General features: G+C 39.9%; 1 long non-coding RNA gene across 1 annotated transcript; it reads left to right on the top strand.

Annotated features, from left to right (window-relative positions):
- Nucleotides 1-60,983: 60,983 nt before the first annotated feature.
- On the top strand, nt 60,984-197,398 carry LOC137227034 (uncharacterized). The gene is made up of 3 exons (XR_010944661.1): nt 60,984-61,212; nt 62,434-62,556; nt 197,164-197,398. It is a non-coding gene; the product is annotated as an uncharacterized lncRNA (long non-coding RNA).
- Nucleotides 197,399-278,140: the final 80,742 nt, after the last annotated feature.

Below are 278,140 nucleotides of genomic sequence, written 5' to 3'. Positions count from 1 at the left end.
GCATGTGAACCTCCCCATAGGACTGCTGAGTTGTCATCCTAACATGGCAGCTGGCTTGCTCTAGAATAAGTGACTCAAGAGGAAACAAGGCTGAAACTGCAATGTCTTTTATGAACCTTCTTTGGAAGTCACACTATTATTTCCACAATATCCTTTCAACATGGGAGGAAACTGCAGAAGGGCATGAATATCAGTAGACAAGAATCATTGGACATCATCTTAAGAGTCTGGTTACCACACTTGGATATGTAGTATCCAGGCAGACAGTGGATGCAGGAATCAATAAACAACACTGAAGATCTGCTGGGTTTGAGTAAACACAGATAGATGGATCCCTACTCACATAAAAACTGAATAACTTTCTCTATTTTATAGCAGTAAAATAAATATGGTTAGAATTCTTTTGTAAATGTTTGTCCAAAATGGTTGTCCTTCAATCTCAACATTTATTTGAGAAATGCTTGTAGTGTTACTTTTTGCACTAGACAATGAACTAGGCAAATTCACTTAATTCCCACAACATTTGCATTATTATTTATATTTTACAGATGAAGAAACTGAGCCTTGTTGAGATTAAGGGACAGGCCCAAGGCTACTTAACTCAGAAGTGGTAGAGTTGAGTTTCATCACTGGGCCTATGCCACTGTTCTGTGTTGTGTCCCATCACACACAGGCCTTCATTGCCTGAAGTTCCAGGAGTGCCAGATTGTCATGTTGGGGATAATAAAAGGCAGAACTGAACCTTATACGTAATCACATCGTGAGAACAATACTTTGAAGCTGATCTCCAACCTTCTACTCATCCTACTGGGAAAGTTAAAAGGACCTTTTGAGGATATAGGTAGAAATTGGGTTTTAACCACAGAGCAACAGAATCTGTTTTTGAGAAAGAAGAAATTTTGATGCTTTCAGCATACCTTGACCATCTTAGTAATAAGGTTGGGTTTTTATCCAGCCAGAAGGAGAACATCACCGAGTTCTTCCTTTGCAGCACTCCCCACTTCCTCTTTCCCAGTAAAGAGGAATATGATTAGACAGCAAGTCAGCTACATTTTTAAGGCAATTTTTAAAGGCAAAAATTGCTCTCAGTAACCTGGTAGTGTTTTATCTGGCTTAAAAGTCACTGCTTGGTCACTGAAGATACATCTTTTAGGCAATAATAGTTACGTGCTTAAATTATGTGTAGTTGTGTAGACCTTCAGAATGCTGATTCAATTTGATAATCATCATGGGTGTTAAACTATTATACACACTTCAGTGTCTCAAGATGTCAGGTTCAGTTGGGTCTGATTCACTTGGGATCAGCTTTTAGTTTTCTTTCAGAGTTGATACTGGGTTTTAAGAGATTCAGAAGTGTGGTTAGACCCTTCACTTAGGACTAGTGAGGACTAGTTCTGGCCTGCTCAAAAGATTTTTGAAGAGATATGATCTTGGAGGTCTACAGGAAGCTGCTTGTTCTAGATAGATAATGATTTCTTTTTATGGGGCTTTATTCAGTAATCCTGTCATTTCGTATCCACTTTATCTGCGTTGATATTACTACCCTCATCTTTGATTGAGATGTTTTTTTCTTCCCCACTGGGTCTTAGGGGAATGAAAGTGCTGTAGACTGAATGTTTGTGACCCTCCAAAATTCATATGTTGAAACCCAGTTTCCAATGTGACAGTATTTGGAGGTGGGGCCTTTAGGAGGTGATTAGATCATGAAGACCAAGCCCTCATGAATAGGATTAGGGCCCTTTATATAAAAGAGTCTCTGGAGAGCTCCCTAGCCCCTTCTGCCATGTGAGGACACTGTAAGAGGATGGCTGTCTATGAGCCAGGGAGCAGGCTCTCATCAGACACTAAATCTAGCAGTGCCTTGATCTTGTATTTCCCAGTATCCAGAACTGTGAGGCTGGTTAAGCCACCCAGTCTATGGTATTTTTGTTAGAGCAGCCCCAATGGACTAAGACAGGGAGTCACATCTGAGTCACTTTTGATGATAGCGCCCAGGGAATCTAAGTCTCTGTAAACTCCCATTTACCTAGAGAGAAAGGATCTGCACTAGTTTTCTTTGAAACAAGGAAATTAGTTCTTACTTAGTCTGCTATAGCCCCCTTACTTTGGGTCTGTCTTTTCTGACCACATTATCTAAGTTTGTTTGTACCCTGATTATTCTTTATTATAGCAACCTGTTTCTTTCCTTTAAATTATCTATTCCAGTCTGTAATTATCTTATTTGGTGGTTTATGTGTTTATTATCTGCTTTCTCCACTGGAATGAAGGCTGTATCAGTGTGGCTACAGTGTCTGCTTTGGCTCACTACTCTTCTGCAGGACCCAGCCTGGTGGCTGGAGACACAAACAGAGGCCACAATGGTTACTTGTTCAATGAATGAATGAGCATTTATGAAATACTCCAAGTTAGTCTAACAGACGATGTTGATGCTGTGCCCATAACTCCTTGCCGTTGCCACTGCAGGGTACACCAGCTCTCTTCAGCTGCCAATATCTGCACTTAATTACCTGAGGGTGGGTTTTTTTTTTTTTTTAAGCCACTGAATCTTTCTTTCTACTCACAGCAGGATGAAAGTTCCTGGAAGTGTGCATACCCCTGGAAGCAGCCCTCAATCACAGACAGATTGGAGTTGGTGTATAGGTATCCTAGCTCCCTTGTCCTTTGGGTGGGATGACTCTGAAACATTTGCACACTGGCTCCCAGAGTTGCTGAAGTAAAATTAAGCTTCAGTCACTGAATGTGCTAGCTGCCTCAACTCTGCACCCTTTATTATAAGCTGTTCTTCATTCTTTCTTTGCTTCACTTTCCAACTCCCTTGCTGTTTTCCTCTTCCTTCCCCAGTAAACCACTTGCACTTAAAACCTTGCCTCAGGGTCTCCTTCCAGACAATCCAAAACAAGACAGATAGGAAACAAAAGTTCGCAAAAGCTTTACAAGCGTTCTGAACTCTATTTCTAAATGAGGGAGCATGCACTCTATTTTGAAATGAAAGTAAGTTGGGAAAAGATTATTTCCTTTCCTAAAGCATACGTTTTATTATTGTCTTTTGATTACCTTGTATACTAAAAGTATAGCTATTTTAAAATATTGTTTTATTAAATTGCTTTTCTAAGCTTCCAACTTTAATTTTTTGTTGTTGTTGTTGTTGTTTTTGCGGTACGCAGGCCTCTCACTGTTGTGGCCTCTCCAGTTGCGGAGCACAGGCTCCGGACGCGCAGGCTCAGCGGCCATGGCTCACGGGCCCAGTCGCTCTGCAGCGTGTGGGATCTTCCCGGACGGGGGCATGAACCCGTGTCCCCTGCATCAGCAGGCGGACTCTCAACCACTGCGCCACCAGGGAAGCCCACAACTTTAGTTTTTAACATGTTCGCATTTCCAGACAACCATCTTGCAATTGGAAGCATGCATTTTGTGAGTCACTATACAGAAATGTGGCTAGCAATTTAATGGTCATTTATAGCACGTTTACTGTATGAAAAGCGATGAAGTCCTTATGGAGGACACTAAGTTGAACAGGACATTTGTCTCCATCCCTCAAGAGCTCACAATATAGTAGTAGAGAGAAGTGCATATATGAATACATTAAAATGGGGGTCAGCACTTTTCAAGCTAAAAGAAATGTGCTATATGGGGCTCCAAAGTATTGGGTTGGCCACAAAGTTCGTTCTGGTTTTTCTGTACCATCTTACAGAAAACCCAAATGAACTTTTTGGCCAGCCCAACAGATCAGAAGAATTCTGGTGAGGAACTTTGCAAGGCAGAGCCTGAAGGATATGTAATTCTGCAGAGGAAACATTGTCAACACAGACAGTAGGTTGGAAAATACAAAGTGTGATGAGAGGACAGCTCTTATTCTGATTACACAGAAGTAGGGAACAATGGTAGATAAGGTTGAAAGGCAGAAATAAATCTTTCTGAAATGCTTTATATTAAGAAGATGAAAAGTTCCTAAAAGTTGGGACAAAATGTAACAATTGCAAAGTGGGTCCATTACAGCTCCACTCATAGGGAAATCCTCAGCTGTTTTACTCACTCATAGAGAAATATCACCAAGGTATCACCCGTTCCCAAACAAGTTCCCTACCATCTGACTAGGGGAGCTTTTACTTGTCTAGATCAGGGGCCTACAAACTTTTTCTGTAAAGGACTAGATAGTAAATATATTAGGCTTCGTGGGCCATATGGTTTCTTTTGCTACTACTCAACTCTGCCATTGTAGTGTGAAATCAGCCATAGATAGTATGTATATGAATGAGTATGGCTGTGTTCTAATAATACTTTATTTAAAAAACAGATGGCCAGCTGGATTTGGCCCATAGGCTGTATTTTGCTGACTCTATGATAGACTAATTCTAGTCAAGCTAAAATGTCCCAAATGACTTGCTCATGTTTTAACATGAAGGAAGCAACAGAGCTAGAGGAGAATATTGGGCGTGGGAAGATAGAATTTCTGGTGCCCATCCAATGGTACTGGATAGATAGCTGCTTACACAAAAACTGGGTCAAGTGCCCAGTCCCACGTGTTTGGGACTTAATCTCAGCATGAGCTCTTGGAGCATAACAAAAAAGTGAGGCTAGAATTGAACAATGCAGGGATAGAGCAGTGCAAGCCAATTTAGCTATACATTGACAGCATAGTGAGATTTTTGTGGGTTAGGATTGGGAAGTATATTAGTTTGGTACAGCTGTCATAACAAAGTACCACAGGCTGTGTGGCTTAAGCAACATAAATTTATTTCTCATAGCTCTGGAGACTGGAAGTCTGAGATCAAGGTGTTGGCAGGGTTAGTTTCTTCTGAAGCTTCTCTACTTGGCTTTTAGATGGCTGTCTTTTTTACCCTGTGTCTTCCCAAGGTCTTCTCTCTGTGCACATCTGTGTCCTAATCTCTTCTTCTTATAAGATTACCAGTCATATTTGGTTAGGGCCCATGCTAATGACTTCATTTTAACTTAATTACCTATTTAAAGATTCTATCTCTAAATATAGTCACATTCTAAGGTACTGGGGGTTGTAATGGACTTCCACATATGAATTTGGGGGAGGGGATGCAATTCAGCTCATAATGAGGAGACAGAGTGATAGGGTGTGTATGTGTATGTGTATATGGGTTTACATACATATGAGGTAAGGTCAAGTTCATCTGATCTCAGTGATGTGAAGGAGTGTGGTTTCATTGAGCAAAGAATGGGAGAAGGAAGGATCAAAGTAGGCTGGGCAGAAGGAAAAAGAAAAATGGAAAAGAGGTTGGAGGTAGTGGTAGAAGGAAGAAAAGATAGTTATGGAGATTAGGAGAAAGAATAGAGGAAGATTAGAGAGAGAAAGCAATGATGTATGGATAACAATGATTAGCAGAGAGGGTGATCATGGCAAGTGAAAATCAAGATGGCTAATTAGTTGAAAAACAATGGTCAAGAAGGCCTGAAGAAGAAAGATCATCTGTTCATATGTATTTTCCCCAAGAAAAATGCCAAGCATGCTCTTGTAAAGCAACGTTACATGTAAATTTAGGCAGAGGCAAGCTCGTGTGTGTGTGTGTGTGTGTGTGTGTGTGTGTGTGTGTGTGTGTATTTTTTATTTTCTTCTGTTACCTGTGCTTTTGGGTTTTTCTTTTTTTAAAGTTAATTTTTATTGGAGTATAGTTGCTTTACAATATTGTGTTACTTTCTACTGTACAGCAAAGTGAATCAGCTATATATATATGTCTTCCCACTTCTTTTGGATTTCCTTCCTGTTTAGGTCACCACAGAGCACTGAGTAGAGTTCCCTGAGCTATACAGTAGGTTCTTATTAGTTACCTATTTTATACATAGTATCAGTAGTATATATATGTCAATCCCAATCTCCCAATTCATCCCACCCACCCGCTTTCCCCCCATGGTGTCCATACTTTTGTTCTCTACGTCTGTCTCTATTTCTGCTTTGCAAATAAGATCATCTATACCATTTTTCTAGAATTCCACATATGTACATTAATATACGATATTTGTTTTTTCTTTCTGACTTACTTCACTCTGTATGACAGACTCTAGGTCCATCCACATCTCTACAAATTACCCAATTTCATTTCTTTTTATGGCTGAGTAATGTTCCATTGTATATATGTACCTCATCTTCTTTATCCATTCCCCTGTTGATGGACATTTAGGTTGTTGCTTCCATGTCCTGGCTATTGTAAATGGTGCTGCAATGAACATTGGGTGCATGTGTCTTTTTGAATTATGGTTTTCTCTGGGTATATGCCCAGTAGTGGGATTGCTGGGTCATATAGTAGTTCTATTTTTAGTTTTTTAAGGAACCTCCATACTGTTCTCCATAGTGGCTGTATCAATTTACATTCCCATCAACAGTGCCAGAGGGTTCCCTTTTCTCCACGCCCTCTCCAGCATTTATTGTTTGTAGATTTTTTAATGATGGCCATTCTGACTGGTGTGAGGTGACACCTGATTGTAGTTTTGATTTGCATTTCTCTAATGATTAGTGATGTTGAGAATCTTTTCATGTATTTGTTGACCATCTGTATGTCTTCTTTGGAGAAATGTCTGTTTAGGTCTTCTGCCCATTTTTGGATTGGGTTGTTTGTTTTTCTGATATTGAGCTGCATGAGCTGTTTGTATATTTTGGAGATGAATCCTTTGCCTGTTGATTCATTTGCAAATATTTTCTCCCATTCTGAGGGTTGTCTTTTCATCTTGTTTATGGTTTCCTTTGCTATGCAAAACTTTTAAGTTTAATTAGGTCCCATTTGTTAATTTTTGTTTTTATTTTCATTACTCTAGGAGGTGGGTCAAAAAAGATCCTGCTGTGATTTATGTCAAAGTGTGTTCTGCCTTTGTTTTCCTCTAAGAGTTAAATAGTGTCTGGCCTTACATTCAGGTCTTTAATCCGTTTGGAGTTTTTTTTCGTGTATGGTGTTAGGGAGTGTTCTAATTTCATTCTTTTACATGTAGCTGTCCAGTTTTCCCAGCACCACTTATTGAAGAGCCTGTCTTTTCTCCATTGTATATTCTTGCCTCCTTTGTCAAAGATAAGGTGACCATAGGTACATGGGTTTATCTCTGGGCTTTCTATCCTGTTCCATGGATCTATATTTCTGTTTTTGTGCCAGTACCATACTGTCTATACTATACAATTCAGGTATAGTCTGAAGTCAGGGAGCCTGATTCCTCCAGCTCCGTTTTTCTTTCTCAAGATTGCTTGGCTATTTGGGATCTTTTGTGTTTCCATACAAATTGTAAAATTTTCTGTTCTAGTTCTGTGAAAAATGCCATTGGTAATTTGATAGGGATTGCAGGCTGGTATATTTTTTAAATGTCAGAGAAACAGGCTCATGATGACATACAAATGTGGATGGCATGTATTACATGTCCACCTGTATTCCACATTGACATAATGGAAGCTTGTTTACTCTGAGTACTACAGGATTCATTATCAAATAATGGTGAAATGAGATTTTTACTGTAAATTAACTGTGTAGTACCAGCTTCTACACTGGGACCAAAGAGATAAGATATGACTTCTCTCCAGAGGAGTTCATCTTGCTATTCAATGTATATTTTTACATATTTATATAATTTCAACATTAAGGAAACCTTTTATTTCTCCATGCTTCACTTGTGTGGACACTCATTCCTATCTGGAAACCTCAGTAGCTGACAGGAAAAGAGGCATTTTGTTGTAAGGGTTTGGTTGAAAGATGAACACTTATCTCACTGGTATTCGAAATATTTGAGCCTGGAAGTTTACGGGCTAGCTTGAAATTTTAAACTCTAGTTTCTGAGCTTTCACTGGTAACAAGTTTACAAATTTGCCATTGTACTTCATTCTGCCACTTTGTGATGAAAACTCATGATGTGGAATGCACCATGGAGGATAAAAAGAATTGTAAAATATGGGTGTTTAGAGAGCTTAGTGGTACAGTAACTATATTCCTGGGCTGGAAAGCAGAAGAGCTTATGCTAATGCTGACCCTTGCACTGGCTCTTTGCGCTTTGGGAAAAGTCACTTTTCCCCTAAGCTTTCATTCCCTCTTCTCTCACCTTATACTTTTTTATTTTGAAAAATTTCAGACCTTCAGAAAAATACAACAGTTATAGATCCCTCTAGCTTTACCAATAGATAACATTTTGTCACATTTATTCCATTTCTCTGTACATCATTATCTGTCTACATATGTATTTATGTGTGTTCACAATTTTTTTCTCAACCATTTGAAAATAAGTTGCAGACATGACATAACATGCTTAAGTATGCCGACATTTATCACCTAAAAACAAGGACATTCTCCTTTATAAATTCATAACCACCTACCTTATTTGTCAAGATATTTAGCATTGATATAGAAATATTACCTATATTCAGACTTTGCCATTTGCTCCAAATGTGTCCTTTAGAGTTTTTTTCCTCCCAATTTAGAATCTAAACAAACAATATGCATTGCATTTAGTTGTCATGTCTCTTTTGTTTCTTTTAATCTTGAGTATTTTGTCTTTTGTAATATTGATAATTTTGAAGAGTTTAAGCCAGTAATTTTGTAGATGATATCTCAATTTGAAATTATTCTGATTGTCTTCTGAATACTAAATTCAAGCTAATAATTTTGCAGGCAAAAATATTACATAGATGACATTATATACTTTTTATTGCATCCCATTAAGAGGCACATGATATTAAATATTTCATTGTGTTATTAAGTGTGACCAGTTGTTTGAGGAGGTGTCCTCCAGATTTCTCCATTATAAAAGGTACAGTTTTTCCTTTTTAGTTAATAGGCAATAAAAGGGTCATTTTTTTGAGATCATGTATTTTATTTTCCAATGAATTTCACCCAATGGTTTTGTTATCCATGAATGATCCTTGCTTCATTCAGTATTAAATTGATGTTCTATCCATGATTGAAAATGGAGTGTTGAAATCTCCAGCTCTTACTGTTGAATAATCTATTTCTCCCTTCAAATCTGTCATTAACACATGTTATTTTCTGTTTTTTTTAGTAGTTAGTCTAGTGGGCGTGAGGTGATATTTCATTGTGCTTTTGATTTGCATTTCCCTAATGATGAGATATTAAGCATATTTTCATATGCTTGTTAGCCATTTGTATATAATTATTAGAGAAATGTCTGTTCAGTCCTTTGTCCAGTTTTGTATTGGTGTGTTTGTTTTTTTGTTATTGAGTTGTAGGAGCTGTTTATATACTGGATATTAACCCTGTATCAGATACAGGATTTACAAATACCTTTTCTCATTCCATGAATTACCTTTTCACTCTGTTGATTGTGTCCTTTGATGCATAAAAGTTTTAAATTTTGATGTAGTCCAATTTACTTATTTTTTTCTTCTGTTACCTGTGCTTTTGGTGTCATAACCAAGAAGTCATTGCCAAATCCAATGTCATGAAGTTTTTCCCCTGTGATTTTTTTCTAAGAGTTTTATAGTTTTAGGAATTACATTTAAGTCTTTTCCATTTTGAGTTGTTTTATAAGTATAGGGTAAGGGTTCAATTTCATTCTTTTGCATGTGGATATCCAGTGTTCCCAACAATATTTGTTGAAAAGGCTGTCCTTTCCCTATTGAATGGTCTTGGCACCCTTGTCAAAAATCACTTAACCATATGTGTGGGGGTTTATTTCTGGGCTTTCTGTTTTATTCCATTGGTCTATATGTCTGTCTTTGTGGCATTACCACACTGTTTTGATTATTGCAGCTTTGTGATAAGTGTTGAAATCAGGAAGTGTGAGACCTCCAACTTTGTTTTTCTGTATCAAGATTGTTTTGGCTGTTTGAGGTCCCTTGAGATTTTACATGAATTTTAGGATGGATTTTTCTATTTCTGAGAAAAAAAAAAGCCACTGGGATTTTGATTACATTAAATCTGTAGATAGCTTTCGGTAGTATTGACTTGTTTGTTTATTTTTTTTTTTGGCTGTGCGATGTGGCCTGTGGAATCTTAGTTCCCAGACAAGGGATCAACCCCAGGCCCTTGGCAGTGACAGCACAGAGTCTTAACTATTGGACTGCCAGGGAATTCCCTGTATTGACATTTTAACAATGTCAAATCTTCCAATCCATGACCATGGGATGTCTTTCTATTTATTTGTGTATTCTTTATTTTCTTTCATCAGTATTTTGTAGTTTTCAGTGTACAAATCTTTCACCTCCTCAGTCAAATTTATTCCTAAATTTATTCTTATTGATGCTATTGTAAATAAAATTGTTTTCTTAATTTTCTTTTTGGATGTTTCATTGCTTATTTGTTTATTTAATTATGATTTTTTAATTGCATTATAAATGACTTATAAAAGTATATTAATTTCAGGTGTACAACATAGTGATTTAATATTTTTATACATTGCAAAATGATCACCACTGGGTGGTTCATTGTTATTGTATAGGAACATAGATGATTCTTGTGTTGATTTTATATCCTGCAACTTTACTGAATTCATTTATTCTAAAAGTTTTTTGTGTGTGGAATACTTAGGTTTTTCTACATCTAACATCATGTTGTCTCTGAACAGAGATGATTTTAATTCTTCCTTTCCAATTTGGATGCATTTTATTTCTTTTTCTTGCCTAATTGCTCTAGCTAGGACTTCCAATACTATCTTGAGTATAAATGGCAAAAGTAGGCATTCTTGTCATGTTCTTGACTTATAGGAAGAGCTTTCAGTCCTTCACCATTGTGTATGTTGTTAGCTGTGGGATTTTCTTATACAGCCTTTATCATGTTGAGGTAGTTTAGTTCTGTTCTTGTTTATTGAGTGTTTTTATTATGAATCTCTGTTCATTTTTCTTTATTCTTTTTTTTTCTTTTTGTTCTTTGGATTGTGTATTCTCTATCAATCTGTCTTCAGTTTTTCTGATTTTTTCTTCTGCCATTCAAATCTACTGTTGAGCCCCTTTAGTGAATTTTTCATTCAATTATTGTACTTTGAATGCCAGAATTTGTGCTTGGTTCTTTTTTTATTTCTAAATAATTTCTATCTCCTTATTTATTTTCTCTATTTAATGAGACATTTTCATCCTAGCTTCCTTTACACCTTGAAGTATGATTGCCTTCTGTTCTTAGAACATATTTACAAAGGAAACTTTGTTGCCTTTGTTAAATTTGATGTCTGAGCCTCCTCACAGACTTTTTCACCTGCTTGTTTCCCCTGTGTATGGGTCACTCTTTTCTGTTTCTTTTCATGTCTCATAATTTTTTGTTGATGGACCGCTTTAGATACTGATTCTCCACTGCCTCTGGATCTTATTTTGGTTGTTTGCATGTTTATTTGTTTAATTACTTGGCTAGATAATTTTAGTGAGTTATATATCTCCTATAGTGGGAAGCTTTTTGTTTTGCTTCTCATAGAGTACAGGCTTGGGTGTGTGCACAGTCACTCTGGGACTTTCTCTTTCACTGAACTCTCTGTTAAGCTGTTGGCCTAATTTTTTTTTTTTTTTTTTAATCACAGCAAGCTGTTGAGACCCACTAATTGCCAGATGATTGCTCTATTATTTAGACAATGCCCTGGGGCATAAATTGCTCTGCACTCTGATTCAGTTAAGTTTGAGCAGGGGAGATACAGAGGTCCATGTTTGAGGTTTAGTCTAACCTCAGGAGGGCTCTTAGTTTTAATCTCTGTTTCTCTCCAGTGAACTAGTTGGACTATGGTTTGTTGTTCTTAATTAAGAGGAGCTATTGGGGGTTCCCTGGTGGTGCAGTGGTTGACAGTCCGCCTGCCGATGCCGGGGACATGGGTTCGTGACCCGGTCCGCGAAGATCCCACATGCCGCGGAGCGGCAGCGCCCGTGAGCCATGGCCGCTGAGCCTGCGCGTCCGGAGCTTGTGCTCCGCAACGGGAGGGGCCACAACAGTGAGAGGCCCGCGTACCGCAAAAAAAAAAAAAAAAAAAAAAGAGGAGCCATTGTTTTTGAGAGCATTCTGAGGCTTGACTTCTCTGCCCTCTGTTTCAAATAAAGGCAATTTATTTGGGGAGAATTTTTGAACTCTCTGTTCTTATGAATTGCCTCTTCCCTCTCTGTCCTGGGTGCTGGGTAGAGGAAGGGATCTATTGACCTTTTGTCTGCATTCACCAGGAATTTAGCTTCTTTGACTAAATTCAGAGTTTGAGGGAATGAGAAATGCTGATGACCTGCCCCCATGGGTGAGAAACTGTATTTCTTTCTTTTTTTTTTTGTCTGCATTGCATGTTCGTTGCTGCACGCAGGCTTTCTCTAGTTGCGGTGAGCAGGGGCTACTCTTCATTGCAGTGTGCAGGCTTCTCATTGCAGTGGCTTCTCTTGTTGTGGAGTGCTGGCTCTAGGTGCGTGGGCTTCAGTAGCTGCAGCATGTGGGCTCAGTAGTTGCAGCATGTGGACTCAGTAGTTGCAGAGAATGGGTTCTAGGGCACGCAGGCTTCGGTAGTTGTGGCGCGTGGGCTCAGTAGTTGTGGCTTGTGGGCTGTAGAACGCAGGTTCGGTAGTTGTGGTGCATGGACCTAGTTGCTCCGCAGCATGTGGGATCTTCCCAGACCAGGGATGAAACCCCTGTCTCCTGCATTGGCAGATGGATTCTTAACCACTGCACCACCAGGGAAGTCCCTAGAAACTCTATTTCTTGATTGGCTGCTGAGGTAGCAGAAAGCTTTGAGTCTTGGCCACACCCACTGAGAGTTTCAAGCTAAGTTGGGGGTCAGGGTGAAGAGAGGGAGCAGGTTGTGCTGTAAATACCACGGACTCTCCTTTCGTTGTTTTTTTTTTGTGGTACGCGGGCCTCTCACTGTTGTGGCCTCTCCCGTTGCGGAGCACAGGCTCCGGACGTGCAGGCTCAACAGCCATGGCTCACGGGCCCAGCCGCTCCGCGGCATGTGGGATCTTCCCGGACCGGGGCACGAACCCGCGTCTCCTGTATCAGCAGGCGGACTCTCAACCACTGCGCCACCAGGGAAGCCCTGTTTTTGTCACCAAGTTTTAGTAGTTTTTCTTGAATAAATGTTTCTTCATTTTCCATATGCCTTTAGGACAATTTCCAGAGACTGTTGTTTTTAAAATACTTTTCATTAGTTATTTATGTTTCCCTGGGTAGTGAATCTATGGAGCTCCTTACACAACTATCCCAGAAGTTCCTCATCAGTTTCGAGAAGTCTTAAAGTAAGGTGTTAACAGGGTCATGCTCTCTCTAAAGGTTCTAAGAGAGGATGCTTCCCTGCCTTGTCCAAGCTTTTGGTGGGTTGCTGGCAATTCCTGTTCCTTGGCTTGTAGGTGTGTCACTCCAACCTCTGCCTCTGTGTTCACATGGCATACTTTCCTCTGTCTGTCTCTGTGTCAGATTTCCCTCTTCTTGTAAGGACAGTGTGACCTCATCTTTACTTAAGTTCATTTATAAAGACCCTATTTCTAAGTAAGGTCACCTTTGTAAGTACTGGGACTTAGGACTTGAACATGCTTTTTGGTGGACACAATTAACCTGTGGTACCATATAAGAGTGTTTGCTTCCCCATAGTCCTGCCAAAAAACTGTGTTGCCAAGCTTTCAATTATTTGCCAACCATATAGGTCCTAAATGGTATCTTAGCATGTCGAATTCTTTTACAACAAAAGAAGTTGAATGTTTTGTCATATGTTAATGTGCCATTTTAAAACTGTCTCTTTATGTCTTTTTAGGTTGTAATTAAAAACATCATTATGGAAAATTTCAAACATTGCACAAAAGTAGAGAGACCATTTAATGATCCCCCATATTTCTAACATCTATCTTAATTAGTTGTCAACATTTTATCAATATTATTTCATCTATGACTCCCCACCACGGCCCCATATATTTAAGAACTTCAGTGGGTAATTATAATACATATAACTTAAAAAAACACATAATAGTGGTAGCATTCTTACACATAATAAAATTACCAATGATTCCTTAATTTTATCTAATGCCTAGGCTGTGCTCACGTTGTCTCAAAAATCTCTTTTGTAGTATAATTTTTTAACCTATTAAATGAAGGGATTGGATAAGATTATGTCTAGGGTCCTCTTTCATTTTGAAATTTGGTGATTTATCCTCTAATTCTCCATAATAAATGGAGAGAAACCTTGCTATTATAAGCCTTGAAATACTGCTGGGTAATGATCTCATTACTTACTGGTGAATTCTACAGAGCACAGTTTTCACGTTCTCTTTCTTCAGTTTGTAATAGTCTTATCTATTGTGCTATCATTAGATTGTTATCTGTTACTTCTCTGGAAATAGAGTGACTTGGTTCCCTAATGGGACTTTGTCCTCAAAGCATTTTTCAGATGTGACAATAGACCATAATGTCACCTTAATCTTGCTGTGAGCTTAATAGGGAGTGAAAAATATCATTGGCGATGGTATGATTGTAGACCCATTTTTCTCATTTGTTATATCCTACAATTCTTTCAAAATCTTGACTTTACCTCCTCTCTGTCCCCCTGACATTTGCATTACTGCCACAATCTATGTGGCTTCCCTCCCAGGCAGAGCCAGACTTCCAGGGTTCAAATCTCAATTCTGCCATTCATCAACTGTGATCTTGGGTACTGTTTTCTTATTTGTGAAAAGAGGGAAATAATGAAGTTATTGACTGCATTGTGTTTTTGTGAAGATTAAATTATTTAATCCACATTAAACTATTAGCAACAGAAACAATGACCAGCATACAGGAAGTGCCAAGGGAATGGTAGGTTTTACTAATCTGTTCCCTGCCCTAAGTGCCTCTGCCTTAACCCAGTTCTGCCTACCATTGTCCGAATAACCTGACAGCTGTTCTTAGAGACCTCTACTGTTTAATATGGATGCCACTATTAGCCATATGTGGCTATTTAAATTTAATTAAAATTATAGAAAGTTAAATATTTGGTTTCAATCTAGGCACTTAACAAGTATTCAGTAGACACACATGCTTAGTGGCTACCATATTGGGCAGCATAGATAGAAACATTTCTTTCCATTAGGACAGAAAGTTCTGCTGGACAGTGCTGCTCTAAAACTTTCTCTTGCTGGGGTGATGGCACTAATATCAGAAGGGGATCCTTGTTCCCCTTCTTCTCTTCTTTTCATGAAGACTTTTTCCTCTGCTTTCAAGGACACAGTTTTCAGAGGGAAGACAACATCCGTCACTCAGTCCTCTTTATGGGGTAATAATCTAATGGGATAGAGAGCTGGAAAAATTTACTGGACCAAGTTTCTTTGTTGGGAGGGAATAACGTATTAGAAATCTTTCCTCATGTGTGACCCTGCTTCTTAGCTCTTGTTCCTTCTTAGACTTTCTTTCTTATCTCTGTTTTTTGCCTCACGTGTGGTAAGCACACTAGGGTATAGATTTCTGGCAGTGTGTCTTCTCCCTCCCTACCCCTCTTGTGACTGGCTAGGTAAGTTCAATTCAGAGAAGAGCTAGTGTGAATATTTTTGGCCACAGATCTGGGCTGCATTAGCCATTCCACTTTTATCAAGGATCCTAGTGCTTAGAAAATAAATATAATACCTTATTTTTATCACCATGTATGTATTTCTCAAATTGGTTAGACCCCATGGAGGAGTCTGAGAGATTAATTAGTATCCTATAAAAAACTTTCACTTCCACACTAGCTCCCCCAAGCCTGCCCCATCAAGTCAAAATTCCTCACCCTGACTTCCAAAATTCTCTATAATTTGACTCCACTGTAATTATTCAATCTTCTTTAATTCAATTCAGTGACTATTGGCTGGATGTCTATTATACTCTAGTTCCTCTGCTTGACATTGAAGTTATAGAAATGATAAGACATGGGATCTTTCATAAAAGTCTAATAGATTAGTTTGATAGAAAGACATATATATATAAATAATATATATACTGTGCCAAGTGCCATAGTCAAAAAATGATCTAAATACTAGGTGAACATGAAAGAAATAGCAATAAGTCCTACATGGAGAGAGAGAGAGAGAATGGGATACACACACACAGAATTGAATGGCTGATAGGAGGTTACCAGATAGAAATGTTAGGGGAAGGATGTTTTAGATAAAGGGAAGAGTATGGAAAACATAAGGCATAAAGTTTATATTCTTTACTCCAACCAGGCTTCTGTCCACAAGCCATGACTCCATGCATACATTTGAGTTGCTGTGAAAGGTTATGGAAGAAATCAAACCTACTGCTCATTTTGGAGGAAACCTATCTGATGATTTTTATTTTTGCACCTGTAGGGCAGACCTAGGAAAAATGCTTCCTATTTAATAAGAGAACGTACACAACATACTACAATGGAGGATTAGTTATCACAAGGCTCATAAATTAATTTGCAGAGGTTAATTACCACCATGGTTGGTGAATTCATTTACAGTGGGAAAAAATTCAATTTTTTTCTAACAAATATATTTTAAAATTTATAGCTTCTTGTAACAAATATTTCTATAGATTGTTGAAACAAATAAAATTTCCCATATGAAAATACTCTATGATGAAGTGAACAAAGCCAATTTTCCATACAAAGAAGCTTTGTAATCATCATAGACTTCAAGTTTAAGAATTATATTCCTTGGAAATCAAATAAACAATGAAGAAACAGAGAAGATTATTTATGATTAAGAGTTGAATAGCTTAGAGTACTTTAATAAACATTAAAAGGAAGATTGTAATTAATCATATCAAGAATTAGAGCACACAGATATATATCATACTAGTTTTCTAAAAGTGCTTTTTTAAAATTTAATTTTTATTTTATAATAGAGTATAGTTGATTTACAATGTTGTGTTAGTTTCAGGTGTACAGCAAAGTGATTCACTTATACATATACAAATATCCATTCTTTTTCAGATTCTTTTCCCATATAGGTTATTACAGAATATTGAGTAGAGTTCCCTGTGCTATACAGTAGGTCCTTATTGTTTACCTGTTTTATATATAGCAGTGTGTATATGTTAATCCCAAACTCCTAATTTACCTCCCCCACCTTTCCCCTTTGGTAACCATAAGTTTGTTTTCAAAGTCTGTGAGTTTGTTTCTGTTTTATAAATAAGTTCATTTGTATCATTTTCTTTTAGGTTCCATGTATAAGTGATATAATATGATATTTGTCTTTCTCTGTCTGATTTACTTCACTTAGTATGATAGTATCTAGGTCCATCCATGTTACTGCAAATGGCATTATTTCATTTTTTATGGTTGAGTAATATTCCATTGTGCATATATACCACTCTTCTTTATCCATTCCACTGTTGATGGATATTTTAGTTGCTTTCATGTCTGTTGTAAATAGCCAAGTGCTGCAATGAACATTGGGGTGCCTGTATCTTTTATTTTTTTTTGTTTTTTAATTTTTTTAACATCTTTATTGGAGTATAATTGCTTTACAATGGTGTATTAGTTTCTGCTTTATAACAAAGTGAATCAGCTATACATATACATATATCCCCATATCTCTTCCCTCTTGTGTCTCCCTCCCTCCCACCCTCCCTATTCCACCCCTCTAGGTGGTCACAAAGCACCAAGCTGATCTCCCTGTGCTATGCGGCTGCTTCCCACTAGCTATCTGTTTAACATTGGTAGTATATATAAGTCCATGCCACTCTCTCACTTCACCCCAGCTTCCCCTTCCCCCTCCCCGTGTCCTCAAGTCCATTCTCTAGAAGGTCTGCGTCTTTATTCCCGTCCTGCCCCTAGGTTCTTCATAACCACTTTTTTTTTTTTAACATTCCATATGTATGTGTTAGCATACGGTATTTGTTTTTCTTTTTCTGACTTACTTCACTTTCTGTATGACAGACTCTAGGTCCATCCACCTCACCACAAATAACTCAATTTCATTTCTTTTTATGGCTAAGTAATATTCAATTGTATATATGTGCCAAGTCTTCTTTATCCATTCGTTTGTTGATGGACACTTAAGTTGCTTCCCTGTCCTGGCCTTTGTAAATAGAGCTGCAGTGAATATTGTGGTACATGACTTTTTGAATTATGGGTTTTCTCAGGGTATATGCCCAGTAGTGGGAATACTGGGTTGTATGGTAGTTCTATTTTTAGTTTTTTTAAGGAACCTCCATACTGTTCTCCATAGTGGCTGTATCAATTTACATTCCCACCAACGGTGCAAGATGGTTCCCTTCTCTCCATGCTCTCTCCAGCATTTATTGTTTGTAGATTTTTTGATCATGGCCATTCTGACTGGTGTGAGGTGATAACTCATTGTAGTTTTGATTTACATTTCTCTAATGATTAATGATGTTGAGCATTCTTTCATGTGTTTGTTGGCAATCTGTGTATCTTCTTTGGAGAAATATCTATTTAGGGCTTCTGCCCATTTTTGGATTGGGTTGTTTGTTTTTTTGATATTGAGCTGCATGGGTTGCTTATAAATTTTGGAGATTAATCCTTTGTTGCTTCATTTGCAAATATTTTCTCCCATTCTGAGGGTTGTCTTTTTGTCTTGTTTATGGTTTCCTTTGCTGTGCAAAAGCTTTTAAGTTTCATTAGGTCCCATTTGTTTATTTTTGTTTTTATTTCCATTTCCCTAGGAGGTGGGTCAACAAGGATCTTGCTGTGTTTTATGTCAAAGAATGTTCTGCCTACGTTTTCCTCTAAGAGCTTTATAGTGTCTGGCCTTACATTTAGGTCTTTAATCCATTTTGAGTTTATTTTTGTGTATGGTGTTAGGGAGTGTTCTAATTTCATTCTTTTACATGTAGCTGTCCAGTTTTCCCAGCACCACTTATTGAAGAGCCTGTCTTTTCTCCATTGTATATTCTTGCTTCCTTTATCAAAAATAAGGTGACCATACATATGTGGGTTTATCTCTGGGTTTTCTATCCTGTTCCATTGATCTATATTTCTGTTTTTGTGCCAGTACCATGTTGTCTTGATTACTGTAGCTTTGTAGTATAGTCTGATGTCCAGGAGCCTGATTCCTCCAGCTCCGTTTTTCTTTCTCAAGATTGCTTTGGCTGTTCGGGGTCTTTTGTGTTTCCATACAAATTGTGAAAATTTTTGTTCTAGTTCTGTGAAAAATGCCAGTGATAGTTGGATCGGGATTGCATTGAATATGTAGATTGCTTTGGGTAGTATAATCATTTTCACAATGTTCATTCTTCCAATCCAAGAACACGGTATATCTCTCCATCTGTTTGTATCATCTTTAAATTTTTCATCAGTGTCTTATAGTTTTCTGCATACAGGTCTTTTGTCTCCTTAGATAGGTTTATTCCTAGGTATTTTATTCTTTTAGTTGCAGTGGTAAATGGGAGTGTTTCCTTAATTTCTCTTTCAGATTTTTCATCATTAGTGTATAGGAATGCAAGAGATTTCTGTGCATTAATTTTGTATCCTGCTACTTTACCAAATTCATTGTTTACCTCTAGTAGTTTTCTGGTAGCATCTTTAGGATTCTCTATGTATAGTATCATGTCATCTGCAAACAGTGGCAGCTTTACTTCTTCTTTTCAGATTTGGATTCCTTTAATTTCTTTTTCTTCTCTGATTGCTGTGGCTAAAACTTCCAAAACAATGTTGAATAATAGTGGTGAGAGTGGGCAACCTTGTCTTGTTCCTGATCGTAGTGGAAAAGGTTTCAGTTTTTCACCATTGAGGATGATGTTGGCTGTGGGTTTGTCATATGTGGCCTTTATTATGTTGAGGTAAGTTCCCTCTATTCCTACATTCTGGAGGGTTTTTATCATAAATGGGTGTTGAATTTTGTTGAAAGCTTTTTCTGCATCTATTGAGGTGATCATATGGTTTTTATTCTTCTGTTTGTTAATATGGTTTATCACATTGATTGATTTGCATATATTGAAGAATCCTTGCATTCCTGGGATGAACCCCACTTGATCATGGTTTATGATCCTTTTAATGTGCTGTTGGATTCTCTTTGCTAGTATTTTGTTGAGGACTTTTGCATCTATGTTCGTCAGTGATATTGGCCTGTAGTTTTCTTTCTGACCTCTTTGCCTGGTTTTGGTATCAGGGTGATGGTGGCCTCATAGAATCAATTTGGGAGTGTTCCTCCCTCTGGTATTTTTTGGAAGAGTTTGAGAAGGGTAGGTGTTGGCTCACCTTAACAGTGCAAGAGGGTTCCCTTTTCTCCACACCCTCTCCAGTATTTATTGTTTTGTAGATTTTTTTGTAGATTTTTTGACTATGGCCATTCTGACCGGTGTGAGGTGATAGGTCATTGTAGTTTTGATTTGCATTTCTCTAATGATTAGTGATGTTGCAGTGATATTGGCCTGTAGTTTTCTTTTTTTGTGACATCTTTGTTTTGTTTTGGTATCAGGGTGATGGTGGCCTCGTAGAATGAGTTTGGGAGTGTTCCTCCCTCTGCTATATTTTGGAAGATTTTGAGAAGGATAGGTATTAGCTCTTCTCTAAATGTTCGATAGTTTTCACTTACGAAGCCATCTGGTCCTGGTCTTTTGTTTGTTGGAAGATTTTCAATCACAATTTCAATTTCAGTGCTTGTGATTGGTCTGTCCATATTTTCTATTTCTTCCTGGTTCAGTCTTGGAAGCTTGTACTTTTCTAAGAATTTGTCCATTTCTTCCACGTTGTCCATTTTATTGGCATATAGTTGCTTGTAGTAGTCTCTCATGAACCCTTGTATTTCTGCAGTGTCAGTTGCTACTTCTCCTTTTTCATTTATAATTCTGTTGATCTGAGTCTTCTCCCTTTATTTCTTGATGATTCTGGGTAATGGTTTATCAATTTTGTTTGATAACAAAAGAACCAGCTTTTTATTTTATTGATCTTTTCTGTTGTTTTCTTCATTTCTTTTTCATACATTTCTGATCTGATCTTTATGATATCTTTCCTTCTGCTAACTTTGGGGTTTTGTTGTTGTTGTTGTTGTTCTTCTTTCTCTAATTGCTTTAGGTGTAAGGTTAGGTTTTTAAATTTAAGATGTTTCTTGTTTATCGAAATAGGATTTCATTGCTATAAACTTCCCTCTTAGAACCGTTTTCGCTGCATCCCATAGGTTTTGGGTCATTGTGTTTTCATTGTCATTTGTTTCCAGGTATTTTTTGATTTCCTTTTTGATTTCTTCTGTGATCTGTTGGTTATTTAGTAGCGTATTGTTTAGCCTCCATGTGCTTGTATTTTTTACAGCTTTTTCCTGTAATTGATATCTAGTCTCACAGCGTTGTTGTTGGAAAACATACTTGATATGATTTCAATTTTCTTAAATTTACCAAGGCTTGATTTGTGACTCAAGATATGATCTATCCTGGAGAATGTTCCATGTGCACCTGAAAAGAAAGTGTATTCTGTTGTTTTTGGATGGAATGTCCTATAAATATCCATTAAGTACAGCCAGTCTAATGTGTCATTTAAAACTTGTGTTTCCTTACTTATTTTCAGTTTGTATGATCTTTCCATTGGTGAAAGTAGGGTGTTAAAGTCCCCTACTATTATTGTGTTACTGTCGATTTCCCCTTTTATGGCTGTTAACATTTGCCTTATGTATTGAGGTGCTCCTATGTTAGGTGCATAAATGTTTAGAATTGTTATGTCTTCTTCTTGGATTGATCCCTTCTTCATTCTGTAGTGTCCTTCTTTGTCTCTTGATATAGTCTTTATTTTAAAGTCTATTTTGTCTGATATGTGTATTGCTACTCCAGCTTTCTTTTGATTTCCATTTGCATGGTATATCTTTTTCCATCCCCTTACTTTCAGTCTGTATGTGTCCCTAGGTCTGAAGTGGGTCTCTTGTAGACAGAATATTTATGGGTCTTGTTTTTGTATCCATTCAGCCAGTCTATGTCTTTTGGTTGGAGCATTTAATCTATTTATATTTAAGGTAGTTATTGATATGTATGTTCCTATTACCATTTTCTTAATTGTTTTGAGTTTGTTATTATAGGTCTTTTCCTTCTCTTGTGTTTCCCACGTAGAGAAATTTCTTTAGCATTTGTTGTAAAGCTGGTTCGGTGGTGCTGAATTCTCTTAACTTTTGCTTGTCTGTAAAGGTTTTAATTTCTCTGTCAAATCTGAATGAGATTCTTGTTCATCCTTTTAAATATGTCCTGCGAGTCCCTTCTGGCTTGCAGAATATCTGGTGAAAGATCAGCTGTTAACCTTATGGGGATTCCCTTGTATGTTACTTGTTGCTTTTCCCATGCTGTTTTTAATATTTTTTCTTTGTATTTAATTTTTGATTGTTTGATTAATACGTGTCTTGGCATGTTTCTCCTTGGATTTATCCAGTATGAGACTCTCTGCGCTTCCTGGACTTGACTATTTCCTTTCCTATGTTAGGGAAGTTTTCGACTGTAATCTCTTCACATATGTTCTCAGACCCTTTCTTTTTCTCTTCTTCTGGGACCCCTATAATTCTAATGTTGGTGCATTTAAAGTTGTCCCAGAGGTCTCTGAGACTGTCCTCAATTCTTTTCATTCTTTTTTATTTATTGTGCTCTGCGGCAGTTATTTCCACTATTCTATCTTCCAGGTCTCTTATCTGTTCTTCTCTCTCAGTTATTCTGCTATTGATTCTTTCTAGAGTAATTTTAATTTCATTTATTGTGTTGTTCATCATTGCTTGTTTGCTCTTTAGTTCTTCTAGGTCCCTGTTTAACGTTTCTTGTATTTTCTCCATTCTATTTCCAAGCTTTTGGACTTTACTATCATTACTCTGAATTCTTTTTCAGGTAGACTGCCTATTTCTTCTTCATTTGTTTGGTCTGGTGGGTTTTTACCTTGCTCCTTCATCTGCTGCCTATTTCTCTGTCTTCTTTGCTTTGTTAGCTTACTGCGTTTAGGGTCTCCTTCTTGCAGGCTGTAGGTTCGTAGTTCCTCTTGTTTCTGGTGTCTGCCTCCAGTGGGTGAGGTTGGTTCAGTGGCTTGTGTAGGCTTTCTGTTGGAGGGGACTGGTGCCTGTGTTCTGGTGGGTGGGGCTGGGTATTGTCCCTCTGGTGGGCAGGGCCATGTCCAGTGGTGTGTTTTGGGGTGCCTGTGAATTCAGTATGACATTAGGCAGCCTCTCTGCTAATGGGCGGGTTTGTGTTCCTGTCCTGCTAGTTTGGCATGGGGTGTCCAGCACTGGAACTTACTGGCTGTCAGGTGGACCTGGGTCTTAGTGTTGCGATGGAGATCTCTTGGAGAGTTTTGGCTGATTAATCCTACATGGCGCTGGGAGGCCTCTGGTGGTCCAACATCCTGGACTTGGCTCTCCCACTTCAGAGGCTCAGACCTGACACCTGGCCAGAGCCCCAAGAGCCTTCCAGCCACACAGTATGGAAGAAAAGGAAGAAAAAAGGAAAGAGAAAAAACGAACAGACAGCACCCCAAAACAAATGGTCACACAGTATGGAAGAAAAGGAAGAAAAAAGGAAAGAGAAAAAACGAACAGACAGCACCCCAAAACAAATGGTAAAAGCAAAACTAAACTGACAAAATCACACAAAGAAATATACACACACACACTCACAAGAAAAAAAAAGAATGAAGAGACAGTACCCCAAGACAAGCGGTAAAACAAAAGTGAACAGACAAAATCGCACAAAGAAACATACACACACACACTCACAAAAAGAGAGAGAGAAAAAAAAGGAAGAGAGCAACCAAAGCAATAAACAAACCCACAAATGTAAACAAACACTAAAAACTAAACTAAGATCAATATAAAATCGAAAACAAATCAAATGCAGAAAGCAAACCCCAGTCCACAGTTGCCCCCAAAGTCCACCACCTCAACTTTCTGAACACTCATTACCTATTCAGGTATGCCACACATGCAGTGTTTACCAAGACAGCTGTGGGGCTTTAATCCGCTGTTCCTGAGGCTGCACGGAGAAACTTCCTTTCTCTTCTTTGTTCACACAGCTCCTGCAGTTCAGCTTTGGTTTTGGCCCCGCCTCTGAGCGTAGGCCTCCCTCAGGCGTCTGTTCCCCTCCCAGACAGGAGGGGGTTAAAGCAGCAGCTGATTTGGGCTCTCTTGCTCACTCAGGCCGAGGAGAGGGAGGGGTACGGTAGTCACAATTGGAATGCGCTGTGTGTCTGCAGCGGCAGAGGCCAGCGTAACACTGCAACAGCCTGAGGCGCGCCATGTGTTCTCCTGGGGAAGCTGGCCCTGGATCATGGGACCCTGGCAGTGGCATGCTGCACAGGCTCCCAGGAGGATGTCGGTAGTTACCTGTGCTTGCACCCAAGATCCTTGGTGGTAGTGACGGCAGCGGTAGCAGTCTGTGCCTGCCTCTGGGGTCCAAGATGATAGCTGTGGCTCACGCCTGTCTCTGGAGGTCACTTAGGTGTTCTGATGTCTGTGGGCTCACAGAGCAGGAAGCCCCTCTCCTCACTCACCCCAAAACAATGGTCTCTTGTCTATCCGGCAGGTCCAGACTTTTTCCTGGATTCCCTCCCAGCTAGCTGTGGTGCACTAGCCCCCTTCATGCTGTCTTCATGCAGCCAACAGCAGTCTTCTCCCTGGGGTCTGACCTCTGAAGCCCAAGCCTCAGCTCCTGGCCCCCACCCGCCCCAGCAGGTGAGCAGACAAGTGTCTCAGGCTGGTGAGTGCTGGTCGGCACTGATCCTCTGTGTGGGAATCTCTCCACTTTGCCCTCTGCACCCCTGTTGCTGCACTCTTCTCCATGGCTCTGAAGTTCCATGCCCCTGTCCCTGCCAGTCAGAGGGCTTCCTAGTGTGTGGAAATTTTTCCTCCTTCACAGCTTTTTCCCAGAGGCACAAGTCTCGTCTTTATTCCTTTATCTCTTTGTTCTTTTTTCTCTTGCTCTGCCCAGGTACATGGGAATTTTCTTTCCTTTTTGGAAGTCTGAGGTCCTCTGCCAGTGTTCACTAGGTGCTCTGTAGGAGTTGTTCCACATGTAGATGTATTTTTGATGTATTTGTGGGGAGGAAGGTGATCTCTACATCTTACTCCTCTGCCGTCTTGCTGTTAACAAATAGAGTTTGGCAGAAGTGATAGCATGTCACTTTGAAATTTGGCTACGAAAGACTTTGGTTTGTGTGTTGGGAATGTCTCTCTCAGTTCACTTGCTCTGGGGGAAGCAAGCTGCCATGTTGTTAGCAGTCCTATAGAAAGGCCTATATGACAGTGTTAGTGTACGGGTTAGGATTAGGGGACGGTTAGGGTAAGGCTTCGATTAAGGGTTAGGGTTAGGGTTAGGGAATGGGGACGGTGTAGGGTACAGGTTAGGGTACGACAACGGTTTAGGGTTAGCGTACGTGTTAGGGTATGAGTTAGTGTTAGTGTACGGGTTAGGATTAGGGGACGGGTTAGGGTAAGCCTTCGGGTAAGGGTTAGGGTTAGGGTTAGGGAACGGGGAAGGTTTAGGGTACAGGTTAGGGTACGACAAAGGTTTAGCTCCCAGCCAACAATGAGGACCTGAGGTCTACCACCAACCAGTTAGCTTGAAAAAAGATTCTCTGATTGAGTCTTGAGGTGACTGCAGCCTTGGCTGACATCTTTACTGCACCTTTGTAAGACACTTTGACACACAACCGCCCAGCTAGATCATTCCTGGATTCTTGACCCACAAATTCTGTGTGAGATGATATTTGTTTGTTGTTTTAAGCTGCTGAGTTTTGGGGTAATTTCTTATGCAGCAATAGAAGACTAATATAATAATATGTGATGATGTGTATACACAAAACTTATATTTATGTATGTATACATATACTTATACCAGATATGCCTCAATAATGTTTGAGTCTTTAACCTAAAAGCATTGCTACTTCCTACCCCATGCAATCTGCTTTTTTGTTTAGAGGAGTCCTGTATTAAATTTTAGTCATTAGAATTTTTTCTGAGAGACATTTTTTGGTGGGTGGAGGGAGTACTGTCTCTTTTTTATATTTTTTGTAAGAGATTTTTATATATCCTATGTATTCATTATTTTCTTCATTTATTGAGAGTAATGTCTCCCAATCTACTGATTACTTGAAAAGCTGGTTTATTAGGTATCATCGTCAAACAAACGTTCTTATAGCTATACTCTTGATGCCGTTAATTTTTAAATTTTCTTTGGACTTTTTGGATTTTTACAATTTTTTTAAAGAATGCTTCTTCACCTTCAGGATTATAAAACTTCTGTTTTATCTCTTTTGCTGTTTATTTTCATTAGTATTAATTTTCTAATCTTTAATTTTAAACTCTGTTTCTATTTAGTTTTCCTTAAATCATAAACCCATATTTCTATTCTTTTATAAAATGAATGCACGTTATATTTACTAAAAAGATTTTATTTATAACTTTATGACTTTTATTTTGAAATATTTGTTTTGAAAAGTTTCTCCTTTATCCCTTGAATTGTTTTAAATTATCTCATTAGATTTTACATTTTATAGAATAACACAACTAGGTAAAATATTATCTCTTTTAAAACATTTTTATTGCAAAATATAATATAAAAAATATAAAAAATAAAAATAAAATAAAATATAAAAAATATAATAAAAAATAATATAAAAAATATAAAGTCTGTTCTGTATATCTATGCAAGATATAGAGAACAGACTTGTGGCCAGAGGTGGGGAAGGGGAGGGTGGGACAAACTGAGAGAGTAGCATTGACATATATACACTACCATGTGTAAAATAGATAGCTAATGGGAAGCTGTTGTATAGCACAGGGAGCTCAGCTTGGTGCTCTGTGATGACTTAGAAGGGGGGGATGGGGGAGCTGGGAAGGAGGCTCAAGAGAGAGAGGATATATGTACACATATGGCTGATTCACTTTGTTGTACAACAGAAACTAACACAACATTGTAAAGCAGAAATTTAGTACATAGTGCAGAAATTTCTGTGCAGGGTAACAAATCTAGTGGTTATGCAGTTGACACCTATGTGCCATCCTCCTAGGTCAAGAGAGCTTTGATAATGCCTGTAAAGCTTTTCTGTTTTTAAGAAGGCTCTGAAGAAAACATGACAAAATATTAATCATTAAAAATCTACATGTGATTTTACAGATGTTCGTTATATTATTCTGTGGAGTTTCCTCTATGTTTAAAATAGCTCATGATAATAACAGCATCAGTAATAAAGGAGATATCATTAGCTCTGGAAAGCAGATTCTTTAATGCAGTGTTTATAATACTTTCCAGTATTTAAGATAATACTTCAATATAGGTTATTAATGGTGAAAAGGAAAAGTTAAGAGGGAAGTTTGTGGGAAAAAAATCCTTCAAACACCTCTGGCTCCATACTCTCTAGAGAGAAATGAATGAACCTAGCTAATAGTGTGAAGTCATTGACTTCTTGCAAAAGAGACATTTGATTGTAGGATGCCTAATTTTTTCACTTTGCTTAGTTAAGAAAATAATAAGATCTTACTCAGAGCAAAATGACTGTAAAATGTCAACTTACTATTCACAAGGTTTATTCCAAAAAGGAGGATCTAACACAACACAAAATCTTCATTGAGTTCTAAATCCCCCTTTGGGAGCAGGTAGAGTTTATGACCCATGAGTGTATGAGACTAATTAAGCCTTCTTAAAAAGACTCCAGGGAACAGGTTGCACAGAGCCCTCAAGTCATGGAAAGAGTCCAGAAAATTAGGGGAAAATAGAGAAAATAACTAAAAGTGGAAATACGTTTGGCTAATAGAAGCTAGGCATTTATTTATGGGGTTCTCTTTTGTAGATATCTGAATCAAAATACCTTAAAAGGGGTTCCTGGTTACAACATGACTTGCACTAACTTAAGTTTGTTAGTGAATAGTGTTGTGATTTGTAATTCTTGGTGGGAAGGTAGATGTTCAGTGATTCTCAAACTCAGAGAGTCACCTGGAACATTGTGTGTCAGAATCACCGGGAGGGTGTAATGAAAAATAGATCACTGCTCCCATTTCAGGTTTCTGATTCAGTTGGGTCTGGGGTGGGGTGAGGAATTTGTATTTCTGACAAGTTCCTAGAAAACCACACGTTGAGATGCTGTAGTAGATGCTGTTGATGTCCACCCAGATCCTCTTTTTTAGCTGGTGCATCCACCCCTCTGCTGTTAACAGCATATACCTGCTAACTTCCTCAGCAAATTGTCCTGGCTGATGGAGCTGCCTTTCATAGAGATGCCTGGAAGCATCTATTCTCTACCAGTCACCTCCCCAGCACCTCTAGCAGTCAGTGATGGACTGATAGAGGCAGACCAGAGCCTGGCTCCTTTCCTTAAAAGAGGACAACTCTGTAATATCTACAACCCAGAGGGGCCCCCCTCCTTCATTACCTGCTTGGCATGGACCAAGACTGCTTCCCCTTCCCTCTCCTATTTCTCTCACTCTTTTGCAGATTTTTCATGAAGAATACACCTTCAATAAATCTCTGGTGCCTAAGTCTCTGTCTTTGGCTCTGCTTTTAGGGAACCAGACCTAAGACAATAGGTAAAACGTAGACTTTGGTTTCTAAGAGTTGTTTTAAATTGTATCTGCCTTATAGGTTCAAATAAAAGCTGTTCACTGAGATCTGTTCTCTGGTTAGTTGTTGCTTTTTTGTCATTAAACATTTAATACTTGAAAAAGTATCTATGGACTTGGCATGCAGGACGGTTTTGTTTGAAGAACAATAGCTTTGTCTAGCTTTAAACATTTTTAGTTCTACAACTGGTTGAAAACAGGAAGAAAATATGAAGCTGATCAGGCCAAATTTTAGCCATGGAAAAACGTTAATAAAGTCAAGTTAACAAATCTTGACAATAAAGAAGGGAAGGGATTATAAAGGGCTTATAATGGAAATGACAGGGAGGAATAAATTTATGGCAGGAGGGAGAGAAGCCCTGTTCGAAATATATTGCTAGCCAGCTCATATTATGTGACTGAGAGCTAACTGTCATTAGCTCTGAGGTATCATTCTGCACTGCTATTGATATGCCTTCCCCTAAGGGCCAGTTGTCTCCCGCTGTAGGTGGGATGATGCTAAAAGGACTTTGCTAACTTCAAGTTGAAAAGGGAACTTGGGACCCTTTTGCATTCCCCCTCAAACCCAGTGATTCCATAGATTTGCACTGGCAACAGCTCAGCTCTATGTCAAAAAATTGTGTGGCGAGTGGATGTTGACTTGATGCTCTACTCGACCAAGGTTTAGATCTTAGTTCTGCCCTGTAGCTGATCAAGGGCAAGCTATATCAGCACTGATGGCCTCAGTTTCTTCTGTAATGTGGCTGAATGAGGTAAGGTTTATAAGTCTACAGTGTATTTCTGGGCCTATGCTAAGTGCTCATTTTCTTTACTCTCTGAGATATTTGATTCCATCCCATCCCTTCCTTGCTTGTAAAGTAAGTGCACTTATCAGGTGTCCTTCCCAGTAGGCTATTTTGATTGCTGGTTCTAGGGGCCTGCATTCCTTCACCCCTTTGATTTTTAGAGAGCTGGCTTGCACATTATGTGCAGCCACTGGGGAAGAATCTGGCCACACAGGCTATCCCTAGCATGGCAATTTTCTGATGAAAGGTAAACAAGATAAGTGCAAAGTATGTTTAGGTCTGGGACTGTGAACAAAATGATATAACCGGGTTAAGAAAACCCAAACAAACAAAAAGCAAACATCCTCTCTCAAGAACTTGTCAATTGAAACAGCGATAATGTTTCCAAATCCAGAAGGAATATAAACCAGTTATTCTACTCCACGTTTAGTCACTTAATTTCATTCTTTAAACTGTCCTTTTCATCACCACATTAAAGAAAAAGGCCCACATCCTTTTGATCTCTCTGGGCAATAATTGTTTGACATATGTTTTCCTGGCAAATGATGATACAGACAGAGCTGACATTTTGATTACATTGGTAAGTCAAAGGCTAACAGAAGTTAGGGAGAAGTTCTCTCATGTTATAGCTCACACAGTAAAAAGCCGTGAGATCAACTCTGACAGATGTCATTTTTGAGGTGAAATAAGTGAGGGTACACTTTTGGACTTCATGCATTGCTGGTTTAGGTACTTAGTCTGAAACACAAATAAACCATAAATCCAGTCCTCTTTCAGCGTTCCAGCAGAGACATGAAGGGAACCCAGAAGTAGAGCAATAGAAAAACCTTCATACTCTCCATTAATCTGTGTGTTGAATTCTAAGAAACCCTAGCTCCAGAGGTGTAAAATAAATCAGAACACATTCTACTGCAATTAGATTTAAGTTCAGTGTTCTGGGTAAGGGAATTCAATACAACAAAATGTATTGAATTAGGTATTCAGAGGCATACTGAAATGAGCGAGATCTTTTGCTTGTGTTTTAATCTAGTGAGGGAGGCAGATGCATATGTAAACTCTTATGTCCATAATGGCTGAGGCTTAGGGACGTGAAGTATTTTACTTTACTTTTCCCATTGAGTCAACTACCATTTTTTCATGAAGTCCATGTTGGATGGGCAACTAGGAGTCCTTCCTTTTTCTTTGGTTTCCTCCCTCTGCTTTCCTTATGGCCCTGTCCATATTTTACCCATCTTATCTCCTGTTGGTTTTCTGGAGTTCAGACAATTAGTACCAGATTGGTTCCAATTACAACTGTTTTTCCTGTGAAGGGAGCTAAGGCTGTGGGTTTCAAAGTCTGTGTCAAGTTGCCCCTGAACACAGCAGCAAATTCAAAGAGGCACTACCACGATGGATATTTTGTTTTTGAGGAAAACCGATTGGCCTCTGCTGGATACCACGTGAACTACATTATTTTTTTAAGTTTTTTCTTTTAATTGAGGTATAATTGATGTACAATATTATATGTTTCAGGTGTGCAACATAGTGATTTACAATTTTAAGGGTCATATTCCATTTATAGTTATTATAAAATATTGGCTGTAGTCCCTGTGTTGTACAATATATCCTTGTAGTTTATTTATTTTGTACATAGTAGTTTGTACCTCAGTCTCCTATTCCTGTTTTCTGTTCCCCTTTCCCTCTTCCCCATGGTGACCACTAGTTTGTTTTCTATATCTGTGAATCTTTTCTTTTTTGTTTTATTCACTAGTTGGTTTTAGTTTTTAGATTCCACACATAAGTGATATCATATGTTTGTCTTTCTCTGTCTTATTTCACTTAGCATAAGTGGACCCTTCAAGTCCATCCGTGTTGTTGCAAATGGCAAAATTTCATTCTTTTTATGGCTGAGTAGTATTCTATTGTATATTTATATATATATATACACCACATCTTCTTTATCCATTCATCTGTTGATGGACACTTAGGTTGCTTCCGTTTTTGGCTATTGTAAATAATGCTGCAGTGAACATTGGGGTACATGTATCTTTTTGAATTAGTGTTTTCATTTTGGGGGGGATATATACCCAGGAGTGGAATTGCTGGTGAACTACAGTTTTAACATACAGTGCAAATTGCTTTCAATGAAGTCATAGTTGCTGTGATAAAAAGCCAGTATCCTTGAAAATCAGTGTGTGATAAGAAATGGCAATGGCAACGTGCAATATAATTCCAAGGTTTAAGAAGTTGTGTGGTGCCCAGCAGGCAACACGTTTCATTAGCTAAGTGATTGTGGTTATTTATAAAATAAAAATAGTTTTTCCTTTCAATTTATGCATAGTATTTTTTTCAAACTGCTCTAAGTTGTTAGGCCTAAGGTGCTTTTTAAGCGTTTGAATTTAATAACTTCATAAATGGAACTGTTAAGTATTTCGTTTGGTCTTAATTAAGTTGACATTTAAGGTGCCTTGGACTGAGAAAGTCTGGAGAACTCTGAGCTGGAGGGAAGGTAACATGTTCCTTAGGTTCCATGAGAAGGTCCTCCGCCTATAAGAAAAACAAAGCGTTCTCTCTGTAATACTAACCACCTTTTTTGGGCATAATTTTGATATGAGTTCAGAATCGTATGCTCTTTTGCTTTCCTCCATCTGCCCAAAGATCCGTTTTGAGGGAAGAGGTATGAATACCAGTGAATGGTGGGGGAAATAGGGAAAGAAAAGAAAGGGATTAAAGGAGAAGAAAACCCGGTCCTGTCACACATAAAGGTAATTATTATACAAATGCTAAAAGTGAGTTTCAAAGACATTATAATGGGAAATCAGAGGAGAAGGTACATGGAAATAAACGGCCAAATCTGTCCTTTCCTCTCTGCCTTCTGTAGTTGGACTGGTTAGATTTTAGAGCACATAATACTGGACTATAGTATTTTGTAGTTGGAAGTGACCTCAGGGATGCTCTAATATTGAATATTAGAATTTTCTCATTTTACAGAGGAGGGAACAGATCTAGCGAGGGAAAGTGATTTGTGGAAGGTTCCAATGACAGTGTTAGGTCTGAGACTAGACCTTTATTTGGGGAGACCCTACTCACTGTTTCTGTCTGTTTTTCAAGCATATCCTTACATAACACTGAGACATGGCTGCTCTGAGGATAGCAGGCTGTTGCTCTGCCTGAATGGAATGGTGCCATTAGGTAGCCAAAGCCTCATATCACACATCCAGGGAAAATATAAACAAAGCCCAAATCTAATTACCAGGCTGTTAATTTTAGTCATGTATTCATCCCTGAGAAATGTTGTGAAGCCCTTACATCCAGTCCTTGCATCCATTTTGCTGCTTTTCACACCCCATGCTGCACTTATAAACTGATGCTGTTAATGTGTCCGGTATTCTTTCCTAAGGTCATGACCTGAGAGTGGTGGTGTTATCAACTGTAGGCTATGTATTATGGGTTTTCTTTTTTACTTAATGCTTTAAAAGAAGAATCCTATTGAAATTTTACATATCCAAAAGGTGTGCAGGAATTACAGGCATTTGTTTTTTCTTGAAGTATATGTTTATTCATGGCACTTTTTCCCATATAAAAGGGGACAGTGACCATATGAGATTCAGTATTTGAAATTACCTTCTCTGCATACCAAATCCTTTTTGAAATAATATTCTGTGAGCAACTCTACCTCATCTGCTTGAACAACATGAAGCAGAAAGGCTAGTAGGAAATGCACCAGCATTAATTCTGCAAACCTGCTGGGAATATGAATTCTCAGGGACATCTGTAAAGTACTTTAGCAGACTCTAAAGAAACACATCTACCCCAGAGATTTGATATGTCTGTAAGTTCTAAAATAGATACTCTGAGCTGGTGAAAAATTTTTTAGGATTAAGAAAAGGAATGCCAAAGAAGAAATTTTAATAAAGGAGAAAAGATGGTGAAGAAAACCTAAAGAAGGAAGATCTTGGAGAAAGGTGCAAGGTGGTTTCAGAAAATAAAAGGAATTTTAAAGCTATTGTTTGTTAGGAATAGAAAAGCAGCATCAAGTAGTAGAAAGGCAGGGCCTAGAGCTATGCAGTCCTAGGTGTTTGTGCCCTGGTTCTACTGGCTCATAAGCACATTATGCAAGAGGAATCCAGAGCCTTAGAAGAATTAGGACAAGTCATGGATGTTGTGGTGTACTGCTGTAAAGTTTTCTTGTTTTTAACTGACAATGAACACAAGTTAACATTTGTTACCAGCATAAATGTGTGGCAGATCACATCTGTGAGACATTGAAGGGAGAGCCCATCATGTCAACAGCAACATTTATTTGTTTCTTTAAAAACACTTTCCTTGGGTAGAAAAGTATCTTGTTCATTTACATTAGCTGGTTTTCACTGAATGTGTGTTGCTCATTCATGCCTCTGAATGGATCACCTTGCAGTGACTGTTTTTCCCAGTGGTCCTGTGCCTACTTTTTGCTTCCATAGTTGTCTTTCTGGGTAAAATTTGACTATGAGACAAGTGGTGAATGTTTCTCCAGGAACTTCTAGGTTTTGATAATTTTAGGTCATAAATTATGTCAAGTTCAGTCATCTTTCATACACATATACATACACTCACAAGATTTTGCATCTTTTGTTCTTATAGTACTTCTGAGTGATGTAGACCTGCAGCCATCTGTAACCATCAGGGTTAGGTGACAAGAACCATAGAGAAGTGGATCCAGCATTGAGTGGTTGAACAAATCCTTGAATTACTTAATTCCAGGCCTCTTGTTAATTAAAAAATATAAAACACTATTTGATTAAGTCACTGTCAATCATACGTTCTGTTACTTGCAGCCAAAACACTCCTGTTTCAATTCCATACTTGAAAGAACCAATTAGCGTAATTCAAAGCAGCAGGTAGCATAATCTCTCTGATCCTGGTTATCTTATTGTTAAAAATGGAGATAAAAATGCCTGTCCTGGAGAATCATTGAGATAATATATGTGAAAAAACATAACATGTTGTCTGCAGCATAGTTGATGCCCAGTAATATTTCCCTTTTCCTGGCCTGGTTCTGCTAGAGCTAACATACTTACTCAAATTGTTTAGCCATTTATGCATCAACTTACGCCTCTTGAATAAGGATAATAATTCTATTTTTACTTTTTTTCTTGTTAACTTTCCACATAGAATCTATTATGCTAATGTATTAAGTTAAATTTTTATTTATTTATTTTTTTAACTTCTTATAGACTTGGGACATAGGTTAGTTACTAAATGCTCCATTTATTCTTCTGGGCCTCTGGAACACAATAAACCATTTGCTGAAGTGCAATATACAGTTAAATACAAATGCTATGAAAAGATTTCTGGAGAATGGTTTGGGACCATAAGATCTTCTTATTCATGAAAATTTAGGGCTAGAAGATAACTTAGAACCATTTCTAATACCTCTCCATAAACAGATGAGGAAACAGATCTGGGGGTGTAAGTGACTTACCCATGATCAAAAAGTTAATAGGGGCAGATTAAGATCATTCTGCAAATGATTTTTCTGGATGAAGAACATGCAGACAATGAAAGTTTTATAAAGCTCTGAAAAGGACTATGACCTATTTGCTCTGAGAATTTTTATTTTAAAATAATTTTTTTCTATTCTATTTGAATAATACTTAAAGAAAAGGCACAATGGTATTTTGCCATTTCAATTCAGTTAATGAATTTAGATACAATTTAATGGGCAAACATGCAAAAGGATCACAGCCATATTTTTCTAAGAAACTTAACTCTCTGGTTTTCTGTTTAAAAACGTTTTGATTATGAAAACATTCTCTTACAGAAACATAGAGCAAATGTATAACATACCCCATGAGCAAAATTTTTAATACTATGTCATGCAACCAAGATTGTTAATAAAATGAAATTGCATAATTGTAAAATAGTATTTGTTTTAAGGAAAATATTTCTGTCATGGGAAAAGCAAGTCAGAGATTTGACCAGACTAGTATATGGGTCTCTCAGCTAATTTTGTGAGTGAACCAGGTACCATGTCATACTAAGAGTATAAACTCAGAAGCTACCAATGATATTCTATATCAGCAACTCTAAATGTTGCATTTGTCTTTGCCTGAGACTGTGTAAGTGGGTATGAAATGAACATTTCCAGAAAGTTCAGGTACAAGTTTTAGTACTGGGTGAGCACCTAAAAGTGACATACTTTCAGAAATTTTATAGTAAATCATGACCATGTGTACAATGCTCATGCCTGAATACAGGTACTCTAGTCAAGTCAGCCAGCCTGAAGGCTGTCACGAATGGACCTTCAGTGTGATCTGAATTGCAAGGCTTTTTCCTATGGGATATACACCCTTCCCTTTCCAAAACTAAAATTCACTTGAAAATCTTATCCTTTCCAGTAAGCTTATTACTATCACCAAAGGACCATGGAACAGTCTTCAAACCCCACACGTGGAATGCTCCCCAACAGCTTGTTAAAGTTTCACGAGCTCATCTGTTGTCGTTTGCTAACAGCTCCCAACTCTCCTCCTCCCCCTGCAACCTCTACATACACACAACTCATCCAGTATTTAAAGAATTTTTGGAGAAGGGAGGTGACTTCAACCAGGAGCGGAGCCAAATTCCACAGCTGGCCCACACACATTGCTTCAAGTCTCCAGCCATTGGCTCAGGAAGGTCACAGCCACATTAAATTTAGGCCCCTTATCGAAGAAGTCGACTCACATCATGGGCCATAAATTCTTCATTGTGCATGTTCAGTGCTGTTCACAGAAACGTGAAGCCTTTGGGTTTTCAGACTCAGGTTTTATTTTTGTCTGAGGATCAAAGATTCAAAAAGATCTTCTCTCTCTTAAGGCATAAAAAAAAAAATAGAAAATTAAAGAAAACCACCCAGCATCACTACAGTGTTTTCTGTTGCTGGTAACTTTTTTGTAATGACTGGAGTATTGAGTAAGTTTTGAATGTGGTGCTTATACTTCTGGGAATAAAGAAGCAGGAATGGTCAATGTCACCATAACCTCTTAAACTATTTATTTCTTCCAGCAAGGAATGAACAAAGCAGGGTATTTTGCCCCACTTAGAACCAACAAGGTTGACTTTCCATTTCTGACTTATGCGCATAGAGAATTTTACAGTTTCAAAATCACATGTATAAACATTACCTTCTTTTATCGACATACCTCCGGGCATGTCTTGGAGAGTCTTGGAGGGCAGTACATTTTCTTGCTCAGTCTCACATTACAGAGCAAAAACTAGGAGTATTTTATTTTAGATAAGAAACCAGGTTTTATTCTGGAAAATACTTCACCTCACAAGACTGTGTCCATCTCTCATAGGTAGTTTCAAAGGAGAGTTTTCATTATAACCTGAGCAGTTGTTTTATCTGACAGCTGTGGAGTTCTCCGAGGCAATATTCCAGAAGTCCAAGACATTTGTCACAGTTGGCTTTACTCTTTGCTGGGACTAATATTTAGATTTCTCAGCTCTTTGTCTGATGCTCTTCGCCTCTACCCAGTGCATCAGTGATGTCTTTGTTCATGTGGAAAGAATGGCGTGAGATGACTCTTTCTAGTAGAAGCTTCCTACAAAGAAGCTTCAAATCATGTCCTCTCAAAAAAAGGGAATAGGAGAATTGATCCCAAAGCCGCATAATCCAAGCGAAATTCCTAACCTTTTTCTGCTTAAGTCAGTGACTCAGATATGGGCCGGATCTGTCTATCTACCTGTCTGTCTGTCTGTCTATCTGAAAGGAAATATTATATCGGAGGGTTGTATAATTATTCAAGGACATGTAATTATTCTAGGACAGTGTTTGAGGAGATAGGACTTTCAGATTGTCACTCAGTGAATGAGAGCAGGTTGTCTGCATGATAAAGAAGAGTGTAGGATTTGGATTCTAGTTTTGTCTTTGGGCTTCCAGATGGGCCTCTGCCACAGAGAGCTGTGTTATATCAGTTAAGCTGATCTCTTCTTCGTTTATTTCTTATTCTATAAAAATGAGAATAAGGGATTCCCTTGTATATGTTATTGGGAATTTTATTAAATAAGAGTCTGAATGTAAAGAATTTAGCCAAGTGCCTGACACATAGTAATACTAACACTCTTACTAGTAACAATAACAAATAGAACTTGAAAGGCCTTGTATTATACTGGGAAGATAATCAAGGAGCCAAAGGACTTGAACTTGAGTGATAATTCAGCTTTTAAGGCATTTTATTGTTATGTACTTTATAATAAACTATGGGGATAAAATGGACTTTCTCTGAGATCCCTTTTAGTTCTAAGCGTTCAGTAATTCTACTGCTTATATCTGTCTAAGGTGCCATGGATAGGTGAAGTGGAAATCCCAGATACTCTCCTTCCCACTAAGCCAGCCCTGTGCCATCTAAAATGGAGTTACTCTGTGTCTGATTTAAACCTTCAAGCCACCGAATTTATCCTGTGTCCTCTTACAAGAATTTAAAAATTTCTTTTATTTTTAATTTATGGTTTTAGCAGCAGTGTGAAGAGTGTGCACATGTGGTTTCTGGGAACTGAGAAGGATGATTGATGGTTGATTACAGTTAGTGACAGTGCCCAGGACATTTGCATGAGTTATTCAGTCGATGTTGTATGACAAGTGGGGGAATTAAAATCAACAATAATCTCCCAGTACTTCCTGGATTCTTTTTCTCTTTTAAAGATTTATTTATTATTTATTTTATTTATTTTTGGCTGCGTCAGGTCTCAGTTGTGGCACACAGGATCTTAGTTGAGGCATGTGGGATCTTTCATTGCGACATGCGGGCTCTTCGTTGTGGTGCACAGGCTTCTCTCTAGTTGCGGTGTGTGGGTTTTTCTCTCTCTAGTTGTGGCACGCAGGCTCCAGAGCATGTGGGCTCTGTAGTTTTGTGGCACACGGGCTCTAGTTGAGGTGTGCAAGCTCAGTAGTTGTGGCACTCCGGCTTAGTTGCCCCACGGCATGTGGGATCTTAGTTCCCTGACCAGGGATTGAACCCGCATCCCCTGCAATTGTAAGGTGGATTCTTTACCACTGGACCACCAGGGAAGTTCCAACCACATACTTCTTAATGACTACTTCAGTAATTACACAAACACCTGACCCTTAAAAGGCCTGATTAAGTTCTTAATGAAACCACCATGGTTTCTGGTGTGTGTATAGGAGTAGGGGAATGGCAGGGAGAGTAGGTCATGTTTTTCTTACAGCTACATGTTTTTAAGACAAATATCTCTGATGAACACTGGACACAGTCAAATTTGAACTCATTTTTTTTGTATACAAACATGCTTTTATTGTTTATTTTTTCAAGAATTGTCATTTCCTCTACAGTCACTCAGACCAACTTCCTTCTTTCATTTGCATTTTCTCATACAGTCAAGGAGTCCTTTCTGAGTCTGTATTTTTAACATTCCTCATATTTATTCCTTATTTTCTTCCCATTTCTACTCTCACTATTGTAGATCAAACCCCTATTATTTCTTACTTGGATCATTGCCCTGGCCTTGTAATTCCTCAGTCTTTTCCAAACTGTTCTATGTCTTACTGCCAGATTAATCTTTTCAAAACTCTGTTCTGATTGTATCATTCTTCTATTCAAAAACCTTCAGTAATTCTCCATTGCCAGCCCAAAGTGTTCATGTTCATTTGTAAAGCATTCAAGACACTCCATGACCTGATTCCAACCCAAATTTCCAGCCTTATCTCCCACTGCTTTCCTTCACATAACTTTTACTCTAGCCAAACTGAAGGACAGTGTTTCTTACCATTTCTTAAATGTGCACTTGTTCCTGTCTCCTTACCTTTTGCTCTCTTTAAATGATTTCCTTCAGCTTATAATTTCCTCTAGGTCCACTGTGCCTGTCAAAACTGCCATCCTTCAAGGCTCACATCAAATACCTCCATGAAATCGTTTCTGATCTCCTCAGCAAGACAGAATACCAGTAACACTCTGCACATACCTCCCTTCTGGCACTTGTGACATTTTACTTTGAATTGTAGAGGCAATGACTTGTAATGGATTTGGTGTCAGATAACTTAGGGAGGGTTGAGTCTGGGTTCTGCCTTTTATTACTTCTGTGTGGTCTTGGTACAAATCATTTAGCCTTTCTTAGCCTCAATTTTCTTTCACATTAAATAAGAATGAACACTTCTACATAACTCACAGGGTTATTTTGAATATCAGATGGAAATATATATGTAAAAATTTTACAGTGTAAGTTTATATTTTGTCTAATCTCCTCAACTACATATCAGATTTCTTATATCTAGGAAGTATTTTTCATTGATTTTTTTGGTGGGATTTTTATATACAATTAGGTACTCAATAAATGCTTGTTGAATTAATAATTTTTAAAATATAATTTTCATTGAAAATAGAATATCAAGAGTTATCAATAGACATATATCTCCTAGTGCAATCTTTCTCGTTTTCTTTTATTTAAGATTTTTTCATAGTATACTTCGACTCTACAGTCGTGATGGGGTAAATTCATACTATATATTTACTTTTATGTAATAATTCCCTCAATGTTGATAATCCAATGCAGTTAAAACTTCTATATTAAGCCTTTGAAGAACAAAGTAATTTGTTTCACTGTGGAAATTTTCTGAAAGCCTCCACATATAATTCTATAGTATAAAGAGAATAAAAAGGTTTTAGGCAAATCAGATTTCTCCTGAAAGAAGTGATTCTTCTTCCTTAACACCCCAAAGCCTTACTGAAGTGCAAGAAACCAGAGGGTAGAGGTCTAGGACTTATATGTGGTATGCATATAATTTGCACTTGCCTGTACAGCCTTATTTGTTTTTTGGTCAATTAAGATGATTGTCCAACTGGATTGTTACTCTTTATTTCTGTCTTCCATTCCTTCTAATGTCATTGGTCCAGGTGTCCTATCTCAGAACTCTTCAGCAGTCAGGAATGAATGAGACCCACAGGGGAAGGGAATGTTGAAAGAAACAGAAATATTGAATAGACAACAGTTTAGAGTATATGGAGCACAACAGAAGGCTGTCACTCAGTACAAAATGTTCATCTAGAAAAAAGAAATCACTCTTGTTTGTTTCCGTGATTGTACAAATGAAAAACAAGCCAAGAAATCCACCATCCTCTCCTTGGCCTGTAGAGAAAGCTGGGGGTACATTCCTTCTCCAGCGGGAAGGGAGCTTACTTGGGTTACTTAAGCAGTAGCATAGGATTAAGGAGTGACATAATTCCTTCTTGGAAGAGTCTGGCTGGATTTTGTGCCATTTTTGGAAAGTGAGGGTGATGCACCCAGACTGACAGATTGCTTGGAAAGGGAACTATGTGGAAACCTCCTAAATCCCTTGAGTTTTATCCAAGGAGAAACTAGGGGGCAAAAGAATGCCTAGGCACTAATATGCAAGTTCCTGCTAGTAATCCAGATATGGAAAGAGGTATGTGCCTGGCATATTTAAAAGTAAATCTGTCTGATCCCATAGGGACTGTATACATTTAGATGGAATCTTAGATTGTCTCAAAGATTCTTAATGTAGAATGTTCTATCTTGTTCCGAGTTGAGAGAGGGTATTTCATGAGAAGAGGAGAAGAGTGCAAAGCAAAGGATTATCAGAAGCTGTGTTGAATCAACAAAGCACTGGAGAGTTGCTTAGATAAAAATGGGGCATAATTTCATTATGAAATTTTCCTTAAAACAGTCCTTGCCATAGTCTCTGAGGACTCTAAGCTTGTGTAGTTTATGGCTGGAGGATAGGATCTAGCTTATGCCTTCATGTTCTCTCAGTCATCTGTGCTGACTGATAGGACATTGCAGACAGGGTAATCCAATATAGAGGTTCTCCCTCTCTCTGTCATACACCCTCATTTCTGGCTTTCTGTTCGTCTTTAATCTCTTCCTGATTCTTTCTTACTCTCCACATACTTGCTTTTGCTGCTGTTGCTCACAGCCAAGTACATCTAAGTAAAAGTCATATTTTTGGCAAATTGATAAGTGATGAGAAGATTAGCCTCCTGTCTTCAAAAGGTCAAGTGATGGTCGATTAGCTTAATTTAATTCTTGCTCAAGGTGATAGAAGTTGAATCCCTGAAAGGACTAATTTTCTTTTAAGAGACCTACTTTGCCCCACTGACCAAGGCTGTGTATGGGGCAGGGTTATGTTACATAATTGCACTTTCTCCCAACTTCTTGCCAGTAATTTTTTTTAAATGAATGGATTAGAAATGTTGGTCATAAGAGGAGCTGATAGAGAATTTGATGATACCGCCCCTACTGGAAAAAACAGTGTGGCACCTTCTGGATTTGTAGGCAGGAATGGATTTTGAATTCTAAGCAATTCAAGACAATGACCTGGGGAAAGGGCTGGAACGGTGCAAGAATGCTAAATTTAGCTATTAATTTTTTTTTCTCTGTACTCAGTTTACTTCTTTAATCCCTTGAGATGTCCTGAACCCCAGTCTCTGGTCTGGTCTGGGGGGGGCAGAACTGCATGCAAACTCCTCATGGCCCTGGCACATACACAGTTAACTAGAAGCACATGCGAGTCCAGTTATTTGAATTGAAAACAGACCTGAATGAAGAGATATCTGTATTGTGTCCCAGTACCTCCATGTCCAACAAGTTATCAGTGGGCCATGAGGGATGAAAAGGTCTTCCAGCAATCCGGGCTCATCACTGCCTAGCGATTTAATTTGATTCCAACTAAATGGGACTTGATGTAAAACATCAGCCAAGGCTGAGCATCCGCCTGGGTGCGCTGGGCTTGCCTTGGGCTGACCTGACAACAGGCATGCTGTCACGCTGGATCATCGGCTGTCAGTGGAGGCCTCCCCGTGGGAGATCCAGGTCACAAGCGTTGCAATAGTCTAGACAGGAGGTGACAGACACTTTGACCTTTGGGATGAGATTGATCTCTGTGTTTTTTGACAGGAGGCCTTTCCAGAAGGGAGGTCTCCGGAGGCACAGTCTGGAAGGTTCATCATCTGTGAGTGGAATCAAACCTCTGTATCTGCTCTAGCAGACTGGAATGCCAAAGAGAGTTTATCAGGGTTGTTTTTTTTTTTTGAGCTAAACAGGGATACTGTATTTGCTTTGGGCTTCAAGAGTGTGAGGAATGAAAAAGGGGAAAAGAATTTCCTTTTGCTGTGTCAACTCAGTAGCCAACCCTAGGAAAGGTACCTTTCCACCCAGTATTTCATTTAACTGATACGATGTTATGAGGTTTGCGTTGTTCTCTTCACATTCAAGAGGACAATGTAGAGGCTCAGAGATGATCAGACCTTATTACCCAAGGCCGTGTAGCAAGTAGTTGCTAAGGCCCAGATTTGAACTGTGGTTTATTTTGATATTATACCATGATACCTTTCCAGGGTCTAGGTTTTCTACTACAGTGGGGATAATTTCAGCTCCTCCTGGAACTCTGGGGATTATCAAAATGTTAAAATAATTTGAAAAACAGACTTTTGCTTCTCCTCAAATCATCTAATTTTAAGTAAAATGAAGCTTGTCTCCTTATTTTGCCACCACCTGGTTACCCCTGAAAGAGAATAGAAATTGTTCAATGAAGGAAGTGAAGGAGGGAATTGGTCTAGACTAATGTGTCCTAAAGTGTGTTCCATTGGTCTCTAGTCCCTGGACATTCTCCACACAAACACATTTGGGAAACCTGGCATAAATATCTCCTTCACGAAGAACCACGTGATTAGATTTGCGTTTTGTTGGAAAACCAAGTTTTTTCAGACTTAATTGATCAGGTAACCTTTTCCCCCTAGCAAACTGATTAACATCACATGGGTCTAATGTTCTGTGGACTACAGTTTGCAGACAACAGTTTAAGTTTTAATGGTAGTAATGTTTCCCTGGATTTAGACTCAGAAGCTTTGTTAACTTCATCCAGGAGAGCATCAATTATCTAGGTTTTTTAACCACTTGCTGTGGCCAAGGTTCTGAGCTGTTAGCAAATGCAAGGCCAATCCCAAACGGTTTGAGGATTATTTGAATAATATTTTGAATATGGTGAAGATATTTCAAGTCTGAAAGAAATATATAAGGCTGTACATATAGTCTTCTGAAGTGTATGGTATGTGTTTCCTTATACCCGTAAGCCTGAAACATTTGCATAGACTATCTTTCAGAAATGAAAGATTTTCAAGTACAAATATTCCAAATCCAAAGGCCATTTACCTTCTGCAGATAAAAAAGGTCCCAAACCAAAATGCTCTTGAGCCATCTGGCAAAGGCAAATGTGATTTTTCTCTTTTCATCTTTCTTCCTTCTCTTTATTTCCTTTCTCTTTCCTTTCTTCTTCCTTCTCATTTCTCCCTCTACCCCTTCCCTCTACATCTATTTCATCTACAGGCTGGGGGAATGGATGTGATAATAATTCTTACGTAGACAACTCTATATCCAAAAGTCTTTAACCATCTTCAAGCTGAACTTCAGACTCATCAACTTAAAAAGAGATTCCCATTGAGATTAACCAGGGTTTTCCGGTTAATAAAAACCATTCTGTTTGAAAATGAATTTGAGCCATTATCTCATTCTATGAACTATCAAATAAAATTAGGCCTTTCCTCCAGTTGTTTATTTTAGATTTGTTGGTATGTTTAATAATACACCAGAGATGCTTTTTTGATTTGATTTTTTAAAATAATTATATTTATAAAGAAAAAGAAGTTTCAAAGCTAGGGGGAATTATGTAAGTATATATACTATTTTGGTTGCTTCAAGGTATTTATTGATTTATTCTACAATAAAACATTTCACACAGACTGCCTGCTTAAAGGGGAACAATATGTGGTCCAAGGATTTCCTTTAGATTAGGAGACTGAAATTTTATTTGCTCTGATAAACACAAGATCCAATCTCCAAGACCTTAAATCCAGCACTTAGAAGAGTGACTCCCTGCAAAGGGACTTCGAGACAGCTTAATTTCTCCATTGGGCAGCTTTACGTATGCACCACCCAGGTGTAACCTGGCATTTTGATAGCTTGATTGAAGATCCCAATTAAAAAATGTTTCACAACCACAACCAGTAATATACTCTCTAAAATACAAAGAGGAAACAAATTACCTACCTCTTGACTCCTTTACTCACTCTGAAAATGACTTACATACAAGACAGGGGACAAACCAAGTCATGAAGTAAGATTTGGAAGTTTGAACAGTGTAGACCCTTTACCTGAAAGGATTTTTCAGAACACTTCTAAGCTGATTGCTTGGTTTCTATTTTCAGAGCAGAACCCTAAAGTTAAGAAGTAAAAGCTTGATTCTGTTTATTCCCCCCTCCTTTGTCCCTTTTCAGCAAGTGATTTTCCTATGTCATAGGAGTTTGTTTACACAGCGATGCAGATTACTATAAAATGAGGTAATCACAGCAGAGAGTAACAAATAAAAGTTTAAAAATATTTGCCTTCCAGGGTAAAATTCATGATTGCACACTTCTGGCAGCTGAGATAAAATATTTGGTTTTAGTGGCATTAAGAAGGAGAAAAAAGTGATGACCTCCAGAATGGTTTAGAGTATTTTCTAGAATGTCTACTCTTCACAGTATAGCAAATGAAGCTCCAGTTGCTCTAGAATTAGGGAAAGTTGATGGAGTACTGAAACTGCAGCACAAATGAGTACAGTAAAGTAAAGACAGTTCTTAAGAGTGCATATGGCCTGGCTTCAGATCTGGTCTTGGCCATCTACTAAACACCCAGGGCAAGTTTCTTAAAACCTACCTTGGTTTTTTCGTTTGTAAGATGGAATGAATAGTAAAAATACACATCCCAAAGAGTTTTAGTGGGGCTTGGAGAATAAGTGTATAGCCCGACAGAGAAGGCTTTCAGTAGATGATTTCTCTTATGTTTTTATTATTAAGTGCTCTTGATATCTACTCATACCTAGGCCTATGATCTCTCTGGTCTGTACCACATATTTTGTGTCCCTGGATGGGTGAATAAGGAGTGGGAATTACTGCCATGTTAGTTGACTGATTGAATCAGTTATTCAATACAATTTTAATGAGTAGCTATGGGCTCTGTTACTGTGCTGGGACTAGGGATGTAGCAGTGAAAATAGAAATAAAGTCCCTGTCTTCAAGAAGCTTACTGGGAGGGTAATCAATAAACACATAAATAAATAATTTTACATGGTGCTAAAAGCTTTGAAGAAAAGAAAATGGAGAAATGATTAGAACAATTCATTTTAGATTACCTGGTCAAGAAAAGCCTCTTTGAGCGATGTTATTTAAGCTGATACCTAACTTACAAAACAGTGCAGTCATTTGAAGATCTGGTGAAGAGGGAGAGGGGACATTAAATGTAAAGGCCTTGGGACAAGTAGGAGCTTGGAAGTTTGAGCAATAGAAGATGAGCATGGCTGGGGCAGAATGAGCAAGGAGGAGAGCGAGAAGGAAACAGTCAGAGTCAGATCACAGCCTGAAGACCGTGGTAAGAACTGCAGATTTTCTTCTATAATGCTTTGAATAAAAGTACTGTAGTCCTCCACATGCAGAAGTGACACTGTGGAGCTTCCTTAGAAAAGCTAAAGGCTGTTTGCTGAGCAGTTGCAATAGTTTTACATTGTTCTCTTTCTATATATACACATTTTGGGTGCAATTAACTACAAATAAAGAGGTTAAGCATTTGCTCGATACATAAAGTGAAACTTTAAGGACATTCCACCCGACCTTAGCTGTATCAGAACCAGGCTTTAGCCTGGTGTTTTGAACCTATGCCCACTTCTGTTAAACACCCCAAACGTGCCCCACTGAAGATTCTCACATGTCCCTGGGTAAGGAGAGGGGAAATTGATTCAACTCTTTTTCTTACCCATGTTAAGCAAAAAAAAAGACTTGAGGTTCTCTATGCTCCCACTAGCCAGGAAGATGTTGTCCAGTTGTTCTTTCTGTGGTTTATAATACACAAAATATAGAGGTTTGTAGAATTTCCAACTCTAACGTTGTGTTATGATATTTTCACACCACATCCAATTCTACGAGGTTGAGCATCCGTGATCTACCTGCTGAGAATCATTTAAATCCTGCACTGAGTTTGATGTTCTATCATCTTACGTCCTTCATGTATCTACACAAATAAGCCCTATGGAAACAAAAACTTTCAGAAAGATCAAAGGAGGTGATAGTTCCTATGCAGGCGGCAGGAGACCCTAATTCTAGACCCAGCTCTGTCTCTGTCTCCTGAGCATGTCGTTTGGTCTCTCTGGCACTTCTCCTTATCCCATTCTTCACTCACAGAATGTGAAAATTAGATCAGCTCATCAGTAAGTTTCCTTTTTGGAGCCAGCATCCATCCATAAAATTGGCTTACAACCAAAAAGAGGCAGAGTTGGTCCTAGACAAAAAGGAAGGGAGAAAAAAATTATCACTGTTACTGACCTCCTCATTCTTTTAGCACCACCCCAAAAGCACAAAGCTCAAAATGTGGTACCTCTGACATTATCCAGTGAATGGAAAAGTACTCTAGAGAGTAGTGAGCTTTCCCGTGCCCTTAAACACATGTGATGCAGGCGATAACTTACTCCATCTCTGTAAAGAAGCTTGCTGGAAGAATTCCCATATTTATGTGGGTGTCAGAGGTAGGATTGCTTCTTGCTTCCAAGTTCTGTGTCATCAAACTCAGTAAGACTCCCCAATCAAATTTCTTTTTCTTTCTTCCCACTTCATATTTTCTTTCTCTCCCATTTATCTCTTATTTTAGCAAACTGCTAATAATAATTGTGGACAAGGTTCAGTTCAGTGGGTACCCAACCATGATGATGGATGAATGTGATGAAGTTAATCACTGCTGGAAGTGGAAGCCGGCCTGAGGATTTTAGGATGCTGTGTTGAGACCCAGGTCAGCTAGTCTGCATGTCCAGCCCTGGAATAAAAATAGATTTGTCAGAAAAACATTCCTTATGCCACAAGTAAGCCATTTCCTCTCCTACCACTAGTCACTGCAGCTCATGACATAGGTTGTATCTTTCCCAGTCACTTCAAGGTGGTCAATTTTATAGTCAGTGTCCACTCTGTTTCTTGATATTTTTTTAAACAGGTCAAGCCACCTGTGTACTGTGTACCATTCCCCATGCTCAGGAAAGCAGACCTACTACTGAGGGAATTACTCAGGACTGCCCTCTTCCTGTTTGTCACCTGCTCACATGGTTCTCCTCTTCATGGTCCCATGTTTGGGTGACTTCAGAGTCTCTGTCCAGTGAGAGACCCAGTGCTTGGTGTCATGTGGTATGAGTGGAGGAGGATGTTTTTACAGTAGGGAGACTGATTTCCCAACTTGAAAATGAAAATAATTCCTTGTGCTTTCTAGTTACTCTGCTATGCATTGGTTTTTAAAGGAAGGTTTAAAAGAGGAGAAACTGGTTTTTTTTAACATCTTTTTTGGAGTATAATTGCTTTACAATGGTGTGTTAGTTTCTGCTGTATAACAAAGTGAATCAGCTACATGTATACATATATCCCCATATCTCCTCCCTCTCGCATCTCCCTCCCACCCTCCCTATCCCACCCCTCTAGGTGGACACAAAGCACTGAGCTAATCAAAGAGGAGGAACTATTATGCTTTTTGTCATAAATTCCTCTATAAGCGCATTGAGCTTGGGCATGAAAACAACTCTTTAGAATATGGTACAAAACTGTTTGCCCATATCTAGCTCTCTGAGACCTGGACATTTCTAGTAAAATGACTGTTTTATTATTATCATCTCCATATATTTACCTGCCATACTTTCTAGCAGATGACTTTTTCCAGTTCAGTGTTACTGTGATTACTTTCAGCTATATAACACACCAGAAGGAGAAATACAAAACATTCACAAATAAGTTTCCAAGAGAAAGCAGAGGAATTGGAGAATCACCTAGCTTGTATTTTCATTATAGCTAAAAGCAAGAAAATAGCCAGGTAATAAGGAGACACTGAATAAAACAAACCTAAAGAATTTATTAATATCTATAGGGCTTTCTCTGTTAATGGAGATAAAACCTTAAATGGGTTCATTTCCTGACTAAAATCATCATGAAAATGCTTGTGGTGTGCCTATAAAAGAATTTTTTTTTGTATTTGAGAGATACAATGAAATAAGGTAACAGAAATGGGCTAGAGCTATTTGTGACAAAAACACTGACTTAAAAATCTTCTAGGATAGAAGTACTTTTGGGGTTATGTATACATGTATTGTTTTATGCACAGCGTTGTTAAAATGAGTAAAAGGATGTGCCCCAAATAGTGTTGATAAGACTGTATTGGATATGGTCAACTAGATTAGAGATACTTTAACATATGTTTTGGTAGTAAGAATGCATTCATTCATCATTTGTTCATTTATTGCAGTGGGTGCCATGATGTGCTGCTAGATTCCCCACTTCAGAACTGAAGCTCTCAACTCCCCAGTTGCCCCAAGTGTTGGCTGCTGATGGATCACAGCTGAGGGCTTCTTCAGCCCTTGTCCTGTCTGAAGGGAGCTGCCTTGCCCCAGATTAATCCCTAACCCATCCCTAGGGGCAGCCCATTACTATGACTGGTCCATGTGGAGCTATAAGGCTGAGCCCCATTGTGTCTCCATCAGGAGAATCTCTGAAGGGCCATCCTAGCTCAGTTCATCCAATTCTGCTCCCCTCACTTCATTACACATGTAATGTAATGTGGTTACACATGTAACCACAAAGATAAAAAAAAAAGATTAAAAGAAAAACCAACACAAAGAGATAACACCTCACACCTGTCAGAAAGGCTGTTAGTAAGATAAGAAACAACAAATGTTGGCAAGGATGTGGAAAAAAGAGAACCCTCAGGTGCTGTTGGTGGGGATGTAAACTGGTGCAGCCACTATGGAAAACAGTATAGAGGTTCCTCAAAAAACTAAAAATAGAACTACCACAGGATCCAATAATTCCACTTCTGGGTATTTATCCAAGAAAACAAAAACATTAATTTGAAAAGATAAATGTAATCCTATGTTAATTGTAGCATTATTTACAGTAGCCAAGATAAGGAATCAACCTAAGTGTCCATCAATAGAAGAATGGGTAAAGATGATGTGGTATATGTATACAATGGACTATTTACTCAGCCACAAAAAATAATGAAATTCTGCAGTTTTCAGCAGTACCCTGCTTATCTTCTTGGTTTGTTTTGTTGTCCGTCTCCTGCACTAGAATGTTATGCCCTAGGAGAGTAGATAATTTTTATGTCTTTTAAAAAAATTTAGAAAACAGATACTGAGTTACAGATACTGGGGATATGATAATGAAGAAAACAGGTAGAAATCCCCGCCCTGCTGGATCTAATGTTACAGTGGGAGGAGACATATGATAAAAGAGATAACAAGAAAAATATATAGATGGTGATAAGTGCTATGAAAAATCTGAGCAGGGAAAGAGGATAGAGGCTCTAATTGGAGGGAGGGACACTTTCCCTGAGGAGATGGCATTTGAGCAGAGGCCTGAAGCTAGGGAAGAAGCAACTCAGGAAGCCATCTGGGGCGGAGGGAGCTCTATATGCAAAGTAAACTCAACACAGACCTTTGGTAGCACACACTTCAACCTAGGGAAAGCTGATTAATCCTCTTCATTCTTGTTCTTTTGTTTTGTGACTGTGGCTTACAAGATCAGTGGATATTCCAAATGAAAATTCTGTTCCCCACGAGAGTCAACTTGCTTCACTGTTCAGTGTGGAAAATCAGGTCTCCATCCCCAAACCTGGAGCTGTTCACCTTTGCGGGGTTTTGGTCCTATGGGGATTTGGGAAAAAATGTGTTGTCTTATTTGTATCTACTTCTGGAAGACAATTCAAAGGCAGGCCTTCCTGATATAATTTATAGTGAGATAAACTTAAAAAGCAGAATATTCTTTTTAATATTGTAGAATAAATCGCTGCATATGTGATGTAACGTTGTCTTTCTCCTTCTGCCTCCTTGACCACTAAGTATTCCTGAAAGCTTCTCATTACTATTATTAGTTGAATACAAATAGAACATTAAGTGATATTCTCAAACTTTTTAGGTTTCCCTAATCTTCCTATTTCAGCCTTCCCTGTCATTGGCTTAGGGGTATATTTGCCTCTGATTAAAAAGTTTGAGCTTTTCACTAGGTATCCTGTAGCCAGATGGGCAAAGTAGGTATGAAGGGCTCTGGAATCCCTGTCATATGCAAAATAATGGGAGGAGCGAGAGAGAGGACAGATGAAGAAAAGGCTCCCAGGACTTTCTTCAAGGACTGGATGGTCTTCCTTGGGACGGTGCAACAGTTCTTTTGTGTTCCACCGGAACGCCAAGGTAGGACAAAGGGTTAGAATCTGTGCTCAGCCAGATTTTGGCTCAACGTGAGGAGAATCATTCTAAAAGTCGTAACATTCCAGGAGTGGAATTGCTTGCCTCTGAAGTAGTGAGTTTCCCACTGTTGAAAGCATTCAGGCTGAGCCTGGATTGCTGAAAGTATTCAAGCTTTCCTATTGACTGGCAATGTGAAAGAAGTGTTCTGCATTTGATGTTGAGTTGACTTAGATGAACTCAAGGGTCCTGGTCATGCTTAGCTTTTGTGATTCTATGGCATGAGATAAAGACTGTGACTCAGTTTATTTCCTGAGTTTATTTATAAATAGAGACTCAAAGGATATGGCTGATGGTGTTGCCAGGCTCTTTCTTTGTGGACAGACCTCATGTTACTGAAAGGTGAAATGGCAAGACGAATTTAATGGAAGACTGTCGCTTTGACATCTTCCTGAGACAGTAACCACCTGTCAGCCTGTGGTGTGAATAAGGTAGCAGGGGACCTGGCGGACCCGCGAGGCTGACTTATGTTGCTGCTGCCTCCAGTTACTTCATCTTCTTTGCATGACAGCATAATGACATCACTATACATTTATGGAAAGAATAGCACCAGAAAAAGAACAAGTTTCCCAACTGCGTCTCTTTAAAAATTTTTAATTTTATTATCACAAATTTAACTTTACAGAAAAACAGTATCATAAACTTTAATTTACAGAGGATAGAGTGGCATAGAGGAAAGAGCCTTAGAACTTTAATCTTGACTCTTTCTTTGCAGTGGATCTATCGCTGTTAACCCACTCTGCTTCCCCTCAATGTGGAGGATTATAATTCTTCATGCTATTGAGTCTGGGCTTGCTTTGGCCAATGAATATAAATGTAAGTGGAACATGGCCATTTCTGGGCAGAAGCTTTAAAAAGTCAGTTTGAACTTCACTCTGGTTTTCTTTTCCCTCAGCCACAATCCTAGGCCATGGTCCCAAGGGTGTTGCTTCATCCACCTGGGTTGCAGAATGAGGGTGATGCAGAGGAGAGCCACAGCTGGCTGTGACAATCATGTTGCAAGAGTGAGAAAACATCCTTTGTGGGAAGCTGCTGAGATTTGGGGGGTTAGCTGTTAATGTGGTGTAACTGAGAGCATCGTGACCGATACAGAAATATATTAGCTGTGCAATAGCTAAGAGAGAGCTTAAGTCTCTTAATGATCATGATAATGATAACAATTATACTAACAGTTAACTTTAATCGGCACTTTCTATGTGCTAGGTGTCGTCTTCGGTACTTCCCTTTTCACAGCCATTTGATGGAATATATATTATTAACATAATGTATATTTTATAGGTGAGAAAACTGAGGCGGAGACTTCAAGTGACTTGCCAAAGATCAGACATCTAGTGAGTGACAGAGCTAGGATTTGATCTTATTCATGACTGAAGCCGGAATTCTGCCTCTCAACGCAGTTTCCTGAGTTGTCATTCTTCTTCATTGTTCCAGTTTTCAAACTTCTCATCTGTAAAGTGAGGCTAGCAGTACCAACTTTCACATCACTTTTCTTCCTCTTGTTGATGGTTTGAGGAAAGACCCAGAAGAAGGGAAGGCTTTCTGGTTTCTCCTTTGCTTCCCAGGATAATGGAGACAGAATCTGAAAACAGATCCCAGAAGGTATTTTGCTGTGGAACAGTTACACTGAGAGTAACATACCCTTGTGTGACCTCTTTTGGCCATACACCAAAGCAAGGATTCAGTATGATCTGATTAAACACAGGGCAGGCTGTGACCAGCCACAGTGGAGCCCGAGTGGCTGTGGTAAGGTGAAAGGCCAGGACAGGTGCTAGTCACACAGCTCAGTTATGGCAAGAGCTTGAGAAACGTGGCATCATCTCAGCATTGCGATGGTTGGGCATAAGGGGACCGAAGAAACTTTTCTCCCCTACGGTCTGAATGAAAGCAGTAGCACATAGGGAAAGCACGTCAGAGGATCCAACAGAGAGCCTCCCTTGGTTGTTTTCATGAAAGAGTCAGTGGGTTGGAGAGCATTATAACAAACCACAAATGACCACAGAAATCATTGGGCGCAGCTTTTACGCAGATTGTCTAGATATCAGCTGTTCTTTCTGAAACAGTCTGAAAAATATACCACACTTGGAATTTTTGAAGCCCCAGGGAGAGAATTGAGAGGCCACTATTTTTTCCCTAGCAACCTTATCTTCCTTCTATTCTAACAACATTTTTCCTCACAAAACTGGCCATTTCCTTTTTTTTTTTTTTTCTGTAGAATTACTATGTATGTATGGGAGTTTGATCTACCCACCGTATAAGTGCATTGCTCCTTTCTGGTAGGAGTTTATAATAGTTTTATGATGAATCCCATTTGTTTCGGACTTTTTAGGAATATAGTATTATTAGATTAGGTTCAAAGTAAACGAAATTATCCACCTACCTGAATAATATCAAGTGTGAGTATGTGTGTGTGTAAGCGAAAGGGGAAGGGAGGAAAAGAGAGAGAGGAGAGAAAATGTAAGTGTAACATTAACTGACCCTTTTATCACAATAACTTTAACATCAATATCCTTCCCAATTAGTATTCATCCCAGTTCTTTGGCAGAAGTACCAGGTTACAAGCCAGTGAAAATAAATAAAGGAAGAGGGGGCTCAGGATGATGGAAGCAGTGGGGGAGATGTTTCCAATTGTCTCCAGATAGTGAAACAGATTGTGGTTGTTCTTGCTGCTCTTCCTACTCTCTCTTTCTTCTACTCCTTCCTCTTCCTCTTTTTCTTTGTCTTTGCCTTCTTTACCGTTTGAATTCTTTTTTATATAGTAAAATATACATAAAATGTGCCATCTTAATCATTTTAAGTGTATAGTTCTGTGACATTAAGTACATTCAGTCATCATCATCGTCCATCGCACCCAGAGCTTTTCTCTTCTTGCAGTTCTGAAACTCTGTACCTGTTAAATGACAACTCCCCATTTCTCCCCCATCAGTCCCCTGGAGACCACCATTCTGTTTTCTTTGTGAATCTGACTACTCTAGGCAGCTCATATGAGTGGAATCATATTGTATTTGTTCTTTTGTCACTGCCATATTTCACTTAACTTCATGTCTTTAAGGTCCATCCATGATGCAGCATGTGTCAGAACTTCCTTCCTTTTTAAAGGCTGAATAATATTTCATCGTAGATCTATACCACATTTTGTTTATCCTTTCATCTGTGGATGGATATTTATATCGCTTCCACCTCTTGGCTATTCTGAATAATGCTGCTGTGAACATAGGTGTATAAATAGTTGTTTGAGTCCCTGCTTTCAGTTCTTTTGGGTATATACTTAGAAGTGGACCTGCTGGATTACATGGTAATTCTGTTTAAAATTTGTTTCAGAAATTGCCATACTATTTTCCATATTGGCTGCACCATTTTACATTTCTACCAGTAGCACACAGAGGTTCCATTTTCGCCACACTTGTTATTTTCTATTTTTTTTAATAACAGTCATCTTAATGGGTATGAAGTGGTATCTCACTGTGGTTCTGATTTGCAGTTCCCTAATGATTAGTGATGTTGAATATGTTTTTATGGACTTCCCATTTGTATAGATACTTTGGAGAAATGTCTTTTCAAGTCCTTTCCCATTTTAAAATTGGTTTATTGTTGTTTTGTTGTTGAATTGTAGGACCTTTTTTTTTTTTGCGGTACGCGGGCCTCTCACTGCTGCGGCCTCTCCCGTTGCAGAGCACAGGCTCCGGACACGCAGGCTCAGCAGCCATGGCTCACGGGCCCAGCCGCTCTGCGGCATGTGGGATCTTCCCGGACCGGGGCACGAACTCGTATCCCCTGCATCGGTAGGCGGACTCTCAACCACTGCGCCACCAGGGAAGCCCCTGTAGGACCTTTTAATATATTCTGGTTATTAACCCCTTATCAGATATATGATTTACACATATTTTCTTTCATTCTGTGGTTGCCTATTCACTCTGTTGATGGTGTCCTTCATGCACAAAAGTTTTAAGTTTTGATGTAGTCCAATTTATCTACTTTTTTCTTATGTTGCCTGTACTTTTGGTGTCATATTCAAGGAATCATTGCCAAATTCAATGTCATGAAGCTTTGATATGTTTTCTTCTAAGAGCTTTATTGTTTTAGCTCTTACTTTTAGGTCTTTGAGCCATCTTGAATTAATTTTTGTATCACCTTCTTTTTTTAAAGCATAAAGAGTACTACATTTTACAGATGTAACTTGCTCTGTGTAAGGCATTGTGCCTGGCACTGTGTGGGACTCAGATATATGAAACATGATTCTGACCTCAGGAGTTTAAAAGATGAGCACACAGTAGCCATGCTATGAAGCAGGAAGTGGACTTAAAGGACAGGTAGAAATAAGCTAACTTCACTCTGGTTTCTTATAGTAACGTGGGAGCTTCAGGTTTTGTAGTGTACTTTGTGCAAATCATAGGCCAAAGACAGCACAGAAAAAGGTCAAAAAGTGGAAGATAAACTGACAAAGATGTGATGGATGACAGAGTCAAAGCCCCTTTGTGTAGAAGAAGCTGCTTATTGGGGTTTATCTCCTCCAGGCTCCAGCACTGCAACCATAACTATCAGTAGCTCTGTCCTGTTCAAACACCATCAAATAATACCTGAATGGGCTATTTTAATTCCAGATTTTATAAAGTGGCAAAAAAAGGCTTGTTGAGAAAGCAAGCACAGACATATAGACTGATAACTTCGGAGCAGATCACTTCTTATTAAGAGTGGCTAAGGAGAATGCCTTTACACTACCTCTGTCTGGATCCTCTTCTGGAGGGCCTGGTTCCACGTGGTTTCTTGATTTGTTTCTTGGTTCTGTGCTGTTCCATGTCAGTCCATGTGATACTAGTCACTACTCTGACCCAGGACAGCTATACTTATTCATTACAGGGAATTCTCAGTTTCTACCTTGACATTTCTTGACATTTAAAGAATAAAAATTTTATCATACCACATTAACCCTTTTTATTTTATCCATAATTCTTTTTCTATCTCAAATTGTTTGTGTATTTATTGCACCCCTAAATGTAAGCTCCATGGAGGCAGGGGCTTGTGTCTCTGCTGTGTCTAGCACTTAGAACCTTATCTGGCACATAGTAGGTACTCAGTAAATATGTGTTGAATAGATGAATGTATAGGTAAGATTTAGCTATTTTTGTTCCTGTTTGATACTGCACAAGTCTGTGCAGATTAGAATTTCTGAGTGTGCAGCATTGTTCTAAATGTATACTTTCTAGAAGTGTGTTCTTCTCTGTGTCCCTCTGTGCGAGGGTTTTTCTTTTTCCCTGGTTTTTGGTAGGAGAGAGATAGCTTGTGTAATAAGCCTCATAAAGAGGCTTCGCACTGTTCAGATGTGTAATCCCTCTCTGGGCACTTCCTGTGCCACACCATTAAGTGTCTAGCCTTGACTACACAGTTGGATTCTTCCACTGTCTCTTTGAAGTTATATGGTTTAGTTCCTGAATTCCTTCTGGCTGCATACACTTCAGAGCAAAGTGCCTGTTCTGTCAATAACCAACACCTAGGTAACCTGGGCAAGTTATAAAATTTCTTCGTGCCTTATTTTTCTCATATGTAAAATGGTGATAGTAATAGTATCAATAATTAAAATTGGTTGAGTTGGGCCCTGTTCTAAACATTTTACATGCAACAGACTTTAATAATATTTAATAACAATGAAGTGGGTACTATCATTATTCTCATTTTATAGAAAAGGAAATTGAAGTACAGAAAGCTTAGGTGCCTGGCCCTAAGTCTCATAGATAGTAAGTGGTGGAGCTGGAATTCAAACCCATGGAGTTAGACTCCAGAGCTAGCACTTTGGGGCATAGATCCCTGATCAAGGGCTTATGCAGAGGATAAGATAAAAAATGTAAATTTCTTGGCATAGTGTCTGGACCACAGTCAGCACTCCATAGATGTCAATTGTTCTTTTTGCTAACGACTCATCTCCCTCTGTGACCAATACAAGGAAGCCCTTATGACGACCACAAATACCAGCTGAAGAGTGCAAAGGGATAAAGTGTAAGTGGGCAAAGAGTGAATAAGGATATTGTAATTGGGAGCAGTTTTAATGGAAGGGTGAATCCTGAGTAGAGAGTAGAAGGTCTAAATAAACCCAGTTCTTACATAGTAAGAAGCTTAAGGCCTTAGATTGAGGCGAGTTTGAGAAAAGTCTGTGGAGACAGTGGCAGCTCTGCGTGTAACACCAGTGAGGGAGGAGGGTGCCTGAAAATGGGGTAGTGATCCCACCCTCTGTTCTGAACACACCGGCTATGGGAAGAGAGGATTTCCATGACAGAAGTTCCAGGCAAGTGGGCGTTGGAGCAGGAAAGAGAGTTGCTCCAGTCCCTGAATAAAAAATGCCCACTGTTTATTATCCTCTTACGTGTTTACTGTATCCTGCAGGTATGTATGTTCTTTGAAATTCCAGCAGGAAGATGAATGGGGGTGATTTCAGTAGGGGAGAGGCAGACTACGGGTGCATCAAGTAGATATGATGATAAGATATGGCACCTTGGCACAAAGCAAGGAAATATATTTAAAGAGTTATAGGATAAAAAAAAAAAGAAGAGTTATAGGATCCTTCCCGTATATTAGGAAAAAATATGTCTAGGTTATACTATAGCACATTGCTTAGAAGGTTGAGAGACTTGGGAGATGACATGCAAAATAGCATACAAAATAAATTATTTCAAAACTTGCTTTAAGAACATAGGAATGAAGATGTCTAGCCTTACATAACACACTCCAGAGCTAGAAAGTTCATTTTAGGAAGAGCAGGAGAGAAATTTAACTTGACAAAATCTAAACACACCCAAAAGAAAAAACTATTTAAAATAGGAAGTAAAAGAGAATAGTGTGTAAGTTTGGGATGTGGGATGGGATGACATCAAAATGCTTTTCTTTGTGGTCTCATATCACCACCCCACTTTTCAGGAGACTAGAACCTTTCTTGGACAAACCATTTCATCAAAGGATCAGATTGTCTAGTTCTTAGAGGAATGTAAGCCACAATAAGAAAACAAATGGGAGATCAGGGTGGTCGTAACAGAGCCTAGGGCGAGGTATAACCCTGGGTCTTTTGCTTTAGACCAAGCAGGCTTCTCTAGCTTTATTGTGCATGTGAATCACCTGAGGAGCTTTTCAAATGCAGATTCTGATTCATTCAGTGGTGGTGGTGGTGTTCCGATTAATTGTGTGTGTGTGTGTGTGTGTGTGTGTGTGTGTGTGTGAGAGAGAGAGAAAGAGAGAGAGAGAGAGAGAGCGCGCGAGAGAGCTAGAGAGCGAGAGAGAGCGAGAGCGAGAGCGAGAGAGAGAGAGAGAGAGAGAGAGAGAGAGAGAGAGAGAGAGAGAGAGAGAGAGAGAACTGAGAAACTGAGAGGAGAGAGAGAAACTGAGAGGAGAGACAGAGAGACAAAGTGAGAGAAAGACAGAGACAAAGTTGAGCTCCATTCGGGGCAGCTTTGGAATTTTAGTGAGAGACAGAATTAAAATAGGAAAAAGGACAGGAAGAGTGGGAACATGGTAGCAATTAGACAGTGAGGCCAGTGCCCCAACATGACTAGCATCTCTGTGCTCCGTTCTTACTGGACATCCTTCCAGCATTCTCTGTTCCATCTCATTTCATGGATGTGTACACCCCATTCCCTCTTTTTGAAATGTGTTTTCCCTGCCTTCATCAGATCCCTTCATCATTCAGAGGAGACTTTTCTCATCAGGCAAGATCTTCAAATGTTCCTACAGCATATAGTCTTTTTATTACTCTTTTCATACTTACAAACGTTCATCATTTTTCAGGTACAGGGATGGGTCCGTTTTGTTCTTTCCAGCCTCCTTACGCCTAACCTAACATAGTTCCTGGCATGTAGTAGGTGTGCCGTGTACATTTTGAATGAATAGATGAAATAGTATGGATGATCATATGTCCTAGATTTTCTGGGCCTTAGGCCTTTTAGACCATGTGTAACCCCAAATGAAAAATCTAGTCCTGGAGCCATCAGAAAATATTAACAGGATGAGTTGAAGGGTAAAGGAGGAAAAAGCAATGAGTGGACACAATTAGTCAAATTTAAGGTAGGAGAAAAACTTGGATTCAGCCAAAATATGTAGGAGGAAACCACCAGATAATAATATGAATGATACTATTTTCTTAAGCACCTAGTATGTACCAGACATGGTCATAATGGTCATAATGTATTCAGTTTCATCTCGAATCCTTACAAAAATGTTGTTAGGTGGACCTTAGGTGGCAGAAACTGTGGCCTATAGAGGGTAATAATTTTCCCAGGTCACTTGGCAAGGAAGTCATGAAGAAGGTTCGAATTCAGAGGCCTTGGGCACTTGACCTTGTCATTGCATCAGTGTCTATCATCTGCCTTCTCCAGTAGCCTGTAAACCCCATGAGAGCAAAAGTGTCTGTTCTGTTCTTGGCTGTGTCCCCAGCACCCAGCATATTTTTTCACATGTATGTACTCAAAAATAATTGCTGAATGAATGGTCAGTACAATTTGAAATTACATGTCCTTTCTATTTTTTGTGTTATATAACCATGTATGTATATGTAAAATACTAAAAAGGAGCTTTGCCAAAAGGCACGTTTCTTTCTTTGACCTTGAGTTGTGTTTCTGAAAACTCCTCTGTGAGGTTAGAGCAATGTCTTTCAACTTTTTTTCAGTATTTCCCCCTACCCCCCACCATTCAAAGAGCCTTCTGAGATTTTTTTTTCTAGAAGCCTCCCCCATGAAATTTTAATACCACAGTTACACTGTATATCTGTTATGTATTGTATATATATTTCTGTGTTTTATACATAGTAAGAGTAAGATTTTTTTTGCCCTGCTTTTCCCCTTGCAAGAACCAATTTCACTCCCTTGGGAGCCATATCACCCTGCTGAGAATGCATGGATTAGAAGGTGGCGCATTGGAGTAAAACTGTGAAAGCACTGAAAATATGTTTTATGTTCAGTTCACAGAGATGCAGTGATGCAGGAGAGATTGTCGGTGATCTCCCCATTGTCATACTTCTCTTCTTCTTAAGTAATCAATTGCAAGTTTTTAGCTAAGCATAACCATCAAACTAGAGGACTGTATATTCCCTTGTCTACCCTGACACCTCCTTCCCTTTGGCTAGCTGAGCACAGTGACACTGGGCCAAGGTACTCCCTTTCTTAGCCTTCCTTATAGACTCCCTTTGGCTACCTGACCAAGTTAGAGCTAGTGAGCTAAAAGCAGTGGGAGAGAAATACATTCTCTACATTAAGTTATTTTGAAGGTCTCTGTTACTCACAGCTGAACCTAACACTAGTACAATCCCATTTTCATTATACTTTAAATTATTAATTATTAGTTCTGTGTAATTAATTGACATTTATCAGGCCACACGCCTTATAAATTTTTCAGGATTTCTCCCTATGTCCTTCGTTTGTGTCCACCTTCATAATTTTAATGACTTGCATTAAACATTTGTATAGAGACAAAAAAAAATGTCATGGCATTTTGCATGTATAATATTTGCTACAAATCATGGTGACTACAACGGAAGTCCACTAATTTTGAATTTATGACTCACAGTCCGTATATAATTGAATTTTGAATAAAAGGAGTTCTCAATTAGGTAAGGATCATTAAATACTCAGGAATAATCGGGAGGTAGTTGGAAAAGAGAAAAAGGAGGAAAAATAATATTAGATAAAGTCAGGAACAAAAATCATTTATTCTTTAGATTCATTTAGGGAAGAAGGAGGAAGAGAGGAAGCAAAGGAATATTTGGAAATTCACTTTGGGTTGCTCTTGATTAGCAGGAAAAAATAAAGATCTAAAGGTCAAAGTAAGTGTCAGAGAGAAGAAAAATTCAAAAACATAAACCCGTAAGGAAAGAATGTGCTTGTGCTGATTTGAATTAGGGATTTGCCCACTGCTATAGGAAAGCCTCTGGAAGACTTGTCACCTGCAGGCTTGGTACAAGAGCCATCAATTATTTAGCCTAAAAATGAAGGGTAAGAGGTGACATCAGGAATTGGGCATTAATAAGTTTTTTTTTTTTTTTTTGCTGGGTATTTGATTGCAAGGCCTTTTATAATGGTAACCAGCAAAATGACTCATAGCAAAGTACAAAATTGGGCAATGAAAACTGTAGACCTTTCAGAGTTTTTAAAACGAATAACAAAACAGAAAAATTAAGAGAGAGTTTGGTTGCTTTGTAAAGCTGGATCAAGAGAAAACGTTTGACAGGATGGAGCTATTGCTTAATTTAAGATTGTGTAAACAAACGGGTTCTCTCCCCCAAGTCATAAATCATGCAAAAAAATGTTAGTCATGCTATATGTACTGTCTGTATGGCAGACATTGTTAGTATGTAACCAACAGCCATTCCCCTCAACTTCCTTGTTAAGCAAACCTGCATTTTGGTCAGAAAGGTCAAGTGCCCTGCCTAAGGATTGAGTCAGCCTTGACTCACATGTCTAAGTGAGTCATGGAGCTTGTTTCCCATTTGTCAGATTTTCCCAGACACCACTGCAGCCAGAAGTGATCATGTGACTCATTTCTGCCCAATAACCTGTCAGTAGGAAGTCTGCTAGGGAGCATTTGTGAAATATTTTCCTGTTCAGATAAAATGCAAGGATTTACAGAAGGAAGTTTGTCCCCTTTGCCCATTTTCCCCTGCTCGGTATGCTGGTGTGATGAAGTGATGATTGGATCTGTATGGGGCAGCACGTGTGACCTTGAAGTGACAAACAAGAGATAAAAAGCATATATGTAGAGACTGATAGAGTTTAATTTTGTAAAAAGTCTGGTTTGTTTGGAGTCTGGCTTTTGGAAGACATTATTGATCTGCTGACTTACACCATGGTTGCTCTTGGGTAAGATATTGTAGGTTTGATAATGCAGTGAGAAATAGAACATGGAAATAACTAATTGGGGCAGCAAGAATTTCCTTATATGATAGCAGGGCAGACCATTTTGTGTGGTAGTTACCCTCTCTCCCAGCTAAATGGCAGTGAGCAGACAATTCTGATTTCCTCTAAGTTAGTGGTTTCCTTGTATTGGCACCATCCTTTGACACCAAATTTGGAAATACTCTTGAGAAATAGGGGAGGGGAGGCATTGGAGAATTACTAACTTGTCTCCCTGGGTTCGTGTACATTTAAAAAATATTTTTGCCAATTTGGTAGTAAGTGAAGGGCATAGTAAAATGAAACTAGCCAATTCTGAATTGTTCTCACCAATCTTTGAGCCCATACCAGCCTAATTCAACTACCCTCATGGTTTAAGCCTCTGAGAACTGGGTCATTTGTTACTTGTAGACCAAAGCATATTTAACGAATGCCAACAGAATTCCAACAAAGAGTGGCTGGATTGTAAAAGAGACAAGGGCCACTGGAGGGAGTGGCCAGTATCCAGGCACTCTCATTTTATATGTTGACAATGCCGATCAAATGAAAAATTACACAAATGAATAAGAGTCCTGAATGATGTACAGATATAGGAGAAAAGAATATGTAGATATTGACCTAAGTCCAGCCACGTCCTGGCACTAGAAGTGGTAGAAGTTCAATATAATGGCAAGAGTTGGAAGACCTGGGCTTAAAACTCATCTCCACTACTTACTAGTTGAGTGACTCTTAGTAGATAGATCACCTCTCTGAGCTTCAGACTCCTTATTTGTAGAAAGGGAATAATAATATCCACTTCATGGGGTGGTTGTGAGATAGTTTGAGATGTCATACAGTAAGTTTATGGTGGCCAGTATGTACTAGATTCTGAGCAATAGAGGATAATAAGCTGTTTTCACATCTGTGATGAATATAGAAAGTTGGGGCCTTTGAGAAAGTCGCTTAAACATCTTTGGACCTATATTTCATAATCCATAGAAATTAAAGGTTTGTACTAGATGTTTCTTTTTTTTTTCATTTTCTGGATTTATGCATTTATTTCTAACTATACAGGAACAAATTCAGTAAGTAGGGAAAGACAAAGAAAGAGAAATATGAAGAGAACGAAGCCTGTGGGAGACTGGCCCCTTAAACAGGAAAAGGGCTGTAGGCAAATTTCACCTTTGTACTTTCCTTTGATCCTCACAGATCCCTGGCTGGGCCCCATCTCCCAATGGTTTTTTTTGAAAAGAGAGCTTCAGAGGGGATGCATAAAGTGAGTGGAGGGGAGGATCGAAGCAGTGGCTCATACACCAAGTCTTGTGTTTGGAGGTAAGAAAGCTTCTTGCTTCACATCTTGCTTCACACATGCACACGCTGCAGTCTCAACACCACACTAGGGGGCACTGAGATGGGATTTTAACACTCTCTGCTGGGTCATTGTGCAGTCAAGTGTGGTGACACTGTATGTGGTTATTCTGACACCTGTAATACAGATTCTGCCAGGTGTGGTGGGAACTAGTGGGAATTTTAGGGAAATGGAGTGAGCAAAGTAAGCTGGGAGGCAAAAAGACACCTAGGGGAATTTTTGATGAGGATGTTGTTGGATGTGCAAGTGAGGAATGAAAAGAACCAAGTAATACTGAACCCTGAGAGTGAGAGACTGTGAGAGATAATGAGAAGTGGTGGAATCTGTGAATCTTTGTGGGGATGGGTGTCTTAGATAAATGATGTTAAAGGCTATTTTCATTCCAAAGTTGTGAAAACATACACTGTCTAGTGCTTAACATTTATTTCTCCAAAATTGCTAAAGACTCGTGGGCTCACCTTTAATTCTTCACTCTATTTCAGCCCCTAGAGCTGCTCAGTTACCATGTATTTATCCCTCTTTTGGTGCACTGCCTGGGATTCCTTATTGCGTGGTCCTGAATTCACACCTCATCATAGGCTTTCTGGTTTATGCCAGAAGCCATCAAACTCATCTCTCTGTGAGAGGGATTTCCCTCCACAATGATATCTGGAGTCATAACACTGTTAATAAGAGCAACTATTGCTCTAAATGTGCTATTAATATTAACTCATTTAGTCCTCCAAATAGCCCTGTAAGGCAGGTATTATTATTATTATTCCCATTTCATGGATGAAGATACTGAGGTAAAGTGACTCACCCAAGTTACAGAGCAAGTAGGTGGTAGAGCCCGAATTCAAACCCAGCCTAAGCCTGGCTCCAAACCACTGTGCTATGTTGGATCTCCTTATGTGAGATGCTGTTTTCATGATGTTTCTTTCCAGCTTCAAAATTTAATCAATGTAGCAATCGATTAAAGTTTGCTCAGAGTTTTTTTTTTTAAAAAAGCTGTGTCAAGGACTATGTCTTGTATCATGAACTAGGTTTAAAAGTTCTCTAACCATGATGAAGAGTGGCCCCCGCTTGCCACAACTAGGGAAAGCCCTCGCACAGAAACGAAAACCCAACACAGCAAAAATAAATAAATTAATTAATAAACTCCTATCCCCAACATCTTCTTTAAAAAAAAAAAAAAAATTTCTCTAAGGCAAGAGCCAGGTCTTCTACATAAATCCAAGTTTTCCAGGTTTCAATTTTTCTCCTTTATAGCATAAAAAGAATTCCTAAGCTCTTGTACAGTTCTGGAGTTCTGTCTTGTTTTCTAGACGTGTTCGAACATGAGGCTAAGTGCTGGGAAGAAACAGATGGTTATTAAATATCCATTGGTTTGACTCATCCTGAAGTCCTGCCAAAGTCCAAACCAAAGACCAAGATTTGTGCAGTTTGATTAGAATTATTTTAAAGGTTTATTAATTATTTATTTATTTACTTTATTCATTTTGGCCTGCGTTGGGTCTTAGTTGCGGCACGCGGGATCTTAGTTGAGGCATGCGGGATCTTTCGTTGTGGCATATGGGCGCTTCGTTGTGGTGCACGGGCTTCTCTCTAGTTGTGGCGTGTGGGTTTTCTCTTCTCTATTTGTGGTGTGCCGGCTCGAGGGCACGTGGGCTGTGCAGTTGTGGTGCACGGGTTTCAGGGTGCGTGGGCTCTGTAGTTTGCGGCAAGCAGGCTCTCTGGTTGAGGTGCGTGAGCTCAGTAGTTGTGGTGCACTGGCTTAGCTGCCCCGCAGCATGTGGGATCTTAGTTCCCTGACCAGGGATCGAACCCTCATCCCCTGCATTGTAAGGTGGATTCTTTATCACTGGACCACCAGGGAAGTCCCAATTATAAATTTTTGAAACCTAGACTCACTGTAAGTTTTCAGCTCCTATTTTCCGTCATGGAAAAATGGAAGATAAGAATGATTGTTGGCTGAATTTGTCTGTCACTCAGCATCCCTTTCTAGTTTCAACTGCTTTGTCAACAGCCATGACTTGGGAGAGCAGGACTGGATTGTTCTTTGTGCAGGGAAGGTCTGGATCCGGAGTGTGCTTTAGACTTAAGGCAGCCCAAACCCAGGAGATGACCTTGAAAAATGATAGGGTTCAGTAGATCAGATGGTCATGAGCTGAGCATATTTGATTGGCTGCCTCCAGAATTAGACTACAGGATGGGGAGAAGAGTAGGTAATAGGAAGAAAGTAAGGAATGAGAGAGAGGCCTTTAGAGGTAGAGGTAGGGAGAGAGAGAAAGAGGAAAAAGAGAGAGACAGACAGACAGACAGACACACTGAGAGAAGGAGAACAGAAAGGATAGCCAGGCTGAGAGCTGTCCACATTCAGTGTAGCTTTTTATTACTTTGAATATACATGCTTTTTGTCATTAAATTCATTTAATTAGCCATGTGGTAGTTACACAAATCTGCCAGTGCAAATAGTACTTTGCATTAAAAACAAAACCAAATCATCTTTTCCTTAGAGATATCTGTTAAGCACCCTGTATCTTAAATTAATTGTAATTCAAGAGAGAACATTTTATTAGATGTTTTCTTTTCTTTTTCTTTTTAACTCAAGAAACTATTTTAGAATAAGACTTCAAAGAATCTTCCAGGGGAAAAAAAAAATCCCACAACTCATGAATTATAAAGAAAAAAGAGTTTTGTCTTTAAAACAATATCTTATGCAATTAGGGGCCAAGTGAACTTAATTACCATGTGAATAATTCAAAGAAGCAGATTAACTGCAATAGGAAAAATTTTGGTCCAGTGTGGTCCTCCATATTCATGCAACTCAAACGATCTGTGATCTAATCCTGGAACAGTCAATTTAGGGTTCTGAAACCTGGTTGTTACATTCAACAGATATTTGTTGTTCACCTTCTGTGTGTCCTTATAAGGAAACTGTCATGAAGTATTTTGGTCATTTAGTGTTCTTTTTGCTTTGCTTCTATTTACCCCTTTCCACTGGGGCAGGAACTGTAGACCTTCATTTCAGCATTTGCTTTCCCTCCATCCTCTTCATTTGCACCCCTGCAACCTTCCACTTTGCACCAGAGTGGGGCAGAAGAAAGGAGCATCAGAATGGCAGGCACGTGGCTTGTCACTTTCAGCCAGGATTGAAGTTGCATAGCAGCGCTCCAACAAAGTGAATTCAATAAACATGTGTTGAGGGCGCTGCCTTATAATAGACTTCATGCCAGAGACTGTGGGGCAGTCAAAGAAACTAAAATACTGTAGTGTTTTCAGATACTGCATTAAATGGTAAAGACAACAGATCTGCCCATAAAGCACTGTAATATAAAACAAAGGGATGTGTGCCTTAACAGTGGCCCAAAGAAAGGCAAGAGGACAGATGAGGAACATAGACATGGAAATGTGTCCCTGCAAACAGAATTTCAGATCTCCCTCTGAATAAAAATGACAGGCTATTCACAATTGAGGATGAAGGGCAGGTAGTAGGATGTCACACTAGGGGAAAACAGGATAAGTAAATGTCTGGAGGCGGAGAAGCGAATGCACAAGCAAAAGAGTGTGTGTTATCAAACTTAAAGATTCTTTTGGTGGCTGGGCACAATACACTGACATTGGAGTAGATGAAAGGCAGAGCTCTTTGTTACTTACAGCTACAAGGAGAGAAGGCTGTTTGTAGGGCCACACAAAGGGTTGCACCAGGGGACAGGGTAACACAAGCTAAGCTCTGGGTGGGGTTTGTGCATAGCAAGCAGAGTGGGTGTGGTAACTAGGTTTTGCAGGCTTCCTAGAGGATTGACTAATTTGAATAATTACATGGCTCTGGAGCATAGAGGCTTTCCTTAATTGTTTAGTACCTGGCCTGGGAATGTGGAAGCCTCATAAGGGGGTGCGGTTGGCGTGTATGCCTAGTGGCCCTGGAGAGTGGGAGCCTGGTAAGCAAAGTGTTTGGTGTGCAGCTTAGCAAACTGCCCATGAAGTGGAATTGAGAATTTTTAGATATGACTTCAAAAGTAGATCAAGACAGCACTTGTGAAATATATTACAGTGTACATAAGCACATTGCACCTAGCTTGATTCAGGTTAGGGGAGAGGTAGGTGGGAAGGCATGAGTTAGGACATTGGATTATAAAACTAATTAGATAGAGAGCAAATCTTAGAGAACATTGAACCCCCGGGTAATAAATAATGTTCTCATAGTAGGGTAAGAAATGTGATTTTCTTGAGTAAATAAGATAGATATAAAATATCAAATTTTCATACAGTTTACCTTAAAAAAATGGACACATTAGGTGGCACAATATTATATGGAATTCTGTAACCCTGAAGAACATTATTTGATCAATGAAGCAGGAAATGTTAAAGCAATAGTATAACAAATTGCAGACATTTTACAATGACTGCTGTATACTTGTGAGATGAGATGAAGTTGTGAGGAGAGAAACTCTCATCCGAGAGGCCAAAACTTCTCATTCCTGAATGCAAAAATTATTGTATTTGCCAACTGGAAAAATTGTTCATGTACTTATAGTGGTCGTCTTTGAAAATTACCATGCTAAAGTCCACTGAGCATCCAAGTTTCCAGATACAGTTGTGAGATGATAGTTTCCATAAAGGCATAAGGAAGTTTTAGAAAACCTGGAAATTATTGATTCATGCTAATATTTGTTCTAAGCGGACAAAGTGAAAGTTTTAGTCCAACTAAAGCAAGTGCAGTGGATATAGTGGTGCACCACTCAGACCCACCCATTCAGGACCAACATGTGCTCATTCCCTCGATCGTTGCAAGTGTTGGCTGAGGATAGCTCACAGTTGAGTCTCTCCCGCAGACTTGTCCTTGGCCTGCAGGAGCTGATTCACCCAAGGTGAGATTCCCTGCCCACTGGCAGTTCTGTCTGTGAGGATGTTTCTAGAAGACATTAGCATATGAATTGGTGGGCTGAGGAAACTAGATTACTCTTCCCAGTGTGGGTGGGCATCATCCAGTCTGTTGAGTCAGGATAAAACAAAAAGGTGGAGGAACGGAGAATTCTCTCTCTTTCCCTGATTGCTGACCTAGGACATCAGTCTTTTCCTGCTCTTGGATTGGGACTTACAACATCAATTCTCCTGGGTCTCAGACCTTCTTGGTCCAGAACTACACCACCAGCTTTCCTGGACCTCCAGCTTGCAGACTTCTTTGCTTTCATAATCACATGAGCCAATTCTTCCTTATAATAAATAAATCTCCATCTATCTAGCTATCTTTCCTTCCTATTGGAGGTAGGTGATACATGTATCTTCTGTTGGTTCTGTCTGTCTGGAGAACACTGGATAATACGAAGGACAACCCTGGAGGGCCATCCTAGCTCTAGTGCCCCTACTCCTTTCAGCTTCCCTCTCCATGCTCCATCCTGCTTCCTCCACTCTTCTACAGGTCAGTGCTCCCAAGAGCACTTCCCAATAAATTCCGAGCACTCAGGTCTCCATCACGCAGTCTATTTCAGAAAATCCAACCTATGACAAATGCATCTATAGAATGACTAAACAATTCCTGAAATAATGTATACATTCTGTAGTCTCCTGAAATTTCTTCTATTCCAAATTGAGAGATGAGTTGTGAAAGAAAGAACATATATAGGTTTTTCAAAATTTTATCTATCCTTTAATATAAAAAAATTCAATGTTATTCAAATTATTCCAGACCATAGAAAAGGAGCAAAGGCTTCCTGATTCTTTTTATAAAGCTAGCACAACTTGAATACTAAAAGTTGATCAATAGATTATAAAAAAGGAAAAACTATAATTTTCTATACGAATATAGATATAAAAATTCTGTATAGCGTATACCAATTGATTCCAGCTGCATATTATGAGAACTGTATAATATAGACTTAGTAGAGTTTATTCTAAGACCATAAGGGTGGTTCAATATTAGGAAATCTATCAATGTAATTTATTACATCAACAAATTAAATGAAGAAAGTCAATGATTATATCAATAGATGCCTGAAAGCCATCGTAAAATTAAAGTCATTTCTAATAAAAATTCCAAGTAATTTAGAAATAAAGGAAACTGTTTAAGTATGATAGATTCTTTTTACCAAAACCCAATAGCAAACATTATAATAAAACGCAAAATAGCTGAAACTATTTCCATTAAAAAATAGAGCTGGTATCTTGTTAAATTTAATTGGTAGTGAAATTGGTCACACCTTTCTCCTACCCCCGCCAATCTAGGGCATACTCCTAATGCAGTGACGGCAAGGATGTATTTAAACATCTCTTCATCCCATTATACTGAGACTTCCCAGAGGCAGGTGTAGGCCTTACAAATTTTTGTATCCTTTGTCCCTGACAGTTTCTGGCACAAAAAAATTTCTAGAAGGCACAAGCAATTGAATGAGTATAATAGTAGAATTTATACTTTACAAAAGACCATTTTCCCTTCACCACAAGAGAGTTGTGAGATGCCGAGCATGCCATGAGCATAATTTGCAAAACTTTTTCAAAAAGTTATAATTATATCAGAATCAGGGAGTAGAGACCGATGAGCCCATTTTCACTTTTTATTTTCTTTTTTCTTGAGATTTAAAAAATCTCACATAGTTTTATCATTTTTGAAACTCCTTTCATGATCGTTCTAGGATTTATTCATCGTATTTAGAAGTGAGCTGTGAACAGCTTGGAAATGCAATAATCCAAGTCATTTAGCTTAAGTCTATATATACCTTAGAAACCATAACAAGATTAAAAACAAACAAACAAATGAAAACCCCCAAATTACTTGGGAAATGGTTCTCTAAAAGGAATTTCAGTTTCACATCCTTCCCACTTTCTAAAACCAAATTTTCTTTTAATATGTTTTTCTTTCAAAGTGGCTGTTTAAATCTGAGGACACCCACGTATTTAACTTCTCTAGAACCCTGAGTTATTTCACTTAGTATTAATGGGCCAGGCCCCTTTGCCCATACTTGCTGCTACCTATTTAGAAGCTAGTGCCTCCTCCTGTTGCAGCTTTCTCTCAAGAGACAATAGATGTACTACCCTGAGATGGAAAACAGAGGTTGGATTCAGGATTTCACTCTGGAAGGGTGGCCATAGAATTAAGGGAGATTAAGGCAAGTTCCCCCAGGGTTCAAGGTTAAGGGAAGTTCCTATATAATGCCCCCATTATATGAGAGAAGGATTGAAACATGTCTATGGGATTTAGCAGCAAGGATGATGTTACTGATCCTGGAGAGAGCAGTTTTAAAGAAGTGGTGTGGACCAAAGTCAAATGGCAGTGTGTTCATTCAGGAGTCAGTGGGGGCAGTGACAATTTTTAAAGAAGTTCAGCTAGGAAAGATAGGAGAGGTAGAGACAGAGACAGAGATAGAGATAGAGGCAGAGAAAGAGAGAGAGATGGGATGGAACCTTATCTCAGAGGCTACCCATTCACCCAGCGTAGTGTAATTATCTCTTCTAATAAACGTGGTAACTTGATATCACAAAAGTTGCCTTCATAGTTCTTTACTCTATATCTCCACTGCCATTTAGATTTAAAGACATAAAAGCATAGCCTGTCGGGAAGTTTAAATTTGAATCTTGTGCTTTAAAGAGGCTTACTAATTTGCTTTGTTCATGAACTGAGACCCAATCTGTGTCATATATAGTCCCTCATATTTTCTTCCTGAGTGGAGAGAAACATCTTCCTGGCATCATCTCTTTGATAGCTGGAGGCATCATCAAAAATTGAGATAACTACCCTTAACAGGAATAAATGAATTTTGAGTATAGAGGCTCCCACCTCTTAAAGCAGGGCAAAGGAGGTAACAAAACAGAGCGACTCTCGGCTGGAGGAGTGCACGTAAGTCATTCTTAACTGGAGGTTTCACCTTTGTTCCTCTGAGCAGCTGCCAGGGAACTTTCTACATGTGACTTGAGATAAACGAGCGAGTCAGGGAACAGTTTGCATCTCTAAGATGAACTGCTAGGCTATTCCTTTGAAATCCTAAAGGGGATGGTGGTGATTAAAGGTACATTTTTTACAACTTAATGTAAAAGACAGTTAAGAAGTCCTGAAGGAAGAGGCAGGGCTCAGGCAAGTCCACTACCAGTGACTCTGCTGTATTTCACGTTGTTTTCCTTATTAATGCTAGAGGGAGGCTGATTTGGAAGATACACCATAAGGAGAACTGTAGAGCATGAATCAAAGCGTCACTACTTTTTTGTTAAAGAACCAAGGAAGCAAAAGGAAGCCCTTGAAAGGAGAGTTATACGAACACACTTTCTTCTGCAATAATCTCTTCTACTCCTTGAGGGAGAAGACTGAGCCATCTTTCTTTCAAGTCTCTAGCTGCAATAGCTACTGTCAAATGATGCCTTAGAATGCAGTCAGATGATGCCTTAGAAACAGTTCTGAGTGGAGAGTCAGGGATCTGAAGTTACAGGTCTAGCCTGTTCACTTCTCTGTCACTAATTTGGCGACTTTCGGCAAGACCCCTCAGAACTTCCTATTCTCCCATGTGTAAAATAGTAGAAAGCAAATGGCCACTGGGATTCTTGCCCATTACGGGGTTCAGAGCATCTGGAAAGATGGACAAAAGAATGTATATCTGTAATAAAGAGGCTCAAAAGAAAACAGCTTCTTGCGTATTTTGCTTTGGGAATAGTATGTACCATTTGATTATATGGAAAAAGAAAGAATGGGTGTGAAACCCAGACATTGGCGCATGCAGATAATAATATTCTTGTATAAAATTTTGGATAAACATTTATTATACACTTGCTTTTACCCCAAATATTTGGATTTCAATTTCTTAATCTTCTGGAATGCTGGAAATTACTTTTGGCATTTTCCCCATTCCTGGGGTACAACTTTATGCTATTTGAAGCAGAAATGGTTTCGGCCCCAAAATAGCACAGTTCCTGCTAATCAACTCAAAATCTTCCAAGGCACACAGGCTTTCGGAAGCCAGAACCGATTTTTCTGGACAGGGAGTATATTTGCTCAGTCCATGAAATTGAGATCAAACTTGGATATTATTTTCCAGATCCTAGTCTTTGCAAAGCAGACGGAGAATACCCTGATGGCATGAGATGTTTGGTGAATAGCAAACTCTATAAACATTTTCTTAGGAACCACATTTTGTCCTGTGAATAAGTTAGGTAGGTCGTGTGTATATTTTCATGCATTTCTTTTATGCTTAGTGTGGGGCATGGCACATATTCAGCACTCAGAAATATTTGTTGAATAAATGAATGAATGCATACATATATGGCATTTAAAAGAGACTGTGAAATCTATCATTAGGCGTTTTCCTAATTAAAATTTAATTATTGCTATCAATTTTTATCTATTATGTATATAAAAGGATTGACAGTTAATGAATTTCTGAGTAGATTCTTCTGAACTCTTCTTGAGATGGTCTTATTAACTTTGAAAGGCTTCTAATGACATTTGGCTTTCTTAAAAAAAAAATCAAGAAATAAGAGAATCAATCTGGTTATCCAGACACCTATGGGCTGGTCAGAGAATGATTTAATCTGGGAATAGCTTCGCAAATTAAGTGGCCTCTCTGAGAGGCCTTTCTCAGTTAAAACCTTCTTGAGTCCCTGATGGTACTATTTGAATTGTGGCCACACTTAGATTCAGAGAGAGATCTGGAAAGGAAAAGTATTGATTAAAGGAGGGTCTGATCACTTTTGACACTAAGAGAGCACATTCAATGATATGAGTAGTAGGTGCTACCTATTTATTTATTATTCTGGCCTCTGATTAAAAATGTGAGAGAAGAATCCTCTCTGTATTCCATGGGCTGCAACTTGGCAATATTTAATTTTGATCAACTGTTTTCCTTTTTGATTCAGACAACTTTTCCTGGAGGCTTTGCCTATGGGAAATAAGTGCTGAGATTCCTCGCTAGAATGGAGGTTTCCTCTGATCATTGAATGAATCCACTGAAGGTGTGCACTACAGGCAACTCTCAGATTGGGACCAGAATGTCTAAAGGACCTTTTTGCATTTTTTTTTTTTTTTTGGCGGCACGCGGGCCTGTCACCGCCGTGGCCTCTGCCGTCGTGGAGCACAGGCTCTGGACGCGCAGGCTCAGCGGCCATGGCTCACAGGCCCAGCCACTCCACGGCACGTGGCATCTTCCCGGACCAGGGCACGAACTCGTGTCCCCTGCATCGGCAGGCAGACTCTCAACCACTGCGCCACCAGGGGAGCCCCTTCTTTGCATCTTGACAGTTGACATTTGTAGGTTGAAATCATTCCAGGTCTGTTTGATCACACATGTTTATTAGAAGAGTAAGATGTTTATTTTTCCCCCTAGAACACCAGGATTAATCAGCCAATCCAACATCCTCGTTTTATGATGTGAAACTGGGGCCTGGAGAGGTGAAGTTACTTTACCAAGGGCACTATTAACTAGAACTGGAATTCAAGTCTCCTGATGTTTTTGAAATTTGTAACAGGCTGTACTGCCACCTCTTAGCAAATTTTATATAAGTTCAGTACTTTTACTGAGGTTTTACTTGAGGTAGAAAATGGTATTTTGAAGAGCTCTCAAAGTGTGACTATTCCTGTTCTACGATTTTTTCCTAATAAGTCATAAGCTCATATAGCTCAGGATACCTTCTTTCTTTGAATCTGACCCCAGGTCATAAATGCAACAACTAATCTGTGTATAACTACAAGGACAGCTGCAGCAGCTTTTGGTGAGGTAGCAGGGTCAGATTCTAAGGGTATATAGACTAATAAGCTGCAAGTAAACTTTGGGACATCGAACTTGTTTGCCTCATTTTCAGTTCTTATCCAGTTGATCTTCACCTTGGTGAAGGGCTGCAGACTTTGACTTCAGATCAAGTCCTCACACCCTGGTTCTTGCCCTCTAGGATTGGATGACAGTGGGGGTGGGGCGGGGAGTTGTCTGGTCACCAGCACTTACCAGACCCAGTCTCCGCATTTCCCCTGGGGCAGGGTGTTGCTGCCTGCTGCACTCTCCCAGCATGGTAGGAAGGCAGATACTAAAGTGATGAGGCCGCACAGAGCCTCTGAAGCCATCTTGGGCACACTGTCTCACCTTTCTGTGTCTTGGTTTCTTCATCTCTTAATGGGTATAATAATAGTGTCTAAAGAATAGGGATATGTGGAATGATATGCAGGTTTGTCCAAAAATGGCCTTGAGTGACTGTTCCAGATCGTCTGGTGCAAGCTGGCTCAGACTACCTGTTTGTGCTAGATGAATCTCATGCTTTATGAAGACAGAGCAATAGGCTGTAGCGCCCTCTGCTGGAGCAGGGTCTTTTTATTGATGCAGAGTGCCTCCAAACAGGGCCCTGCAGAATGCTACAAAATCAGTCTGTTGTCCAAAATCAGAATCTGTTGTCCTGGGCTTCCCTGGTGGCGCAGTGGTTGAGAGTCCGCCTGCCGATGCAGGAGACACGGGTTTGTGCCCCGGTCCGGGAAGATCCCACATGCCGCGGAGCGGCTGGGCCCGTGAGCCATGGCCGCTGAGCCTGCGCGTCCCGAGCCTGTGCTCCGCAACGGGAGAGGCCACAACAGTGAGAGGCCCGCGTAATGCAAAAAAAAAAAAAAAAAAAAAAAAAAAATCTGTTGTCCTGATGTCCAAGTGATGCTTTTAGTGTTTACCCCAAACCCTTAGAGTATTAGGCTGTTTTAAGGATTCAATTAATACATAAGAACCACTAAGGACAGTGCCTGATGTTCTTAGCTTTCAAAGGGACATAATCATTCAATTGAAAGTACCATAGTGAGATAACAGATGTAAAAGCCATTTGTAAACTATTTAGTGCACACATACAAGTATTAGCTCTTATTATTATATAGCTGTATCTGTTTTTTGTATCATAAAATTCTCTTCATCCAACCTGCGATATAAAAAGAAATGGGGGCCATGTCAGTATTTACTGGAGAATGGAAAGAAATGGGGTGTATATAATAGTGAACAGTTAGGCAGGAGGACTTCCCAATTAATTGTTTTTCCTCCCAATATTAACGTCCTTATTTTTAAAGGATCTACATGAGTTGGAAGAATTAGACTTGTGTTCTGTCTTAGGATGAGAAGATTCCTTTTTTCTCCTCAGTCAGTAACTACCAAAAATCACATCTTTGCCTTCCCACAGAAGGTGGTTAAAAACTCAGTTCTTTCTTCCTCATACTTTCAGATGTATAAATATATCATTATTGCTCTAACACAATCTCAATATGAATACAAGAAGGATAAATTCCTGCTAAAAATACCACCAGGTTGCTACTGCCTAGAATAAGAAATATGTCAATAAGCTTGGAACATGAATCTGATTATCTCAAGCTATGTGTACATGAGGGCTCTACAGTGACTGCAGCATCAAGGAAAAGACTCAATTGACTAAAATTACCCATGAACAACACCTCCAGAATCCTGAGAGCCAGGTTTGATTCCCATCCTTCCCTCACCCTCCACATGGAGTCTTTTCATTTCTACCATCAGTACATCTTTTTTTTTTTTAACATCTTTATTGGAGTATAATTGCTTTACAATGGTGTGTTAGTTTCTGCTTTATAACAAAGTGAATCAGCTATACATATACACATATCCCCATATCTCCTCCCTCTTGCATCTCCCTCCCTCCCTCCCTATCCCACCCCTCTAGGTGGACACAAAGCACCGAGCTGATCTCCCTGTGCTATGCGGCTGCTTCCCACTAGCTATCTGTTTTACATTTGGTAGTGTATATATGTCCATGCCACTCTCTCATTTCGTCCCAGCTTACCCTTCCCCCTCCCCGTGTCCTCAAGTCCATTTTCTATGTCTCCATATTTATTCCTGTCCTGCCCCTACGTTCTTCAGAACCAATTTTTTTTTCAGATTCCATATATATGTGTTAGCATACGTCCACCATCAGTGCATCTTAAGGCCATTCACTTCTCTGCGTTACCTCCACTGCTGTCTTAGCCTAAGCTCCGTCATCTCCCACATGAACTACCACAAAAGCCTTCTGTCTCATCTCTCTGCTTATATTTTCGTCCCATTTCAACTAATTCTCTACAAAGAAGTTAGAGTAATCTTTTAAAACATAACATGTTGTAAAACATGTCGCTCCCTGTCTCTGGTAGCCTTTCACTTCAATACGGCCTACAAAGACCTGCGTGAACTCACAACATTCTCAGCCCTTGTGCGGGAAAGTGCAGCTACACTGGCTTTCTTTTAGTTTCTTCTTTAGTTCCTGCGAAGTGTTAGGCGCTCAGAGTGTTTGCACATGCTGCTCTTTTTTATAGGACTACTTTCTCCCCATTTTCCTTCTAGATCCTCTTTACTCCCCTGCTAGTGTCAGCTCACATGCCTTCTCTGAGACGCGCGCACACACACACACACACACACACACACACACACACACACACAACACACTCCCATCTAAATAAGGTCCCCTCCTTTATCCTCTATTTGAGTACTCTGGCCTTTTCATCCACTACACTTAGAGTATATAAATGTATCTGTATTTGCCAGTGCATTTATTTAATAGTTTTCTTCCTCAGTGGATGGCAAGATCCAAGAGGACAGGGACCATGTCTGTTTTGTTCACTTATGAGTACTTAGTATTTAGCACAGTGCCTGGCGCATTGTAGGTGCTCAGGAGACTTTGATAAGTGAACGAATATTCACATGGTTACAAGTTGTCATAGTATGCTCTAAAAGCTGAGGAGACTCAGGGATTTCCATTGACCTATCAGTCTGGTGTGTACAGAAGGCGAATGTATGGAACCCATTGGGAACCCTCGACTCTAGATCTGTCAGACCTCAGGCAAGTTACTAAATTTCTTTGAACCTATTTTTATCATTGATAAGTTGGGGAAAATAAAGAATCATAATACTCTCCTTTTCCACCCCTTGGAAGCGTTGTGAGGATCAAATGAGAGACTTGTTATACTAGTGCTTTAGAACCTTAAAATATTTATACAGATTTACATTTTGTAATTTTAAATGGAAAAATTGTGTCTGAAAGCAGAATAGGAAAAGAAGGAAACGCAGACAGAACAAGGAGGGACAAATGGAATGACAGTCAAGAGGTCACTGGGAAATGAGGACAGTGGTCTGGAATTTGTTGTCCATCCTTTTAAATACCATTGTTCGAGAAAGCCCAAACCAATCAAATCAATCAGAAAGCACTTATCATATGTAGATTTTAAGGCTGCTTCCATCTTTGGCAACTTTCCTCACAAATGAGTCCCACTCGAGTGAGAGCAGATGTTATCTGTATTTTTAAACTTCTTAGATCTTCAGGATTTTGAATATTGTATCAACATGCAATACTTACTTTTGTCACATGTTTTTTCATATCTTTCCCAATTTTTCTTTCCTTTGGTAAATTATATGCTAATTTCTAAACCTGTATGAATTCTTTTATGATGTTAATGATTCCTTTTCTTATGCCCATTTAATATACCTAATTCTGAAATTCTCAACTCATCAGGCAGTTTAAGCAAAACCTATAAAACATGCATTATAATCTGCCTCATTGCATTTACTGTAGATGATTTTAGCTCAGAGGGTATTGGTTAAGCCTTAGCTGTAAGGTTGAATAGTGACATCATTCGACTCCTGATTTCACAGTGGATTTATGTGATGACCATCATACTTATTTCTGGCCTGAAATACTGTACAGTTCAAGTATGATGGAGAAACCTCATCTTTGGTTTCCAAATGAGAAAGAAGTCACCGTGAATGTAACACTTTAATTAGCTGTCATTTTTTCAAATAATGAATCAAGGAAGTGTCTTATTTCATTTGCTCTGAATTTAAACTCTTTAAAGAAAATGTAGATTTGGCATGTAGGAGGTGCTCCAGGTATACTTGTGAATTCACCCATCTATTTATTTGGTAAACTACTTATAATGTGCCAGAATTATTCTAGGTGCTAGGCATTAAAAAAAGCAAACAAGAGGACACTTGACTTTTTTTTTTAACTTTCATTTTCATCTTTGACGTAGATTTCAGTTAGGTAAGATTCATAAAAATCAGACTCGGTAAGAAGATTGTTGATCGTCTAGAGACTTATTAGGCCATTAATGAATGCTTGATGGTTGATTCCCAATGCAGGTTTGCAAAACCTGGGTTGTCACTAGTCACACACTAGTGTACACAGCCCCTCACACACCTAACCACTTGTTTAAATTCACTTTAATTTTCCAAAAATAAGGATGCCACATAGTACCTTATTGACAGGCTATATTAGTCGGGATGCTGGTTTGGCCACTTTAACAGAAACCATAACAGCAGTGGTTTAAACTAGATAGAGGTTTCTTTCTTTCATATATAAAAGTCTAGGTTGGCAGGGTGTTCCCGGGGAAGGTTATCCAGGGATCCAGAGTTCTTTCTGTTTTGCGATTCTCATCCTCTAGGGCATTACCCTTCAACAGCCTTGCTACCACATTTCTGTGCTCCAGCCACTAGGAAGGGGAAAGATAAAGTGGAAGACACAGTTTGATTTCAAAAACATAACCTATGATTTGCTCAGGTTACTTCTTCTCACACCCCATGGTACAGACTATGTCATTTGACTACACCAAGCCACAAGAGAGGCTGGGAAAGTTAGTCGTTAGTTGAGCAATTAGTTGTGGCCAGCAGAAGTCAGGAAAAAGAGTAAAATGGATTCTGGGGAAAAACTAATAATCTTTAGAAGATGTCCTGATTCCCTCTCCCACCCGCCACATATAAGGAGATTTTGATTTTATTTTATAAAACAAATTTAAATATAAAAATGTTATATAAAGTTTTAGAATACTCATGATCCCAACATCCATGATCTACAAAGGTTTCATCCTACTTTTTGGCTGAGTCCCGAGGTGTGAAAGTTCAAACTCCCTGCATAACTTCACTTGTCCTCTTTAGTCTTAAAAACTAGTAGTATGGGCATTTCCCCCCTCACCAGTCAGGGACATGCCCATTGGGAGAAAGAGGGCTACAGCAGAAGCAGCCTATTACTGACAAATTATATGAAGTTTTACATACTCATTAAAAGGTATGTAAATGGTAACATATCTGGAGCTGGGGCTGAATTTGATCACCTCAGTAGCTGAATCCTCCTTGCAATCATTTATTATTTCTCTCTGAAATCAACCTTGGCTTCTGGAGACTCCTTTGAGTATTCATTTATTCGTTCACTCAGCTGACTCCAAGTACCCATGGGATGAGTTCAAGGCAAATATCTTGATATATGATGGGTTTGTAGCCGAAGCAGATAGCTTGTGCTGCTTTCCGACAGGCCCATTTAGAAACACCTGTAAGCTGCTTTTCACAATGAGGATAAAGCAGCAGTTCCTGGGAGACTTAAAATGACCTGCAAGCAGACAGAAGATGCCCGTGTTTGGCTGTAGTTTTTTATCCTTTGTATTGATTTCTGATGGTCAAGCCCCATGTCTTTGGGAAACCTACAATACAGTTCTCTACAGTAATACGCATTCATCCTAACCAGATAAGACCTTCTGTAATTTCTGAGACAGAGATATCTCGGCTTTGTGGGCCCCCAGAATTGGTAGCTCTTGCTTGTGTCTGTTGTGGAGTATCTTTCATGAAGCCAGCAGAAGCAGCTCCTGGGACACTATTAACCTCGTTTTCCACTATGGGTCTCGTGCTATGAGTGTGTAGAAGAAAAATATGATGGGATGGAGGGACCAAATAATGAAAAGAAAAAATTTTCTTTTATAGACAAAGCCTGAGGAAATCCCATTCAAACTCTATTAGATAACCTGGAGACCGATGAGTACATCAACTTGGTAACAGTGACAGTGACTAGAAATGATCCTCACTGACTGAGCCTCACACCCATGTTCTGAGCAGGAGAAGGCTGTTGTATGATTATTCTAGCATTTTCTCATTGACTAAAGGGCAATGTGAACTTACTGTACTTAGGAGAGAGGAAGCATGACTTGGCTAATATTGCAGAGGACTTAGTTTCACAGCCTGGCATCTTGACAATTTCCCCAATCAACTTTGTGTAGATTGTATCAACATCCACCTCTATAGCTTCTTAATCCTGCAACTCTTCAACCCTTCTGAGGACTGACCTCCTCCAAGATGTTGACACCAAGTTCAGGAACCTGCCATTCTCTGTCCCCTCTTAGTCTCTGGCTATCTCTTCACTTTTCCATACATTTTTTTCCTCAAAAGCATCTTCCCATGGCCACCACTGGAGCACACTTCCCCTCTGGAGTATAATCTCTCGAGAGAGTTTAGGCTTTTATTGTAGATGAGAATAAACTATGAATTGAAGAAGGAGCATATGCTTTTCATACTGAAAAAATATTCCCAAGGCAATGAAATACAAAAGAGTTGGAAACCTGCTTAGAGTGAGGAGTGAGGAGGGGCGCATGGGAAATACAAAGAGAACAAACAAAACACCTCAAAAATTGTTCTGTCATACCAGTAAATTTCAATTTAATTCAACAAAAATTTATTTTGTACCTTCTGTATGCTAACCAAAGAGACATCATGATTAAGGGTACGTGAGCTTGAGTGAACAGGTTGTGTTTAAAGGTCAAAAGAGTGCCCAAGATGGTCAATATATAAGCCACAGCAAGTGGTGATGGTGGTGGAGGGGGAGAGGTTCATGGGAGGAACAATGAGTAGGGCCTAGCCTGATCATAAGGGACTCTGAGTACCCAGAGTCTGCTTATGATATTATAATCAACAGATGCTATGGAAATATTTTAAATCAGAGACTTGATAAGATCATGTCTGTGTTTTTAAAGAAGACCCTGGTCACACTGTGGAGGATGAGTTAGAAGGAGGCAATGAGTCCAGTTATGAAGCTTTGCTTCTTGGGAGATGATAGAGCCAGTCTCCCACCAACATTCATTTTATTTGCAGGGCGTGGGGCAAGAGTACAAATGGAGACCACTTCCCCACTCCCAAGACCCCACTCCACCAAGGCCTACCCTCTTTTCTTCCCATCTCCTGTTCAGGGCACTCACATGCCTGCATCCACATGCCCCGGCTCCATCTGTCTGCCCCCCAACTCCCATCCCACAAACAGCTAGCTCTTTGTCGCAGCTCAGACCTGGGGGCATGCACATGGGTTGCATTGTCTGCTCTCAGAAGGATACTCACTTGTAGGAGGCTGTACAAGCCCCCAAATGTATTCTGGGCTATTTGGGCTGGGAATTCCAGATCACAGGTACCCAGAATGTGGTTTACAATCGGGTATGGGCTCCAGATCGGCACATACCCTTCACCCTTTGGACTCCTAGCTCTTGCCCCATAGCAGACCCAGACAGGGCCCCCTAAAGCACAGACAGGGCCCCTGGAAAGGGCCCTAGTTGCCTGGGCTCTGGATTTAAGGGAGGTACTGGGGAAAGATCCAAAGTGTATTTTTAGGAAATACACCCATTACCAATGTGTAGAGAAGCCACATAGAAAAAGCACACCTTAGTATATCTGAATATGAATTAGACAAAAAAATGATGCCTCTGACTACGGTCTGGTTGCCATCATGCTATTCTCTTGTTATAAAGAGATAATGCTAGAGAGATAATAACAAAGATTCCATGCTCTTCTAATAGACTCTCAGAAGGATTCCAGTTACTTTTTTCTCCTTCTTTAATTGGCCAGGGCATTAGCAGATTGAATTTCCTCTTTATCTGTCCATTGGATAAAAAGGTCTGAAAGAAAACCAAGAGTTCTTGCAGAATGCAGCAGATCTCAGTGTACCAATTCAATTCCATTGTGAATGTTTACCGCATTCTCAATGCAAGACATTCCCTACCTCGATCCACACCCAGCAGCTCTTACTTCTCTTTACAGAACCATTACTTTAAGTATCTATATAATGGTGTATGTGTGGTTGTGTGTGTGAGTGTGTGTGTGTGTGAGAGAGAGAGAGAGGGAGAGAGAGAGAGAGAGAGAAAGACAGCAAGGATGAGAGGATAAAACAAAAATGCTCTGGAAAAGGAAGTTCCCTCTTTATTATCCTCTTTCCATTTGTCCAACAGTAATATAGAGATGAGTATTAGAGGAGCAAAGTTCTAGTTCTGAAACCCAGTAACTACCCAGTGACATGGACCAGTCACTCACCTTCTCTGTTTATTTTCTTCTTTTGCAAGATGGGAGTAGCACATTGAACCAAATGAAAGGTGAGGCTGACTTTGAACAGCAAAGGAAGCCAGGACTCTGAGCATCACCTTAGGACTTCCTACTATTGCCCTCTCTGTTTTTCTCCAGTTCTAGCAACTGAGTTGGGTTGCTGGGATAGAAATAGAGAGTGAGGGAAGACAGAATCCTGGATGGTGGAGCATTGTTTGTCTTCCAGGACATATGCTCCCTCTGGTACCAGGAAGGCCTCACACAACTATATCATGAAGCATTCTCAAGTCCAAGTAAGTTCTTATAAGTCTTTGAATCCTCTTTATTTGACCCTCCCCTCAACAAATCAGTTATTTGTATGGGTGTATCCTTACCATCTGGTTGTGTTTCTGCTGTTTGTCCGTGTGATTATCACCCAGAGTTGGGTTTGAGAACGTGATGTCCGTTCTCCTTCACAATCCACTCTGACTAGTCCTGGGCTTTCTACAGTGTTCTAGCTACACAGACAGGGTCTATGCTTTCTCCAGAGATTCTAGAGGGAGCAAATTAGCAGTCAGTATTCTCCCCCAAATTGTACTGTGGAATGTAGTGAAGAGTAAATGAAATTGTTCCAAAGCAATCTGTTTTAAAAATTTTATTTTATTGAAGTATAGTTGATTTACAGTGTTGTGTTAATTTCTGCTGTACAGCAAAGTGATTCAATTATACATATATACACATTCTTTTTAACATTCTTTTCCATTATGGTTTATCACAGGATATTGCGTTTTAGTTCCCTGTGCTATAGTAGGACCTTGTTCTTTATCCATTCTGTATATAATAGTTTGCATCTGCCAGTCCCAAAGTCCCAATCCATCCCTCCGCCACCCCCTCCTCCTTGGCAATCACAAGTCTGTTCCCTATGTCTGGGAATCTGTTTCTGTTTCATGGGTAAGATCATTTGTGTCATATTTTAGATTACACATATAAGTGATATCGTATGGTATTTGTCTTTCTCTTTCTGATTTACTTCACTTAGTATGATAATCTCTAGGACCATCCATGTTGCTGCAAATGGCATTATTTCATTCTTTTTTATGGCTGAGTAATATTCCATTGTATGTATGTACCACATCTTCTTTATCCATTCATCTGTCCATGGACATTTAGGTTGTTTCCATGTCTTGGCTATTGTGAATAGTGCTGTTATGAACATAGGAGTGCATGTATCTTTTTGAATTATAGTTTCATCTGGACATATGCCCAGACGTGAGATTGCTGGACCATATGGCAACTCTATTTTTAGTTGTCTGAGGAAGCTCCATACTGTTTTCCAGAGAGGCTACACCCGTTTACATTCCCACCAGCAGTTTAGGAGGGTTCCCTTTTCTCCATACCCTCTCCAGCATTTGTTATTTGTTAAACTCTTTAATGATAGTCATTCTGACCAGTGTTAGGTGGTACCTCCTCATAGTTTTGATTCCAAAGCAATCTTAAGAAAAAAAATTACTTGATTTTTGTTGTTGTTGCTGCTCCAACTCAGTATGAGCCTCCCATTTTAGGAGCTAGGAAACCAAGCTGCTTCTTGTCTTCTTACATATCTGTAAGCATCAGAATGTGGAGTGGAAAAGAAGTTGAGAATTCAAATTCTGGCATCACAATTTGATATTGAGTTTTTTCAACCTCTTTGAACCTTAGTTCTCTCATTTATGAAATAAAGTTAATAAAATATATCTTACAAGGTTGTTGTGAAGCTTCATATAAATGGTACAGATGTACATGAAAACACAAACAGTAATCTACTAAATGTCTAGTACATTTCAATCTGTATGTTAATTTTCAATTCTGTCTTTTTGCTTACTCTTTGATTTGCACAAAATTTATGGAGCAAATAGTAATAATGCATGTTGGAGAGAGTATTTGCAGGGACACACAGTGTTTGGAATGTCATATTATTTGTGTGTGTGTGTGTGTGCGTGTGTGTGTGGGATGTGCTCTAGCTCTTAGTCTAGCAGGGTATCCCACTTTTGATTGAACTTGGTTTATTTTTCTGCTCTAATAAAAGAGGTAACAAAGAATCATCTTGCTCATTATAAGGAGATTAAATCATCTTTCTCATGCTTACATCGGTTCTTCCCTAAAGAAGGGGAACCACTTCCCATCCCCAGATCATCAGGTTATACACCTAAGGAGGTGGTTGGCAAAACTTAAAATCAAACCTCTTGTGTTTTGAAGCTGATGGATCCTCTAGAGGCAATCTGGGTGGCCCACTTAGACTGTGAATAGGTAGCTCTCTTGGCCACCAAAAGTATAGAGTGAGGCACTTCGTGTTTCTGGGATTAATGGGGAAAGCTACTTGATCTTAGGGAGGAAAGAAGTAGTGGATCCCTGGGAAGGAGAGAAGACAGTAGCTCTGGTTCCCCAATAGGCTGAACCTTGAACCACTGTGACAGTGCTGGGAAATGGGGCTGGTCCTTGCAGGGATGGCTGTGCAGGGAAAAGCTAAGTACTCAGCTGTGATTCTGGGAACCCATGATGTTCTGGGTCAAAAGCACTCTTGAGGAGCAGGATCATATTCCCATGAAGATCCAGGGTGATCTCTCTAGGGACTCAGGTCAGCAGCAGGCCAGGGTAACGATGCAGGCCCAACACCAGGTAATGGTGAAAAGCAGAGGTAGCTGTGGACCCATCTAACTTCAGGATCTTTCTTCTTCAGGTTAGGATGTCAGAATTGCCTCACCCCTCTCCCAGGCCTTCTGAATGTTTTAAAGAGGGTCACAAGAGGAAAATACCAGACATTCTACTAATTTGGCACCAGGGGCTCAAGACAGATTTATTTAGGGAAAAATAAAAGATGTGTGATACTAATTGTACCTTAAAAGTGTGGAGCAATTTGTCTCAGTTACGGGGATCTGCATTAGCGTTGGTTGATTTTTCCTTTTGCCCCGTATTTCAAATTTTGTTGCTGTTTTCTTTTTGGTCTGTGTTCATTTTATTTTGCACACAAAAAAATTGTGGACTGGCCTGTATGGCAGACAGATCACGTTCGGGAAACAGGACATGCTATTATTGTTGGTTAACTTGTCTTTCACCAGTGCTGGTCATGGGTTATGACCTGTGCTCTCAGCTCTTGCTGGGAAATTACCCTTGTAGACCACGTGAGCAGCTGTGCCTTGCTGCTCTCCCTCCTGTGTCTCAGAGCCAATACACATGGAGGAAATTCTTTTGTTCTTCCTAGGAAATCCTATTGTATTATTAACATTTTTTTCTATTAAGTTGCAAATTACACTATCTTATTGCAGTGCTATCATTAAATATATTAAGCCTCCTAGGAAAGATATATCTGAAACACAAATAAGAGGAGTTATTTTGTAAATAAATTATTAGACTACAAATAATTTTGGCTGGCAACAGGAGAAGGAATTCCTCCCCACGAATAAAATATCAACTGTAAGATGACAAGGCAGGGCTAGTCTTTTCTGCTGAGGAGCATGATGAATGATTCTGTTTTGTAGTTGTTTCTGAAATATAAACGTTTTCAAATCACTGATACAGTGTTTGGTCCCAGGAGAACAGTAAGAATTTCTGAAGATAGTCTCACTTTCCATGTACAGATTGTTCAAAGAGGAACATTGTGTCCTGCATACTGGGTTGGACTAGTTGTGTCCTTTGAGAACAGTGTAGACTTGATGTTGACTCAGAAAGATCAGTGATGCTGCTGTAACTTATTATATGACCTTGGTCAAGTCATAGAACCTCTTTGTTTCATTTTTTTATTGTTTTAATTTGTATAATTTGGGCCTTTGGGTAGCTCGAGATTTTTTTTTCAGAACTCTACAAAATCTGTTCCATTGATGGGAAATAGAAAACATTCTTCTGGGACTTTTACAGGTATCACGTAGGCATCGAGACTGAGTAGCTCTGAGAGTGCACATCCCAGGAAGACACTGTGCAGCCTGGGGCAGAGGCATTTGGACACAGAATCATCCCACAGTGTTTTGAGAGGGACACTTTTACCTTCTCTGCTCAGATCCCCAAGAATGTCATGAGATATCAAAAATGAGAAGTCAAAATTTCAGTAGTTTACTTTTAGAATAGAAATATACAGAATAACCAAACATCTTTATCTTTTCCTCTTTTTAAGTGTCTTACTCTCTTCCTCTTCCCCAGGTCATATGCTCAGGTAGATAAAGGAGCACAGGGGAAGGAGGTCACTAGTATTGACTAATGTTCTCTAATGTGCCAGGTACTACACCAGACCCTTAATGACAAGATTTTATTTAATTCTTGTAATATCTCTTTAAGGTAGCTCAATTATGATCTCCATTTCATAGATGAGGAAACTGAGGCTTAGAGCATTAGTGTATCTTGCCCAGAATCATACAACATAAGAAACAGAGTCAGACTGAAACCCAAATATGTGTCAATCCTCAATATTTGCACTTTATTCCTGTACTTTTCCTTTTTATTAATTTTTCTTCATTTTTTTGGTAACCCTTTTTTCTCCAGTGACTTTTCCCCCCATTACTCTAATCCCATCTGTTTGCCCAGAGATCAGCATTTCTAAATCTCTCGCTGCCTCTTTCTCTCCCTCTTTGCTGTCCTATTCCTGTTCATTTAGCTGGCTGCTAGCCAATCTAATGAGCTCATTTCCATCACAGTGTTTAGTGACAGGCAAGGATATAACATTTTGCTCTTCCAGCATAAAGTCTACATTTTATAATAATTTTCAGTTTCCACGGGAGACTAGATGTGGGGATGATCTGGAAAACCACAAAGTCAGTCCACCTCAGTGAACCCACAAAAAGTATATGAGTATGTATTTCTAGTGATGCCTGGAAGAAGGTCATTTCTAGTTAATAATGGTGTATCTTACTACGCAGGGGACCATGAGAGGATATTAAATAAAGATTTTCCTTCCCTTTCTGGTGTGAGGATATATATAAAAAGCCATTTTGAGCATGTAAAGGGATTTTGACTTCTAATAGACTTCCTAATTGATCTTACTTTTGATCCAGGTACACCCCATCCAACTGTATGTGTATAGATGTCCCCAACTCTGGTCTACGTGAGGCATAGGCCCTAAATGCACCAGTCCCCCATATTCACCCCAAGATTATTCTACTTCTTGTGTGATATCATGTAGATGTGAAAAAAACTTCAGTTTTAAATTTATTTTCCCTTAGATAAATGGTGTGAATGTAGTCTTTGAATTTCACAAGTCTTCCACAAAAAGAAAAAGGAAAGAAAGAAAAAGAAAAAGAAGTTTAATTAATCTGTCCCAAAGACAGGTTTTGGTTGACAGAAAGGAAGAAATCCTCTTCCTTTGCCTCCCCTTCATCGACTTCCCTTCCCTCCCACACTCCTTGGAGTGATTTTCTGCATAGGAACATTTCCTCAACAGAGGGATTCTCCATCCCTGGAGCATAAGAACAGTGTCAGGAAGAGCAATATCTTGTCCTGCCCTGTAGCCTCCTAACTGGCTTTGCATTGTCTATGCTCACCTTCCTCCAGCGAAGTGCTCCTCAAACATGAGTGTGCATCACAGTCCCCTGGAGGGTTTGTTAAAGCACTGATTGCTGGGCCCCACCCCCACAGTTTCTGATTCCTGAGGTCTGGGGTGGGGCCTGAGAATTTGCATTTCTAAATAGTTTCCAGGGTGATGTTGCGGCTGCTCTGGGAACCCCTCTTTGAAAACCGTTGCTCTAATCCATTAGTATGCAGTGTCCAGAATAATCTTTAAGCATATAAATTAGATTATGTCATCTCGTTTAAAATCCGTGCATGTCTTTCCATCTAATCAAATGCGTTTCCATGCCTGCAAGGCCTCGCATGGTTGCCGGCAGCTTACTTCTTCAGGCTTATCTTCTCCTGCTCCTTCCTCTTGCTCACAAGGCCCAGGCCCTCTGGCCTTCTCCAGGTTGCCCTCGAAATCGTAGAGCTCTTATTCCCCTTCGAGACCTCAGGCACTTCATTCCTCCTCTATTATCCAGCAGATTCCTTATCAACCCTCAGGTTACAACTCCAATGACCCTTTGTCCAGAAGCTTTTGCTGACAGTACCATGCAGTGGAATCACTGCAGTCACTTTGTCATATCGCCTTATTTTCTCTATAGCAGGTAGCACCATCTGAAATGAAAAATGAAACCATATTGATTCAATTATTTGTTTATTATCTGCCTCCTTCGTCTAGAGTATAATAAGGTCTGTGATGATAGGATCTTATCTTGCTGACAGCAATATCCCCAGTGCCCACAAGAGGTATTTGATACATTGTAGGTACTGGGGTAATTTCTGTTGTATAAGTAGTGGGTTTAAACAAGGAGTCTGAATTACACTCCATAAGTAGGGCAGGCTTTGGACCTGTGTGCCTTCTACAGTGTGGCTGGAAGTAGCCAATCAGTGAGAATAAGCCAGTCCTTTCTAATGGTTTAAGCGCACTGGAAGCAGGACCAGTCCAGAGAGGCTAGGCTGGATAGTGGGATCTTTGAAAACCCATGATGACGCTGGTGCTGTTTCCACCACACAGCAGTCTACTAACCCAAAGTGGGGAGGCTTGGAACGACAAGATTATCTCCTTTGCAATTTTCCCAGCGTTGCTCCTATAGCCATGATGCATCTTGGAGTCCATATGGTTTTTAGGAAGGGTGTACTGGAAAGTTACAGCTGAGACAACACTAGATCCTCTTTGATAGCCTTAGGAGAAGAAGGAGTCCATCCTGTTGGGCTGACTGCCTTGCTCCTGGGCAGGAGGGCCAGCATTCCTGTCACTGGACAAGACTAAGACTGGAGCTTCAGCACTTCACTCCAGGAAAGGAGAACGAGTGAACTTTCAAAGTTGGCATGGGGAATATTTTGAAAATGAAGATTTTTCAGTGTTCTTGGGTTCCCCACAAACACAATGAAACAAAAAAGTGATCCTCCCACCCACAAGCCCTCAGAGACCCTCAGGACTTCCGATTCTACTCCATCCCCTCCAGCAGCACGCTATTTGGTGTAACTGAGTTAGTGGCCTGCGGCAGATAAAGTGACTTTAAAACAGTTGTGTTAATATTAGAGTCTCACATCAGAAAAACTGCTGAAAAACAGTCCTGTTTCCCAGCACTCTGCTCACTTTGGAAGAGAAGAGTCTCATCTAGGCCTGACCCAGGGAAAACACAGATCCGAATATGGCCTGGGATCCTCTAAACTGGGAATAGTCCAGCACCAAGAAAAAGTGAGTGGTTGCAGTTCTTTCTAGAAATAGGCCCATTTCTGGAAGAGAATCACTTTTTTAGGTGCTAGTCCTTTCAGAAAGACGTTCTAGTTCTAGTTGTATCGATAAAAGTAATAGATGCCCATGCACAACTCCAGTGGGCACTGTTCAAATTGAAATCCGCCACAAGTGCCAGGAATAACATGATGATCAGGGTGACAATGTGTCCAGGTTTGTGTGTAATCCTGAGATGATTAGTTTTATGTGTCAACTTGGCTGAGCTAGGGGGATACCAGATAGCTGGTAGAACATTATTTCTGGGTGTCATTGAGGGAGTCTCTGGAGGAGATTAGCATTTAAATCAGTAGAGTGAGTGAAAAGATCACCCTCACCAGTGGGGTGGGCATCATCCAATCCGCTGCGTGTCTGAATAGAACAAAAAGGGGGAGGAAGGGAGAATTCTCTCTCTGCTTCAGCTGAGGTATCCATCTTCTGCCCTCACACATCCTTGCTCCTGGTTCTTGTGCTTTCTGACTCAGACCAGGACCTACATAATCAGTTTTCTGATCTCAGGCCTTTGGGCTCAGACTGAATTATGCCATGGCTTACCGGGTTTTCCAGCTTGCGAATGGACTCCTTGGCCTTCATAACCAGATGGCCCAATTCCTATAATAAATCTCTTCTTGTATATATCTATATATTTCTTACTGGTTTTGTTTCCCTGGAGAACCCTGACTGATACATCCCAGCATAAATTTTTCATGGTGACCCTTTTCACACTCTGCAGTCTCGGGATAAGCATTAATGACTCTTTTCTCTCTCAGAAGTGTTCGGACAATAGGCTATATCGTCATAATACTGATCATACATACTTACCCCTCTCTTAATAGTTACTAAATAGACCTTCATCTGGAAACTCCAGAGCAGTGTGTCCAATGGAACTTTCTGCAGTGGCCGAAATGCTCTGCATTTATGCTAACACTGTAGCCCTTAGCTGCACGTGGCTATTAAGCTGTGCGAAATGTGGCCAGTGTGACAGAGGAACGAATTTAAATTTTTATTTAATTTAAATTAGTTTCACATTAGCTGTAAATAGCCGCATGTGACTGGTGGCTACCATATGGGACAGCACAGCTCCTGAGGCCTTTTGTTTAAGCCTCCCAATCTTCATATCTCCTCTCCTCTCCTTTGGTAAATTCCTTCTGGAATAATCACTATTGTACCCACCCCCCACCCCCCCAAAAAATAGTCAGGTAGCACACAAGAAGAGATAAGAGCCAGAGTATAAGGGGAGTGGAGTACAGTGACATTTGTCTGTTGGGTAAAGAACCAGAACCAAGAGTTTTAATATTCCTATTACTTTCATTTGTCTGGGTTGAGCTGAGGAGGAAGAGCCTGCTGAGGTTTGAGGTTTTGCCAATATGATAATCCACACATGTGACAGTGGGGGAGAGGACACACCCAAGCTTTACTGTTTCCCCGTGGTTTTCATTCCTCTTAGCAAGCCAGATTTGCTAAATTGAGGTTGGGGAGGGGAGAAGTTGGTACAATTTTGTTACCTGGAAGTCTTATTTTTAAAACAGATTTGGATAAAACTACTACTAAGAGCATTGGTGGATGAATGGATAAACAAAATGTGATATATACAAGCAATGGAATATTATTCAGCCTTAAATAGGAAGGAAGCTTTGACACATGCTACAACATGGATGAACCTTGAAGGACCTTGTGCAAAGTGAAATAAACCAAACTCAAAAGACAAATACTGTATGATTCCAGTGAATTAGGCATCTAGAGTAGTCAGGTTCCTAGAGACAGAGAGTAGAATGATGGTTGCCATGCTCTGGGGGTAGGGAGAGGGAAGAGTTATTGTTTAATGGGTATAGGATTTCAGTTTTGCAAGATGAGAAAGCTCTGGAGATAGGTTGTACAACAATGTGAAAATATAACACTACTGAACTGTACGCTTAGGAATGGTTATGATGACAGGTTTAATTTTTTTTTTACCACTTTTTAAAAAACTGCTAAAACATATGGTAGTTCTGAGATTTTTTTGGCTTCTTCTTAAAATTTGAGTGGTTCATTTAAAGAAGGAATTTTTAAATGAATAAACAAAAGTTTATAGTGAGCTAGGTACTATAACCCCTTTTGCTTCCCCCAAAGATCTTTCTATGGAAAAGAGACTTTTTGTTTGTTTCTTTGTTTGTTTTTCCTAGCCATAAACCCATACAACTTTGGGGAAGAAAGGAAACATTTATTGAGCATCTACAATTTGCTTGGCACTGTGCCTGGCCCTTTCACAAATGTTATCTCATTTAATATTTATAATAACTATTTAACTCAGTTTATAAATAAGTAAACCCGAGAGACAAGAAAGGTTCGGTTATTTGCCTAAAGTCACACAAAGTGTTGATACTACTAAGAATACCAGCAAGAAGAGTGTTTGACATTTATTGAGCCCTGATTGCTGGATCTCTGACTGCCATCCCTCATTTGTAGGTGACGTGACTGAGCCTTAGATTCAGTGATGTGCCCAAAGTTACACACTGCTTAGTACCAGAGCTAGGCTAGGACCAGAGGCCATATCAATGCTGTTTCCAACTCATGCTCTTTGCTATTCCTGACTTTGGGTAAAGAAGTATAATCCCTCTTTAACTGGAAAACAAATTTATTGGGAAATCTCCTTCAAATGAGACATTTAGTAAACTGAATCAGTTTCATGAGTTGGTATTTCCCTTTGGTGTGATACTTACCAAGAGTCATCTAGACCAAGAATGAAGAGACAAAGTGATCACTTTCCTGGATGCGATTTCAACTCTCAAATGGTATACAAAATGCAACTTTATAAATATACTGTTCTCAATTTTCTGGGTTAATGTGGTGATAACCAAGTAGATAAATAAAAAATTATTCTTATTTGTATTACAAAGCATTTTTAGTGGCTCCAGTGTGTATGTCTGACTTATGAGAAGCCGCCGCATCTCAAGAGAATAATAAATTGAGGCATGAAGTTCTTGTCTAGGATGAACTGAAAAGTTTTCCGGTACCACATTCTGCCTCATGACTAATTCTTTTTTGGTTTTGAGTAAGTGCCATTGACTCTCAGACCAAGGCCATGCACCAGCTTGAGCTATGCTGCTTTTGCTCTTTCTTTGCCTTCCTTGCTTTGTTTTTGCTTCTCCTCAGTTCAGGGTGGTGACAATGTGCTTTTATTTTATGATACTTTCTTGGTATCAGAGCTAAACATAGCATCTACAGAAACCTCAAAAATTCCAGTTTCCTGCTAGAGTCAAGAAGAATTCAGATTTGGAATTAATACATGACATGTCACAAAAGAATTAAACAGAGGAGTTGGTAACATAAACATGTCTCTTTCCTCCCTTAGGTGTAGCTTTGTCTAAAGTGATAGTAAAGGGGAACTTACTGTGAGAAGGCAGTTTACCCCACTGCCATTTAACCAGACATTCAACTGGTTTTACAACCCAGATTGTAACATGAATTAAACCAACATTATTTATTTGCTTTCAGCATTAAAAAATGAATCTGTCTGTTTCTAAGGTGGTTATTGCAGTATTTTTGGAAGAAAAGTCACCCTGAAATATTACCTTTTCTGTGTTTGAAGCATAACATTGCCCTTCTTTCAGAAAAATCAAATGTGTGTGTGAGACACACACACACAAGCACACAACATGCTTTATTAGTTAGTCCCTCTCCTCTCCCCCACACACTGAAGGGATATATAGACAGTAAAATGCCATCCACACAATTCGGCAACATTCACTGTGGGCTTCTATCAATACTTACTACCGATGGGCCCCGGGGCTTCTTGCAAAACTACCTCTGGCCTCTAGTCAAAAAACCTTTGCATTCTGACTCTGATTCCAACGCTATTCAATTTCCTGACCGTGGAAAAAGATTTTCATTAAATTTCCCCTGCATAAACCTGGAATTGTAATAAATGTATGTTTCCTTCTCACCACCTCCTACCTCAAGGACCTCCTGGTATCTAGGAGGATTCAGTAATATCTGTGAGAAACCTTGTACCTGGGATTATCTCTCGTAAGTATGCTGAAGTTCAGGTCATTTGGTTTTTCTGCTCTATTTAAGGGTTTATTCCCTTGGATCAAAGCTTGGATAGGACTTCTCAGAGATTTAAGTTTCTGTCTTTTGACATAGTGCCTGAATTGGAAACACTCTACTTCTGCATTTAATCAGAAGTCAGTCTTACTACTTTATTTACAGTCAGTTTTGATACTGTCCATTCTACTTTCCATTTAACTTTGTGTCATCTCCACAATCTGGGCAATCTCTGAAATGAGACCAGGTATTTCCTCTTCTAATCCCTGGTGCAGTGCTGACCCTGCTACTATATGGGTGGTGGAGAGAGGGGCGTGAAAGGACACAAATGACTGGCAGTTCTTTTTGTGGCAGAAAAACAAATTGTTGAAAATGAGACAGTTCCTTCCAAACGTGATAATGTGGCTGCCTCCATCTCTTCTCTGGTTGGCTTTTTCTTTTGAAGTAGGGCAGACCACAGTGATGTTTGAGCTCCCAGAAGACCTAGGCATACGTAGTAGGAGAAGATGCACAGCCAGAACGAAAAGAACCAGTTCAAGACTGTGGTCCAGGACTTGGAGGTCACGTGGGAGCAGACTGAACACACTCTGGATCCCCAGAGGGTCAAGGCCAGCATTCTCATAGTTTGTGATGATATTCTCCTACTGGTCTCCTTGCTTCAGGTCTTTCCCTTGACCTTTGAATAGTATAAGTGGGATCTGCTATTTAAAACCTTGCAGTTGCTTCCATTGCCTTAGACCAGGACACCAAATTCTTAACTAAGGCTAGAAAGGCCTTGTGTTGCCTTGTCCCTCCTAACTCTCCAACCTCATTTCACTTTCTTTTTCTTCGCTACTTTCCAGTCACATTAACTTATCTTAATTTATTTGAATTTGCCAGACTCTTTCCTGCCAGAAGATCTTCAGTCATGTTGTTTTCCTTGCCTGGAAAGCTGTTTGTCTGTTTTGACTACTACTGATCCTTTAGGGTTTAGCTTAAATGTCACTTTCTCGGAGAGGCCTTTCTTGTGGATCTATTTCAAAGCATTTTGGTTTTTTCATGGTACTTATCATAAATTGGAATTATATATTTATTTGACTTTAGGATTAATATTTGTTTTAATTGTTGGATTTTAAGATTTGTAAAGGTAGGAGAGTTGTTTGTTCACCATTGAACCTCCGATAACTGGCACATAGTAGGTACTCAAGTAATGTGTGTGTGTGGATCTTGGGGTTAAAATCAAAATAAACAGTTCAGACTCGTATCACCTACAGCACAGGGCCAAGAAATGAGATAAAAACAGGCAAGCTGTCAAACACCAGGGGACCCAGCTCTTCAGAAGCAAGGTTGCATATCAAAGACCTGGCAAATAGCACAGGACTAGGAAATTTGTGTGCTCTAAGTGCAGAGTAGAAGTCCAGATAAGCCCTTGGGAAAGTTGGATGTGCCAGACAGGGTCAGAACCTTAGCAGAATAGTGTAGTAAACACATGGCACCGGCAACCAAGGAGACCACAAAACAGAAGCAATGTTGTGACTCAACAAGGAAGAGTCTTAGAAGATGAGAGCACCTGGATTTCACTGCAGTGATTCAGCTTACAAGGCCTTGCTGAGGTTTTCTACAACAGCTACCAGGCCTGGTGGGCCTGACATCCCTTCTTGCCTTACAGACTACCTGGAATATCTGCATTTGATCACTCATCTTTGCTGTGAAAACTCAGTCTGCACACGCCTCATCCTAGCTAGCACCAGCCATGCAAATGCCGCATGACAATTTCAGTATTCACCATACACTCCGCAATTATGACAGCTCCCTTCTGTTCCCAAAGGCATTTAGACGGGGTGATAGAACGTTCTCATCTATTTTGAATGGGTTGTATCGGATCAAAAGATCCTGGGGCTGTAAAGCCCACACAAGTAACAAAGAAAGAAAAAAACATTCCAGGGTACTTTGACAAAATGAGTTTTTGCTTTGTGAGGGCTAACCAGCCTGATCAGCGAAGAGAGAAGCAGAAAGGAATGGCCTGGCATCTTACTGGGTTCATGAAACAAAGGCTGTTTGAATAGGACCTTCTAGACTGTTTTCAAATTATTTATCTTGGGCTTCCCTGGTGGCGCAGTGGTTGAGAGTCCGCCTGCCGATGCAGGGGACACGGGTTCGTGCCCCAGTCTGGGAAGATCCCAGATGCTGCGGAGCGGCTAGGCCCGTGAGCCATGGCCGCTGAGCCTGCGCATCAGAGCCTGTGGTCTGCAACGGGAGAGGCCACAGCGGTGAGAGGCCCGCGTACCGCAAAAAAAAAAAAAAAAAAGAAAAAATATATATTGTTTATCTTTCTTGGATAAACTTATCAGCTTTGAATGAATGGGTTAGTATTATCATTATTGATCAGTCTTTTTTTTTCAGGGTTTTTCCTCAACTGTTCCTAAAGTAGGAAAAGACACAAAAACTAAGATAAGGTCAGCCCAGTTTTCTTTCCATTTCTCCCTCTAATTCAGTATGTATTTTAGTTTTCTTGAGAAGGAAAGCTTTTCACTTCCTGACATAAAATTGGCCCAGTAAAGTGCATCCCACATCGCGTGGTCCTACCTTTTGCCTGTGTGGACACTTTGTGGGAAAGCAGCGTCCATTGTAAAAGCAATAATGTGTGAACTAGGATGGGCTTTCCGAGCAACAAGTTTTTATGGGTGATCCAACATAGCAAAACCAGAGGGGGAAGAAAGCAGTTGTTAACTTTGGCCCTGAGTGAGCTCAAAGCCCTAGGGGCTGAGGGCTGGCTGAACATTCTGGACAGACAGGCTGACCTAGCTGAGTTGAATACCCCATCCACTGCAAATAAACACCCGAGGAGCCATAAGCACTCATACTGAAGACTTCTCATTGCAGCATCTCAGTGTACCTCAGCAGGTAAGCACCAAAGGCCCAGCGCATGTGCACCCTGTGAAAATAGGTCTGGAGTGGGTGATGGGATGGCCACATATTTCAGAAGGAAGGTAAAAGTGTTTAAACAGAAGGTAACGATGACTTCTGAGCTGTAGTTGGCAAGACACATGGAAGAATACAACAGATTCTCATTTTCACTGCACACTCAACCAGAAAGGAAGGAAGAGACACAGCAGTTACTTCTGGAAGTAGTACACGTTATTTATTTGCTGTGGATTCATCAGGATATTGCACTGTGTGGTTATAGAATGCTGCTTAATGAAAAGCCTCATGAGGAGTTGGATGCCCTCTTGTTCTATAATTTAATACATGGTGCTTCAGTGAACACAGATTTAACAAATGATTTTGGTCTTTAGGGACAGAAGCAGAAAATTTTATTTACAGATGTATATCTATATCCAGGTACTTGTAAGTATGTTTTGTTCTTTTTCTTGCCCCATTCCTTCCTCTTCTCCCTCCCCTCTTTTCCCAACTGCTTCTGAAAATAGCCCAGGATTAGATGACTCCCTTGGTATTCCGTAGGGATGGAACAGTCATTTCCAGTCAGCAATTCAGCTTATCAGAGGAAGAGTAAACAAGAAAATAACCGGAAGCCCGTTTTGAAGTTCTTTATTGACAGGCAGGCACATCTTCTTCCTCTGCCTTACAAGGAGAACTTTCTCACCCACGTCCTTCGTCTGCCTCGGAGCCATCCCTTTCCTACAACTTGTCCTGCTGCTCCAAAGAGAATTTGCAACATCTTCTCACCCAAGCATAATTTTTTATAAAAAAAATTCCCCCAGCTTTAAAATGACAGCTGAGCACACAGCGTGCAGAGCTACTTGGAAATTATAGTTCTTGCCAGCTTGGATGGCCCAGCCTAGACTATTTGAGTTGAGTCTGAGGGTTTATAAACCACGCTTTGTTGGACTCTCAGAGGGGTGAGAGGAAATTTCTTAACCAAGAACTCCTCATGGAAAACATTGTTTCTGTAACAGCCTGAGGTCAAACTCTGGGACTAGCTAGCAAGAATTCCACTGGCAGTGTTCAATTGTCTTGAGGTTATAAAAGGAGAAAGGAATCCCTTTCCCCCTCTCTCCCCTCCAACATTCAGGGGGGCCTGGATTCTGAAGAATTTCGTCTGCCTCAGCCATTTTTGAAGTGTTCATAGAATCAGACAGTTTGAATTGCAACCAAGGTTGTCTTTGTGGTTAAAGAACTCTTGGGCCTGAGGAAACACTGTTTTTTTTTAATTTTCAGGTAAGAAAAGATAGAGACTGGAGCTCCAGAGGAGCTGCAGACCTCCAAAGATCTTGCTTTATGTGCTTAGAAAATGATAGAGCATCATATGTATTCAAAGGTAGTTATTTCCTATGAAATAGTCCTACCAGGATACTCTTAGAACAGCTTGAAGTCAACTCCTTTGGAGACCACAGTCCTAGGCATTATAAACTCATCAGGGGGACTTTCAACTGTTTTCAAATCTTATTGAAAGAAGTGAAGAAGAAGCGGCTCTTACCAAGTTTGGGGCTGAGAAATCCAAATGTAAGGAACCAGGGTATTTGTGGCGGGTGGGGACACTCACCTGGGAATGAAGGTAAAACACCAGGAGAAGAATCTCTGACTTGGTCAGCAACCCTCTTCATTGTTTTTCCCCCTGAAGTGTCTCACTTCTACCCTCCCCTTCTAGAGGATGAGTGACTGGACCAGGAAGGAGGCCCACCCAGTTAGAGGTGTCTGGGGTTTCTGCACATGCTACCTTTGGGGCTGGTTTTAGACTCTGCCTCAAGAGCAGATCAATACACAATGGCCAAGGTCTCCCAAGTGGTAGAGAGCAGGGCCATGCTCACCTTGGAGCTCCTAGGACACTGACTGGTGCAAACTTGCTGAATGAAAGTAGGAGGGAAATGAAGGGGGTGGGGGGAGAGAGAGAGAGAGAGAGAGGTCTGAAAAACCATTTGACTTACTGCCTTGAGTTTACGAAATAATGGCTTTGAGGAATCGAAGAAGTGGGCAGGGATTTAAAAATACTTTATTTTCCATTATAAGTTATTACAAGATATTGAGTATAATTCCCTGTACTATATAATAAATCCTAATCTAAAAAAAATATAAATGAATCACTTTGCTGTACACCTGAAACTAACACAATATTGTAAATCAACTATACTTCAATAAAAAATACTTTATGTTTTAATCTTAAATAAGCCTCCATTTACATTTTGGACTTACCCAGTAAAAGGATCTTTAAAGTTTAATTTGTGAAAACACCAAGTTTTTAGAATTTGCTATCTTCTTTCACGCATTCACTCACATATAGCTACCCTCCCTCCCACTAGATGGGCCTGAAATTTGGGAGATGAGAAAAGAACAGGTTTTTAGAATGAGATGCCTGAGGTGAAGGATCAAGATATCCCTTTGAGGGACCCTCTCGATAGCTCTCATCTTTCCTATTCCCTCACGTTTCAGTCCTTGTTTGGGGGCAAAAACCAGAGTCTAAACTATTTTCACAACAGACCGCCATGTCTAGGGAAGTGATAGAAATCCACCTGGATATGCTCAAAGATGAGCAAGCAAGGACTATGTGCCTGAAATCTAGAGAGAGGGCAAGAGATGAAGCCAGAGAAGTAGGATCTGAAGGCCTTTCATGTCATGTGGCTCATTGCCAGGGTCTGAACTCCTCTTCCAATGGTCAGATCCAGAGACTTTTCAGTCATGAACGTGATCTAGACAGCAACAAATCAAAGGTAGGAGTGCTGGGGACATGGGTGTATGGGAGGGCTGGGGCCAGGTTCATGACTGAGCTCGGGAGGCAGGCTTTAATCTCTTACACCATATTGATTTGCATGTGATTATTAATACTCAGTCCCGGGAGTTCCCTGGTGGCCTAGTGGTTAGGATTCCGGGATTTCACTGCCTCGGCCCGGTTCAATCCCTGGTCGGGGAGCTGAGATCCCACAAGCTGCGTGGTGCGGCCAAAAAAATGAAGAAAGAAAAAAAATATTCAGTGCTGATTTTCAAATGCCTTGTAGTACTTCGATTAAAAAGATCAAGACATGGCATTTTTTTACTTGGACTTTTTAATGACTGTGCTTTTGTGAGTCATTTTATGTTTTTAGATATGGAATATATATGATCCTGTAATAAGATTTTATTGGGCTCCTTTTTGGAAAGAGAGCTGGGGGGATTCATTGCATGAGAGATACACAGTGGTTTGACACCTTTTTTGAGCCCCTGTTCTCAGAGGCGGGGCTGAAGAGGAATCGGGGCACATGTAGGTGTGTACCACTTGACCTTCCTGCCCAGAATGAGGCAGGTAAGCCCGGCGTTTCATGAATGATATTCTTGCTGTGGACGATATTCTGGAAGACAGAATATTACTTTCCCATAGCACCTCTCATCATCATAACTGGAGGTAAAACAAGACCCTCCCCAGAATTAGTCTGAATAAAAGGAGAAAAAATAAGCCACCCTTTAAAAAGCAATATTGTGGAGAAATGTGACATTAGCCATGCTTTCCTACCTTTGATTTGCTACAGTCTAGATTATGTTCATGACTTTGAAAAGTTTCTGGGTCTGATCATTTGAAAAGGCCTTGGCAACGAATCACATGTCGTAAAAGGCCTGGGTATCTACCTCTCTGGCTTCCTCTTCTGCTCTCTCTATGCTTTGGGCACATTGAACTTTTCTGGGACCTGAAGGTGCCTTGTCCTCCCCTTCGCACATGCTGTCCCTTCTGTGTCAAATGCTCTTCCCTTACCATTCACTGGCTAACTCCAACTCATTCTTTGTTTTTCTGGGAAGCCTTTCCTAACCCCCAGGCTGGCCTAAGAGCCTACGTAGTCCTGTGTTCCCTCAGGCCCAGTACTTAACACACTGGATTGGCAAGGCTTATCTACTTCCCTGTGTCCCGTACTAGACTCTGGGAAAGTTTTACTTCAGTTGTCTGTGCCTCAGTGTCCTTATCTGCAAAATGGGACCATTAGTTATACTGACGTGGCACGTGTGAGGAGTAAATGATCCAAGTGTGGCACTAGGAGGTCCTCTGGCACATACTAAGTGCTCAGCCAATGTCAGCTGTTAACTGTATACATGAGGACAGGGGCCATATCTGTTCTTTTTATGTTCTTAGAGCCTGCCTCAGTGCTGGCACAGAATGAGTGCCAAATACATGGGAGAAGGTCAAGAACCCTGGAAGGGCTAATCATGGACTTAGGAACATTGATGCCTCTGGTAAGATTCCTGCGGCTTTGCAAATGTCCAGACTTAACTCAGGTTGTCTCTTAATGTGTGGTGGCAACAAGGCCTTGACCCAGAACAGGCTCTGGGGGAATGACAGAGGCATCTTCTCTCAGCAGTTGGGAGTCTGCTGAACTGCTTGCGGGACACTACATACCAAAAGAGGCTGAAGCTTGGAGAGAGCTGAAAGGTACTGACCCACATGCACTCACTCAAAGCATCTTAAGAAAGATGGTAAATGCAAGAGGCAACATGGTGATGTAACAGGAATAGAGCCTGGTTTTGCATCTCAACTCTGCAGTGTAACCAGCAGTAGTCTAGTTATTAACCTCTCTCAGCCTTAATGTCTTCATCCATAAAATAGGAATTATGGGCTTTGCAGTTAGATGGACCTCAGTTAGAAAATTACTGTTAATCTAAAAAAGAGTGGATATATGTATATGTGTATGTGTAACTGATTCACTTTGCTGTGCAACAGAAACTAACACAACATTGTAAATCAACTATACTCCAATAAAAATTAATTTAAAAAAAGAAAATTAGTTTTGCTATTTACTAGTTGTATAACATTGAGGCAGATATACTTCAAGCCTCAGTTTTTCTCATTAATAAAATGGACATAATAATAACATCTGATGATAAGGTTGTAGAGCAGATTAAATGAGACACATATAACAAGTTAACACAGTTGAAGTGCTCAGTAATGGAAGCCTTGCCTGTGTGTAGTGGTGGCATAAATCATTTCTTGAAATATAGCAACTACACATAGTAAAAAGAATTCTGATCTTTTGAGCAGAAGCTTAAAGGCATGTCTTTCCAACCTCAAACAGCACACATTTCTCTTAGGAGACAATTTTACAATGAATGGCAACCCAACTGGAGGCACAGATATCCAATTTGTTTTAACTCTCTGTAGCATTCAGATTCACTTTTAATATTCTGTTTGCTTTGGTGATTTTTAGTTATAAGTGTTTTAACACATAGAGAAACACATCAGTGACCATCTTCTCCTTAATAAACCATGTCTTTAGACACAACATTCTGCAATATGATTACAAACCATTACTGCATGTTCTTCTTACTAGGAAAAGCAATGGAGCAAGTGATGCTAACATTATTGGGATTTTGCCCAGCTCAGCTGAATCTCAATAATATTTCCCTTTAGAAAGTGCCCAAGAATGGCTGGTATATCTCACTGCCAGCCTGGCTCGACATTCTTCAGACTACACTTTTGCATGTTTCATGTCTTGGAACCAAAACACCCTTAAATTGTTCCATTTTCAACTGCTGGATTTTATTCCATCTTGAGATCACACTGAGGGAAGGAAAAAAAAACTTGAGCAAAATTTTTGGTTTAGCTGCTTCACATTCTTCTGCTTTACAATGCAAGCATCTCATTTATGTCTCTTGGCGTCTGTGCGTAGAATATCGTGTATTTAGTGGAGCCTGAACAGGCAACGGTGTGTGCCGCTGAGTAATTTATTGGCACTTCTCCTGCAGTGGACCCATCCACATGACCATGTGGCCTAATTTCTAATTCCAGGGTTTGAACTGGGAATATCTTTGGGACAGTTTCTAAGATAGAAGAAAAAGAAGGTGTAAGAACATCTTTGCCTTGGAGCCCTGAGGAGAAAGGCTGAATATAAAATGGTCCGCACTGCGTTTGACCATCCCCATCCTGTGATAATATTCTTGTATTTACCTTCTGATGCTCCAGACTCTGCTTTTACCAAGTTTCTGTAAGTGCCTTGTCTCCAAGCCTGGGATGTTCTACAGGCAAAAAGGAAGTCCAGAAGAAAACCACTGTCTGAGAAGCTTTCATTCATCCAAATGTTTCCTCTGCAAATGCTATGTGCAGGGCCAGGGCAGGTCCTGGGGATTCAAAGGTGAAAAGTATAGGACTCCTGAGCTTCAAGGACCTCAGTGGGGGACACACACATGCAGTTAGTTAGAGTATGATGTCACGTGTGTCAGAGGAACTTACTGAAGTGCTTGGAACATGCACAGGATGGAGAGGAATTCTGCCTGGAAAACTGGGAAGCTGTCTTCAAGGACATGACAGTTGAGATAGACCCCAAAGGATGTCCCATGCTCCAAGGGTGTTCAAAGGCTCTTCTGTCAGATAGAATCACACACAGTAATAAGAATGTAGTTTTGTGATATATTATACATCTTAGGCTTGTGAGGGAGACCGGACAGGTGGTATTATTTCCAATTTGCAGAAGAAATCATGTTCAAAGAGACAGGATGATTTTCTGAGTTCCTATGGGTAGGTGAGGGTAGAGCTGGGACAAGAGCCAGATCAGGATCTGTACTCGGGTCCCATTGGTGCCTGCTTGGTCAGTGTGCTCCTACACTCAGCAGTCGTGAGAAGACAAGGTCTACATGTGTTATCAGTCATGTAATCCCCCTAAAGTGTCCCAGTGCCGGTGGCCTAGATTGGGCCAGCCCACGCCAGAGTCTTGCACTTGGGAATTCCTTGATGGGGAGAAAGCTTAAACCAGGGGAGGAATGTCTCAAAGGTTATGTGGCTCTCTGCACTTTCCTCTCTGAGACCCTTGGTGAGGGTGTCACTAGGGTACCTGCGAGCAGCCAGAGACTGCAGGAAGGGGGTGAGCATCCTTATAGCCAGGGTGCTTTATCTTCATGTGAATTATTTCATGAGCTTTACAGCAGCTCTGTGATGAAGGTATAACAGGATTTTCTTGCTATGGCCAAAGATACTAAAATACAGAGAGGTTAGATGACCTGCTCATGGGACAAATAAATCATATAACTGGCTGGAATTCAGATATTCTTTTAGTCCCACTAGCTTTCAGTCAGCTGAGAGATGTGGTACCTCCTCATTTTGGTTTCTGAAATTCCTTTGATAGGAAACAATGCCATTTACTCTGAAATTGAGCCAAGGTGTAAGATGAAATAATTAGTCTGCTTTCAATTCTTACCAAACCATAAGTCACCTATATCAGATCTCTCCCTGACAGCAGTTTTGCTGAGTGGGGAGGGCAGCAGGAGGAGATACTGGACACCAAGCTTCTGAAGGGATGGTAAGAGGAAGAAAGAGAAAGTGCCAAAGTGGGTATGTGAAAACCAGAGTTTAACTCCCAGCACGCTTGCCTGTGACCCCAGCATCCCCCTAATCTACCTGTTCTCTACTTATCTATTCTACACTAGCAACCCTTCCTCAAACATGATTCTGCTTCTCCAGCTTGACTCTGTCATCATCTTGTTTCTCCCAGCATCTCCACCTGTAAACATGTCACCATCTTTCCAAGACCATTTCAGATATTTCTTGATGCTCCTGCCTGGATTCATTCTCTTTTTGTTTTGACCTTGGTATAAAAGGTCTGAGCACTTTAGATGCTTTTGGCACCTGCTGAATTGTGCCTTGAACTAGAGTTGAGTAGTGTTCTTGTGTGATTCCCTCACTAGAGTACAGAGGGCAAGGCCTATGTCTTAGTCTCTCTAGTATATAGTTGGTAATATATATACACACTTACTTCAAATACATAGTAAGTAAGTGCTCAAAGGAGAGGGGCCATCTTGAGTTTTGGAATAGAATTCATGATGTTGCTTAAGGTCAGCCCTGCTCCATTTGGAGGCCCAGTTATCAGGCCATAATAAGGACCTGTACCTTAGAAGAGGGGTTGAGTGTCCTGAGTGAGCTGCTTGGATCATGGAGAAGGGCTGGGTGGCAGAGAAAGACTTCTTTAAAGAGAGTGCCTACATCCAAATAGTTGACCATCTGAGACTCTTCTCCAAGTCTGTAGCTTACTCTGTTGGATTCAAGTTCCTATTCAACTAATTCTCTGTAGTGACCTGTCCCTTGGTGATATAGTCAAGGGAAGAGAGAGACCACTGTGCTCTTAATTTCCGACTTTAAAGTGCAGCTGCTCAAATGCTCTTTACTTGTGAACTCATTGACTTCTTTCCAGCCAATGTTTGGAAGTCTCTGACTTGTGAATGTTACTTTTCAAAATGACCTCAGTGTGGTGGATGAGAAAAGACCACTCCAGGTGTAGGTGTTTCTGAGTGCAAACAAGTATCCTAGGATGTCTCAGCAGCTCACTGCATATGCCTAGTGCTTAACAGCTTACAGAACAGTTTCACACATCTTACCTCATGTGGCCTCTACAATTACTTCCAGAAATAAGTAGGGCAGGGATTACTGCCTCCTCTTTACAGATGAAGCTCAGAGCCCAAGAGCCTTGTCTTTGCTCTCATGGCTAATGAGGGGCAGGGCAGATTCCTGAACCCAGAATTTTATTTGCCAAATCTGGGGCTATTTCTGCTATCCTCCAAGCATCGTCGATAATACCTACTACCACTACCAAAATGAAAAGGACAGGATGGCCAGGAGGTGAAATAAACAAATTTAAAAAAAAAGAAGAGAACAAAAAGTGAAGCTGAGAATATGCAGACTAGAACCAGTCCCAGGAGGAATGTATTAACTTTGTTTTGGCAGGTGATTTTTTTCTTTCTTTTCTTTTTGGCTGCATTGCTTCTTTGTTGCTGCATGCGGGCTTTCTCTAGTTGTGGCGAGTGGGGGCTACTCTTTGTTGCGTTGCACGGGCTTCTCTTGTTGCAGAGCACAGGCTCTAGGCGCGCAGGCTTCCATAGTTGCAGCACGCAGGCTCAGTAGTTGCGGCATGTGGGCTCTAGGGTACACGGGCTTCAGTAGTTGTGGCGCACGGGCTCAGTAGTTGTGGTGCACGGGCTTAGCTGCTCTGCAGCACGTGGGTCCTCCCGGACCAGGGATCAAACCCGAGTCCCCTGCACTGGCAGGTGGATTCTTAACCACTGCGCCACCAGGGAAGTCCGATTTTATTTTTTATTTACTTACTTATAAAGATAATGAGAAATATGCAGAAGGAGGGATATGGTTGTCTGCCCCATACTTCTTCCTTGATACCAGCATTCATCTCCAATAGAGGAGTTAGAAATAGCCAAGACTGCTTTCCCAGCCTCCCATGCAGAAAGGGCATGAGCATGTGACTTAATCCTGGTAAATATGACCAGAAGATGAGTCTGCTGAGAGGCTTCTGGGAAAGGTTTTCCTCCCTGGTAAAAAGAAATATAAGAAGAAAAACTGCCCTCTTGCTTTTGGACAGCATTGTGGAGGATATAATGTCTGAAACTGCAGCAGCTATTGTACTTTGAGATCATGAAGTGAGAAGTTTAAGTGCTGAGGATGGTAAAGCAGAAAAATATAAAAGATGCAACTTCTATCTTATTTTTAAGCAGTTTATTTACCAATGTTGCAACCACGCTACCTCTAGATATTGTCATGTGAGCTAATAAATATTGTTATAACCACTTTTAGATGGATATTCTCCTTTTTTTTTTTTTTGGCTGCACTGCACAACTTGTGGGATCTTAATTCCCTGACCAGTGATTGAACCTGGGCCCTCAGCAGTGAAAGCGTGGAGTCTAACCACTGGACCACCAGGGAATTCCCTAGGTGGATATTCTCTTATTTGAGGCTGAAAATATTCTAACAGATTCATGGAGCAATAGCCTATGCTCAACAGAGTCTCTGTCTGGGATCCTGGCGCTGTAGGACTCTGCCAAACTGTATTGAGAAGGTTATTTAAAGCCCATCCTACACATTAAACAAGACCCTCATCTAAGAGCTATGAAAGGAAACTTAGAATTAAAATATTGCAAAAGTTAATAATAACTTTAATAAGTTATTAAAGTGCGGATAATCCATCTCTAGTCTCAATGAATTGCTGCTTAATAATAACAAAAATCTCTTTTATAACAGTAATTACATTTAAAAAATAAGGGAGTTTCTTAATTTTGTTTATTAAAATGCTACCAGACAAATAGCATTGATTTGAAATTAATGTTACGACATTCATTACTAGCTCCTTGCTGATGCAGACATTCAAATCTGCATCTTTTTGTCTATATCTTCTTGCAGGATTTTGTTTTTTTCTTACCTGTTTTATTTATGTAATCATCACTCTCAGGATTTTGTCCATCCTTAGGCGATTTTATATACACTTTAATTTCTATAACACAGTAATCCAAGAATTTGAACTTCTTTGCAACTGTAGTATAAATTTGCCACATTTCCCAGCAATGAAGAAGTAAAAGATGTTTTCATTTCCTCTGTAGTAGTGTAAGGAGGCTACCAAAGAAATGAAGCCTGTGGGAAAGCACGGAAAAGAGCTTTCAGATCTCTTAGTCTCATGAATGAATGTCCCACTACTTAATAGCAAATACCGCATTTGAGAGACAAAAGACAGAAAGCAAAGAAAAAGTGATTTGTGGAAACTGCATATTGCCACTGATGTGATAAACTACAGCCTTCGTGTGTTAGTGTGCACGAGGAATGGTTTCTGGAAGGCCTGTCCTGAAAAAAACTCACTGCCCCACTGCTGGGTTTGCACCTGGCTCAGCTCAGCACTTGTGGGGTTCATTGATAATGTGAAATACATCCAGTTGGCCTCTAAAGGCCAATGTGATGCAAAGCTTGACTGAGAGAAATAAATGTGCTGTATGATCCAGAAGCACTTTATCCCTGATGTTGGCTTTTCACAGTACATCTGTCTGGTAGAAGAGCTTTTTGGACACTTTTAAGCCTCTTGCCATGTGTGTACATGTGGAGCATGTAAGCCTGTAAGTATGTGTGAAAGGGGTGCTGTGGCATGAAGCCAACTCATGAAACATGGGCTTCAGAGTAATAAAGATGGGAAGCTAATGAGCAGGCCTCATGGTAAATAAGTCCCCTTTTCCTATACCCAGCCTGCAAATGTGACTTTCCTGAAATTTTGCAGCCCTGCCCCTTGTCTTCAGCAACTATTGATATTGTCAGGGCTGCAACAAGTTCAGTGTTGTAGCAAGTGGGAGACTGGTAAGAAACAGTGAAGAGTCACTAATAGCTTTGGCAACAAAACATGTTACTGGAGACAATTACACGCATCTCAGGGGCATTCGATAGACTCTAGCACCGACTTTCATGATCCAAGAATCCACTTGCCCTTTTCGTTTTCTCTGTTATCTCCAAGTAATGAAAACATTGAGAAAGTTATTGTAACTGTAAAATTGCAGCAGAGTTCGTTTTTAAAAAAATAAAGTTTGATTTATCCTGTGACTTGGAAAATGGTTCATTACGCTTCAATTCAAAGGGAGAACAGAACCGAGATAGCAGGACTAGCTCATTCTGTCTGGTTTACTTGGCACCAAACCATTTGGGCGTCAGCTCAGGAGGGGTGGGTGTTACTTCACCACATTGGAAATGTGGCAAATTTATACTACACCACTGGAGGGAGCCAGTTTCTCGCTCTGTTTTCAGAAAGTCTCTAAAGGCCAATGATCAGCTGTAATCTTACTGATGCAACTTTTGAAGACTTTGGAAAAGGCTTTCTGAATTAGATGAGAAAATAGTCATAAAATATCAGATGTAGTCACCAAACAATTATCCACATAAGTAGGTCCCTCGTTTCGTCAAACAACTGCCGTCGCCTGTGTTGTGTTTTGTGCCGCTGCTAAGCTGTATCTCTGTGAGTGATGCTGCCCCTCATGATCATCTGTCACTTACTCTCTGGGAAAGTGTCTGAACTGTCTTACAAGGCGAACTTGAGCTCTCCTTCATCAGTGATTCTACAGCACCTTTTAAAAACATGCCTATTATAGAACTTGTGACATTTGTCCAGAGATGGCATTATGGGTATGGATTTGTTCTTTGAGGGGGAGAGAAAGGAGGTAGAGGGGGCCAAAGTTAACCTCTCAGTGAGTAAGTATTTAGGTGGTGGAGAAAGAAGCAAACCCAGTTAAGGAGAGCAAGAAGGAATAGAGAGCAGGAATGCAGTGAGAGGGAGGTGTGTTTCATTACTGACACTGCATGGGAAGAAATTTCAAGCTGCTTGTTCTAGACGATCAAAGCATCCCAGTGCTGACAGGAAGGTTGCTGGCAGCATGATCATTTGTTCCCTCTCATTCCGCTCGGTGTCCTAGCCTTACTCTTTCTCTGGTAGCTCTTGAGTTTCCCAAGAAGGAAAAGGTATTGTTTACATAGGGTAGTTAATTTCCAAATAAGCCATCCTTGGGGTAGAAACAGGTATCTTTCCTGCTGAATGATGCTAAGTAAAGTGATGGCTGTCTATGGTGGAAATTTCTCACTGGACACCAGTGAGAAGGGTACTGATGTGTGTTATTCACTAGAATGGAGACTGGATGGTCAGGGGCATAGGCAGGGCTCACACATATTCTCTTGTGCTGACAAGAGATTATCAGGCTTTAAAGCAGTCAGTAAGGTCTTTGGATATTGACTCTCCTCCTCCCTGCTTGCTTTTTCTGGTCTAGGCCCTACCTGGTCTCCCTATTATGGGTCCTACCAACTTTTCTTCATTGTTTCTTTTTTCTTCACCTTCCATAGTTCAGAGCTTTATTAAAGGGTGAGAAAAATAATGGCTTTCCTATTCATGTAGTCTTCCAAATGCCTTTGTCTTACACCTGGAACTTTGCTTTGAAACTCTAAAACAAGAATATAATTATTTGGTCTCTTGTCTTGCTGTGATAAGGTGTGAGATGTTCCATGACTAGGCAATATGAACACCAGAGGAATAAGTTGATAAATCAGTATATAAAAATATTATTTACTAATCAGGATAACACAGAATCATAGTTGCTAAGGAAGGGGAGAGTTTCAAGAAGGAAGGTGTAATAAGTACAACAAATTTATGCAGAGAGTTAAGGAAAAATTAAGGTAAATATTAGGTTTTACAGACTAGTGACAATTGAAATTTATTATTAAACCAAAGGGGACTGAAACCAGATTGCAGAAAGTTGGAAAGAAAAGGGGATGAGGAGACAAAGATAGACTCTTGGCATTTTAGAGGCATAAATATTCTGACAGACTTTCTCATTAAATACAACCATGTGCTGGAAACATTACAACAAACATTTTTCAGTGCATTACTACATTTATTACAAATCTTGGAAGTCTCCAAGAGGGGGTGGTAGATTAGAACAATGAGCAAGGCCTCCGTATGTGGTTGCGTAGACTGCAAATGCCACATTTGCATGTGGAAATCTGGAAGGTGACATTCACGTCATAGGTACGTGAGTGCCACCTTCTGCAGTTTTCAGGGGCTGTGGCACTGAGAGTAGTGAAAGAAGAATAGTGAGCTGAACATGAAGTGAGCACAAAAGTAGTGTTTTCCTAAGAGCAATGCCATACTGTGACAGGAAGACTAAGTCAGGACAAGAAAAGAGAGCTGAGATTAAGCCCTCTTCATTAAGCCAGGGCCTTCAAAATGGGCCAGAGTAATGTCAGATGAATAGTCCCCACTGCCTCTCAGCAGGAGCAAATACATGTCTTCCCTGGAGAAAACCATCTTTTCTTTAGCCCTTAGGCTAAAGTTTAAGTTCTATAAATATGACCTCATAATAAAAATTTAACAAAATACAGAAAGGTAAAGTGTTACATGATTGAAAATCAAGGGAAAGAGCAGAGTTAGATCTCCCCACACACTTCAGATATCAAAATTATCGGATACTAAATATGAAGTAACGGCATTTGAATTATTTAAAGAAATAAAAGAGGAAAATAAGCAAACAAACAACAAACCAAATGAGGAACAATAACAAAAATTTCCAGGCAGATTTGAAAAACAACCAAATAGAACTTTACATATAAAAATATAATTGACAAAATTAAAAGCTTAATGAATTTGTTAAATTGATGAAATTAGACAAAGCTGAAGAGAGAATTAGTGAACTGGAAGATAGAGCTGAAAAAATTACTCAGACTGTAGCACAGAGATCAAAGAAGATGAAAAATATGCAAGAGAAATTAAGAGACATGAGGATGGAATGAGAAGATCTAACATAAACATAGAGATTAAATCAATCCAAATGAAAAGTTCAAAAGAAGCCAAGAAAAAGCAAAGAAGTAGAAAAAAAGGAAAAAAGAAAGAAAGAAAGTATGTGTCATGCTTAATTTTATGTGTTAACCTGACTAGGCTATTGTGCCTAGTTGTTTGGTTATACACCAGTCTAGATGTTGCTGTTAATACATTTTTAGATGTGATTAACATTTACAGTCAGTAGACTTTAAGTAAAGTAGATTACCCTACATAATATGAGTGGGCTTCATCCAATTAGTTGAAGGCCTTAAGAGAATAAGTTAGGTTTCCTAAGGAAGAAGAAATTATGCTTCATGACTGCAACACAGGAACTTTGCCTGAATTTTCAGCGTGCCTGGTCTGCCCTGAGGATTGCAGATTTGCAAGCTCCCATAATTGTGTGATCCAATTCTTTAAAATCATGCTCTGTCTCAAATATCATATTGGTTCTGTTTATCATGAGAATCCTGACTTAAACAGCATGGGTGGTAGAATTCCATGTGTATTAATAGTAGCAATAAATATAAATGGACTAGAATAGAGCTAAAATATACATATTATCATGTTATAGAAAGAAACAAAATCCAGCTAAATATTCTTTACAAGAAACCCTCTTAAAACTCAGGGACACAGCATAATTAAAAGAACAATAACTAAATAAAACTAAGCTGAAATAGTTACTAATATTAGATAAATTTAAGACAATAAATATTATTAGGGATAAATAGAGTCACTACACAATGATAATGTTCACAAGGACAACTCAAAATTCCAAAATTCTATAAATTTAAAAAAAAATCTCAAAAGTTATAAAGCAAATATTGATGGAACTAAGAAGGAAATTGACAAATTTACCAACATACTGGGAGCTTTCAACATACATTTCTCAATCATTGATAGATCAAGCAGGCTGAAAATAATAAAGACATTAAAGAGTTGAATAATGCAATTTACAAGTTTATTTTAAAGGACATATAAAAATGTGTCTCCAGTTGGATTATACATCCTACCAAAGTACACATGGAACATTTATAAAAATTGGACACATAATAGACCATAAAACAAACTTCAAAAAATTTTTAAAAAATGGCGTCAGTCAGATCATGACCTCAGATCGCAATGAAAACTGTTGTAAATCAAAACCAAAAAGGTAAATTAAAAAGAAATTGTAATATATTTGGAATTTTATAAACACACTTCTAAATAGCTCATTAGTCAGAAAAGAAATCACAGTAGAAGTTTAAAAAAATTATTCAAAACTAATCATACTGAAATGCTGCAAATTAAACTTGTGGAATATTTAAGTGTCAAATTTTATAGAGTTGAATGCTTATATTATAATTGAATTGCTAAAATTTAATGTTAGGCATTCAACTAAAAATTTTTTAAGTAATAAGATTAAACAAACCAAAATAATTGAAGGAAAGAGATAATGAAGGTAAGACCTGAAATTAATGAAAGGGAAACAAAAATGTGGTTGTAAACATCAACAAAGCTAAAAGTTTTTTCTTTGAAAAGATTATCAAAATGGATACTTATTTTTAGATTGATTAAGAAAAAAAGAGGAGACACAATAAGAGGAATGAAAAAGATGTTGTAAGTAGAGAAATAGCTAGAAACAAGAGGATAATTATAGAATACTGACTAAACTTATGTCAGTGCATTTGAAAATGGAAAAAATACAAAAATTCTTTATAAGTATAGCATACTAAGTTTGAAAGAGAAACAAAAGCTGAAATAATTAAGGATCTTCCCAGCAAATAGAACATGAGGTCCAGATGATTGTATAGGTGAATTCTATCAATTTAATAAGCAAATTATTCCAATAGCATATAAATTCTTCCATAGAACATAAAAAGGGAACCAATCCATTCATCTTTTGAGGCCAGTTGAAGCTTAATATCAAAACCTGATAAAGACATCACAAGATAGGCCAATTTCACTAAAAAGCAAAGATGTAAATATTTTAAACAAAATATTAGCAAATGGAATACAGCAGTGTATAAAATAATGATGCAGTATGATCAGGTTTAGTTTCCACTGGGAATGAAAGAGGGGCTTAATATTAGAATATCTATAAATGCAATTTTACTATTAGATAAAAGCCAAAAAATGTGGTCATCTTAATAGATGCCTATAGGAGATAGAAAATATTCTTAGCAAATTAGGAATACATAGAAATGCCTTGGCATGATAAATGGTATCTACCCAAAATATAACATCAAGTATAATTCTTAGTGAAATGTTAGTGGTGTTGACTTTAAAATCAGAGTAAGAGGATGTCGACTGCCATGACTTCCATTCACCACTAGAGGTTCTTGCCAGTGTAGTAAGATGTGAAAATAAAATAAAAGAATAAGGATCAGATTTCTAAAGCCAGCAGCAAACAGAAATATAATACAGAAAGAGATACCAGTGACAACAAACAAATGGAGTCTAAGATTACATCTAACAAATGATGTGCAGGATCTGTGTGGAGAAAATGGTTGCTTGTATATAAATAAAACTTTATTGAAAGTCACTGAAAAGACCTAAGTAAGTTGAGAAATATACCATTTTAATGTACAGAAATCCTCAATATTACAAAGTTGTCACTTCTCCCTAAATTGAATTATAGATTCAGAGCAATTTTCATCAAAATCCCAACAGTGGTTTTGGAAGGAATTTGAAAAGCCAATTACAAAATTTAAATGAAAGAACAAACTCCCAAGGAGAACCAAGACTGTGCTTAAGAAGGAAACAATGGAAGGACTTGCATCACCAGATAGCCAGGCATAAAGCTATTGTAATCAATGTAATATATGAAGTTATAATTCACATGGAGTAACAAATTAAACTAAATAAGGTGAATAGACAACTCAGCAACCAATCCACATAAGGAACATTATATGACAGGTGGCATTGCAAATGACTGGGAAAGGAGGGTAGTACTCAATAGATGGTACTGAAAGAGCTGATTATCCATATGGAAAAAAAGTTAAATTTGGGTTCTGTTCTACGCCATAAAGAAAACCAATTCTATTTGGATTAAAGCATATATATGAACAGCAAAACTTTTCACAGAATGTATAGGACAATATACATCCTGGGGTAAGGAAACATTTATTCAAATAAGACACAGAAAGCACTAACCTAAATTTTTAAAAATTCAACCACATTAAACTAGGAACTTCTGTTTATCAAAGACAGCAAAAAGTGAATGAAAATACAGGGAGATGACATTTGCCTGACATATAACTGAAATAGGATTAATGTTTGGATTATATAAAGAATTGCTCCAAATCAATTACAAAAGAGATTATCAACACAACAGAAGAAAGGGGGAAAAGACATACTACTGAAGAGGCAATATGAATGGCAAATGTGTATAAGAAAAGATGTTTAACTTCATTTGTAAGCAGGGGATGTAAATTGAGACCCCTTTTTATAAAGTTCAAAACCAGTCAAGAGTAAATAATATATTGTGCATTTATAAATATATGTGCTAGACATAGAAAACAAACGATGGTTCCTAAGCGGGAAAGGGAGTGGAAGAGGGATAAATCAACAAGATCCTACTGTATAGCACAAGGAGCTGTATTCAGTAGCCTGTGATAAACCATAATGGAAAAGAATATGAAAAAAATATATATATGTATGAATATATATACATATATATCTGAATCACTTTGGTTTACACCAGAAACTAACACAACATTGCAAATCAACTATACTTCGATTTAAAAAATACCTATATATGTACTAAAACTAAACGGCAAGTCAGTGATTAACATCAAATTCAGTACAGAGTTCAGCTCTGGAGGGAAGGGTGTAGGGTAGGGGCGGAGCAAAGCACACAGGTGGATTCATTGCTAATAGTAAATCCCTAGTACCTATTAAGTTCATTGGTAGGCTCATAATGTTCTTTTTATTATTATACAGTCGGCCCTCCATATCTGCAGGATCCGCAGCTGCTGATTCAACCAACTTGGATCAATTTTTCATGCGGAAACTGTGGGTATGGAGTGCCAACTCAAATAGCCATTTTATATAAGGGACTTGAGCACCTGTGGATTTGGGTACGGGGAGGGAGGTGACTGTATAATGTCCTGAGACCAATCCCCTGTGGATACCGAGGGATGACTCTATTTTATAATTCACATATTTGCTACATACATCCTTTAGTATATATCAAATGTTACATAGTTTTTAAAAGTCAGTGAAAAAAGGAAAGAAAGTGAAGAAAAAGACTGTGGAAACAACTTTTGCCTGCTTCCTTGCATCTCCAGTCCCATCTTGGAGGATGGGCCCTTTGAAACTGTAAGTGAAAAACATCGTCATGTGCCATATCTATTTTAGGGTGCCAGGTAGAACAGAGCCCAACTCTCCTGGCCCCTGGTAAAGTCTCTGTGCAGACTCCTGACTCTCTGGCCTCTGCTCTGTAGGTGATAGAAGTTGACTCATTGTTAATTGATCGAAGCAAAAACAGTGAGGGAGTTGTTGCTGCAGAACTATACTTCAAACAGAGAATGGCAGTTGTGCTTTATTGTACCCAGCACCACCTGCAGATGAGTGTTTAATAAATGCTTCTTGATAACGGCAATGATGAGAAAAAGAATCCCTTTGAGAGAAGTTGGCTTGTGCTGTTAAGATCATGAAACTTATAAATGAGAAAAATATTCTGGCATTTGAATGATCACACAGGCTTACAAAGCCTGGGCTGAGAGCTCCCTTGATTTTTCATGAGATTGCCTCTGATGGCTTAGCAAGCAGTTTTACCATAAAGACCATGCCTCTGAGGGTTGTTCTCCTCTGGGGATCATGGGGACATGGGGGAACATCTGTGTTAGTGCCAACTGCCCCTCTTCCTCACCTGCAGGTCCCAGAGTCCAGCTGGAAATAGAACGAGGTGGTGAAAGTGAGGCTGTCAGCACTGTTTTGCTTATTTCCTGGCCTTAGAGAATTCTCAGCCTAGCTTTAAGGAGAGAGAAGGAGAGCGTGTTCTCATTCTCCAAAGGAAACTCAAGCACTCTCAGGCTAGATTATGGAAGGGAAAGGACATTTTTGAAATGTATCTCTACAGGTAAAACTCTCAGGGTGATGTGTCTGAACGCTGCTATAATTCTTTTGCCCAGGGTGTGGCAAGATCACCTGCTGCTTTACTTTTAGGATCAGTTGCCTAAGAAAGGAAAAGGAGGTATGATTTGAATTCAATAAATACAAAACAGAGACCCCTAATCCTCGTTTTTAAAGCAAAAAAGAATGAAACTTAACAGTGACTTTGAAGACAATGCAGCAAGCTTGAATTGCTTTTATTTGCTGGTGTTTAATTTCTCTCTCCGTTCTGATCCACATTTCATTTCTTTTCTACTTTTATTATGTAGTAAGCCCACGCCTGCTTCTGTTCTGCTTTTCTCAACCTTTAGTAGTCCCATTGGAATCCCACTTCTCTATGCTCCTGAATCCCTTAGAGTGAGAGTGAAAGGGTCTTTCCTTTTGTGACTGTTAATGGAATTTTTTTGGTCTGAACAGTGTTAACAAACCTTGTTCTGCCTTTGGATTTGGGTTGTTGCCAAGACCTGTTATTTTAATGCAGGGCATGATACACCAGACAGAACATGAGCTTTGGAGTCAATTTAATCCAATTTGTTTATGTAGATCCTACTTCTTTCCAAAAAAGAACAGCAAAAACATAAAGAAGACAGTTGCAATAAAATTAACCACATAGAAGAAATATGCCAATCACAAAGGATAAATAGAGCTGAATACCTGGCACTGAGCCACCTGTCAGCACTGTGGAAAGAGAAACATGACACCATTGAGTTCTGAAAAAGTATTTAGAGTTACATCTGGATTTCAATCCCAGCTCTACCACTTACTAGACATGTATCCTAATCAGTTGCTTAAGCATCTCCAAGATTTGGTTTTTGTGAATATATAAAATGGGAAAATACCTAATTGAGTTATTGTAAGGATTAATACTAGATAAATGTATGTAAAGTATCCATCAAAGTACATGGTACATAATGGCTAATATCTATCAATTTATCTGTCTCTCTGTCCACATGTCCGTCCATCCACATATCTATCCATCTATCATCCCTCTCTCTCCTCTCTCTCTTTTATCTCTCCCTCTATCATCTAGCTATCTATCCATCTATGCATTACATTCACCTCTCTCTGTTTCTGTCCCTCTCCCTCTATCATCTGTATCTATCTATCTTTCTATCTATCTATCTGTCACCTCTCTCATTCTCCCCATTCTCCGTGATATCATTCCCCCTTCATAAATCATATATTGTTAGTTCATTTTTCATAGTTTAGGAAGTTTTGTTCTATGAGATTATAATCTTTATTATAATATTTTCAAAGGCAGGGACTGCATCTTATTCTTTTTATGCCCTTTCTTTCCTGTAGAGTGCTGTTGTAAAGCTGGCATCCAATAAGCATTTATTGGTTTGGTTATTCTCATGAGAAAGTCTTGGGTTCTCATTTGCTTCTGTTTCTCAGGAATACTTCTCATCTCTGTTAGGTTTCCTTTTCCTCTTGACTTTAATGATGAAGAAAACATTCCATTTGCCTGGACTGGGCCCCTGGGCTAACTCCTCTCATGGTAATGAGTCTCCAGGATTTTCTGGGTTGCTTCCATAGAATGGTGGGCACTGGCTATGGCTCTGCTGTATACATTGTTGGGCTCCGTTGATGACCAGTCCAACAGAAAGGGGAAAAGTGGCAAGTGGGCTCATCTCATCCAAATTCTAGGCAATCAGAGCTGCTGTGTGAGAGTGACCTCTCAGCAGGTGTGTGGGAACACACCTCCCTGAAAGGAACTTGGAAGCCTTTTGAATCCACAGGAGTCCCAGGCTGTTATTGTACGTAAGGGTGGACCTCCTTCAGCAGTGGAGAATGTGAGAGTCCTTGCTTCTGCTCCTGGGGTAGCTCTGTAGTCAGAGAAGGCACAGAAAACTATGATGTCATTCCGGATGCATTGGCATTCAGATCTTCCCATGGATCCAGCCAAGCCTTAATGAGATGACTCTTTCTAAGCTCTGAAGTTCAACTCTCCTTTGAATGCATGGTGCCATGGGCTCCCCCATCCCCTACACCTTGATTCCCAGAAGAGCTGCCATGGGAGCTTTTAGCCAACTGGAGGGAAATAGAGACCCTCTTGAATTGTCTTAAACTGTGCTTTCAAAGAAGGCTCACTCCATACACTTCTCTGTGGCACTGTAACTCAAGCCTTCAGAGCTGCCCTAACAGGTTACATCTCCTGTATCATTTGATGCTCATGACAACTCCTTCAGGAAGGCATGATCCCCCAATTTTGCAGAAAAGAAATTCAAGGATAGAAAATACTGGCATCAACACATCATCTTTCTCACTTCAGAGCCCATGGTTTTTCAGTGGGCTGGGCTGCCTTCTTTCCAGAATATAGAAATTTAATGTTTATTAAAAAATCATTTAACATTGCAACTCCTCCACTTAATTAGCACTCCTTTTTTGGGTTTGCATTTTTTTTTGTTTGGGATGCCATATGACAAATAAATCCAAACACATTTTGGAAAGCCAGAAGTTGGAAGCTTAAAGAAGCATCGTGTATTTAGAAATACAGTATCTTAGCAGTGAAAATCCAAAGGAGAGTGGCAGAAGGTTTGCACATCAGTGCCAGCTGTTGGGACCTATTGACTCATGCACACTCCCTTTCTTCCAGATGGTCTTCTCAGATCCTAGTAGATGAGAATTCATTACACATGGTGCTTTTGTAAATAAATCTAAGGTCTCATGTGTAAAATGAACATTGTATTATAGAGAGGAAAAAGGGAAAAAAAGAACGAGAGCTTTTTCTTTTAAGTCCTAAGCATATATATTTTTTACCTTTATATTTAGTGAGTCATGGGTAGGGGGGAAATATTTGAGTTCCATTAGTTTCCAGATGGAATCTCTGTCTTTTTTTCCTCTTAATTAGTTGTGTTTCTTGATAAAACAGCTGTAGTATCGGGGAATTTCTTGCAGTATGGATGTCATGATTCTCAATTTCAAATAAAGTCGAATGAATAACTTGAATTGTTGGGAGGTGCCTTATACTCTGTAGATGAACACAGTTCTTAATAATGTTGCTCAGCAAAAACTACTATGAAAATGAGTATTAATCTTAAAAATATGCACAGTAAACCAGGGGCAAAAATATTAAGCAGAAAATATGCACAGTAAACCAGGGGCAAAAATATTAAGCAGAAGCCTGTGCTGATAAACGTAAAAGTATAAGTTTAAAGAATTCTTATTAGAAAGGAAAGAAAGAAATCTTAGAAATGCCATAGCTGCGATTTATTTTCTTAATGAAATTTAAAAATTAGTAGTAGTAGCCATATATTGGAATAGCTAATAATTATTATCATTATTAAATTTTATTACAAATAACTGTAACTAGATTTCAGGGTGTGACCTTTTTTCTGGCTTGAATTGATGCAAATCAACCTTTTTCTCGGTCTCTCTTACGGTGATGTCTGTTGAGTTGGTTCTGTTCACTGCATTGTTAGGATAGTTCCTTGAACAGTGAGGCCTGCATTTTAGGATCCTGCTTCTCCTAACATAGACAGGCCTTGGAAAAATGCTGATTTTTTTTCTAACTCTCTCTGGTCATGTAGACACAACTTTGATCTTCAGTTGAATTTAGCAGCCATAGAGTTCGAAGCTCTGTATAAAGTCATCCAGATGGGCAATACCAGCCACATAGTTGGGACTGATATTACAGGGAACAAACAAGAAGCTCAGGGAAAAATGAATCAGGCACAATTGCTGGAATTGCTATAATTTTCAGACATATTCTCACCTTTCTGAAAATTTAAAAACTGCTCCTTAAGAAACCCATTATTTACAATTAGTCTTTTAGGGTCTTAATTTAATTTTCTTATGTCTTTATATGTTCATTCTTAGGGCCATTAAAAAAGAAAACCAGACACCTGTTCACAGCCATTACTTGGATTCAACTCACTGCTAAATCTACCATTCTTTTTGCTTTGCTCTCTATATCCTTATAAAAAGAAAATACTAAAAAACCACCCTCTAATCTTTTTCCTCCATGAAAGAACTACTTTTTTTTTTTTTTTTTAAAGTAAGTAAAGCAACAAGGAACGAGGAGATTCATTGTGTTGATTCTGGAATGAAAGTGTGATAGTAGATTTAGTGCATGTTATTCAACTCTGAGAGTATATTGACGTCAGCCATGTAAATCAGACTGTTTGTATAACCAGACCTCATCAGGAAACAGAGCCGAGCAAACCCAAATTTAGCAAGCTTTGCTGCTCTCTTCAGATATTAGAACTTTTATAAGATCTTCACAGGAATGTTGTTCTATGGGAGTGCTTTTAGCACATCCATCTGATCTTTTTTTATAAGGAGACAGTCTAAATTCTAAGTTATATATCTGATACACACACACACACACACCCCGTTTCCTCTGTAGACAGCTGCTCAAATGTTTTCAGATGCATGTTACTTCAGATCTAACTTCAGGGAATGGTATTGAACTGGAACCCAGATTCCTCTTGCTGTCTGGTCATTCTGCCAGTGGATTATGGGATCCTTCTGATGCAGAGTTGGAATCATGGCTGGTAGAGGCGTGATGTTTTAATTTGGGCTGCCGAGAGTCTGTCTCTGCCCTGTCACAGACAGCACATCACTGCAGACTGCATCACACCAGAATGAGGAGAGTCCTAATTTAATTCAGTACTACTATACACACATACATTCACATACATTTAAACTAGAACTCTATGGAATATCATGGGAGAAAGTGGCACTTGACATATGTAGGGGTAGATGGAACACATGGGCTTTTGGACAGGCTTTTGGTCTCTCTCTCTCTAAGACTGGTTTGTTCTTAAATTGATAGAATAATCCATAACTGCTTTGATCATCAATATTTAATTCTTCACTTTGGGTAATGGGTATATATGGTCAAAATATATCTATTTAAGTTAAATCAATGGTTACAAAATATCCAATAAGCAATTCTGTTAAAAAAAAGAAAACCAAATTCAGTGATAGTTGTACATAGTTGACTAACTCCACTGACTGTTTTATGGTCATGTGGGCCCAAGCTGGAATCAATAGACCAGAGATCTCAAACTCAGTTGCTTAAGGGGTTAAACATGTAAATAAATGAAGTAAGTTGAGTTCAACACAGTCCGCATCCAATGGGAGACCCCACTCAGTTGCAGTAATTATGGCCATATGTAAGAATTTGGGCCTGGTGATGCCAAATCTTCTGATTTTCAAAGAGAGTGCTGACGTCTGCCATATAATATGTCCCTACCCATTCACGTGTATAACTCCTACTCATCTTTTATTTTTTTATTTAATTTTTATTTTGTATTGGGGTATAGTTGGCTCCTACTCATTCTTTAAAACTTTGTTCAGATATTAACTTCTCTGGTAAGTATTTCCTAAGTCCCAAGGAGAGGATGAACTGCCCACACTCACTCTCATACCCATGGCGTGTTGTACAAATCTCCAATATTGATTGCTCTTCACTAATGATAGAGTAATTTCATGTTTAGTGACTGTTTCCCCAAGTATACAGTGAACTTTCAAGGGCAGGCTCCAGGTGGTACTCCTGAAGCACGGTGCCTGCCCTAAGTAGGTGCCAAATGACGCTGAATGATTGAAAGAGGGTTATGGAGGCAGGATCTCAATGGAAAGCTCTTAGGTTCTTACAGTTGATTTGGTGATTTGGCAAATACTGGAAACAAAGAACGAGAAGGGGGTAGGCCTTGTCAAAGTTTGTCATTAGCGTTCCTCACCACCTTCTTTTTTTTGTTGTTGTTTTTTTTTTTGCTGTACGCGGGCCTCTCACTGTTGTGGCCTCTCCCGTTGCGGAGCACAGGCTCCGGACGCGCAGGCTCAGCGGCCATGGCTCACGGGCCCAGCCCCTCCGCGGCATGTGGGATCTTCCCGGACCGGGGCACGAACCCGCGTCCCCTGCATCGGCAGGCAGACTCTCAACCACTGCGCCACCAGGGAAGCCCGGCACCTATTCTTTTTAAGCCTGCCAAACTTGAAAGGACCTGTACCATAGATACAGATTCTGAGTTCAGACTGCAAGGAGTGATGAACTCTCAGCAACACACTATTATCCATCACATCAAATTAAGATTGCTAATTAAAAGTTTACTGGCTCAAACTTTTGTCTGTATTTAATTTTAAACATTTTTCAGCTGTCCAAGAACTATGAGCATAAAGGCTTTTATACCTGTTAAGTTTAAGGTTGTATGCGTTTGAGTAACATTCAAATAAAATTAAGCTAACACAAGGGGCTTAAGGGGAAATGTGTTTTTTCTTTACAGGGAATCAATCTGTTCATTTCTTGAGTTTTAGAAGTGTTGCCATAAATGGTAAAAAGGTGCACTTATGTTATAAAAAAAGACAGACTTTGGGATTGGATAAACATCCTCCTGTCTAGAACATTAGTGAATTGTACCAAACTATATAAAAATCTAACTCTAAAATTCCAACCTTTAGAAAGGAGCTTCTCTCTTCTAAAGAGGACTGAATGTCTTGCAAGCATAACTACTATCATTTTCAACTCACTGGTGTGCAAGTTTATTCAGTAAACTCTTGGATCAGATAAGAAAATGAGCCAGAGCTCAGCAAGCAGTTTCACTGGTTGCCTCAACCTCTTCTGTAAAATTTGCTTCTAGAGAAAAGCCAAGTACTGGCAGGGTTTACTGAGGATGAAGTGGGTTTGTGTAGTGGGGTGGAATCTGAGAGTGACTTTTTCTGTAAGAAGGCTCTGAGGGCTTGACTTCTGCTAGGTGGATCCCCAGCACGTGGACGTCACAAGTTGTCTCATGCAACAGGCTAAGCTGTGATCTCCTATCACTTGCACCCTGTCAAACAGGGAACAACCTTCTTCTGGAAGGAGCCTCCAGGTGCGTACATGAGAGGCGGTCTGCTTCTACCTGTTTGAAGAACAAGTTCAGGTCAGTTTAGGTCGGCTCAGCAAATACTCTCCAAGTTTCTATTACATGTCCAGCATTATGCTGTGTACTTAGGGGATACGAGGGAAGACTAAGACACGATCCTCTCCCTCAAGAGGTTTGTGGTGTGCAGAAAACACATTTCAATACGAGGTGGCAATCCAACAACAGGGATGATCACTGAATACTAGGAAAGCCCATCTGCCAATTCATAGGAAAAAAGAGAGATAACACTAGTTATTTTCACTGCCTTACACAGACACATCCAGTTGTCTGACTATTTGGGCTTTACAAGTGGTTGTGCCTGTATCACCTTCGATAGACTTAGTGACAAGTGGAAGATGGATCAACAGCTGTGCTGCACAGTGAATGAAAACCGCTGCTGATTTCTGATTCCCATATTTTAAAGTTGTCAGCAGTGTTTTTGGCTGGTTTAACATTGCTGTTGAAGAGAAACATATTTGGCGAGACAGTTACAGCTTTTATTTCCACACCTGTGTGCATTGAAAAGTACTCTTTCTTGCCAACAAAGCTATAGTGCCAGTTTCCTGATGATGCCCTGTCAGGTTGAAGGCAGAATGTGCTCTGAGTGTTCACCAGCCTTCTGTGCTCACTAATTCTGGGTAAATTTTAAGTTGCTCCTTCAAGCGCTGAAACCCTCGGACGTGGCATAACAGGATTAACATGAGGAGGGGCGGTTGTCTTTGCGGGAGCATTTTGGAGGAGAGAAGGGCTGGGGTGAGGGTATGGGTATGTGGTAGTTGATGAACGAACAAGAAACCTACAACGTTTAGGCCATTATACTTATTTTCTGAGCATCATAAAGAGAGTCTTGTAATTTCAGTGCTGAATTTTCCTCTGTTTTGCTTGGCTTCATAATTTGGGCCAGTATGTCTGGGTTGTCAAAAAACCACATCCTCCTTATTTAAAGTCTTTCCATTTTTACCTTTCACTTCCTTGCCAGCCGAAAGCCTTCTTGTGCTAATTCTATTGATTCCTTCCTTTTCTTATTTGGAAAAAAGCACCTTGAAAGGCATGCCATGATAATGTGGGTAGCATATGTCTGAGGGGACTCTTCTATAAAACTGAGAATTTTGAATGCAGTGGTAAGGGCTATTCTTCTTTAAATTTCTTTTGGGGTCTTATCTAATACCACATTAAAGGTTGGCTGGGTACTAAATTTATTGAGAAGTCCAGAAAAAGTGCAATTTAATCTAATAAAGATTTAATTATGCTGAGAAATAATGAGGTCTAAAGATCCCAGTGGAGTGCTCTGAGTTAACTTACTCTTATGATACATTTCTTAGCACTGGCATAAAAAAAAAATCATGGTGTTGGTGTGGGAGACACTCTCTGTGTGTGCATTCTTTTTTGGAAGAAAACGAGTTTATATGATGTGTGTGTGTGTGTGTTTGCCTAACTGTTACCTAAAGTTGTTTATGAAACAATAGATCTGTGTTTGTGTAGTCTTTTGAAAGGGGCCTCAATGATTATAGTCTCTAAGAGAACAGTTGTAGACGAGGAACTAATCCTGGTTTGTCCAAATTATTCATCTGTTCCTCCACCGTTTATTGAATATGCTGGGGGTGTGCAGAGCAGTATAGCCCAAGGCAGCTCCTGCCTGCGTTGCTCAATATACTTAGTTCAAAGTTTTGCAAATATAGTTGTACACTAAAAAATAAAGGAGAGGGAGGGTTGGTGGGCTAGAGGGGACTCGGGGTCAGGTGTTAGGAAAACACTGCTTACTTACACCCCTCTAGGAAATGGAGTAGTGCATTAGTTAAATACTCTGAGACATTTTTCCATAAAATAAGTACTTTACTTAACCTAGAGATTCTAGTTCTTATTTGACCATGGATTTCCATTTTCTTCCTGATGAATACCTATGTATCTCATGAAACACAACCTAAGAAAAAAATTGCCATACCGGTTGTTTTCGTCATCTGAGATGGTCGGCTGATATGTCGTGGTGTTGTACGGATACAGAGCAATGATTCTCAAAATGTGATTATGTTCATGATAAAAGAATAAGTCTTTTTTAAGTCAGGGTTTCTCCACCAAAGGCCTGAGGAGCAATAGCCCAGAATCCTGCCTCAGGGCCCATGTCTGATTAGCCCTGTGTCTCTTTAGCTAAAGCACTCAGTGCCTCCTTTCCTCTCCTTTCAAATTTAAGGATATTCCTGTGTCCTGTCACACAAGCCACTAGAACTAGTCACTATTCTTTCTTCTTAATGTTTCCCCTCCTTCTTTGTTCTGCTTCTGCCAGGGAATGAAACGTGTTCACTCATTGGGTTCTCTATGTGGGTTCATTGTGAGATAGGGACAACTTTTTCTACTCTCTGCTTCTCCCCATTCTCAACCTACTTCTAGAAGTACTTATTTTAAGATACAAGAGAGGAAACAAAAACTCAGCAGAGACAAAAATGTTTTTCTTCATAAGAACTATTTGAACGATTTACTTTAAGACATCCCAGAGATAATATTCCTTTTATCTGTATATTATTTTCAAGGATTTTTATGTGCATTATCACATTTGATCTCACTAAATTCTTGAGAGATAGGTGGACAAGAAGGTTCTTAATCTGGATGAGAAGAACTAACACTAGATTAAATAGATTTAGAAACTGATAAGCACCCAAGTTGAATGCCCTTTCTTCGATACCAGTTTCCCAAAGGCTAAGTATTTTAAGTAGGGCGTGAACATGGGACTAAATGCCACTGAGTCATAAAGTCAGAATGTTAGAAATGTTTCACTTCCTTTTTTTAAATTAATAAAATATATGTTTTAGGGCAGTTTTAGGTTTACAACAAAATTGAATGGCAAGTACAGAGTTCCAACATAATCTCTGTTCCTGCACACGTACAAGTTTCCAGCTATCGACATCCCACACCAGAGTGGTACATTTGTTACAGTCGATGAACTTACTTCGACACATCGTTGTCACCCATAGTTTATATTAGTCCATAACTTACAGTAGGGTTTACTCTTGGTTTTGTACATTCTATGTGTTTGGACAAATGTACAGTGACACGTATCTCCCATTAGGGTTTCAGAATATATGTATATATTTATATTTATAACTATACATAGTTGCAGAAAAGTTTCACTACCCTCCAAGACCTGTGCTCTGGGGCTTCCCTGGTGGCGCAGTGGTTGAGAGTCCGCCTGCCGATGCAGGGGACACAGGTTCGTGCCCCGGTCCGGGAAGATCCCACATGCCGCAGAGCGGCTGGGCCCGTGAGCCATGGCCGCTGAGCCTGCGCGTCCAGAGCCTGTGCTCCACAACGGGAGAGGCCACAACAGTGAGAGGCCTGTGTACTGCAAAAAAAAAAAAAAAAACGCCTGTGCTCTGCTTACTCATCCCTGTTTCTCCTCCCTTCCTTCCAACCCTTGGCAGCCACTGATCTTCTCACTGTCTCCATAGTTTTTCCTTTCCCAGAGTGTCATATAGTTAGAATCATAATACAGTATGTTGCCTTTTCAGATTGGCTTCTTTTACTTAGTAATATACACTTAACTTTCCTCTATGCATTTTCATGGCTTGGTAGCTCATTTATTTTAATGATGAATAACACTACTTTTTCTGGATGTACCACAGTTTATTTATTCATTCACCTACTGAAGGGTGTCTTGATTGCTTCTAAGTTTCGGCAGTTATGAAAAAAGCTGCTGTAACTATCTGTGTGTAATTTTGTGTGTGTGTGGGCATGTTTTCACTTCATTTTCGATAATAACAAGGAGTGTGATTGCTGGGTCATATGGTAAGATGATATATAGTTTTTTAAGAAATCACCAAACTGTCTTCCGAAGTGGCTGTATCCATTCTGCACTCCTACCAGCAATGAGTGAGAGTTCCTGTTGCTGCACATCCTCGCCAGCATGTGGTGCTGTCAGTGTTCCAAAGTTCAGCCATTCTAATAGATATGCAGTGGTATCTCATTGTTGTCTTAATTTGTATATCCCAGGTGACATATGATGTGGAGAATCTGTTAATATGTGTATTTGCCATATGCATACCTTCTGTGGTCTTTTGCCCATTTCATTCATTTCTAAATAGAGTTTTACAAGTTCTTTGTATATTTTGAATAATGGTACTTTTTCCGATGTGTTTTTTTGCAAATATTTTCCTCCAGTTTTTGGCTTGTCTTCTCATTCTCTTGATCAGTTTCTTTTCTCAACACTCCCAAGTACATGAAGGAGAAAGTCTCTTTTAACATTGACACATCTCCCCTTTCAACAAATACAGAGCAGGATACGGACAACAGTGTATTAGTTCCATTTCACAGTTACTTTCTATTAGTGGTAATGTAACCTTTTCTTTTTATTAAAATATTTTATTTTAAAATGATGGAGCAGAATATAGAGGCCAGAAATAAACCCATGTATATGTGGTCAATTAACTTACGATGGAAGAACCAAGAATATACAATGGAGAAAGGACAGTCTCTTCAATAAATGGTTTTGGGAAACTGAACAGTCACATGCAAAAGAGTGAAACTCAACCATTATCTTACACCATACACAAAAATTAACTCACAAGGGATTAAGGACTTGAATGTAAGACTCAAAGCTGTAAAATTCCTAGAAGAAAACATAGGCAGTAAGCTCCTTGACAGTGGCCTTGGCAATGATTTTTTGGATTTGACACCAAAACTAAAAATAAACAAGTGGGACTACATCAAACTAAAACACTTCTGCACAGCAAAGGAAATCATCAACAAAATGAAAAAGGAACCTACTGAATGGGAGAACATATTTGCAAATAATATATCTGGTAAGGGATTAATATCCAAAATATGTAAAGAACGCATACAACTCAATAGCAGAAAATGAACAGTCGGATTAAAAAATGGGCAGAGAGGGCTTCCCTGGTGGCGCAGTGGTTGAGAGTCCGCCTGCCAATGCAGGGGACGCGGGTTCGTGCCCCGGTCCGGGAGGATCCCACGTGCCGCGGAGCGGCTGCGCCTGTGGGCCATGGCCGCTGGGCCTGCGCGTCCGGAGCCTGTGCTCTGCGACGGGAGAGGCCACAGCGGTGAGAGGCCCGCGTACCGCAAAAAAAAAAAAAAAAAAAATGGGCAGAGGATCTGAATAGACATTTTTCCAAAGAAGACATACAGGTGGCCAACAGATGCATGAAAAGATGCTCAACATCACTAATCATCAGGGAAATGCAAATCAAAACCACAATGAGATACCATCTCACACCAGTCAGAATGGCCATCATCAAAAGGAACACAAGTAACAAATGTTGTGGAGGAGGTGGAGAAAAGGGGACCCTCGCTCACCATTGGTGGGTGGTAGCCACTGGAAAACAGTCTGGAGGTTCCTCAAAAAAATGGTGATCCAGCAGTTCCACTGCCGGGTATTTTTCTGAAGGAAATGAAGACTTATTGAAAAACATATCTGCACCCCCATGTTCATTTCAGCATTATTTACAATAGCCAAGATTTGGAAACAACCTAAGTGTCCACTGATGGATGAATGGATAAGGAAGATGTGGCATATATATATATATATATATATATACACACACTACACATATACATATACCTATACATAATGCAATATTTTTCAGCCATAAAAAAGAAGGAATTTTTTCCATTTGTGACAACTTGGATGGACCTTAAGGACATTATGTTAAGTGAAATAAATTAGATGAGAAAGACATATACTGTATGATCTCACTTGAAATCTAAAACAAAACAAAAAACAGAAAGAAAATACCAAACTCATAGAAACAGAGAACAGATTGGTGATTGCCAGAGGGGTTGGGGAGGGCAAAATGGGTTAAGGTGGTCAAAAGGTACAAACTTGAAGTTATAAAGTAAATAAGTCCTGAGTATGTAATGTACAACATGGTGACTATAGTTAATAGTACCGTATTGCTTATTTGAAAGTGGCTAAGAGAGTAGACCTTAAAAGTTTGCATCACAAGAAAAAAGTCTGTAACTGTACCTGGTGATGGATGTTAACAAAACTTATTGTAGTGATCATTTCATAAAATATACATATATCAAATCATTGTAATGATATATGTCAATTATATCACAATAAAAATACTTTATTTTATTGACCAGATAGTATATTCAAATGGTACAATACTCAAAAGTACAAAGAGGTATACCCTTACCTTTTCATCGCCCAAATTTTCTACAAAGACAACTACATTAAACAATTTCTTACTGGTATTTTCAGGGATATATTAAGTTCATAATAGTGTGTGTGTATGTGTATTTATAGATAGTTTTTTTAAACCTAACTGATAGTATATTATTCATGCTATTCTGCACATTGCTTTTTTTCTATTAAACATTTATCTGGAGGTCCCAGATGTGGCAAAAATATTGAAGCTAATTTATGGATGGTTGAAGATTGGTCAACTGTTTACACTATATTGTCACTTTCCTATTGCCCTTAAGTGAAAACAGGATATGTTGCTGAAAATTTTGCTCCAAAAATAGAAGTTAAATAATTAAATGAGGTCTAATTATATGGCTTTTGCTCCCACATTTGTTCCTTTTGCTCTTTGTGTTGTCTTTTTCCTTGAAGTCGGGGAAGGAATAGAGCCTCACTTACCCACCAGAGAGATCTGCAAAGAAAAAATAGTGTTAATGAACATTTTTATCCCTTACTCATTTAGAGGAGTCTGGAGCGTGAATCAAACTAACAGAAGGGGAAATGGTTTTTCCTAATGGCTTTTGCTCTGGAAAGCTAAGGCAGATTTAACAAAAAGATGCCAATAGTCTGATTTGCTGAGGTCCATGCAAACAAGTCCATAAATTGCAGCAGCTCTGGAAAACTGTTCTATTCAAGTTACAGGCAATCAACCTGACACAACCTTTGGACTCACCTGTTTTCCTTATCTCATAGGCAGTGTTTTTGTCTGCAACTAGGTTTTCACCAAAAATATGTTTAGCCAGATTCAAAGCATTTTTAAACCAACTCAGGTGCCCACCTTTATGAATTTGAGCATATTCAGCTTCAAATGGGTATGTTTTCAGGGGGTCAGAAATTTCAGCTTCACTGTGGTCTGGGCTAGTTGGCTCTGTTCCTTAGTGGAGGTAGCCAAGGTCTGGAGTTAAAGTTCCAGGTGGGGCAAAGAAAAGCTGTTCATCTGCTCTAAATGATGCCATGAATCTCAGCCAGTCTTCCACCGAGTGCAGGAGGTTTTGCTGCAGGCATTAAAGGCAAGTTAACAGGTGATCTAGGACAGACCTGCCTCATCATTGGGGCAAGAATCCAATAAAGTGAAAGCACGTATGATTAATTAATTTGTTAAACATCGCCTTAAAATTTTCAAAATGCTCTGTTAATTCTAAAAAACATCCTGAGTGAATAATATAATAATAATATTGACCATGATTATTATTGTTGTTGTTATTATTACCATTTTATCTAGTTCTGGAAGCTAGGGGTCAGAGTTTAGAAATTGGACGATATTCATATAGCTAGAGGGCAAATCCTAACTCAAATCTGGGTCCTTCAACTCCAAATCATGAGTCAGTGACCTCACCATTATACAAATAGAAAAATCATGTTTCTTAAATCACCTACCTGCTACCTCAAACTGACTTCGGCCAGCATCTGTGTTCTTTAATATCGTAATCGCATATAAAAAACTTAGGTGGGATACAGTTGTATGTAAATCATGACATATGTTTTCCTTTATTTTTTTAAAATCCCAAATGGTAGCACATTATCACACTGTTCTGTTCCCTGCTTTTGCCGATTAAATGTGTATGGGGTGGGTGGGGGAAGCTGGATGTGGCAGAAATGTTGCGGCTGCTACATGAATGAGTGAAGATCGTGTGAGTCATGTCTGCTGAAATATTCAAAAGAAGATTCTTCTTTTCCTCTGCATCATAATTATGAAAGGAAGACGAAGGGTTTTATAAGAAACACTTTGTCTCGAGAAAAGTTCCAGGGCTGTTGAGGATTTGATCCCATGATTTCATGCTCAAGTACGAAACTTATAAAGGGGTGAGCAGGGGTTTCATTGGTGTTCAAGCTATTTGAGCTGAGCCAGCTGTTTCCAGAGCAAAGATTATAATGCAGGAAGTTCATGTGCTAAAAGAAAATGCCAGAGTACAACAATGAGGAATGGTAATTATAGTCCCTGTAGATAATGCTTCTTCAACTCGGGGTGTAAAGATGTCTGCAGTGCGAACAAGGCCAGGGCCATTTTCCATGTAGCAGGTAACTCATTCCAGCTGTTTGGCCATATCTTCCTCTGCCAGAGCCTTTCCCCAGAGGTAGCATTAGCTCCAGGTGCTCTAAGCTGAATACTGTGAAAGATAGCGATTTTGCAGCCTGTCTGGTAGTTTCTTCAAGGAAAAATATGTTCCCAGCACCAAGTCTCTACTACAGGGAACACAAATTCACCTTGATGCTGCGCTTTATGGATAAGAACACTTGACCCTGCAGACCCAAGTGGGCTGCATTTTCTGCCACTTCATCGCTGACCACACTTTCCTCAAGACATTTGATTGCAGCAAAATATAAAGGCATTTGTCCAAAATTTTTGAGACCCACCCAAGGGCCAGATAAATGTCGTCATGTTTATCTTCTGGAATCAGGGCTTAGGGACAGGGTTAAGGGAAAGATCTCTCCCGTTTCAAATCAAGTTTACTGGAAATGAAGCAGTGAAGCAATCGTACTTCACACAAAATGCTGTGTTTCTGGCTCTGTGAGACATGATCGTCAGGCATGCTGTAATGACTCTTCAGTTGTCTTACCTTTGAATGTCATACACTTGTCTTACTTATATTCTTGGATGCAGTATTGCAGAGGACAAAAATTACCAACTTGGGCAAGGCAGGTTTGCGTAGATCTCTCTGGTTGTGGGTACCTAACACTGACAAATCTATCTTTTTTAAATCCAGGGTAAGTACATATCCAGCAGTCTGAAGTGTGCATCCTTGTACATGTTTGAGTCATTTTTATAATTCTCTGGAGATGAGAACAAACTTGTAGCAGTAAGTACTTTAAAAAACAAACTACCGACACATTATGAGTGTGTAAACTGTTGCAAATTATACAAAATTCAGAAAATAAGGAGACTAGAAAGTAATGTAAGTAAGTCGTGGTACCATTGGCCCCTCACCCACCCCCCATGAGACAAATATGCATTGCATGTTGAACCTAACACTTACACATGGTTGATTCGGCAGCCCCCATCTGGTGGATGGTATTCACTGTTTTCCTGGACACACGATGCTCTTCACCCCTCTTTGACTTTGCACAAAGTGTTCCCTCTTGTGGATATTGTATTCCTCTTACTTCATTGATTAAAATCTTACATTGGAGGCAACTGTTATTTATCTCCCCTTTCTAGAAACCATCTTCAATATTAGTTGAATGTGGAGCTGGACATGTGGCTCCCCAGAATAAACACTACATTTTTCAGCTTCTCTTGCATTGAGATGTGACCCTGTGACTGAGTCCTGGCCAATGACCTATAAGCAGAAGTGTCCAGTAGCAGCATCTGGAAATCTCCCTTATTATTCTTTGCCCCTTTTCTCTCCACTGCTGACCAGCATGGAGACAAGGTGGCTGGAGCTAGGGCAGCTATCTCGGTGGCATTGTGCTTGGAGTTAATGCTTGGTGAAGCATTAGGTAGAGGGAGCCTGAATCCCTGATACAGACATAGGCTGCCCAGCGCTGGATGCCTGCCCTTTGACTTAGAAATTTGTTTTTCTCTACAATCTAAAGTATTTAAACCATTGTTATTTTGGGGTTTCTGTCATTCATAGTGAACTTAATTCTAACAAAATCGACTGTCTTATGCTTTAAAGCTTTTTTTTTTTATGACCGTGTCACATGGCTTTGTGGGCTCTTAGTTCCCCAACCAGGGATCGAACTTGGGCCCTCGGCAGTGAAAGCACGGAGTCCTAACCACTGGACTGCCAGGGAATTCCCTAAAGCTGTTTTTAATGCTAGTGTCATGTGTAGGAATACAGAGCTATGGGCGAAGGCCATTGATTGCCCCAAATTTCTTGAGCACATGGAGGTCTTTTTGACTCTCTCTTCTTTTCTCATAGACTCCTCAAAGCCCCCTCTTCTCCAGTCTCCCTCTCTAGTCAGTGTTCTTATTTTCAGAGCGGGGCATCATCCCTTTTAAGGAATTTTCTGGAATACCAGGTTTTTACTTTGAAACAGGCTTGTAACATGGTGACCCAGAGGCCTCATCTCTAGCTCATTTGACCTCTCACCTCCAGTCCTCTAGAAACTCTGTGGGATATTAGAAGCTCATGTTCCCTAAGTCTACTGGCCCATAACCTGTATCTCCATCTGTGATTCCAGGGCCCTCGATGTCCCTTCCATGCTCCCTAGTGCTCTCTTTCCCACTCTCTGTGGTTTCCAGGCCCCACACCAGGGCTTCAGGCACATCCCCTATGCCTCTCTAGCATTCCTGAGCCCTCATTGTGCCAACGATCAGTGCAAGACATCCTGTAGTCACATTTCAGGGCTCCAGGATTCATTCACATTTATACCCCAGAGGCCTTTTTCAACGCAGAGATCAACACCTGGCTCCATCCATCTTGATGCTTTCTATACGGTCAGGTTAGCTTTATCAGAATCTCTCACAGTCAATTTTTATTTTTATTTTTTTTGCTGGATGGTAAAAGTAATAAATACTGTAGAAAATGTGGAAATACAGAAACATATAGAGGCAAAAATGAGTCTCTCAATCTCTTAACCTAGAGGGAAGCATATCTAACATATTTATTTCCTTATAGCCTCTGTGTGTGTGTTTGTATATTCTTAATTTTACAGTGGTAATCTCATACTTCCTATGCAATTTTATGTCTATCTCTCAGCTATAACACCTCACTCCCCTAATAATGTCTCACCACTCTCTTGTATGCCTAGAATTTTTGTATTAAAAATGTTTACCAATGTTAAGGTTAAAAAACGTCTCATTAAAAAAATTTGCATTTCTTTGATTACAACTGAAGTTGAATTATTTTTGCTGTTCATTATTAATTTGTATTTCTTTTAAGTTTCTTTATGTCCTTGATGATTTATCTGGGATCATCATTCTTAACATTTGAGGAAACAATTTAAAAAAGAATTTTAACCCTTTGCTTCTCCTATTTAATGAATATATTTTTCCCCCAGTTTTCTTTTTCTTTTTTTAAAATATAAATTTATTTATTTGTTTTTGGCTGTGTTGGGTCTTCGTTCCTGCACGTGGGCTTTCTCTAGTTACGGTGAGTGGGGGCTACTCTTCATTGCGGTGTGTGGGCTTCTCATTGCGGTGACTTCTATTGTGGAGCACAGGCTCTAGGTGTGGGCTTCAGTAGTTGTGGCACATGGGCTCAGTAGTTGTGGCACATGGGCTCAGTAGTTGTGGCTCATGGGCTCTAGAGCGCAGGCTCAGTAGTTGTGGCTCACGGGCTTAGTTGCTCCACGGCATGCGGGATCTTCCCAGACCAGGGCTTGAACCCATGTCCCCTGCACCGGCAGGCAGATTCTTAACCACTGCACCACCAGGGAAGTCCCTCCCCCAGTTTTCAGTTTGCCTTTTAATTTGGCTCATGATAGTTTTGATTAAAAGCCATGTAAATGATTATGGAATCAAATGCATTTTTTCTGGCACTTTTCATATATTTTAACTTTAGAAAATCTTTCTCCACCCCTCACCCCCAAAGCTAACTGTTAGTAACTCAGAAATTCTCACTTTTCTCCACTTGTTAACAGTAATACTTTCATTAAATTCTATTAAATTTCCTGTCTCCCAGGGATCTGTTTTGGGCTTTCGTTCAGTCTCATTTATCTTTTCATTCTTGTATCAATATTATTACCTTCATTATTATAGATTACAATTAATAAATTATTTCATCCCGTAATTACTGAAAATCTAATTATTGAACATCTACGTTCAACATCTGTTGAACGTCAGAAACTGTGCTTGACATGGGGATACAGCAGTGCACTCGGTGGACATAGTTCCTGCCCTCACATTCATGGTTTCTAGTGCAGGAAACTGGAGAGTAACTGACATTTTACATGTCAACCCAATGAAACATGAGCAATGAGAAGAGAGGCACAAGGTATTGAGAGAACATATGGTAAGGGTCTACCCCAGCCTTGAAGTCAGTGAGGCCTCCTCGAGGAGGAACATCTAAGTTTAGTCCTGAGGTTTATAGTAGGCAGTCACATATATAAGAGAGAAGTTGAAGATGAATGGAACAGCAGCTAGAAAGCCCAAAGGTCAATAGAGAGCCTGATGCATTTGAGAAATTGAAAGTACTTCTGTGTGCCTAGAACGGAGTGCAGAAGGTTGGTTCTGGACAGGGGACTGACTGGTCAACAGGGGGCAAACCACATTAAGGAGCATGGCCTTTAACCTGACGGTCATTAGGAATCATCGAAAAGGTGTAGGTAAGAGTGACTTGGGGCTTCCCTGGGGGCGCAATGGTTAGGAATCTACCTGCCAATGCAGGGGACACGGGTTGGAGCCCTGATTCAGGAAGATCCCACGTGCTGCAGAGCAGCTAGGCCTGTGTGCCACAACTACTGAGCCTGCACTCTAGAGCCCACGCACCTAGAGCCGGTGCTCCAAGACGAGAGAGGCCACTGCAATGGAGGCCCGCGCATGGCAATGAAGAGTAGCCCCCGCTCACCGCAACTAAAAAGAAAGCCCACGCACAGCAACAAAGACCCAACGCAGCCAAAAGTAAATTAATTAATTAAAAAAAAAAAGAGTGACTTCACCAGATTCACATACAAGTAAGATCTGTCTGGCTGCAATATGGAGGATCAGTTGGAGTGGATGCAAAAAAATTGTGGCAGGAAAATCGGTTGTTCTAATAAATCAGAAGAAAAATGATGCAGGTATGAGCTAGGATATTGGCACCACAAATAAAAAGATTTGGATGGATTTGACAAAGGTGGTATATTTGGACGATATTTGGGAGGTAAAATTAACAGAATTTGGTAATTGATTAGACATGTAAAATAAGAAGGTGGGAAGAATCAGAGCTGACACCACAGGGCCATTGGGTACACATTGATTCCATTCACTGAGAGAGAATGCAAGAAAGATGAGTAAGACATGGGAGATGATATTTTTTGTATATGTCAAGTTTGAGATGTGTGTGGTACACCCAAAATACATGCCCAATAGGCTGTTGAAGTCCGGATTAGAGTGAGATGATCTGGAGTGCAGATTTGGGTGTCTTCAGTATTTAAAGAGTGGATTAAGCTATAAGACTGAATTTGATCTCCCAGGCAGGGTCCACAGAGTGAAAATAGCAGAGGATCCAAAGAACATGAAGATTGAAGGTGCAAGCAGAGGATGGAGAGCCACAAAATGAGACAGAACAAGCTGCCAGAGGGAGGGCAGAGAAACGGGAGAGTGTGGTGTCTTAGAAGTAGAGGGAAGATTGTTTCTTAGAAAAGGGGACTGATGATATTGTCAGATACTCCTGTGATAATCAGTAACATCCTGTGATAAAGACTGTAAAATTGTCCTTGGCTTTAGCAACAAGTATGTTGCCTTGAAGGGAACAGTTTTGGTGGCCTAGATAGAGGGCACAAGACAGATTGTAGTGAACTGGAGAGTAAATGGGAAGGAAGGAAATGGAGATGGACACTGTTGACAACTCTAAAAATTATGACTGTTAAGCGAAGAACAGAAGAGAGTGATAGCTAAAAGGAGATGTGAGAACAGTGCAAATCAGTCTTTCCATCCAGGAATATTTTTATGACTCTCCTTCTATTTTCTCAAATTTTCTGTAGTTCTCTGGAAAGTTTACAGCTCTCTGTGTGATTTTGCGAATTTCTTGTTATGGTTGTTCCTGGCTAACTGATACTTTTTTCTCTTATTTTAAATATAATTTTAAAATTCTTATGACCTCATAGTTACTATACTGCTGTTGCTGGTGTACAAGAATCATATAGATTTCTTAGATAGAGAGATGAGATAGATAAATATAATTATCTTGTTTCCCTCCACTCTATTGAAATCTCATATCATTTAATATATTATTATATTATTTATTAATAATAATTTGATATATTATTTTAATAGTTAAAATTGATTATCTTGAGTTTTCTGTGTATGTAAGTACTGATGATTTACTTATTTTTTATTATTATAAGTGTTTTATGTCATTTCCTCCCATGGTTTTAAGGAAAAGAACTATGCCTTAGAATATAAAATTAAAAGAGACCTTGGAAATCACCTAGACTAATGTTTTCATTTTTAAAAAAGGACTGAGGTTAAGAGCAGTTAAGTCTCTACAGTCATTCATGTGTTTTCCTGGTACTGTTACAACACCGTAAAATAAATGTACATTCACTTTCCCCGGAACATGTCAGCTTTAGGATGGGGGAGAGAATATTAAAGGTTTATATTATATTCATTATAGTAATAAAATATAACTAATTCAATGGAACCTCCGGCAACACTTTCAGAAGCTAATTAAATTTTACTCTTGCTGCTGGTGCCAACATGCACTGCTTGGTGGCCTTGACTGGCTCCTGCTGCTTCTCTCATCTCAGCAAGATCACATGGGTGGATTTTGTGTCATCACCACTCTCAGGTTGCCACCACTCACAGGAAGAAAGTGTTCTCTCCCTTTCTGTTGGCACTTACACTTTTTTCACTGATTTTGCAAAGCAGCATCCCCACTGCCAACAAATGTGGTACAGGTTCCCAGGCCCTAGGTTGGAGGCCCTTTGAAAGGCCTCCTGTTGCTGTGGACTGAAGGTTTGTGTCCCCTCAAATTCGGGTTGAGGCACTAATCTGCAATGCGATAGTATTTGGAGGTGGAACCTTTGGGAGACAATTAGGTTTAGATGAAGTCATGAAGGGTGGAGCCTCCATGATGGGATTAGTGCCTTTATAAGAAGAGGCCAGAGAGCTTTTGCTCTCTCTCTCTCTCTCTCTCCCTCCCTCCCACCAAGTAAAAATATACAGCAAGATGGCTGGAGGCTGTCTCTGCAAACCAGGAAGATGGCCTTCACCAGACATTAAATCTGCTAGCACCTTGATCTTGGACTTTTCAGCCACTAGAACTGTGAGAAACAAATGTTTGTTGTTTAAGCCATCCAGTGCATGGTGTTTTGTTACAACAGCCCAAACTGCTATAGAAAGACACAGCTCTTCCTTTAAATACTTAAAAGCCACATTTATTGAACCATAATTTATGTTATAAAAAGGGATCTAGGTATATGAATGAATCTCGACGAATGTATATACCTCTGTAACCATTCCAGTCAAGCCATAGAACATTTCTGTCACCCCCAAATTCCCCTGTGTCCCTTTGCTGTCAGTGCTTCGTCTTCCCACCTCCACTGCGTTTCCAGGAAACCAGTAATATGCTTTCTGTTACTATAGATTAATTTCGTTCATTCTATAATCTCAAGTAAATGTATTATAAACTATGTGATATTTTTGTTTTTTTTTTTTTTACTAAGAATGATTTTTTAGTTTATTAATGTAAAGTGGTCAGTAGTTACCTCCATTTTGTTTCCATTTATGACTATACCACAATTTGTTTATCCACTCGTTGATGGATGGACATTGGCCTTTTTCTAATTTTTGGCTAACATAAGTAAGTATAATGTGGGTAATCATTTATAAAACATTTCTCACAGGTAAATACTCTGGACTAAAACTGCTGGATTGCAAGCTAACTGTACACATTTCTTTGCCCCTTTCCTCTTCCAAAGTGCTTGTAGATTTTTTTTTTAACATCTTTATTGGAGTATAATTGCTTTACAGTGGTGTGTTAGTTTCTGCTTTATAACAAAGTGAATCATCTATACATATACATATAATCCCATATCTCCTCCCTCTTGCATCTCCCACCGACCCTCCCTATCCCACCCCTATAGGTGGTCAGAAAGCACTGAGCTGATCTCCCTGTGCGTTGCGGCTGCTTCCCACTAGCCATCTATTTTACATTTGGTAGTATATACATATCCATGCCACTCTCTCACTTTGTCCCAGTTTACCCTTACCCCTCCCCGTGTCCTCAAGAGCATTCTCTACGTCTGCATCTTTATTCCTGTCCTGCTGCTAGGTTCTTCAGAACCTTTCTGGTTTTTTTTTTTTTTTAGATTCCATATATATGTGTCGGCATATGGTATTTGTTTTTCTCTTTCTGACTTACTTCACTATGTGTGACTCTAGGTCCATCCACCTCACTACAAATAATTCAATTTCATTTCTTTTTATGGCTAATATTCCATTGTATATATGTACCACATCTTCTTTATCCATTCATCTGTCGATGGACACTTAGGTTGCTTCCATGTCCTGGCTGTTGTAAATAGTGCTGCAGTGAACACTGTGGTACATGACTCTTTTTGAATTATGGTTTTCTCAGGGTAGATGCCCAGTAGTGGGATTGCTGGGTCGTATGGTAGTTCTATTTTTAGTTTTTTAAGGAAACTCCATACTGTTCTCCATAGTGGCTGTGTCAATTTACATTCCCACCAACAGTGCAAGAGGGTTCCCTTTTCTCCACACCCTCTCCAGCATTTGTTGTTTATACATTTTCTGATGATGCCCATTCTTACCGGTGTGAGGTGATACCTCATGGTAGTCTTGATTTGCGTTTCTCTAATGACTAGTGATATTGAGCATCCTTTCATGTGTTCGTTGGCAATCTGTATATCTTCTTTGAAGAAATGTCTATTTAGGTTTTCTGCCCATGTTTGGATTGGGTTGTTTCTTTTTTTAATATTGAGCTGCATGAGCTGCTTGTAAAATTTGGAGATTAATCCTTTGTCAGTTGCTTCATTTGCAAACATCTTCTCCCATTCTGAGGGTTGTCTTTTTGTCATGTTTATGGTTTCTTTCCTGTGCAAAAGATTTTACGTTTCATTAGGTCCCATTTGTTTATTTTTGTTTTTATTTCCATTTCTCTAGGAGATGGGTCAAAAAGGATCTTGCTGTGATTAATGTCCTAAAGGGTTCTGCCTCTGTTTTCTTCTAAGAGTTTTATACTGTCTGGCCTTACATTTAGGTCTCTAATCCATTTTGAATTTATTTTTGTGTATGGTGTTAGGGAGTGTTCTAATTTCATTCTTTTACATGTAGCTGTAAAGTTTTCCCAGCACCACTTATTGAATAGACTGTCTTTTCTCCATTGTATATTCTTGCCTTCTTTATCAAAGATAAGGTGACCATAAGTGTGTGGGTTTATCTCTGGGCTTTCTGTCCTGTTCCATTGATCTCTATTTCTGTGTTTGTGCCAGTACCATACTGTCTTGATTACTGTAGTTTTGTAGTATACTCTGAAGTCTGGGAGCCTGATTCCTCCAGCTCCGTTTTTCTTTCTCAATATTGCTTTGGCTATTCGGGGTCTTTTGTGTTTCCATACAAATTGTGAAATTTTTTGTTCTAGTTCTGTGAAAAATGCCATTGGTAGTTTGATAGGGATTGCATTGAATCTGTAGATTGCTTTGGGTAGTATAATCATTTTCACAATGTTGAGTCTTCCAATCCAAGAACACGGTATATCTCTCCATCTGTTTGTATCATCTTTAATTTCTTTCACCAGTGACTTATAGTTTGCTGCATACAGGTCTTTTTTCTCCTTAGGTAGGTTTATTCCTAGGTATTTTATTCCTTTTGTTGCAGTGGTAAATGAGAATGTTTCCTTAATTTCTCTTTCAGATTTTCCATCATTAGTGTATAAGAATGTGAGAAATTTCTGTGCATTAATTTTGTATCCTGCTACTTTACCAAATTCATTGATTCCTCCTAGTAGTTTTATGGTCGCATCTTTAGGATTCTCTGTGTGCAGTATCATGTCAACTGAAAACAGTGACAGCTTTACATTTTCTTTTCAGATTTGGATTCCTTTTATTTCTTTTTCTTCTATGATTGCTGTGGCTAAAACTTCCAACACTATGTTGAATAATAGTGGTGAGAGTGGGCAATCTTGTCTTGTTCCTGCTCTTAGTGGAAATGGTTTCAGTTTTTCACCGTTGAGAATGATATTAGCTGTGGGTTTGTCATATATGGCCTTTATTATGTTGAGGTAAGTTCCCTGTGTGCCTACTTTCTGGAGGGGTTTTATCATAAATGGGTGTTGAATTTTGTCGAAAACTTTTTCAGCATCTATTGAGATGATCATATGGTTTTTATTCTTCAGTTTGTTAATATGGTTTATCACATTGATTGATTTGTGTATACTGAAGAATCCTTGCGTTCCTGTGATAAACCCCACTTGATCGTGGTGTATGATCCTTTTAATGTGCTGTTGGATTCTGTTTGCTAGTATTTTGTTGAGGATTTTTGCATCTATGTTCATCAGTGATATTGGCCTGTAGTTTTCTTTCTTTGTGACATCCTTGTCAGGTTTTGGTATCAGGGTGATGGTGGCCTCGTAGAATCAGTTTGGGAGTATTCCTCCCTCTGCTATATTTTGGAAGAGTTTGAGAAGGATAGGTGATAGCTCTTCTCTAAATATTTGATGGAATTCACCTGTGAAGCCATCTGGTCCTGGGCTTTATTTTGTTGGAAGATTTTTAATCACAGTTTCAATTTCAGTGCTTGTGATGGGTCGCTTAATATTTTCTATTTCTTCCTGGTTCGGTCTTGGAAGGTTTATCTTTTCTAAGAATTTGTCCATTTCTTCCAGGTTGTCCATTTTATTGGCATATAGTTGCTTGTAGTAGTCTCTCATGAACCCTTGTATTTCTGCAGTGTCATTTTTACTTCTCCTTTTTCATTTCTAATTCTACTGATTTGAGTCTTCTCCCTTTTTTGCTTGATGAGTCTGGCTAATGGTTTATCAATTTTGTTTATCTTCTCAAAGAACAAGCTTTTGGTTTTACTGATGTTTGCTGTCATTTCCTTCATTTCTTTTTCATTTATTTCTGATCTGATTTTTATGATTTCTTTCCTTCTGCTAACTTTGGGTTTTTTTGTTCTTCTCTCTCTAATTGCTTTAGGTGCAAGGTTAGGTTGTTTGATATGTTTCTTGTGTCTTGAGGTAGGATTGTGTTGCTCTAAACTTCCCTCTTAGAACTGCTTTTGCTGCATCGCATAGGTTTTGGGCCGTCGTGTTTTCATTGTCATTTGTTTCTAGGTATTTTTGATTTCCTCAGCGATCTCTTGGTTATTTAGTAGTGTATTGTTTAGCCTCCATATGTTTGTATTTTTTACAGTTTTTTTCCTGTAATTGATCTAGTCTTACAGCGTTGTGGTCAGAAAAGATACTTGATACGTTTTCAATTTTCTTAAATTTACCAAGGCTTGATTTGTGACCCAAGGCATAATCTATCCTGGAGAATGTTCCATGAGCAATTGAGAAGAAAGTGTATTCTGTTGTTTTTGGATGGAATGTCCTATAAATATCCATTAAGTCCATCTTGTGTAATGTATCATTTAAAGCTTGTGTTTCCTTACTTATTTTCATTTTGGAAGGTCTGTCCATTGGTGAAAGTGGGGTGTTAAAGTCCCCTACTAGTATTGTGTTACTGTTGATTTCCCCTTTTATGGCTGCTAGCATTTGCCTTATGTACTGAGGTGCTCCTATGTTGGGTACATAAATATTTACCATTGTTGTATCTTCTTCTTGGGTTGATCCCTTGATCATTTTGTAGTGTCCTTCCTTGTCTCTTATAACAGTCTTTATTTTAAAGTCTTTTTTATCTGATATGAGTAATGCTATTCCGGCTTTCTTTTGATTTCCATTGGCATGGAATATCTTTTTCCATCCCCTCACTTTCAGTCTCTATGTGTCCCTAGGTCTGAAGTGAGTTTCTTGTAGACAGCATATATACGGGTCTTGTTTTTGTGTCCATTCAGCCAGTCTGTCTTTTGGTTGGAGCATTTAATCCATTTACGGTAATTTAAGTTAATTATCAATATGTATGTCCCTATGACCATTTTCTTAATTGTTTTGTGTTCGTTATTGTAGGTCTTTTCCTTCTCTTGTGTTTCGTGCCTAGAGAAGTTCCTTTAGCATTTGTTGTAAAGCTGGTTTGGTGGTGCTGAATTCTCTTAGCTTTTGCTTGTCTGTAAAGGTTTTAATTTCTCAGTCGAATCTGAATGAGATCCATGCTGGGTAGAGTAATCTTGGTTGTAGGTTTTTCCCTTTCATCACTTTACATATGTCCTGCCACACCCTTCTGGCTTGCAGAGTTTCTGCTGAAAGATGAGCTGTTAACCTTATGGAAATTCTCATGTATGTTATTTGTTGCCTTTCCCTTGCTGCTTTTAATATTTTTTCTTTGTATTTAATTTTTGATAGTTTGATTAATATGTGTCTTGGCATGTTTCTCCTTGGATTTATCCTGTATGGGACTCTCTGCCCTTCCTGGACTCGATTGACTATCTCCTGTCCCTTATTAGGGTAGTTTTCAACTATAATCTCCAAATATTTTCTCAGACCTTTACTTTTTCTCTTTTTCTTCTGGGACCCCTGTAATATGAATGTTGGTGCATTTAATGTTGTCCCAGAGGTCTCTGAGACTGTCCTCAATTCTTTTCATTGTTTTTGGTTCATTCTGCTCTGTGGTAGTTATTTCCACTATTTTATCTTCCAGGTCACTTATCCATTCTTCTGCCTCAGTTATTCTGCTATTGATCCCTTCTAGGGAATTGTAAATTTCATTTACTGTGTTGTTCATCATTGTTTGTTTGCTCTTTAGTTTCTCTAGGTCCTTGTTAAATGTTTCTTGTATTTTCTCCATTCTATTTCCAAGATTTTGGATCATCTTTACTATCATTCCTCTGAATTCTTTTTCAGGTAGACTGCCTATTTCCTCTTCATTTGTTTGGTCTGGTGGGTTTTTACCTTGCTCCTTCATCTGCTGCATATTTCTCTGTCTTATCATTTTGCTTAACTTACTGTGTTTGGTGTCTCCTTTTCACAGGCTGTAGGTTCATAGTTCCCATTGTTTTTGGTGTCTGCCCCCAGTGGGTAAGGTTGGTTCAGTGGGCTGTGTAGACTTCCTGGTGGAGGGGACTGGTGCCTGTGTTCTGGTCCATAAGGCTGGATCTTGTCCTTCTGGTGGCAAGGACCAAGTCCGGTATTGTGTTTTGGGGTGTCTGTGAACTTATTATGATTTTAGGCAGCCTCTCTGCTAATGGGTGGGTGTATATTCCTGTCTTGCTAGTTGTTTGGCATGGGGTGTCTAGCACTTGAGCTTGCTGGTCGTTGAGTGGAGCTGGGTGTTAGCGTTGAGACGGAGATCTCTGCGAGATCTCTCGCCGACTGATTTTACATGGGGCCGGGAGGTCTCTGGTGGTCCAATGTCCTGAACTCAGCTCTCCCACCTCAGAGGCTCAGGCCTGACACCCGGCTGAAGCACCGACACCCTGTCAGCCACACGGGTCAGAAGAAAAGGGAGAAAAAAAAAGAAAAAAGTTATTAAAATAAAAAATAAAACCACATGTTATTAAAATAAAAAAAAAGAAAGAAGAGAGCAACCAAATCAATAAACAAATCCACCAATGATAACAAGCACTAAAAAACCATGCTAAAAAAAAAATGGACAGACAGAACCCTAGGACAAATGTTAAAAGCAAAGCTATATAGACAAAATCACACAAAGAAGCATACATACTCACAGAAAGAGAAAAAGGAAAAAAATATATATGTATGTATAAAAAAAGGAAGAGAGCAACCAAATCAATAAACAAATCTACCAATGATAATAAGCTTTAAATACTAAACTAAGATAAACATAAAACCAGAAACAAATTAGATGCAGAAAGCAAACCCCAAGTCTACAGTTGCTCCCAAAGTCCACCACCTCAATTTTGGGATGATTCGTTGTCTATTCATGTATTCCACAGATGCAGGGTACATCAAGTTGATTATGGAGACTTAATCCCCTTCCTGAGGCTGCACGGAGAAATTTCCCTTTCTCTTTGTTTGCACAGCTCCTGGGGTTCAGCTTTGGATTTGGCCCTGCCTCTGCATGTAGGTTGCCTGAGGGCATCTGTTCTTCGCCCAGACAGGAGGGGGTTAAAGGAGCAGCTGATTTGGGGGCTTTGGCTCACTCAGCCCGGGGGGAGGGAGGGGCACGGAATGCGGGGTGAGCCTGTGGCGGCAGAGGCCAGCATGACGTGCGCCTCAGGGCACCGTGCGTTCTCCCCGGGGAGTTGTCCCTGGATCCCGGGACCCTGGCAGTGGCACACTGCACAGGCTCCCGGGAGGGGAGGTGTGGATAGTGACCTGTGCTCGCACACAGGCTTCTTGGTGGCGGCAGCAGCAGCCTTAGCATCTCATGCCCGTCTCTGGGGTCCGCGCTGATAGCCGCGGCTCGCGCCTATCTTTGGAGCTCGTTTAGGCAGTGCTCTGAATCCCTCTCCTCACGCACCAGGAAACAAAGAGGGAAGAAAAAGTCTCTTGCCTCTTCGGCAGGTCCAGACTTTTCCTCCAACTCCCTCCTGGCTAGCTGTGGCGCACTATCCCCCTTCAGGCCGTGTTTACGCAGTCAACCCCAGTCCTCTCCCTGGGGTCTGACCTCTGAAGCCCGAGCCTCAGCTCCCAGCCCCCGCCCACCCCAGCGGGTGAGCAGACAAGCCCCTCAGGCTGGTGAGTGCCGGTCGGCCCCGATCCTCTGTGCGGGAATCTCCCCGCTTTGCCCTTCGCACCCCTGTTTCTGCGCTATTCTCCGCGGCTCCGAAGCTTCCCCCTCCACCACCCGCAGTCTCAGCCCGCGAAGGGGCTTCCTAGTGTGTGGAAACCTTTCCTCCTCACAGCTCCCTCCCACTGGTGCAGGTCCCATCCCTATTCTTTTGTCTCTGTCTTTTCTTTTCCCCTACCCAGGTACGTGGGGAGTTTCTTGCCTTTTGGGAGGTCTGAGGTCTTCTGCCAGCATTCAGTAGGTGTTCTGCAGGAGTTGTTCCACATGTAGATGTATTTGTGGGGAGGAAGGTGATCTCCATGTCTTACTCACTCCTCCGCCAACTTGAAGTTCCCCCTTCGCTTGTAGATTTTTATTTCTTCATGTAATTCTGTCAAATTTCACTGTCTACATCCTGAATGAATGTTATTAGAGGGATACAAGTACAGAATTCTAATAAATTTGTTCCTTTTATCATTGAATAAGACTTTCCTTTTTCTAATAATATTTTTTTCCTAAAACTCTGTTTTGCCTGATATTAGTATTGATTTCTTTGGTTAATGTTTTAGTGGTGTGTTCTACTATTTCTAGCATTGTAAATATATATAAACATTTCCTTAAAAATGATATATGACCACAATTTAAAAACCCAAATTGTGCCACAATGTTCAACGAAATCCTGAAGTCCTTTTTCTTCCCATCCCCCAACCACAATCCTCCAGAGGCAAATAAAATTATTTTCAGTTTTCTGTTCCATATTTACTTTCATATTTTAAAATACCATATTTAAAATATAATTTAAAATTTTTTCTTTTGGGGCATTATCTACTGATTTCCAAGTATGGTGGATGAGGGCCTATTCACCTACATCTGTTCACCCATCCTCCTACTATGGACAGTCACAATTCTTGGTTAAATCATTATTCAGAGTTTTTATCTCATGAGTATTTCATGTTGTTTACATCTGAAACATAATATTGTTTTACAGTTGCATTTAATTTTTGCATAATGCTGTTCTTCCCAGTATCAACAACTGCTTCATTTTGCTGTTTTCTTTAAAAAGCTATTACTATTTCTTCCTCAGAGCTTTCAACATGGTCATACATTTTGTATAATCCATCTATTCCATTTTCTGTCTTTGTGATGTGCTTTCTGGAGCCCTCCGTTCTTCTCCGTTAATCCGGACTTCTGGGTCCAGACTGAATTCTGGATGCCTTTTTTTCTTCTTCTCAGCCTTGAATTCAGCTTCTTGATTCATTTTTATGCTGCCTCACCCTCCTCCTTCTTAACAGGATTTCTGTCTCTTCTGGCCCAATATACCTACCATACCAATTCATATTTACTCAGTTCACCTCCAATTTCTGAAATAAGTACAAATCCTCCTTCTTTGTTTTTTGTCTTCAAATTGCAAGTGACAATGGAGAAAGAGGGTAAAAAGGCTGTTTAAGGGTTTTAAGCATGGGAGCAGTGTGTCAAGAATTTTGCTTTAGACCATTACTAGAAAACAAGGGGGCAGCTGTGGATGCAGCTACTACCATAGTCTAGTCACGAGAGGATGGTGCCCACTCAGACTTAGGTGATAGTAGTGGAGAAAACTGGACATTTTGAAAAGATATAAAAGAAGCAGCATGCATAGGGCTTGGTGATTAGATGGTGATGGGGGGAGGGCTATGAGAGGTCAGGGATGACTCCGAGGATTCTGGCTGGATGGGCAATGGTGCCACTTACCGAGATGTGGAATACTGGAGGTCCTGGGTGAGAAGGAGGAAGAGGAGATGGATGAAGAGACCATGTGCAAGTGATAGTGATGAGACCTACTGTAGATCAGCCATTTGTTGTGTATATTTTCTAAATGTGCTAACTTTTTTTTTTTTTTTGCGGTACGCGGGCCTCTCACTGTTGTGGCCTCTCCCGTTGCGGAGCACAGGCTCCAGACGCGCAGGCCCAGCGGCCATGGCTCACGGGCCCAGCCGCTCCGCGGCATGTGGGATCTTCCCGGACCGGGGCACGAACCTATGTCCCCTGCATCGGCAGGCGAACTCTCAACCACTGCGCCACCAGGGAAGCCCTAAATGTGCTAACTTTTTGAAGCCGTGGGTAACAGCTAAAACAGACTGGTTCTGGCAGAAATACGATGGGAAGACCTGTTGTCCTGCCTGTTTGGTCCATGTGGGTGACTATCAGTTAAACCCCACTATTTTTCAAGGATCAAAATACTAGTATAATTGATTACCTCAATTAATTGCTTCTGTTTATTGTCTGGGATACCATTTCCCATTGAATTTTTTTTCCTCATACTCTTTCCTTCCAAGTAGAAAAGATCAGCCTATTTAGCAAGCAGATAAGGTTGGAAACAGTGGAGCAGTTACAAAAATAAGATGGAAAACAAAATGTGAAGGGGTGCAGAGCTTGAATTGAAAAAAAACCCTAGAAAAAAAAATGCAATAAGCCAACTTAAGGAGCCAATCAATTTCAATAGGAAATTATTGGGAAAAGAATTTTCTTTGAAGGACATGTAGGGATATTTCACCTTCACAGAGCATGGTGCCAAAAGGCTACTGGAAAAAAACAAAACAAAACTGTGCAGGCCTGTTCAACCAGCAGAAAGGAGAGGGTTATGAAAAATAGGACTGTCATGGGTCTCTAAATTTCTCACAGAGTGAAACAGGATCAATGATTTCTCTTAGAGCTCATGTGCTTAAGTCACGTAATCTTACAGCATTACGTGTGTGTGTGTGTGTATATATATATATTCTGAGTTATAGCACGTGCCTTGAACCACAAGGGAGAAGACCAAGAAAGAGACTTCAGCATTGATCATAGAGGCACGACTGGTATCATTATAGAAATAGAATTGTGTAACAAAATGAGCCAGTTCCCCTGTTGAACCCTCATCATTGAGGAAAGATTGTAAAGTAACATTTTCTTCATTCTAAATTATGTGCAGACTAAATCACACATTTACTCATAAATTCAGACGCTTTAGTGTCTGATAAATTTATAAGGAATAAGAAGCAATCCTGAAAGATGAATCTACCTCTACTGAATTTGTGCTTTGCCCACACATTGCTGTTGTTATTCATTTTGTTATTATATTATTATTGAAACATATATTCCCTTCCCAAGCCACTATATCTTAATAAAGATGATAGCCTTTTAAAGTAAAGAGATAAAGAATAAAGCACTATTTTTTCTCTTCTCTGGATATGATGCAAAATAGTATGTTGACCAGCCAAGAAAACCCTGATACAGTATTCAGATTCATTTCCAGCTAAGGGCCTTCTTTGTTGCAGGCACTGTGCAGGTGATAACATACATATTTTCTCATCCAGTAATGCGCATTGGAATTACATTCTCAGAGTCTGAGCAAACCCTGAAGTTTCTCTAGGACTCTTGGTTAGGGTTTTCAAGGGTTGGAAGTTCTGACTATGCTGAAAAATTCAATGCCCACATCATTGAGGAAAATCACACAACTGCAATCAAACTGAGCTCTCTTATTAAGTCATTCTCTGACAAAGGCAAAGAATAAAACATACTCCACTATACCATTGAAATGTATTATCCACATGGTATTAATAACCATGGATGCCTGTTCTCAAATATCAGAATGTTCAGTATAATAGAGGCAAAATATTCAGAGGGTATAAAGCATTTTTATTTTGTTTTGGTGATATTAAGTAGTAAACAGGTCTAAACAATGAAGGCATAAATTTGCTCAAATAATTTATTTGTTTATTTATGAGTTGGCTTTGGTGCTACTGCTGCCCCAAGGAGATGCTGCATTAGTGTGAATAGTTCTAAATCCATAAAAAGCAGCAGAGACAGCCGACAGATCACGACATTCACAGTCAAACACCTGGGCTCCAAGTGAGGCACTGCCACTTGAAAACCCCATGATGCTGACAAGTGTCAATTAATCTCGCCTTAAAATGGGAACGATAATAACACCTGGCTGCTGCCTCACGTGATCGCTGTGAGGGGTGAAGAAACCAGACTGCATGCTTTGTGAATCATAGTCAGATGTGTGTTTCCTTGTCTTTTTTTCTTTCTTTTTGAGTAGAGTGTTTTATCTGAATTGTGACCCCAGTGGTGAACTGACTTTATTGTTGAGTTATCCATAATGTTCATTTGGAAATGAATATTCTGATCTCTTAACGTTTAGTGTGAATTCAGCTGACAAGGTTGCTGGAAGGGAGGGAAGCAAAGCTGATTCTAGATTCTTACAAAATGAAGCAAATACTGATGCTCGAGGCAAGTTGTTCTGTAGTTTGACACCATATGTGTTAGTTTTGCTATAATGATTCAAATGTTTCCCCTGAAGAAAATTTATGTTGGGCACGCAGCTTTAATTTCATATTCCGAAAAGGCACTCTGGAGTCCGAGCAAGGAGACACTGAGACTCGTAAGACAACCCATCTGCACTCCCTGATTTGTAATCTGGTCGGTTCCCTTGTGGGAATTTTCAGAAACCCTGAGCAGAGAGGCCATAATTCTGTCAACACCTCACGCCCCGGGAGCAGGGGTTAGGACTTGATCCCTGGAAGCTGTGCAGTTAAACTTGTACCATAACGCGGGGCTAGAACACACAGGCTGGGTAGGATCTGCCCCTGATACTGCAAAAGCCGTTGTCCTGAAGAGCTGTCAGAAGCAGCCAGCTGCCCAGCACCCTGGCCGCTGGTGCTGCACTAACGATGCTCAGTGGATGGCCCAGATCTCCAGGGAAGGCGAGAGCCAAACAGTTCTTGCTGAGTCACTGAGCTGAAGCAGGGAGTGTTTGCAACTGTCTCCTAGCACTTGGAGCATATTGTTATGTGAGGTTCTGAGTTCCTGGAAAATCGCTTACTGCATGGCTGGGGTGATCGGAATGAGTGAGAATTAAAATGTTGATGTGACCCAGTCAGAAGGCTGTGTGTACATTGTGTATATGGGGACCATTCCCTGATGGGCTGCTTTCCACTGTCCCCCCTTCTTTGCCCTGCTCCAGGCCCTGGGAGGCTGATCTGTAAGGACAATATCCACTGGCTCTCTTACAGTCTGGCTTCAAGTCACATGGCCCAGTGGGAGTCCCAGCAGGCGATCCATGGAGGGAGGAGTGGGGAAAAGTGTTTCTCTAGTTGTCTCCCTGCAGGGTGGCCAATGGGAGGTCATAGCTCTGTTAGGTGCCTGTCCCACACAGCATTTGGTTCCAATAGCAACACTTCTCCCCACCCCTTCAGGCCTACCTAGGGGAGTGACAGTACACTGTTATCACCAGCCCTGGGTTACTGCATTCTTCCTCATAGTTTCTCTATTTCCTGCTTATAAATAGGAAATAGTCCATTTATTAAATTTTCTGCACATATCCCAATTTGAGGGTGCCACCTTTTTCCTGCCAAGACTCTGATATACCAGGCAAGCTGGGATTACCACTGGCCTACAAATTAGGACAAGCCAAAACTTTAGGTGCTAAATAGCTGTTGAATAGAATGTCATTCAATTTCAATGACAACAGGTGCTCCTTTGTTTCTATTACTTTCTTGATAAAAGTTGGTTTCTCTTCGCTTGGTCTTAAAATGTCATATCAAAAGTGCCTGATTATGTGGTGAGGTCCAAGTCATTTATTGAAAGGAGGTCATGGGTACTATTGTCTGATCCGTAGTATGGTTTATTTGATATATTTATTTTGGGTGGAATAAAAAATGAGGTACTACTTTTGTTATTATGAAAAAATCAAATCCTTTTCCCTCTTCTTTCCTTGTTTGCACTTTCGTTTCCTTCTTAATTATCTATTGCTTAAACCTAGGGCACGGGTCTGTCATTCAGATATGCGTACTCTGAAAAATAAGAAGGAAAAGAAAAATGTAGTGAGTTTTCAATGTTTATCAGTATAAAACATTGTACTATTTTATAAATTTTGGTGACAGGGTTATGTGGATCAGCTCATGTACAGACATATTGTTCTAGTCAAATGATCAATCCATTCAAGTTGCCTTATTTGATTTATGTGTATGATAATATCATATGTTAAAAGTTTCAGCACATACTGTTATTTCTCTGAAAAGTACTATTGTTGCATGCTCCTGTCTTTTTAGAGGTGCCTTAGTCTTGAGCCTTTACCTCACTCCTCTAAATACTGCGTGGGTGAAGACATGAAACTAATTAAAGTATATCAGAATTAACTTTAGTTTGTTTAGAGAACACTGTGGTACCCTGTGATCATAGTTCAGTGATCTAGGTGGTCTCTTCTGTCTTGTACCCTTCACTCCTCCAGCAAAACATTCTCCTTCTCTTGGGCATTGCTTTTTCCCCACTCCAACCATGTGGTTCCTCAGGAGCTGCCTTCCTATTCCACGACGCTGCCTCACTCTGACCATAAGACCAGACAGTGGTCATGGCCAAAGCTTAGACGAAAAGAATTCTCTCCTGGGACTTCTGTGAAAGGGAGAGAGGAAGAGAGTCAGCTCCTCTCTGGAGATGGGAACCACAGTTTATAAAACTCAGGTTCCCTTGGCGGCCACTTCCTCTCTATGTGAAGGAAGCCAATTATTGGCTGTTGAAATTATAGTGGACGCTCAGAGAGAGGGAAGGGGGGTGATTCAGAGCAAGTCACTGTCACATTCAAGTGCTTGGTTACAATTGTTCCTGAAACCCAGGTGCATTTCTGCCTTGCTCAGGTTTTGATTGTTCAGATACCCTTCAGTTCTGTGAGATATATTCAGTACTGTTTACATAAATTTCCCATTTGCCTAAGTTAGTTTGATTATGGTCTCTGTCAGGTACAATCAAAAGCATACTGACGGGCTTCCCTGGTGGCGCAGTGGTTGAGAGTCTGCCTGCCGATGCAGGGGACACGGGTTCGTGCCCCAGTCTGGGAGGATCCCACATGCCGCAGAGCGGCTGGGCCCGTGAGCCATGGCCGCTGAGCCTGCGTGTCCGGAGCCTGTGCTCCGCAACGGGAGAGGCCACAACAGTGAGAGGCCCGCATACCGCAAAAAAAAAAAAAAAAAAAAAAAGCATACCGCTAGAACAAATGGCCATAAATATTCAGTTTAAATTCATTCAGCAATTTTTGAGTAGGTATTTTGAGCAAAATTCTCCAAGGAAAGCAATGCAGGATAAAACTTTGTCCCTGTTCTCTGTGTGCTTACGTCATGGTAGGAGAGATAAGAATGATAATGATAACAACAACCTTGATAATATAAGCACCACAATATTTTGAGCATTCCCTATGGGTCTGCTAAGTATTTTACATGCATGATTTTATTTAATGCTCATAATAACTCTGTATCTGTGATGTCTCCTCTCACATTTTAGAGATGATGTAATTAAGGTTCAGCAATCTTGAACCATATAGCAAGTAATGGTAGAGGCAGAATTTGAATTCAGAACTATCGGACTTCTTGGTCCTAGCTCTTCCTTACTATACCATACCTCTTGTAAGTAAGGAAACATATGTGTGACGTAAAGAGAAGTTCAGAGAAGACAAAGATAATTCATTTGGAAGGATCTGAGAAGTTTAATGGAGAAAGTGACATTTATATGGGCTTCCAAAGTTAGTAATAGGATGTGACGGGGCAGAAAACACAATCCCACACAATCCTACATCCATGCTTTAAGTGTACTTACAACTGAGATTGGAGCAAGGATAAAAATAAGAGATGGCATCAACTCAAATCCCTCTTGGGCTGCATCTTAAACTTTCAGTGCTAGCTCTTTCCCCCATTCGAGCTTGCCGCCTAATGATTCTGCCAAGTGTAAGGAATTAACCTGCACTTCTGAAGATTCACAGCTGGAAGGATTTCATTTTGCAGGAACCAAACCCAAGAAAGTTCAGCAGTCTTGAGCTTGGAGTAAACACTTGCTTCCCGGACCGGTGAGGTTTACATGACTGCTAAAGGCTGCATTGTGTTGCTATTAGACAGTCTGTGTGTTGGGAGTCTTCTTTCCCCTTTCCAGGCTCTTTTAAAGCAGGACCTGTTGCATCCTCTCATCTCAGCACTGTGGCCCCCTCTATCTGACAGACATGAGCAGCCGTTTTGATGCACAGCAAAGATAACCACTGGAAATACGTCAGGGTTGTAAACCCAGAGATAAAAGTGTTTTCTGTACACTCTGCCTCTTTTTCCGTAGGGTAAACTCATCAGTGACCCCAGCCACCTCTGTGAACTTTTTGGATAAATGTGGTCTGCTGAGAACTCTCAGTGATCTTTCCTTGTAGTCATGTATTTAGTACTTCCAGGCCAGTGCTTGCTAGTTTCCAGTGCTTTATAGAGAACTTGTTGAAGAATACTTGTGGAGTGTCTGCAGTGTGCCAGGCACTGAGTCAGTGACCTCATATATCACCTCTTAAGTCCTAAACTTCACAATAACACTGTGCAAAATCCAAGATTCAGAGAGGTTAAGTAGCTTGCTCAAGGCCACACAGCCAGTAGATGGCAGAGCTGAAATCTGAATTACTTTCACATAATACAAAGCCAGTTACTTCACTTTGGCAAGCTGTCATTAGGTGCTATTAACCATTCTTTGGCTGCAGATACTAAAATTTGGAAATTAAATCATTTGTAAGGCCACATTGCAAATTGAGAGTTGAGTTATCTATATCTAGTCACAGTAGTATGGTTGTACCAAATCAGACTTCTAAATGATGTTGAATATCAGACTCTGATCAGAAATAGAACATGTAGAGGTGAGAAAACATACTATTTGGAAAAAAAAGTCAGGCTTTTAGAAAAATGCCTGAGAGTTCTGCTTTAAGATGACTTGACGATTGTTATTATTATTATTCACAGCTGGTTATCATCAAGCTACTTCCAAATTAGCCATTCGTTTTTGAAGGTGTTAATGTCAGGCTCAAAATAAGTCAATGCTGGGAACCTTCAAAAATAATTGATTGGGCAGATGATCTGCAGGCTTGTTGCACAGATACTCTGTAAAACAGACAATGTCCTACTAGGAACTGGCAGAAAAGCAGCCTCCAGTGCTTTTTCTGAAACTAGCCTGATGAGTCGAAGGGCAAGAATCATATATTGTTATACCCTAGAAGTGATGATTCTTTCATTTATGGCTTGTGGTTTTACTTTACATTATTCTATGACTGAACTTAAAAGAACTGCATTTTTGCATCCATTTGGTAAGTTGTCCAAGGCAAGCAATTAATGGTACTTATATTTTATATTTAATGGTAGAAGGAGAGTTGTTTAAAAGTAATGAAGAAGTAAAAAGCTCCAGCTAAATAATCACCTTGGGACCGAGATGCAGGTGAAGATTCATATAGTAAAAATTGTAAACATCTAAATATCACGTGCTAAGCCCTGTACTTTCCTATGAGTTTCTAGCTTTAGTCATGTGGGGAAATAACCTATTTTGCATCAGATTTTCTGCATGTCAAGAAAACTTTTATCTCTTTAGACTTAATAACCAAGAAATCAATGTCAAATCTTATTACATAATGCTATGTGCCTCCTGGGTTAAAGCAACTCTATTGTTCAGAGTGACATTGATGATCCTTTTCTAAACTGACTGCCATAAAAGTTTCCAGGGGAAACTTTACTGAATCTCAGGCTCTTTATACCACCTTTAGGTAAGTAATTAGGTCCTGGTAAAGCCCTGTGTATGAAAAAAATCACAGGATTCTAGACTGTCCCTTAGGAAAAATATTTGTCTTTCTTTTTTCTGTTAGAAAATGTAGGCTAATCAAAGCTGCAGTAACAACCCCCCCAGATCTCTGTGGATTCACAGGGTAAAGTTGTTTCTTGCTCAAGTCTTTATTTGCATCAAGCTGGATGGTTTTTCTGGGCAGCTCTTTCCCCAGGTGATAATTCAAGTTTTGGGGCTTCTTCCATTGTATGTATGTATCCTCTGGGAATGTTCTGATTCCTGTTATATGGATGGGAGAGAGAGAGAGAGAGAGAGAGAGCTTAAAATCATGTGGAAAATCTTCAAGGCAAAGCCTGGAAGTGGAATTCCTCATTTCTACCCATGTTCTGGAGACTAGAATTTAGTCACATATACAACCTAACTTCAAGAGAGCCTGAGAAATGTAAAACCACCAATTGGGGAAGCAATTTTACGTTTTAGTGACTTTATTTTTTGAGGGTTGGGCTAAAAGAGTGAGGATACAAGTAGACAGGAGAGACCTTTTGCTTAGATTGGTGAAGGTTTGTTGTAGGAATAAGGAGGACAATGTTAACCCAGTGACATTACAAATATCACCACTCAGATAAAAGAAATTCAACCCACTGCTTTGGCCATTAGAGCCTAGCAATGCTGTGATTGACTAGATTCCAAAATTTTTAAAGAAAATTTTCTATATTGTCGTATCAGGTTGGTCAAAGTAAGAAATATCTGGATAGTGTGTGTAACCATTGGGTATGTTTTTGGCCATAGCATATCATTCTATCTATCTATCTGTCTATCCATCTATCTATCTACCTACCTACCTACATATCTGTCTAATCATCTAATCAGTTAGAAAATACAAGAAGACAAAACAACAAGGACCTACTGTATAACACAGGGAACTATATTCAATATCTTGTAATAACCTATAATGAAAAATAATCTGAAAACAAATACATATATAACTGAATCACTTTGCTGTACACCTGAAACTACATAGTATTGTAAATCAACTGTACTTCAGTACAAAATCAATGAATGGCAGGAAAAAAAGCCATATCGGTGTGAAATTAAATGGTGGGCTAATAAATGTATTCTAACTGGTAAGCCTTAGCTACTTATGAATCCCACCTTTATAGGTTTGCTGGCTAAACTGATGAACCCAGAGCAGCCAAACAATTCACCTTTGGCTGGAAGAAATGGAAGGCTTAGGTGTGCATCCTGTCACAGAGATGTTCTCCTTAAATGTGATTGATTGATAGACCTACCCACTCATTTAAACAACTTTAATTGAGGGACTACTGGTACTAAGTGATGTGTTGGGCTTTGGGAGGACAGGGTAAGGATAAATATGACATGCCCCATAGCATATAAACTGTATATAAAGTTAGAAAGAAGGATATTACAATTATAATAAAGTATTTTAAGCCAAATTGGTAATATTTTTTTTCCCCCTCTGAGAAGATGAATTCTGACATACTCCTAAAATCCTATAGGATAACTTGAACATATCTCACCTGTACACACTTGACTGATAACTAAATCAGTTTATTTCCAGAGTGGGCTTTATTAGAATCCATCAATTTGTCAGGTTCTGTTATCTCCCAATAGCTGTTCATTGATTTAAAGAAGTGAATGGACAAACTTCAGGCCATTTCTAAGAGCACCAACTACCAAGACTTCCCAAACTGCAGCAGGAGTTTCAACAGAGGAAAGAGATAGTGAAAGGTGAATTGTCTCCACTGGAACATTCTGTCTTTGCAACTCGTGGTGCTGTGTTCAGGAGTAGGAAGTTATCTGCTTTTTTTGTTATAGGTACAGGAACAAGGAAAGGTTTCTAATCCCTGGGCTTTCTGATCTGTCTTCTATAAGAAGCCAGTTCTTCAGAGTGGTATCAAAATTGGTCATCAATTTATATCCATTCTTGTTTATTGTAGCACATTCAGTCATTTAAAACACAAGTTCTATTTTTTTCCCTCTTGTTCATCCTTTTTTGGTTTTTGGGTTTTTTTGTCATCAGTATTAGTCTAGTAGGGCTGCCATAACAAAATACCACAGACTGGCTTAAACAACATAAATTTATTTTTTCAGAGTTCTGGAGGCTGAAAAGTGTAAGATCAAGGTGCTGGCAGGGTTCCTTTCTGCTGAGGTCTCTCTCCTTGGCTTGTGGAGAGCCGCCTTCTCACTGTGTCCACATAGTCTTTTCTCCACGCCAGCACATCACTGGTGTCTCTCTTCTTGGAAGGACACTGTTCTTAACTGGATTAGGGCCCCAACCTTATGACCTCATTTAAGCTTAATTACATTCTTAAAAAGCCCTATCTCAAATACACGTTCAGAGTTAGGGCTTCAACATGTGAATTTGAGGATGAGAGGAGACACAATTCAATCCATAACAACATCTGCATGTGAACTTGAGGATGAGAGGAGACACAATTCAATCCATAACAACATCTGTCTGTTTCTTCTTCTCTCAAGCACTCTCCTACTTCACCTGTTAGTAGTTGCTTCTGTTAATCTGAAATTCTATGGGATAGATTCATAAATTTCCTGAGCCAAAAATAGGCATGTCTATTGCCCTCAGCTGAGTGTTTCAGATTAAGGCTGTGCATTTGGAAGGAAAGCTAACTGGAAGTGAGGGACAACATGTTAAGTCCTGGCTAGAGGGTGTTCACATGGTGCCTTTTCTTTTTAACCCTTCCTTTTATTGGGGGAGGGCAGATTACATTTTACATAAACAGTTGAAGTAGACTAACGTGATTTACAAACAAAAATTGCTAATGAAATGCCTCTTACTTGGCTTTTAAGAAATGTTAATTCCCCTTGCTTTGCTTTCATTGACTTTGTCATTGAAAATAGATTTCTAAGAAGAGGTGCAAGTACGTTAGAAAAAGTCGTGTCTCCTAAAGCAGAAATGGACATCATAATTGTGAATGACAAGCCAAGCACGTTTCTAAACATTCTCAGTTTTATCATGGACGCCGCCACTGTCCTAACAAGTTCTGACATGGACAGGGCAACTATGTCTCTTAATATTGCAGAGAGCTAGTGTTCACTTCCACTAGGATTATATGAACCTATGATGATTCTGTGTGCTTTTTTTGCACATTTCCTCAAGGGTCAAATATTTGTTCAATCATATCTGTTAGACTCATTGACATCTTTCCTTTTTCATTCTGATCTGCCCGTGTGGAGTTACATAGCAACCCAATATTTCTCCATCTTTTTTTCCTCTTTGTTCGTCCTCTGTTATCACCAGCAGGAATTCAGAGATAAAAAAACTGGACGTGTGCAACTTTGTACCAACAACTCCTTCTCCCTAGCGTCATCAGCTCAGCTGCCTGTAATTCCCTAGGAGTGTCACAGTTTTCAGTGTAAATCAGCTTGTTTGTATGTTTTGTTCTGTTTTGTTTTAAACATAGAAATCTGGTTTACAACTAGCTGGTTTGGCTAGATTGGAGAAATTACCCTCAGAAAGACTGGAGAGGACCTAGGAAATTTATCTATTGACTGAACTTTTAAAGCAGCAGCCCACAGGGGTAATTTACATTAAGGAAGAAGCAGCATGGAGCTGCACTGGGATTTACAGGCACTTTTGTTAGAAAGGAAAATATCATACATCCGACCAAAATGGATTGAATGGCTCAATGCTCACAGCGTTCTTTTCATTGGTAAACAATTTGAAAAATCCAGCAAATGAGAAATGAAACACTGATTTGGTTTAAAATTGAAACTTCTCAGATAAATTTATTACTTACCTCAAGGATTAAAGATTTTTGTGTTCAGAATATAGAGCTTTGGGCTAGAGTAACACTGTACTACAGACCTGGTTAGTTGACATATCTGTGCGTATGAAGTTCGTAATTCAGTGGAAAAGGGAAAGAAGTATTTGGAATACAATAACTTAGAATTTATAAAGGATACATGTATTTGTGTACACTTACCCTCTTCAGATAAGGCATGTTGGGTGGGGGTCACATAACAGAGTGGGAGCTGTGTTTCTTGGTACTTGATACCCATAAAACTCTGGGAATAGGTACGTACGTCTCTTGAACTCTAGAAACTAAGAGTAAGCATTAGGAGGGAAAGTGAAGTGGAACAGAGTGGGCAGTAAGTTGGTAATAGTGAAGTTGTGTTTAAAAGTTGCTTTAAAGACAGTCATTTGTTTTGTTTGAGAGGTAATTAGTAGGCTTTTTAACTTCAGGAGCTTTTGCCAACTAAGGTGGTTTACAATCAACAGTTACTAATTGCCTGACTCTTGGTAGGTTTTCAATACAGGTTAATTTCTATCCCCAGTTCCCTGCCCCTTAGAGGTTTTGATTTTAGAAAAGCCAGCAGGGAAGTAACATAAATAAACTGAGTTAACTTGCATTTTGACTAGTAGATCTTTCCAAATTCCCATATATTTTTAATATAAATCACTAATTTTATACACACACATTGTATGTATGTGTATATATTTTTGATATATTAATGTGGAATTTTGGTAATCTGTATATTTAATTAAAATCAAATAAATTAAGATTTTAAATAATAAACCCTAAATTTTCTAGATGTAGGACCTAAAGTATAGGATTAGCACAAGGGATTATAGAACCACAGAATGTCATTCTGAAAGGAGACCTAGAAATCAGTTGTCGATCTGATTCTTCCTCATCATTTTTCAGTTGAAGAAACAAGAACTGATAGGTGAACCGATTTGCCCTAGCTTGTCCATGTCAGTATGGCAAATCTTTATTGGAAACAAAGGAAAGTCATCTGGGGCTAGGTCTGAGGAAAAAATCATTGATCAAGTTAAATAACATTCTTAAGGCAAAAATTTTCATGAAGCTCATACCAGCCACTGAGACAATCCCTGCCCTGCCTTCTCTACCTGCCCTAACAACCCAATTCTAGAAGCAGAGAGTAGCAAAAACCTTTAAAATAATAACTGCATCACTAGAAGAAAATGTCCAGCTTTCTAGGTTTATTTTGAAAGATGACTTTCATTTGGATGTGTAAGTTCCAGTGCGTATGTGTGTTTATTTTTTGCTTGATTTAGTTACGGACATTATTTGAGTTTCATCTCATGTAGGGGGATGGCCTTGGACTGTAGGCAGATATCATCATTGTCTTCTGAGGCATGACAATTATGCAACCAAGAATTTATAGATTAAAGACGAACAAAGCCCTTTTCTTCTTTTATAAAACAGTAAAGAAACAAAATGTTTTCTTTGATAATTTTAAACTATTTTAATAATATTCTTAGTAAGCAACTCTGGGTTAAAGATCTAAAGAAATGTTGAAACAATTTACTTGGCTTATTTATATTAATTAGCTTTGATAGTCTTCTTAGTATGCAATTTTCTAATTGTCTGCAAATCAAAACCTATTTATATAATTCAAGGAATGTATAATACCTTACTTTAATTTCATCTGGTAAGGTCAGTAACATTTGTATTTCCACCTATAAAAATCAGTTCCATGAGTCTATCATAGTAGATGTATTTTGTCATTTATTCAGCTAAATTTACCATTTCTAACTGAGTAGAGAGAGCTAACTGCCTACCCAATATCCATTTTCCCCTTCTCCCTGGGCAACGGGCCAGCTGGGGAAAATGATAAGAAGATCAATGATGTTTCTTCACCTAGGCCAATGATATATATGCTGAAGATTTCTGGAAAATGTCTTCAAAGGCTCTTACCCTTTTCTTGTAACCAGCTGTCTGGAATGTAGTTATGATAACTGGAGTTCCAGCAGTTATCTTGAAACACAAGGTAACCTTTAGGATAGACATCAGTGCTGAATATGGTAGATCAGAAAGAGAGATGGAACTTGGGTCCCTGATGATATCCCTGGAGTGCCTTCCTTCAGATTTCTTTCATATGAGAGAAAAATAAACCCATATGTCTCTAAGCCATCGTTACTTTGAACTTTCTGTTCTACGCAATAAAATGTAATTTCCTCTTATATGCTAAGCTCAATTTCACCAGGATTTTTTATGTTTTCTTTTTAACCAGCTCAAGAAAGTCTCATGGTTACCTGTTGCTTGCTATAAAAATATAATCACTTAACCAACTATATAACCCAGTCTCTTCTATTATACTTTTGGCCCATTGCTGCACCCATGCTAATCTGCTCAATCCTATCTCACCCATGACTTGTTTCCAATCTATTTGAAGTTTACTCTTGCAAAAAATGTTTTAATTTTATGTATTGGGCATATTCAAATTTAGATATAAAGGTTGCAAAAAAATTGATTTCAAAAGAGAGCAAATACAATGCCAGTTTATAGCTCACAAATATAGAAATTTCTTTCTCATTCCAGATTTTGCTCAAGGTAGAGTATGTTGAAGCCAGCTGTGCCTGTGTTTTTTGAATGTTTGTAGTTTGTTATTTGCATATGTAAAAATATAGTTAAAAGTTTTAAAATAAGGGAAACTAAAGTGGAAGTAGCAGTGGGAAAGATGAAATTTAGAAAGATCTTGAATATCTTACTCTAGGAGGGCTAAGTCACTTTGTTAAAGGATGAGATAACAAGCGTTTCAAAACAATAGGGGTGAATGAATTTCTGAGAGAACAATTCATGATAGTGGCAATTCAGTTTTCAAGAGTGCTTAATTCACTGTAAATCTGAGTTATCAGAATTATGAAATCTCACTGTATGGCTACTGAGAACTTGGACATGAGGATTTAAATAAAGATAAATTGGGGGTGGGGGAAGGGGAGGAGAATGGGCTTCTCTGCAAGAAATGTTTCTACTACTTAAAAATGTTCCCACTATTTAAAAATTAGTTATGCATTACATTTCTCATTTTATGCATTTTCAGTGTATATAATTTTTAGAAGTGCAATTCATGTGTTCAGTAAGAATCAGTTCTCCTAAAGGGGACCCTCTTGCACTGTTGGTGGGAATGTAAATTGATATAGCCACTATGGAGAACAGTATGGAGGTTCCTTAAAAAACTAAAAATAGAACTACCATATGACCCAGGAATCCCACTACTGGACGTATACCCTGAGAAAACCATAATTCAAAAAGAGTCATGTACTACAGTGTTCATTGCAGCTTTATTTACAATAGCCAGGACATGGAAGCAACCTAAGTGTCCATTGACAGATGAATGGATAAAGAAGATGTGGCACATATATACAATGGAATATTACTCAGCCATAAAAAGAAGCGAAATTAAGTTATTTGTAGTGAGGCGGATGGACCTACAGTCTGTCATACAGAGTGAAGTTAAGTCAGAAAGAGAAAAACAAATTCTGTAGGCTAACACATATATATGGAATCTAAAAAAAAAAAATGGTTCTGAAGAACCTAGGGGCAGGACAGGAATAAAGATGCAGAGGTAGAGAATGGACTTGAGGACACAGGGAGGGGGAAGGGTAAGCTGGGACGAAGTGAGAGAGTGGCATGGACATACATATACTACCAAATGTAAAATAGATAGCTAGTGGGAAGCAGCCGCATAGCACAGGCAGATCAGGTCAGTGCTTTGTGACCACCTAGAGGGGTGGGATAGGGAGGGTGGGAGGGAGGGAGACGCAAGAGAGAAGGGATATGGGGATGTATGTATATGTGTAGCTGATTCACTTTGTTATACAGTAGAAACTAACACAACAATGTAAAGCAATTAGACTCCAATAAAGATGTTTAAAAAAAAAAAAAGAATCATTTCTCCTGTGTCCTTGACTTTCATCAGGAATATACTCTTATTAAATATAGGGGAAGTCCCCAAATCTTTTTTTGTTTTTTGGCTATGCTGCAGGGCTTGCGGGATCTTAGTTCCCTGACCAGGGATTGAACCTGGGGCCATGGCAGTGAAAGGGCTGAGTTGTAACCACTGAACCACCAGGGAACTTCCAGTCCCCAAATCTTTGTCTTACCAGCCTGTGACTACAAAGAAGGCAATATTTCATTTAATACCCACACTTTAATGATTTGGAGAACTCATCTGCCAACTTAGCTTGGGATCCATATCTTTTTCCTAGGTTTCCTTTTCATTTTTCAAGGAACCCTAGAGTGATTTGTTTATCAGTCCTGGTCGCATGCTTACAGCATTTGCCAAGTGTGAGACTGCAAACCAGTCATATGAAACCCTTGCGACTTTGGACACCCCCCTTTGCTGGTTTCTGTTTCTTCTAGAGCTGCTGCCTTAATCCTGTGACAGAGGCTAGTGATGTTGACAGGCACACTGAACTCTGGCAGGCCCCTGAAAGCCTGCCTGGGCTTCCCATCTTGCTGTCTAGTGCAGGAAAGATGAGGCTTGATTACATCACTGGCTCCAAGTCTGGCCTGTCCCCTCTTCTGCTGTGGCTGGTGATCTGCTCTCCTCTCCACTCAGCTACAGGCATGTGACAATTTGTTCAGCCTCAGGGACTTCTCAGATCTAAGGGGAGTTGCTTCTTCCTTTGGTGTTCTGCTCAGTCGAGGTATCGTACAGCAAAACCATGCTGAATAATTACAGGGGGCATAATTGTCTGGAATACCGTGGAATAATGCTGGTTGGGGGGATGCAATATGGTGTCTCAGTATGGGCCCCAATTATAACTATCAGTGTCATACTGATATTTAATTCACACAAAGAGCACACCCAGAGTGGTATAACATTATTTCCTGTATGTTAAAATTAAACATAAAAATACCTAATATGTAATTGGATGTAAAGTAAGATGCCTTTTAAAAAAGAAAGAAAAGGAGGAAACAAGTGCTTAGATGAAGATACAGTAAACAAAAGAAAAAACTCAAGGCAGAACTGAAAGTTCAAGAGAATATGGAAACCAAGAAGAAAACTTATAGTTAGCCAGTTGGGCTGAGTAAAGGAATAGCTCCTAGGGACTCAGCCAATCTACCTGCTTTCTGGGAACTCCAGGAAGTTGAACGATGCTGCATTAAATTGAGGAGAAGAAAGAGAGCAGAACCTAAAGTGATTACAAACTTTTTTGACAACCAGGTAGAGAAATATCTAGGCAAGAATGGGCCCATTTTCTAGAAACCAGAATAACGGGCATTAGCAGATTATTGCTTTATTTGTGATTGCCTATCAATTGTATGTTTTTTCAGCAAGTATATATTGAATGCTTACAGTTCTAGATACTGGGGATATGATGGTAAACATTCCTATGAGTTCCTTGCTCTCATGGAGCTGACAGTAGTGAATGAGAGAAAGAAAATAAACATGTAAAAAAATAATTTTAGATAATTTTGAAAGAAACAAAATTAGGACTGTGAGCTTGAAATAGAGGGAGGTCTGCTTTATATGGAGTGTTCAGGGAAAACTTCCTTGAGGGGTGACACTCAAGATGAGAGCTAAATGATGAGCGTGAGGCAGCCATTCACAGATAGAGCAGAGTGGCATTCCAGGTAGGAGGAGCAGCTAGTGCAAAGGCCCTGTGTCAGAATAAGCTTGGCATGTCTGAAAGACAGCAAGAATGACAGTGTGAGTAGCGTATCATGAAGGAGGGAGGGAGTTTTAGGAGAAGTTGGGGAGGCAGGGAGGGGCCGGGGTTTCTACGTCATTTTAGGGAGGCTGCAAGTTTGGCTTTTATTCAAATAAGAAGCCACACATATACACACTACTATTTATAAAATAGGTAAACAACAAGGGCCTACTGTGTAGCACAGGGAACTATATTCAGTATCTTGTAATAACCTATAATGGAAAAGAATCTGAAAAATTATATATATATATATAAACTGAATCACTTTGCTGTATACCTGAAACTAACGCAACACTGTAAATTAACTATACTTAAATTTTAAAAAATGGTAAAAAAGAAATAAGAAGCCACTGGAGGGATAATGCAGAAAAGTGATTTATATTTCAAAATGATAACCGTGGCTACCGTGTGAGGCATGGATGATAAGCAGGGCAGTATGGAACCACAGAGATCAGTTTGGAGACTGTCATATGAGCCCAAGTGAGAGGTGGTGGTGGCTTGGAGTAGGGCTGCGTCAGTAGAAATGTAGATCCTACTGGAACATGCTTGGCGTGAGTAAAATAAAGCTGTACAAAAATGACATTTGACCATGCCAAGTGTGGTTCTTAGGTGGTGTTTACTACTGACACAGCATTTGCAAAATAAAAGGACATTGAAATGGAACTCTAGGGCTATATCTTTTAAGAAGACCCCCAAACCTAGGAATAGTGACATGGATGTGATGATGAAGACTGAGAGCCTAGCATTGTATCACCCGATCAATGTTTATGGGAAAAAAGAAAGTTCTTATGTTTTTTCTTAATCTCATGAGTTTAATAGTCATGACACCTTGTTTAGAGCTAGAGAAGTCCCATTAATTTGCACAGGACCAAAAGAGAAAAACAGTAACTAATTAAACTGATATTTACTTAAGGATATTCTGCAAGAGTAATTTGGTGTAGAGGGATTATATAATAAAGACTCACACACCTAGAATGTATGATCCACATCAACCCAGCTGTAAACTTTTGTCTCAGCTGAGATTTTTTCCGCTTCACAGATCCTGTTCCACCTTTCAAGTGGAAGTGGATTTGTGCTGTCTCATCTGAGTTCAGATAAACTGGTGTGCTTAAAGAGAATAATGTAAAAATTCTTAGGAAAGGAAAGGAAGGTTGCCTGACATTTACCAGCAATTTTTCCTGGTATTTCTCAGCATGTAAAGGGGAAGGTGAGTTCTAATACAGATTATGCATGTATTAGAAATGCAGATGAAGCATTCTTTTGCATCAAAGTCATAGGTTGTTCTAAAACAGCATTTAATTCCCTTTACCCATCAGTCTATCAATCTGTACATGTTTTGAGTAATCCATTTATTCGGTACATTCATTTAAGAAACCACAAACTTCCTTGTTATATATCTTTCTAAAGATTTTTAAGCTGGTAGCTACCAAGGAAAAGAAGCCAATATAGGCATGGTTTATGTTCCAAATCCTCAAATATTTATATTCCTTTCTTTGGGGGGAAAAACTGGGATGTCGTGTATTTGTTTTCCTTACCTTCTAAACTCATAAAATTTTGACAGTTATATTTTCTCCAGTGTGGTCACATTATGCAATGAACTTCAGTTAATCTGATTAGAGAGGGAGGAAACAAAGGAACTGACATTTGTTGAATTCCTACTTTGTGCTAGGTATATATCTATTCCTGCTTTGTGCTAGGTATATATCTATTCCTGCTTTGTGCTAGGTATATATCTATTCCTGCTTTGTGCTAGGTATATATCTATTCCTGCTTTGTGCTAGGTATATATATATTCCTACTTTGTGCTAGGTATATATATATTCCTACTTTGTGCTAGGTATATATCTATTCCTGCTTTGTGCTAGGTATATATATATTCCTACTTTGTGCTAGGTATATATATACTCCTACTTTGTGCTAGGTAAATATATATATTTTTATATATATCTTTTTATATATTTTTTAACTTCCTACTTTAAAATAATTTCAAACCTAAAAAGTTTCACAGAGAACTTCCAAATACCCTTCACCCAGATTCACCTAGCTCATAAATTTGCTTTATAATTTTCTCTCCCTCTTTCACTTTAATATATTTTTTTCTGAGCCCATTGAGAGTGCGTTGCATGCCTACTATTCCTTTAGCCTTCAATAGTTTAATCTTCAATAGTTAACCTTGCATGTGTTTTTCCTAAAAACAAGGATATTCTCATATATATCCATAGTACAGTTATAATATTCAGGAAATTTGACATTGATACAATATTTTAATTGAATTTACAATCCATGTTCCCGTTTTTATCAATGGGCCCAGTAATGTATTTTGTAGCATCTTTGTTCCATCAGCCCAGCGTCTAGTATTGCTGAATTGCTTCCGTCTCCTTTGTCAGGAATAGTTCTTTAGGTTTTTTTTTTTTTTTTGGTCTTTCATGACTTTGACATATTTTAAGAATACAAGGCAGTTATTTTATAGACTGTTCCTCAGTTTGAGGTTTAAATTTTTTTTTTTTTTAGTATTTCCTCCTGATTAGATTTAGATGTACATCCCTGGTCAGAAGTACATGTGTTTTTACCAGGCTGTCACATCTGGAGGCACAGTATGTCCATCTGCCCCTCCTTGGGGATGCTCATTTTGATCACCAGGCTAAGATATTGTTTGTTTTTTTCCATTGTAAAATTATTATTTTTCCACCTTGAAAATCATAAGCAATATCTGGAGAGACACTTAAGGTCATGTAAGTATAATGATATTCATCAAACTCCACTTCCGCCTTCTCTCAGTAGATCTAGCATCCATTGATGATTCTCACCTGAAACAATCTTGACTCTTACAGCTGCAAAATAGTGACTTTCCAATTCGGGCACTCCTTCTACACTTGTTCATTGGCATTCTACTGCAAGGAAGAGCCTTACTTTTGCCACTAAGAATATTTATTGATTATTGCTGTGGACTCCTGTATCCCTATTTTATTCAATGGGTCTTAATCCATTACTATCCTTGGTTTTTATGCTCAAAGTTTTGTATATTTGGCCAGTGGGAGCCTCTTCAAGATAGCTCCTGTGTGGTGTGCATGTATGTGTGTGTGTTGTTTTTGTTTTTTCAAGGGACATTAAAAAAAAAAACTTCTAGTTTTAGAATAATTTTATAGAAAAGATGCAAATGTAACACAAAGAATTCCTGCATACTGCTCACTCATATTCCCCTGTTGTAACATCTTATATTACTGTGGCTCATTTGTAGCAACTACAGAACCAACAATGGTACATTACTATTAACCAAACTCCACACTTTATTTCAATTTCACTAGTTTTTTTCCCTAATGTTCCTTTTCTATTCCAGGATCCCATTCAGGATTCCACGTCATGTCTCCTTAGCCTCTCTGCTCAGCGAGTTTCTCAGATTTACCTTGTTTTTGATAAGGCAGTTTTGAAGAGTACTGTCCTGTGTCCTTTTGACATGTCCAATTATTTATTTCATTGAGCACTGCCTTACTTTTTGGCACAAGAAGATGTTTCTGGTTCCTTTTGTTACTTCCCTGGAATTTGACATTTCTCCAAAAAGCCTCTGTTCCCTTTAATATAGATGGCATTTAGAAACTAATGTGTGGGCATTAAATAGGATTATTGATGCTGGAGTGTCATTGATTCTAGGCCTTTTCAGCAGAGATTTAGGAGATACAGGTTAGATGTAGATTCATATGGCTTTTTACGGCTTTGATCCAACTCCAGTGGGCGCTTCTTTGCCTTCCTCCACTTCATTTTGTATCCTTCTCCTTCTATAGAGATAACCTGGAACTTCTAACATCAGCAACACTTTCTCAATCACTTGTTCAATTTCACAATACACAAAAATTAGATTCAGAATTTCTGCACCAATATCACTATAAAACACAAACCTACAAAAGAGTTCAAGATCTGATTGCAATGTTATTTTTCTCTCTAGGCTGAAGGTATACAGTCATATTATTAAGTTCAGTAGGTACTTTAGTTTTTCTTCTCTCTTGCAGTGTAGTATGTTGTTCATTTCAGATACAGCTTAAGTTCATTTGTTGCTGTTTGCATTCAGTTTTAGTGTTTTTCTCTCTATCTCTGTGGATTTAATTAAATTAATTAATTTATTTTTACCTTCTAGAACAGGGATCAGCAAACTTTTTCTGTAAAAACCAGACAGTAAATATTTTATGCTTTGTGGACCATACAGTCTTTGTCGCAACTACTCAAATCTGCTGGTTTAGTGTGAAAGCACCCATAGGCCATAAACAAATGGGCATTGCTGAGTTCCAATAAAATTTTATTTACAGAAACAGAGAGCAGGATGGATTTGGCCTGTGGGCTGTTGTTTGCCAATCCTGTTCTGGAACACTAAATGCTTTCCAAAGTTAAGCTATTTTTTTTTAAAGTATGCTCACAGAGATGTCACTCCTTCCCCTAAGTCTGCCACCCAGTGGCTTCTTATATTTTCCAAACATGATCACAACACTATCTTCCATCCCACATGGCCTTCTGCAATGCCACGTTGCTACTCACTCATCAAGAAGTGGAATACACTTCTCTATCCCCTTGAATCTAGGTTGATTCTGTGATTTCTTTGACCAGTATAATATGGTGGAATGCTTATTCTGAGGGAACCCTGTCACATGTAATGTGTACCTGGAGATCACCCCTTGTGAGGAAGTTCAGGCTAGCCACGTAAAGAGAAAACAACGCTTTCAGTCCCCAGTTATCCGGTCATCCACTTTTAGGTGCCAGATCTGTGAGTGAAGAAGCCATCTTGGATATTCCAGCTCCAGCAGATGCCACTGGAAGAACAGTCCAGACATATTGCCTCAGTGAGGTTGTCCCAGCCCTCCAGCCATTCATGCCACCCCAGCTGAGGCCACAGATATCATGGAAGAGAGATGAGCTTTTTGCCCTCTATTCCCTGTAGGAATTCTTGATTCTCAAATCGAAGAGTTTTTGCTTTACTCCACTAATTTGGAGATTGTTTGTCAAGAAGGAATAAATAACCTGGAATATATGCTGTACTCCCTGCCACCACCATCATCACTATACTAGGGCTGCCATGATACAGTACTGCAGACTGGATGGCTTAAACAACAAATTTATTGCCTCGCAGTTCTGGAGGATAGAAATTCAAAATCAAGGTGTAGACAGGGTTGGTTCCTTTTGAGGACTGTGAGGGAAGGCTCTGTTCCAGGCATCTCTCCTTGGCTTGTAGATGGCCATCTTCTTTTCATGTCTCTTCCCATTGTCTCCCCTCTATGTGTATCTCTGTGTCTAAATTTCTCCTTATAGTTATACCAGTCATACTGGATTAAGGCCCATCGTGATGACTTCATTTTAACTTCAGTTACCTCTGCAAAGACCCTATCTCCAAATAGTCACATTCTGAGATACTGGGGATTAGAGCTTCAACATATGAATTTTGGGGAAACACAATTCAACTCATTACAATTACCACTATAGGCAACCAATTTCACTTATTTCTTTTCAATCTTCCTGTGTTGCTGTCTGCAAAAACTAAGCAGATGTATACGTTTTTTCTATTTTCTTTCCTTTAAAATATTTTCCACTTTGCTTTTTTCACTTAGTAATCTAGCCTGGAAAACACCCCTAACAATTGGTGAATATTTTCCTCATTCTATATATATATATATATATATATATATATATATATACACACACACATCATCATCATTTATTCAATCCATCTCCTATTTGGATATTTAATTTGGATTAAATATTTGGATTTTCAATATTTTGCAATTACAAATAATGTTGCAGTGAATAATCATGTGTATATATGTATTTCCATACTGTTTAAGGTGTGTCTTCAGAATAAATCCTAAGAAATAGGATTTCAGGGTCAAAAGGTAAACGCATATGCAGTTTTGTAGTTTTGTTAAATTCTCTCCATAGGAATTGTGCTATTTTTCATTTCTACCATCAATGCATAAAAGTGCTTATTATCCATAGGCTCTTCATTGTCAATGTTTAAAATTTTTGCTAATCTGGTGGGTGAGAAATAGTATCTAAGTATAGTTCGAATTTCTCTCATTATGAGTAAAATTGAGTATCTTTTCATTTTTTTTTTTTTTTTGGTAGAAAGCCAAGCAGGGATTTTATTTCTTTGTTTCTTTATTTATTTATATTTTGTTACAGTACACGGGATCTTCTTTGTGGCATGTAGGATCTCGTGTGGTGTGTGGGAATCTCTCTAATTGTGGCGCGTGGGCTTTGTGTTGTCTGTACATGTCTTTTGTTCATAGTTATATCATTTTTGGTATTTTTCCTCTTAATTTTTATACATTTGGGGTATGTTTTTATGATATATATTTCAAACATTTTTTCTAAATTTGTCATTTTTTTTTGACTTGCTTCTAGATTTTTTTTGGCCATGCATTAGAAAAGTTATGTAGTTAAATGTTTCTTTTTTAATTTTTGAATTTTATTTACTTTTTTTTTTATACAGCAGGTCTTATTTGTCATCACTTTTATACACATCAGTGTATACATGTCAATCCCAGTCGCCCAATTCATCTCACCGCCACGCCCACCTCCCCACCGCTTTCCCTCCTTGGTGTCCATAGGTTTGTTCTCTACATCTGTGTCTCAATTTCTGCCCTGCAAACCGGTTCATCTGTACCATTTTTCTAGGTTCCACATATATGCGTTAATATACGATATTTGTTTTTCCCTTTCTGACTTACTTCACTCTGTATGACAGTCTCTAGATCCATCCGCCTTTCTACAAATGACCCAATTTTGTTCCGTTTTATGGCTGAGTAATATTCCATTGTATATGTGTACCACATCTTCTTTGTCCATTTGTCTGTCAATGGGCATTTAGGTTGCTTCCATGACCTGGCTATTGTAAATAGTGCTGTAATGAACATTGGGATCCATGTGCCTTTTTGAATTATGGTTTTCTCTGGGTATATGCCCACTAGTGGGATTGCTGGGTCATATGGTAGTTCTATTTTTAGTTTTTTAAGGAACCTCCATACTGTCCTCCATAGTGGCTGTATCAATTTATATTCCCACCAATAGTGCAAGAGGGTTCCCTTTTCTCCACACCCTCTCCAGCATTTGTTGTTTGTACATTTGCTGATGATGCTCATTCTAACTGGTGTGAGGTGATACCTCATTGTAGTTTTGATTTGCATTTCTCTAATAATTAGTGATGTTGAGCAGCTCTTCATGTGCTTCTTGGCCATCTGTATGTCTTCTTTGGAGAAATGTCTATTTAGGTCTTCTGCCCATTTTTGGATTGGGTTGTTTTTTTTTTATTATTGAGCTGCATGAGCTGTTTATATATTTTAGAGATTAATCCTCTGTCCGTTGATTTGTTGGCAAATATTTTCTCCCATTCTGAGGGTTGTCTTTTCGTCTTGTTTATGGTTCCCTTTGCTGTGCAAAAGCTTTGAAGTTTCATTAGGTCCCAGTTGTTTATTTTTGTTTTTATTTCCATTACTCTAGGAGGTGGATCAAAAAAGATCTTGCTGTGATTTATGTCAAAGAGTGTTCTTCCTATGTTTTCCTCTAAGACTTTTAGAGTGTCCGGTGTTACATTTAGGTCTCTAACCCATTTTGAGTTAATTTTTGTGTATGGTGTTAGGGAGTGTTCTAATTTCATTCATTTACATGTAGCTGTCCAGTTTTCCCAGCACCACTTATTGAAGACTCTTTTCTCCATTGTGTATCCTTGCCCCCTTTGTCATAGATTAGTTGACCATAGGTGCATGGGTTTATCTCTGGACTTTCTATCTTGTTCCATGGATCTATGTTTCTGTTTTTGTGCCAGTACCATATTGTCTTGAATACTGTAGATTTGTGGTATAGTCTGAAGTCAGGGAGTCTGATTCCTCCAGCTCTGTCTTTTTCCCTCAAGACTGCTTTGGCTATTCAGGGTCTTTTGTGTCTCCATACAAATTTTAATATTTTTTGTTCTAGTTCCATAAAAGATGCCATTGGTAAATTGATAGGGATTGCATTGAATATGTAGATTGCTTTGGGAAGTATAGTCATTTTCACAATATTGATTCTTCCAATCCAAGAACATGGTATATCTCTCCATCTGTTGGTATCATCTTTAATTTCTTCCATCAGTGTCTTATAGTTTTCTGCATATAGGTCTTTTGTCTCCTTAGGTAGGTTTATTCCTAGGTATTTTGTTGTTGTTGTTGCAATGGTAAATGGGAGTGTTTCCTTAATTTCTCTTTCAGATTTTTCATCATTAGTGTATAGGAATGCAAGAGATTTCTGTGCATTAATTTTGTATCCTGCAACTTTACCAAATTCATTCATCAGCTCTAGTAGTTTTCTGGTGGCATCTTTAGGATTCCCTATGTATAGTATCATGTCATCTGCAAACAGTGACATTTTTACTTCTTCTTTTCCAATCTGTATTCCTTTTATTTCTTTTTCTTCTCTGACTGCCGTGGCTAGTACGTCCAAAACTATGTTGAATAATAGTGGTGAGAGTGGACATCCTTGTCTTGTTCCTGATCTTAGAGAAAATGCTTTCAGTTTTTCACCATTGAGAATGATGTTTGCTGTGGGTTTGTCATGTATGGCCTTTATTATGTTGAGGTAGGTTCCCTCTATGCCCACTTTCTGGAGAGTTTTTATCATAAATGGGTGTTGAATTTTGTCAAAAGCTTTTTCTGCATCTATTGAGATGATCATATGGTTTTTATTCTTCAATTTGTTAATATGGTGTATCACATTGATTGATTTACGTATAATGAAGAATCCTTGCATCCCTGGGATAAATCCCACTTGATCATGGTGTATGATCCTTTTAATGTGTTGTTGGATTCTGTTTTCTAGCATTTTTTTGAGGATTTTTGCATCTGTATTCATCAGTGATATTGGTCTGTAATTTTCTTTTTTTGTAGTATCTTTGTCTGGTTTTGGTATCAGGGTGATGGTGGCCTCATAGAATGAGTTTGGGAGTGTTCCTTCGTCTGCAATTTTTTGGAAGAGTTTAAGAAGGATGGGTGTTAGCTCTTCTCTAAATGTTTGATAGAATTCACCTGTGAAGCCATCTGTTCCTGGACTTTTGTTTGTTGGAAGATTTTTAATCACAGTTTCAATTTAATTACTTGTGATTGGCCTGTTCATATTTCCTATTTCTTCCTCATTCAGTCTTGAAAGCTTATACCTTTCTAAGAATTTGTCCATTTCTTCCAGATTGTCCATTTTATTGGCACAGAGTTGCTTGTAGTACTCTCTTAGGATGCTTTGTATTTCTGTGGTGTCTGTTGTAACTTCTCCTTTTTCATTTCTAATTTTATTGATTTGAGTCCTCTCCCTCTTTTTCTTGATGAGTCTGGCTAATGGTTTATTCAATTTTGTTTATCTTCTCAGAGAACCAGATTTTAATTTTATTGATCTTTGCTATTGTTTCCTTATTTCTATTTCATTTATTTCTGCTCTGATATTTTGAGTTCTTTCCTTCTGCTAACTTTCGGTTTTGTTTGTTCTTCTTTCTCTAGTTTCTTTAGGTGTAAGATTAGATTGTTTATTTGAGATTTTTCTTGTTTCTTGAGGTAGGCTTGTATAGCTATAAACTTCCCTCTTAGAACTGCTTTTGCTGCATCCCATAGGTTTTAGATCGTCGTGTTTTCAGTGTCATTTGTCTCTAGGTATTTTTTGATTTCTCTTTGATTTCTTCAGTGATATCTTGGTTTTTTAGTAACATATTGTTTAGCTTCCATGTGTTTGTGTTTTTTACATTTTTTTCCCTGTAATTGATTGCTAATCTCATAGTGTTGTGGTCGAAAAGATGCTTGATATGGTTTCAGTTTTCTTAAATTTACTGTGACTTGATTTGTGACCCAAGATGTGATCTGTCCTGGAGAATGTTCCGTGCGCACTTGAGAAGAAAGTGTAATCTGCTGTTTCTAGATGGAATGTACTATAAATATTGATTAAATCTATCTAGTCTGTTGTGTCATTTAAAGCTTCTGTTTCCTTATTTATTTTCATTTTGGATGATCTGTCCATTGGTGTAAGTGAGGTGTTAAAGTCCCCCACTATTATTGTGTTACTGTCAATTTCCTCTTTTAGAGCTGTTAGCAGTTGCCTTATGTATTGAGGTGCTCCTATGTTGGGTGCATACATATTTATAATTGTTATATCTTCTTCTTGGATTGATCCCTTGATCATTATGTAGTGTCCTTCCTTGTCTCTTGTAACATTCTTTATTTTAAAGTCTATTTTATGTGATATGAGTATTGCTACTCTAGCTTTCTTTTGATTTCCATTTGCATGGAATATCTTTTTCCATCCCCTCACTTTCAGTCTCTGTGTGTCCCTAGGTCTGAAGTGGATCTCTTGTAGATGGCATATAGATGGGTCTTGTTTTTGTATCCATTCAGCAAGCCTGTGTCTTTTGTTTGGAGCATTTAATCCATTCACGTTTAAGGTAATTATCGATATATATGTTCCTATGACCATTTTCTTAATTGTTTTGGGTTTGTTTTTGTAGGTCCTTTTCTTCTCTTGTGTTTCCCACTTAGAGAAGTTCCTTTAGCGTTTGTTGTAGAGCTGGTTTGGTGGTACCGAATTCTGTTAGCTTTTGCTTGTCTGTAAAGGTTTTGATTTCTCCATCAAATCTGAATGAGATCCTTGCTGGGTAGAGTAATCTTGGTTGTAGGTCCCTTCCCCCTGTGGAACTCCTTTCCACATTCCTTCCTCAAGTCCCTGGAGCCTCTGCTGCCTTCAGGTATCATCCCTTCTTCTAACCCAGCAATCCCCACCAGATTCCATTGCCTTCCTGTCAGGTACTCCCAGCTAATTCCTCTCCTGTGAGACAGCCTGGATGGGGATGTATAACAAGTACCTAACAATTTGTTTAGGACCAGAAGAAATAAAAACCATGAACAATCCTTGAAGCCAGAAGCCCAATACTTTCTAGAAATTGAAAAGAAAAAGTTAACTCTTCATTCTTCTGGAGTTCCCTCTGCAGGGAGTTGGAACAGCAATTAATAGCTTGGTAAATTACCCTGTGACAAATGTAAATTATCTAAAACAAGTTAAGGTAGATAAGAAATCAACCTATAGACAGGAATAAAGACACAGACGTAGAGAATGGACTTGAGGACAAGGGGAGAGGGAAGGGTAAGCTGGGACGAAGTGAGAGTGGCATGGACATATATACACTACCAAATGTGAAATAGATAGCTAGTGAAAAGCAGCTGCATAGCACAGGGAGATAAGCTCTGTGCTTTGTGACCATCTAGAGGGGTGGGATAGGGAGGGTGGGAGGGAGACGCAAGAGGGAGGAGATATGGGGATATATGTATATGTATAACTGATTCACTTTGTTATAAAGCAGAAACTAACACACCACTGTAAAGCAATTATACTCCAATAAAGATGTTAAAAAAAAAAAAAAAAGAAATCAACCTATAGAGAGAAACAGCCATGTCCTATCACTGTCACCTTAAGCTCCATCCCAGGCTGAAGAACCTGAAGAATCAGCACCCTCCCAAGCCTCTCTAACAGAAGGAAGGAACAGAGCCTGATGCTCAGGGGCGGTAGGGGAGGCAGCTGCCACAAGTCTCCTAGGTGCGCTTTGGCATTCCTAAAGAAACCCAAACCTGGTTTTGTGGCCACAGGAAAAGAGCAGGCTTATTTTGGCTCAGGTTTCCATGGTTAGTGGAATTTTTAGATGACAATTCTCAAACGTCATGTGAGCAGGTAGAAATGAGAATATCCTGGATGGTGATGGGTATGCAAAGCCCTTCTCAACCTCCCTCCATGCACCTGGCTAGACTTTAGAAATCAGGGCAGGCACGCAGGTAAAGCTGAAGATGACCCTTTCTTCTCAAAGCCCAAGCCCCAGGGATAATGCAAACCTCAACCCAAATTAATACACAGACAGAAGATGCCACTTTCCTATTAGAAGAAACAAATGTAACTGAGAAGGTAAAGATTGATTACAAAAACTGGAGACTATCCTCATCTAAGGATGTGATCTTGTGAAAATTAATGCAGTTGCTGAGACTGGATGGAAACATTTCTTTGAGCAAAATTTTCATCTCAGGAGTGGTTGGAGGAGAACTTTCTGGTTGACTATAAAACACACCTCTCCAAAGATGGAGATGTTGTCCTTCGGTTCCTGGCAAGGCTCCCTGGAGGCCAATGTAGAGTGGGCAGCAAACCATGAGAAGGCTCAGCACAGGGACCCATCCCTGATGGATCTGCCCAGCCTCTTGCCACATGGACTCTTGGGTGTCATCCAGTTGCCTCTGGTCTTGGTTCTACCTTTGCCCCTTGAGAATTCACTCCCTGAGTCTTTCCTTGAGTGACTCACCCAGGTACTTGCCTCCTTCTCAGGGCAGCCCCCAGACCCATTACCAGGTAGAATTTAGAACCCCTTACTATGTTATTTTTGAGGCTTTTCTCCAGGCCATGCCTGAGACCCTTCCACATGTCCTTCCTTGGAAGAATCTTTGCTGGGCCCCTCACACAGAAGCTTCCTGGGTGACAATTCAGTCTCCCCAAGATCCTTGTTGCTCTGGCTCTTAAACTCAGAAGGCTTTGAGGGTACAATCTGCCCTTTGGCTGAGATGTCCCTAGTGATTCACCCTAAAGGTACGCCAGGGTCAGGGATGCTAGGGTCCTATGATCCAGGTCCCACCAGTGTTAAATATGTCTCTTTTAAAGGTGGTGCTCTAGGTGCTTCCCAGCCCTACTTGTTGTAAAATGTCCAGGAAGATGGAAACCAGCAAACAGGTTTAGAAGGCAAGGTAGTACTGAGGAAGCTTGGGAGTGGGAGGACTCAAGGATTACTGAGATTTTTGGACAAAAGGGAGTAAACTCCACGGACAACTTCTTTTGCAACAAGAACCAGTTAAGATGTTCAATTTTGGTGGGAGTGATAGACATACCTCATTTAGTGCCATATAGAAGGGTACTCCACAGGTCCTAATCAGCAATGGAGTAGAAGTAGGACAAATAAGAAAGAAAGAGGATTGAAGCTGGGTCTAGGCTGTATCTGGGGCAGATGTGGGGTGGTAACTGGTGGGGTGTCAGCTGAGCTGTAGCATGATCGTGGAGTGGGCAGGTTCCAGGCAGGGAAGGAGTGGGGATCCCTTAGCCTGCGTTAGGACTGAGGGCCATGAGATGGTCCTATGAATAAGGGAGAAGGGACTCTAATGGGGAAGAGCCACAAGCAATGAGGACCGTCACAGACTCGTGCAGGCAAGGGAACCCTAGAAGAACTGGCTCCTTCTCTGCTACCCCGGGTGCCCATGGGCATGGCGGGTCTGCCATGGCCTGTGCACCTGCTCTCATTTGCCTTCCTTGCTCTTGAAGGATTGGATAACTGTGGTGTCCTGCTTGTCTACAAGTGACTCTAAGGTGTTCCCAGACTTCACTTGGTAGCCTGAGCTCAGGAGTTTTGGAAATGGTCCCTTTTTGTTCTCTTCCTAAATGCAAAAATCCCCTCTGTTTATGACTCTTCTCTCCCGGTGCTCCTGGACATCAAGGAAGAGGAAAGAGTCCAGCAGCCTACACGTGCTGCTTGCAGGGTCCCCCCACCACCACCAAGAGAGGCCTCTGGTGAGATCAGGTCAGGGACCAAGTGAAGTTTGCACCAGAATCTGAGTGTGCTTTGGTGCTAGAAAGGGGATATCCATTATTTCCTGGTTCATGTGTCACATCACACACAGTGCAAGACAAATAATAGACACTTAATAAGGAATGTCTAAAGAAACCAGGGAAGGACTGAATCCTTGAGCTCATAAAAATAATCTAGGGCAGCAAATGAATAGTGACTTAAGATACTTTTTTAGGAGACATTACATACTTGAGAGTAAATTCTACATATAAATATTATTTATTTTCTGAATAGTGCTGTTAAAATTTCTAATCTAGTTATATTGTTCTTCCTCCCACTCCTGTCCTTCATCTATTCAATTCTGCCCCCAGCCTCTGCCACCCCAAGTAAAAATTTTTTATTAGGTCCTTAAGTATTTTCCAGAGTTTTTAATGTAAAAGTAAGCAAATTCAAATATATTTTCTTATCCTCCCTCCTTTTCTACAAGAAATGTCATATTATATTTATTGTTTTGCATGCTACTTTTCCACCTGATAACAGATGTTAAAAATCTTTCCTTATTATTTGTGCCCTCATTCTTTATTACCAAGTTACATAGTAATGATGGACATTTGTTTGTTTGTTTCCTCATCTTTTGTATTATCAACAATGCTTCAAAGAATAACTTTTGCAAGGTTGCAAGTTTCCTTGTAGAATAAATTTTCTTTAATGGCATGTCTGACTGAAAGGGTACACGTATTTATAATTTTTGTGGCCATTGCTGAAAGCCCTCCATATAGGATGTACAAATTTATATTCACACCAGAAATATATGTGCCCATTTGCCACTGTCTTGGCAACAGAGCATGTCATTAAACGTCTACAATTTTGCCAGTCCAAGAGGTAAATTATATATGGATTTATGTAATTGCTTATATATCAGTGTCATCCTCCCCCTCACCCCTTTCCCCCAACACACAGACACACACACATACACACACACACAAACACACACACACCCTTTTCCACTAAAGGTTTCTGTTAAGTGAATAAGTGAAGGGGGTCACTGACCTAAGAAGATAGTATAGTATCTTGCTCTTTCAGGAGAAAAGAAAAGCCTAATTGTCTGAAGCCCACTCTTTGGAGACTAGGGGCTAAATGACATGATCCACCCAGACCTAAGCATTGTGTCCTATAAATTCAGGAAGAAGTAGAACACTACTGGAAAGTACTAGGTTGTAAATCACTGAGAAAGAACAATCTCCCATACGTAATTCTGCGACACTGTCCAGTTGCTTTGATGATAAACGTTTGATGGGAATCTCTTTCTATCAACAGAGCTGTACATTGTAAGGTGAGGCTAATCAATGTCATCAAGAAAGGTTGCATATTACAGTGATTTGAGGAGAGAGAGGCAGTGCAATGAGACAAACCAGAATGGATTCGTGCATTTTCTGTCTGTGAGCGTCATTTGCTTCTGTAATTTTATTCAGCAGCTCCCAGATGGAATATGAAGAGATTTCCATTTTTGTTTATCTTGTCATAGATCATGCTTTTGGTTAAATTAGCCTACAAAAAGTTTTCTTCAGTATTTTGGTCCATCAAAATATCTTTGGTTTACAGGTGTCTATCTGTAAACCATCTTTGGTTTACAGATGTGTAAGAAACTGCTTTGGTTTACAGATGTGTAAGAAACTGCTGACGTTACACAAATGACAGCTCCGTTTAATTACCCTCTTTTTTTACTTCCTACTGCATCCCACCACTCTAAATAAAGGAGTATTTGTAATTTAAAATTAAGTTAAGCAGCTTCCTACAGTAACATTAGTCCCAAGTTTTCAAAGGCATTTCAGCTCTATTGAAATTATTGTAATAGTTAACCAGTATTAAGCAGTTACTAAGTGTCAGGCTATATACTTGTATAAGATGATTAATCCTCACAGTAATTTTATGAGATAGGTATGGTTATTTCTATTTTAAAAATGGGAAACTGAGGACCTGATAGGATAAATAATTCACCCAATATCTCTTCCTACAAGGACGGAGTCTGGTTTTGAATGCAGATAGTTTTGCTCCAGAAAATGGAAATTTAAAGAGAGAGAGAGAGCATGTTTCTTTAGGTCAAGTAACTGCTTGATTTCATCCAAGGCTCAGTTAGCCAACTCAGATCTTTCCCCCCAACTCAAAAATTTTTTAATAACTTTAAAGGCACTAAAATAATAATAATGTTGAAAATTTCACCTTTACTGTGACCACCACAAAAGATTTTATCATTTTTCTATGTTTTCTTTGTCTTTGAACACATACATATTTTATGTAGTTGTAATCATAGCAATCATAGTAACTTTATATTTTGCTTTTTCCATTAATAGCGTATCATAAATATTTTTCACACTGTTACATGGTATCCATAATTATTTTTAATGACTTTATAACATTCAGTGCAGTCAACCCACTAAATCGATTTAGCTATTCCTCTATTGTTGGAATCACAAGTTCATTTAAATTCTTCTACAGTCATAGGTCATATGGCAATAAATATTTTAATGCTTATAGCTTTATGCCTCACTTTGAATCACTTTCACAGGATAAATTCCTAGAAGTGGGTAAAAGAGGCATAAAAGACCGTCCCAAGTGCTGCTGCCTTGGCGGTGAACGAGCCTCTGCCTTTCTCCGCACAAACTCACCAGCAGTGGTAATTACCTAGGATTTTGAAGTAGTTGGGTCAGTTTCGCAGATTACAGTACTATCTGAGTGTGAGTTATTTATTTTTATTTCATTGCTAAGTGGAATGATAATTCACTTTAGAAATAATATGATACATTAAACAAATAAACAAACTAATCTTCTAATTTATATCACTTATGCGTTCTGCTTTCTCCTGCCTGAACACCTAAACTAGGTCCTGAGTGTACCGTGTTTGATCAGGAAGAACACAGACAGTCTTCTTAGCTTTCTGCTATCGTTAGAGAGTGATGCATTGTGTTCTGACCTGGGGAAACTTGGCCCAGTGCCTTTGAAGGACCTGTACTATGTTTTCATTGCCAAGATCTCAAGGTGCCTTGAGTGACATCCTCTGGTAAAAGGAATTGAGGAAGTGGGTAAGGACATGGTACAAAAATGTAACTAGAGACTCATTGTCCTTAACTCATTCTAATAAGAAAAGATGCAAACACAACTCCCAGTTGCCACCAAAGTGAAAATCTACACTTTCCTCCGTGAAAAACCATCTACATTGATTTTTTTCTTGTATCACTAAAGGTCAGAATGAAAAATACCTCATCCTTTACGATTATCCTATAAATAGGCTAGTTTTTGCTGAGAGTGAGAATTTTCCCACACAGCTCTAATATCTCATTCATCTCCTCTCCTCTACAAACACAAACAGCTTAGGCATTATGAACAAGCCCACTACAAAGAAAAGCCCACACGGGGGGACTTGGCACTGTAATTCATAGGGGCAAAATACCTTGATATATATTCCTTAGACACTGGAATTATTGTATAAAGCTGATACTTTTGTCACTTTGCTCAACACACATCACATTACCTGAATTCCTTTCTATAACAGGGCATAAATAAGATGTAAAATGACACCACTGAACATTGCAAGGCCTTTTTAGGGATTGCGTTACATGAGAGGAAATGGACAAAAGAAACCTGTATCAATGATCAATTTTTCTTCTTCACACATCAAATAAAGACAATCTCCAGAGCAGTTACAGTGGTGTGCAATACCATATATATATATATTTTTGTAATTAATGAATGAGTAAAGTATAAGGTCCAGAGAGAGTTCTTGGAAATCTGAGTGTTTGAGAACCAATATGTGCCTTAGCTCACTGCCTTAAATTTTCATAGGCCTTTTACATTTCAAAAGTAATATGTATGCTAGGGTCCAGAGATGACTTTTTTTCCTATCTGAATTCTTGTGTTTGTTGGTTGTAGTTTTTAAGAGTAGAGATAGCCTAGTATAGCTTTTGTAGCGATAAAAGTTGATTTTATTGAAGGTCTGCTTTATTGCTACTGAACACAATGCATTTATTATCTACCTTTATTTTCTCTGAGGAAAGTCTCAGAGAGAAAAGGAAACCTTTGCAAATCTGTGCATTCCAAAAGTTTACTTCAGTGCATTGATAGTACCATGGATAGCACATTCACATCCATGAACTATTTTGAACCTTACAATTGCCTAGTTAGGGTAAGTAAAATTAATTTCCTTTTCTAGGTGAAGACAGTATCCCTCAGTGATGCAACAGGGTCACCACAGGTCTTTGCTGTAATCCCTACAGCACCATGGCTTTACTGGGAATAAAAAAGCATCTGAGATTACAGACCAAGTTTTGGTTGGAGGGTTAGGACCTAACCCTGTCTGCATTCCACGCATCACTTGTTGCCTTGAAGCAGGGTATGAATCCAGTGTCAATTCTTGTGAACTTCAGCCTGTTCCTTTGCAGGCACTTCCCAGTCATTCCAAGTCTTTGTAGTTCCTCCTTCTCCCCACATTGAGAAAACAAGAGGCAGGTAAAGCCTGCAGACTGAGTTGAGGGGCAAGTTTTAAATACCATTTTTGCATAACTGGAGGCAGGTGGCCAAATAGGTGAAAATTACATATTTTACAGTGAAAATATATAATTCTTAGGAAAATTTCTGAAGACAGAAGGGCCAAGAAAGATTTGAATTTGTTCAGATCCTTGCAGCCTTACATCCGTAAATTTGTGCAAAAAGCATACTTTGGAAGCTCATTCAAATACTGTACCCATAGAACAGAATTTACCATAATCCAGGCCTTTTTGGGTCTGAGTAAAGATATTTATTTGCTAAGTTGCCACATGGATTCTATTATAAGGACACTTCCTGGAAATTGGACCTCTTTGAATCTTCTCCATCCTCTCCCAAGCTTAATAATATCATAATAAAATGTCTATGTATATAAGACAAGAAGTTTGGGAAATTTCTCAGAGATATTTCTGTTTATTACTCTTTGCGTAAAATGTACCACAACGGCCATGGAAGAATTGAAATGACTGTAATTGGTTCTGTATCACCAACCTCAGCCTACAATGTTTCTCCTGTTTTCAATGGGTCTTCATCTTATCTTCTTCACACTGTTGAGTAAGGTGAAAGACAAAGGTGCGTCAGAGAAAACTTACCTTGGCAATTAGCAGTGGTAGAAAAGAAAATGTCCTTAGGAGAAGGAAAGTGCAATAACATTTCACAGCTAACAGCAGCTCTGGCACTATGTTACTAATTAAACCTTTAAGGTCCTGTTTCATCCTTTAGTTTTACACAGCTTATTCTGCCCAGGCAAAATGAAGGGGGCAAGTTAGGTAATTATATGGATGATGTAAAGGCTCTCTTCTGCCCCTGCTTTCTTCCTTTAGGAAAAAAAGATAAACGTTGGTTCATAACTTTTCCTTTGCACAAAGATCTATATTGCTTGAGTGTCGTGTGTGTGTGTGTGTGTGTGTGTGTGTGTGTGTGTGTATAAATAATATATATGTATGTGTGTGTATTCTCATATTCACAGAGCATGCCTAGTCCTATTGCTGTTGTAATATTAGGGGTAGGTTGGGTAGTCTAAACATTTGTAATGGCCAAGCTGAGCATCTCATATACAATCCCCCTCACTTTTCACACCCATTTCCCTACCAATATTGGGAGAAGGGAGTTAGTGGTGACATGCTGTGTCAGCAGTGCATTCTAGAGTTGTAGCTGGAGCAGTTTTAGTTCTCTTCTCCCCCAGGACATTAAGACAACAGCACCTCCTTCAAAGATGGTGATTCTGGAGGATCGATAAGACATGTGAATAAAAGCCAGTTGCTTTTCCCAATTATTTTGAAAATAAGTATTAGCAGGGTTCATAGCTCCCTCATTACTTAAGTTTTTAGAAGCTTAGCACTGTAACTGACAATTCTGGAATATTTTGAAAAGGGAAAAAGTAACCACTTTTGCATTTCCTCAAAATAAGGAAGAGGGACTCTATCTTCAGGGTGTGTGGAAATACATACAGTAGAGTAATGGATTTACTTCATGTGAGTGCGGATAACCATCACTTCACATGCCATAAATCATACTACATGATACACAACTGGTTGGAATTGTTGAATAATAATCAAAGCAGACATGACCAGAATGCCAGGCAGAAGCCTTCCAACCTGGCCTTTTACTTCCGGGAGCTTGTGTGGACTAGAACAGGCAGTGGAAATGGAGAAAACAAATCAGGATAATTAGTATCAGTGAAGAAACATCAGTGAGGTAATGTCATATGCAAGGAGTCATGATTTGTATCCTTTTTGAAATTTTCAGTAAAACAAATTAACATAGGGTGCTTTACCCTGAAAAGGCATGGTCTTAATCTATGGAGCACGTGGGAAAAGCCCCCTTAGCTTCTCTCTCTACATAGACCGTTGTAATCTGCCACTAGACAGTGTGGTTGGCCTGGAAATTCAAGTTAAACATCCATAAGAGATGTTCAGTTTCTAGAGCTTTTGAGGGGCCACTCTACGTAGTGGAATCGAATCCTTGTCAATTTGTTTACTCTGAATAGCTCTGTGAATATGGACTAATATGGTTTGACTATTAGGCATTTGAGATGGCTTTTCATGATTAACTCCTAGCATACTCTCTCTTGGTGTGTGTTAGATGTGTACTCACAAGAAGCAACACTGGGCTTCCCTGGTGGCACAGTGGTTGAGAGTCCGCCTGGCGATGCAGGGAACACGGGTTCGTGCCCTGGTCCGGGAAGATCCCACATGCCGCAGAGCGGCTGGGGCCGTGAGCCATGGCTGCTGAGCCTGCGCGTCCGGAGCCTGTGCTCCGCAATGGGAGAGGCCACAACAGCGAGAGGCCCGTGTACCGCAAAAAAAAAAAAAAAAAGAAAGCAACAGCCACATAGGAAACCTGGGGTTATTTTCTTAGTAGCTGGCTAAGTGCTCAATGTCCTCTCACTGCCTGGCTTTTCTGACAAGTTGTGCTGGAGCAGGTGGACTGTTCCAGGAGACTCAGTGTGTTCTCTTCCAACCAGTGGCGGTAAACAAGGATGGAGAGTCAGTCAAAGAACAGGATCTTCCATACTTACCTCATTGGAAAAAGGCACGATGCTGTTGAGCACCACGCTGTTCTAGAGACTGGGAGTAAGGGGAATGCACATCTTTTATCTAGGCAGGGCACCCAGGATGGAAGTTTCATCTACTAGTGAGCAGGTTTGCCCCTGAGTGTGCAACATACCAGGGTCTTTCCTGATTCCCCCAATGAGACATTTCTGAGCCTGAACACGTGTAGTCTTCACACTTACTTCTTTCTCTGGACTCAGATTCCTACACCTGTGATTCTCAAAATGGCCCCCAGAGCAGCAGCAGCATCACCTGGGAACTTGTTAGGCATGGTGTTCTAGAGCCCTCCTCAGACTTACGAGTCAGAAACACGAGGCAGTCTGTTTCCACAAGCCTCGCAGGTGATCTGAAGCACGCTGAAGTTTGAGAAGCACTGTTTTAGAGGAGTGCTTCTCAAAATTACTGAGCATACAAAACTACTGTGGATCTTGTTAATGACTGCGTCAGTAAGAGGGGCCTGAGGCTCCTAGGTGATCCCACTGCTGCTGGCCTGGGCACCATACATTGAGAAGCAAGGGTTTGGGTGTCATGGCTGCTATTGATACGTGTAGTTTGCAGAGTTTTAGTCTGGTGGTGAATGTCTTCCTTCCCTAAGAAGGAAGCATTAACCTTCTTTCCTCTGGGCAACTATAGAGATTATCATATTCTATAATTATTTGTCTACTTCTCCCTACTCCCAATTGATATCAGCTTTTTGAGGGCAGGAAAAATGTCTGTATTTGCAGCAACTTTAAGTGTCTGGCATATAGAAGTTCCTTGATAATGAGAGATAGAACATATCTATGACTACATCCATATAGCTTGTCAGTAGGAGTTGTATTAAAACTTGTTGCAAAAGCTTGTGCGTTATTTGTTTGGTAACCTTATTACAGCTATTTCCTGCCAGCATATGATAGAAGGGTAAAATCCACAAGGCTGAAATTCTTCAAGCACAGCCAAAGTAAGATGAACTTTTTGTCTTAAGTGGCTGTGTCTCCAGTGGAGGGTGGGAGTGAAGTATAACTGGTTTGGGCCTGGTTCCTGGTGAACTGTGACTAAGGGGTTGTTAATGACTTTCCTCTTTGAGTTAGAGATTGTCAGTCCTCAGGAGAAAAACTGGGGAGTTCAGCATTCTATCTTGAAAAGACTCCTCTTATATTACCCATGACAGAAGCTGAAATTCTTTTCTCCCTCTTTTCAGAATGATATGTTCAGTATTGTGAATTGTCTGTTTTTTAGTCTGTTTCACCTTAGTCAGTCAATTCCTGATAAGGATGAAAGTATTTACCTAGCTTGTGAAAATATCCAATGTTTTATTATAAAGAACCCTGGCTAGTGAGTTCACGTCTCCACTGTAGCATCTCCTTTGTATGTTCAGAGGAATTTTCTCTAATAGTGTGAAAATTAACAACATTGGCACTGGGACAAAGCTAGGGATATCTGGTAATATCCAAGTGAAGCGATCGTATCATCACCCAAAAGAAAACCTACGGGAGGGACTGGACTATCTATCTTTGTAGAAAGCAAGTCCCACATTAAACGTGGCCAGTAGGTAAGAATTTCATGAAGAATATAAAGTAAAACCAAGTGGTCTAAACTTACCCATCCTAATTTAAATGAATGTTAAAGGCTTGAAAACATATCCTTGCAGATGCAGATTCTATTTATCGCAGTTATAGGTTTCAGTGGTGCTCAATGAAGTTCTCCAAAATTAAGAGCAGTGCCCAAAGTACCATTTACCCAAAGACCTAGATAAACACCTTTCTTCCACAAACTACAGAAAACAGTAGGTCGTATTGCATTTTCATTAGATGTTTAATTATCATAGTCCCTCACAAAACATTTTATCTACAACTTCTAAATTCATTTCACTTGAGATCACAGGAGTTAGTCTATTAGAGTGATTTTCAATAAAGGCTGGCTTTAAATTAAGACCGTCTGGCTTTCACAGATCAAGTAGCAGGTAGGAAATCTATTGTGCCCTCCAGACCACCAGGACTATAAACTGATTTGAAGCTCTGGCCTCATGGAATGTTTCCTCTCTGGGCAGCTATCCAGAGACAACAGTAAAGAGGGCAATTATCTTGTTTTGTAGTCATTCGTAGTAATTCTCTCTCATATCAAAACATTTCTTTTTCAAGTTTATTTATTTACTTACTTATTTATATATTTATTTTTTGCGGTACGCGGGCCTCTCACTGTTGTGGCCTCTCCCGTTGCTGAGCACAGGCTCCGGACGCGCAGGCTCAGCGGCCACGGCTCACGGGCTCAGCCGCTCCGCGGCATGTGGGATCCTCCCAGACTGGAGCACGACCCCGCGTCCCCTGCATCAGCAGGTGGACTCTCAACCACTGCGCCACCAGGGAAGCCCCAAGTTTATATTTTAAAACAAAAATTTTCTATTAATGTGAAAGAATCATCTGACAAATCTTTATTACATTTGTCAAAGGATATTTTGCTCCTGGGGGAATTATAAATCAGGATATGAACCTGAAAAAACATATCTAAAATCCCTATTATCACTGTTTTCCTAGATTTACTCTTATAGAGCAAGCAGCTGAGAACTGAAGAGGTAACCTTCCTTCCAGAGTTTCCAAGTAGGAAGGACAAAGGCTCTTATCTTCCTTGAAAAATTTGTGATAGCATCATATGTCATTAGGAAAATGAAAATTAAAACAACAGTGAGATACTAGCTACACACATATTAGAATGGTCGGTATCTGGAGCACTGACAGCACCGAATGCTGGCGAGGATGTGCAGCAATAGGAACTCTCATTCATTGCTGGTGGGAGTGCAAAATGGTACCAGCACTTTGGAAGACAGTTGGGTAGGTTCTAAAAAACTCTAAGCATCCTCTTACCATACGATCCAGCAACCGTGCTTCTTGTTACTTACCCAGAGGAATTGAAAACTTATGTCCACAAAAAAACCTGCACACAGATGTCTATAGCAGCTTTATTCATAATTGCCGAAACTTGGAAGCAACCAAGATGTCCTTCAGTAGTTGAATGGATAAACTTTTGTGTACCCAGAAAATGGAATACTATTCAGCATTAAGAAGAAATGAACTATCAAGCCGTGAAGACATAGAGAAAACTTAAATGCATATTACTAAATGAAAGAAGCCAAGCTGTAAATTCAAAATACTGTATGATTTCAACTGTATGACATTCTGGAAAAGGCAAAACTATGGAGACAGTAAAAAGATCAGTGGTTGCCAGAGGATGGATGGGGGTGTTAGGAGGGGTAGGCGAATAGGAGGAGCACAGAGGATTTTTAGGGCAGTGAAACTGCTTCATATGACACTATAATGGTGGATATATGTTATTACACATTTGTCCAAACACAGAATGTTCAACACCAAGAGTGAACCCTAATGTAAACTATGGCGTTTGGGGGATTTTGATTATGGTATAGGTTCATCAGTTGTAACAAATGTACCCCTCTGGTCGGGGATGTTGATAACGAGGAAAGCTATGTCTGGGTGGGGACATACGCATACATAGGGGGTATATGGGAAATCTCTGTATCTCTTCTCAATTTTTCTGTGACTCTAAGCCTGCTGTAACAAAAAGCCTTTTTTTTCCTAATATATAAATAAACCCAGCATTTATTTTTTAAAAATCTATTATAGTTTAATTTATGGACTAGAGAATGAAAAACATACCTGATTATGAAACAAAAGGATATTAACTCCAGATACTGCCTAGTCTTCATAAGGTCAAAGAACAGGGTGATTATCTAAGTTTTACGTCTTAAAAGTGATGGATCATGAAGAAAGGTTAATAGATATCTCATTCTGCCACTTCCAGAACAGGGCCAGGCCAGATTGCTAATTACCGGAGGGCCAAATAAACAGAGGGCACTCAGTTTTGGAAGACATCACTCATTCATTCCTTCCTTCATTGTACCCATTTTTTGTTCAATAAACAAGTGAAGGAACCCCATTTAGATGGCATAACAACATTCTGTGGGCATTTAGAACGTATCTTGAAGCAGCCTCTTCTGTATGAGAGCCCTTTCGCAAAGAACCTATCCAGCCAACAGGAAAAACCAGGAAAGCTAGCAGCTGCTTCAATTTGGGCAGGCCCTGATGGTTTATTCTGATGCAACAAGCAATGGAATCGAAACGTGGTATGGGAGGCAAAGACAAGAAAGAAGGAAAGGAAGTTTGGTGACTCTGCTTATACAGGAGCCTTCTCTCAGCATTAATGTAAGAAAAGGAAATGGCATTTTTATTTTCCATTAAAATTCAACAAGCATCAAAGTCAGAAAACAGATCGTCTCTCCCCATGGCTGGAAGCATAGAGAAACAGATGAGCAGGTGCGTTCTGCTGGGTGCTGCTGGGGGTTTCACTAACCCAGATCTGTCAACCTGTATGTGAGCACAAACTTGTAGGGAGGAGGAGAAGAGACTGAGGAGGGCTGGGTGGATCCCTGTTCAAGCAGACAAGCAAGCCCTCGGCAAGTTCTGGAAGACACTTCCTTCCTTCATTCCACAAGTCTGTACGGAATCCCTTCTGTGCACCAAGACGTGGCAGTGCTCTCAGGTTGCCCCCAGTCTAATGGAAGAGACAGATAAGCAAGCAGGCGATGGCAACACAGTGTTGAAGGGTTGTATGTAAGAGCTCTAAGAGCATAATCAAGGGCATTTACTTCTGACCTGGGTGGTTCAGGGAAGGCTTTGTAGGGGAGGTACCATCTAGGTTGATACCCAAAAGATGAATAAGCCAGGTGACACCCCAATAGTGTGGACAGGAGAGGGGGAGAGGGGAGCAGAGAGGAGGCAGCAGATGATGGCACTGGCAGAGTTCACAGCATGTTCAGACGCCTGGAGAAGAAAGGCAACGTGGCACGTTGGAAACCGACAAACAGTGCGTGAGGCTGAAGCATGTTCTGGAGAGAGAAGTGAGCTGAAGAGCTGAGGAAAGGAAGACCGGTGTACGTCACACTAAGGGCTTTGAATTGCAGCAAAGAGTCTCAAAGGCTCTGCTCCGGACACTCTCGGAACCTCTGTATAATGTGGACTGTGTGGAGGAGGGGCCGCACCCCACACATGGTGCCTCTCACATACCTCAGGGCACTGAAGAGAGTTGTTTATATCTCTCTTCACCCCAGATCAGTTATCAGTATCTGAAGGGCAAAGAACAGTCTTTGAAAATGTCTACATTTCCTCACTATGGGGGTAAATAACCTATCGGGACCTGCTGTGTTGAGGGCAGGACACAGGCAAAAGCACATAGGCAGAAGTGCTAGTCGCTTCAAAACAAGACAACCACCAACCTTTCCAGCACTCTGTGAATCCAGTGCCGTTGGTGGATAATAGTCATGGCAGGTGAACAGTGTAGTAATTGGCTCTTTGGACAACAATTGCACATTTCAAGACATTTCTCTGCCCTTTCAGTACATTAGCACTAATGAGGCCAGTTATCAAAACAACTGCCTGCCTTTCTCTAACAGGGCAGGCATTTCCCACCAGGGGGCAAACTATGAATCAATCCCTTGAAGATTTTTAAAAAGGTAACTATTTGAGAACAACTGTGATTTTGCGATCTTTGAGTAATCATATAGTGACTACGCAGGGAAAGGAAGCGGGCTGAATAGCAACAGCCTTAACGGTGCAGGAAGGATAGTTCATTCGTTCATTCAGACGTTTATGGAAACACCACTATGCATCAGGTGCTGGAAATTGAAAGACAGATCCAGCACTGATGCTGTGCTCAGGGCCTCACAGGATCGGTGGTGTGATGAGGGAGGGGGCACAGTCATTGTAACACAGCAGGGTAAGTGCTGTGACACGGACCTGTCAGAGGTCCTGGGGAAGCGGCGGGGCGGTGGATGGTGAAGGGGACATGGGCTCAGCCTGGGGCTGTCTAGTGGGTCGAATGGTGGCTCTCCCAAAGGTATGTCCACCCAGAACCTGTACACCTGAACTTATTTGGAAAAAGAGTCTTTGCAGATATAATTCAGTTAAGGATCTCCAGATGACATCATTCTGGATTCGGGTGGGTCTTAATCCTATGGCAGTGTCCCTGCAAGAGACAGAAAAGAAGACAAAGACATAGAAGAGAAGGCCATGTGAGGATGGAGGTGGAAAGAGTTTTGTTGCCAAAAGCTAAGGAATGCTTACAGCCACCAAGCTGGCAGAGCCAAGACAGGCCTCTCCCCTGGTGCCTTCAGAGGGAGTGTGGCTCCACCAACACCGTGATTTCAGACTTCTGACGTCTAGAGTCATGTGGGAATACATTTCTGTTGTCGGGCTTCCCTGGTGGCGCAGTGGTTGGGAGTCCGCCTGCCGACGCAGGGGACGCGGGTTCGTGCCCCGGTCCGGGAAGATCCCACATGCCGCGGAGCAGCTGGGCCCGTGAGCCATGGCCGCTGAGCCTGCGCGTCCGGAGCCTGTGCTCTGCCACGGGAGAGGCCACAACAGTGAGAGGCCCGCGTACCGCAAAAAAAAAAAAAATATTTATGTTGTTATAAGCCACTCAGTTGTTGGTCATTTATTACAGTAGCCTATAAACTAATACAGGGTGGAAACTGTGAAAAGTCAGAGAAACTTCTAGAAGAGAACATGCCTGAGTGAAGTCTTCAAAACAGAGGGAGCCAGCTGAAATGATTCGAGTGGGATTAGGAGGATGATGGACAAGAGGTAGGAATGGAAGGGCATGTGATGTGGTGTTCAAGGAAGTGTCTTGAAAAATTAAAGCAGTGATGCTGAAAACGTACTTGTACCTGATTATCTCATGGCTGAGTTGATGTGGCCAAAGAGAAAAGGCTTATATGTAGGCACATGCTTCAGAAAAGATTTCTGTGGACAAATAGGTTTGGAAAATGATGTATTATATATACTATTTGTATTTTAGAGATCCAGAGTTCACATAAACATATTGACACCTCATGGAAATTCTCTTTCCCCTAGACTTTTAAACTTTGTGCCTGTGTGTGTGTGTGTGTGTGTGTGTGTGTGTGTGTGCGCGCGCGCGTGTGTGTGTGTGTGTGTGTGTGTGAAATACCTACTAACAGCTCAAGGAAAACAGCACTTCCAGAGCATGTTTAGGAAACAATGCCCCAGATAATGTTTGGAGGATGTTAGGAAGACTCCCTCATGCCTACCAGTATGAAACCAAACTGTCAGGGCTCTTTTCTTTTTTTGTTTTTTTTTTGTAATTATGGGAGGGTTTTTTTGTGATTGTAATAATTGTATATTTTTTGTAATTTATAATGACAACTTTTTTTTAAAGTATTTTTTGGTAGTTGTTAAAAGACTAATCGTTTGCTTCTAGGAGTTTACCCTTTAGGCCGAGGCCTTAGAAGTTGTGAAAAGCTGATTCTTTTTGCAAAATGGGTTTAAATCAGGACTAGTGTGAGAGGCCATGAAATGTCCTGAGAAGAGTAAAAGGCTCAACCTCAGCATGGCCATTGGTGGACGGAGGGGTGAGGATGCAGGTGGAGAAAGTCCTGGGGAGAGTAACAGCCAGTTCTGGTGTCTCCAGGGTCTGGCGGCACCAAAACTGTGTTCACTCAGCCACTGACTCACTTTGACTAAGTGAGGTTTGTTTTTGTAGCTCTTTCATTCTGATTTCTGCTCCCTTAGGGGGTCTGAGAGAGTGATCTCCATGACTATGTCCTGGGAGCAGGGCATGCGCCAGTGTCCTGGTCATCTGCTCTGGCTTCTCCTAGGATACTGCAATTTTTCCTCAGGGTGAGCAGAAGAAGAATGACTTTCAGAGGATGACATTTACAGATAAGTTCCGTTTGAGGGAAACAAACTGCAAATGTGCAATGATCCAGCCAAAGATAATTGAAAAGATTTTATTTAAGTAACAACAACAAAACCTCCCAACCAATCAGTTCCTGAAACCTACATTTTATGGTGGTAACTTAAGTTACAATTAAATGATGCCAAGCAGCTCAGAGTCACTCCTGAGCACTCCCACATCATGGTCCCCAATTTAGTTCACTTGGGGCTTTTGGATTCTCAACCAAAAGCAACTTACAGAAAGAACTTTCTTCTGTGACAAACATTCAAAGCTGTTACAATTTGATCTGTCCTCTCTCTCTGTGTTTCTTTCTCTCGGCTTACTTTTAGCTTTGTGCTTGTTTGTTTTATAGATTAGGCCTGATTTTAAAGTATCTGTAAATCTTTCCCTAAGTAAAGGACAGCTTGCTACTCTGTATGCAAATGATATACATGCCTGCCTTAAAAATTCCAGATTGACTCTGAATTGACCCCGTGCTTTATCCCTCAGTGGAGAAAAATGAAAGGATATTTATAATACCTGTGGACATTGTGTAAGATACCAGTGGGAGTTTTCCCCAACAGTAGATGAATAGCAGAAACACGGGCAGACTAAAATGTGGCAGATATAGGCAAGAGGCAGATTGAAACTGATTTACATAGCTGGGTATTTCTTACTGTAGCTCTCTGCGGTTTCTCCCTTTCAGATACCTACAATGCTATAATTTTCTGTATAAATAAAGAATATAAAACTGAAAAAAAGCACACATATGATCACATACCAACAACTGAGCCCCCAAAAGTTTATAGTACAAGTTTCATTTTTTCTTTCTAAATATATTATAATTTTGAGGACAGCTTAAACAATTTTTACAGTAACCTTTTTACTACCTAGGGGCAAGCTACAAAAATCTCATTTATGTTGGAAGTTCATGTGCTTCAAAATACATACCCCACTGCACATCAGTTTTCACCATTAGCAGAAACGTTCTTTTTTTTTATTTTTTGAACCTCTTTTCTTCACACTGCCTTAAAAATTAAAATAGAGCAGAACACTGACCTGGGATGAAATATGGATTTTTTTATGCTTCTCTCAAACTCATATTTTATTAAGGTTATTGAAAATAAGATCACTTCACTTAAAAATGCCAGAGAAACCCAAAGGATAAAATTGCATGAGATTAACATACCTATTCTTATCCTACAACAAACATATCTCAGTCCAAACCTCAGAGTTTCTTGGACTACACTATTTCAGAGCTGCATTTTTTAGTGTTTAGTTTTGATTTCCGCAGTAGCACATTAACTGTCCCATGTTCTCAAATGAAAATGTTGAAATTCTCCAGGTCACTTCAGTAGTGGCTGGAACCAGAGTCTTCATATCCTAAGGATCATGAGTTAAGTCTCTTCCCTAAAAGTGTTGCATTCACTGGCTCACAGTGACGCGACTGGAAGTGCTGGGACTGAGCATCCCAAAAGGGCATGATTGGGAAGGTAATGAAAGACAATAATCTCCTTTCTTTGCCCCTTGTCTCCCTTCATGAGGACCTCCAACCCACCACCTGTTATGTCCAGGGCTCACAGACACCTTTCTATTCCCTTTATTTATCAAGAAACTATCTGATATCAGTCTCATTCACTGAGTGCCTAGCAATAAATGTTTGTTGTTGAATGAATAAATGAATGAGTGAATCCTTTACTTTCCAGTGTGTGGAGACTAATTAGAAAGAAAGATTAAAGAGGATGAAATGGGTCATACAGTATGAATAGATCTTTCTGGCAATAAAAGAAAGAAAATAAATCACACTTGGGTCTTCCAACCCCAGTCTTTTCTTCGTAGGGTAACTGGGAAGAAATATGGCTAAGAAGAGTTGATAACCTGTTTCAGGAGCAGAAGGAAAATGAGAGGTGACAGGAGAGGGATAGAACCTTCTGGTAGAAATCAAATTATTCCAATACTTTCCCATGTGTTCTGGCCTGATGTCATTATTGAGGGCAAAGGACTATTCAGAAGGGAAATTACTGTGGCATTATGATGTGTTCTACAGCAGGAAGGAAAGAAGTCAAAGTGCTTAGTGGAAGTTAGAGATATGTTTGCAATATATACAGGAGTAGCTGTACAGGCCCCTAAACTTCGTGGGAGAAAGACTGGGTTTGGCAAACCTGTCGCATTTGCTGACAGCTCTGCAGTGCAGGTAACGAAGCACGGAGCTACATTTCCTTGAGGTGAAAGCTCGGCCTCCTGGTTCCTAGGTGAGCTACTCTGGGCTTAAAACTGCCCTTTCTCTCTGTCTTTAACCTCCTGGTGGTCCCTTGTGTGGTAGGTGGGAGAGAAGAATGGGGAATCGTCAAGAGAAATGAGGTCACCCGCTTTGTGGGAAAGAAGAACTTAGGATTCCTCCATGCATGCTATGCTGAGTCAAGGGATGAGATTCCTTCCTACTTCCTTCTGGAGTAATCGTCAAAATGCTGTCTGTCTTGTGGGTCACCATCTCTTTACTGGGAGATGCCAGAGTTAAATAACATGTTGCCTTTACTGGGGGAATTTGAATTTTATGACATTTCTCTCATTAAGCAGTGAGAAAATTTGATCCTTGTTAATGGGAATTCTGTCATTATTATTCAGCTGCAGAAAAATTGAGGTGTTTTACCAAATCCTTCTTAGCCCTCTGCAAACAAAATGAGGAGGAAAGCTTCCTATTCTGCCTGTGCAAAGAGTGGCTGCTGGGAACAGAAGTGCCGACTTCAACCTAAAAGGGGTCTAGACGCCTTACACTGTGATTCTGCATCTCTTACCTTACAAGAAAGAGAAGAACAGCAGACCCTGACATCCAGGAGCTGGTCTGATACTCACAGTCAGTCCTCAGTGTTGTTAGAAGCTGGGCTGGTGCTCACAGCTGGACATGCTATTCTCCTGTTGGACATAAACAATCTCACTGAACACAAGCATCAGGCAAGAGCGCTCTCAGCCCGTGATAAAATGAGAAAACTCGAGCCCACTTCATAATTTTGTTGAGCACAGAGAAAAAAAAAATCACCGTGTAATCCACAGAGTACCAAACATCCCCTTTCTTGGCTAATATGAAGGACTGCTACTTCTTTTCCAATTACAGCTCACTCTAGTCTGCCTTATTTATAGGTACAATTTATTGAGAATTGTTGCCAATTGAGAATTGTTTCAGACAGCCTTCAATCCAGAGACAGCCCCTACTTCCTTAGACCCTGCCTCAAAATACTATAAGTCCTTTCTAATACTCTCTTATTGAGATACCCACAGTTCCTTGTGGTGGGTGTTCTCCTTTGCTAATAAACCCCCAACTTGTTCATCCACGGATGTGTACCTGGTAGCCTTTGGCTGGAGTGAATTGACATCTCACTGTTCCTGAAGTGTGATAGCCTTCTGTTGGACACTTCAGGACTTTGGTCATTGCTTTTCACACACCTGCTGCTAATACCTGAATTAGAAGACTGACATAGGCTATAGATACATGAAAGTTAGGACTCTGATTTGCAAATGAAAGAAAACCTAACCCGAAAACTCACTAAGAAAAAAAAAAAGGTCATTTTCTTGAGAGTCATTATCTCATTTAATGAAATGAGAGTCATTATCTCATTTAATGAAAAATTCCAGGGATACATCTGGCTTCGAGAAAGTCTGTATTAAAGGACATCCTGCCATTTGCAACATGGATGGACTTTGAGGACATTAGGCTAAGTGAGATAAATCAGACAAAGAATGGCAAATACTGTATAATATCACTTACATGTGGAATCTAAAAAAGCCAAACTTGTAAAAATAGAGAGTAAAATGGTGGTTACCAGGGGCTGGGAGGGGGGATATGAGAGGTATTGTTTAAGGGTACAAATTGCAACTAGTAATAAATAAGTCCTAGAGATCTAATGTGCAGTATAGTAAATATAGACCACAGTATTATATTATAATCATCAAACTTTCTAAGATACTAGATCATAATTATTCCAACCACTAAAAAGAAACGATAATTATGTGATGTGATGGAAGTGGTAATTATCACTACGATGGCAATCATACTACAATATATAAATGTATTGTATCAACATGTTGTATATCTTAAATTTTTACAACATTATATGTCAAATATATTTCAAGAAAAAAGAAAGTCTGTGTAGGAGATTGAAACAACATAATCAAAAATTGTTTCTCTCCATTTCTCATACATTTTTCTACTGTATTGGAAACGTTCATGTTTTTTGTTGGTTCTTATAAGCCTGCCACAATGCATCAGGAAAGTGCACTGCTCAAATGGCCTAGCCTGGGTCATGTGATCCCCCTCTGTAACTAGAAATGATCCCACCCAGGCCAAATGGAGCAAGAGCTTGAGATATGGGAACTGTCAGGCTGAAGTTCATTGCACATTATGAATCTTACTGGGGGCAGGGATTTGAGAGGCAGCGACTGAAAGCTGGAGCAAAGAGAGTTTGTGGAAGCACAGGTTTTAGAAGCTGTATAGATGAAAGGAAAACCCTAGTCCTGCCCATGCTTGCTGGTATAGCACTACTCTAAGTAGCATTTTAGGGCTGGACGGACGTTGATGGGGGAAATACCAGAAAAAGAGTTCAGGGGATATGTGGAAGCTAAGAGCAAGATTTTAATGTTTAAAGTACAGTTGATCCTTGAACAACATGGAGTTAGGGGCATCCACTCTCCACGCAGTCAAAAGAGTCCACGTTTAACTTATCGTCATTGGCCCTCTCTATTGGAGGTTCCTCTGTACCCGTGGATTCAACCAACCTTAGATCATAGTGTAGTGTAGTAGTGCGATAGTATTTACTATTGAAAAAAATCCACGTATAAGTGGCCCCATGCAGTTCAAACCTGTGTTGTTCAGGGTTCAACTGTATAATTATGTGGGTCCAGTGTTTTCCATTAAGAAGTGAATACACACATAATAAAACAGGCTCTACGGAAGCAAGAAGTGACCTAGTTTTCCTCTGCCTGGACAGCTCTCCCTGTCACTCTTCACTGCTTTCCTAGTCTTCCTCAGGTCCCAGCTAAAGAACGTATCATCTGGGCAAGTCTTTCCCAATCCTTTAAAGGTCAGATTCCATCTGCTATAAATTTCATAGTATAATTCCTCTAAAATTTGCACAGCATTTATCACAGTTTTAATCTTCAATTTATTTATGTAATTGCTTGCTTAGTATCTGATTTCTCTATTAGACAGCAGGGTCCAGGAGGGCAAGGTTTTTGCACCTAGTGTCTTATCTGGCACATATGAGGTGTATGCATTGGATATTTACTGATAAATTTATAAGCAAACACCCCAACAGGTGCTTTTAAAAGTGTTTAAAAGCATTCTATACTCTTCTAATACAGACTGTGTTATTGTCTCCTTAAAGGTCATAAAGGGTGAACAGATATTCAGCCACATCAGATGAGAGATCTGAAGTCTACATTATGACCTGAGGACAGAACAATGCCTTTCAGCTTTATAATCATGAGGATTGCTACCAAATGACTGCTTGGAGTTCCTGTTCTTGGCAACACCATGATGCTACAGGAGACCTGAGTCCGAAGGTTGCCTGTTTTATTTCAGGTCAGCTGAGCAAGAACCAAGTGAGTATCATTGACCTGACAACATACACCAATGGCTTCTCACACGCACTGAAGGTTTTTTTGGGTTTGTTTGTAGCCTCTATTCCTAGTGACATGGTTCTTTGTAACAAGTAAACTAAGACATTTGTCTGTGACAGTGATTTTCAAACCATCACTGGGGAAGTAGCAGTTTTTGAATTTCCAAACTGTTGAGGAATACCGTTTTAAGATACAATAAAAGTAAATTACTAGTAAACAAAAATACACAAAATACACGCCTAAGTTTTTATAGGTGAAACAAAACTACTATGTCAAGTTGCTAAGAAAAGTTTCTGAACACTCTCAGTTGTGTACTTTTCTTGTTTCTCGTGGCAACCTTACTTAATCTACAACTGATATCTTACTATTTGCAATGGCAGAAAAGTCTCAAGACACCAGTTCAGTTCACACGTATTGTGTGTGAAACCCCCAGCAAATTGTTGTCTCTCTCACCAAATGAGTCTGTAAAGGTACGAAAGTCAATATCAGCAGATAAGCTTTCTGTTCATACAGTGCAATTTGAGAAGGTAACAGGAGTGTTATGGGGCTCCACATGACTATTTAACATTTTTTCTATCAAATATTAAATATTAAAAATTCAGTGGAAAACACAGAAGATACCTAAAGAGTATGAAGTGAGTGAAGCATTTTATATTTGGCCAATGTTTTAAAACTCATTATCCACTTTAAAAAATAAAATGCATATTTGTTTAAAATCTGGGGCTTCCATTTCTATTACCCTAGAATTTAAATATAAAGAAAGAGGTGGACTAAAGCACTATAACATATTGCCCTCTTACAACAAATTTCAGATCATAAGAATGGTAAATGTGGTGCTGTTAAAATGATTTTGTTAACTTGTGGCCAGTACGACAAGACACTTCATTTCAAATCATTGGTTTTCTAGACAAAACATACCACTGGGATGAAATCACATTTCCTTTGACAATCTGTAGGAAAAGGAAGGATCTGTGGGAGAACTACATTATCATAATTGTGAGATTAAAAAGACACACACAGCTAGCATCCAAGTTATCCAACACTGGGAGCCTGTAAAGCTTGATTATTGCAAAGGTGGATTGGCATATTAATTAAAAAGAAGACTGACATTTGAAGCATATTTTAGATTTCATGGCAAACTTCGTCATTCTAAATATAGTTTCAGATAATTATGACACATTTGGTGTTAAGCTATTTTAGAATTCAAAACACTTCCATCTTGGAATGGTTGCAACAAATCAGGGTGTTTGATCAAGGCTGCAGAGAAAAGACAGTGGATTTAATATTCCAGGTCTCCTCATATTCTGCTTTTAGCTTTTATTTTCTGTGCAGGTTAAGTTGATAGAGCTTTTGCAAGGTGATGGTATTCTGAGTGCAAATGGGATTTGACATTTTGAGTGTAAATAAGAATGGTTTGTCTTCCTGCAATATAAGTCACTTTTCACCAGCAGTTTAAATAAAGTGAAACCCACAGAAATGTAGGGTTATTCATTTTCTTGTAAACCATCCTGAACTTCATTTTCTTCAGTTGTAAAATCAAGCTGTTAGACAAGATACTCTCCAAAGTCCCTTCCAGCGCTAATATTTCAAGGATTGAGTTGTCAGACATTCGGGTTTAAGTCCTGGCTTTGTCTCTTTACTCCCTGTGTGATCAGGGAGAGGTTGCTTAAACTCTGTAAATCTCAGTTTGCTTGGCTCTAAGATAGGGGTTAAATAATTATTTCAGCACATATTTATTGAGTTTCTCTTTTGTGCAAGGCAGTGAGGGCACTGGTGTGGATGTGGCGGAAATGGTCCCTGCTCTTGTAGAGTTTACATTCATCCATTAATTCATTCGTTCATTCAACAAGTATTATTGAGTGCCTACCATTTATCAGGCAATGTGGTGGGTGCTGGGGATACATCAGAAGATATTCGTAGCGTGGAGGCAAGTGGCCAAAAAGCCTCAGCAAACAGCAATAGGTACTATGATGGAAACAAACATGAAAATGAGAGGACAAGGCAGGAGCTATGTCCTTTATAAGGAGGTCAGAGAAGCCTTCCTTATAAAAGTGGCATTTATGCTGACTCTTAAAGGAGAATAAGAAACTAACTATGTAGAGTGGAAGAGAAGAACCTAAGTGCATCTGAGTAACAAAAAGAAGATCAATGTAGCTGGTAGAAGTAGGATGAGATGACCATTGGAGAAATATTCAAAGGCCAGACATGCAAAGGCCTTAAGAGTTTGCTTATTCTGAGTTGAATTAAAAACTACTGATAGGGTTTCCCCGGTGGCGCAGTGGTTGAGAGTCCGCCTGCCGATGCAGCGGACACGGGTTCGTGTCCCGGTCCAGGAAGATCCCACATGCCTCAGAGCAGCTGGGCCCGTGAGCCATGGCCGCTGAGCCTGCGCGTCCGGAGCCTGTGCTCCGCAGCGGGAGAGGCCACAGCAGTAAGAGGCCAGCGGTACCGGCAGGGGCGGGGGTGGGGGGGGTGGGGAGGGGAAGCTACTGATAGTAATGATAGTCATATGACTTGATGATAGTAATGGCAAGATATGAACAGTCACTTGACCTAATTTATATTTAACATCTTTCTGGCTGTTTGGTGGAGCATGGACTGAGGGGCAGCAGTGAAGGAGGGAGGACTAGGCATGTTGCAGTAGTTCAGGCAAGAGATCATGCCAGATGGCCTCCAGGAGAGGCAGGGGAAGTGGGGAGATGCAACCTACTGCAGAAACAATTTAAGGCAGAACAATCAGATTTGCTCATGAATTTCATGTGGGAATTTAAGAAAATGGCAAAATTAAGGCTGTCCCCTAGTGTTGGGGACATAGGTTTAGGGAGGAGAATCAGGAGTTCCATTTTGGACATGCTGTATTGAGATGCTGCTAAAGAGACAGAGTAGAGCTGGCAAGTCGTCAATAAGATATGTGAGCCTAAAGCTCGTAGAAGAGGACTGGGATGGAGAAAAGTAAATATGGGCACATCATGAGGAAAGGCCTCAAGAGTAGATGAGATCACTAGAGAACGGAGAGACAAAAATGATCACTAGAGAGCGGAGAGACAAAAATTGTTCTGAGCTCTAAGGAACTCGCCTATTTGGAAATCATAAGAACAGGTCCCATAGGAAAAACTATCAAAAACAGTCAAAGAGGGAAGAGGGCATAAAGACATTGTGCTGTTAGAAGCTACCAAAGAGGAGCAGTTCAAGAATGAGGGGGCTCAGAAGTGTTGAAAATTGCCAAAGAATAATGGAGATGAGAGAAAAACATCCACAGGAACAGGCAACGTGATGTTTGCTGGTCAGAGAAGATTGAGTGACATATTGGAGGAGGAATCCATTCTGCAGTGGATTAAGTTGTGCTGTAGGGGATGAGGGAGTGGAGATAACACTTCTGGAAAATTGGGCCAAGAAGAGAGCAAAAAATAGTAACTTGAGACAGATTAGCCTCCAGGGGGTTTTATTTTCCTTTTTAAAGATGGAGGTGTTGTATAGAATTGATAGTAAATAGCCAGTGGAGTAGGAGTGTGGGTGGCAGAGTCGTGGTGCCGAAGTTGCTGTTATAAAACATAAAAGACGGAACTGAGAGAAAGGAAAGTCCTTGAGAAGCAGAGGAAGGTTAGCGTCTGGAGCACAAACAGAGGGCTTAGCACAGGGTGTGGCATGTAGTGACTGGCCAGTAAAGATAGGTTCATGACGGCGATGGCTCTAAGGAGCTTTTCCTCATCTCTGTGTTGGCCTAGCCTGGGAAGAGGCTGCAGTTGGAGAGAAGAGTCCTGGGAGTGTAGAACAGTGGTGGGCTCACCAGTTTTTCAGGTCTAGTTATCAGTGGCTTCCTAATGTAAAACGGCAAATTGAGGGGAAAACATTCTTGACAATAGAGGTTTAATCACAGGGCAAGCCTGGACAGGGCAAAGAGGTTTGTAGGGACATTAGAAAAGTGTTCTCTTCCTTTGCCTCCTTCCCACACTCTGCCACTCAAAACCATTTCCTCTCTCGAGTGCAAAGTGCTGCAACCTCATGGAGAAAAATTTGGCAATACCTAACACAACTTCTCATGCATTTGCCTTTTTATTTATTTTTTAAAATTTTTATTGGAGTATAGTTGCTTTACAATGTTGTGTTAGTTTCTACTGCACAGCAAAGTGAATGAGCTATAAGTATACATATATCTGCTCTTTTTTGGATTTCCTTCCCACTTAGGTCACTGCAGAGCATTGAGTAGAGTTCCCTGTGCGATACAGTAGGTTCTCATTAGTTATCTATTTTATGCATAGTATCAATAGTGTATATATGTCAGTCCCAATCTCCCAATCATCCCCACCCCCCCCCACCTTCCCCCTTGGTATCCATGTTTGTTCTCTACCTCTGTGTCTCTATTTCTGCTTTGCAAATAAGATCATCTATACCTTTTTTTTTTTTTGCCTTTTTACAAAGCACTTCTCTGCTGGGAATTTTACCCAGAAGATACACTCCACAAACATGAAAAACAAAAATGAAAACACATGCAGAAGATTCATCACTCTGGCATTATTTGTATAAACAAAATATTGGAAACAACATAAATGTTCATTCTTAAGAGACTAATTGAATAAACTATGGTAGTTTCACACAACGTAGTACCATGCAGTTGTGCAGCTGTGAAAAATAATGAAGTGATAGTGATTTCCAGGATATATTGATAAGTGAAATATAAATTTTATATGTATATATATATATATGTATAATTTTTTGGTAAGAGGTTACACAGAAGTATAAACAGAAACAAATGAAAATGATTATGGGAGGTGAGTAGGCATACAGGGATGGAAATGGGATAAAAGTGGGAACTCTTTGAAAATAACTTTGTATTTAGTTTTGACTTTTTAATTATGTAAATGTTTAAAATTTTCTAAATAAAAAGCAAGATAGATTAGATAGATAGATAGATATCAAGTATTTCCAATTCCAATATTTTTCAATTCTGATTGTGGATTCTTTTTATTATAAATACTTTCGTTTTATTCCTATAGCCAGTGCCTCAGCTCTGTCCCTAATTTTCTCAGCTTAAAAATACTGGGTCAGTATTATCCTGGATTGTCCTGACCCCATGAGCAATTTGATTATGTACAAATTGCAGGCTGTCATTTACTGCCATATTTCACTGTAAGTTAAGCATCACTGTCTTAAAACACACTCTTAAGTAGCTCTTAATACTCTGTCTTAAGTGACACTTGACCTCCTGGGCCCAAAGCCAAGCAGTGACATGGTCCTTCTGCCTCTGGTTTTTGGGGCAACCTGTAAAAGTGACCCTTGGAAAGGTTTCCAGCTATTAGAAGGACATGTAATTCTCCTGTCTCCTTCTCCTGAGCAGTGGAAACAGTTGGTCAGTGTGACAGCCTCCTCACTCATTCCACAAGTAATTGTATCAGTTTGACATTGTAGCCTGGGGGATAGGGGCTATGAGAGAGTAATAGGATTTAAACTCCAATTCTTTTCAGCTGCTGGCTAGGATTAGTGAATAGAGATAAATAGAACTCTTTTGCTGTTTTTATAAATAACAGCTTTGATATAGGTTTAGATTTGAAACACCTGAAATTTCTCCAGAGATGACATATAAAAACTGCCAGTGGAAATGTACAGAAAACCTACCTTTGGTTAAGGAATCTGGCTCAGTTTCTCTCCCAGACGGCATTTGGGGAAATGATCTCCATAAGGTTTTATTATTACTGATCACTCTATACTCCTTCTTGGGCATTTGTCAACAAATTGCTCCAATAAAAGCACTTGTAATAAATCCCGTGTGCCCTGTGGATTCATTGCCTGGTAGGTACAATCCTTCTTGGAGATATTGCTGTTTAGTTGTTCAATGACTTTGTAATTTAGACTGTAACTGGTAGAAGGAAGAAAACAATTTCATCTTCTCAAAGTAATGATTTAAAGCTACTGTGCTGAAGACGTGAGAGTTTCATGGCTCTGTCGTTTCGGTCTTATTTCTGTGTTCATTAGAGTGTGCTCAAACTGAGGAGGGGATAGTTAAGTCTGAGAACTATGTCAAATCAAGCAAATGTGTTTACTCACGTTGGAGAAGAAAAGAGAGGGGACACATGCTTAAAGTATTCAAATATTAGAAGGGAATATCATTAAGGGGAAACAGGCTGATTGTGTTTCCAACAAGGCTGAACTGTAAGCATTGGTAGGAAGGTACAAGGGGGCAGTTTTGAATTTAATAGAAAAATGGATTTTCTAACACTATCCAGCAGTGGAACAGATTGCCCAGCACTAAAAATATCCAGGTAGAGGCTAAATAACTCTGTCAAGTTTATAATTTGTTAACCTCCAAAATCTCCTGTCAATTTTAAGAGTCAATTCATTCATTAATTCATTCCACATTCATTCAGGTATTAATTATTATTGAGGAATTCTCATGGATACCAAGTTACTGCCTAGACATTGTAGGAACAATGATAAATGACAACAGACATGGCACCTAATATCACAATCTGGTAGAGAGAGAGGAGGGACAATGACCAAGTAATCACACAGTGAGTGCATGATGTTAAACTTGGATGAGTATGTTGAAAGGAAGAAATGTGGTCCTATTAGAGCATAGGGCAAAGGAGACTTCCTGAACATGGTGTTGGTGGGGTGGGGTTGTGAAGAAAGTCTTTCCTGCTGATGTCATGCCCGAGTAGAAAGTTGGGAGATGAGTAAATCTGGTATGGCGGGAAGGGGAAGGGAGGAGGAGACTTCCAAGAAGAATGAAGAGCATTTGGAAAGTCCTGTGGAAGGAGGGATCCTGGCATGTTTTTCCCAAACTTTCCTGCTAGTAAGAATGACCTGGGGATTAGGAACTAAGATGACGGAGTAGAAGGACATTCTGTCCCTCCCTCTTGTGAGAACACCAGAATAACAACTAGCTGCTGGACAGTCATCGATAGGAAGACACTCTAACACCCCAAAAAAGACACCCCACATCCAAAGACAAAGGAGAAGCCACAATGAGAGGGAAGGAGGGGCACAACCACAGTAAAATCAAATCCCATAACTGGTGGGTGGGTGACTCACAGACTGGAGAACACTTATACCACAGAAGTCCACCCACTGGAGTGAAGGTTCTGAGCCCCACATCAGGCTTCCCAACCTGGGGGTCTGGCAACGGGAGGAGGAATTCCTAGAGAATCAGACTTTGAAGGCTAGTGGGATTTGACTGCAGAACTTCGACAGGACAGGGGGAAACAGAGACTCCACTCTTGGAGGGCACACACAAAGTAGTGTGCGCATCGGGACCCAGGGGAAGGCGCAGTGACCCCAGGGGAGACTGAACGAGACCTACCTGTTAGTGTTGGAGGGTCTCCTGCAGAGGCGGGGGGGAGGCTGTGGCTCACCGTGCGGACAAGAACACTGGCAGCAGAAGTTCTGGGAAGTACTCCTTGGCATGAGCCCTCCCAGAGTCTGCCATTAGCCCCACAGAAGAGCCCAAGTAGGCTCCAGTGTTGGGTTGCCTCAGGCCAAACAACCTATAGAAAGGGAACACAGCCCCACCCATCCCATCAGCAGTGAAGCTGTTTAAAATTTTACTGAGCTCTGCCCACCAGAGCAACAGTCAGCTCTACTCACCAGTCCCTCCCATCAGGAAACTTGCACAAGCCTCTTAGATAGCTTCATCCACCAGAGGGCAGACAGCAGAAGCAAGAAGAACTACAATGCTAGAGCCTGTGGAACAAAACACCACATTCACAGAAAGATAGACAAGATGAAAAGGCAGAGGGCTATGTACCAGATGAAGGAACAAGATAAAACCCCAGAAAAACAACTAAATGAAGTGGAGATAGGCAACCTTCCAGAAAAAGAATTCAGAATAATGATAGTGAGGATGATCCAGGACCTCGGAAAAAGAATGGAGGCAAAGATCGAGAAGATGCAAGAAATGTTTAACAAAGACCTAGAAGAATTAAAAAGCAAACAAACAGAGATGAACAATACAATAACTGAAAGGAAAACTACACTAGAAGAAATCAATAGCAGAATAACTGAGGCAGAAGAACAGATAAGTGACCTGGAAGACAGAATGGTGGAATTCACTGCTGTGGAACAGAATAAAGAACAAAGAATGAAAAGAAATGAAGACAGCCTAAGAGACCTCTGGGACAACATTAAACGCAACAACATTCGCATTAAAGGGGTCCCAGCAGGAGAAGACAGAGAGAAAGGACCCGAGAAAATATTTGAAGAGATTATAGTCGAAAACTTCGCTAACATGGGAAAGGAAATAGCCACCCAAGTCCAGGAAGCGCAGAGACTCCCATACAGGATAAACCCAAGGAGAAACATGCCGAGACAAATAGTCATCAAATTCGTAAAAATTAAACACAAAGAAAAATTATTGAAAGCAGCAAGGGAAAAACGACAAATAACATACAAGGGAACTCCCATAAGGTTAACAGCTGATATCTCAGCAGAAACTCTACAGGCCTGAAGGGAGTGGCATGATATACTTAAAGTGATGAAAGGGAAGAAACTACAACCAAGGTTACTCTACCCAGCAAGGATCTCATTCAGATTCAATGGAGAAATCAAAAGCTTTACAGACAAGCAAAAGCTAAGAGAATTCAGCACCACCAAACCAGCTCTACAACAAATGCTAAAGGAACTTCTCTAAGTGGGAAACACAAGAGAAGAAAAGGACCTACAAAAACAAACCCAAAACAATTAAGAAAAAGGTCGTAGGAACATACATATCAATAATTACCTTAAACGTGACTGGATTAAATGCTCCAACCAAAAGTCACAGGCTTGCTGAATGGATACAAAAACAAGACCCATCTATATGCTGTCTACAAGAGACCCACTTCAGACCTAGGGACACATACAGACTGAAAGTGAGGGGATGGAAAAAGATATTCCATGCAAATGGAAATCAAAAGAAAGCTGGAGTAGCTATATTCATATCAGATAAAATAGACTTTGTAAAGAATGTGACAAGAGACAAGGAAGGACAGTACATAATAATCAAGGGATCAAGCCAAGAAGAAGATATAACAATTACAAATATATATGTACCCAACATAGGAGCACCTCAATACATAATGCAACTGCTAACAGCTCTAAAAGAGGAAATTGACAATAACACAATAATAGTGGGGGACTTTAACGCCTCACTTACACCAATGGACAGATCATCCAAAATGAAAATAAATAAGGAAACAGAAGCTTTAAATAACACAATAGACTAGATAGATTTAATTGATATTAATAGGACATTCCATCTAGAAACAGCAGATTAACCTTTCTTCTCAAGTGTGCACGGAACATTCTCCAGGATAGATCACATCTTGGGTCACAAATCAAGCCACAGTAAATTTAAGAAAACTGAAATCATAACAAGTATCTTTTCTGACCACAACGCTATGAGATTAGAAACGAATTACAGGGAAAAAAATGTAAAAAACACAAACACATGGAAACTAAACAATACATTACTAAATAACCAAGAGATCACTGAAGAAATCAAAGAGGAAATCAAAAAATACCTAGAGGCAAATGGCAATGAAAACATGACGATCCAAAACCTATGGGATGCAGCAAAAGCAGGTCTAAGAGGGAAGTTTATAGCTATACAAGCCTACCTCAAGAAATAAGAAAAATCTCAAATAAAAAATCTAACCTTACACCTAAAGAAACTAGAGAAAGAAGCACAAACAAAACCTAAAGTTAGCAGAAGGAAAGAAATCATAAATATCAGAGCAGAAATAAATGAAATAGAAACAAAGAAAACAATAGCAAGGATCAATAAAACTAAAAGCTGGTTCTTTGAGAAGATAAACAAAATTGATAAACTATTAGCCAGACTCATGAAGGAAAAGAGGGAGAGGACTCAAATCAACAAAATTAGAAATGAAAAAGGAGAAGTTACAACAGACACTGTGAAAATACAAAGCATCCTAAGAGACTACTACAGGCAACTCTATGCCAATAAAATGGACAATCTGGAAGAAATGGACAAATTCTTAGAAAGGTATAAGCTTTCAAGACTGAATGAGGAAGAAATAGGAAATATGAACAGGCCAATCACAAGTAATTAAATTGAAACTGTGATTAAAAATCTTCCAACAAACAAAAGTCCAGGAACAGATGGCTTCACAGGTGAATTCTATCAAACATTTAGAGAAGAGCTAACACCCATCCTTCTTAAACTCTTCCAAAAAATTGCAGACGAAGGAACACTCCCAAACTCATTCTATGAGACCACCATCACCCTGATACCAAAACCAGACAAAGATACTACAAAAAAAGAAAATTACAGACCAATATCACTGATGAATACAGATGCAAAAATCCTCAAAAAAATGCTAGAAAACAGAATCCAACAACACATTAAAAGGATCATACACCATGATCAAGTGGGATTTATCCCAGGGATGCAAGGATTCTTCATTATACGTGAATCAATCAATGTGATACACCATATTAACAAATTGAAGAATAAAAACCATATGATCATCTCAATAGATGCAGAAAAAGCTTTTGACAAAATTCAACACCCATTTATGATAAAAACTCTCCAGAAAGTCGGCATAGAGGGAACCTACCTCAACATAATAAAGGCCATACATGACAAACCCACAGCAAACATCATTCTCAATGGTGAAAAACTGAAAGCATTTTCTCTAAGATCAGGAACAAGACAAGGATGTCCACTCTCACCACTATTATTCAACATAGTTTTGGACGTACTAGCCACGGCAGTCAGAGAAGAAAAAGAAATAAAAGGAATACAAATTGGAAAAGAAGAAGTAAAAATGTCACTGTTTGCAGATGACATGATACTATACATAGGGAATCCTAAAGATGCCACCAGAAAACTACTAGAGCTGATGAATGAATTTGGTAAAGTTGCAGGATACAAAATTAATGCACAGAAATCTCTAGCATTCCTATACACTAATGATGAAAAATCTGAAAGAGAAATTAAAGAAACACTCCCATTTACCACTGCAACAACAACAAAAAAATACCTAGGAATAAACCTACCTAAGGAGACAAAAGACCTATATGCAGAAAACTATAAGACACTGATGGAAGAAATTAAAGATGATACCAACAGATGGAGAGATATACCATGTTCTTGGATTGGAAGAATCAATATTGTGAAAATGACTATACTTCCCAAAGCAATCTACATATTCAATGCAATCCCTATCAATTTACCAATGGCATCTTTTATGGAACTAGAACAAAAAATATTAAAATTTGTATGGAGACACAAAAGACCCTGAATAGCCAAAGCAGTCTTGAGGGAAAAAGACAGAGCTGGAGGAATCAGACTCCCTGACTTCAGACTATACCACAAATCTACAGTATTCAAGACAATATGGTACTGGCACAAAAACAGAAACATAGATCCATGGAACAAGATAGAAAGTCCAGAGATAAACCCATGCACCTATGGTCAACTAATCTATGACAAAGGGGGCAAGGATACACAATGGAGAAAAGAGTCTTCAATAAGTGGTGCTGGGAAAACTGGACAGCTACATGTAAATGAATGAAATTAGAACACTCCCTAACACCATACACAAAAATTAACTCAAAATGGGTTAGAGACCTAAATGTAACACCGGACACTCTAAAAGTCTTAGAGGAAAACATAGGAAGAACACTCTTTGACATAAATCACAGCAAGATCTTTTTTGATCCACCTCCTAGAGTAATGGAAATAAAAATAAACAACTGGGACCTAATGAAACTTCAAAGCTTTTACACAGCAAAGGAAACATAAACAAGACAAAAAGACAACTCTCAGAATGGGAGAAAATATTTGCAAATGAATCAACGGACAAAGGATTAATCTCCAAAATATATAAACATCTCACGCAGCTCAATATTAAAAAAACAACCCAATCCAAAAATGGGCAGAAGACCTAAATAGACATTTCTCCAAAGAAGACATACAGATGGCCAAGAAGCACATGAAGAGCTGCTCAACATCACTGATTATTAGAGAAATGCAAATCAAAACTACAATGAGGTATCACCTCACACCAGTTAGAATGGGCATCATCAGAGAATGTATAAACAACGAATGCTGGAGAGGGTGTGGAGAAAAGGGAACCCTCTTACACTGTTGGTGGGAATATAAGTTGATGCAGCCACTATGGAGAACAGTATGGAGGTTCCTTAAAAAACTAAAAACAGAATTACCATATGATCCAGCAATCCCACTACTGGGCATATACCCAGAGAAAACCACAATTCCAAAAAACACATGCACCCCAATGTTCATTGCAGCACTATTTACAATAGCCAGGTCATGGAGGCAACCTAACTGCCCATTGACAGACGAATGGATAAAGATGTGGTACCTATATACAATGGAATATTACTCAGCCATAAAAAGGAAAGAAATTGGGTCATTTGTTGAGACGTGGATGGATCTAGAGAGACTGTCATACAGAGTGAAGTAAGTCAGAAAGAGAAAAATAAATATCGTATATTAATGCATATATGTGGAACCTAGAAAAATGGTACAATTGAACCGGTTTGCAGGGCAGAAATTGAGACACAGATGTAGAAAACAAATGTATGGACACCAGTGGGGGAAAGCGGAGGGGGTGTGGGAGTGGTGGTGTGATGAATTGGGCAATTGGGATTGACATGTATACACTGATGTGTATAAAATTGATGAGTAATAAGGACCTGCTGTATAAAAAAATTCAAAATTAAAAAAAGAATGACCTGAGGCTCTTGTTAAGTATACCACTTTCTAGCCTTTCCCCTTAAAGTATTATCTAGTGGGCTTGGAAATTTTAATTTATCCAATAACTTGATTGATTCTTCCCCTAGTTTCAGACGTGATGTTAGAGGGCCTTTCGAAGGCCAGTGTGGCTGAAGCGTAAAGGTTGCGGGGTTGTTGGATGAGAGGCTGGATGTGTCCATGTATTGGGCACTGTCTTGAGAACAATAGGTAGATTTGTGGAATTGGTAAATTCCACAAATCTGATAGCTTCAGTTTTCTCTGTGGTCGAAAGAAAAGAAGATGGTTGGTCATACCAGTAGGGGCAGTCTGATCAGGGATCATCACAGTTTTGAGGGACATGGAGAAGTGAGAGGGCCAGTTGTCTAGGAGAAACAAGTAGGATTGATGGGCGGTGTTGAGAGCTCACTTGAGGTGAGTGATTATGGATTTATAGTGGTAACAGTTTGCCATATTGTGTTTTTCTCCAGAAACTATTAGGTGCTTAAGTGTTACCAGAGAGAAAACCCAACAGCAGGGTTGATCCCAGACTAAATGTGACAAAATACAAAGACAAAGGAGTTTGCGGTATCAATGAGAGTGTTTTTTAAAAGAATTAGTTAATTAATTAATTTTAATTGATATATAGTTGATTTACAATGTTTCAGATGTACAGCTAAGTAATTCAGTTTTATATACACACACACACACACACACACACACACACACACACACATATATATTCAAATTCTTTCAGGTTATTTTCCATTATAAGTTACTGTAAGATACTGACTATAGTTCCCTGTGGTATATAGTAGCTCCTTGTTGTTTATTTTATGTACAGTAATGTGTATCTGTTAATGCCAAGTTCCTAATTTATCCCTCCTCCTCCCGTCCCTTCGGTAACCATAAGTTTGTTTTCTCTGTGAGTCTATTTCTGTTTTGTAAGTAAGTTCATTTGTACCATTTTTTTAAGATTCCACATAAAATTATATCATATGATACTGATCTTTCTCTGTCAGGCTTACTTTATTTAGTATGATGATCTCTAGGTCCATCCACGTTGCTGCGAATGGCATTATTTCGCTCTTTTTTTTGGCTGAGTAATATTCCATTGTATATATGTACCACATCTTTATCCATTCCTCTGTCGATGGATATTTAAGTTGCTTCCATGTCTTGGCTATTGTAAATAGTGCTGCAGTGAACACTGGGTTGCATGTGTCTTTTCGAATTAGAGTTTTCTCTAGATCTATGCCCAGGAGTGGAATTGCTGAATCATATGGTAGCTCTATTTTTAATTTTTTAAGGAACCTCCATACTGTTCTTCTTAGTGGCTGTTTCAATTTACATTCCCACCAGCAGTGTAGGAAGGTTCTCTTTTCTGCACACCCTCTCCAGCATTTGTTACTCATAGACTTTTCAATGCTGGCCATTTTGACCAGTGTGAACGAAAGTGATTTTGAAATGAATGATTATACCATGTAAACTAGATAAGGAGGGAAGTGAAGAAATTAAACAGGCTGAAGGATTGCTTAGCATATAGAGGTCAATAGACCAGAGGTTCTGATGAGTCCAAATTGGGAATAGTTGGAACTACAATGTCACAGTCGAAGGGTAATATGCCCAGGTTCATGATTTGGAGATAGAACAGTCTTATATAACATTTATGTCCACAGTATTATGGGTTTGAGATAGGTTTTGTAGGATTGAGTGGGGAAAAGTGAAATAAGTGAGCGGTAAAATCCTCTCATCTCTGCTACGATGCTATAGGAAAATGAAGACTGGAGGAGGGGATTTGGCTTCAAGGCATGGCCTGTTTTTGCTTTCACTCTGCTAGTCAATGTCAGGGTGGCTGTAGGTCAGGGAATTGGGTAGCGTGATGAGACTGCTTTAGGTCATCACAAACCACAAAAATCTTAGGGAGCAAGACAGCAACATATCACGGCTTGGAGCCAACAGAAGTCAGGAGGACATAAATACTAGAGAACAAAACATGGCAAGTGGCCAGGAGCTGATGGGGATGATTAGCGAGTGGAAGATCTGTAGACACTGAGCGAGAAGAAAAAGAAAGATTGAAAAATAAGCAGAAAGCCAAGCAAAATCAGGAACTGAGGTGAAGACAAGCTAGGCAAGAAAGCCGGTGCAGCACACCTGTAGTGAAGCAATCACCTTGCTTTAACTCCACTTGAGCTGTGTTATTTCCTTGTGACCCTGATGAAAACTGATCCAGGACAAGCCTGGCCTGCAGGTGGCAGTAAATGAAAACAGCCAGGGATAGGAAAACGTCTGGCTGAAACAAATGCTTGGAAACACATGGTCCTTTGTCCTTGAAGATGGTCCTGTTATACTTTAGACTCTAAATTGGGATTTATAGCCAAAAAGAAGAATTTCTTCCTATTTTCTCTTTCCTGATGGTAGCTTATTAGCCTATATAGCCATTGGAAAATAGAATCGTAATGCTTCACAAGTCCCAAAATAACATTTCTTCAAAAATTCATCAGGTGGGGACTGAAAATCAAGTAAACACACTTCTCCGACGCTTGACCCAAACCAGTGCATCTGAAGCTAGAATGCTGCATGCATTTTCAGATGATTCACCTTGAGAAAAATGTGATGAAAAAGGCTAAGCAATACTGCATTTTAACCCAGGCAAGAAGGAGATTATGCTCAGAAGACCTCGCAGTAGCCCTTGACTGCTGTGCCTCATACTATAGGCCAAAAAGTACCTGGCCCGCCCCAAGAGGCACTCCCTTCTGACCTGACTCTGTTATGTAGGACCTTGGAATTCCTGCTTAAATGGCTTTGACCCTACTTTCAGAGCCTGGGTGAGTCTGTTCCCTCTGTCTTTGCTCCTAAAGACAAAAATGGCACCCCTGGTGGGTACACTCTAGACTAAGTAGTGACCAAAGGACAGCTGTTTGTGGAGGCTGTGACTGGAGCTTATATACACCACCTGTGTGTCCACATGTATGTGAGCAAGTATGGAAAGGAAGCAGGGGGAGGAAAAGGAGGGAAGAATTCCAAAGGCCACAAGCTGGGAGCCAGGAGCCATCTTTCCCTGTACTGCCATGTTCTCAGAACTCTGAGAATTCCAAACTCAGACCTGGCCTTCCAGGTTTTATGAAGTTCTGTTCATCACAGAAGAAGAGTAGAACATGTTCTATTTAGCAGTCTGTTAGCTTGATATATATCTTTTTTTTTTTTTTTTTGCGGTGTGTGGGACTCTAGCTGTTGTGGCCTCTCCCGTTGAGGAGCACAGGCTCTGGACGTGCAGGCTGAGCGGTCATGGCTTACGGGCCCAGCTGCTCTGCAGCATGTGGGATCTTCCCGGACCAGGGCACGAACCCGTGTTCCCTGCATCGGCAGGCGGACTCTCAACCACTGCGCCACCAGGGAAGCCCTTGATATATATCTTTAAACACTTAGACATATGTTACATGGGCCTCCATCTGTACTCTTTCTAAGCCCCAAATATTTGGGATAAGCCTGGGTTTATGTGTACAAATTGCTCTAACTTTTTATAGTCCTCCAATGTAGCATTGTCTTATGCCCTGTTTATGTATCTATCTCTCCTCCTGGACATTTTGCTCCTTAAATCATCTCGTATTTATCTTTAAATTTCCCAACATATAGCTGATTGCCTCTTGGCACATAGTATATTCAATGTGATTCACTTCTCCGTCTCCCACCCCTGGAAACTGAAGAGAGAACTGCATTCTACATTGGGATTCTATGGTATAAAACAGAAATATATGCAAAAATGCAGAATCACAGAGATCAGGATAACTCTGAGAATGAAATGCTAACTTTCTTGAAAATTGCAGAACTCCCAGAGAAGGTTTTGAACTTCCGTGGATTGTGGAAGGAGTAGCTATTCAAGAGTCTTATCTAGAAAGTGAGGTGTATCAACCATGTCTTTTATCTTCTCAATTCTGATGCTTTGACATCTGGGATCTTGCTGACCTTGGAGGGACTGCGCTGTCCAGGGTTGGCGAATTCCTAGATAAAGTAAACAATTCATCCATAAGTGTGCCTTTCAAATGCAAACCACAATAAGGGCTCTTGCCCACAGTTTCACTCTGTCCCTCTGTTTCCTGACCAACCCCAGTTCTTACCTCTGTGTCCCCCATGATGTGGTGTGCCCTCTCTTCTTGGGATCTGTGAGTATAACATTCATCTTTTCAATAGCAGTTGTCTCCTGATCTATTGGCCTTACCATAAGTAATAACAAAACATGGGGCAGCTAGTACCCTTGAACTTTCCCATTGCAGTCCTTTCTCCCCTTTCAGTACCTCTCCCTCTGGCACTGTGCTTGTAACAGTTTGCTGTTAATGCTGCTGCCCCCGTTTCCTAGTGAAAATGGCTCCTAGTTTGCAAAGAGGATTCAAGTGAAGTTTATTTACAGAGGACTCGCCTGGTTACCTAAATTTCTTTTTAACTTATTAGTGCTTTTTACTTACAAAAATAATACACCTTGTAAGAAAATTTTAGTACAAAAATTTGTAGAGCAAATGAATTTAAAATATACATATAGAAACAAACACAATGTTTATTATCACTGTATTTTAGGGTTCTTGTTTGAAAGCACAGGAGTCTAGTCTTGCTAACTTGAAAGGAAAAGCAATTTATTGGAAAACAATTTTAAGATGTTATATCTGTAGGTAGAGAACACAAAGAATGCCCATTGATGTACTAAAGCATATTTCTTCCTTAAGGAAGAATTGAAGAAAAGGTTGAAGAGCTAGGTAAGGATATTTGGAAAGGACAGGAATCAGAGTAGTTCTGGGCATTGTGGTAACAGGAACCCACGTCGTAAGCCTGCATCAGCTCTGTCCCTTTTTGTGCTTGTGTAAATATCATTTGAGATTCAAACTCCCAGGGAAGTGTCAGATTGCTCAGTTGAATCACAAGCCTTCCTCTTGGCCAGGGTACCTTGATTGACAAAGGCGAGAGATGGTCTCTAGACAAAACATATTTCCATTACCAGAAGCTGAGGGAATGGATTTGTAAAAGAAAAACTTCAGGTGTTCACTATAATTTTTCACATGTCAACTGAAAAAATGCACAGAGTGAGAGCTGTGAGTTAAGTTTTATTTGGGGCAAAATGAGGATGATAGCATGGGAGACAGAATTTCAGCTATCTCTGAGAAACTGCTCCAAAGAGGCAGGGGGGAAGGTCAGTATATATGTGATTTTGGTGAAGGGGGAGTACATGCAATCAAGCCCATATGTTTTGCAGAAGGATGCTGCTAGTCTCTTGAAGGTTACTGCTAGTCAGAAGGAGCAGATGTCACCATGAAGGATTTTAGTGCTTTTCTAGGTAAGAGGAGGTGCAAGAATTGGGCTCATAAAATCCTCTGAAAATATCTCTCTGAAGACCTGTTCTGCAAGTTTTTTCCAGAGCACAGAGTACCTCACTCCTGATCTCCACCCTGAACTCCTTTCAGGGGGTGTTGAAGGTCAGCAGCTGCAGCAGCGCATGATTTAGTCCTTGTAGAGGTAGATGGCAAGTGCCAATTTGTAGTTGACACAAACGTCTGTATGTCATGGACATTCATTTATGGCAACACATGTAGATCTACCCTTTAAATAAGGTGCAGTGTTTTCTGAGTATGGATGAAGTATCAAGAGGTCAAAACTTTTTGAACAAGGAAAGCTATCCTTGAGCTTCCTCTCATCGGATTAAACCAGCTGATTTTAAACTACAGGGGTTTTAATTGACCCCTTATTTTCATGTACCTTGCTGGCCTCAAAGTCTCTAACATGGCGCACACTGCTTAACAGCATTGAAGTTGACTCCTGCCCTAAAAAATGCATTTTGATTTGGAGCCAACTTCTTGAAATGAAAATAGGTTTACATCTAGGTGCAGGGACTATTGATTTTGCATTCCAGGTACAGTTGCAAAGAGTTCGATTTGCAAACTTGCAGCTGCTGGCTATTTCCATAATAATAACTCCTATTTATTTAGCCTTTACCATGCACTAGGCACATTACCTACTTTATCTCTACTCCTTACAGCCACCTCAGGAGCTAGGTGCTGCTAACCTCTAAAGACGTACAAACTGAGGCTCAGCAGATGTTAACAGTTTCCTCAAGGTCATGGGATTTGAAATCAGGTTCATTTCCTAAACCTTTGTCACTTGCCCTGCTGCTGTGTGTGGAAACCTACACTCAGCAGTTTGGCTCAAGCCCCTTTTCCCAGCTTCCTCTTAGTGTTTGTGGACATAACTGCCTCCAAAGTTATGCTGGAAACGCCTCTGAAAGTACAGATTATTTTTAATTCTCATTGTGTATCCCACAGCAATCATCATGGTGCCTTACACAAAGTAGAAGTTCTTTCTTCACTGACATTTGCTCTATCTCTTCTTTCTGTTTGCAAACATGTGGGTGTGCACACACACACACACACGGGTTATTGGGGGAACATGAATTTTTTTAAGACAATATAGATAGCCATTGAGTCTTTCCATTTTCTGATGAGCCAATTTCTAAAGTTAATTACTCATCCATCTCTTCTTTTAACAACTGTGTAAATAAAAAGTTTGAAAAGCTAATTGGCTCCTCTATAAAAAGCACATGGAACCAAACTTAAAAATCTCTAAAGCAACTGAAAATGCTCCCTCAATAGTTGATCTACTTTGCTCAGGCTCAGAGGGAGAACAAATGAGGCTAATAAAAAGTCTTGAAAGACAAACACTTAATGGTACAGAAAGTAGATTTCAAGGAGCCAGCAAAATTCTAATCTATGCAAGTACAATAGGTTTGTGCAAATTAAAAATGAGGTGAGTGACCTCGGGCAGGAAGATAAGTGCTAGTAAAAGCCAAAGCCTGAGAGAAAGCTGAAATACTCTTGACTTAACTAAATCAGGTACAGAGGATGAGAAGAGGAAAGGAAGGCACTTGTACAATTGGGATGGTGAGGAGACGGGACAGAGGATCATTTGAGAAAAAAAATCGATAGGAAAAAAATGCCCTTAAATGTACTTGAATTCTAACTTATAATGCAACCTTTCACCTCTCACTGAGAAGGAATCTCTGGAATAAATTTGTTCTTTTTTTTTTTTTTAAGAGCCAGAGTTTGCATAGGGAAATGGAAAATCAGAATTGAGGAAATGTTTTTTGGAGACTCAGACCCCAAATTTCTGAAAACAAGAATAATGGGATTTGTATGTGTGAGATAAAGGGAGAAAGGGAGATTGAATTATCCAACTTTTCTCCACTCTTTGTCTTAATTTGTCTATAAAGGTAGGTCATTGATAAATCCTATAGAAATAAGCCCATTTCAGTATTTCAAGGGGCAGTTGGTTGAATAGCTTTTGTTTATCTAATTTTGAGATCATGTATGCATTTTAAAATACATACTTTTAAAAATCCTGCAATGTAAATACCTGGTTTTCCTGGTTTATGGGAATGAGGATACTTTACCTTGACATTTTTGTGTGTGTGTGTGAAGTAGAAAAGAATAGCTTTATTGCTTTGCCAGGCAAAGGGGGCCACAGCAGGCTAATGCCCTCACAACTGTGTGTCCCAACCTGGAGGGTAGTGAGGAGTTTTATAGTAATGGTTCAAAGAGGGCATGATCAACTCATGGACATTCTTCTTTCTGGTTGATGGTGAGGTAAGTGGGAGTCAGCATCATCAACCTTCTGGTTCCAGCCAGTCTGGGGTCTACGTGCTTGTGGGCAGCATACAGTTAACTTCTCCCACCTGGTAGGATTTCAGAACCTGCGAAACAGCTCAGAGATATTGTTATGTATATCCCTTGGAGTTGGGGGGCGTGGGGGGGGGGAACAGGGACACAGGACCCTGCCCCAAGGCTGCACTATTGTTTCTTTTTTTTTCTGAATTTTATTTATTTTTTTATACAGCAGGTTCTTATTAGTTATCTATTTTATACATATTAGTGTATATATGTCAATCCCAATCTCCCAATTCATCCCCCTGCCACTTTTCCCCCTTGGAGTCCATACGTTTGTTCTCTACATCTGTGTCTCTATTTCTGCCCTGCAAACTGGTTCATCTGTACCATTTGTCTAGGTTCCACATATATGCGTTAATATACGATATTTGTTTTTCTCTTTCTGCACTACTGTTTCTTGACTGTTCCTCCCTTGTCCCTGCATCCCCTCCCTTCCCTAGTTAGTAACTGTTTGAACCTGCCCTTGGAACTCAGGGAGGGTCATGAAGGCTGAATGAAGCCTATTTCCTGTAATCAAGAAATGGGGGGGCTTCCCTTGTGGTGCAGTGGTTGAGAGTCCACCTGCCAATGCAGGGGACACAGGTTCGTGCCCCGGTCCGGGAAGATCCCACGTGCCGCGGAGCGGCTGGGCCCGTGAGCCATGGCCGCTGAGCCTGCGCGTCCGGAGCCTGTGCTCCGCAACGGGAGAGGCCACAACAGTGAGAGGCCTGTGTACCGCAAAAAAAAAAAAAAGGAAAGAAATGGGGGACACAGAAAGGCTTTTGTGCCTAGGAGCCCCACAGGGTCCTGCTCAGTTTCAATTCCCCCTTTTCTTTGATACTTGTCAATCTTGAGGAGAACAGGTGTTGGACAAGAAAGGGAATAATCGTTTTGGATAGAGACATGAATCATAAACTCAGCAGAGGGCATGTCTGTTGGCGGAGTGGTTAAGAATCCGCCTGCCAATGCAAGAGACACGTGTTTGAGCCCTGGTCCAGGAAGATCCCACATGCTGCGGAGAAACTAAGCCCCTGAGCCACACTACTGAGTTTGTGCCCTAGAGCCCGAGAGCCACAACTACTGAGCCCATGTGCTGCAACTACTAAAGCCCGCGTGCCTAGAGCCCATGTGCCGCAACAAGAGAAGCCACCACAATGAGAAGCCCATGCACCGCAACACAAAGTAGCCCCTGCTTGCTGCAACTAAAGCCTGCATGCAGCAACAAAGACCCAACACAGCCAAAAATAAATAAATAAATTTTTTTTTAAAAGAGATAGAGGGCTTCTCTGGTAGCGCAGTGGTTGAGAGTCCGCCTGCCGATGCAGGGGATACGGGTTCGTGCCCCGGTCCGGGAAGATCCCACATGCCGCGGAGCAGCTGGGCCCGTGAGCCATGGCCGCTGAGCCTGCGCGTCCGGAGCCTGTGCTCCACAACGGGAGAGACTACAACAGTGAGAGGCCCGCGTAACGCAAAAAAAAAAAAAAAAAAAAGAGAGCTATAAACAAAATTAAAAAAAGTAAACCCAACAGAGGAACTCAGTTTTAGGGGGACTCGGTTTCAATCCCCCTTTTTCTTTCAACCTTCCACAAATCTTTTAGGGTGACAACTGCTCTGCTTCCTGCTGAAATGGGGCATAGTCCTGCCTCAATTTGGGGAATGGACATCTGAGTTCAAGTCCTGGATCTGAGTTTAGTATGAAAGATGGCTCTCAAACTGTCCTGTGTGTAAAGACTCACTGAGAAATTTCTCTAAATTGTAGATTCCCAACCCCCCACTCCCACCCCAGTCTGAGTCACTTGGGTGGTGGTTCCATCCTGTACTCAGCACTTTGAATATAATCCCAGAAGATTCAGACGTAGGATCCTAAAACTATACTTTAAAAAATATTGGTTTATGTAATACTGCCAATAATGTGATTAATGAAACATCTAGATGTAAAGTATCTTTATAACAAATTGATATATTTTCCAATTCATTTGTAATCTTTATAATTTATGATTGTTAGATGGCCTATATTCATGAATATGGTAAAAATAAAGCAGAGGATGTTCTAATACCATCTGGTTATAACTCTCAGGGAGGAGTGTATGGATCTGCAAACAGAGTGTTCATGCTTGAATGGGTATGAAGAATCAATCAAACTTGGGTCAGAGAGCTGTGGCCCACCTCACCTGGAAGGGAGAGAAGGAGGATTCCAACTATATACATTTCGGTCTTTTTCACATTCTCACTTAACGCCGACAAAGAAAATGATTCTCAGAGTGTTGGTGGAAATATGGTATACTTTGCTTCAGTCTATTTACAAATAAGTGCATCTAGTTATAAGGAGGACTTTTTCTCCTATGTGAAGGTAGTAATGAATTTATAGGTTATGGCTGAGAAACAGCATGAAATGGACAGAATTAATACTCAGAAATGAGATGTAAGGTTTATAAGATAGAGTCTGAGTAGGAGGGTCTGTGCCTATACTGGAGGAGCAGAGCATTAAGTAGCTAAGTGCTTTCACTTGAAATCCATGGCCAGAAACCCAAAATGGTTACTGTCTGGCAGTCCTGTTACAATGCTTTCACCAAGTATGGCAGGCTTAATGAACGGGCTTTGTTCCATAGGGATGAAGCAGGAAGTCTCTTTGCTTTTCTCCTACTCAGAAAAATGGTCAAACCTTGCAGAGATAAATTCAAACCACAAGACAATTTTTATGTTTTGGTAGAGAAGAAAGCACTATGGATTCCTATAATTTTTATCATCGTATTATGAGTTCATCCACTTAGTAAAACTTTGTATCCTGTTCAAAAGGAATCTCTAACTAATGGGAATATTCCTTAACTTTGGCATGGATTTTCTAAATAAAGTCAATGTAAATATAAGTCACTATAAATCTAAACTAACCTTATAAACCGGTAATCAAAGTAAAAAACAATACTTAATGCTAACATACTGTATAATTTAATGTAAATTATTTTATTTTTTCATGGTATATGTTTCTCTTATTTATTTTATTGAAGTATTGTTTATTTACAATGTTGTGTTAATTTCTGCTGTAGAGCAAAGTGATTCAGTTATATACATATATATATATTCTTTTTCATATTCTTTTCCATTATGGTTTATCACAGGATATTGATTATATTTTGCTATGCTGTACAGTAGGACCCTGTTGTTTATCCATTCTATATATAATAGTTTGCATCTACTAATCCCAAACTCCCAGTCCACCCCTCTTCTACCCTCACCCCCTTGGCAACCATAAGTGTGTTTTCTATGTCTGTGAGTCTGTTTCTCTTTTTTGTAGATATGTTCATTTGTGTTGTATTTTAGATTCCACATATAAGCGATATTATATGGTATGTCTTTCTCTGTGTGACTTATGTTACTTAGTATGATAATCTCTAGATCCATCCATGTTGCTGCAAATGGCATTATTTCATTCTTTTTTATGGCTGAGTAGTAGTCCATTGTATATATGTACCACATCTTCCTTATCCATTCATCTGTCAATGGACATTTAGGTTGCTTCCATGTCTTGACTATTGTAAATAGTGCTGCAGTGAACATTGGGGTGCATATATCTTTTAGAATTATAGTTTTCTCTGGATATATGCCCAAAGTGGGATTGCTGGATCATATGGCAACTCTATTTTTAATTTTTTGAGGATCCTCTGTACTGTTTTCCATAGTGGCTGCACCAATGTAAATAATTTTAAATTAGGTAAAACAAGTTCATATTTATTTCATGGTTGATGAAATCAATGAGGTATAAAATTAAAAACTGATAGATCTATTGGTTCAGCACGAATCAAACTGGTTTAAACTGAAAAAAATTGGTCCAACTCATTTAAACTAACTCAAACTAGTTCTAACCAGTCCACAATATACTTTTAACCTGATCAGTTTCTTAATTACCTTGCTTCCCAAAAAATTTTCACCCAACCAATCTTACCCTAAATCTTGCCCTCATCAGAAGTTGTATCACCTCTGAAATTTCTGTTTCAAGTAATAAATCACTCTTGGACCTTTGCAATTTATTCTTCCAGTTACTTCCTGTAGCTTCTTAACTGTAACAGTTCTTGCCTTATTGAGCCTTTGCTCTATAATTCTACTTCCTTTTCACTCTTCATCCCCCTACTGTCTGTGTTTTCCTTCTCACTCAACTCAGATTCCATTCATAATCCATCATTGTAGTTGCTTTCTTGAAAATAGCAATAGTTCACCTCTCACTCCCTTTTTATTTATTTGTATAGCAAAATTCTAACATTGGCCAAACCAAATCGTTCACTTCTTCTGTTCCAATACTGAAGGAGCAGAATATTTGGGGGGACTATCACAATGTAGCTGACTGGCTTCACTTGAAATCCATAACTAGAAACCCAAAATAGTTACTGTCTGACAATCCTGTTATTTACAATGCTTTCACCGAGTATGGCAAGTTTAATGAATGGGCTTTTCTCCATAGGGACAAAGCAGGAAAGCTGTTTCTTCTCTCCAGTCACCGCTTTCCAACCCAATGAGTAGGAGTTCTCTTCCTCACTCACTGATGGCCTCTCAGGCATATTTCATGAATTCTGACCACTTTCAACTATAAACAAACACATTCTCAGGTCAAAGAAAAAAAGTGTAGTCCAGTCTCAATTACACCTTGAGCTTATCATTCAATTAAAAGTTTCTCCTCTTCCCCAGCACAGCTGACCCATGGTTTGAGGATATTCAGTAGAGGAGTAGAGCATAGTCTGTATTTGCAGTGTTTCTTCACTTTGCTCTTCCACTTCTCTACCCCAAGCCCCTTGTTATGTTTCTGTTGGATCCTGGAGGGTCAAGATCAGGAGAGGATGAGTGACAATGGGGAAAGACCATTTCACTTAGCTAAGGCTAATGAAAGTTCTTTCTTGTCTGAGAACCTGACGTTAACCTCCGTCAGGTCAGGTATTCAAATGCTGGCTCTTTGTTTCTCTTTAGTAACCCCCACAACAGGGTTTTCAGTGACCTCCTCCCCCAGCAGAGGGAATCTTTGCCCTGTTAGAGTTAGCAAACTCTTGTGACCCACCACCTCAGTTTCTGCACCCACCAACTCCACCAATACCATGACAAGATATACATCAAGAGCCTTTTGAACTTGGAGTTTCTTCAACCTTAAAGGCAAAGAATTATTTGAGCAAAGATGCTGTAAGAATATTCATATCTGACTCCCCTCTACGGCGACCACTGGTATCCTGCAATAAACAGTACACATCCTTGGTCTGCTGGATCAACACCTTGGTCTGATTCCAATACTGAGCTCTTTTCTTTTTCTCTTATTATGAGCAGATGAAAGCAGGAAACAAGTGCCTGTAGCTCTACATTTTTTTTTTTTCTCGAGGCTCCCTCTAATGGCTCTCTTGGAGCCCTACCAACCTTCTGCTATCTATGGCGAAGGTAGTAAAATTAACCATTCAAAACTCCATCTTTCCTCGAAATTCCCTTTCAAACAGTCCTCCTCTGTGAATTCTTAAACGTTGGTTGTAATTCTATAGGCTAGAGAACGTGGTGATTACTAGCCATTTTGCTATCTTTTTATAGATCCTTCATACAAGCATCTGGCAGACCCATCAATTCTCTAGGCTTTTGGGACCTAACTGCAATTCTGAAAATAGGAAGTATCTCATTCAAAATTCTTTTACATCTGTAATTTCTTTCTTTTAGTCTTTGAGATGATTATTTTATGCCTTCTCCTTTCTCTTCATATCTTGCACTCATTTTCTTCCATTCCCTCTCAACTGTTGACTTTGTCTCACATTTTGTTGAAAGAATAAATATCATGATAGGGAAACTAGGCAAATGTAGCCATATTCTCTACTTTCCTTTTTGTTTCCAGGAAGAGGTGCCCCTTTCAACTAGAGTTTATTGTGATGAAATTTCTGAGGTTATCAAACTGGAGGGGAAGGGCTTTTTAAAAATTTGTCTTAGAAGACAAGAATCAAAGTGGAAATAAAAGAGAGAATAACTGGGGCTTGAAACCTGGCTACCAAAATTTAGAGGACACAACTATTTAAACACCGATTTAAAAAAAATACTCCTCTATTAGAGACTGTCATACAGAGTGAAGTAAGTCAGAAAGAGAAAAACAATTATAGTATATTAATGCATATATGTAGAACCTAGAAAAATGGTACAGATGAACCGGTTTGCAGGGCAGAAATAGAGACACAGAAGTAGAGAACAAACGTATGGGACACCAAGGGGAGAGAGCGGCGGGGGGTGGGGGTGGTGGGATGAATTGGGAGGTTGGGACTGACATGTATACACTGATGTGTATAAAATGGATAACTAATAAGAACCTGCTATATAAAAAAATAAAATAAAATTCAAAAATAAAAAAAATGCTCCTCTATTGTAATTGGATGAAATTATATACAGCTTTATTTTATTTTTAATTTTCATAAACATGAGCATAAGCATATGTTTATTTATATCAAAAAATACAGAAGGATCTTTACTGTTGTTTTGCTTTGAGAACAAATAACAGTAGCCCTCAACTCAACTAGTTGGAACAAAAAGGAAAGTTTATTATCTCTCATACAAGACGTGTTGAGATAGGGCTGTTTAACTGAGAGCTCAATGATGTCAGGAAGGTTTCAGGTTCTTTCCATGCCCTGCCATTCTGTGGATGTTAGTTTTTTCCTCAGTCTAGCTTCCTCTTGGTGGTTATACAGTGCAGGCATCAAATTCAGACATGTCAATTTTGAGAGAGGAAAGAGGAAAGCAGTCTTCCAAGAATCCTCCTTTCATATCTCATTGGACAGAACTGGACCATATGACATCCTTTAATCCAGTCACTGGTTAGAGATGTAGGAATACCATGATTCATTAGACTAATCAAGATTTACTTCTTATTAGAGATGGGATCACATTCCCTGCAGAGTAGGAATCTGAATTCTGTTTGTAAGGAAAGAGGGGCAAATGGAACTATTGCAGGCTTACAATGAATGTAAGCAACAGTGTGAAGTTCCCTTATCCCCTCCCCCATTCCTGCTCATTATTCAGCAAATTCATTCTTTCAGCAGGTATTTACTGAGCACTTACCATCAGCCAGTTGCTATTCTAGGTACTGGAGACACAGTAGGAAAGTTCTTCAATTTTTTACTTCTGGTGGTTACTTCTGTCTGAATTGTATGCTTATGGTGCAGTTTCTTAATATATCAAAATTAGACATTGCCTTTTGACTTCCTGCCATGAATCATGAGAATTTAGCTATCTTATATCACTACCGACCTCCTCTGTGTCTCTGCTACTCTCATAGTCCCTCCATGAATCTTCAAAAAGGATTTTTAAATCTCTGTTTCTTATTTCATAAATCACAGACGGTCTCTCTCTCTCTCTCTCTCTCTCTCCCCCTCTCTCTCTCTCTCTCTCTCCCTCTCTCCCTCTCTCCCTCTCTCAGCATTTAGCATTTATTTAATTCCTAATAGCAATTTGGCAACAGAAATATGAAATCTTTCTTCCTTAAGTCTTTTCCTTTCTTGCAAACTTTTCCAATGTCATTTTCAGTTGCTTTTAATTTCTACCTTTTGGTGCCTTGGTGCTTCTTTTCCTATTGCTTCTCTCTCAGTCAAGAACATCCAGAAAGTGAGACTTGGTACTCTACTTCTTTGGGAGCTCAGTAGCTGAGGGCAGTGGCAGAAATCTGAGGGAAGGCTCTCACTTTATAGACAGTATCTCTTGGTTCCCAAATTCGTAAGATAAAGTCATTAGTCCTCCCTTCACGATCCTCATCCTCTTTTTACCTCTCAATCTTCATCAGTTATATCTTTCTTTTAATATTGTCAATACTAAGAATATTTACATTTTATATCTTTTCCCTTGATTTATTTACCCTTGTTGACTCTAAAAGGTGAAAATCAATAAGTAATAATATCATATTATGACTACGTAAATATTTTCTGCTGCGAAGAGTCAAATAGTGTCCTCAGATTACATTTTTTTCCTCTATGAGTCAGTATCACACCAAAGAAATAATCCCTGTCAAAAGTTTGATTGGATTCTCTCTCTCTCTCTAAAAAAGTAAGCCACCAATTATATAATCAAGTTATTCCAAGCTTTTAACCACACTGTGTAATTTAGAAATTCCCAACAACTGACTTCATGAATGGCTTCCACGTCAGCCAGGTTCTTGGTCTGTCAGCCCTCAGCTCAGCCGGGGGGCCCAAGGCTCACAGAACATACAGAGGTTGGCTTCCAGGTTCATGCAGCTTCCTGCATTTACTCCAGTGTGCCTGATATAGGTTACCATTTTTATTTGTGCCATGATATGAGAAAGGTTGAGAGGAATTGGAAGCCTTTCAACTTTTTTTTTTTCCCACAGAGATCTCCCAGAATCTGAGGTTTGTTTTATTCCTGTTGTGAAGTTATCATCTCAGGACTTCCCTTCTCTTCCCTTCCCTTCCTCTGGATTAGATTTATTGTTTTCCTGGATCCCATGTTTTCTTCTTTCGGGGTTTACTCTCACATTTTCCTGAAGTCTAAAAGGTGTTCTGAGACAATTTCTAATGTGTGCGTGCATGGAGCGGTTCCCACATCACCAACAAACAGTTCTCTGACAGCAGCTGGGTGTCCTGTAATTCAACTCAATTCTGACACTATCTATCCAGAGGCAGCATCAGATCCTGGAGGTTAAAGGCTCATTCCCATAAGACTTCTCCTCCCCACCTCCACTTCAGACACCCATCACAAGCTCAGGTTCTAACCAATCAGGTTAGATTAACCTGTGCTTCTAACCAATCAGGTTAGGTTAACCTGTGCTTCTAACCAATCAGCTATAAATCAGAGGTTCCAGTGACCTCCTCCTCAGGTTTAATTTGCTAGAGTGGTTCACAGAACTCAGAGAAACATTTTACTTACTGGATTACCAGATTTGTATAAAAGGCAACAACTCAGGAACAGCCAGATGGAAGACATGCATAGGGCAAGGTATGGGGAAAAGGCCTGGAGCTTCTGTGCTCTCTCCAGGCTCACCACTCTCCCCAAATCTCTCATGTTCACCAACCTGGAATCTCTCCGAACTCTCTCCTTTTGGGTTTTTATCGAAGCTTCATTACATGATTGATTAAATCATTGGCCTTGATGATTGGTTCAACTTCTAGCGCCTCTTTTCTTCCCAGATGTTGGGGGTGGAGGTGGGACTGAAAGTTCCAACCCTCTAATCACAAGGTTGGTTCTCCTGGCAACCAGCCCCCATCTTTAGGTGCTTTCCTAAAGTCACTCCCTTCAGATAACAAAAGACACGTTTTTGCTTTCATCATTTAGGAAGGGTTCCTATGCCAGGAACAGGGATGGGAGCTAAATATATATTTCTTATAAATCACAACATCACAAGTCTATCTTCAGGCTACTTCCCAGAAGGTATACTGGGAGGCAAGAATTCCGAGTCTTCCATTTCTCTAAGTATGTTTATTCTGTCTTCATACAGGATTGGTAGTTTGGCTGAACGTAGTCCTCTCAGAACTTTGACAACACTGCTTAGTTTTCTAGCATTCAGTTGCTGATGAAAAATTGGGGCCACTGTTTTTTGTGGGGTTTTTTTGTACATGACCTGAAAGCTTTTAGGATCTTTGGTTTATCCTTGATCTTTTGAAATATTATGGTGGTGTGTCTGTAGGGCCATATCCATTCATTCAGCTGGGCACTCAAGAGATCCATTCATATAGATATCCATGTTCTTCTTTAGGTCTAGAAAATTTACTTCTGTTTCTCTGAAATTTTCCCTTTCATTTTCTCTATTCTGTCTTTCTAAAATTTAAATCAGATAGACATTGGACCTCCTAAGTAAATCTTTATTTTCATTTTTCTGTACTCTCATATTTTTCTGTCTCTTTTTCTCTTTGTCCTATAATCTTAGAAGTTTTCCCAATGTGCGTTCAAGCATGGCTATTAAAACCCCAGAGCTGGGGCTTCCCTGGTGGCGCAGGGCTTGAGAGTCCGCCTGCCGATGCAGGGGATGCGGGTTCGTGCCCCGGTCTGGGAAGATCCCACATGCCGCGGAGCGGCTAGGCCCGTGAGCCATGGCCGCTGAGCCTGCGCGTCCGGAGCCTGTGCTCCGCAACGGGAGAGGCCACAACAGTGAGAGGCCCGCGTAACGCAAAAAAAAAAAAAAAAAAAAAAAAAACCCCAGAGCAAAGTCCTCCTTACTCTGAAATTTGGGCCTGTCCAAGTGTAAAAGATGCTTCCTAATTTGTTTAGCCTAAAGCAAAACCTTGTAATTGGCAAACCCCATTCACATACACAGAGCTTCTGCTCAGCCCTTCTATCACATTTTTTTTTTTAGATTTTCCTGAATTTTATTTTATTTTGTTTATTTTTTATCTATTTATTTTTTTGCGGTACGTGGGCCTCTCACTGTTGTGGCCTCTCCCGTTGCGGAGCGCAGGCTCAGCGGCCATGGCTCACGGGCCCAGCCGCTTCGCAGCATGTGGAATCTTCCCAGACCGGGGCACGAACCCGTGTCCCCTGCATCGGCAGGCGGACTCTCAACCACTGTGCCACCAGGGAAGACCTATTTTGTTTATTATTTTAATTGAGCTATAGTTGATGTACAATATTTTATAAGTTACAGGTGTACAGTATAGTGATTCACAATTTTCAGAGGTTATATTCCATTTATAGATATTATAAAATATTGGCTATGTTCCCTGTGTTGTACAATATGTCCTTGTAGCTTATTTTATACATAATAGTTTATACCTCTTAATGCCTCTCCCCATTGGTAATAGTTTGTTCTCATATCTGTGAGTCTACTTCTTTTCTGTTAGTTTTGCTAGTTTGTTGTATTGTTTAGGTTCCACATATAAGTGATATCATACAGTATTTATTTTTCTCTGACTTATTTCACTTAGCATAATACCCTCCAAGTCTATTCATGCTGTTGCCAATGGCAAAATTTTATTCTTTTTTATAACTGAGTAGTATTCCATTGTGTGTGTGTGTGTGTGTGTGTGTGTGTGTGTGTGTGTGTATGTATATATATATATCAATATATGTACCACATCTTCTTGATCCATTCATCTGTTGATAAACAGGTTACTTCCATATCTCAGCAACTGTAAATAATGCTGCTATGAACATTGGGGTGCATGTATCTTTTTGATTTAGTGTTTTTGTGTTTTTCAGCTATGTACCCAGGAGTGAAATTGCTGTGTCATGTGGTAGTTCTATTTTTAGAGTTTTGAGAAACCTCCATACTGTTTTCCACAGTGGCTGCACCAGTTGACATTCCCACCAGGAGAGTACAAGGATTCCCTTTTCTCCACACCCACACCCTTTGTTATTCATGTTCTTTTTGATGATAGCCATTCTGACAGGTGTGAGGTGAAATCTCATTGTGGTTTTGATTTATACTTCCCTGACGATTAGTGATGTTGAGCATCTTTTTATGTGACTGTTGGCCATTTGCATTTCCTCTTTGGAAAAATGTCTATTCAAGTCTTCTGCCTATTTTTTTATTGGGTTGTTTGTTTTTTTGATGTTAAGTTGTATGAGCTGTTTACATATGTTGGATATTAACCCCTTATTGGTCATTTTGTTTGCAAATATTTTCTCCCATTCAGTAGGTTGTCTTTTTGTTTTGTCGATGGTTTCCTTTACTGTGCAAAACTCACCTATGCTTAAATGAGAACAGATAACCAAGGATCATTAAGCATTCGTGGACAGCCTGCAACATGAAATGTAATTAAGCTAACTAAAATTAAACTAGGAAAATTTGACTCACAGGGAAAGAGATAATTCAAAAAGAGATCAAAAGAGAACAAAAATAAAAACTAGAAAAAATTAATTTCTTTTGTAGGGGTTCAGAACAGGCTTCTCAAGATGTGTCACTTTGGCATGTGGATTATTTTACCTTTCTGTGTTTGAACTTCTTGTGTATGTGGACTGTCTGACCCTCTCATGTATGTAGGGTTGTCATACATACAAAATTAAATTTTATTTTCTCCTGTTAATCTGGGTCTTGTCAATTTAATTCTTAGACCAGTGAGAAGAACCTAGAAAAGTAGAGAAAAGTTTTCTTCCTTCCCAACATTTTCTTAAAGAAATACCCTTTTATTTAGTTCTACCTGGAGAAAGATAATATGGTAGCAGTTCATTGCATAGATTTTCAATGTAATCCCCCTTTTTCCTGCGCTTTTTCACTTTTGAATCCATAGCCTCTTTGGGGTTTTGCCTGACTCCCTGTTTGGCTGAGGTACCCTCTGAAAATATAGCTTCCTCTATTTGTTTCCATTGGTTTTTGTTTCTTCAGAAAGTTTTAAAAACTCTCACCCATTAGTGTTCCCCCACATCCGTTTCCTTTGTTATTAGGAAAAATACCTTTATGTATCTCTGCCATCACTTTAAGGGATATCTGAGAAAAGGCAATAAATATATGTGTTCAGTGCAAGGTCTTGAACAGTGGAACAAATTCTAACTTTTAACATTTTTTGAAATTTTTTTCATTTCGTTTACCAGTTGATGGTGCATGTACTTCCCAAAACAGGCTGCCTAGTTATCAATAATTGATTAAAATATTTTAATGCCAAATGTCCCATACTGTTAATCATCTCCATCTGTTAAATGCATCCTGAATTATGAAGTTGTTGTGAAGTTCATTTTGTGTTGCTTATTCTGGTCAATGTTGCTAGTTACTACTCCAGCCAGTTTCAGCATGCCAGCTAAGGCAAGTCTGGGTGATGAGAGGCTGTATTCAGCATATACTTTACCCTTAGGAAAAGTATAGCATAGAATATTCATAAAACAATTTTGTAGAAGAAAAACATATTCTTATATTGGGATGACCTTACAGATTTCTGACAATAATAGGCTGTGAGAAGTCTAGATCAGTGACCTTAAATATTTTTGTTTATGTTCCTCCTAAAAAATTTGAAAACTTGCTTTCAATAAATACCCCTTTTTATATTTTAAGTATGCAATTTTATTTGTCAAAAGATTTTTTTTTAGGTTAAAGCGAGTTTATTTAGAGAGATACACATTGCATAGACAGAATGCAAAGCATCTCAGAGGTTGAGAGCAGCCTCTCAAAAGATTAAATAACTGCCAAAGATATAAGTATCACATGTAAAATTAAACTATTGCAACACTTTAAAACATTTACCCAATGGAATCTAAATATAATATGAATTTATACCTATTACCATCCATTAAAAAATACATGAGTAAGCTATCTTTAGTAGTATATTTTCATTGCATTTCCCCCTCTGAATTTTATCCTAATGTAATATATATTTAGGCTGGAAAGTCTTTTTGTTTAAATAATGTTGATGTTCTATTTATTTATTTTATTATGAGGTTTTTTTTTTGTCCATGCCGCACAGCATGCAGGATCTTAGTTCCCTTACCAGGGATCAAACTAGGGCCCTTGGCAATGAGAGCAGGGAGTCCTAACCACTGGACCACCAGGGAATTCCCTACACTGGAAAGTCTTTAATTAATTGTCTTTATTGATTAACTCTATGTAAAAAATATATATGAAAGTAAATTGAAATAGCAGTATATTTCCTGTAACTCTAAAGGCTCTAAAGGTTAACTTTATTGATTTATCATTATGATCATTAGTAACAGCAAGTTACTCAAAGCAGTATAAATCTATCACAAAATTTGAAAAGTATTAAATATAAAATGTGGAAGTGTATTGAAAATGAATCATTTAATGAGGTGGATATAGTCATTTTTCCTGATTAATTCACATTATCATGAATAAGTACTTCTCATTTCCAGAATGAGAAAAGGCTCAGCATATTTTTTATTCTAGTTTTTTACTTTTATAGATGTAATCAGTAAGGGCTTACCTATTAAGTAGATGAGAATACATAGACTTTTGTTACAATAATGTCACTCATTGTTTGGAACTCCTTTTGATCTATTTGTCAAAAATCACATGATGTATTTTGAAAAATTATTTTTAATGATCTAGAATCTGACAGCACAGTTTTGCTTTTTCAATTTTTGGAAAGCATGACTTGGGAATTACCTGATGTGCACACGGGTTTGTTATTCAGTTATTAAGGTCGTTCACTGTCCCAAACGGACACCGGTGTTTTGAATTCATTCAGTGTTACGAGTTTTTACACCTGGAGCAGTGCACCATATTAAGATGCAGTGGAACCTATGCTACCTTTTTGTAGAGTGGAAGAGGACAATTGTGAAAGGGATGGTTTGACTCTTACATGTTGCCAGTCCAATCAATTTTAGGAAAGAAAATATGTGAAGGATGAGGATCCAATTTGATTCCCTTCAAATCATTCTATCCCTTGGGAAGCCTTTGTGAACTCTCAGAGGTAGCAGCAGTCCAGAACCCTACCGAACTATGGGATTTCACTTCCTTTTGACCCTTTGATTATAAGAACTACTGATATTTCCTTTCTCCTAAAAAGGAAAATACAGCTTCAAAAAACTTTAAAGAGGGTCTCGAAGTGATTGGGGAAAAAATAAATGTAAACTGCAGAGGAGAAAAAGCTGTGTGGTTAGGAAGCCCAGTAGGCAATGAGGAGACTGCATAAAAGTGAACTAAATAAAATCCAATGTTTAAATCTGATTAAAAATGGAAATTTGGGGTTTTAATCTGTGAGAGGTGTGTGTGTGTACACACACATACACACACACACACACACACACAACCCTATTGCCTTTTTGTGCCAAAACAGCAGGCTGATATCTGAAGATTTTAAAATCATAATAAATTATCATTGCATTATCATAGTTTTGGAAGACTTTGAATAAAGGTGGACTGATGGATGATTGCTTTGGGACAGTGGCTTTTAATCCTTTTAAACACAACTCACAGTAAAAATTTGTGTGAAAAATTTGTGTGTCAAAAAAAGATTATTCTTACACGTACAATGTGAGAGATTCTCTGATATTTTGTCTTCCATCTTCCATCCTCATCTATTAAAGACAATGCTGGTCAAGAATCACCAAATTTATTTCACAATCCACGAATGGGGAATGATCTATAGTCTGAAAATCAGTGCATAGCAAGGTCCTTTGAGAAACAACATTATATCTTTGTATTAACTATTTATTTTAAAACAATCTTGTAAAGAAAAGCATACTTATATTTAACTCATCTCTGCCTAGGAGAAACCAAGCTTTTCATACCCAAAGGATAAAACCAAGATTCCTTTGGTTGCAGCCAACCCCAATTGTAGGCATCGTGCCTAGAATGAAGTAGTTTCTAAAATGCTACAGAACAACAGTAAGTAAGAAAAAAAAAAATCAGCTTAATAGAGAATCAAAGGCCTCATAAGTCAATCTTTTAATTGATGGAACGCTTCTGTTCTGGGATGAGAGAAAGTAGGGGTGGGATGGGAGTGGAGGAGGTAGGGAGGTAGGGAGGTTGGGAAGGAATAAGATTTGAGAGAATAGATGATGTAAGTGTAAAGTTCCTGGATCTTCTTCACACAAAGGATCTTCCCAGTAGAGTGCTAGACTATCTATGTGTTCCACACATCTTGTAACTGATAACTGTCCTCACTTGCCTTTTCTCTCTAAGAGAAGAAATATGCAGAATTAAACAAAGGCATCAGCTTCCTAAGAATGTGCTCTTGGAGTTGGCTCGAATCTGGAAGGGTAATAAGAGAACAAACACATCATTAGGGTGCAATCCAAGCAGCCCAAGTTAATGAACACAATAGGAGAGGGCTGTGAGAAGACTGCTGAAGCCAAGAATTGGTTTTTAAAAGAAAGGGAACATATAAATTTCCAATCTACCTATTACTCTAAGGTTCTTTTTACAGTAGGTAAAAAAAAAAAAGTTAAAGGCAAATGAAACCAAAAAACCCTCTGAGTTACGCAATGTTATCACTATCAAATCAAATTACAAAACAAAAAATTAAACAGGATTTACTATCCTGAAATGTGTCAGGATTGAAAAAATACCCAGAGTGCCTAGGACTCTAAACACTTACAACACCTGTAACTATCAATAGAGAACTTATTGGTCAGATTAAATTTTTTAAAAACAAAAACATTGTCCTAAAATCCATTGAGAACCAATTGAAATGGCCCTAAATGGATTCCTAAATGGAATTACCTGGGGGAGCTTTTAGACCATCAGAAAACATAGCCCAATCCAGACCAATTAAATCAGAGTCTCTGGGAATGGGACCCAGGCATCAGCATTGTTTAAAGCTAATATGCAGCCAAAGTTGAGAGCCATTGCTCTAGACCCTCCTAGTCACAGTGTCTTCTGTGGACCAGCAGCAAGAGTATCCCCTGGGAAATTCTTAGACATTCAGAACCTCAAGCCCTCCCCTAGACTTACTGAATCAGAATCTACAATTAGACAAGATCCTCGGGTGATTCTTGTGCATATTAAACATTGAGAATCACTGATTTGAAAGATCCACACTATTAAATTCTGGTGTTCACTGTGTCCTTAATACTTCACTGTTTCTTGTTTGATGTTGATCTACATCACGGTATTTGGAATGAGCCAACTGGCAGCACCTTCCTTGTTTTTCTACCTCTGAATTCTCTGGTTGCTCAGAGTTGGTGCCCTAATTCCCAAAACCTGTAGGGCCAATTCCTGTCTTTTTTTTTTTTTTTTTTTTTTTTGCGGTACGCGGGCCTCTCACTGTTGTGGCCTCCCCCGTTGCGGAGCACAGGCTCCGGATGTGCAGGCTCAGTGGCCATGGCTCACGGGTCCAGCCGCTCTGTGGCATGTGGGATCTTCCCAGACTGGGGCACAAACCCATGTCCCCTGCATCGGCAGGCGGACTCTCAACCACTGCGCCACCAGGGAAACCCGGCCAGTTCCTGTCTTGGTCCTAATTGTGAATAGCCTTGGCCCTTCCCAAGTGAGATCTGGATGTTGCTAGGATCCTACGTAGAATCCAGTGTCTTTTGCTGACAACCGTATCCAGGACAGATTTTGGTATGCTAATTCTGTTTACTTATTTATTCTTTAGATTAAGGCATCAATATTAACACTAAGACCTTGCTCCTGCCTTCACCCTCTCATGGTTTTCTCTTTCAGTTTCTATTGCTAATTCTATTTAGAACACTCCTCTGAATCCAAAAGAGTGGCTGTAAGAGCAGTTGGCCTTCCTTGCTTAAGCTGTTTCTTTTTCAAAAACGTGGCTAGGATTCTGAATGCACATGTAGAACTGGATGAAGATGCTACCCAATTGGTTCCACTGGTACTGCCTTTTCCATGTGTCTAAGCTTTCTGTGACTTTTCAATTTTGTTTGTCCACCAGGCTACTGGAATGGACTGATAACCATTAAAATAACATCTAGAGTAGAATTCTTCCTGCATTCCACTGGAGAGGACTTCTAGAGCAGAAACCCTTCAGTCCCTGGCCCTGGAACTGAACTTTATAAGGTCCCAGCTCTAGTCTTCCTTTCCTTCTAGCTATATTTGGTTATATATGACCCATAAAACTTCATGTCTCATGCCCAGCTGAACTCTAACATTATTTATATGGTAGATGGTCAATATATAGTCATCTCAGGTTCATTAGATTTGTAAGGAAATCTCAGAAGGTTTCTATGTATAGGGACAAAGAGGCAAAAAATAAAGGAAGAAATGCAAAAAGAACTCAACCAGGAAAGTCCTTTTTACTGTGTTTCTGGCAAACTTCAGCATATTCCTGGACATATTGTTGGATTGTCCTTGTGTAGATGTACTCTGAGATCCTGCGGAAAACGTGTCTGCAGGCACTAGAAGTGAAAGCCTCAAAGGATTCTATGATGACTAACTCCTGTAGTAACAGAATTTGGGGACATGTGCAACTCTGGCTTATTGAAGAATTGATTTCTGAAAGGGAAGATATGAAATTCCTCCAGAAAAGAACATAAATGTTCATAGGGCATTCACATCATAAGAACAAGATACATAGTTGGTTTAGAATCAGGAGCTTTCAAACTGAACAGCTGTAACGCATTTGGGCAGTCGTGCAAAACAGAAAGTTGGCAGACCAGATAGTCTTTTCGGACATTAAACACAAGATGCTTGGGGCCAAAACCTGTGATTAAGAAATCAAATGTTTTCTTTTTCCCCTTCCAACCTGTTCTCAGACTGTGGAAAGTTGTGTGATTTTTCTTCTCTCTCTGGCTATAGTTATTGAGAACTGCCTGTCTCTTCAGCCACTGGAGGTCAATTCAATTCAATTCAATCCAGTCTAGTCCAATCCATTCCAATTTAATCCAGTCTAATCTAATCCAGTTTGACTTCATCTACCTTTCTTTGGGGGAGACCTATATGAACATAAGAATTTAAGTGCCATGGGGGCTGAGATACCAGGTTCTCTGCAGCTCAGCTCATAAAATACCTTGACTGTGGTGCAGTATCTCTCTACTTCTCTGCTTCCACTGAGGATCTATAAATCTGGTTTCTAGACACTTCTCTGCATCCTGGATTCTGTTTCCTCTATAACTCCCAGTTGTTGTACACCACTGATTTTTCTAATTTATTTGGGCATGACCTGTTGCATTTCTGCCTAACTCTAATGGATGTAACTGACGTTCCAACTCTCTCCCAGTCTCCTCCCAACTCTTCTGCAGTACCTGTCTGTATCTCTGTCCTTCATTTCAACCTTTCAGACTTTACTTTCTCCTCCCACAGCTTAGCCTAGTAGGGACCACTTCCTTTCAAAGGGTTTCCTTTCAAGTACACATGCAGAAATATGCATGAGCATCTGGTGTGAGCCTTTAGTTCAACTTCAGCCCCTAGTGAAATATGGAGACATAGACACTGAGAAAAAGACAAAAAGGCAAGATTAATGAGAACAAACATCAGAGAAATGCCTTCATGTCTAGAAAATGTTAAGAACCTGCTTTGGCCACATTTGAACAGTTGTATGTCTGGATTTCAGCCTCTTTTTTTCTGGTGTACCTGGAATAGACCAGACTCCCAAGAAGCCTGGCAGCAAGAAGTAGGGGGTTGTAGTGAAAAGTAGCTGCTGGCTGCAGACTCTCATGAGGAAAGGGGTGAAGTCAAAGCTTCTAGTCAACAGGCAAATACCCATGATGGTCGTACTAGTTGTTAAAATATGGGAATGCTACCCTGCTAATTGGTAACCAGCCATTGCCCCATGTTCCCACTTACTCCTCTTCTGTGCCCTGATGCCCTGACTGCCCTCATAGGTTCCTCTCATGCCTCCAGCAATGAAAAGGTTAACATTTTAATTTGTGGCTAAATGTTGTGAAAACTCATTCCTGGATGATGACTCTTGACTCTGGGAGGAATTGAATGCTTCGAACTTTTTTAGGAACCAATAGAAAGTAAATAATTTTTAGGATCATCTTAGGAAGTGCTGTGCTTGTAACTTGCCTCCTGAGTTCACTTCCTTAGAGCTGCCAGATTCATCCAAGTCCTTTTTTTTTTTTTTTTTTTTGCGGTACGCGGGCCTCTCACTGTTGTGGCCTCTCCCGTACGGAGCACAGGCTCTGGATGCGCAGGCTCAGCGGCCATGGCTCACGGGCCCAGCCGCTCTGCGGCATGTGGGATCTTCCCGGACCGGGGCACAAACCCGTGTCCCCTGCATCGGCAGGCGGACTCTTAACCACTGTATCACCAGGGAAGCCCCATCCAAGTCCTTTTGCTTCAACCATCCTCCTCACTAATTTGGCATTTGACTGTCTGTCTGATGAACTAATCTTCCTGCCCGCTGTCCTCCATCCATGGAGGCTGCTGTCTCCATTAAGCACAACTTGAAACTCCTTTTCTTCATGTAGTCACCTCATCCACTTTCCTGGACAGGAACTGGTTGGTTCCAAATCTGATGAGCAGATTCTTCCCAAATGTTCACTCCATAACCCCACGCAGCCATGTGCCAGCTTCTGTGCTGCAGCCACCACAGGCAATCAGGTACCAGTGACGCCCTCCTGCCATTATCTTCCCAGATAGTATCAGGGAGCTTTGGAATCAGATAGACCTGGGTTTGAAAGCCAACTTCTCTTTACTAACCAAGTTACTTGAGCAAATGACTGACTTTTTCTAAGGCTCTTTTTCTAACCTGCAAAATAAAGGTAGATATTACTTCATAAGAATGAGAAGGAAAAACAAATGAAGTGATGCTGTTGTAGTGATACATTTAATTTCTTGGCCTGCATGGCGTCTCTTTAGGGAACCACCCTTTCCTATTCGTATTCTACAAGGTTTGACAATAGGAATGCTCACATGACCCAGGGGACCAGAGTACTCGGCTACAGTGGTTCATTCTGATATAGGCAGATAACCCAAGTCTAGCCAATTAGAATCTTCCCTGAGAATTTGCTGAAACAATCCACAAAGAGATAGTCTCTTTTCATGAGTACATTTTGGTTTTTTGTTTGTTTTTTAATCTTTATTGGAGTATAATTGCTTCACAATACTGTGTTAGTTTCTGTTGTACAACAAAGTGAATCAGTCATATGCATACATATATGCCCATATCCCCTCCCTCTTGAGCCTCCCTCCCACCCTCCCTGTCCCACCCGTCTAGGTCATCATAAAGCACTGAGCTGATCTCCCTGTGCTATGCTGCTGCTTCCCACCAGCCGACTATTTTACAGTCGGTAGTGTATATGTATCCATGCTACTCTCACCTCGCCCCAGCTTCCCGCTCCCCCCTCCCACACCGTGTCCTCAAGTCCATTCTCTATGTCTACATCTTTACTCCTGCCCTGCCACTAGGTTCATCAGTACCATTTTTTTTTTTTTTTTAGATTCCATATATATGTGTTAGCATACAGTATTTGTTTTTCTCTTTCTGACTTACTTCACTCTGTATGACAGGCTCTAGGTCCATCCACCTCACTACAAATAACTCAATTTTGTTTCTTTTTATGGCTGAGTAATATTCCATTGTATACATGTGCCACATCTTCTTTATCCATTCATCTGTCGATGAACATTTAGGTTGCTTCCATGTCCTGGCTGTTGTAAATAGAGCTGCAATGAACATTGTGGTACATGTCTCTTTTTGAACTATGGTTTTCTCAGGGTATATGCCCAGTAGTGGGATTGCTGGGCCATATGGTAGTTCTATTTTTAGTTTTTTAAGGAACCTCCATACTGTTCTCTGTACATTTTGAATAGACAGTAGGAGAAAAAGAATTATTTTTAAAATTATTTGTATCCAGTTATGTATTTTGAGAATAATGGTTACAATGGTGTTCTGACACTTATAATCTAGAGTTTTGGTATGCATAAAAGCTCCAACTCTACATGTATATGTCATATCAATATATAATTTAGAGTACTAACTTAGTTCTTGATAAATGGTAGCTATATTATTTAATCCTTAGATTAGCTTAAGAAAAAATGGAATTTATTGGTTCATGTGTCATGGAGCTAGGGTGGGGTGTTGAGGTAAAGAACTGGCCTTAAGAGACTCCAGGAAGTTTGAGAGTATCACCTCTGCTTCCCTAACGGCCATTGGCTTTGTGATCCCTACTGTAAATGAGTTATTAAATTGGAACAGGGACGTGACCAGAGACAACTTTAGGTCTTCATAATTTCAGTTTAGTAACTCCAGAGGAAAGAGAAGACATCTTTTTCATTCAGTGTCTATGAAGTGTCTTACAGGGTCTTTGAAGGCACATTCACAAAAGCACAAGTTCTTAAAACTCAGGTTGGTCTGGCTTGAGTCACTTGAACATTGCTGAACCCATCTCTGAGATGTATATATATACATATATAAATATACACACACACACACGTATGTGTGAGTGTGTTGAACTGTGTAATTGGCACATTCACCAAAACCATTTGGAGAGGGAGACAGCAGTTCCTAAAGGAAAAGGAGGTATGATTACAAAAGAATGGTGGGAAGGGAGGCTTGAGTAGGCCAAAACAGTAAGTATATTCTGTTGATATCATCATCATCATCATCACCTTCATTCACATATTATTATTCTTAATCACCACCATCATCATTACTCTTGCAGGAAGTGTACACATAACAGTGATTCACTGTCAGACTGATTTTCAGGGGACATTTGAAAGCAAAGGGAGGTGGACGTGGTAAAAGCTAACAGTATTTGGCCCTTTTGACAGTAAAAATTGACCTGCCATCTCTGGCAGCAGCACATATAGGTGGTATTTCCTTATTAGGAGGAAAAAGCCATAATTCCTAACTTACAGTAAGCATTATCATCCATTTAAAAATATTAGTGTCAGTAGGGGCTGAAGCTTCATGAAAAAAAAATGTTTTAGATATGCAGAAATTTCATGGATCAAGTGCTCCTAGAAACAGTGTCCTCACCTGGAAGGCACTCACATCCCATGTAGCACAGCCTGGTGCACTTTGTGGCTACTTGAAGAATATGAATTCAATGTGATGATTGGACCAGAGGAGCAAAGGCAGTATCTTTTAATAGTTATTTTCGGTATGTCACATCTTTGGTAATAAGGTACCAAAAGGGATATTTCTGGCTGTGATTTGGTTAGTATCATTCCGTGTACATCAGAAGACATGCCAAATATATTTCTCCATTTTCTGCAGCAATATTTATTTGACTTTATTATGTAATTAGCTTTATTAAAAACAAGAAAAATAAAATATTCTCTCAGTAGAGCACATGAAAGATGATATGACAACCACTTCTCCTAGTATACTGTGGTTTTGGAAATTCAGTAAATGCAGATGTATACTTAGGCAGATTCAAAAACGCACATCATAGAGTTTCTACTTCATATAAATTAGAAAGTCATTTGGAACTTTTATGGCTTTTGGTGATAAACTGTATTAAATCAGCTTTCAAAGAAACTGATTTTTATGAATTATAAATTGTATGCATTTGGGCCTTCATCATTTCATATTAACATGCTATCCTTCTTACCAGATGTCCAGTACTTAGTAACATTCATGTTCCTTACAAAAAAAAACTAATTTTTTCAAAGCAGAGCGAGAACCAGTAACACCGCCAGAATTACGTTCTGATTTCAGAAATGAAATAGATATTGCCCATTAGACACCCCTCTTACCTGTCTTTGACTCTGCCCCATGGTAGGAACACCAGATTTAGCAAATAAAAATCTTGGGTGTCCAGTTAAATTTGAATTTCAGATACACAATAAATTTTAGTATAAGTATGTCTCATGCAATATTTGGGGCATATTTATGCTAAAAATTATTTGTTGTGTATCTGAAACTCAAATTTAACTGGACATCCTAGATTTTTATTTGCGAAATCTGTCAACCTTACCCAAAAGGGCATTACCTGACTCTTTCCTCTAAGACTGTGTGCCCTCCTATTGTTTTCTTTTTTTTTTTGCGGTACACGGGCCTCTCACTGCTGTGGCCTCTCCCGTTGTGGAGCACAGGCTCCGGATGCGCAGGCTCAGCGGCCATGGCTCACGGGCCGAGCCGCTCCGCGGCATGTGGGATCTTCCCGGACCGGGGCACAAACCCGTGTCCCCTGCATCGGTAGGCGGACTCTCAGCCACTGCACCACCAGGGAAGCCCCCTTCTTATTGTTTTTTAATGTGTCTTCCTGCTAAAATATGCACAAGGCAGAGGATCCCAAGCCCATTCATTCTAAGATATAAACCCGTATGCAGCCCTTATGGTCCATCTTAGCTTGCTGATATACCCAACAGAAACATAACTCTGACTCAAAACCGCCTTTAAGGGAGGCAAATTTTTCCTGGTAGTCCCTTGAGGTTATAAAGCACATCACACAATAAATCATCTTAGAGGATGTTTTACTCTGTGAGGAATTCCTTCTCACTTTCTTTCTTTTCTCCCCAACTTCTCTTCAAATTCCCCTCTCCACTCCCACCCGCCATTATGTTCAGTTATCTTATCTTCCCCAGCCTTCAGCCATTTGCATTCTCATTCATATCCCAGCAGATTAGAGGAAGAGTTAGAAAGAGGAAACGCTGTGGGTGCAGGTTTATGTTGACGTATTTCCCCCACTTACACACCAAACACTACTACAATGAAATACTTGTAATAATCTATTGACTTGGATTGAGTTGGATTAACTTTAACCTTCTTCTAACTTTTCTTCCAAAACTAAGATGGTCCAAATTTCTTAAAATATACCCCCTCAGCATTGTTTGCAATTATATTGCCTTTCAGTGTCTTAATTGATGACTTCTAACCTAAAGTATAAAATAAGAAAGCTTTTTTCCTTCTTTTTAGCTAGGAAGGTCATACCAGAAGCCCAGAAATTATTCCGTGCAGGCAGAATTCCATATCTTGCCCTCCCTGTGGATAAATTGAGCTTGTCTGTAGTAATTTCTCTGCATTTCCATACCCACACACTTATTACAGCTGCCATCGTCCAGCAATATTTTTCCCCACTCATCATCATAACAGCTTATAAGTATTTGATGGGATTAAACAGAGCCAACCTAATTCTGTCACTTAAGCAGCCAAATTCATGAGCCCAGGCATCAATGTATACTGATACAATGTCCAGAAGCCCATTCTTGCTGGCTGTCATCTGAATGGTGTGTGGGTGGGTTTTAAGTTTTGGAGTCAGGTAGACAACCTAGATAGCAAAGCAGGTGAACTGTGATATTAATAGCTGAATTACTTTGCTAAAATCTGCCCTTGAATTTTTTAAGTTTTGTACAGTCTATCCCTGGGGACAGTCAAGTGCAGGCCTGAAAATAGCTGTTTACCTTTTCATTTGCCCAGAGTAAATAATGACTATTTCTGGGTATGGAGGAAAAAAGTGTTTGTTTACTTTATGTTGCTGACATTGATACCCACATCCCAGCAACCACCAAGGGAAGGTAGGCTGGAAAAGCATTTGTTGGAAAGGAAAACAACAACAACAGTAATAACAATTATAACAATTTAGTATTAGCAATAGTATATCCCATATTTTAAATTATCAGCCTGATGCTTTTTGTTTGTTTGTTTTGTTTTGTTTTGCGGTACGCGGGCCTCTCACTGCTATGGCCTCCCCCGTCGTGGAGCACAGGCTCCGGACGCGCAGGCCCAGCGGCCACGGCTCACGGGCCCAGCTGCTCCACGGCATGTGGGATCTTCCCGGACCGGGGCACAAACCCGTGTCCCCTGCATCGGCAGGTGGACTCTCAACCACTGCGCCACCAGGGAAGCCCAGCCTGATGTATTTTAAAACAATTGTACAGAGACAAATTTGAAAATGTGATTTTTTAAAATACTGTGCTACTGAAGCCTTGACTATATGCATTTGGAGGATAAGAAGGTTATTGACTATAATTTATAGCAGAAAGAAAGCTATCCTGCATTTTTACATGCAATTTCTTATTTTGTCAGTGATGTGGCTCTAACTTTGTCAATGAAACAGGTAGCATGTACAGAGTAGAATAACACCCAGTTGAAAAATTGTTAATTTAGCCAAATGATATTTAAAAATACAGTGTAGTGCCAAAAAATTAATGGATTCATTTCATTTCATGGATCTGTAGCACATTCTTTTTTTTTGTTGTTTTGTTTTTGTTTTTGCGGTACGCGGGCCTCTCACTGTTGTGACCTCTCCCGTCGCGGAGCACAGGCTCCAGACGCACAGGCTCAGCGGCCGTGGCTCACGGGCCCAGCCGCTCCACGGCATGTGGGATCTTCCTGGACAGGGGCACGAACCCGTGTCCCCTGCATCGGCAGGCGGACTCTCAACCACTGCGCCACCAGGGAAGCCCTGTAGCACATTCTTGATCAACTATTTTCCTGATGATTTATCACAACTGGCTCTTTCTATGGCTAAAAATTACCTTTTAAACTGGAACATATATTTGCATGATGCAAAGATATTATTTGACTCTGATGATTTTATCTTTCTAAAGTATTCTAGAAGATTAATTGATAGAATACGGAGCCATATGTGGACTGTATTGTTGGGGCTCATGTGCATGTTAAAAAAATGTTAAGCCAAAAATTTAAAAGTTGGACCCCAAAGAAAATGTGCGATTTGATTACAACTACGTAAAAGTGTTATACACATCAGCAAAGAATAAAAATAGGTTTGGAGAGTAATAATCTAATGCTCATTAGGAGTGTGTGTACAAAGTTTGATTTATAACACTTAAAATAATAAAAAGCATCCTAAAAGGAAAAGCGCCAAGACAACACTAGTTTTAAAATAAAGTTTTGTGCTATTGAAACATGCATATGTAGCCAAAACAATTGATTACTAGGGATGGATTAGAGATATAGTAGTTTTAGTCTTTAAAAAAAGGCAATAGAGCAAGATTGATATTTTAAAAATTTGCTTAGAAACAAAATACTAGTGGCTTCCCATGTGCCAATTTTCCCCTCTGAACCATTTTTACAGACAACTTACAACCTCCCTAAATTATAGGTTTATGTGGAAAAATAAGGGGTTGTTGTATAAGGAAGCTGACAAATCTTTAAGTATAACAGTACGAGTTATTGCTACTGTAATTTATGCACAGATACTGATTCTAATTAAGTAATAGCAGAGGTTGCCTTTATATTTATGAGGCTATAATCAGCTCCCTTGTGCTCAGTAAATGCCACAGCTACAGCCTGTGGTGTTAATTTCACACTACAGTGGAAACTAGTGGTTGTTGCCAAATATACTCATAAGTTACAGGCAATTTGGATTATTACCGTAGTGTGTGCTGCATCGAGCAATGCACCACTCATAATCACTTTTTAAAGTCATTATTGAGTGTTTGTGTATGATAAGTCCTCTGACATTGACAAGGTAGAGTGCGGTAGCTTGCCTTTCCCTGAAGTCATTTCCAGATAAAATAAATATGCTAAGTCCTCTGGAAAAATAATAGCATAAGAAGCTCCTACTTCCTCAGCTCCCTAGCTATTTCTGGTACATGAGAGCTGGAAACTTAGGATTTTTCCTATAAACTATGCTGTGTGTGCTGTTTCCCAAAGGAGAGCACCTGATATGGGGTCACTTCCCTTTGGGGATTTCATGAATTAATGTGATGGGATTTCATAAGTGCCACAAACTGAGCTTTCTGGCAAAACTGCATTCTGTTGTTTTCCACTTTCCTGAAGCTGGGTGTGAACTAGAGAACCCTCGCTGTGAGGTTTAATGCTAGTTACTTTCCTCAAAACATCACATAAAAGATGAGAAGTGAACAGACCAGCTCACACACAGTATCTTCCTCTTTCTTTTACCTTCTCCCTTCTATTTTAGAGGAGTTCCTCTTGACACTTGGGGTTTAGGAAATTCCACCTAGGACTACATCATATTGCACATCTTATTCTTAAATCCGCAAATTGGAGTGGCTCCTTATGGTCCAACGGTAAACGGGTCCAAACGCCAGCTGTTGACGATAGGGGTCTTCTTAGTGACTGAGTGAAGATTGCATTAATCCCAGGGACAGCATGCTCTGACTGGTGGCAGGGACCACAGATTTCTGTTTGGAATGTGGTCACATCATTTCCTAAGGAACCTAGTAGGCTGCAGTGCACTCAACAACATAACAGGAGCACCATGCTTTCCTCTTAGGGGGCAAGCACAGGAGGCTCCCCAGGTGATGTTGTTTTAGACCTACCAAAATCAAGATGCAAAGAGCGACAGAAACTAGTCAAGTTTCACTGTCTCATTGTATTCTTCCAAATAAAATGACACAAAATGTCAGGTATTTCCTGTATGGCTTTTCATTATTTGCCAAGAGAAGATTCTTTATAAACATCCTAAAGATCTAGGATCCTGGAGTTGAAACTGCTCCTTTGGTGATGGGCTATCCATAGAAAGGTGGCTTCAGCAGCCTACTGCCAATGCCCTGTGGAGATGACAGGTAATCATTATAGAAAAATGTGTGTGTGTTTGTGTTCTGATCCCTCTTATTAACTGACATTCCAGGGTTAGAAACTGTGGCCTCATAGTGGCACATAATCACAACTTTCCTTCGCTTAATTTGTGACTCAAGAGGACAAGTCTCTCTTCTAGTGTTGTACAGACGCACATAGCAAAAAGTCCGGTCAATAGCTTTATTAACAAAAGGGCTCTAGGAAGAAAAACTGCAGTTGTGTATTCTCCTCATTCAGTGCAGATGTGCAGCTTAGCTTTTTGGAGGGAAAATGGAGACCGTTGATAAATCCCTCTTAACAGCACAGACGGGGTCATAGTCTGTCTGTGGTGGCCATGGAGGTGCACCATTCAATCCCTCCTAGAGAAGACCTCTTGAGAAGCATTGTCAGCTGAGAGCTGCTGCTGTCACACCTCTGGATCCGCCACAGCATTCGTGCCGAGACCATGGTCTTCTCAGACAGCACTCAGCAAACGGCCATGGTGGGGATACTAGAGAAGGGCCATTCCTGCTTGATATAGGACTCCTCTGATGGGCAGGATGTGCTCGGGGGCTCCTCACCAGCCTGACCACAACTTTTACAGAGCTGCACTGCAGGCTGAGGCTGCTCAGCCCGCCTTCCTCCCCTTTTCTTTTTTCACAGTCGTGAGACCTACATCACCATTTGAAGTCTCTCTCTTTCTAACGCTGCTGTCTTGTCCTTTTGCCATACATGTCTCCAGATATCACCAAATGTCCACTGGATGAGAACCACCGGTAGAAAGTAAGAACGCTTCCCTAAGGAGAGTAAAGCACTTGTTCCCCTGGGCTCCTGTGGCACTTAGTTTCATTAAAGCACTTTTTATGCTTAATTGTCACTGTTTAGCTGTCAGGTTCTCCCACTAGATTACAAGCTCCTCTAAAGAAACTGTCTTTTGTGTTCATTGTATTTCTCCAGTCCTCTTTGGTTCTGTTTAAAAGGTGCTCATTTAAATGTCGAATAAGAGAAGAGAGGGAGGGCTTCCCTGGTGGCGCAGTGGCTGAGAGTCCGCCTGCCAATGCAGGGGACACGGGTTCGTGCCCCGGTCTGGGAGTATCCCACGTGCCGCAGAGCGGCCGGGCCCGTGAGCCATGGCCGCTGAGCCTGCGCATCCGGAGCCTGTGCTCCGCAACGGGAGAGGCCACAGCAGTGAGAGGCCCGCGTACCACAAAAAAAATAAAAAATAAAAAAAGAGAAGAGAGGGAAGGTAGCAGGAAGAGAGGAACAGAGAGGGAAGGAGGACAAAAGCAAGCAGTCAGGCAGCTGAGGAGGCAGGACAGAGTGACTCCATGGTTCACCTTTCCTCTGCTGACCAAAGAGGACTACGACGTGTTTGTACTTTTGAGCCTATTCATTCCAAGTTCACTGCTTCCCATTTGGGCCTTCCTGCATTCCTTCGTTCTATATTATTAGTTTGTTAAGGAACCATTCATTTATTATACTCCAAGTGTTGAAATCCTCTTTCGTTTTTGGAGCTTGTCACGGTCTCATCTGCCCACTCTGAGGCCGTTACCAGGCAACAGCTGGCAGCTTGTGGTCCCTCTCCAGTAGTTGACAGCAGTTAGCCATCAATAACGTGATCTCACACACCAGGGCACTGCTCCAGAGGGTGAGTACTTTTTGTTTTGGATTAACAAAATATTCTGAACAGTGGATGGTCCCAAATGGAAAGGTACTTAGGAATGCAGTCAATTAACTTGGATGATGTCATAATCCACGAGTGGCAGAAGAACTGGAATTCCAGCCCTTTCCTTGCTCAGCTCTTCTGAGGGTGATTAGCAGTGTTCCAAGGCCTTCAACAGGCTATTGTGTTCTATTTCTCTAACAGTAAAATAGGCCTTGGAGACTTGGAAAAGAATTCATTTATTAAAATTATTGAAAACTCAGACCAGCAGGAATGAGAACAATGCTGGTAGGCAGAGCAGAATTATACTAGTGCCTGCTTTGGCCCATCTTGCTCTCAAGCCTGCGTTCTTCTCAATAGCAGATGTAGACGTAGAGAGGCCCAGGCGTGGGCCAGGTATTACAAGCTACCCTAGAAGCCCTCCTAACCCACGCACTAACTGGTTCTTCTAAATCTGTTCCCTAGATAGAGGTTTGCCAAGCTTAAAAAAGTTTAACTTCTAGAGTTCTTAGTCTTTGATATTTTTCATAGTCTTCCTAACAGCTCAAAAAATATTTTGTCATCTATCTTTGACATTCAGGAATGCTTTGCCACTGTCACCCAAATTGGAGTTTCATGGAATCCTAAATTTGTAAGGGATGAATCAATTATTAAAGTCAGTAGTGGGACTTCCCTGGTGGTGCAGTGGTTAAGAATCCACCTGCCAATGCAGGGGACACGAGTTCGAGCCCTGGTCTGGGAAGATCCCACATGCTATGGAGCAACTAAGCCCGTGCACCACAACTACTGAGCCTGCGCTCTAGAGCCCGTGAGCCACAACTACTGAGCCCACGTGCCACAACTACTGAAGCCCACACACTCTAGGGCCTGCAAGCTGCAACAAGGGAAGCCACCACAATGAGAAGCCCACACACTGACGAAGAGTAGCCCCCACTCGCCGCAACTAGAGAAAGCCTGCACGTAGCAACGGAGACCCAACAGCCAAAAATTTTATAAAAAATTTAAAATTAAAAAAAAAAAAACCTCGGTAGTTCCCAAATTTTAGTGAATGAAACATCCGCCAAGGGAGCTTGTTAAAAATTCAGATTCTGATGAGGCCCATCTGGTCCAAACGTCTTGTTTTATAGGTGAGGAAACTGAGGTGTAAATGTAAGTGCCTTCTGTTAAGTCATTGGAATTGTGTCCCTGGAGAGGCTTCCTTGAATCATTTCATTTTCCTTGGCCTCCCTGTGATGAGAGAGATTGAGTCCCTGAAGAAGCACCTTAACAATCATATCAAATACTCTCCTTTTTTTTTTTTTTATGTTTATTTATTTCTTTATTTGGCTGCACTGGGTCTTAGTTGCAGCAGGAAGGATCTTCGTTGCCTTGTGCGGGATCTTAGTTGTGGCATGCGGGATCTAGTTCCCTGACCAGAGGTCGAACCCGGGCCGGGCCCCCTACATTGGGAGTGTGGAGTCTTAACCGCTGGACCACCAGGGAAGTCCCCTCTCCGTATTTTGGATTCACCTGACCAATGATATGAGATCCAGCGTATGACTATTCTTTGGATTTTCTTCCGGGTTACAGGAAATTATTGCCAGGTCTTTCCTCAAATTAAGAAATATTTACTGAGAGACAGATGATGTAACAAAATAACTCTTTAAGATTCTTGGTTATAGTGTTTGCTTTTGTACGTGGTAAAATGCAATGAACAAAACCCCTAACTTGACATCAAGCCTCAAGTTCCTCCAAAGGAACTGTGTCTGACTGACTGAATAGACTCATTCCTTGCCTCCCTATTCCATGCTTCCACCCTGGAAACTGGTTGCGTTGATCTTGAAGATCTGGTAGAACAAGTTTTTCCCCCCCACTTTTTTCTGGATCACAGGCCCCTTTGTGAATTTGATGGAAGCCACAGAGCCTTTTGGGGGAGGGAGATGTTGAGGGACGCATAGGCAGGTGATGTGGCAGCTAAGCAGAGGATCCAGGATCAGGCAAACAATAGTCAGGAGGCAGGACTGGTTACAGCTCTAAGAGTGTCAAAGCTCTGTAAGGATGCCCCTGCTGACTGAGTCCTTTGACCTTCAGGAGTCCAGGTCTACCCCACGAAAACTACGCTCAGGCCTAATTTTACAGAAGAAGAAAATGAACTTCTGGGAAGACAAAAATCTGCCCGTAACCAGTACTTAGCTTAGTCATACAGCCAGTACCAAGCTCATGACATTAACCCAAGTCTGTTGTACTCTATCACCCATCCTATGCTGTCTCCACTATTTGCTCTAAAACTGAATGTAGGAGAATGATGTAGAGAAGCACATCAGCTAGTGACCATTTATAGGCAGAGCAAAAGTCTTCAAGGCCCTCACCATTTGATCATTTATCCACATGACCATTTTAAAGGGCTAATGAAAGTTTACAAGGCTATTTTCCTTTTTTGTGGCTTCTCTAAAAATTGGAAGTGCAACTAATGCCATAAAAATAAAATGAGTTAATCTTCCTTCAAAAGTAGTACAAGAAGGGGGAAGCAACCCGAATATATCCTTTAAAGTAAGCAGACAATTCTAAGGATAATACTCTTGATTTTCATTTACGAGTTTCTTATGTGAATCCTCAGTACTCTAGAGTGAGCATTTGTAACTTATTGATCCTGGAACAGAGTGCTCAGTCCTTGTCTTGAAGAGACCTGTGATCTATCACACCCCTGGGTTTGAGGCAAGATGGATGATCCTGTATCGACTTGCTTCTGTAATCCTTTTTCAGAGCTCCTGAGAGCTAAAAAATGTGAATGCCAAGAAAATAAACAAACTAAAAGTGTGAATTATCTTTATAACTAAATTACACATTCATATATATATATATATTTGTACATTGCAACAAAAATAAAAAACTTGGAAGAATTTCTAAACACACAACACATATTAAATGTATTTTAAAAGTTGTCAAAATAATCAAGTTCATCCATAGTTCTTAGTCTCTTTCTGCTGAATCTCTTTCATAATGATTGGCTATGACTATGTTCTTCCCTCTACTTTGAGCTTTTTCCCTTCACTTTTCACCTGCAAAACTCTAAATCAATTTTCAAGACTTAACTTCAGCACTTGCTGCTATGACTTCCTGAGCATGCTGTATATAATTTCATTAAAACACGTACCTTATTGTATTATAATATTGGTTTTCCTGTTTGTCTCCCCACTAGCTTGTGGGACTGTCTTGCTCATGTCTGTGTTCCCAGCACCTAGTGCAATGCCTGGCAAACTGTTGATACTCAGTCCTGCTAGATAATAGAATTAGTGAACGCCACCCCGCTATTCCTTCTTATCGCTGGGTCTACAAGCCTCTAGTTCACGTTCCTATATTCATTGATAACTTTGCCATCTTGCATCTCTTACTTCACTCCCTCATCTTTTACTGTCATCCTGAGAGACTTCTATGTGGTTGATACATCCATCTTTGACATGAAGTCAAATGGAATTTTCATCCTGATTCTGCTTCATGAATTCATTTCCATGACTCAAGAATGATTCTTCATTTCGCCAAAATGTTTCCCTTCCAAAATAGTAAATTCCAATATGCTGTTCTGTGATCTCAGTTTTATATCCTTCCACTTTTATTTTTTCATTCCCACTTCACCAGATTTCAAATACGTTAGGATTTCCAGTCTCTTTCTCTGATTATTTTTGGCTCACCCTGAAATATGATTCCTTGTTCGCTATGTCCAAATTTTAGGATTAGTCACTTCATTTCTCACCTATAACCTCACCTCCTTTCACCTTACACTAATCCTATCTCAGAAATCTTTAAACTCTGCAGTGTAATTACATCTGTCTTATATTGGGGCCATTGAATGTTGTTGGAGAATAATATAACATGGCTTTGTAAATTATTACGGAATATGAATGTTGGTATCCAATATACCTTCAGTGCAGCTCACATTTTTTCTATTCTTAGGGAGTAGTTGACTTTCATAGTCTTACTATTATTTGCAGGTCAACTTCCTGTTTCAGACACCTTTTCCTCATAAGGCCAGAACCTCTTGTCCTTACCTTTCTCAGGGGCCCTCAACCATTAGCTTTGCCCCAGATGTACTGCAATGATCTGCTCTATGTGGGCTCTTTCCAAGTATTGCTTCACCCACCATCTTCATGAGGGCACAGTAACTCACCTCCCACCCTGGGGCTTCCCTGGGAAACTGCTAGGCACCCATATTAGAAAACTAGTAATGCAGGAGACTTGATGCTTTCTGGGGCAAAACGTTGACCAGTGGAGATAGGAGCTACTGGAAAAATTATTCTCCATTCTCACTCCCTCCCTGGACTGTCCTGCAGTGTTTCACATGACCTTCTGCAGTTGGATGTCTGATGTCACATACTTAGCTGCACTTGGTAGCAAGCATTCATTATTTCAGTTATGTGCCTTTTCATACTTGTTCTTCCTCTTTCTCTGTCTCACTTCCCTTTTCCCTCCCTCATACTTCTTCGGAATTATGCCACACTTCCTCCTCCAATAAAGTGTTAGAAAATAAGCTTTTGCCCTAGGTTCTGTTTGCTGGGTAATCCTGGCTAGAATACTTTCTATGCCCCATTACCTTCACTCTCAAAAGACTACTTGCTTTCTATTTTATAGAGATAATGGAGGCTACTGGGTATGAGAATTTTCAGCTCTCTTGCTCTGTAGATGTAAATTTAATTACCTGTTCCCATGTTTGTCTCCAGTCTCAGAGAAGAGGTATCATTTCTCTAATATAAGTCTAATTTCTTTCATTAAGCTTTGGAGCTTATGACTTCCCTTCCTCAAAGACTGTGATGTGAGCCATTCACTGTAACTTCCTCTTCTCTTTAATTTCACTGTCCCCTTTTTTATGGCTCCTTCCCTGTAAATTGCAAATATGCACATATTTCCTACATTAAAAAAATCCTCTCTGAAACTATAGTCCTCCTGTACTCACTCATTTTCTTAGTAGTGAGATTTCTTAAATGAGTCGGTAACAGTCTTTTCCCCCTTTTATCATCCTTGAACATACTGTTAACTTCATGTAATGTGGTTTCTTCTCTTACTTCTTAGATGAAACTGTCCAAGCAAAGGCCACCAAACATTTCATTGTTACCAACTCTTGATGGACAGTTTTCAATATTGATTTCCCTGAGATTCTTGATACTTTGGGACACACTTTTATTACTTAAGCTCTTTCCTCCTTTAATTCTAGGATTCTGCTGCCTCATAAATCCCACACCTGATTTCTAGCTATTCTTTCTCAGATTCCTGTGCTGACATCCTTTCCTCTGACCACCTTTAAAGCAGATGTGTGCAAGACTCCATCATCCTCTCCTCCTCCCCACTCCATTGTTCCTCACTCTGCACACTTTTCCTGTTGGATTGCATCCACTGCCTTGATTCTAACTCACATCAATATTTTGATGATTGTCAAATCTAACCTAAATGTATGTCACAAGTACCAGCCGCACATGTCCAGTAGTATAATGGGTGTCTTCATCTGTCAAAATCATCTCAACATGGCAAAGGTCTCAAGCACGTGTTGTGCTCCTTCTACCCACAGTGCTCCTCTATGCGAGATCCACATGTCCACCTCCTTTTCATCCTTCAAAACCCACTTTAATGTCATCTTCATTAAACCTTATCCAGTTCCTTCAGGTACAGTTGATCACTCTGTCTTTTGGGTTTCACTCTGGTAAACCGCTTCCAACAAACATTCATTGATAATGTACTTTATGTCAAGCCCTAGAGAAAGAGAAATGAAAAAAGCTCACAGAGCAGCAGAGGAGTCACTGAAGAGGTACAAGTTCCTTTAGTAAAGGAACCATGCAAGAGAATCTGGTAAGGCCATGGTTCTCAAAGTGTGGTTTGTGGGCCCCTGGGGGATCCCTGAGACTCTCCCAGGGTGTCCACAAAAGCAAAAGTACTTTCATAATAACATTAAGGCATTATTCACTTTTCACCATATTGATATTTGCAGTGATGATGCAAAAGCAATAGTGGATAAACATCTTGGTGCTTTAGGAAGTGGCACTAAACTAGTCATTGTTGGATTCTTCACTTCCTCCCACTCACAGTAAAAGAAAATACCAAGATCACTTGAGAATGTTCTTTTTGAAACAATAAAATTATTAATTTTAAATCTCAACCCTTGAGCTTCCCTGGTGGCGCAGTGGTTGAGAGTCCGCCTGCCGATGCAGGGGACGCGGCTTCGTGCCCCGGTCCGGGAAGATCCCACGTGCCGCGGAGCGGCTGGGCCCGTGAGCCATGGCCGCTGAGCCTGCGCGTCCGGAGCCTGTGCTCCGCAACGGGAGAGGCCACAACAGTGAGAGGCCCGCGTACCGCGCAAAAAAAAAAGAAAAAATTTAAATCTCAACCCTTGAGTATAAGTCTTTTTAATAGTCTGTGTGACAACATGAGAAGTACACATAAAGTACTTCTATTGCATACTGAAGTACGATGTTTATCTTGGGGAAATTGTTTCTCATTTTATGTCTGTTAACCTTTGTCGTATATCTTGAGGTGCTCCTCTGTTGGGTGCATATATATTTACAATCATTATATCTCCTTCTTGGATCGATCTCTTGATCATTATGTAGTGTCTTTCTTTGTCTCTTGTAACAGTCTTTATTTTAAAGTCTATTTTGTCTGATATGAGTATTGCTACTCCAGCTTTCTTCTGATTTTTGTTCTCATGGAATAACTTTTTCCATCCCCTCACTTTCAGTCTGTATGTGTCTCTAGTCTGAAGTGAGTCTCTTATAGGCAGCATATATATGGGTCTTGTTTTTGTATCCATTCAGCCACTCAGTGTTTTTTGGTTGGAGTGCATTTATGTTTAAGGTAATTATTGGTATGTATTGGTATGTCCTTATTGCCATTTTGTTAATTGTTTTGTAGGCCTTTCCCCCTGCCCCCTGCCCCTTTTCTTCTTTTGTTCCCTTCTCTTGTGATTCAATGACTATCTTTAGTATTATACTTGGACTCTTTTTTCTTTTTTTGTGTGTGTATCTGTGATCAATTTTTGGTTTGGGCTTACCATGAGGTTTTTATATAGTAGTCTCTATATATGCGATTGTTTTAAGTTACTGATATCTTAATTTCAAATGCATTTTTAAAACCCTGCGTTTGTACTCTCCTCCCCTCATGATTACTGTTTTTGATATACTATTTTACATCTAATTGTTTTGTGTATCCCTTAACTGCTTATTGTGGTTACAGGTGAGTTTACTTTTGTCTTTTAACCTCCCTACTAGCTTTGTATGTGGATGATTTCTTACCTTTACTATATGTTTGCCTTTACTGGTGAGCTGTTTTCACTTTGTAATTGTCTTGTTTCTGGTTCTGGCCTTCTCTTTTTCACCTAGAGAAGTTCCTTTAACATTTATTGTAAAGCCAGTTGGGTGGTGCTGAATTCTTTTAGATTTCATTTGTCTGTAAAGCTTTTGATTTCTTCATCACATGTGAGTGAGAGCCTTGTTGGCTAGAGTATTTTTGGTTGTAGGTTTTTCCCTTTTGTCCCTTTAAATATATCATACCACGTCTTTCTGGCCTGCAGAGTTTCTGCTGAAAAATCAGCTGATAGCCTTATGGGAGTTCCCTTGTATGTTGTTTGTTGCTTTTCCCTTGCTGCTTTTAATATTCTCTCCTTATCTTTAATTTTTTTCATTTTAATTGTGATGTGTCTTGGTGTGTTCCTCTTTGGGTTCATCCTGTATGGAACTCTCTGCACTTCCTGGACTTGGGTGACCGCTTCCTTTCCCAGGTTAAGGAAGTCTACAGCTATTATCTCTGCAAATATTTTCTCAGGCCCCCCTCTCTCTCTTCCCCTTCTGGAACTCCTATAATGCAAATATTACTGCACTTGATGTTGTCCCAGAGGTCTCTTACACTGTCCTTGTTTCTTTTCATCCTTTTTTCTTTCTTCTGTTTGGCAGCAGTGATTTCCATTACTCTGTCTTCCAGCTCACTGATTGATCCTTCTGAATCATTTAGTCTACTATTGATTCCTTCTAGTGTATTTTTCATTTCAGTTATGATATTCTTTATCTCTGCTTGGTTGTTCTTTATATTTTCTCTTTGTTAAACACATCTAACTTCTTGCTCTGTGTATCTGTTCTTCTCCCAAGTTCTTTGATCAGCTGAACTCTTTCTTGGGTAGATTGCCTGTCTCCATGTCACTTAGTTCTTCAGGAGTTTTATCTTGTTCCTTCATCCGGAATATGTTCTTCTGCTGCCTCATTTTGTCTAAGTTTCTGTTTGTATTTTTATGTATGTGGTAGGTTATTTACATTTCTTGACCTTGGAGAAGTGGCCGTCTGCAGGAGACATCCTCTGTGTCCCAGCAGTGAGCTCCCCGCTCATTACCCAAGCTATATGCTCCAGGGGTTCCCCCTAAGAGGGCAGCATGCGTCCTTCTGTTGTGGCGGGCTGACTCTGTGGGCAGTCTGGAGGGCTGCATGCGTCCTTCTGTTGTGGCGGGCTGACTGTGTGGCAGTCTGGAGGGCTGCATACGTCCTTCTGTTGTGGTGGGCTGACTGTGTGGCAGTCCGGAGGGCTGCATGCGTCCTTCTGTTGTGGCGGGCTGACTGTGTGGGCAGTCTGGAGGGCTGCATGCGTCCTTCTGCTGTGGCGGGCTGACTGTGTGGCAGTCTGGAGGGCTGCATGCGTCCTTCTGTTGTGGCGGGCTGACTGTGTGGCAGTCTGGAGGGCTGCATGCGTCCTTCTGTTGTGGTGGGCTGACTGTGTGGCAGTCTGGTAGTTGCTTGCCAGGCCCTGACGTGTGTGGATGCTGCTGGCTGCTGTTCATTGGGACAGTCATAAGGCAGCTGGCGGGAGAACTCTACGGGGCCCTGGGGCTAGTGCTGGCTCATTGGTGGCTGGAGTCAGGGTCCCAAAGACTCTGGGGCTGTTGCCCACCCACTGGCAGGTGAAGCCAGGTTCTGGGGTTAGTGCTGGACTACTGGTAGGCAGGGCTGGTTCCTGGAGTCTGGCTGCAGGACCCAGGGATCCAGAGCTCACTTCAGATCATTGGTGGGGAGACTGGTTCCTGGCTTAGTGGGTATGGGGTCCAGTGTGTCCTGAAGCTTGTGTTGACCTGCTAGTGGACAGGGCCAGGCCAGCTGGTCCCAGGGTAGGGTCTGTCCTGCCATCTGCAGACTTGGCCCGTAGGCCATGGGATTGTAGTTTTCTTGCTTCTGGTGTCTTCCCCCTGGTGGATGAGGCTGGTCTAGAGGCCAGTGCAGGCTTCCTGGAGGGAGAGGTCAGTGCCTGCCCACTGGTGGTGGAGCCGGGTCTTGGCCCTCTGGTGGGCAGGACTGTGTCTAGGGGTGTGTCTAGAGGTGGCTGTGGGCTCAGGAAGTCTTTAGGCAACCTGTCTGATGTTGGGTGGGGCTGTGTCCCCGCCCAGTTAGTTGTTTGGCCTGAGGCATCCCAGCACTGGCGCCTACAGGCTGTTGGGTAGGGTCAGGTCTTGGTGCCAATGAGCCAAGATGGCAGCCACCAGCAGCAGTGTTCACACGGTGTCTATGTCTGACACCAGTGTCTGTGACCCCAGAGTAAGCTGCAGCTGTCCTCCACCTCTCCAGGAGACTCTCCAAGACCTGCAAGTAGGTCTGGCCCAGGCTTCTATCAAATTACTGCTTTTGCCTTGGGTCCCAATGCACGTGAGATTTTGTGTGTGCCCTTTAAGCGTGACGTCTCTTTTTCTCACAGTCCTGTGAGGCTCCCGAAATTAAGCCCTGCTGGCCATCAAAGCCAAATGCTCTGGGGACTCATCTTCCCGGTGTAGGACCCCCCAGCCTAGACAGCCCAATGTGGGGCTCAGAACTCTCACTCCTGTGCGAGAACCTCTGCATTGTAATTATTCTCCAGCTACGGGTTGCCCACCCAGGGGTGTGGAATTTGATTACATATCAAGTCTTACCCTTTTACCCATCTCATTGAGGTTCCTTCTTTATGTCTTTAGTTGTAGAAGATCTTTTCTGGTAGGTTCCAGTCTTTTTTCATTGATGGTTGTTCTGCAGATAGTTGTGACTTTGATGTGCTTGCCAGAGGAAATAAGCTCAGGGTCTTTCTATTCCACCGTCTTGGCCACTCTCTGTTGTGGAATTGTTGAGCTGTAAGGTAGACTAGTTGCTGTTTGTGAAATGCTGTTTTTACTTGAATGACTGATGAGTAGACTATGGTTATTTAGACTTGAGTATTTGGCAAATATATCCTAAAAATGAGTGAGTGAGCCTGTCACAGAAAATGACTGTATCTGTTGCTAATGATAAAAGTCAAGCTTGCAGGGCTTCCCTGGTGGCGCAGTGGTTGAGAGTCCGCCTGCCGATGCAGGGGACGCGGGTTCGTGCCCCGGTCCGGGAGGATCCCACATGCCGCGGAGCGGCTGCGCCCGTGAGCCATGGCCGCTGAGCCTGCGCGTCCAGAGCCTGTTGCTCTGCAACGGGAGAGGCCACAACAGTGAGAGAGGCCCGCATACCACAAAAAAAAAAAAAAAAAAGTCAAGCTTGCAAGTGAAAATTAGAATTTTGGAACACATATACACCTGTAAATTTGAAAGCTTCCTAATATTTAAGGCTTTTTTTGAGATTGGTTGTGATATTAACAATGTGATTTTTTAAAATACATATTATATAGTGAGATGTGTAACCATTTGAAAGATCTGCATGACTTAGTGAACCAGTGTTTTCCTAGTGACCAATGCATGATGTTAGAAAATCATGCATAGATAAAAGATCCTTTCAATGTGAAAGATCGACCAATGAATTTTAATTTAACAGAGTATGTAAAGTTCATTGGAATGTATCAGATCCCACATTGCAACTAACCTTAAGAAACTACAACTTGGCAAGTTTTGATACAGTATTAATAAGAATATCCACAATTATCTGAAAAGGACATTAAAATACTCCCCCCTCTTCCAACTACATATCTGTGTGAGACCAAATTTTCTTCATATACTTCAACTAAAATAACATAGCTATAGGAGATTGAATGCAGATATGGGAAACCAGCTGTATTGTATTATTCCAGACATTTAAAAGATCTGTAAAAGTGCAAAACAACTCTACTCTTCTCACCAATTTTTTGTTTGTTTTAAAAAATACACTTTGTTAAAAGATAATTTTTTAAAAAGATCAAGTGAAATCATGACTTTCATACAGGTATAAAAATGAGTACAGGTTAAAGATCTTGTTCTACTTGTTAATTGGTAAGAGAACCAAGCAGATATTATAAACAGTTCAAAACAATAAGTTAAATTCAAATTTATATGGAGTAAAAGTATATTAATGAATTCTAAATGGAGGCAAAATGGGTTTGCCAATCTAACCTTTATCAGACAGGACATAATTTGCATGTCTCTCAGTCATCTACAATTATAGACTTATAATATAGTTCAAAAAAAAAAAAAAGAGATGTTTAGAGTCTGGTAACCCAGAAAGGATATCTTCTACACAATGCATAGTTTCACATTGAAATAAATTTTTCTCAACAAATTAATTTTCATTTTAAAAAATGTTAGTTGTGTTAACAAGAAATGGGTATCATTCTGGATGAAAAACACTTGCCATTTCTTGACCTTTTGAACTTTAATGACCTCCACTCCATCTCCGTGATCAGATCCTAAAACTTGTCATTACCAGGAACTCCTTCCCTCCATCCAAATCTCACTTCCTGATCACGGTTCCCTCAATCTGTTATTCTCACTATGTCTGCTCTTCAGTCTCTTTGTGATCTCTACTGCCTTGTTCCTTCAACTGTCATCCCACATCATCTTCAGTCCCATCATGACCACGAGGCAGATTTCCTCAGTCACGCTCTTGCCAAAGTCTTCAATTCTCAGTGTCCTCCTTTCATATCCTGTACCCGGTAAACTCCTGATTTTACAGATCTCCAGCTGATTGCCTTTTCTGCCTTCACTCACAGGCTTCTTTCCCAGTGCTATGCATAAAGCTTGGTGCTGCTATAAATTCATCTTCTCTAATTTCATGCACTCTTCAAAGGTGCCTTATATTTATATTTATTCATCTTCTGAGTCATCTCTCTCCAACTTTTCCCACACCCCTCAAGCCCTCTCTTCTACTACCTTCTCCGCCTGTGCATCAGGAATTCATTTATCTCCTTCCTCATATACCTACAATAAAAGGAGGCCATCACGTGAGATCTCTCAGCTTCCTGTCACTGCTACCCACACCTGCATCCAAATGTGGCTTTGCTTCCGCCTCTGAGGTCACAGTGGAAGAGTCAGAAGGTGTCCTTTCTAAAGCTAATCCCTATCCCTGCAAGATGGCTCAGACGGGAGCTGTGCCACTAGTTGAAGGATGTAGCCACATTCCGGTGACCCCACAGGGACGGGCCCAGGGGAGGAATACCCCAGCCTCATTTCTTCTCTGTCCTTTTCTCTTGCTGGTGCTTCCCACTGACTGAATCCAGTTGGAAGCAAGAGGGCAAGGGAGCCCGTTGTTACGATCCATAAAATTTCTGTCTCCCAGGACCCAGGGCAGAGGGGATAAGGTGAAGAGTAGATCTAGAAGGCCAAAAGAAACTATCCTCCTCTTTCAGAGCTAGGGACTGAGAAGGATCTTTCAGCGTTTTTTGCTTCATTGGAATGCGATCCCCATGGCACACCCAGCGTTCCAGCCAATGAATGTCACGGGGGCCGGGGAGGAGGAACACACTGGAGTGGACTAGGACCTCTTTTCCATATTCTTCTTTTTTTTTTTTTTTGCGGTACGTGGGCCTCTCACTGTTGTGGCCTCTCCCCTTGCGGAGCACAGGCTCCGGACGCGCAGGCTCAGCGGCCGTGGCTCACGGGCCCAGCCGCTCCGCGGCATGTGGGATCTTCCCAGACCAGGGCACGAACCCGTGTCCCCTGCATCAGCAGGCGGACTCTCAACCACTGCACCACCAGGGAAGCCCTTCCATATTCTTCTGTACGTTGGGTCCTCCAGCTGCAAAGGAGGAGCCCAGCATTCTATCAGCAGTGCCCCTAAAATGCAGGACAGCACCCTCACACCTTTCCACTTGTCTGCTTGCCCACATAGCACCCTGTGGTGGACATTCTGTGGCTGTGTCATATGCCCCTTTTCCTTAACTCCATTCTCAGTATTTGGAGACACCTCCACTCCTTCACATGAAAGAGTAACCCAGGGGACTTCATTCATGGTTTCAAAGGCTCAAGCAGGAGTTAAGTCAAAAATTATTTACCTAAGGGCCCTTTCTGAGACCACCTCCTCCTGTCACCTACAGTGGAGAGCTGGGCTGAATGCCTAACAGATGAGTTCGGAGAGAGGTGAGATGACCATTTGCCACATTTTCCCACGTAGCTGACTTCACTCCTCCTAGCTCTTCCTTACTCCTGATCAGATTTAAGCAGAGCCAACTATTGCAGCAACAGATTGCTTTTGATGTTAAGCATATACCCTCCTATTCGGCATAAAAATTAATCTGTATTCAGTCATTGTGTGTAAGAAATTAAACCAGAAGATTTTCCAAGGTCTGAGCCTTGTCACAAATAAGTGTGTACAAGCTATGTTAATGCCGTGCTTAAACACACTACAATGTCATGGGGAAGATGAATATCTGCCCTTCTGCTCTAGATTTGAGGTTAGATTGGGTACGTCTGTGCCAGGGTCATCTAGATCTAGACTGCAAGCAAATCACCTCCGCTGAGATCAGACCTGATAATGGAAATGAAGTCACCCAGCTAAAATGTGTTGAGCCTTACAAAAGACTTCCTCCGCGCTCCTGTTTATACAGGCAAATTACTCATCCCAGTGGCTCCTAGGTCACTACGTGCTGAGCCTCTGCCTGCGGATTTGGAGCTAGCGATTTATCACAACTAAAGTTTTATTAAAAATGTACCCTCTGCTCTTCAGAGAACAAATATGAAAATCTGGTTTCTGAAGATATCGGAGCCATCTATTTTTGAAGTTGGCAGCGCTGGCTGTGACCACTGCTCCAGGCTGGATCTCTTCTGTGGAAGGTGGAGTTATGTATTTTTCAGAACAAGGTTTTCTCCTTTCATCCACAAGAAGCAATAAAATATTAAATATGGTGTAAAAAAATTAAAATGTTTTGGAAGGGAAAGAGCAAGCAAATCACATACCCTGAGTGACAACCCCTGCAGGGAGCCTCTCTGACAATAGGGAAGAGAAAGTGGTTGGCACCAGGGCCCTCTGATCATTGCATCTGTTCCCCAGCTTCCCTGCAGAGCTGGCGGCCCCACGCTGGGTGAAAACACTGGCTTCTCCCCGGCCATAAAGCGGACAGGAACAGATGGGGCATCTTTGAGGTGGCTGTCCAAGACCGGCCAAGACGCGCTTATGGAACACTAGGACAACAAATTGAAAAGTGAGAAAGTCGGCCAGCTAGCTAGTTGGCTGCTTCCTCTTCACAAGTATGAAGAGATGGTCTGGAATGAGAAAGACTTGGTTAGGACTTGTAGCCTAACCGCTTACTCAGTATGTGGTCTTGGAAAAATTCCTTATTACTTACTATTCTGAAGTCCATTTTCTCTTCAAGGAAAATAGAGATTATAATACCCAGCATCCACTTGGAGGTATCGACTGCAATCGTTAATGTAAAGCACCTGGACTAAGGTAGAGATTTATCCCAGTCATGGTAGCAAACACTTACACAGCACTGTTCCTTCCCAAGCACTTTATGCTTTCGCTCATTTAATCGTAAAACAGCTGTATGATATAGGTACAAGTTTATCTCCATTTTACTGGTGAAGAAACTGAGGCACAGCAAGTTTAAGTAACTTGCCCTAAAACACACACTTGCTTATAAGATACAGACTCAGGATTCAAACCCAGGCAGTCTGGTCCTGGTTCTCAATCTCTAGACCTGTACTCTTCACTTGAGAATCTCGAGTCTCCTATGGATTAATGTTTATGTCCCCCTACCCATAGTAACAGTGTGGTTTTTCTTTCCACAGAAATAAAAGGGAGTTTTGTTACTGTTATTTTTGTTTAGACATGGCTCCCATGAATTTGAGAGAGCATCTTAGGACTCTGCATTTCTTTTTTGCAGTGAATGGCCTTTCTTTTCACTGTTAAATCCAAAACACTTCAGGTTGAGACTATTCAGTTTAAGTCCATCATGTTCCAGGGGAAACCTGCTGATTCAGTTACAGTGATGTACAGTGGACAAACGACTGGGTATTGAGGTAGTTTTAATGTTTGTCAGGTTGTCAGGGAATTGTGGAGACATTATAAAGCTGGAGAATCAAGACAATCAGATGCAATCCTAAAGTTATGATGTCGATGATAAACTTAGGTATCAATTGCCAACCAGCACCCTTTACTTAGCAAAAATGAGTCACTGTCAATTTTATAGGTGAAAACAAAGGGATACTATGTTAAATCAGGATCTTGGCCTGTCCTGATTTGTATATTTGTCTTGCTGTACATTAACTGATGTGTTTTTGTAAATGTGAATATGGCAGTCATCAATAAACCTTTATGAGTGACTGAGTTAACCTCAAGTCACTGTAGCTTTAGTAATTGCTTGTTAGTTTAGATGCTAGAACTGCATGTGTTGTGCATATTCTGATTTTATTAAAATAAAAAGTTGAACTGCAAATAAAAACTGCATGAGGGCTTCCCTGGTGGCGCAGTGGTTGAGAGTTCGCCTGCCAATGCAGGGGACACGGGTTCGTGCCCCAGTCCGGGAAGATCCCACATGCCACAGAGTGGCTGGGCCCGTGAGCCATGGCCACTGAGCCTGCGCGTCCGGAGCCTGTGCTCCGCAACGGGAGAGGCCACAACAGTGAGAGGCCCGCGTACCGCAAAAAAAAAAAAAAAACTGCATGAAAAATTAATTTTGTAAATAAATCAAATTTTAAATTCATAGGGAAATGTAGTATTCTGTAAAATCATTTCATGAAATGAAGGCTTATTCTGTGATGGAAATATGTTCTGGTTAATGTACCTATTCAGTAATTGAAGTTTTTGTATGATGATGTTTCTAAAAGTGAAATGTATGTATATGTATAAATGTGTGTATAATCAGCAACAGTGACACAGAACATAATCCTGAGCCCTTGAAGGGCACTGAGGTTTGAGAATGAAGTTCCCATGGGTGCCATGTTTGGTTTTTCCTGCAGTATCTACCTATAAGTTGTTGGCAGTAATCCAACAGTAATCAGACACCATCTGTGATTTCCTTTCTGTTTAATATCCAAACCTCACCGAATATAAATACCCTCCTTCCTCCCATTACCACACATCTCTCTCTGCTTCCCCCACCCCCACCAAATCCTCCCAACAGACTTCAGGGCTGCTCTCTAATCAATTTATTCCTACAAAAGAGACACACAAGTTACAACTTAATGGCAAGTTGAATTTTCCAAGTGTCTAAGTGTAAACCCTACAGTCATCTATCAGTAGAGATGAGTATGAACTAAAGCAGAAAAACATTAAATTCCTGAACTAGGTTTATCAACAGTTCAGCCTGATAACAGTTTTATATGTTTCTAATTACAGCTGATGATGCAGACATCAGACTAACACTAAAAACACATAAGTACAATGGCATTTGAGGGAGTATGAAGGTGATCTCTACCCACATAGACTACAGCTTTCAGAAGATCCTGGCTTCAGCTAATAGGATCATTCAGATAATATATGCACTTGTAGTGTCTTATTTACATAAAGAAAGGAAAGAGATGAGGGACTTCCCTGGTGGCACAACGGTTAAGAATCTGCCTGCCAATGCAGGGGACATGGGTTCAAGCCCTGGTCCGGGAAGATCCCACATGCCACAGAGCAACTAAGCCTGTGCACCACAACTACTGAGCCTGTGCTCTAAAGCCCATACTGAACCCACGTGCCTAGAGCCCGTGCTCCACAACAAGAGAAGCCACTGCAGTGAGAAGGCCGTGCACTGCAAGGAAGAGTGGCCCCCACTTGCCGCAACTAGAGAAAGCCCGCACGCAGCTACGAAGACCCAACGTAGCCAAAAATAAATTAATTTTAAAAAATATTTTTAAAAAAAAGAAAGGAAAGAGATGAGATGGGTTTGAGACTTTATCAGAATGGCTGCAAAGTAGGAGAGATTGGAATCAGTCTGCTGGACTTGAAAATAATTTTAGGTCCAAGAATATATGCATTTGGCATTCAACTCTTAGAAGATGTTTATAAATTCTTCTCTGTGACAAATACAATTTATTTTCTTTAAATGTTTAATAGGCACATTTTTTTCTGTTCAGCTGCAGTATCAACTGTGCACACCTGTATAAAGGAGAAGATATTGCTTAGTGTCAAGTGGTTATTCCTTTGCCCTTCTCCGGGCAGTGATGCAGCCGATGTTCCCATTACTGCTTTTAGTCCCCTTTATTTTCCAGGAGCAAGGTGAGCTAAAGGAGAGAATTCTCTCCAGACATAGAATAAAATAGGAAGAAGAGAGAGGATTTGAGCACTCATCAACTACAAAGAAACAGGGCAAAGAAAAGTCAAAAACTTGTGTGAAGTGTTCAGCCTGCGTGGATGTGTGTGGAACCTGCAGAAAGATCAAGTGGGCTAGTCGTGTTGGGGAAGAAGATCTTCATGGGGAGGCAAGGAGTAGAGAATGGGCTTGGGTTGTTGTAAATGTGGTAAAAGTAGACAAAGAATTGGAAATGATCAGGAGGTACATGGAAATACGGAAAGATGCTGAGAGTATAGATTTGAGAATCATCTGCACTGAAGGGTCAGGTAATGCCTTAATAAATGAGTTTTGTCTGGTAATATCTTTAACTTACTATATTTAACGTCTTATCAGGTTTTTCTAAACAGATTAATTTACTTCTGGGGAAAAAAGAAAAGAATGTACATTCTAACTCAAGATAGATTGAACATACATATTCACCTCTCTCCCTGTAGAGACTACATTGAAATGATAACAAAAGTTTTTATAGGAATGGAAAGAGTGTGGAGAGGAGGAAATGAGTAGATTAGAGACTTCAAGAAACTTCTAGATGATGGCAAGTGGTTGGAAGCATGTAGACAGATGAAACACAGTAGCAAAACCATAGCCTAGAATGTGCTATGTGATGGTCTGCAGTGCAGAAGAGCACCCATCTGCCTGGAGGAGCTAAAGACTTGGAGTCACAGGAATGATAAGAAAGAAGAGGTGAGCAGAAGCCATAAACAGGGGAAAGTTGTGTGAAAGTCAGTGCCTGGAAGCCCTGCTTGCTCCCCAGCCCCTCAGAGCTGCAGGCCACCTGGCCATTGCCTCCAGGATCCTTCTCTAAAGACAATAAGTAAACCAGGGAAAGCCATGATTTCTTTTGAGAGTTTTGGCTGTTCAGCAAAAGAATTCCTTATTCTGGCATTTAGATACCCCTGAACTGTCAGGGAGCTCCAAGCCTACTTACCATAAAGCTGATCTTTCAACCTGCCCTTCCCTTGTATATGGATCTTCCAGGAAGACCCCCAAAGCAAGGAAAAAAACTCTTCCTACCGAACAGAGGAGGAAACACACATCTTCATTATTAATATGTAGCATCTAGGGAGGATCCAACACACGAGGAAGACCACAATTATCAGAGAAAATAGACGTTATTCAGAAAACAGAGAGGGACTTTTTCAAAATCTTCTGGTACTCTCAGAGATTCGAGAAGGTATTGTGTCCTAAAATCAAATTGTTGTGAAACAGGAACACAGAATAAGTAAGACTGCTTAGAAATTAAGCATAGTTGCTATAAGATAAAGCAGAGGAAATCTACAGAACAAAGCAGATAGACAAAGAAAATATAAAAAATGAAAGAAAGAGACATAGAGGCTTAATTTAGGAATTCCATCTTCTGACCATAGAGATTCAAGAACAGTAGATTTTAATAAAAAGAAGAGGTGAAAATTCTTTGTAAAATTAATAGAAAAATGCCCCAGCGATAAGGATAGACACAAGTATTGAAATTGAAAAGGCATACTGAGGGGCAAATGGGATGAATGTAATAAAGATTCTTACCTAGTGACATCCTCATGGAATTTCAGAGCAAGAAGGTTAAAGAAAAGTTCCTAAACTTCCAGAGAGAATAAACTTGGACTTCAAAGGGGTTAGAATCAGACTCACACAAGACTTCTTACCATCACTTGTGGATGTTAGAAGATAATGAGGAAAAGCTTTCAAAGTACTGAAGGAAGACGATTTTCAACCTAGCTATTTTTCTTTTTTAAAAAAAGTTGAAATGTAGTACCCATGGTGAGATGCACAAATCTTAAGTGCAGAGCCTTGTGAGTAAATGTACACCATCCAGATCAAGATGTAGGCTATTTCCTTCACCCCAGAAAGTTCCCTCATGCCTTCTCTCAATCAATACACATTACCTTCTCCCTCAAATAATCGGTATTTGACTTTTATCACCATAGATTTGTTTTCCCTGTTCCTGAACTTTCTATAAATTTAGTCATAGAGTATATACTTTTATGTCCAGCTTCCTTTGATCAGTATAATTGTTTTAGTATTCATCCAAGTTGTTGGGTGTAGTAGTAATTCATCCTTTTCTATTGCTGAGAAGTCTTCCATTCTATTATTATGGTATGGTTTGTTTCTCCATTCTCCTTTTGGTAGTCATTGGGTTGTTTCTAGTTTGAAGCTATTTTGAATACAGCAACTACAAACAAACTTACATGAGTTTTTGTGAATTGTTTGACCATTTATTCTGGGTGGATTCGAATTGCTGGTTTGGTCATAGATGTGCGTTTAATTTCCTAGAAACTGCTATACAGTATTTCAAAGAGTTTTACCCTCATATAAGCAATGTATTCTGAAGTTCTAGTGTCTCTACATCTTTCCCAGTACTTGCTATTATCAGTGTTTTTAACTTAAGCTATTTTCGTCAATGCACAGTGATATCTCACTGTGAGTTTGAGTTTCCCTGATGAGCATTGATATTGAGCAACTTCTCACATACGTCTTAGCCATTTGGTTGTTTTCTTTTGCAAAGTTCCTATTCACATACTGGCCCATGTTTAAAAATTGGGTTGTTTATCTTTTTCTTACTGATTTTTAGAAGTTCTTTGTAAATTCTAGGTCCTGGCTTTTTTCAGGTTTGTGTATTGCAAATATTTTCTCCTAGTCTGCAGCTTGCCTTTCCACTTCTTTATTTAACTTATTTATTTCACTTCTTTATGGAATTCTATACTTGGTCAAACTATCCACTGAGTATGAGAATAAAAATAAAGACTTTTTTTAGAGGTATATGTCTCAGGATCTCCTAATATCCTTTCTTAGTAAGTTATTTTGGGATGTCCTTTTAGAAGACAGGGGTGAAAAAGCAAGAAAGAAGAACAGGTATGATCCAAGAAAAAGTAAATCCCAGAAAGAGAGTGAAAAGATGAGGATAAAAGCTATACAATGGGCTTAAGCAGCAAATACTCCTGTTTGGAGCAGGAGAATGCAGAGTTCAGGGAGTTCTGGGGAAAAAGGTGAACTCCAGCATGACTGATAGTCTAGATAAGCCTGAGAATAAGGTGAAGGTGAATTATTCTTCTATCAACAAGAAAAAAGAAAGCAATTACAAACTTCAGGAAAAAACAAAAAACTATGTAGGAAATTCTAGTTCAGATATTATGAAATAAAGTGTGTCATTTTTTTTTTTGATGTGGAATGTCATGATTTTCAGCATTTAATTGATTTGGCATAAGAACAGGGAATTTATTTGACTCGAGTGATTAAGATATAAATATTCTCCTTTAAATTGCTCAGGGGTTATGCCATTAGACCTTTTATAAAAAAATATATGATTCTAGCCTATTACTTGTCTTTGAAGTCATTGGCATGTACATAGTTATGATAACGTAAGTCTGTTAATAGATTTTTGACTTTTAGAATAAACTTATTTAGGTAAAGAATGGAAGACCTATTTATATTTGAAAAACAGAATGGAAACATTAAAAATCCTGATGATATACAAAGTACAGCTGTAAAAGGAGAATTGGGCACCACTATCCTCATGTTAAAGATAAGGTGTTATTTGAGACACTAATTAGGTGGTGGAGCCGAAGTAGGAGAACATAATGTGAGAATGTGAGTTCTATGAGGGCAAGGATTTTTTTTTTTTCCCCAGTAGGGAGGTCTCTTCATTGCTGTATTGCTGGCACCTAGAACAATGCTCTGAGCACATAATTTGCCCTTAGTATAAATTTGTCGAGTAAAACACATCTTTAATGTAACAATTAGAAGAACAAAATATATGCTGCCTCATACTTGATTTCCACTTCTTATCCCCTTCCTTAAGAAGGCCAGTTTTGTGGTTCCTGACCTTGGCCTCACCCCTAGAAAGAATTTTTCACATGTCTCTTAGTTTCAGTTGCTGCAGCCCACTGTTCTATCTTGTCTTAGGTTCTTACACAAAGCCCAGTTCAATTCAATCACCTAGAATTCAGGTTGGTTGGTAAGTAAGTTTAGGCAGATATCACTGTCCTACTCCAGTTCTTAGTTTCCAGTGAGTTCAGTGGCAGGATCCAGGAGCTGGAAATGTGCCCAGTGGACAGCATCTGTACCAAGAATAGGGGCCTGCCATGTATGCAGGATGAAACATGCACTTCTGAAGCAGTAATGCTGAAAGGGCCTATATGACTGAATGAAACAAAGAAGAACTGGCATCAGTTGAAACCATATCTTTGGGTGGCTAAACTATTCGCTGTCAAAAGTTAGGAAATGGGGTGGGACAGGGAGGGTGGGAGGGAGACACAAGAGGGGGGGATATGGGGATATATGTATACATATAGCTGATGCACTTTGTTATACAGCAGAAACTAGCACACCATTGTAAAGCAATTTTACTCCAATAAAGATGTTAAAAAAAAAAAAGTTAGGAAATGCCTAGTGACTTAAATTGGGCTGCCATAACAAAATACCATACACTGAGTGGCTTAAACAACAGAAATATATTTCTCATAGTTCTGGAGCTGGGAAGTCCAAAATCAGGTGCCAGCATGGTTCTGTGAGGGCCCACTTCTGGTTTGCAAGTTGCCACCTTATCACTGTGTCCCCACATGGTGGAGAGAGAGCTCTTCTTATGAGGGTACTAATCCAGCCTTGGGTGCCCCACCCTCATGAGGGTAGGATGCCCCATCCATCTAAACCTCCCAAAGGCCCCACCTCCAAATACCATCACATTGGAGGTTAGGACTTAAACATATGACTTTTGGAGGGACACAAATATTCAGTCCATAACACCTAGCAAATTTCATGTTGATTGTGCTTATCGTTTTCATTGTAACTTGAGAAAAAGAAGTTTGTTGCACTGATCAATTTGAGATTTTAAGGACTAGATATATATGGGAAAAGTCACTGAAAAGTGTCAGATGAGAAACAGAATGTTTAAGCAAGAAATCTCTAATTGTGATTTCCTCTCAGTTACAGAAAAAAAAAAGGAAGTAGGAGGCTTGAGAGATTTTAAGACATGGTTGAGATCTGGATGCTAATGTAGTTAGAAAGAATAGATCAGAATCCACTTAAATTCCAGTCAATAGTCTTTTTACAGTGTAACACTACTCTCGTTCTTGCCAGTGATCAGCCATCCTCAGCCAGCAGTAAGGGATTTGATTTCTATTGGCCAATTTACAAAATCATGACTTTTGCCATTTCCATCTAGAAAACCTTGCAAAATTATTTTAAGAATTTTAAAGAAAAGCTGAGATAATGAACATCAGTGAGAATATTTAAAGATCATAATAAAATGGGGTAAGAGAGAAACCTTCCTTGATGGAAGACACAATCCCATGAACAATAAGAGGAGCGAGAGAGATTCTCACTTTGGAATTCATCTGGTATGAATATTGGATGCATATGTTATTTTTAAAAATCATTTTGAGGTTGGGGAGTGATTTAACAGCATGCTAATACTTTTAAAATATCTGGTTGAATCTAGTAAAATAATCCATTTCATAAGGTTGTTTAAAATCCATTTCACCAAATTCACTATCTTTTTTATTAAACCTTTTTGGGTGAACAAAAGAAAAGCCCATATAAGAAACAAAAGAAGAGGTTTGTGTAGGGTGTGCTTTTTATATGCCGTAGGACTCCGGAAGAATCTGCAAGAAAAGGTAACAAGAGCTGCCTCTAGGAAGGGGAGTAGAATCACTAGGGAGAAGTTTGGGAAGACCTACATTTCAGCATATACTTTTTGCAGCTTTTGAATTTTGTACCATGTGCATAAATTACCATTCAAAAGCTTGAAACAAAAAATTTATTTTTAAAATTTAAAAAATAAACGCAGTTGAGTTTTTTAAAGTTAAATTTGGGGAACACAGTGAGCTGTCTTACTGCTGCTTGGAGTACAGTGTCCCGAAATACCTTGGCAAAATTTCTACAGTCATTTTGTCTGAGCAGCTCAGAAGGAGGGCCGTGGCCTCCATGGTCACTGTACTGTTTTGCTTTTTTATTTACCATAGCTGTGACAAGGTAGTGTGCAGAAGAGAAGCCTCCACCTTAGTCACTGGCAAAGTGCTGACTTGAGAAGTTTTGTTCTCCATTATGTTTTTTCAATAAAAACTGGCTGCATGCTTAACTATCTTTTTTTTTTTTTCTAAGTCCATACAAATGTCAAAATTGCATTCACATTTCCAGCTATAAAGTTAACATGACCAGCAAAAGGGAAACTGTCTGCTTCCAGGACTTGACTTTACTAGGGATTTTTCAAGCATGAAGCTTTTAATAAGCCCTCTGCATGCAGTATTTCATTTCCTTCAGACGAGACACTACCTCACGGCCTCCACACGCCCTCCCCTTGGCTCACAGCAGCTGCTCGTTGTGTGTAACCTGCCTAGGGGGTTGTCCAGCCTCCTCCCATGGAACCCGGCATGTTTCTAGAGAAGAGATACAGAAGTTAATTTTTTTTTTTTAAGTGGCATGTGTAAGCTACTTCTCTCTAAATTCACGAAGTTGCATGTTTATGCAATTATGGAGAGTACTAGGGACCTGGGCAAAGGCCACCAGTGCTCCAGGGACTACAGGTATTTTGAAGAAGGCTGCAGGAGAGAATTTTGAAGCTTTGGGACTTGGCACTCCTGGAATATCAAATATTTTCTCTTTCTTGCTTTCCTCTTTTGGACCCCCAAAACAACAAATATTATTTTTTCTTCTTGGAACAAGTATGGAATTTAGAGATGAACCTATAACCCTTTTGGACATCAGTTTTTTATTAAGTGTTGGGTGGAGTAGGGTCAGCGTTTCCAGAGACAACTCGCCAAGAAAGGTGGTAAATCAGCATTTTTACAGTCTACCATGAGAGTTTGAAGAGGCAAGAACTTAAATGACACTGCTGGGAATTACAGACTTTGCTATAATTGCACAGTGGGGCACATCCATATGGGAGGGAGCCTTTTATTTATTCCTGTAGTCATCTTTCCTCTGTTTGGATCAGCCGGAACTAGGCTGTATGTGCTGCCTGCATTACGTCCAGGACTGATGCTGTCAAATGCACCATCCATGGAGTGAGTTCAAAGGCTATCATTTATGCCCCCACTGATACTGCTCCTCACTGTTCGTTTGAAGGGGAAGTGGAGGATGAGAAGAAGAATGGAAGCCATGGAGTGGGTGGGCTCACCTGGGTGGGGAGCAGTGAAGAAAGTGTAGAGATGGTAGACCTAATATGGGCACATTTATGTGGGTTTCTGGCCTTTGCCAAAATGTCAGGGTTGGCATCCACTTGGTTGAGATATAATTTTGGTTCTTTAAAATAAGCAGCAAGATAGAAAGTTTAGGACACAGAGAGCCTTAGCAGAGACCTCGTAACTATCTGAAGAGTTTCCTACTTCTCTTTAATGGTTTACCTCTGTGTTCACAAGATTCTTCCCTTTGGTACTGTTATTTTCTTTTTATTTTTGATTGTCTAAGATACGGACTAACAACCTTCTTTTAAGGACTTTTGGCAGCAAACTCACATTTGCCTCAGAGTTAGGGTGAGTGAGAACAGAGGCTTTTCCATCTTACTTGCTTACACCCCTTTTGGAGTGGGGAGTGTGGAAGGTGGAGTTGATTGGCAGTGCTGTCAAAACATATTGACTCTTTTTAATGTGGCTTCCCTGAGCAACGTCAAACTATAACAGAACCTCACTGTGAACAGAGAAACTTCTCTAGGGGAATTTGCAAGCATCATGTGTTCTGTTTATTGCAATAGTGTGAAATTTATCTTTCTGAGAAAGGTACGTGCAGATCTCCATGTGCCTTTACCTCAGTAAAAGAGATAACAGTTACAATTTACTAATCCCATTTGTTTCCCAAAAGAGGGAAAAAAATCACTAATTTTACAGCAAGTATCCATATTTCATAGACTATAATGTCATTGACAGTAAGAACCACTGTTATTTTATAGATAGCTCAAGAAAGAAAAAATGCTGTCAATTAAATTTACATAACATTTTTCTTTCAGAGTTTTTATTTTCTTCTTATCGAAAGGGCTGTTTTAGAGTTATTTAGGCATAGATTATTATGATATAGAACTCTTACACTTTCCTTAAAAAGGAAAACATAAGCAAATTAAAACTTCTTCACATTTAGATGCTGTCTCTTCTAAAAACTTTTTCACACAAAGCAGTAGATACTGTGATTTTCCACATACTATTGTTACTGACCCAGGTTCTTGGACTCTTTAATCAATAGAAATTGAGAAGAGGCCACAAGAGGAATTCAGGCAAGGCTTTATCAGGACTGGTGCTGCAGCATGAGAGAGTGAAAACAAGTAACAGGTTCCCTTGCTCGCTCCTGGAGACAGGGCGAACTGGTTCCTTAAATGGGGTGAGTGTAGGGATGTGTCCAGGGGTCGGGCAGGAGGGGTGGCTTAGGTGATCTGCCCACCCCCTGGGGGGTGCTGTGTGCAGGGATCACGCGCAGTACCTTGCTTTTGCTCCGGACATCTCAGAAGTGGCAGCTGGGTTTTGGTCTATGTGTATCTTGTTGTTCATAATTTGCCCCAACTGCCCATGCACGCAGTTATTTTTTGTCCCTTACAGTTTCTTTGTATCTGTTACTTGAGGAACGTGTGTCCAGGTGCAGGCGCTGCAGCAAAGGAACCCAGTTCCCAGGACCCAGCCTCTCTCACTATTATCTTCCATGGTGTCAGGAGAGTTGGTGATGTCACATTGCTTTAAAACCGTCCTCGTCTTTTCCATGAATTCCTTCAAAACCACTGACACCGACCTTATTACTTTGGATGTACCAACACACTATGACAACCATATCCTGACTCTGCCTGTCCAACAGGGATTAGGAGATACCTCACCATTTCATAGATGTAAAACATGCAGAAAAATATCTGTGTCTTAGAACTGACACCTTGCCCTATAAACTGGAATTTGTCAGAGGTCTTCCAAGAACTATGATACTTTGGGATGGACATGTAATGATCTTTTACGATTAAATACCATGATACCCCAGTCCAGTTGTAGGATTCATTCATTTATTCATCCATCCATCCATCCATCTAGGCAGCCAGTCATACAATATATTTATTGAAGGCCCAGGCACAATGCTTGATACTGACAATACAATGATAGTTAATATGAAACTTGCAACAAATTTGAAACATAAGGGCTTCCCTGGTGGCGCAGTGGTTGAGAGTCCGCCTGCCGATGCAGGGGACACGGGTTCGTGCCCCCGGTCCGGGAAGATCCCACATGCCGCGGAGCGGCTGGGCCAGTGAGCCATGGCTGCTGAGCCTGAGCGTCCAGAACCTGTGCTCCACAACGGGAGAGGCCACAACAGAGAGAGGCCCGCGTACCACGAAAAAATAAAAATAAAAAAAAAATTTGAAAAATAGACTTAAACCCAATAGTCACAATATGATACTATTGGTGAAACAATAGAGATATATAGTAGGTACTTGTTACAAGGAAATGAACAAGCAAACATCTTTGCTTGGAAGGCTGAACAGACCTAGACCTGCTGCTGAGATGGAGCAGGGACATTCCTGGTCCTGAAAACAGCTGGCCTTCCTTCCAAGCAAGGCTTACACACTTCTTAGCCATACTACACCCAAGCAGAGAGCATTGTCAAATGAAAACCATTGCCGTCCATCTCTGACTGGTGCTGTTGGGTTGTTTACAACGTAAAAGCCTATCACTTTTGTGGGCCTCTCAGAATTGGAGAGCTGTAGCCTTGGACAGGAAGCATGCTGTAACTTCAGTAGCACACAAGTAGACATTGGAGAGGAAGCTGGAAAAGTGTGGACTAGAGCCAACAGGGCTAACCCAGGTGTGCAGCTGGCCCCAAAGAAGCTAACCCGTGGTACACATGACACTAAACCAAGGCTGTCCTGAACTTGGGGCTGTCACTCAAGGGATGATCCTAACATTTCCTTGCAGACACACTGTTACAACTAGCCAGCTGGCAGCATTGTTTTTGCAGTGAGATCCAGTCAACTACAGTGGAAAAATAGGTCCTTCCATTGAGCCAGGGGAGGAGTCATACTGCAGATATAGAGGTTTCAACCTGGGAAAACTGGAACACACTTAAGGGATCAGGGGCAGAAGCCAGTCTTGGGAAATCTCAGGAAGACTTAGAGAGAAATGTTGTTCAGTGGGCCCCTGAACTCAAAAGCTCACCCCAGGCACACAGACTTCATGCTGCAAGACTAATTCTACACTCCTTCTTCTGCATCCTACCTCTTCCTTCAGGGAATAGGAGACTTCTAAGAGACTCCCAGGCCTGATCAGGATTGGCCCAGAGAATTCCTTGGATAAACCAACAGGGAGAAGGCTTTTATCACTCACAGCTAGTGGGGAATGACACTCACAGTTTTCAGAGGGAATTGAGATTTCTAGATGATAAATAACTGCCTACTCTTATCCAGCTGGGCGGTAGTGAAGGTGACAGCCTTTGGCTTGAACCCAAGCTTTCTGCTTCCAAATTCCATAAGGGGCACTTTGATACCTGATAGGAAGGGAGACTCCTTCTCCCTTGGACTTAGCCTCTGCCCAAAGGAAAACAATTTCTGCCCAGTCTTCTTTTCCCCAGTCAGAGGACTACAGAAGGAAATGTTAGTGGCTGAAACTGGATTTCCTTACGAGACAGAAGGATTTTCTTTTTTTTGTCCGAGCCTGACTTTCATTTGGTCAGAATTCACTAATGGGTGAGGTCATTGCGTTGAGATCAGCTGAGCATCTTCTGCTTCTGATGGCAGTTTTCTCGGGGCAGGCCTCTTGCTCACACTTTTACTTCCTGCATTCTTGCCTTGGGCTTTCTTTTCTCAAACAGGAGGGCCACATGGGCAGAGCTCTCAACCTACCTCACAGAGGCAGGCTCCACCAGAGCCCTTTCTCCCCGTAGGAGGAAGCCAAGGCCTCTTTCCTTTGCTCTCTTTCATCTCACATAACAACTTCCTATCAGTTCGACAGCCCAGATAATGGAGTCTGGGTAGCCTAGGCAGCTGAATAGTAGGCATTGGTGATAACTACATGATTTTTTTTTTTAAACTTCTCTCTTGTTTCCTTGTTGCTGGCACTGGTGAGTGTGTTTTGAATTGGCTTTCCAGTGGGGTGGAGGTTCCTGGGTGTTGATAACAGGCTGAGACTTATTTAAGCCTCTTGGCCTTAGCCATGCTACAAAACCTCTTCTAGAGGAGCCCTGATTAGTGAGTATTTACTAAGATATTTGACCATTTTACCTTCTGTGTTCTGTGTTTAATACATTTAGCACAAAACCTGCAGGATAGAAGAAGTGAGAAATAGGATTTGAGCCCTAAAACCCACATTCAACCTTGAACCTGTAACAACAGCATCGTCCATGGTCAAAGATAGGTATTTAGTCAGTGATAGGTGCTCAGTAAATGTTTGATTTTATAGAGAAATTCAGGTGCCTGTGTATCATTAGTGTGCTTCTTCATCCCAGAGCCCAATAATTTTCACGTTTTCTAATCAGTTAGTCCAAGGACCTTTTCCACCTTGTCCTAGCAACTAAGAGTTGCCGTTTAGCATATGCTAAATCAGTTTCCATATGAGGCAGCGACATTTCTAAATCAAGCCATAGACTGTTATGAGTTAGTTTCATTCACTAGAATCCAAGACAAACAGTGCATCTTATGCCTTTTGACAGCAGTTGTTTGTTTGGAAGAATGTTTTCTAGGGTAATGTGGCATGAAAATAAAATTACAACAATCAGAAAGTTTTGCACACTGAAGAGGAGCAGACAATGCACAGTTGAAAGGAGGCAATGAGTCACACTGTAGTTTGGAGAACAATTCCTAAAACACACTTGTGAAATGCCAGCTCAAGAGACATTCAGCTAAAGGATAACAGTTTCAGCTGATCAGAATTTTTGGCACGATGTGAAATTATTTTCTATGATTAGTGCTTCCTACGTGAAAGAAGTATCCTTTACATTCAAAATTATATTAAAAAAAGCATTTTTAAAAAGAAAAATAAACAGAAATATTTCTTTCTGTAGCAGTGTCTTCCTAAGAGTGACAAAATGTTTCTTTAATTTAAAATAATATCTTAAGTTAAATTTTGGCGCTAGAAAGAAAGATTTCGGCAAAGTCGCTTAACTAAATTTATGTTTCTTAAGAACTGTGGATAGTTGAAGTCTACCAAGAAATCACTTTTGGCTTTTGTCAAGGTGATGACCAACAACTGATTCAACTCGACTTTGTCCTTTTGACCTGTTGTGTGATGTTTTATAAATACAAAATTAAGAGAAAAGAGGTCAGGCCTATGAAATGGCCTCTGAATATATAACTGCTTAATCTACTGGGTGGTTTTGGATAAGCGAATTAAATATGCTAGACCTTAGTTTCCTTATTTGTAAAATTAAGAGAGTGAATTAGAAGAGCCTCTTGGAGTTCTCTCTTTGTTTTATTCCTCTTTCCTTACCTTCCTTTCACCACTTATTTTACTTGGGAAAAGAAGTCTGTATTTTATAGTACTGCCAACCATTTCCAACTATTGTATTTCTTCCTTTTACTCAGACATTTATTTCCATCCCTCTTATTTTATTGGCTTCTATTTGTAGTAACAAAGAGATGTAGACCAAATGCTTGATGTGTATGAAATAACTTCAGCTGGAGCCCTACTCCTCTCTAACATGCTGTGTGACTTTTAACAAGGAATCTGTGCTTTAACATTATGTAAGGGCTGATAAAATGACATTTGTACAACACTGTGGAGTGGAAAAAAAGGAACTATGTACTATGGAAAATCCTGTCATTTTTATCAGACGATGTTGTGCCAACCAGAAAACAATACAAAACTAAGTTCTCAGACTGTTTGGCTGGGTTTGCCTGTCTGAACGTAAATTCTTTGAAATATCATTTCCAGGTTTATAGTTACCGCAGAAAAGCCTTCTAAACAAGATGTAGTTCTAGTTTGCACATTGTGGTAGCCATCTTCTACAGGGTCCCCCAATGATCTCGCCTCCCCTGTTAAATAGGGTTGACTACTTATAACTAATAGACTATTGTGTAAATGATGGCATGTGACTTCTGAGGGTAGATAATGAAAGACATATGGCTTCCACCTTGTGCTCTTTGGAATTATTTTCTTGGGAGGAAGTCAGCCACTGTGTCCTGAAAACATTTCAGCAACTTTTTATAAAATTACACGTGGTGAGGAATTGTTGCCTCCTGCCAACAGCCAGCACCAACTTGCCAGTGACTGAATGAGCCATCTTGGAATCAGATCCTCCGATTCCAGTCCATCGTTCAGATGGTTGCTGTTCCAATCATCATGTTTACAGCAGCTGTGAGAGGCCCTGATCCAGAACCGCCCAGCACCCAGCGCTCAGCTAAGCCACTCTGGAATTCCCGAACCACAGGAACTGTGTGAACTAAATGTTTAGAGTTGTTTAAAGCTGCCACTTTTTGAGGGTAATTTGTTATGCAGCAATAGATAACTAATACACAAGTCAAAAGAAAAATGTAACGGCCACTTACTCATGTATAGGAAAGAAAATAATGTTCTTTATTTTTCTATAACAATGTAATCTCTATTTTAAACTTCATTATATCTGATTATGGGAAAAATAACCTTAATCCATTCTGGGATAATTTAGTAACTTCAGATTTTAACACAGGTAATTCAGGATTTTTCCTCACTCTCCCATCTGCCTAGGAGCAGCACATATGATCAGAGG

The sequence above is a fragment of the Pseudorca crassidens genome, chromosome 7 (assembly GCF_039906515.1).
Source record: "Pseudorca crassidens isolate mPseCra1 chromosome 7, mPseCra1.hap1, whole genome shotgun sequence".
In the NCBI taxonomy this organism is placed as follows: domain Eukaryota; kingdom Metazoa; phylum Chordata; class Mammalia; order Artiodactyla; family Delphinidae; genus Pseudorca; species Pseudorca crassidens.
The sequence above is the reverse complement of the archived record's forward strand: the minus strand, read 5'-3'. Positions and strand labels throughout refer to the sequence as shown.